The sequence below is a fragment of the Equus asinus genome, chromosome 2 (assembly GCF_041296235.1).
Source record: "Equus asinus isolate D_3611 breed Donkey chromosome 2, EquAss-T2T_v2, whole genome shotgun sequence".
Lineage (NCBI taxonomy): Eukaryota > Metazoa > Chordata > Mammalia > Perissodactyla > Equidae > Equus > Equus asinus.
In genome coordinates, this window is record NC_091791.1 from 37,474,114 (window position 1) to 37,753,928 (window position 279,815).

Consider the following 279,815-nt stretch of genomic DNA (forward strand, 5'->3'; position numbering starts at 1 on the left):
ATTTGAAAACATAATTTTTTATATGACATAGAAAACAAAATATATTCCTCTTTATTAAGTTAAGAAGAGAGATTCCCCAGGAATGAGCTTTAAAGTCTGCCAAAAGTTGTGCTGGACAGACTAAACGTCTAAAAGCATCTGACAGCTACTGCCATCTTAAAGCATCTGAGCAGGTATGGTCCCAATACTCAATATTTCAAACTGTAAACTGCACTCTTTATCACTATTAGACTCAGAATTACATTGTTTTCCTGAAATTGTGGTTTATTGTAATCTTTATCCTTTTTCCCAAAGACCATTCTACACATTTATTCTATTTCAGTAATTACCATGCTACCCAGAAGAACAAGTGAACAGTTTATTAAGGATTAAATGAGGGTATGGAATGTGATACAGTACAAGTAAGACACTCAAGATGGATATAACAGTACTACTCACACAAAAAGTTAAATCGCACTTCAAAAAAAATCACAAGACAAAAGAAAAAGCAATTCCATCATTATAAAGTAAGGTATTTCATGCAAAAGACTCCAAAAACCCTCCCCCAACCCCCCCAAGCTCCCAACAAACAAAAAGCTATCTGAAAATATTGCCATGCTATCATACTAACCACAATATAATCATTCACAGAAAAACAACACGCTAACTAAGTAATGGATTAGATGAAACAACAGGCTGCAATACCGCAAATTCATAGACTACGATGATTTTACATGATAAGCAATTCCAGATTGACTCATAGGGTGAGTAATATGGGCTAAATGTTGAGAGGTAAGGTATGTAAATATAAATTCCATTAACTCATCTCATTATCTTCTAATTATAAAACTGGAAGCTTCCAGAACCTGAAAAATTTTATAAAATTTGGCATAGTCCATTTGTGTTCCAAGAAATGACTGTATGATCATATTTGCAATTATTAGAGAACTGTATAAAAGCACTCCAAGGTCAGGAACTGACCTCTTAAATAAAGATCACAATTTACATCATAGAAACAACTGCAGATATGCATTTACTTTAACTCTTACTCAAGACAAGAAATGTGATTCTCTAGAACTTCACATACAAGTTACTGCAAAGGGCCAGCTAATTAAGAGACTAAGTAAAATGTAAAACAAAGGTGAACTGGTACAGAGAGTGAAAGGGAACGTCCTCATTTACAAAGACTTAAGGGGGTAAAAATCCTGCCTTGACTTCTGAGGGAGCTGGAGCCTACGAATAAAATAGACTGTCAAGCCATAACTCACGTCTCTGTAACAAGACGTTTTAGCACGTTTTATGGAAAAGATAGCTCTACATTAGAAAATAGGAATGGCATTTTATGGGATAGCATTCCCCTCCACAGCTGCCAAACTGAACACAAGCCTGGACATCATGTGATGCACAATAGAAGTGTATTTCCAATTGAGCGTAATGTCACGATGACCTAACCCAGGAGCAGAAGTGCCCGTCTCACTGCACCTGCCCATTCAGGAGACCAGGAGACAACCGGGACACCGATATTTCATGGTTCTGGGTTGAGTTTACCTATGGTATATGAAGTGCCAGTAACAATAAGGCCAAAGAAAAAGAACAGGAAAAAATACTTAGGACAAAAAACTACCCACTCCCATCTGCTATTTTTTTTCCTTTAGATTTAAGGTAATTAGAACAGACTGGAAAATTATTCAGGATTACCCTTCCTGCCCCTGAAACTTAACTTCCAATTTACATTCCACGAAAAGACCACCATAATTTTTCAGTGGCAGGATTTAGTGTCTCTCAAAAATGGAAGCATTTGCTCTAATTTTCACAGAATGACAGGAGAAAATTTTCAAATGCGGAACCCAGAGTTTGAGGCCAATAAAGGAACTTCTGTAGCAATCAGGACTATCATAATTCGAGCTCTTTGGAATGTGTCTTATACATACAAAGGTATCACAAATTAAATCCCCAGAGTACTCATGAAACAAGTTCTTAATTGGGAAAGATTTCTAACGAGAGATAAAACTTCCATCAGCAAATTAGATCTGATAAATCAATCTTTCCCAACTGACAAAGTCTCTGTTAGCTTCTCAACACAGCATCTGGAATCAAATGTAAAGATCGCTCAATCATGACGATGCAAGATGAAGTACAGATGAGCAGTACACATGAAAACGTGGAAACCGCTGCAGTACTCAAACAGTAGATTTATATTACAAAGCAATGTAAATAAATATTGGGCTAGTACAAAAGCTCTTATTTACAGTTTTACAAATGAAATTGTATTCAGTGTAAATGCTGTGTTTTCAAGAACACAGTACTGTATTAGTAAAATGAATTCTGTTGAGGGGATTACAGTTTCTGTTAGCATCAATGCACAACGTATAAAAGATTCAAGTTAACTCTGCTTATAATTTAGTACAGACAAACCCAGTTTAACCTGGAATGGCATCTGTTAAAGTGCTGAAAAACAGGAAATATTTAGAAAACACTGTACATTATTAAAGCTTTATCAAGTCAGAATGTTACACTTCTTTCACATTTTTTATCCTTTTGCCACAGGCTTGTAGACAAGATGATTTTCCTCAGCAAAGGAGTAAAACTTAAGAGGCCACCAGCTGCTTAGATGATTTTAGGTTCAGTGGAGTTAGTTTCCTAAAACAACTATTTAGCCATCGACCATACCTTCAGGCCTCACAATCTGGTAAGTAATTAAATATTCGGGATAAGCCTGGAAGAGAAAGATTAATTCAAATATTGGTAAACAAAATTCTTTGAAAGGAGATTTATCGTAAGGATTCCTAATCTTTAGGGAAGAGGTTCTAAATTAGTGCTGTGGATCAGAATCCTCTAAGGGCATTTTCTCAAAACATCCTTACCTTGACTCCAATCCTTTAGGCTCTGAAGGTCTAGGATGGTACTAAGCCTGTGTTTGTCTGTTTTTAATAACTGAGGTGACTCTGCTATATATCCCCAGTTCAGAACACTGCTCTAGAGATGCTTTTGACTAGATCTGTGTCACTAAGAGCAAGAGGGAATTATATATTTCCTTGCTACAGACAGGTTAACTATTAAATATAGGATTCTGATCAATTATATTTTACAGAAGCTAAAAGAAAGGATTCAGTATAACAGGCAAAATCTGAACAAGGTCTATAGCTTAGATGTAAATTATATCAATGGTATTTTCCCGATTTTAATAATTTTAAGAGAACATCCTTGATTTTAGGAAATACACATTGAAGTACTTAAGGGTAAAGGAACAAGCCTATAACCTATTCTCAAGAAGTTCGGAAAAAAAACTATGTGTGTACACACACGTACACACACACAGGGAGTGAATGATAAAGGAGAAAGAGAATAATAAACTGTGAACAGTTGGAAAATCTGAGTAAAGGGTATAAGGGTATTCTCTTCACTATTTTTGTAACTTTTCTGTAAGTCTGAAATTACTTCCAAATAAAAGTTAAAAAGAAATTCAGTTCTTCATGCAACATGCCTCGTCAGTTTAAGAGATTAGTAAGAAGTTAAAGCAATGGCTCTAAAGCATTTCTGAAGATGAATAAATAAAATGGAATTACTTGTTCTCCTCTGTAAATCACATATTCAGCTAATGCTAGGCCATTCACACTGGGTCGACCAGTGACTGAGTGATGTCCTGGAGGAGAATGTGCCATTTTCATTGCGCTGAACTGCAGGAAAGACTTTCCCAAGGTTACCCGGCAAAAGAGCAGCTGCCTACAACAAGAAAAGGAAAAGATCTTGAAGACAAGGCAGCACATGACAGTTAATTTGTGTACACTGCATAAGCTTTAAATGCATTTATACTTAAACACTTATGATTGCTTTTATCATTTCACCCTTAAAAGAACTTTGTAAGAATGTCTTCTACTCTCATTAATAAGAGAATTTGTTGGGCCAGCCCTGGTGGCCTAGAGGGTAAGTTTGGCATGATCTGCTTCAGCGGCCTGGGTTTGGACCTACACCATTTGTCTGTCAGTGGCCATGCTGTGGCAGCAGCTCACATACAAAAAAAGGAGGAAGACTGGCAGAGGATGTTAGCTCAGGGTGAATCTTCCTCAAGAAAAAAACCCCAAAAAACAATCTGTCACTTTAATCCTTATTTTAAGTGCAAAACCTAAAAATGTAATAACCTTATAGAGATGCAGACTCTACCTTCTGTTTGTATCCCAGCAAAAGTACAAATCACAGGCCAAGTGGGAAGGAGGAGAAAGTTTAAGGGGCTTCCAAGAGTGGTTTGCACAGGTGGATAATTATTCAACTGAGCCTAGTTTGATCCCACTTTCAAAATATATTTGAAATCCATGCACTTCTCTCTCTTTTTTTTTTTTTTGAGGAAGATTAGCCCTGAGCTAACATCTGCTGCCAATCCTCCTTTTTTCCTGAGGAAGACTGGCCCTGAGCTAACATCCATGCCCATCTTCCTCCACTTTATATGTGGGACGACTACCACAGCATGGCTCACCAACTTGTGTGATGTCTGCACCTGGGATCCGAACCAGTGAACCTGGGCTGCCAAAGCAGAACATGCGAACTTAACTGCTGTGCCACCGGGTGGGGCCCCCATGCACTTCTCTTAATTCTACTGCCACCATCAAGTCCAAATCACCAAAATTTTCAACTAGATTATAACAATGGCCTCTGAACTAATCTTCCTGTTTCTATTCTAATTCCCATCTAAACTATTCCAAGCAACCAGTGGTTTAGAAAAAAAACAACAAAAAACATAGATCACATCACCTTTTTGCTTAAAACCCTTTAGAGGCTGCCCACTGTACTCAGAAGAAAATCTAAATTCTTTACAATGCTCTGATTTCTCTAATCTTACCTTGTGTTCATTATGCCCAGGCACATTAATTTTCTTTCTTCCTATCAGCCAAACTTTCTACTCCATGGCCATCATACATACTGTTTCTTCTACCATCTAGAACAGTATCTATTCTACCTACCACTCTTCACCCGGCTAATACTCATTTTTCAGGTTTCAGGTGAAATGTTACCACCTCAGATAGGTCTTCCCTTACCAGAAGTTTTTTTTTTTTTTAAGATTTTATTTTTCCTTTTTCTCCCCAAAGCCCCCCAGTACATAGTTGTATATTTTCAGTTGTGAGTCCTTCTAGTTGTGGTATGTGGGATGCCGCCTTAGCGTGGCCTGATGAGCAGTGCCATGTCCGCACCTAGGATCGGAACCGGCGAAACCCTGGGCCACCGAAGCAGAGCATGTGAACTTAACCACTTGGCCACGGGGCCAGCCCCTTACCAGAAGTTTTAAGCAGATCACTCTCCCACTCCCCTCAGGTATATGATTTGGCCTTCCTTAGTTCCAACGAACCTTTTTTTATTACTTCATTGTTTCTCTCTCTTCTTTTCTTTTCTTTTCGAGGGGAACAGGAGGTTTTGGTGGACCAGTTGATGATTCTGTTCTCCAAAGAAGACAGGCTATATATCTTTTATTCTAGATATGCCCTTTGGAAACCTTCTCAGCATTTCTAACAGATTTTCTATTATAGTCACAATCAGTTCCATGATAATCCAAAATACATAAGTCTTCAGTTAATAAACTTATTTCCAGACAACTAAGTATTCTGTCCCAAAGACAGTTTAGAAGAGGTACTAGAACACTGCTTATTACTAATAATCAGTACTATTTAGCCTCTAGATAATATAAGTAAAAACAGCAGTGTTCAAGTTACAGAATCTCAAGAAATAACAAGCCTCTTAACCAGCCCAATTTATGATTTAAAAAAGAAGTGGGTAGGAGGTAATATGCAGGAGGGCTGACTTTAGACACCTACATGAGTCTAAATTTGGGGAGAAAACGAGAACAAAACAAAAACAGACATGGTTTCTCTCCAAGACTACAGTTCTTCACCTTGGCAACCTTTCAAAATCAGGTGGGAAGCTTTCAAAAATCATAATGCCCAGACTGTATTCTAGGCCAATTAAATGAGAATCTCTAAGGGTGGGACACAGGCATTAGTAGTTTTTAAAGCTCCCCTGGTGATTCCAATGTGCTGCTAAGGCTGAGAACTACACCTCTGGGTGTTTTCTAGATCAGTGATTGGAAACATCAGTACCATCTGGGAACTTGGTAGAAATTAAAGCTCTAGGGTCCTACTCGTGACCCACTAAATCGGCAGCTAGGAATCCAGGTTTTAACAAGCCCTGTAAGTGATTCTGGTGATCTAGGTGATTCTCTAGATCTTTATAAGCAGTGCCCTAACTGTAGGATAAATCTCAATAAGTAATCTGAAGTGATTTTTCAAATGGGAGAAGATAATTTATTTACCTATGAGGATTTTATCTATTAGGGCCAAGTTATTTGAATGATTTTAACAACTGAGTTACAACAGGGTAACTAAAAGTGGAAAAAAAGAGTGCAAAGTAGTTATTTGATAATAATGTGCTTTCTAAAGGAACTGATGTGTTTTATTATAACCTTTTGACTAGTAATATCACAAATTGAGGACTGAGATTGTGTCACAGTGGAAGAAAGACTCCCTCACCCCTGTCACGAAATGACTAGACTTGGCAAGTAGTGTCATTTCAGCATTTGACTACTAGAGTTCTAAGGAGTCCACAGTCCTACAATATTCAAGGCTGCAGTAAAATCTCTTTTATGTTCAATGGTTATTTTCTACTCCATATTCTTTAAGCACCAGCTGTTCTAATGATTAATGAGTTAGATAGGTCAAGTGTTTAGAACTGTGCTTGACTCATACAGATCATTTAATAAATATCAGCTATTATTATAACTGGTGAGAGGGCCAAAAGCAACCTGAAACACACCTAGCTTGGATTCCTAAAGTTGTCCAAGATAGTGCCTTGCCCCCCCAAATTTCTCAAATATGAAACCAGTTCTTATCTGATTCTTATCAAAATAAAAAAGGAGACCTCTTACCTGTGGCAAACGTAACAGGATCTGTCTTTGTGAACTGGACACCCAGTACCTCCTCCAATTCCATATACATACTGATTACTTTTGGAAGAGTTTTCAGCAAAATAAATCCCTGCTCCAAACATGCCACCTATGTAGGCATGCCTTTCATCGAAGCCTTTGTGGATAATTGCATTCACAAAGGGTGACCCTAAAATATATATAGATGGATAACAATTCAAAATTATCTCAGAAGAAAAAGAACAGAAAGTAAAGCCTCTTAGAAGTTAAATTCTTAAACATATATACACTGCTGCCACAACAAAGCGAAATCAAAAAACAAGGGTAACAGGTTAATAGTCAGCCGGTTTACTACTTTAGAATAAATAAATACTTTAGAAGAACTGCTATCATTAATTAATATTTTTAATAGCATTGTGGTTAAGATGCCAAAATAAGGACACATGTAGATTCAACTAGAAAAACAAACAGATTGCTTGAAATATCAATGCTAGAGTTCTCAAATTGTAGACCATACAAATCCAAAACCAAGAGTCTCATAATGCACCTCATATAGCAGGTGTGAATGAAACTAGGCTTACAATGACACCCACGTCTGTGTACTTTTTCTAGATATCAAAAGTGGCCTTTTCATGTTCATTCTCTTCTTTATACCTCTTCTCTCCCATCCTTCCACATCTCTGCCTTTCATCACCTGCTATACCATGTTCAATCTGTAAATGCAGTGTGTTCCTTCATTTCCTACATATTGACTTCTTTCTCCTCCTCCCTTCCATGTGTGCCGAAAAAGGGAGCTTAGCCAAAGGGGAGGTGCTGGGCGCTGGAACCAGGCCAGGGAGTAGGGTGAGGGTGGGGTTGGGAAGAGCCAACATAACACAGCTAAAAAACTGATTCATCAAGATCAGTGTCCCTGTTCACAAAGGACAGGAAAATACATCGAATTCCACTTTACAGAAATACTGAAGAATAGAATCGTTTATTTGAATTAATTTGGAAAAACTAAAACCATTTGTATTATAAAATGGAAAAATCACTCATTATAACCATCAAGTCAATACAGAAATAAATGTTATGCTCTGTGCCAAGAGATTATCATGATGATTTTTAGGGTTTTGGAACAAGAAGTACCATTTAGATGTTATACACCAATTCTGCTCCATTCTGCTCTAGCCATTCTTCTAGGGGATTGTGAAATTTAAATACTGTGTTTTATAGAACTTTATAGGTCTCTAAAAATTTTCTGCAATCAAGGCCAAATTAAGGAATAGACTGGAGCTAATATGGGTAATGTGCTTTAAGACTTGATAAACACTACATTAATATCTATATTAATCTTTGCTACAAACTTGAAAGACCACTCAACACCTGCCAACTTGCAACGTACAAAAAAGTAACGGCGGAGCTCTCGGTTCAATGAAGTTCTCAGAAACCTCCATAGATTCAATGACAACGGCTCTTTTAACACTTAAGTTAAACGTAGTTCTGACACTTAGAATCAAAGTCAGAATAGGATGTATACATTCTTCTGAGGGGATTTTTCAGATATTATTCTAATTTTAATTCAGTCAACTAGTTAAAAATAAAACATGCCATTTCTCAGAATGATCATAATATATAAAGAAAAAAGGAAACGTGAATAATCAACATTCCTATTTCTGTATTTTTTCCATTTTATAAACCATCCATCATATAATACACAAATTCAAAAGAGGTTGAAAATATGAATATTAATGTAAAATTTACAGAAAAAATTAGGTTTTTTTTTTTTAAATGACATAAGGAATATGCAGATTTATTATTATTTCATACTTGACAAAAAACTATCCTAATGTGGAGGAGGATGGTGGTAGGGTGAGGGGGAAGGAATCTTACCATGGAATAGCATTCTTTCATTTGCATGGTTGTGATTTTCTTCAGAAACTTCTTTTCTCCTGTGAGTATATCTCTCCCATAGCTTCTTGTTACAAACTTTCTGAATCTATAAGAGAAACCAGAAAAATCAAATCTTTAGGTCATAATAATTATCTACTTGTTCATCTTAACTAAAAATGGGCCACATACTCAGCCAGAAGAGAGGCAAAACTTGCCTCTGAAATGTTAACTATGTGTTGTTCTAGTCAACTAAAAATATTTTGTCCCAGCCATAAAGATGGAAATACAGCTACATTTTGGAAACCAAAACTTCAAAGGGGAAAACAGCTACATGGCCATTATATGATATAAAGTCAAGAATACCATTAATTGATTAAAACACTTCCATGCTCATTAATTTAGAATCACTACTAAAACATCTCCAAATTAGACATGCTAAGTTCTGTATCTAAGTATTAGAAAGAACAGTATTTTTCCTGTTTTATCTAGCTCAAAGTACCATCTTTATCTGTTTTTAATTAAAAAATGGTTAAAACAGCCACACCAAAATCATTCTTAAAACACACACACACACAAACACACTTATTACTCCCTGTACCCTTCCCTATCCCTCCAATTCCCAGAACTTTTGTCTAGAGAAGACTTAAAGGTGGATAATGGTCCCATTAGGAGTATTTCCAGGGTAAAAATTCACAATCCTAGAGCTATTTCTCAGCTGTGTTTAAAGGTGCTACAGCCCCCTGCTGGTCCCAGAAGACATCTAGGAGCTCATGGTTTTAGTCTTGGCTCAAATTAACTCAAAGTACAGTCACAGAAGTAATCAAGGAACACAACTGGCATAAACAGATCTCATTTATGTAAAAGAAAAGAAAAAGAAAAGTTTCATTATTGAATAATTTTTCAATAAATATTGCATTAAAATACCTTTTTGCAGGAAGAAAGTGTATCTTCCTCAAATTCAATGACTTTGAAATCAAACACATATTCTCTCTCCTGCCCTCACCCTTAACAAATCTCTACGATTTTGTTACTGCTTGCAGACAAAGAGGACTTGACTGAAACTTCCTGTCGTAGGCATAACTGTCTTATTAAAAATGATTATACATATGTCCATGAATGGAAATCTCAAGATGTCATTCTTATGTCATACTATGATATAAACTAATAAAAATGAGCTCCCAGAAGTATTAGCCCTTCACCTGAATGTGTGCTTGTTTTAAATCATTTAATTTCTATTAGTGTAAAATAGCAAGCTCAATGGTTTTAGTTTTAGTTACTATTCACTAACTCTAAAGTATGACATCTAATATTATACTCATAATAGGGTGTTACTGTTAAACAGTAACACAACACAGCTGAAAGATTTGATATTGTTCACTTTTAAGTTTAAAATCTAGGTATTAGAAAGACATCTGCGAAATTTTAATTCTAACCATAAATTAGATGTAGTTAACACAAAATCATTATGCATCCCAAGTAGAGTATGTAGTTTGGCTTGCTATAGCTTAACAAAAACAGCAAAATTGGAAACTGTACTGAGAAGAGTAACTGATACCAATAAGGAGACGGGACTCTCATTAGAATGACTTAAAACATCTTTTTTGGAAAAGATGAAGATACAGAGTGAATACTATTAAAATTATAAAAAAGTGGTACATACAGGGGCTCACAGAAACCTGGAGTAGTCACAGGACAAATAAAAAAAGCATAATATAACTAAGATGGAGTTCTTTTATGAGCCACAAAAAAATTGCCCTTTGTTAGAATAACGTACCTTAATAGTAGTTTGTATGTTTCAAGTCCTAATCCTACAGGATTTATTTTACCCCAAGATAAAGCATAATCCCTAAACTTGAACATGTTCAACAAGGGCTAGATTACTGGTTATAAAAATAGTACAGAGATTTTGAGAATCTTAACCTCCCAAGGATATAATCTTTCCCAAAATATCCCCTGATGCCATGTCAAAGACCTACAGACCAGGACAGATCATTATATTCTTATGAAAGTTAATTATGGCTTCAGGGTTTGAAAACTATGGTCTCAGCAAACTTTATCTTCACCAACTTATTACCTTGAGAATATTGTATCTGTTGAAGATTCCACCTGCATGACCTCCATCTCTGTGCTCTCGGACTGTACTTTGCATCTGATGGAAAAATATTTCAAATATACATGCATTAACTTCTATGTCTTTTCGGATTTGAGAGATATGGTTCTTGACTCATCTGATTCTATTTTTGAGAATACAAAAAGAGTTTTTAATATTTTTGTTAAGGAATGAGTTCTATAAGTTCAAAAGTACTATTTTCTAAAAATGTTAGCTAATACAATCTGAAAACAATATTTAGAGGTGAAAATTATATAATGCAAACTAAAGGAAGAAAAAGAAACAAGCAGATGCATAGGTGAGCTAAACATACAAAGCTAACCACGTGACATACTAAAAACAAACCAAAATAATGATTTGTTCCCATTTGTTCTGCCGTAATAAAGCAAAATTTGTATTTCATTGAGAGCTGCAGTTTAAGTTTTAGAACTAAGTCTCACTCAACTTTGTATCTCTGTGCTCAACTCACACACATAAGGTACATGTTCTTCAAACTGTTAAGGCACTATTCAAAGATTTCAGTGGATCCAAGAGCTTTGTGGAAAGAAAGCTGGAAGAAAAATTTCCTGGATAAGTAGCATCCACATATTCTGGGTCTTGTCTAAGATACTGGGCTTGGCAATTGCTTTCGTGAAGGGAGAGAACATTAGCATTTTCTTTTAAGTAACAGCAACCTCTTCTCCAACAGAAGTCTGTGCTATTATTAATTGTAGTGCTGAACCGAGTTACTGGAATTAAGGTTTCTTGAGGGAGTGTACCTTAAATGCTGATTTCGAAAAGCCTTCCAGGTGGTAAAGAGTTAGGGACAATTAAATACCCTACTACATGTTCAAGTAGATCGGAGAACCTCCAGGAAATTGAGCTACTGAGGTAATATTCATTTCAGGTGCATGAACATACCTCTTCCTCCACAGACTGAAACTCTTTGTCATCAGGGGACAGATCTATGAGAATTGTTCCACTTCCAGAGGTATTCAGAGTTAAGTATGGGTTAAGACCTATCAAATGAAATTTGAACGTAAAAAAAATTTGCCAAAAAAACTGTTAACACCAACCAAAAATAACCACCTAATCTATCTGATGCTTACTACCAATTTTTAAAATATTTTTATTTTGCAATAATTTAGATTTACAGGAAGGTTGAGAGAGAGTTCCTGTGTACCCTTCATTCAACTTCCTAATGCTACCATTAGGAGCATTAATGCTCCCATTTCATTTAACCATAGTACATCTATCAAACCTTACTAAGTAAATTACAGACTTTATTTGGGTTTCACCAGTTTTTCCCACTAATGTCCTTTTTCTGTTCCAGAATCCAAACCAGAACACCACACTGCATTTAGACTACTAATTTTTCACCTGACAAGTCATAAGGGTTTTGTGAGAATAGTTCAGAGAATCTTTCTATTCTTTATCTATTCTTAATGAGTCTGTCACACATTGTCTTATTCAAATCATTTCCTTTACTAACTATGCAGCCCTTTCAGCATTTAGTCCCTTTATTTTTTATAAATGTGAGGAAGAATTATGACAGAAACCTGCACAGCCTCAGGTAATTTTAAATCATCCTAAAATGAGAAGTCCATAAAGTTTACTAACTTCTGAATGCCTATTCTAACTCCTAATAGATTCTTTAATTCAGCAATGAATTCGTCATATTTTCTGAATGTCAGTGGTCAAGATAAACCATATACACTTTTGTATCTTTACTCTCACAAAAGCTTTTAAACAGAATCAAACAGAATTTCTAATTTCTTTGGTATATCTGTTAACACAACTCTCCTTTAATCTCTACAAGAAGATCTCTAAAGCTCCGCTCTCTTCTCAGGTAGAGATCAAATCCTTCATCGCTGGGTTAAGGTGTGGCAGTGTGCCTTTGGAGATTAAGAGCACTATTCTAGTTCTGAGCTCTTGTCTGACTAATAGGACTACCACCAACATGCCAAACTCTAATAAAGACTGATAGGTATGGCTGAATTACAGTGTCTAGGTATTTCACAGAATAAAGACTTAACAATAAAAAGACTGTGAGAAACTCTTGACTAAGGCATCTTTAGACCACCTTAAGGAGACATTTATCAGTACTGAAAGATCAGGACAAGTAATCTACTGACTTGATGCATTAAATGATATCTAAGTCTGTTAAGTCAGCAAGATGAGACTGTCAGAAGACTGCCATTAGTTCCACTCTGCAAATTAGGTGTAACATAGGTACAGAATCCTGGCTTCAAATGAAGATGTATAAGCTGTAACTTTAAGTAGAAAAGTGACTCTGATATGCAAGATCAGACAAAGTCATTCTATGTCATGACCACATTTCTCCTCCATGTAGGAATAAATGTTCCCACCCAACTATAGCTGGATGTATCAGAATGACTACAGGACCAGAGGTGGCATGGAAGTACACACTTCTGCCACTTGGGCGCAGTGTATCTGTTTCTGTCATTGTTTCCTGAGCCTTGCAACAAGGTCTTAATAACCGCATTGCAGGCTCCATCAGGTGTTTAATGTACAACTACTGTCTGCTTTCCTTTTCAACCTGCCTCTTTCCTAAATGACCCTTGTTATCCCAGTACTCCTTTGTAATTGCCATTCTACCAGATCAGGATTATTCTAGTGAAGTTGCAAGGGCAGTCCACAACTGAGGGTTTTAGTTCCTCTTTTTGATGCTATTTATACTGTATACTAACATCCAGGGAGCCACGGGTTTTCCTTCTTCTTTATCTTATAAAATTTTGTCATCTATACTAGAAATATCCAAGGCTATCTCACATTTTAAACATTTTCCCCCAGTCCCTACCAGTTTAAAGCATTCCTTAGCTTGAATCACCTAATTTTTAGAGCTGCTCTTTTTTCTTCTTCAAGAGACGGATCCTATCCTGGCCAGCACACATTCTTCTCTGAAAATCCCCTCACTTTTGCTAGTGGAGGTTTATCTTCAATCCTAGTTGTATAGCCAGAACTTCAATTATAGGACGCTTCTGACCCCAGGGTAAATCCCTCCCCTCAGTTTAATAATGAAGTTAAAAGGTGGTTTTTGATACTTAAAACAATTCATCTTTCTACAGCCAGGACCTGGTACACAGAGTGTTAACACCTGTTGCACGATGCAATTTACATTTTCCTTAAGTATCTGCCTTCAGGAGAAATAAAAAATGTTATTCAACTTTGTTTTGTTAAAGTTCCTCAGCTGTAGCATTGTTTCCCAGTATTTCCACTGCAAGTGTTTATAATTTAACTATTTACAATAAAGATTTATAACATTATTTTACGGGCAGGCCTAAACATCTAGTCATTATCTATTATATTATCATTAAGATAGGAGATATCCAAGTTTCAGATTTTCTAGAATCACACAATTTTAGAGCTACAAATATTTCAGAAATAACTGAATAGAAATGACAGAAATAACGTCAGAACTAAAGCAATTCCCAAATTTCTGAATGGCCCAGAAATTTTACTTAAGTTCACACACAGTTAACAACAGCTCAGGAAGCTTAACAGTAGCAGAGTTAAGACCTGATCCCAGGTTTCCTGAATCCTAATTAGTGCTTTTCCTACTAAATGGGCTCTTACGGATTTTTAAATTATCATTTACTAAGTTCAGGGCTCCATTACGCAAACTGTTAAACTGATGATAGCAATGATTTAAAGTGAAATACCTTGTTGTCCAGAGATAAGTCTCTCAACTCCTTTAATTAGTTTGTGTCTATGTCCATAAGCATTGATTCCAATCTCCTTCAGCTCCTTGTGCCCCATTTCAACTAATACATCCAAAGTGATCTTACAAAAGAGGAGGAAACCGTTTAGGAGACTTACTCATTTGGTAAATATTCAGATACTGGTGCTCTCATAACGCACTAAATTCACACATTTACCTCAAATTATTTTGAACAGCTGAGAAATGAAAGCAAACTAGTTGTCAAACTGAAAATGAAAGTTGCAGCTAATTAAACAGAAAGTTGAGTCATGAACTACCAAAAATATCATTATTTTCATTTAACATAAGAACTTGAGCAGAACTAAACTGCAAAACAAAAACGCACTTTCAAATTAACCACATTAGGTACATGATTTTATCTTTTCCACCCTTACTATACATCCAACCTGTTTACACAATGCCTTCAAGGGTTCCTCCAAACTCTGGGCTATGCTAACTGGTACATCTGCACCATTGTTCAAACTAACACTTCTACCTCAAATATACTATTCCTACTTTGTAAAATGAAGACACTCTTTAAAATCCTATTTTATTTACATATCTTCCATGAAGCTTTGCCTAAATAATCCAGCTTGTTGTAGTAACCATTTTTTTCCGGTGAATTTCTAAATCTATGCCAAAAATTTAGCTCTTCATATGTTCTTTGGTATAGCTCCATAAGTAGAAAGAAAGTTCCCTAGTGGTAGTCTGTAGCAACTACATTTACTGAATCAAAAAAATCAGTAAACGCATTCTGACAGTCCTTTAAATTGTGACTGTTCTAGAAAATCCCAGATATATAGTTGGTGTATCTATGTATCTTCCCATAGTGGTTAGCAAAGTTTCAGGCTTAGAGTGAGTAGTGACTGACACAAGAGAACTGAACAAACAGAGGTCAAGGATAATTTACTTTAAGGATGGAATAAGCTAAACTTTTCATTCAAGAAAGTTAATACTACACAAGACTCAATTTTTATGTGCTAATAAACTAAATGGAAATTCCAAGATGAAGCCAAATTAGAAGAGTGACTGATTTCTAGTTTAAAAAAACATCCCCCTCACCCCTCAATACGGTGAATGGCTCAGGGCATTTGAAGTATGTCTTTTTTTTTTTTTTTGGTGAGTAAGGCCCTGAGCTAACTAACATACTAACATCTGTTGCCAATCTTCCACTTTTTGCTTGAGGAAGACTGTTGCTGAGCAAACATCTGTGCCAATCGTCTTCTATTTTGTGTGTGGGATGCTACCACAGCAAGGCTTGATGAGCAGTGTGTAAGTCCATGCCTAGGGCTCTGGACTTGTGAAGCGTAGCCCGCCAAAGCAGAGCACATGAACTTAACCACTATACCACTGGGCTTGTCCAAGTATGTCCTAATATTTGAGGATCCATAAAACACCAAACCAAGCAAAACCATTTGTGTACTCACCTGTTCTCTCTCAAATATATCCATTAGGTGCTCAAGTCCAAGATTTCTTAAAAATTGAGTTATGCTAAAATCTACTCCTGGAACTGAAAAATAAAAAATCCAGAAAACACAGTTTCACACCAGAATAATAATAGATATCAATGTTATACAATAAAGTTTTATGATATTACTATTATATGAAGAATGGGAAGATGAAGCCAAATGTTAATAGCCACTCGGGATAGAATACTGAACATGACATCAAAAATTACAAAGAGAAAGCTAGAAAATTTCATTGTTAGAAGAAATAGTTAACCAGTGGGGCACTCTCAGGTTAAAAAACAGTCAAAAAAATTTATTTTTAACTGTATCTTTAAAATAAGTTTCCACACAGCTGAAACTAATATAATGTTATATGTCAATTATGTCTCAAAAAAAAAAAGTTCCCCTATCTCTGAGGATTTAAGCTACTTCACAAAAAAGTTTATGAAAACAAGTTCCACAACGTCGCACAGGGTGAGATACATTTTGATGGGTAAAAGATAGAGAACAGCTTTATAGAAACTACAGGTATGTATGTCTCTCTTCTTTTTAAAAAATGATTTTCTAAACTGGCTCTTTTCTGGATTGAACACTTGACTGTAAGACCTGACACCATAAAACTCCTAGGAGAAAACACAGGCAGTACACTCCTTGACACTGGTCTTAGAAGCATCTTTTTAAATGCCATGTCTCCTCAGGCAAGGGAAACAAAAGAAAAAGTAAACAAATGGCACTACATCAGACTAAAAAGCTTCTGCATGACAAAGGAAACCATCAACAAAATGAAAAGACAACCTAACAACTGGGAGAAAATATTTGTAAATTGTAAATCCAATAAGGAGTTAATATCCAAACCATATAAATAACTCATAAAACTTAGGAAAGAACCAAACAAGCCGATTAAAAACTGGGAAGACCACCTAAACAGACATTTTTCCAAAGAAGACATACAGATGGCCAAGAGGCACAAGAAAAGATGTTCAACATCACTAATTAGTAGGGAAATGCAAATCAAAACCACAATGAGATATCACCTCACACCCATCAGAATGGCTATTATTAAAAAGACAAGAAATAACAAGTGTTGGAGAGAATGTGGAGAAAAGGGAACCCTTGTAATATTGCTGGTGGGAATGTAAATTGGCACAGCCGCTACGGAAATCAGTATGGAGAGTTCCCAAAAAATCAAAATCAAAGTACCATATGATTCAGCTCTTCCACTCCTGGGTATTTACCCAAAGAACACAAAAACACTAATTTGAAAAGATATATGCACCCACATGTTTACTGCAGCATTATTCACAATAGCCAAGACCTGGAAACAACCTAAGAGCCCACTGATGGACGATTGGGTAAAGAAGACGCGGTATATGTGTGTATGTGTATATGTGTGTGTGTGTGTACTACTCAGCTATAAAAAGATGAAATCTTGCCATTTGCAGCAACACAGATGGACCTTGAGGGTATTATGCTAAGCAAAATAAGTCAGAAGGAGAAGACAAATAAGATATGATTTCACTCATATGTGAAAGATAAACAAACATGTAGATACAGAAAACAGGCTGGTGGTTACTGGGGGGGGAAGGGAGGGTGGGAGGAGGGAGAAAAGGGTAAAGGGGCACATGTGTACAGTGATGGATGGCAACTAGACTTTGGGTGGAGAACACCATGTAGTCTATACAGAAGGCAAAATATAATAAGTACATCTGAGACTCATACAAACACAGTTACCATATGACCCAGCAATTCCACTCCCAGGTATACACCCAAGAGAAGTGAAAAATGTGTCTACACAACAACTGGTACACAAATGTTCATAGCAGCACTATGCATAATAGCTAAAAAGTGGAAATAATCCAAATGTCCATCAATTGATGAATGGATACACAAAATGTGATATGTATATCCATACAATGAAATATGATTCATCCATAAAAAGGAATGAAGCATCGCTACATGCTACAACATGGATGAAACTCCAAAACATTAGGCTAACTGAAAGCAGCCAGGGCTAGCCCAGTGGCATAGTGGTTAAGTTCATGCACCCTGCTTTGGTGGCAGTGGGTTCACGGGTTCATGGGTTCAGATCCCTGGAATGCACTCATCAACTCATGCTGTGCCAGCGTCCCACACACAAAATAGAGGAAGATTGGCACAAATGTTAGCTCAAGCACAATGTTCCTCAGCAAAAAAATAACAAATAAATGAATCTTTAAAAAAAAAAGTCAATCATAAATATATATTGTATGATTCCATTTATATAAAACGTCCAGAATAGGCAAATTTAGAGAGACAGAAGGAGACTAGTGGTTTCTTAGGGCTGGGGAATATAATGAGGGATGGAGATTGACTGATAATGGGTACAGGGTTTCTTTCCGGGGTGATGAAAATGTTATAACCTAAAGATTATGGTGATAGTTGCACAGCTCTGCAAATACACTAAAAAACCATTGAACTGTACACTCTAAATGGATAAATTTTATGATGTGGATTGCATCTTCATAAAGATCTTCAAAAAAACAAAACAAGAGAATTGGATATTTTGGCACGGGTAAAAAGTATTTCATAAATCTGTAATAAACTGGAAGAGGTAAATAAAGGCATAACTCCTCAACCAAAAGGACTTCCAAATCTCTCAAAAAGCCTACTTATATCTAAAGAGTAGGTTAGCAGCATAAGATTCATCAAGTCTCAACTTGGAAGAAGAAAGTTTCATTAGGAATTCTAATAAATAATGTAAAAGAAATAACAAAGGGCTAAAGCTTTTAGGCTTTATTAATCAATCTGATACTAATAGTTGTATTTAAGGTTAAAAATGACTCTTTAGCATTCTAAATGACAAATATGTGGCTACAATACTACTTAGAAAGTTATTCTTGCAGAATGTCTCACCCTCCTTTTTCTCCAAACTGGAAGCGCCCTCTGTTCCACTTGAACTAACTACTGAAGACAGTTCAGAAAAACTCCCAGATAAATTGTCAAGACTGCTGGCTGCAGAAAGGCTTGATGGGCTGGATGGACCCGAAGACAGAGCATCTGCAGTGGCTCCTGGACTTCTCACACCATTGAGCACTTGAGGTTTATAACATGACGGCAGAGCAGAAGGGGGCATGGCTGCTGTCAGAAGAGCACTGACATCATCTGCCTAGGGTACAAGTCAGACAGAGTTGAAATCTGAGATAAGCAAGTTTAAATTCTACTATATTCAACAGAATGCACTTAAAAATATGATAAAAATCCAGCAGATTTACACTACAATTACTTATTACATAAAAATTATTTAAGAAAGTGAAGCAAACACGTGATACTCAGTTAAACTGTTATTAAATGTAAAACATAAATCAGAACATCTCTCTCAAGATACATGGAATCAAAATAAAACTGTTAAATGTGGCAAAGCATGAAAAAAATCCTAACTTTGACACCATGGTTGAAAAGCACTGAAATAAATTATAGAAATATCAATTAAAAAAGGCAAGAGCTTTTAACACTATTGCAACTACTCTGAAAGAACTAATTCAACCTACAGAGAACTTTAGTGAACAGAATGACTGTATTTCTTGGAAAATATTTGGCAACATATTTGGTCCTCAAAATTGAACATGGGTGGGGGAAAGAAAGATAATAATTTTAATCAAATCTGCTGGAATGGAAAAAAATCTCCAAATTTACCGGTACATTAATTAGTGACATATACCATTCTTTCACAATATTCAATTAAGACACTAAGTAATTACCATTCAGTCCTTCTTTTCAGTTAGTCATCTATACTGCTGCAGTCCTCACCTTTTTCTCCCCTCGAGTCTGAGGACTCTCACGGCACTCAGTTTGTATGTAACATTTTTAAAAGAACATTAGCACCATTTATTGGGTGCCTTCTATGTGCCCGACACCATGCCAAGAACTGTAAGCACATTACCTCTTTTAATTCTCATATTAACGAGATATATTTTATCTCCATTTATAAATGAGGTAACTGAGGCTTAGAGGCTAGGCAACATGCCAGTCTGTACAACTCTAAGCGGTAGAACTGGAATTCTAAGGCTGGTCTGTTTGTCTGCAAGGCCCACGCATGTTCTCTAGAGCACTTTGTCTCATTGTCGATTATAATCTGCTAGACTAACATATGGGCGGACCGAATTAGATAAATTCTCTTCTAAGGTAGTTTGGAACAGGCAAGACATTTCCCTGAAGAAACAAAGTTGCAAATAGGGTTGAGTTGTCAGCCTTCTGAGAAAAATCTACTGAATCTTCAGCATAGCTGAACTAAATCAGCTTCTCAATGTAACTTGGAACAGCGGAATCTCTCAGTAGAAAGCAGTCTGCAGAAGCGACTCTCCTTCCTCCCAGCTCAAGAAGAATTTCTTCTCCCTTTCCTTCCACTGCTCTGGGTCAATGTCCTCAGTGGGAGAGGAAAGAGAGGCACTGTGTCACAGGTGCCAAAGCAGAGGTGGAGGCTACAACAGATATGAGCTCCCTTCGGAGAGGACGAAAAAAGAACTTCCAAAGAAAACTGGAGGAACAAGCTTGTTTCATCAACAATTCTGGGCGAGTAAGCAATGAGAGCTTTGGGATGAGGCAGTGGAGGAGGGAAGGCAATCTCTGCTAGAAGCAGGCCTTTTGGCTGCACAGTGAGGGCAATGTTCCCAGCTGGGGGAGTTCACAGACTCACGGCCTGGACTACCTTACACTGTGCGCACTGTAACTGTTCACTGAGGGCCTGTGCCCACTTTGTTTCCCAACTAACATAAGCAGCTAGAGCTCGTACTTCTTTTTCCCATTTCCAAAGGAACTCAGCATACAATTAACAGATAATTCTCTCATTTACGTACTATATTTCAATAAGTCCTAAGTTTAAATTGGGCTAAAACCCAGATTTTGCCACATTCACCATGAGGACATCTTATATATACCAAGTGAACTTTAAAAAGTCAGGAAAGCACTGAGATTTTTCAAAGAGCCCATCACTTACTGAAACTAAATCTAAAGGTGTTTGTCCTTCCTGATTTTTAAGAGTAGGATCAGCTCCATGGGCCAACAATAAAGCACAAAGCTGTGTTCGTCCCTTCTGGGCTGCTTCATGCAAAGGTGTGAAAGCCCATTTGTCCGTGGCATTGACACATGCATTATACTTTATTAGTAAAGCTGCTACATCTACATGCTGTAAAAGAAAACACTCCTGTTACAGTCTGAAATATTTTACCACACTTTAGTTCTTATCAAGAAACTAGCTATATACCTATTTTTCCATATTTCCAAACTTGCTCTAGAAATGAAAAGAAGAACTTTGTTTCTCCTCAACATCCTAATTTATGGGTAGTTCATTAAAAATCATCGTAGACATTTCAATAACGAGAAGATATATAGAAAATGGTTAAGAATTCTAGGCAAGAAGAGGACTAAACTAATAGGAGTTTAACAATTTCTCATTTATTCCAGTGTTATAATTGCTGAACATCAATTTATAAACCAGCAGCCTTCCTCGATTATTATTAAAGATAGCCAATACTGACTGTAATTTTCAAGGCTGTTATAAGCCAGGAACAAAGCATCTGATCTCTACAGATTCCTATGAATCTCAATGGGTTTTCCAGGCACCAACAAATAAACAACAGCACCAACATCTCACTGAAAATAAGAGATGGGTGCTACAGAAGGTAATAAAACAAAAGATAGAATGTGCTGCAGGTCACGTGGCAAGCTTACAACAAATTCAGAATTGAAACTTGGCAGTTATTTAACCTCTTTAGCCCTCATATTTACTTTTCTGTAAAATGAGAAAGTCAAATTAAATTCTCTTTGGACTGCAACACCGATTTTCACTTTGGAAATTTCAGAGATTTTTAACGTTAACATGAAAGAACTCACCCCATAAGATGCTGCATTATGTAAAGGAATAAGTCCTCCTTTGTCTTGGGCATTCACATCAGCTCCATGTTGTAACAAATACTCTGCAACTTCTAAATTATTATAACCAGCTAATTTAGAAAAGAAGTAAAATTACTTTCACTCGTTAGTATAAAAAATAGGTAAATATATGTCTGTATTTATCTATATATACATATTATTTTATGTATACATGTGTATATAGGTAAATACACATATTATATATATACATATTATACATATACAGACATTATTTAAAAGATAAAAAGATTTTATAGAAATCTGAAATTCTCCATTGGAGTCTATTAAAAATTTATCTCATGGAAAAGCTGCCCACTGGCCTCAAGTTGGAAGCTTTTGGTGATGATACCCATTTATTTCAGAGACTCTCAAAGTTATATTAACTGACTTGCTTGTATCTTTTTGTCTTACCAAAGTCTCTGCCTTCATGATTATTATATATACAACTTCCTAAACTCAGGTACATGGGCTCAAGGGCTGCAAGTAAAAGGCATCCAATCATATAAAAGCCAAGTTAGGAACACAAATGGCTGGCAGAACAGGGGACACCACACCAGCGTGGGTCTCAGGGCCCCACTTTCCCAGAGGGCCATAAGGACATGCCTTTTGCTAGAGAAAACTGAGGGGCACACATCTCTACAAGTCCGGCAGCAGAACCTGTATGTTGCTAAAGCCATGAAGTAGAACTTAGTATTTTATATGTGTAACATAAAGCCTCAGCTGTCATCTTGGGAACTGTCAGCTACCTTAGTACATACTTTTAAAGTAAAGTATATTTTATTGGACACATAACCACCAACTGAAAGCAAATCTGAAACTGAACTGGGCTAACATAAAACCAGGTACCACCTGAAACTTTAAAATAGTTCAAAATATTATTCATTTATTTTTATTGTAGTTTTTTAGCCTTTTGCTGAAGGACCTAAAGCAAAATAATTTAATAAGATCAAGTAAAAAAAAAAGAAGTACAAAACTACCAAAAGCTAAATATTACACTGAGTAAAACAGTCCTTCCAGGTCTCAAGGTATAATATTACACAAGTGGGCAGAAATATTTTGTGTATACAAGATATTTGCCACTTACAAAGACAACACAGACTTAAATAGTAATGTTAAATGTCTAGATAAGCTACCATAAAGATATAAAAAGCTAATATAAAAAAAAATGGCACAGCACAACTCAAATCAGATGTCAGGTCACATCTTGTCTTGCATGGACTAGAAATTCCTGATTGCCAGTGAAAGTAGAAAAGCTTTTTCTCATGATATTAGCATTTGTGGTCTATCACTTCCAAAATGCTCTAAAAGACACACAGATGGGGTAATTATTTCCCTTGGACACTGGGGTCCCAACTTACACGGGGTGAAAATTTAAAGGTAAAAACCAAATATAACTAAAATTATCTCTTAAAAACTAGGAACATACTCAGTTACTCAGACTATGAGACTGAAATGAACTGAAAGAAGAGACTTCCATCTCCCATATTATACGAAGGGGCAGAAACACCTGTATTACTTACTTCTCTTTTTAAACAATGTGTATTTAGATAAACTTATGAGTCAAAAGTGCCTATGATGCAACTCCACTGATGTACTAGCTGTAGCTCAGGGACTAATGGCCCATTCCCGAGCATCTTCAATGCAGCTGAAAAAGCTATACTGAAACCACAACATTGCACACCTGCACTAAAAACAAAGGTACATCGCACCAATTTTATGAGTGAAAACTTAGAATGAATATTATGTACTCAATTGTGTCCCCCAAAATGTGTATGTTGAAGCCCTAACCACCAGAACCTTACAATGTGACTATTTGAAGACAGGATCTTTAAAGAGGTACTTAAGTCAAAACAGGGCCAGTAGGGTAGGTACTAATCCAATCTGACTGGTGGAGGAGATTAGGACACAGAGAGACAGACACCAGGGATGTGCATACAGAGAAAAGGCCACGTGAGGACAGAGCCAGGAAGTGGCTATCTGCAAGCCAAGGAGAGGGGCCTCAGGAGAAACTGATTATGCCAACACCCTTATCTCCACAACTGTGAGAAAATAAATTTCTGTTGTTTAAGCCACCCAGTCTGTGGTTTTGCTAAGGCAGGCCTAGCAAACTAATACAACAAATAACTTTGGCGAGAGGTATATATCACTTCTGAAAGTCTTTTAAGACTTTTTTCCTGCTTTTGCTTAACGGATATCATCGGAAGAATGGAAAGCTTTAGCTCCCCATGAAGAAGACTGGCTCAAGCAGAGTATTTTTCAAGTTTCTGTAGCCAAAATTCACTCAGTGAAGATGATTCAAACAATATGGTGACCTGGAATCAAGGCTCCAAAGCACACGGCGAGTGGCAGAGGCTCTTTCAATCATTCTCACTGAACGTAAGATACCAGCACTAAAGCGAACATGAAGTACAGTTGCCCTGAACAAATAAGCTAGAGTATAACGGTGGTATTAGAAGAGCCTTGATTTGAACCTTTCAGGTTTACTTATAGGAAAGATTTTAGTCAGGTAAAATGAATCTTGAGATGTTGCCAACCTAAATCTGTGAAACTTCATTCACTTACCTGCTAAGTGTAGAGGTGTTGAATGTCGGCCTTGGGTGTCACGGCAATTTACATTATCAGGCGAAGACAACTTCTTCACTCTGGCTAAACAACCCTTCTTGGCAGCATCTAACAAAGCTGCATCTCCCCTAAGTAGATCTTGGATATCTGTATCTCCATCTTTAACAAGATCCAAAGGAGTATTTCCATCCCTGTTTTTCTTTGTAGGGTCTGCCCCATGCTGGGAATGTGAGAAACAGAAAAGGAGGAATTGGCTTAAGTTTGCCCTTGGTCAATGAGAAAATAGTCAATGTAACTATACCTAGGAAAACTATTTTATACTGAGACTCTACCTTAAAAGTTAACATGATTGTTGTTAACATTTAATGTAATACACAGAAAATCCCATGAAAAATACAGAAGCTATTAAATATTGGGCTTTTACAATGCAATAATATAGCCAAAATTTTATACTACATTCAAATTAAGGTAACATTTCATTAAAAATTGTCTGTCGTGTATGCTATTTTTAGTTTTCAAAAACACTGAAATAAAGTATAAATTTAACTATACTTTTGTTTTTACTGTAAAATATTTACATTGGTACCTGTATTAGACCAGTACTTTTTATTTTATTAGTGCTAAATAAGTCTGGCTTATAAATTACATAATCCATCAAATATTTTGAGATTTAAATACTATATAGGAAAAATTGAGATAATCGGAAGTATTAAATGATAGTTGACTTTATACAATAACAAATATATGTGTAGTAAACATATTTTTAGGTTAAAATATGTGTTCATGACATTCTGAAATCTACGTAGAGAATTAGATAACTTTGCTTCCCACCTCCTTACTAGTTTAAGTTTATATTAGTTATTAGAAATATTAGTTTTTAGAAATATGATTAACATATTCTATATAATACACCATGTCCACAGTAAGTACTTTAATATACCTGTAGCAAAAGTTTGCAAATTTCGTATTTTCCTTTTGCTGCCGCTTCATGTAAAGGAGTAAATTTCCATAAGTCAGCAACATTAACTACTGCTCCGTGCTTAACAAGAAGTTCTGCAACTTCATAATGTCCATAGGAACATGCATTGTGCAAAGGTACAAGGCCTCTGAAATGAAAAGTTAAATAAGCAATGCAACACAAAGACACGTTTTAATCTAAATAATTACATACAGCTGATAAATTTCTTGAACTGCATAAGGGACTATACTGATTGTATTTTATAGAACCTAATTTATTGAAAGGAGAAATGGAATTATTTGTTGGGGGGGGTCAGGGACAAATTTTTTTTTTTTTTTTTTTTTGAGGAAGACTAGCCCTGAGCTAACTACTGCCAGTCCTCCTCTTTTTTGCTGAGGAAGCCTGGCCCTGAGCTAACATTGTGCCCATCTTCCTCTACTTTACACGTGGGACACCTACCACAGCATGGCGTGCCAAGTGGTGCCATGGCCACACCTGGGATCCGAACCGTCAAACCCCAAGCTGCTGAGAAGCGGAATATATGAACTTAACCGCTGTGCTACCAGGCCGGCCCCAGGGACAAAATTTTTTAAATATTTAGAATTGCAGAGAATATAACAAATATCTATATCCTCAATATCTAGAATTGAGAATTGGATACTTTCAAAGAAAAATAATTTTAACACAAGCTGAAGAATTCAAATATCCTCAATGCAAACTTAAAATTTTACACTAAAAATCACTATCACACCAAAGCTGTAATCTCCTTGGCCATTATAAAATTACAAGGCATTATGCAAATAAGTCTTTATATAAATGCTAACCATCACAAAATCTTAACGGAAATTAAAAAGGTATATTTAAGGAGCCGGCCCCATGGCCTAGTGGTTAAGTTTGGAGCGCTCCACTTTGGCAGCCCAGGTTTGGTTCCTGGGCACAGATTTACATCACTCATCAGCAGCCATGCTGTGGCGGTGACCCAGATACAAAATAGAGGAAGAGTGGCAGAGATGTTAGCTCAGGGCCAGTGTTCCTCGGCAAAAAAAAGAAGAAAAAAAGAAAAGTCATAAAACATGAATGCATAAAGACACATGCACCCCCATGTTCATTGCAGCATTATTCACAATAGCCAAGACTTGGAAGCAACCTAGATGCCCATCAAGGGATGAACTGATAAAGAAGATGTGGCAAAGATACACAACAGAATACTACTCAGCCATAAAAAACAATGAAATCCAGCCATTTGTGAGAACATGGATGAACCTTGAGAGTATTATGCTAATCAAAATAAGTCAGAGGGAGAAAGTCAAATACCGTATGATCTCACTTATAAGTAGAAGATAAAAACAACAACAAACAGTCACAAAGAGACAGAGATTGGATTGGTAGTTATCAGAGGGGAAGCGGGGAGGGAGGAGGACAAAAGGGGCATTTAGGCACATGTGTGTGGTGATGGATGGTAATTAGTCTTTGGGTGGTGAACATGATGTAATCTACACAGAAATCGAAATATAAGGATGTACACCTGAAATTTATGTAACGTTATAAACCAATGTCACTGCAATAAAAAAAACAGTCAAATAAAAAGGTATATTTAAGCCAATCTTTCTTAAAAGGTCAGATAAAGGAGAAGAGAAGCCATGGCAATAGCTGGTACTTGCCCTTTATCTTTAGCATGCACGTCTGCTCCGTGCTGCAGCAGGAATTCCACCACAGACACCCTATTGTAGCCAGCTGCAAAATGGAGTGGGGTCGACTGACGCCCTTCAATGTCTCTGCAGTTGACACTCTGAACAGTACACAATTTCTATAGGAAGAAACACAGTATACACATGATGCTACATATTCTGGCCTCTTGTTTTTATTCATTTAGTAGAAATTTCAAATGTCTGACTTATTTTCTTATCTCATCAAATCAATATTCTCAGAAACTCTTATTTATTCTTCTTATTTCATCTTGTTATTTACTTGGAATCCCTCTGGTCCTCTCATCTACGTCTGAATCTTCTGCTTTTGCTAAAGCTTGTAGGCAAGTTTTATTAGTGTCACTACTACTACTTACATAAAAGTAAGCTAAGTGCCAATTATCAGCCACTGTAACTTTCATTTTGTGGCAAATATACGTTGAGGTACATTGATCACAGGACCACTGGCATCACCTGGGGGCTTGTTAAAAACTCAGAATCTCAGACTCCCAACTACTCAGTCAGAACCTGCATTTTGACAAGATCTCTAGATGATCTGCAAGAACATTAAAGTTCGAGAAGTACTGCTCGAGACCAGTGGTTCTGAAATTTTCATGTACATTAGTCCCACCTCTAGATTTCCCAATTCAGTGTATCTGGCGTGGGGCCTGAGAATCTGCATTTCTGACAAGTTCCTAGGGGATGCTGATGTTGTTAGTTGAGGAACTACACTTACAGAATTATATTGCACTATATGGAATGAACTAACAGAATGCTATTGGGTTATGTACCATCCTTGGGAGAGGTAAGAAAGTCACTCAAATAATTTTTTGTGTTCTTTGGTTCAGATGAGGAAGGATAGCTGAGAAAGGATTGAAAGAGTAATACTCAAAATACTCAAGAGTATTTTGCATGAAAACTATGAACATTTGGAGAAGGAAGGCAGCATAGATAATAAATCATGGTGTTCAAAAAAAGTCAAAAGAACATCAATATTAGTAAAAACCTTTTCCCATTTTAAAACATCCTACCCTAAAAGTAGGGATAACCTAAGCCTAATAAATCAACCAGCCCTGGTGGTCTAGTGGCTAAGATTTGGTGCTTTCACCACTGTTGTCTGGGTTTATTTCCTGGTCAGGGAACCAAAGAACCTGTCCGCTGGTTGTCATACTGTGGCGGCTGTGTGTTGCTCTGAAGCTGAAAGCTATGCCACTAGTACTCCTAATATCAGTGCTGGGTCATCCAAGGAGCACAGGTTTCAACAGAGCTTCCAGACTGAACAAACTAAGAAGAAGGACCTGGCCACCCACTTCTGAAAAAATTGGCCATGGAAACCCTATCTATAGCAGTGGAGCGTCGTCCAATAGAGTGCTAGAAGGTGAGAGGATGGTGCGAAAAGACTGTGCAGGGTTCTTACTCTGCTGTACACAGGGTTGCTAGGAGTTGGAATCAACTCAACGGCATTAACAACCATAAACCAAAGGAGCCAGCTATCAGTAGGTTTACCTCAAGAGGTTTAATCACAGGACTGATAAAGCTCTTCTGTGCTCCCCAAACCAGAGCTTGTCAAATACACTGATTCACTGGCCCATGTGATATTTCGTGGGTCTGAAGTCGGGTTCGAAGAATAAGTATTTTTAACACATGTGCCAAGTTTGGTAGTTATCATCAGCCACTCTACTCCCTACCTCTCAGTTTAACTTTGTCCACTCTGAGACCAATTTTCTAATAGGAGGTGTCCGAAAAGTAACTAGTCTGATGGATCACTAAGCAAATACAACTGAGTACATAATTAAGTGTTCACTGAGTAATATACAAATATTATTGTCCCAGTGATTCACACCAAGCCACATGTCTAGAGATACAAATGGAACAGACATGTTGATGGAGATAAACTTCCATGAAGTGAATTTAAAAGCAGAGGTGAGGGAAGACAGCCTGAGGCCTATCAGAGGGAGAGAGTGAGTGAGGAAGGACTTCCTCAATCCAATGGCCTTATTTTATTCTCTAAATCCAGTTCTTGCCCCCATTCTCATCTCCTCTTCCTCTATCTCTTCCTCTACACTCCTTCTATCTTTACAAAAACAAATCTGGTCTTTAACATTACGTGTACTGAATATAGTTCTCTACTGTTTAGTATATTTAAGTGGATGAACATTTAAAACTTTTTCTTATCACCCCCTGCCACAAAAAAAAAACCCCAGCTAGTTGCCTTTAACTCAAGTGACTTGTTTTTCCTCAAGTCAGTATAGTGAGTAATCCTCCTTTCAATACCCTATTAATCTCCTAAGTAAGGACAAGAGAATGTAAATATAAAACAAGCCAAACAATAAAACTGTATTATAATAGCATTTTTTCTTTGAAAAATGAAATTAGTTAAAAAATAAAATATGAAGTTTTTTCGGAGATGATTGTACTATCTACGCAAATAAAGCAGTAGGAAAGGATCACACGGACTTTTAAATCAACTTCCAGAAATCCTTTTATTTAAAAGGACAGTGAATAAATTTCTTCAGAGTTCAAGGAAGTTCAGATGGAACCAACATTCAGATTTCATTCTCAGAAAATCTAAAACTGACTCTGTGGGGTGAGTCTGTTCAGGATTGAGAACACCATACAGGAATACAGTGGAAATGCTTCAAATAGCTACTTCTGCCATGAATCAAATGAGTAAATTTTTTAAATAAAACTTCTTATTACTTGTCAGTGCCCCCTTAAACAACTGTTTTGCAAGTCTGGAGGCAGGCGGAAGGGAGATACAATAAGGTTTTTTTCCCCCTACTAGCTTTGGAAATTAAAATAACATTATCGCATTACTGAAGAATTATTTAATTTACGAAACATGCTGAGTTAATTTTAATTTATATTAGTTGAACTGAAAAGTAGTCATGCTCTTTCAAAATGTTAGGCTTCTAAGTTATTTACGCAGATACACAGTTTCCGTAGGTAACAAATATCTGGTAGTATATAGCCATTAAGACATTACATATGATTCTATAGTAAAAAGCAAAGTAAAATCTGAGGGAAGCGTTATTCTAGAGTAGACTGCTATAGGAGATATGCCACGTAAGAGCTGAAGGTGGCCCCTCTGAGAAAGAAAAAAAAAAAACTTCAGTTTAGATGAGTTGAAGATTATTAGGAGACAGTGACTCTGAAAAGCGGCAACACTGTATTATCACCATATTTAAACACTGGGTCCTCACAGAGGTAGAGGGGACAAAGAAATGAAGAAACCAGAAGAAATGTGTAGACAGAATGACACATTGTTTAGTCTTCTTCCCTTGTTTTATGTGTCATATGTAAACAATAGTGGATAACAATCTGATATGCCTTATTCTTTTAAAGGGACAAATGAATAGGTTCTTTAAACAAAATCAACTTCCACAAACATGCAGTTTATTTAAATCTGTGACTGCGATGTATTTACTGAGATCCATGTGAAACCAAAAGTTTCTTTCATTACTTAATGATCCTTATCTGCAGAGAACTAGATTAGCATTATTTACCTTTTAAAATAAGGCACATATAAATAACTAGGCATTTCACTACTACAGATTCATTAAAACACTATCAAAATAAGAACCCAAAGTTAACAAAAATATAAGATCATATCTTACTTTTACAGTTTCTACATCTCCAGCCTTTGCAGCTTCCAGCAATTGTCTGTCTGCCTCTGAATTACCTAATGGGATCCCCTCTAAAAAGAAAGGAGGAAAGAATGATTAACTCTTATTTAGAAGGTGGGACCAAGTTTTAAGGGTGGCATCTTATCTGAAAGTAAAGTCCTTCAGCAGTTTGGTAGATTATGTAGGAAATCTCCATGGTAGTAGGAGAAAAACAGTAAGACTTCCTTAAATCTTCTTTTTGAAACATAATATATATATATGAAATGTATGTAAATGTGAACAATTAAAAATGTGATTTAAGCAATAAAAAGGAATATCTACTGGGCAAGTCACCTGAACTTTTTGGGCCTCAGATTTTTTTCGGTGCTAAAGAGAGAAGTTAGATGAGAAGATATCTAAATTCATTTTTAGGTCTGAAATTCCATGTTTTATAGCTCATCTTAAATCTTGCAGGAAAGGAAGAAAACATGTACCTTGTATCTTAGAACAAAATAAACTCCAGATGGATTAAAGACTTAAGTATAAAAAAAATTAAACGTTAAAAATACTAGATGAAAATACTGGTGAATATTTTTTATCTTGGAGTAGAAAAGTGTCTTAGAGTTAATACATCAAAGTCAGAACCAAAATTGATTTGAAAAATATCTGTCAGGCAATAATAAAGCATTAAACAAAGTTACAGGCAAAGAACAAAATGGAAAAAATACTGCTACATCGTAGGAATGCAAATTAAAATGAGATACTGGGTTTTTTTTCATCTATTAGTGGGCAAAGAGCAAATGGGAGAGCTGCACTGACAATATTTCTATAATTTGCATTTATAAAAGCATCTATTATTGGGCTGGCCCAGTGGCATAGTGGTTAAGTGCGCGCATTCCATTTCAGCAGCCCGAGGTTTGCAAGTTCAAATCTTGGGCACAGACCTAGCACCACTCGCCAAGCTGTGCTGTGGTGGCATCTCACATAAAATAGAGGAAGATGGGCACAGATGTTAGCTCAGTGACAAGCTTCTTCACAAGAAAAAAGAAAAGCATCTATTACTTCTGTAATTCACACACATTCACCCAAGGAAAAGATTAAGAATCATAATACCTAGTGCTGACAAGGAAAATAGGTCCTGTCATACACTATTAGTCGTAGTGTAAAATGGCACATGACAACTTTTTTAGATGATTTAACAATCATATGTTATCCTTTGACCTGGAAAGTCCACTTGATAATTTATTCTAAGACACCGGCCGGAAAGATAACAGCACCTAGCATAAAACTAGCAAGACTGTAAATGTTCATCACCAGCAACTGAACAGGACCAGTGTTACTACCCCAAAAACTGACACTGAAACAAATGTGTGGCATATGGGTAAGTAAAGAAAATCTTGAAAGCAGTCTTGCTCAATTTTGGCAGCTTCCAGGTTTTATCAACCTGTCTTCATCTATGCAAGCAGTGATTTTCTCAAAATGTGGTTTCCAGACCCTAGGCATAAGGATCATCAAGGTGAGTGTGGAAGATACGAAAGGCTTGATCTGTTACATTTCTTCTCATTTGAGCTTTGAGATGTCAAAGACACTTTAAAATTTATGGGACCAGATTTCTAGACTGAAACGCTCAACCTATGCCAAATGTGTAGATATTTGATCCACACTGATTTGATTTTAAAATGTAACGAATATCACTATATTCAATAGTTCAATATGTTTTAATAAGTCAAATAGTTGATTACTTTGTACAAATTCTTACATGCCTTATGGATGAAGGACCTAAAAAAGGAGTGAATAGGCAGAGCCAGTCTGTAGAGTATTATTTATCACTATGGTCGTTGCTCTACTAAGAAACACCTACCTTTCCCAGTTTTCCTTTCTTTAAAAAGAAATAGCAATTATTGTATCTTACTCTTAAAACCTTTCTAGATAAAAACTTAAAAGCCAACTATTTACTCAGAGAAATTGGGCAGCAAATGCAACTGGAACAAAATCATGATTAAGACTTAACAACAATTGGACATAGAGTATGAGTTAAAAAGAAACAGGCAAAAATTCTAAAAAATTCTTTTACTACCAATTCCTACATGATATGTGAAAAAACTTAAAGGTTAATTAAAAAAATTGCTTTCATGGAAGCATTCAATACCTTGAAGAAGTTGCTGCACATTTTCATTTCCCATCTGCAAGGCAGTAAAGCCCTGCAGGGATATAATGTTAGGGTCGCACCCATAGCTCAGAAGGAGGCGGCAGGTCTGCAGATGACCACAATGTGCAGCTCTGTGCAGAGAAGTCTGACCAAGATTATCCAAAGCGTTAACCTTAACAACGTAGAAAAAGCTGAAATTAGCTTGCAGTGCAAAATTTAAAACCATCCAATCACGTATTTAACACTTGCTACTTATTTAAAAATCTCAATTATTTTCTTATTATCAGTGCCAAAGCAAGTATTTTTGTTCAAATCTAGAGCATAAATTCACCAATGCATGAAGCTGACATCAGAAAGAAGACCCAGTTTTGGATTAAAAGTGTGAAATGTTGAATAACTGTTGTGTTTAGCATTAAAGTATTCATAGATTCACCAGGTCTACAGCTAGACATTGCCTAAGAAAGTCTAAACCACATATTTTTATGGCTCTGAGATCCAGAAACATGGGGGCTAACCTCAAGACAGATAATAGTAACAAAGCAAGAGACTAAATTAGCATTAAAACACATTTCTATGGGCTTAATCTTCTACCTTATTTATCGTATAAAATAGAATCTGTATGGATAAAGACACCATGGCATATTCACACAATGAAATACTTTTCAGCAATAAAAAGGAACAAACTATTGCTATGTGGAGGAATCTCCAAAAGGTTATATATTGAGTAGAAAAAGTCTTACACAAGAGTATATATTGCATGATTCCATGGACATGAAGGCCTAGAAAAGGCAAATCTAATCTATGTCAGAAAAAATCAAAACCATTGTTGCCTCTAGGGGTGGAGACTACCTTGGATAGGGCACTGCCTCTGCCATGAGATAATGTTCCGTATCTTGATGAGTTCTGGTTAAACGGTTGTAAGTGTTATTCAAAATTCAGTAAAACTACATTTAAAATTTGTCCATTTCACTGCATGTAAAGTTCACTTCCAAAGAAAAACTGTAAACAAATATTCACCTCTAGTTGATGCCTATGTACAAGTATTTAGGGAGATGTGTACAGTAATTTGCAAATTACTTTGAAATCTGTCAAAAAATAAGATATACTGGTGGATGGAAGGAGAAATTGATGGATATGTAATAAAAAATATAGTAAAATGTTAGTAGAATCTAGGTGGTGGGTATATAGTTATGCTCTGTAAAATTCTTTCAACTTGGTGGTGTTTTTGAAAATTTTCACAGTAAAAAAATCACCTGTAAGACTCCCCCTATCTTAACCCCACTCTCACCACCAGGAAAATAATTCTACAAAACATAACTGAGAAATTAAATTCCTCAGTAATCAACCCTGTGGCCACTAGTGTTTATTGAGACACTGTCCAACTCATATTCACGGAATCAGAGAATATTTGACTAGAAGCATGGTAAGACTTTCTCAATGCATCTAAAACTAGACTATAAATAGCTAGTCTTCACCTTTACAGAATCTGAAACATCAATTTTGAATGCTCAGGGCAATTAATCTATTTATTCACATACCAAAACTCAGTGAAATGTGAAATACATCTAATTGAAAACTTTATTTGGGTACCACTCTGGGTTAAGATTAGGGTGACCAACTTGTCCTGGTTTGCCTGGGACTTCCCTGGTTTTAGCACCCAAAGTCCCGTGTTCCCAGAAATTCCTCAGTCCTAGACAACTCTGAATGGACGGCTGGTCATCCTAGTCAAGACTGTTCCAGTGAGTTTCTCAACTCAAATTTAATATGCATCCAGATAGTCTTTGAGTAACGCACCACCACTGTATGGTGCAGCCAGTACGAAAAAGGCAACCAACGAAAAGATACAGAACAGACAGACAAGTGAGATATGCCAAGCAGTAAGCAGAAATAAACTTTATTTTTTCAATAACTTACAATAGGAAAATAGAGGTTATACATTATCAAGAATTTCCCCAAATCAAAGAGAAATTAGGACACTGAGAGACAACAACAAAAGAAATTGAAGCATTCTAAGTGGTTCCTTGACTGGAAACCCAAGGAAGGACAGATCAGAAAAACTATTCTGCAAAGTACATTTAGGGAAGAGCCTCAGGGGCCACCCAAGGGGGAAAGGGGTGTCTAGTCCTTTCTTCTCCTTTCACGCAGAGCAGCTCCATTCTTTCTGTTACGTAATGAATTTCTACCAAAGATTTTGTTTGAACAAGGCTAGGATCTGTGGCTAAAAAGTGTGAAAACTGCTGAATTAGGTGTCATTGCTTCCAGTCTGAGATGCTATGTGTATCTCTTACTGAGTAGTATTTTTTAAAGTTCCTGGGTAAGAAATGACGATTTCTAGCCTTGATGAAAACATAATTATTCCATGAATAAAATGCTTTGTGTACAAATGCCAACTAAAGAACAGTAACTTCCCAATATGGGGATTTATGCTTTTAGTCAAGTTATTTAAATAATTTATTTCCTTTTGTTTCAAGTTCTTTGGCTTAGTCACAGAAATAACAGAGCATAAGAAAGACTTTGGCTGGGGTATATGACAGGAGTCATCATGGTAACCAAGGAACAGAAAATACAAGTGAGGAGGAGACTGGAAAAGATAGGTCAGAATCAGTACGTCTCCGGCTGGGGATATTCTTACGAGTGTACTGTTAGAAAAAGACCACAAGGATAACTTGACTAGTGAGGCGTGGTTAAAAGGAATGGAGAAAGAAAGATATACAGGAATAATATATTTTTGAATAAATCCATAGGCTTTTCTAGCAAAAAAATTAAGATACAGAAAAAGTATCCGCCAGGTTATTTTAAAGTACAGATTATGAGGAAAAAAGTAATATTTATGACAGAGTAAATAGTTTACAAGTAAGGCATTTCCTCTGCTAAAGAGAAAACAACTCATTGGATTACCAAAGATTACCAAAAAGGAAGTATACCTTTGCTTCGTGTTTCACCACTACTTCGACAACATCATTATGAGCTTTCTCAGATGCCACATGTAGAGGAGTCAAGAATCTTAAAGAGAAAAAGTCAGCCAGACAATGAATGTATTTTCCAAAAAATAAAATATCAATAATTTTTAATTATTAAAAGTATACTTACTCTTTAGTCTTTTCATTGATGTTTGCGCCTTTTCTTAACAACAGTTCACATATTTGCTTTCTTTTGGGATACGGAGATGCGGCAGCACAATGCTAGATAATTTAAATTGCAGCATTAATCAAGGACTATACATAACTGATTTTTATTTAAGAACATTTGTTTCCAATCAAGAACAATCGAGAAGTCATGTTACTTCTTCGTTTTATTTTTGACTTAACTTTGCCCTTCAAAGACTTTCTATTGGACAAAATGCACAATGATTACTAAATTGTGACAGGGCCTGAAAATCCTATCTACCAGGTGATACCAGTTATTTATCTGAATATTTATCCTGATCAAGCTTTACAGTTGTCCTACATCTTTGAAAAAGTCACTACTAATGTGATGAAAAACTTAATGTGACCAAGACTCCTTCCAAAACTGCTGCCAGATAACAGTGTTTACGTTATTTTAATAAAATACCCCAAAAGTAGGGGTTTCTTTACATGACGAAATAACAGAGCACTCATCAGCTCTGGATTCTGCTTGATATCATCATCGATGGAATAGTTAACAAGCTGAGTGGTATTTATTTCTTTCTCAACGAGTTGCTCCAGCAGAATAAGGAGCTTGGATTACCTGTTTGGCAAAATCAGTGGTAGAAAATGATACACTCTGAGTTGGAGGCTGCAACATCTATATCTATGACGTATCAAAGAGGAAAGGAGACAGGAGGTAAGGTTTTGCCTGTTATAAACCTAATAAGTATTCATAGTCATGTCCCAAATCTTTGCATCCCCAACATCCAGAATGATACTCAGATACGACAGGTGTTCCATAAATGTCAGAATGAATGAATGAATGACTAAATCAATGTATATATATGTTAAGTTAAAACTGAAACCTGAGAATTCATGGAATGAAAGGTCTGGATAATTGTTAAGCTAAGTTGCTCTTACATCTAAATACACAGTACACATGAAATTTGTTCTCTGATTATAACCTGTTAATTATAAAGCTTATATGATCTTCATGACTTTGCTTCAGATTCATTCTTTGATGCTGTTGCTGTCACCAAAATCATTGCTTTGCCCTCAGTAAAACCATTTCTAATTGGTGAATATAGCTCCTTTGGTATGTTATGAGTAACCATCCCAGGACATCCATCAGGACAGTACAGAGAATGGAAATAGTTTACATTTAAGAATTCTTCATCAAGAAGTTACTTCACATCCATTTCAAATTGCAGCCCTACTCTTCCACCCCACCCTGGTGCAGGGGCTGTAACCTCTGGAAACCTGGAAGACATGCCCCTGCAAAACAGCTATCCACCAATACTTAACTCCTAGTATGTTTTAAAGTCACTAACAAAAATAAGTCATTTAATAGCAGAATATTTAGGGGAAAAAAACAAGTAGTATTAGCTTTTCAGACCAGAAAATTTTCCATGTCAGCTTTTCTCTGTACCATCTTGATGTTGTTATGATTTTAATTTTGAACTAGCATTTCTTCTTAGTTTGCAGCTTTGCTATTTGTTTTTTTCTTTTTTTACAAGTTAAGTAGTAAAAAGGTCTAAAATGCTTTCTGTAGGTTTCTACATAAACTTCACAGAATTGACACCATGGCATAAGGAAGAAAATTAACCACAAAAGACATTAGGTAAGTAAGGCTACTATGAGTTAAATCTGCCCCTAAACATGTCAATTTACTTAGGGTTATCTTCCCTCACCCAAAGCACATTCTGCACTTCATACAGCAGGACTTACTTTGTTCCTTTCAAATTTCTACTTCTAAGGCAGCCTCTGATTACACCATTACCTTTCCTCTCTTCCATTTCTTATCCCTACTAGCTCCCATTTCTTCTGACTGCTTTTCCACAGACTCCCCAATTTTTGCCTACTTTGTTACCGCTCCACAGAGCTGTCATTACCTCTATCAGGGACATAGCCTCTACTCACACAGATACTTTATTCACACAGTATAGAGGGGATATACACAGACTTCAGATCTGATTTTGGAAAAAGTTTCAATACTGGAAGGAAAACCAAGTGGTTTTTATCTTGATGGCAGAATTATTTTATTTTTCATTACTTTTAGTAAGTTCCAAATTTTCAACCATAAACATTTATAATTTTCAGAATAAAAAACGCAAATGATATTTACCATTTATGATAATAAAAGTTACATGTAAAATATACCAGTATGTGGAATAAAATTTTTTTCTGGAAGGATACTCAAATGAATAATAGTATTGCCTTTTGCGGGGTGAGGATATTTTTCTGTATTGTTTAAAATTTTTTTATGTATGTGCAGGCATTAATTTTTAAAAAGCATGAATTTTTAAAACACTTCTATTACTAAAAGTTATCCTGCATCATCAAAAGTAGGACATTATGATTAGTTTAGCATGTTTTTAGTTATAGTATTTTTAAAATTTAAATCTGAAACATTACCAATGCTGTTTCATGTGTTTGAGGATGCTTAAAATTCACCATTTCCAGAGAGAGATGTTTTTTGATTCGTGTAACATCAGCTTCCCGTGCAGCCTGCAGCAATGAGTGGCCTTTAAATTCATCTAAATGAAGAAAAAGCATTTAAATCTGCATCAGAATTATCAAATTGATGGAACTTTGTAAAAGACACTTAGTATTTTTCTTGAAATCATCTTCAAAATTATCTATCAAAACAGCCAGATAGAGGCTCTAAACACATTCTCCAAATATAACCCCTGAAAAGGGAGACAGTGGTACTCCAGTTCCCCTCACTTATGACCCAATTCACCCCCAAGTATATACACAGATTTAGCCCATGGCCAACTCAAGGTCTATTTTGGTCTGGAGGCATCCAGAGTACTGTAATACATTCCCAGACCAGAGAGTTCTAAGAATTTTCTAAGGCACAGAACTTTTCTCAGTAAAGGAATAAAACAAAGGGGATCACAACCCTACACTAACATTATGGCAGTGGCAGGTGGTTTTGCTCACATATCAGAGAACTGGGGACTAGACAACTTGGATATTTCCAAGGGTCACCTACTGATGAACAAATGAAAGAGGGTGTTTTCTCAAGATCCCTCTCTTTTATTCACCAGACCTGTGAAACCACCCATTATCCTTTATTGTTCCATAATAAAACAAGTTTAATACAAGTTTCCTGTTTATGTATAGTAATACTATATCTGAACTAGGTGGCTATTTCTCATTCTACTTCAGTTGTAGAAAGAAAACCATGAAACTGCCCAGATATCGAAGAATATTAGATGGTAAGATCTGGGGACTATGTCTACAAGACAGCAATCCTACAAATAACACTTTGACTTCATAGCAGATTAACTAGAAAGTCATATCAAAGACAGGAATAAAACCCAAATTCTTTGTTTCCAAAAGCACACCATCTATAAAACTAATACATATAAAAAGCATTTAACTTGACTTGAAAAAAACAAAAATATTATTGTCTTTTCATAGCATCTTAAGAGCAGAACAAGTAGAAACCTCCAAATGATTAAATATGCTAGACTGAACAACAACAGATACCCCTGGCTAAGGAAAATATTCCATTACTTAAAATTTTCCAAAAAACAAACAAGAGAGAAAAAATTTCTAGTTTACTGATATAATATCCTAGCTGAACAGTCATCATTTTATACTTACATGCTAATCTTTCTTTTAACTGTGGTGTGGGAGCCAAGTCTATGGCACTTTTATTGTGACAATTCAGCAGTGTTGGATCTGCACCATAACTTAGGAGAAGAGAACACACTTCAACCCTGTTCTTAGAAGCTGCCTCATGAAGAGGAGTGAATTGCCACAAGTCCATTGCATTTACACAGGCACCATGCTGGGGGGGGGGGGGTGGGGGGTAAAGCATACATTTAGTGTTCAATTTTTAAGAGAATTTAGAATTATTAGTACTGTCTAATTTAACATTATGCAAGTTTAAACAAGTTCTGTTCCCAAAGTTCAGTTTTTAAAGTAACTGCTATTTCAGAAAGAGAATATATTTTTTCTCCCCACAGGAAAAAAAGTAGCTGGCTGCTAGATCTACCCACAAGGGCCTATTTAACTCTATTGTTGTTAAAAACAGTTAAGAATGAAGATTTATATTTAACCTGAATCTCTTCCAAGAACTAATTTTTTCCTTTTTTGAGGCATAATTTACATATGGCAAAATGTACAGTTCTTAAGTGTACAGTTTGATGAGTTTTGACAAATGTAAATTATCTGTCATATCATCACAGGACACAGGCACACTGTGTCTAATTCCAGACACAGGATACTTTCATTACCCCAGAATGTTCCTTCATGCTCCTTTTATAGACAATTCCTGCCCCCATTCTGATTGTTAGCACCGTATATTAGATTTACCTGTTCTTGAATTTTATAAAAATGAACTAACACAGTATGTACTTTTGTGTCTAGCTTTTTTCACACACAATGTCTGAGATTCATTCCTGTCGTCGTATCAATAGTTTGTTTTTATTACAAAGTAGCGTTCCATCGTATAGACAGACCATAATTTACTTATCCATCATCCTATTGATGGGTATTTGGACTATTTTTACGAACACACACTGTCATTTCTCTTGGATATATCCCTAGAAGTGGAATTGCTGGGTCATATGGTCGATATATGTTTACTTTTATTAGAAACTGCCAAACAGTTTTCTAAAGTGGCTGTATTATTTTTGCATTGCCACAAGCGATGTTTGCATTCCAAGCTCCACACACTAGCTAATACTTGGTATTGTCAGTCTTCTTAACTCTAGCCATTTCCAAGTATTGGAACTGGGCGGACCACAGAAGTCATTCTAGTTCAACCTCTCATCAAAAAAATCTCTTTCAGAGCATTCTTGCAGAAGGCAAACCAGCTACTTACTCTTTTAGTATTTTCAATAATGGGAAACTAATTCTCAATTAACAAGGCTTTTTATAATTACTAGATAATTCCTGTGGTTAGGAAGTTCTCTTCTATATCAAGTTAAACACATGCTTTAAACTTTGATCTATTAGTCTTCTTTGGAGCAAAAGGGATCAATATTCTTCTTTACAGTATTGGAAGGTAGCTCTTATGTTTTCCTTTTCCAGTCTAAACACCTTTAGCTCCTTCACTCATTCTTCTTATTAGATGGTTTCTAGACTTCCTATCACCCTAGTGGTCCTCAACTAAATATACTTCAGTTTTAAAAATTCATTAAAAAAAATAGTGAAAACTTAGAATAACAGTAGATTCTCAATGTGGTTTGACTGTGAAAGTACAGTGCAACCATTATTACACTTGCTCTTGACACTATACTTCTACTACTGGCATAAAATTATGTTAGCTTTTCAAGCAGTCGCATCACAATTTGTACAGTGTCCTGATCAGGAAAAGCAGTCACTCAATGTCTGCTGTTAAATGCCTGTTTCTGCTAGCCAGACTCTTTAGCAAGGATTGCCAACTGACTCAGTGTTGCCCAGGACCTCTGCCTATGTTCCCTGTCCCTATCTACTTGCTTTCTCCTGAACTTGTCTACTCAGTAAATGCCTGCACCCTCACCTCAGCTAACCTGCTCTATATGTAGGACCTCTAGGCAGCCTCCTATTCTTATTTCGTGAACACTAGGTCTTAGCAAAACACCATTCAGTTGTCTTTAAGACCCAATGTGATCTGTCTGATGTTTTACTCTCATCCACAACATTCTACATGTTCCAATGAATTCAAGATTCAGTTTTACAATAAGCAAAAGCATTACTGTTATAAATGTAAATTTTGGAGCCACATTATAAAGTTAAAAAGGCTTATGGGCTACTCAGTGTATCTAACCACTATAATAAAGTTGTTTCTGTGGGAAAATGTATTCTGTGGTAGCAAATGCCCAAAAGGAAGCACAGAGGCATTAGAAACAAATGTCCTCTTTCCCGTACATGACAGCTGCTGACAGAATGAGAAAAAGTATTAAAGGAGCAGAATGGGTACAGAGTGAGAGAAGTCTAAAGAATGTTCAAATACATATGTAGAGATGGGGGGACAAAAGGAAATGGGTGTGGGTAACATTCTTGGATCCACTCTCAAGGAGAATACATATCTTCCCTTCTCACCTAACAGGGAGCAAATTAAGTTTCTTGCCAGCCCTGGGAAGCTGCATGTTAAACAACAGCCACACAGCATACTGGAAGAAGTGAAGCTTACCAAGTGAGCCTGTTTCAACCCAAATTACAACTAAGCAAGTCTTTCAAACGTAAATGGTGGTTTTAATAATACACAGTTCACTAAAAACTACTTTCTGATACAGTCAACAGTTTTAAAACTTCACCTTTAGCCACAAATTACAGAATCACTTAAGCTGCTATTGGCAAGATGGTAATGCTACTTTATATTTAAAATCTTATCGTATCTCAAAAATCTCAAAGGAGTCAGATGCTGACCTATCAATATCTACATTTTATAATGATTATAAATACTTCTATATCCACCGAGCACTAAAAACACATAGAAAACAGATATACTACGTATTTCAAGTAATTTTATATGATTATAAGAAAAGTACAAGAGAACTAACCTTGACTAGAAGTTCAGTTACTTCATAATGACCATAAGAACAGGCATTGTGTAAGGGTACCAGATCACTACAATAGGAAAGGGGAGGAGAAAGCCTGTGTTATTAGATTCCCTAGGCTTAGTGTATTTAATTTTATTTAAATTTACACTTGGACTTAAGTAGCAAATGGCTTATATGTGACCTTCTAGTAAAAGCGTATAAAATTTAATAACATCCATTTGAACCCTAAGTCTTAAAAATTCTAATTCCCAAGTCTCTTTCAAATCCACCTTTTTTTTCTGACTGCTACTGCCATTGCCTTAGTTTGGGCCTTTATTATCCCTCCCTGTACTACTGAAATAGCCCCCACTTCAGTTTATCCTCCAAATTGTAGCCAGATTTTTCTAAAAGGTAAACCTGATGTGGTTACGTAAGCTTTGTTTTAATGTCCTTCACTGGTTCTTCCTTGCTTCCAAAAGACAGACCCAACTGCTTAGCCTGGCATACAATGATCTGATTGATCTTCTCTAGCCTTACCTCCAATAATGATATGCTAAACGACTGCAGTTCCCTGAACGCTTCTACATACACTGTCCCCTGGGTGTAGGATAGATTTCCCTCCCTCTTGGCTTACTTCTAACACGTCTTTTCCAAACTCAGAGCTCAAACACTGGCTCTTCTTTTAAACATTTTTTTGAGCTTCTGTAAGGTAAACTGCTATATGACTTAATAAACTAAAACCCTACTCCTTCATGATGTCAACGGAGGAGGAATTTTCTATATAGGAAGGTACAGGGGAACCTCAAAATCCTGACTCCTATCTTCAGGCTGCTCCTCCTTGGGGATCACTAATTAATTACCACAGACACCATCATGATGGCCTCAGGTGAGTGATGGCCGCCCATGGCTTAATCTTTAGTTCCATCTGTCCTCTCTTTAAAGGCTCATGGCTCTCCTCACCATTCTTGATTATACGATTTCCTACTTAACTGTGCACCAATTTCATTTCCAACTGTCTATTAGCTACGTCCACATGAGTTTCCATCATCATCTCATAAAACCAAGAGTTCCAAAAGTGAACTCAATGTTTCCTCCCAAAATAATTTTCCCCCTTGGATTTCAGTATGTGTGTCATTAGGTCTCATTCATTTAGCTTCAGAATTTAAAATATAATAATCTTTTCATTCCTTTCTCATCACATGCAAATATTTAACAAATCTTATGCAGTCTTACATCGTAGTATCTCTTGCATCTGTCTTCTTTTCTACTTCCTCTGCCACCACTATTATAGAGCCTCAATATGCCTGAACCTCTACAATGCTCACTCTTCTAAGTGGTCTTTTTGCTTCTAGTCTCCCTCTCCAAGCTACCCTACACATTGCTTTCAGAATGCGTATTCTAAAACTCCTCTTTTAGCAGAATCACTCCTCTTGCTTAAGATCCTTCAATGGCTATCGTGGCTCACAGAACAAAATTTGAATTCCTTAGGCTAGAATACCAAGTCCTCTAAAATCTGGTTCTTACCTATTTTTCCAACCCTAACCTTCATTTCTCCCCTATGCGAATCATCTGCTTCAGCCAAGCTGGCCTAGTCATTGTTCCTTAAATATGCTGTAATATCTGCTGCAGCACCTCCTCTCACACCAATTCGTTTGCACAGAGTGATGTTTCCTAAATTGTCTGCTCTCTTGAACTGAGTCCAGGTCAAGTAGCACCTCCTCCTGGAGGATATCCCAACTACTACTGCCATCACCAAGTTTCCTCCTGGGAAATCCTGTACTATTATCTCTATTTATCACCTCATACTTAGTAGGGAACTTGCATTGTTAGGTATCTTTTCATGCCCCCAACATGTAGTGTATGCCCTTTGAGTGGTAGCCTGAAGGTTTTATAATTTCCTGTGTCCTCAGAGCAATCTGCATCTTGTAAAAGCCTGATGAATATGTATGCTGCTTCATAAGAAATATGATTGTTATAAGGTTACAGGAGTTATTATATAAGGACAGTAATATTTAAGAAATCCTCATTTTTGTTCAAATGCTTACTAACCCTTTATCTTTAGCATGGACATCGGCTCCATGTTGCAATAACAGCTGCACAATCTTTACTCTGTTGTATCCTGCTGCTAAATGCAATGGAGTTGACTGAAATATTAATCAGACAAATTAATGAAATTCAAATAATGGCTAAAAAAAAAGCGTGAAAAAGGTAAAAATCCAAATATGAAATCAGAAATCCAGAAAAAACTTTATAACTTCATTGTCTAAATAAATAGTTATCAATTTTGTTTTTCAAAATCCAACATATATACCAAAGACATAGTATAAAAGTTTCTAAGTTCATTATTGCAAATGGGAAGCAAACAACTAAACGTTTATTATCAGTAAGGTTTTACTAAGTTTAAGAATTAATCCAAATTACTGCTTAAGAGAAAATATCAGTACTCTTGTCAAAAGTTTTAATTTACAGTAAGATAAACACATTTTCATGTTACCTGGAGAGGAACACAAACTTAGTTGCAAAAAAAAAGTACCTTTCTGCCGTCACTTGCATGGCAGTTGACATTTAATGGTGTAAGTAGAGCCATCATTTTTTCCTCATTGCCACTCCTAGCACACAAAAAAATGTATTAGCAATTTGTATTCTTTATCAGATCCTATATGGATTCATGTATGCGAGCATTAAAAAAATTTAATTCTCTTTTAAAGTTTGCCTATTGTTAAAATAAAAAAAGGTGAAGTATTCATGGTACATATTTATAACACTAGTACACACCTGGCACTTTCCAAGAGTTCATCTTTCTTATATTCACCTGTGAATTAGAAAAAAAAATGAGCATAAATTTTAAAAATTTAATTACAAAAGTAATGACAGTTTTATGCATAAAGATGCTCACTAAACTCTATTTAAAGTAGAAAAATCTGGAAATAAATTTCCAATAAGTGGAAAATGGTTAATCAACAGAATATTGTACAGTTTAAAAATACTTATATGAAGAACATGAGATACCTTTGTGCTGAAAGTGAAAAAAAATAATTCAATGTTATATAATGCAGTGTGACCACAACTGTATGAAAACAATAGGCACAGAAAAAGAAAAGCCAGGACGGAAATATACCAAAATTCTTAACAAAGTTTGTCTTAGGTGGTAGGTTATAGATAAGCTTTTCCTTTTCTATTCTTCAAATTTCCTGAAACCAGTATGTTATTTGTATAACAGACAAAATAATCCACAACTTCAATTCAAAAGAAAGCAAAATCCAACATACCAACAGTACAAAAATGACAAAAGATAATCTATACCGGGGGCTGGCCCCGTGGCCGAGTGGTTAAGTTCGCGTGCTCCGCTGCAGGCGGCCCAGTGTTTCGTTGGTTCGAATCCTGGGCGTGGACATGGCACTGCTCATCAGACCATGCTGAGGCAGCGTCCCACATGCCACAACTAGAAGGACCCACAACGAAGAATATACAACTATGTACGGGGGGCTTTGGGGAGAAAAATGAAAAAATAAAATCTTTAAAAAAAAAAAAGATAATCTATACCATCACCAATTGAATATAATCATTAACATTTTTATGAATCTGGAAGATTTTTTAACACTAAAATTGTTTTTATTATAATACTTTATAAATATATACACATAAAAACAGGATTAAATATAAACCCTTTATGCCCATAGCTTTTATATTTACAAATGAATATAAACAAAACTTTAAAATCAACATAATTTAAATTAACATAATTCAACCTAACTGATAGCGTTTATTCACTTGCTGAAATTAAATCAAACTGCTGCCCACAATACGAATTGTGTACTGATTCCTAGTCCAAAGGCTTCTTTTAATCCTCAAGATTTTTAAAAATGATAAAAAGCAAGGAGTAGCATGGAATAGTGAAGGAGGAAATAAACACTGAACTGATAGCTACAATAAGTGCTCACTTTTCTACAACTCTTTTAAATTTTCTCAGTAATACCAGAAGAAATATCACAAAGTCCAAGCACAAAAGCTCATGCAGAACCCTTCAGGCTTTTTCCTATTAGATTAGACATGGTTCTAATGGTGATCACACAGTAGATAAGAATCCAGAAAACAACATGGCAGAGGACTGCTTAAGAGGAAACACTTTGATGAGGCTGAAAACATGTGAAGTAGCTACTACCACTCAAAAAAGCTTAGCAGTTTAATTTGAACCTAGAGACTACAGCCTTATACATCTTAATAGATTCCAAGGACATGACCATGTTATAGTAGAGCACAATAACTGACACTCTTCACAGTACTGAAATTGGTATGCCCAGAATCCTCACTTTGGAAAAGCAAGATCAGTTACAGCTCTTCGAAAAGGTTTCATTAAAAAAAAAAAAGAGAGAGATTAAAATACATTAAAAAAAAAAAGAATAGTACATAGGGTAAACGTAAGTTATCTGGAAAATGCAGGAAAATTTTTAAAATATCCTGAAAACATGATAGTAACACACAATTAACTATCACCTCTGCTCCCAGTAAGGCAGGAATCATAAATTTAAACACCAATTTAAAAAGAAAAGAAAAAAAGCTTTACCTTTCTTAGACAAGAATCAAATACCAACTGTCCAGATGTAGAAAAGAATAGTAACTGAACTGACACTATTTTAAAAATCTAGTTGAGATCACTAACCGCAGGAAGCCAACTATCTACCCAGCAAGCTCATTCTTAAACTCTTCCTGGAATACCCAAAGAGCACACAGACTTACCAGTCAGCACTGCCTTGGCAGACGGGTCTGCTAAATCCAATGCTGTCCTTCCATCTGTATTTCGGATGGTTGGCTCAGCTCCATGCTGTAAGAGCACTGCAAAATAGCAACACTACTTTTCAAAATGATAATCATGGCAATTTGACTTTAGTAAATCATTTTCTCAAAAACTCTGGTCCAGAAGTTTCAAAGTTATTTAAAGACCTTTCATATCCTGATAGTAAATTTTATATTTAAAGGATAAGAATATATAAAATATTTCATTTTTTTTTTAAATTTTTTTTTAAAGATTTTATTTTTTTCCTTTTTCTCCCCAAAGCCCCCTGGTACATAGTTGTATATTCTTCGTTGTGGGTCCTTCTAGTTGTGGCATGTGGGACGCTGCCTCAGCGTGGTTTGATGAGCAGTGCCATGTCCGCGCCCAGGATTCGAACCAACGAAACACTGGGCCACCTGCAGCTGAGCGCGCGAACTTAACCACTCGGCCACGGGGCCAGCCCCTAAAATATTCCATTATTTAATGTATTAGATACATTAAATAAATGTGCCCTAAGCTCAATGTCAGATTTTCCTTTGCCGATAAGTGACTAAGGATAGATAAGAGTGTGTAAGGAAATAAAAGGCAAGTTTGCTTGAAAGCTCATTTTTCTCATTCCAAATGAACACTGCATGTTAGAAAGATTGTTCTATTATAACAGAAATGAAATTTCTAAAGCTATGGATAGTCCAGGAATAGGGATCTGTGGGATTAAAAAAAAAAAAATCACACAGGTAAATTCTTTGAAAAAATAAAAGAAAAATACTCTCTGTAGAGTAACAATCCCAAATCAAAACTGCTACATTACAACCAGAGGCACATAAAAAGAGAAGACTTGTGCTATGCTCTGTATTATTTGTTATATGAAGATACTTCAGCACAGTCTATAAATAAGGAGCTGGGGAAAGACAGGTAACTACAAGCAGAAACGGAAGCCCAGTTCCTGTTCTTTGATAGGGTTAATATTCACTCCACTCTACTTCTATCTGTAAAGTGCTATCCAACAGAAATAAAATGTGAACTATAAATGTGAGCCACATATGTAATTTAATATTTTCTAGTAGCTACATTAAAAAAAGATAAAATTTTACATTTTATTTAACCTAATATACCCAAAATATTATTTCAATATTTACGTTTTTATTGTAATTAATATAAAACCGAGATATTTTGCATTCCTTTTTTTTGCACTGTCTTTGAAATCTGGCATGTATTTTCCCCTTATAGTACATCTCAATCCATACTAGCCAGATTACAAGTCCTCAGCTATCATTTTGGACAGTACAGATCTATGACTATATATGGAAAACTCTACATTATTAAAGCTAATTATTTATATGTCTGAGACTCAGGTACCAGAAAAGGATTATGAGCAGAGGGAAGTAGCAATTTAAGATAACAAACAGGAAAGGAGAATTGGGCAGAGGTTACTAGGTAATCAGTTCTGTATCTTTATAAATTACCTAATTTAAACTAAGTGGTGACTTTGGTATAAATAGTGATTTGATTTTGGGGTGAGAGGAGAACAACTTAAGTCCAGCATAGAGCCCTTGGACTTTTCCTAGTGTAGAGAACTGACTTTCTGTCTGTCTCAGGGATTGCAACTATCTGTTTTGCATTAGGAAACAGAACTAAGGTAGCAGAGTCCAAAATTCCTGACTCTCTGAGGCTCAGAAAAGTCAATACCAGGTTAATGAAAACTCTCAAATAAGCAGCCTTCTCACATATAATTTTCTGTCAGTGATCAATCTGTCAGGCAAATCCTATCTCATTTGTTTAAAGTATTCTAAATGGCTGGTAACTTTTCCTTTAAATGCTTCTTTACCTATCCTGCCAAGTTTATTCTCCTACAACAATCCTGGTTCACGCCCTCATTATTTCTCATCCTGGTTATTCTATGGCTTCCTAGCTAGTCTCCCTGATGTCATCCGTTCTACTCAGCCGCCTACCAGGTCACTCTTTCTAAAACATCTCACAGTATTGTCTTCCTTAAAAGTCTTCAATGATTCCACAAATAATATTATCAAGCTCCTAAATCTGGAATTCAGAGCTCTTTATAAAGAAGTCCCAAACTACCTTTTCAACCCTTCTCCTACTACTTTCTGGAAAGGCTCTGGGAAGGAATGACTTGACTCCATCCAAGTTACTGCACTCTTTACCCTCTAACACTCCCTGTTCACTTCCACCATGCCTTCATATGGTTCTTTGTCTTCCTTATCTCCCAAGAGAATCCAAATTTCTAGAGAACAAGAATTTTGGACTCTATTTTCCAAAGAAGTTAAATTCAGTACCATACACAAAAAAACCACTCAGAAAATAGTGGTAAGATTAAATCATGAAGTGTTCTTACATATTTAAATTCAGCCTGGCAGAATTTCAATTGAGACCCAGAATACCTACAAACCATTTCAGGAAAATTCTAGAAAGTAAATAGTCTTACCGATGCAAACATCAATCTTTCCTTTAATTGCAGCTTCATGGAGAGGAGTATAATTCCAATTATCACGAGCATTTGGGTCTGCACCATGTCGCAAAAGGAGATTGACTACTTCAGCATGACCAAAAGAGCATGCGTTGTGAAGAGGAATAAGCCCCCCATCATCACGTGCTTGGACGTTTGCACCATTCTGAAGCAAGTATTCAACTACATCTTTTCGCCCAAAACCTAGAAGAACACAAGTTATCCACATTTAAGTTCTTCAAAGAAAATATATCAAATTAGAATTAATAAGTACAAATCACGCTAAAATGTTTTTGGATGGAAAATAATAACAGAGTCAACAATTCAAGAATTCATTGATGAAAAGGTAGTCTGAAATATACCACTAACTAATCTTAATGAGAAAGCCAAAGGGTCTCGCTAACACCTTAGGTAGTACTAACTTCAGATAAAGGTTATGAAAAAGGTGACTGCAAGTCCAAAGTTCAAACATTACCCACTCTAAAATAGCACTTCTAATTGCAAATACAGAATATTTCGTGCAGATTTAGGGTGCATACATTCTCAGATGTTCAAAGTATATAACTAACTCTTGCTAGAATTCCTTTCCCACATCTATCTCATAAAATGTTTCCACTAAACTGGGAGACTCAGATAGCAACAAAAAAGATCTGCTTACAGTTTATATTTATTTATATAGGAAAGACAGAGGTGATCCTAGGTAAAGTGTGACATCAAGTGTCATCAAAGGAGCCCCTACTTTGCCATTTGCACAACACACAGGCAACTTCCTTCTAGGTAGGAGGCCTCCCTTAGAAACCCATGTCCCACAGTTCTTCTGCAATTGCCCCCATATCAAACAAATCAAAAAAGGCTGACAACACACTTATAGTCGTTTACAGATTTGGTACCAATGAGTTTTGATCTCTTATCATCCCCATATAATAGCACTTAAAACTTTTTTACAGCTAATTGTAACATGAAAAGGATTTCAGGCAAATATGTTAAAGCAGACTGGGAAGTACATATGTGTGTCGGGAGAGACAGAAAAGACCTTTTCACTCATCTGAAATTTTACCAGAATAGTCTTAAAACCACCAAGTCTAAACATAGTCCTAAAAAGACCAGAGTGGGAGATGAACGAGAAAGCAATGGTACAATCTTTCCAAGCAGTGTGCCTGGGTGGGCCTGGCTGCAGCTGTCGGAAGAGTTATATGGTTGAAGAGATTAACCAGATTCTTTATTAGTTTGTTTTGTTTCAATATAGCTAGGCTCTAGGCACAAAGATGAGTATCTTTCTATCTTGGATTCTCTCTATTCTCAAAGAGCTTACAATTTAAGATGTGTAGAAACAATAAGAACCAATAATTTCAATACAATGTAATTGTCATAATAGAAGTATATATAAAACACTACTAGAGCTCCAAGAAGGGAATACTTAAATTAGGGGAAAGCCGAGAATAGGAAGGTCTATCCCAGAGGAGATTCCAGCAAAAACATCTGAGCTGAAGGCTTACAGAAACATTGAAGGATCATTAGAAAAATGAGGAGAGATGAGGAGGAGCTGAGCAAGAGAAGAGTACTGCGGTTCAAGCAGAAGAAACACAATGTACAGAGGCACGGAAGCATGCAAGAGCAAATCATTCATAATAGCCAGGACACAGAATGCCCAAGTAGGTAGATGCCAGATGAGGAAGAACCTTATATGTCACGCTAAGGTGGCATCTGGGCTTTGTCCTATAGACTAGTGTTTACCAAACTGTTTTCAGGCAGAATTTTAATGAAGTTTTCTTTTTTTTAAACTGAGATATAACTGACATATAACATTATATTAGTTTCAGGTGTACAACATAATAATTTACTATTTGTATACATGGTAAAATGATCACAATAAGTCTAGTTAACAGCCATCACTACAGTTACAAATGTTTGTTTCTTGTGATGAGAACTTTTAAGATCTATCCTCAGCAACTTTAAAATATACAATGCAATTTTATTAACTATATAATAAAGTTATAAATAAATGACCATGCTGTATATTACATTCCCAGGACTTATTTATTTTATAACTGGAAGTTTGTACCTTTTGACCACCTTCACTCATTTCACCCATCCCCTCTACCCACTCCTCTGGCAACCACCAATCTGTTCTCTGTATCTGTGAGTTCAGTTTTGTTCCCCCCGCCCCCAAGATTCCACAGTGAGATCACATAGTATTTGTCTTTCTCTGACTGACTTCTCCTAGCATAATGCCCTCAAAGTCCCCTCGTGTTGCTGCAAATGGTAAGATTTCATTCTTTTTTATGTCTGAATAAAACTCCATTGTGTACATATACCACATTTTTTTTTTATCCATTCATCCATTAATGGACACTTAGGTTGCTTCCATGTCTTGGCTATTGTAAATAATGCTGCAATGAACATGGGGATACATTTATCTTTTCAACTTAGCATTTCCTAATGAAATCTTACATAAAATTCCAATATATGTCATGTTCACTGCAAAAATACCCAGTGCCTGGGTACATGTCACTTAAAAAGTTGCAAATTAAGTGAACTCAATTCAATAAAATAAAACTATTTAGGTTGAATCCTCCTTCTTCTGATCACAAAGACCCCAAGGAAATTATCCTGTATTCCTGAGTTACCTCTCAGAAACAGTATGAAAAATACCTCTACAACAAATCAGCGGTCACTGAAGGACAAACAAATACCTACTAATATTTTTCAAAAAAACAACTGTTCTGCATCTTCCTTTGAAAAAATCTGGGGGCTGGCCCCGTGGCATAGTGGTTAAGTGCAGTGCGCTCTGCTTTGGCAGCCCGGGTTTGCGGGTTTGGATCCCAGGCATGGAGCTAAATCACTGGTCAGCTATGCTGTGGCAGCAACCCATGTAAAAAGTGGAGGAAGACTGGCACAGATGTTAGCTCAGGGTTAATCTTCCTCAAGCAAAAAAAAAAAAAAGGAAAAAAATCTAATACTATCCTAGAAATCAATTCCTATCAGTATGTATTTTCTTGGTCAGAAGTAGCATAATTTAATTAGTTCCTTTCTCATGGATGGTTATGTTGTTTCTAATCTTTTGCTACTGCACATAGTGTTGTTGGAAGTGTAACTAAAGACAGTTAGGAGAGAAAATTGACAACATTTGGTGACTTCAATTTGAGGAAAGGAGAGAAGGAATGGGGTGACTATAAGATCTCAGAGATACAAAATAAAACAGGTTTTGTTGGATAAGACGATTTGTTTTTGGAAATGCTTAGTTTGAGGTGCTTGTGGAACAGATGTCCAGTAAGTAGAAGGTTGTGTGGATCATGAACTCAGGAAACGATAAAGATGGTATTGGAAGCCATGCAGGAAAATGAATGAAGTAGACTAGAGAGCACTAGTTTTCCACCTGTTTTGTTGAAGAAATGTACTTTCCATCAAATTTCAATCCCTTCTCACCTTGCATTGTAGTCCTTTCTCATCTTCTTAAGGTCTTTGTTCTTTTCCTACCCCCATCAATCTCTCCCTCTCTACTTGATCATTCCTAACAGTATGTAAACATGTTCTAATATCTTTCATTTTATAAAAAATATTCTCCCAATATTCATATTTTCATTTTTCTGTTCCCCCGCATAACCAAATCTCAAAGGATTGTCACCAATGCTCTATCTTCCATTCACTCTTCTCTCAAATTCAAATTCTGGCATCTGCTTCTTCCTTACGACTGCTTTCACGAGGGTAACTTACAATCTCCACGTTGCCAAATCCAGAGGATGCGTGTCTGTCCTCATTTTCGTAGACCTCTCAGAAACATCTGACAACTGACTACTCCTTCCTTCCTGAAACTTCCTCTCCAAAGTTTCTATGACATCACACTATCCTGGTTTTCCTCCTGTCATCCATTCATTTAACAAATGATCAGGGAATATCTACTATGTGACAGATGCTTTTCTGGGTGCCTCAGACATACCAGTGAACAAAACAGACCAAATCCCTGCCTTTGAGGAACTTCTATTCCATGGAGGTGGGGGAGATGTGCAACAAATGCAAAAAGTATGTTAGAAGGTAACTAGAAAAACAGCAGAATAAGGAGTAATCAGAGTGTGTATGAGGGTATATAAAGTTGAATAGGGAGGTCACCAAAGGTCTTGTTGAGATGGTGACTTTTGATCAAAGACTTGAAAGAGAGGGAGTTAGCCTTACTGGCCAACAGTAAGGAGGCCAGAGTGACTGGAGCCGAGTGAGAAAGGGTTAGCATAGTAGGAGATGAGGTTAGAAGCAATGAGGGCCAGACAGAGAGGCTTTGAGACCACCATAAGAACTTTGGCTTTTTTACTTAGGAAAATGGAGAGTCACTGCAGGGTTCTGAGTTGATAAGTTACATGATGACTTATAACTGAAAAATACCCTCTGGCTGTTGAGACTAGACTGTAGGGGGTTAAAGACAGAAGGAGATAAGAGATTATGGTGGTTTGGACCATAATCTGGTGACACTTGTCAGAGTAATGAGTGGCAAATTCTGGATACTCTGAAGGTAGAGCCAGCATAGTTTCCTCATGGACTGAAGGTAGGGTGAGGGTACGGGTAAGAAGGTGAGAAAGGGCAAGGGCGAGGGCAGGAGGAGTCATGGATGACCTCAAGGCTTTTGGACTGAGAAATGGAAGGGTGCAGTTGGCATCAATTCTGATGTGGAAAGCTGCAGATGAAATAGGTTTGTGACAGAAGATGGGAGTTCAAACTTTGGACATGTCCTCTCTCTCTGAGAGCTTCCTGCTTCCTCCACCCAATTTCTAAATGCTGGGATTCAAGACTCACTTCTTTACCCTATTTTCCCTTCTTAGATGATCTCGTCTACTCCTATGGCTTTAAATATTACCTAGATACACAACCCCCAGATTTAAATCTCCAGTCTCGACTTTTCACCTGAATGTTTCAAAGGCATCCCAAACTCAACATGTTCCCCATTTCCACTGACAACTGCCCTAACCCAACCGCCACTGTTTCCAACCTGAACTACTGCAATGGGCTCCTAATTGGGCCTCGGATTTCTACTTCTTTCTCTGGTGACCTTTTAAAAACAACCATATCATATCACTCTTTTAAAATACTTAATTGGCTTCCCACTGATGCTCTTAGAATAAAATTCAATCACCCTACTGTGGCCTACAAGGCCTGCTGCCCGAACTGGCCCTTACCTACTTCTCTAACTTCATTTCATACCACTCTTCCTTTCTGAACTATGATTCAACTTTCTTTCAGCTCATCAAGTATGCCAGAATTACTTCAAGGACTTAGTATATGCTGCCCTTCTGCGTGAACTGCACCTCCCCTGCTCTTTGCATCCCTCGCTTCTACTCACTGTCTAATCTGTTTAAATATTACCACTTTAAGGAGGCCATCTCTGATCATCCTATCTAAAGCAGTCCATTCTGCCCACCTACATTATTTCCTATCTTAACATTCTATTTATTTGGTCTCCCCCGACTCCTCCACTAGAATGCAAGCTCCAGAAAAACAGAGATTTTTGTCTTTGTTGTTCATAGCAGTATCCTCTGGCACCTATTAAAATTTGTAATTACTGTTTACTTATCTCCTGGACTCTTAAGTTCCATAAAGGGCAGGAGCCATCCATGTCTATCTTAGTTCATCATTACTTCCCCAGTGTCCTTCGCACTGTGTGGCACATAGCAATTTGTTGATATTTGCTGAATACATCATGCTATGAGAAAAGGAGACTGGGAAATAAAACTAAGAGAGAGCAGCATTGCAGAAGCCAAGAGGAAAAATTTCAAGGAGGGAAAGACCAAACCTGTTGTGACTACGTCCTAACTTGAGTCTTCCTTATCACTGCCTGGGCATTGTTGATCATATTGTCCTCCCCCAAGTAAGCCATTCACAGTTGCCCCAATCAATGGTTCTGCTCTCCTAGCCATTCAGCACCTACCTGGAGGAGATGCTTTTAGAAAAGACTTCTTAAATTGGAGAGTAAGGGAAAAGGATTCAGAATAAAGAAAGAAAACACCTCTTTCTTTGGAAAGTTGCTTGATGTACTCAAACACTTTTAGAAGAAGGATCACTATTTTCTCAGTGGTAATCAAAACATCTAAAGTAATAAAAATGGTGACTTACAGGCTAACTTCTCAAAAAGGGAGAGTGAGGTGGGCACAGAAATAGCTGTAATAGAATGTCTAGTTGTTATAAGATAGTGTCAGTTAGGAAGACAGCTGTTCCAAAGGATTGGTGATGTAGCTGAAGAAAGGTCAAGGAGTAGCCTTTTGTCAAAATATCATTGGGAAGAGGATGGTTGCTTAAAATCAGAGTCAAAGACAAACAGACTCTGACATGTATGACTCAATGAAGAAATTTAAGTTTCAGCTGGGGAGGAGATATGGGCGGAGAGGGTCAAGTGATTATATGTACATAGTTACCAATAGTTCAAGACACATATGACGTCTACTTCAATAACTTTATATCAGCATGATTCCCTTGCCATTAAGATGTCTGAAACTTGTCTGGAAACTGACAGCAGAGTTCAGCAGGTTTTCAAAGCCACATCATAAGGACTATCAGATGGGAGCAGAGGTCACCCTTGTTATCCCGAAACAATAGATAAAGAGTCTGAGATCTTGAATGTTTGAAGCCACTTCTCAGCATGAAAGGAAATTATTTAGAGGGGGTCAATAGGTAGCTATTTCAAATGTAAAAATATTCCACTGTTGGGAGTTTGGTGAAACCTTTAGATTTAAGATTCTTCCCACACTCCAAGGGCTAATCCCTGATGAAATCCCCATTCTGTGCTCTTAAGAATAGTTTGAAAGCACTTCTGTTAAGTACTCATTTCTTGAGGAAAATATTGCTTTGCAGGGTATACTCTGATCACGTTCTCACTGGCTAGGCAAAACATGAATAGGCATATTCTCAGAGTCAATGCCAATCTCCATATCCTAAGGATCTCTTTACCAAGGAATCAGAAGCCTAAAGGTAGCAGTCACGGCTACTCAGGATATATTGCGATTTATTTTATAATTATGGAACAGCGCTCCAAACACTGCTTTACACGTGAAAATCCTGATGAAATCTATACATTGAGTTTAAATCCACTATAAAGCACCAACAGGGAAACAAAGCAGGCCTCTGGAAAGTCTATTTGCTGATCAAAAAACTGTCCCACTTAATGGCAGGTATTGTGTCCTGTTCATTTCTGTTCACTGGCCTAGGTCAGTTATCTGGCATATAGTAGGACCTGATAAGCAAATGACCCTCAGAGAGAATATGGAGTTGATGATTTGTGACCACTAAGAAAAGCAGTCTATTCAATTTCTCTCATTACTCTGCAGGTATCATCAGTTTCAGCAGCTCCAGGAACTGTCTTGCCAACCATGACTATTGTTAACAGGATCATATTTTGCTGCTATACTGGAAACAGACGTTTATCCAAATAGCTTCCAAAAAGCTGTGAAGCAGTGCAAGTCACCACAGAGAAACCAACTTAGACTCTTAGGAAGTTTGACTGAGAGCCACCACCTCCCCATTTTTATAGTCCAATAGCGGGATGGGCCATTAATGACGCAACTGGTCCAATATGAAATGACAGCCATGTCCTACCAATCTAAACGTAGACTGGTGTCACGTAAGGCTTTGTCAGAAGGAAATGTCCAGAAACAGACAGTGTCAACAAATACCATGAAACAGAGAAGGCTCCTGTGGTCTGGGAGATAGGAACGTATAATCAAGCTGGCTTCAGCTTTGACTTACATAGCCAGGACTCCTGTCAGATTTTTCTGAGGGATATCATTTTAAACTTCTCATTTACTATCAACTTTAGTTTGTTAAGATCCAGAAAAGGTATTTCACAAATACATTTCTTTAGAATGAGGAATACAAGGGAGAAGGTTTTGCCCAGCTCAACTTGGAGGACACATACTATCTGTCTGGTCAAACTAGGAGAAACTTGGAAAAGGATGCCATGGTCTCTAGGGTGATGAAGTTCTGACAATCTGAATGGGGAAGTACTGAAACAAGTACTCCAAACTAGATGTTATTGAGTTCAATCACCTACCTCTAAGTCCAGCAAAAGCTGAGGAAAAAGTTGTAGCTCAAGTCTTGATGATATATTGGGAGATACGGTAAGTCAAGAAAGACTCAATTCTTAAAAAGACTGCTCTTTATGTAATACTGAGGTCTTCTACTGATGGAGGATTTAATCACCCTCTACAGCAAAAACTAACGCTGGAAACAATAATCTATAATTCTAGTCCTAGGTCAGAAATGTGGGTACATTTTGTGCCTCTCTCATCATTACGACATTGGCCTATAGCCAAAAGAAGGAAATGCTATTGATAGGTTACTGGAGGCCTTCAATATCACCATTTTGGGAAAAGATATGAATGGCAATAACAAAAACTATTACATCTTTCATAACTGCGTTGTTACGGAGGAATCATTCCACTTTCTAATACTAGTCAGATTCAGATCTGTTGGTCTAACTGCTCACCCTATGTAAAAATCCTTTCTACAACATCTCTGAAAGATGTCAATCCAGCCACTCGTTGGACCCTTCCAGCCTACTCCAGTGCTGAACAGATTGGTAAATGTAGTCTGACTCCTTGTAACCTTTCACCTGCTGGCCCTAGTTTTGATTACCGAAGCCACACAAGTCATATCCAATCACTTTTCTACTACTTGACCATCTGTCTCATATGTGAAGACAGTAACATTGTCTAATCTTAGTATTCTTTCATCTTTAGAATAAGTAATTCTAGTTTCATATCTGTTGATTGTATAATAAATTCCAGATGCCCTAATTTCACTTCCCTCCTCTGAAAAAAAAAAAATCCCCATTATATGCAATTCACACAACTGAATACAATAACCAAAGTTCAATTTGACTGGTCCAATGTACATGGCTGAGCAGCACAGTACAAATACATAACAAACTACAAATACAAAACAAGTGTTACCTTGTTTAGCTAGAACTCTACAATGCAAGCTCTTTTTATTTAAGCTTATTTAAGATTCTCAAGCCATGGAATTCTGTTCCCCCCACTCCTCTACCCTGAGTTCTAAGATTCTAGAGAATGCTATATATTTCTTTTCTTTGGCTATGATGGACAAGATGACTTTCTCACAAAGTTTGCCCCTCTTCTTTTTCCGAAGTAAGTTCAGAGAAGCAATCTCCTTTACTGAAATCTGCTGTTTTCTATGGGATTACACTGCCACGAGTTTCAGATGCTATTGCTTTTAGCAAAATTACAGATGCAGCCTCCCTACCACCAACTTGCCTCTACAAGTTTTGTGATGTGTCACACAAAAAAATCATTCATATCCTGTGTATTGGGGGGGAGGGAGGGCTGGCAGCAGGGGGATTACAGAGGAAACAATTTTTCTCATAAGAAATGATATTTTAAAGCATACTTATCTAAAAGAAATGTAATCTAGTTCAATAATAAAAAACTCCTAATAAAACAAAATTTCCTGTTTATGTTGATTAACAGAAGAACTTAACTCCTCTGGGGCTGGCAATTGATTATTCTTTTAAGTGAATCAAATATTTTCGATGAAAAGATTAAACTGGGGGCCGGCCCTGTGGCTAAGTGGTTAAGTTCACACGCTCCGCTTCGGCAGCCCAGGGTTTTGCTGGTTCAGATCCTGGGCACAGACCTAGCACCACTCATCAAGCCACACTGAAGCGGCATCCCACATGCCACACCAACTAAAATACACTACTATATACTCGGGGGGCTTTGAGGAGAAGGAGAAAAAAAAAGACTAAACTGTTCCTCTATTACGATTCATATTCCTTCATCTGCACAAACCTCTCATTCCTGTTCTCTGAAAATCAAAGCAAAAAGACAAAAACATGCCTCCCCTCCCCCAATAAAACCTCCAAACTTTAAGTGGCTGGAAAAAAAAAGATTTTTTTCTCCTATAGCTTACTCTATAATGTACAAACACAAAAAACTGCTTGGTCAGGCAGCTACAAAGTCCCACGCCTATGCTGAGCTTCCAACGGCATGCTTATATGCGCTTTACCATGACTGATAAGTGGCTACCTACAAAAGAGATCACAAAATGTATTCTCCATATGTTAAGAGAAAATGCAGCCAGATGTATTTATTTAAAAATTAAGTTCTCTTTCATTAATCTAATTAATAATTGAGATCAAATTTACCAAGCTAGTTTTAAAAAGTTTCTTCTTATGTGCCTGGGTTTAAATGCAGGGCTTCAAAGCTCTGGTTTAATGTAGACAATTAGTAACTTTCATTTTATTACTTTCTTCGTACACCCTAAATTCTTAATCTTATAACCTGTACCTGATAATCTGGGTAAACTGTGAGGGGTGGGTTGGTTCCTAAAGTAAGTTTTCCATTTCAGTCTGAACAAACCACATGAAATCTATGTAAAAAGTACTCTGAAACACTAGGACAGAATTGAGGGTGGGATGGTGGGGGAGGAACAAGGTCAATAAGAAGCTAATCCCATAACCTTAAACCTCTAAATATTACTATTTTCAGATATGAACTCACTAATACACCAAATTCTTGAAAGGTAGCAACTAAGATCTTCCTTGGTTATTTTTATCCCACGGATCAAGTGAACAGAATCTAAGTAACACTACCCTTTGGATTGCATATCAGTTGGTTATAACAGTTTGCCAAATCAGTTGTTTAAAGGTTGACCACATGGTCAAGCAGGACAATCCACATTAGCTGAGGAAAAGCAGCAGCAATCACAAAAATCTTAGGCTAAATGGCTAAAGAGGTGAGATTTGACTTTAGTATTCTTCTCCCTTCCCTTTCTGCTGACTCTTTCTTGTTCTCCTGCCAATGGTTCCCCAAACTTTTTCCCTTAAAAAGACACCCCAATGGGAACCCAGCAAAGTTGCAACTGATCAAGAAAGCATACCTCCTAGTAATATTTACATTTTAAAACAAGTAAAGGTTAAAGCAAACAAATCTCCAATTCGTAAAAACTGTCAAAGCAATGTCTGTGAACAAGGAAATTTTTATGTTCCTTCTCTGCTCATCATTCCTACTCCAAAAAAACAGAGAGCTTTAAAACCTATCCTTTTGCTTTTGCCAAAAATTACTTTAAACAATTATGTAATATACAAAATGAAAAACCAGGATTATGAGAAGCATGAGAATCTCCTCCCATTTTCCATCATGCATGCCTCACTTGATAGAGACAGTCGCATGTTTCCTCATGGCGCAAAGTATAAATGCTTTATAGAGATCAGCTGTGTGTCCCATCTCTGGTTCTCTTAAATTCTTTAATTAAATTGAATACGTTTGTATCATAGTGAACCTGCTAAATATTAAAAGAAAGTAATTCAAACGATCTAAATCTCAGAATGAAGTGAGGTTAGTCCCAATTTAGACTCTAGATCCAAGCTAAAGTACCCGCACCATCTTTCCTCTCATCTCACTACTTTCACCTCAACTTGTGTGTGTGGGGCAGACTACCCGCCCGCACCCAGCCCGAGTAAGACCTCAGTTCTCCCAAACTCGACTATTTCCAGTTCTAGTCTCTCCAGAAACTTGCTAATGACTATCCTGATAAACCCATTCATGCTAACGTGTCAATGGTCAATTAAGCTACTCCTCCCAAATTACATCCTTGCATTTTACAAGCGCCTTTAAGCCCTTAACCCAAAGGACTGATAAGAGTTAAATAGTGCAACCCGTAAGAACGATAAACTTTGGAGAAAATTGGCCTTTCAAATCGCAAGGTGTACTACGTCCCGTACTCCCTCTTGTGTGTGGAGGCCTTTGAGGGTAGCAAGACCGGAAGTTGGTACAGGTATTGTTGATACAAAACAAAGCAGGCAAAAAAAACTTCCAGCGAGCGCGGCACGCTCGCCCCCTGGCCCAATCTCTTCTGTCCTCACTCGACGAGAGGGAGATGACCACGACGGCAGTCCTGGGGGAAGCCGGGGGCACAGGAGCGCCGTGTCTGGTTTGGGGCCTGCGAGCGCGGGTGCGCAGGTGGGGTCCGCGGCGAGGCGACGCGGCGCTGGCTCCGGTTACCTGCGGCGAAGTGGAGCGGCGTGGACTTCCTGCCCGCCGTGTCGCGGCTGTTCACCTTCTCGGGCGTCACCAGCCTCTTGACTCGCTCCACGTCCCCGTTGCGGCACGCCTCGAACAGCTCGCGAGCGGCCGGCTCCACGGCCTCGGCCGCCGCGCCCGCACAGGCCGCGCCCCCGCCGGCGCAGCGGCGGCCCGACATGATCCTGGCCGCCGCCGCCGCCAGCAGCAACGCCAGCAACGGCAGCAGGAGCCCCGGCCCCGCGAGCAGGAGGGCGAGGCCCCCGGGAGGAGACGCGCTCAGGGCCCGGGCCGCTCGGCTCCCTCCTGTCACCGGGCTCGGCGCAGTCCCATGGCCGCGCCGCCGCGCGCTCCTCGCTCGGCCCTGCAACCCCCGGCTGCCCCGCGGCAGAGCGAACCCGCCGTTCGAGCCCCGAGGCGACGCGGCGGCGGAAGCTGGTGAGGCCCCTCCTGCCAGCTCCGCGGAGCCCTGGGAGCGCACGTGACGTCCTGCCGCGCGTGCGCAGTGTTCCGAGCCGCGCCGGGCTGGTTTCGGCGAACAGGGCCGCGCGGAGGGGTTTGTGGGAAATGTGCGGCGAAAGCCTTGGCGGCGGGAGGAGAAGGGGCTTCGGCCCACCGCCATGTTTGCGGTGGCGTCTGGTGACGTCGAACGACTGGGAGCGAGTGTGCTTATTTTGTTTTTTTAAGGCACGGAATTCCCAAGCTGAATTCTCTTATTGTTACACTGAAAAGTGCCTTTGAAAGTTTTTCCCCATCTTTCATGTTATTTTGAAATTTTTACTGTGGAAATTTTCTGTTTTTTCAGCCTCCACAATCTCTTTCTCCTGGGGCATTTCTTATTTCTTTACTGTCTCTTCCGTTCCTCCGCAACTGCTATTTTGTTGTTTCTTGTAAGCTGCTTCTTGGAAATGAATGAGTCGCTCTCTACCTGATGGGAAGTTTGGATGAGCGGCCCTAAGATCATTTAAAGGAAATTAGGGAAGCGATGAAAGTTTGTTCCAATTCTGAATTAACAATAATCATCCGATAGTCATCTGATTAATTACTCTTTCCGTAGTTTATTAGCTCAGGACTCACTAAAGGGCCCATACTTAAATCAGTATTATACTGACTTGGATGAGGTGTGGATACACTGGGTATACGCATCGCCGACGAAATTTAATGAGTTGCAATTCTTCTTGTTTTTTTTGACCATTGAAGCAAGAAAAGCACTCAGTTAATTCTCACGCTTAAGGTAGTGATGTAGCTGTTTTGATCATTCCCTACTCTCCATGCCCTGGCCTCAAGAAACTGTTTAAAAGAAAGGTAGTCTTACGTAAAATGATATGTGTTGACCTTTGGCACACTGACAGGCATTTCCTCCCCTGTTATTTTAACTTCTTAACCTGTTTTTCAGGAAATTCAGTTTTTGTTTGGGAACGTTGACTCACTAATGTGCTAAAAGATAGAGCATGTACACTTTGGGAGCATTTTTGTAAATAACTTACATAATTATATAAGTACATAATAAAATATTTAGTATAAATTTATGTTATTAATATTAATAAATATCCATGAATGCACCTAAGAACTAGAACATGACCAACGCAATTGCATCTATCGTTTTTTTTCCAGTTTCATCCGCTTGCCAAATGCATTTCCTTAGAGATTGGCAGCTGAGTTAACATCTGTTGCGGATCTGTTTTTCTTCTTCTTCTCCCCAAAGCCTCCTAGTACATAGTTGTATATTCTAGCTGTAGGTCCTGCTGGTTGTGGCATATGGGACACTGCCTCAGCATGGCTTGAGGTGCAGTGCCATGTCTGCGCCTAGGATCCAAACCACTGAAACCCCCGGGCCTCCAAAGTGGACTTCAGAGGGAGCTTAAGCACTTGGCCACGGGGCGGGCCCTCCAAATGTATTTCCAATTTTGTTTATCATTCCCTATTTACTAATTTGCACTTATTAATCCCTTCCCATGTGTGTATCCATCAACAACGTATTGTTCAATTTTACGTGCGTGTTTTTGAGCTTTATAAAAATACCAGTCTTTGTGATTTTTTCACTTAAGAAGACATTTGTAAGACTCGTGCATTCATTTTCATTGCTTTATAGAGTTGCCTTGTGTGAATATACCATAAATTTACAATTCTCCTGGCCATTTGGTTTCATTCCAATTTTTTTTTATTGTGAACAATAAAACAGGAACATTCTTATACATCCTCCTGGTGCACCTGTGCAACAATTTAATGTGAGAGGCTTTCAGACTTTTGACTACTACTACCCATAGTATAAGAAATGCTGTTAGTGTCTTCAACCGGTAAACACACACACATATATAAAACAAAAACTTTGCAAAATAATAAAACAATATTCACCTCTCCAGTCTTTAAAAAAATGGTAATTGTAACTCTGAGTAAATGGATTACAGAACTCACAAATGAGTGCTTACCCAGAGTTTGAAAAACACTGCAGGAATGGACTACCTAGGAGTGGAATTACTGAGTCATAGGGAACTAGAATGTTCACTTTACAAGGTAATGCCAAATTGTTTTTCAAAGAGATTGTGAATAATGTGCACGCCCACCAGCAGCATGTAGGAGTTTTCTAAATCTGTGTCCCCATCAACTCTTGGTATTGTCAGATTAATTCTTCCAATATAGTGGATGTAAATGGTATTTCAGAGAGGTCTTGGGCTGCATTTTAAAAATATCTAATGAATGTTAGAGAAATGTAAATCAAAACCACAATGAGATATTACTGCACATCCGTTGGGATGACTACTATCAAAAAAACAAGACAATGTTGATGAGGATGTGGAGAAATTGGAATGCTTGTGCACTGCTGGTAGGGCTGTAAAATAGTGCAACTGCTATGGAAAACAGTATGGAGGTTCCTCAAAAAATTTTAAATAGAACTACTATGTGATCCAGTAATCCCACTTCTAGGCATATATACAGGAGAGTTGAAAGTAGGGTCTGGAAGAGATATTTTCACATTCACGTTCATAGCAGCATTGTCCATAATAGGCAAGAGGTGGAAGCAACCCAAGGGTCCACAAACAGATGAATGGATAAACAAAAGTAGTATATACATATGGTAGAATATTATTAAGCTTTAAAAAAAAGAAGGAAATCCTGGCATATGCTACAACATTGATGAACCCTGAGGACATTATGCTAAGAGAAATAAGTCAGTCACAGAAAGACAAATACTGTATGATTCCACTTATGTGAAGTGTATTTGTTTGTTAGGGCTGCCATAATAAAATACTACAGAATGGGTGGCTTAAACAATGAAATTTATTTTCTACAGTTTTTGAGGCTAGAAGTCCAAGATCAAGGTGTTGACAGCTTTGATTTTCCTGAGGCCTCTTTCTTGGACTTGCTTATAGTCATCTTCTGGCTGTGTCCTCACATGGCCTTTCCTCTTTTCATGTGCATCTCTTGTGTCTATGTGTCCAAATTTTCTCTTTTTATAAGAGGACAGCAGTCAGATTGGATTAGGGTCCACCCATATGGCCTTATTTAACCTTAATTTCCTCTTTAAAGGCCCTATCTCAAAATATTGTCACATTTAGAGGTACTAGGCGTTACGGCTTCAATACATGAATTTAAGGGAGGCCACAATTCAGCCCATAACATGAGGTATCTGATGTAGATGGATAGAAAGCAGAGTGGTGGTTACCAGGGGCTGGGGAGAAGAGGAAATGGGAAATTTATTGTTAATTGGGTATGGAGGTTCAGTTTTGCAAGATGAAAAAGTTCTGCAGATCTGTTGCATAACAATGTGAATATACTTAATGCTACTGAATTGTACACTTAAAAATGGCATAAAAATGCAAATAAAGTTGAGTGTCTTTTCAGATGTTTATGGTCTATTTATATTTTCCTCTTCAGGTAAATACTTATTTATGTCTTTTGCCCATTTTCCTATTGGGTTGTTTGCCTTTTGCTGTTGACTTGTGAGCATTCTTTATATATTCTGGATACTAATCCTTTGTCAGTTATATGTGTTGGAAATATCTTCTCCCAGTTTGTAGCTTGCTTTTTTATTTTCCGAATGAAAAGATGCCTCAACTTTAATATAGTTGAATTTACAAATATTTTCACTTAGAGTTTATGTCTCTGTGTGTGTTTGTGTGTGTTAACTTAAGAAATTATTTTCTTCTGAAAGTTTAAATTTTTGCCTTTTACATTTAAGTCCTTAATCCTTCTGGACTTGATTTTGGAGTGTGGTATGAGATAGATATTTAATTTCTATTCTTTTTCTTTTTTTCCAAATAGATAACATATTGTCCTACCACCGTTTATTAAGAACGCCTACCTTTCAGAAGAGAGCTGCAGTGCCACTTCAAGCTTCCATATATTCATGAGTCGGATTCTGGACTCGATTTCATTCCATTAATTGATTTGTATAGCCCTCCTTTAATACATCGTAATACATCCTCCAATTCTATCTTACCAGCTTAGTAATCAATTTTGATACCTAATAGGACAAATCTCACAGCTTATTCTTTTTTGATTTTTCAAGATTTTGCTCTCCCATATAAATTTTGGAATCAGAGTCTCACGTTCCTTGAAAACCCCATGGGGGTTTTGATGAGACTTGCCTTGAATTTACAGATCAATTTAGGGAGAATTGCTACATTAAGGACAGTGAATTCTCCTATCTTTGAACATGGCATATCTCTCTATTTATTTAGGTCTTCTTTAATGAATTTCAATAAAGTTTTGTACTTTCCTTCATATAGATCTTGCACTTCCTAGTTTTATTACTATCGTAAATTTTTTTTAGTATGACTTATCAAACCACTGTAAAAAGGCATTTTTGAAGCACTTGGAGACATTTTAATATGGACTGGATATTAGGTAATAATAAGGTATTGATGTTAATTTGGTTAGGTTAATATGTTAACATAGTATTCATCAGGGTAAAAAGAAGAAAAGGCCTTTATCAGAAATTCATACTTAAAGTGACATGATGTTTTGTTTGTTTGAAATGGTTGATAAAAATAATTTAAAATAGTTCATTAAAAAATGAGGGAAGAGGTAAAAGAAGAATGGCAAAATATTGATAATTATTGAAGCTAGGTAATGGATACATGGGAGTTCATTATACTGTTCTCTCTATTTTTGTGTATATTTGAAATTGTCCATAATAGACTTTAAAATTGTATTTTCTGATCATTCTTTGCAGGCATACGTATATGTATGTATGTATGTATACATATGCACACACAGTCTTATCATTTGTGAATGTGAATTGTGAAAAAAGTTTCTCCTTTTACAATCCTAGGGCTTACTGGGTTGGCTGAGACCTCTAATGTATTATTGAATAAAAATGTTGATATTAGGCATGCTTGTCTTGTTCTGGTTTTTAAAGGGGCATCTAACTTTTTACTGCTAAGAATAACGTTTTAAAAAAATATTGTTTTCAGTAGTGTTTTGGTAGTTACACTTTTTTAAGGTAAAAGAGGTTTCTTTCTATTTGCACTTTGCTAAGAATTGTTATCATGAATAGATGTTGAATTTTATAAAATGCTTCCTTATTTGTTGTTTTTATCATAATTGGATGTTGAATTTTATCAAATGTTTTTTTCCTACATCTAGGAAATGCATTGAGATGCATTTTTTTCTTCTTTAATTTGTTCACATAGTCAATTATATTTATGAATTTTCTAATGTCAAACCAATCAATAATTTAAAATTTTCACACAAAGTAAACATCGAGTCTAGAGAGTTGTTCAGGCAAATGCTACCAAACTTTCATAGAATAGCTAATTTTAATCTTGTTCCAGAGACTAGAAAAAGAGGAAATACTCCCTAACTCAATGAAGCTGGAAAGGACAAGAAAGGAAAATTACAGGCCACTTTCAATCAGGAACTTAGATGTAAAACTCCTAAATAGAATATAAGCTAACAGAATCCAGAAAAGATGATGTAGAACCAGCTGGTACTTGAAAAGAAATACTCAAAACAAACAAATAAGCACAGAACAAATAGCTCCAGAGGTGTTTATATGTATAATTAAAGCAACTGTGGGACTGAGTCTGACAGTACATTTCTTAATTTTAAACAGGATGCTTTCCCTTGCCAGCCTTTATTTTTCCCTTCATTAAGAGAGAAGGGAACAGCTTGGACTTGGAAACAGTGAGTTAAAACAGAAATAAGGTGGCAGAAAAAGACAATACCAGGTTGAATAGTGTCCTCCCCAAGTTCGTATCCTCCCGGAACCTCAGAATGTGACCATGTGAGCGTGGAGGCGGAAACTGGAGTGATGCATCTACAAGCCAAGGAATTGCAAGGATTGCAGGCAACCACTGGAAGTTAGAAGCGGCAAGGAAGTAGGCACCCAATAGCCTTCAGAGAGAGCAGTGCTCTGCCAATTCCTTGATTCCAGATGTCTAATCTCCCGAATTGTGAGAGAATAAATTTATCTTGTTACAAAACACCCAATTTGTATGACTTTGTTATGGCAGCCCTAGGACACTACTAACAGATTATGGTACTGCAAAGTGGGGTGCTGCTCTAACAAATACCTAAAAATATGGAAGTGGCTTGGGAATCGGGTAATGGGTAGAGACTGGAAGAATTTTTAAGTGTGTGACAGAAAAAGCCTAGATTGCCTTGAACAGATTGTTGGTAGAAATATAGAAGTTAAGGGCCATTCTGGTGAGGGCCCAGAAAGAAGAGAGAACTATAGAGAAAGCCTCTATTGTCTTGGGTCATACACATATCATTACTAACAGAATTTTGCTAGAAATGTGAGTGATAAAGTGTTTCTGCTGAGGTCCCAGAGGGAAATGACAAACATGTTATTGGACACCAGAGGAAAGGTAATCCTCATTATTAAGCAGCAGAAAACTGGGCTGAATTATGTCCTGCTATTGGATGAAAGTAGAATTTATAAGAGATGAACTTGAATATTTAGCTGAGGAGACTTCCAAGCAACACTGGGAAGGTGCAGACTGGTTTCGCCTTAGAACTTATAGTAAAATGAGTAAAGAAAGAGATAAATTGAAGAAAGAACTGTTTAGGAAAGAGGAACTTGAACTGGATGATTTGGGAAATTCTTAGCCTGCTGAGATGGCATGTTCTGGAAACAGGGCCAAGGTTGTGGCTGGACGACCGTTTGCTATAGAGATCAGGTGTGTGATTTATGGATCCAAACAACCGCATTAGCAGCAGCCAGCAGTAGAGACAATCATAGTATTTTCCTCACTGCCTCTCAACTATCAAGCCAGTGCCACACAAATTTAGGTTTTCTTTTGCAACACTCAACTTCAAGGTACTAATTTCTGTATTAATTAAGATAATAGTAGAAATCCATCAAAACTTCAGTAGCTTAATACAATAGAAATTTATTTCTCACACACAAAGCCTATGTGATAGGGCTGTGGGGAAGGGAGGTTTTTCTCCACAAGGTCATTCAGGGACCTAGCTTTCCCCTAAGTTCCTTCTAAGGCTGCTTGACTATATCAGTAGTTCACATTGAGATGTGCTGCAAGTCTAAAATATATATTCATTAATAGATCTCATTAATATTAATTACATATTGGAATGATAATATTTTGGCTATATTAGGTTAAAGAACATACATTGCTAGAATCAATTTTACCTGCTACTGTTTATTTTTTAAATGCGGCTACTAGAAAATTTAGAACAACAAAAAGTTACCACTTTACATATGTTAGAATGACCAAAATTAGGAAGTAAGATGTGGAGAGGATATGGGAAAACCAGAATCCTCTTGTACTGTCTATAAAATAGAGACTTGTTCAGTTATTCTAGAGAGCAATCTAGCAGTATTTGATGGAATTACTTACGCTTATGAACATACGTATTTAAAGTTATATATGTGGCTTGTATTATGTTTTTATGTAGTGCTAGTCTAGATCAGAGGTTGGCAGATTTTGGTCCATGGGCCAAATTTGGCCTGCCACTTGCTTTCGTAAATAAAGTTTTGTTGGAACATAGCCATACCCATTCATTTATGTCTTGTCCTGGGCTATTTTGTTCTACAATAGCGGAGTTGAGTAGTTGCAGCAGATTCGTTCCCAAAGTCTAAAGTATTAAGTGTCTGGCTTTTTACAGGAAAAGCTTGCTGACCCATGGTCTAGATTATTAAAACTGTGTCGTTGTTTTCCTTGCAAATATCTTCTGCAAATGGAATCCTTGGCTGTTAACTCTGTCTGTGGTTTCCTTTGTTGAAAAAAAAAATCCTTTATTTTAATAAAGTCAAATCCTTTAATTTTTACCTTATGGCTTGTGCTTTGTGGGTCTTGTTTAAGAAATTCCTCCCTTATCAACTGTCACAAAGCTATAATCTTTCATTTTCTTAGCCTTTCACATGTAGGCCTTTGATATCAAGTTTACCTTTTCTATTGGTGTGAAGTTGCGATCAAAATTAATGATAAACTATTTTCCCAACAGCACCCATTAAATAATCTGTTCTTTTCCCATTGTAATATGATGTTACCTAAAATTCTTACTTCATTCTGTAATTTTGGGCAAGTTCTGTGTTTCAGTTACCTCATCTTTAAAATGGTGATAATAACAGTAGTTACCTTAAAGGTGACAGGGCAGCTTAAAGGTATTATTACAACTAACACACTTAGAACAGTGCCTGGTACATAAAAAGTCTATGATAAGTGTAGGCTATTACTATTTGTATTGGCTGTTTCTGTGATATCATGTTTTTTTCATGGCAGGTGGCAGATATGCAAGAGAAGCCAAGCCACGAAACACACGTAAAACCTCTGCTCGTGTCACATTCACTCATATTCCATTAACCAAAGCAAGTCCTAGGGCCAAGGCCCAAATCAGTGGGGCAAGGATGCTTGTCCATAGTGAAACTATGGCAGGGGCCAAAGACAAAGGAAGAATTGTGACAAATAACATTATCTTCCATATTATTGTTGCCGCTGTTCCTTCTTTTTTGGTGAGGAAGATTAGCCTTGAGCTAACATCTGTTACCAATCTTCCTCTTTTTTCGTTTTTCCCAAAGCCCCAGTACATAGTTGCACATCCTAGTTTTAGGTCATTCTACCTCTTCCATGTGGGCTGTTGCCACAACATGCATAGATGAGCAGTGTGTAAGTCCGTGCCCAGGATCCGAACCGGCAAACCCTGGGCTGCCAAAGCGGAGCATGAACTTAACTATTCAGCCATGGGACCGGCCCCTTCTGTTCTTCTTATTATTTACAAAATTCCCATACATGAATGCATGGGTCTGTTTTTGAGTTTTGAATTCTGTTCCCATGGTCTGTTTGCTTATTCCTGTGACAGAAACTTATGTTTTTATTATTATAACTCTGTAATATACTTTCATATCTTGTAGGTTAATTTCCCTCTTTTTTTTTCTGGTGAGGAAGACTGGCCCTGAGCTAACATCTGTGCCAATCTTCTTCTATTTTTTGTATGTGGGACACTGTCACAGCATGGCTTGGTGAGCAGTGCATAGGTCCATTCCTGGGATCTGAACCCATGAATTCTGGGCTGCCGAAGCGGAGCATGCGAAGTTAACCACTATGCCACCAGGCCAGCCCGAGTTTCCCTCCTTTTTGTTCTTCTTTTATAAAATTGACTTTCTATTTGTGGACTTTATTCTTCCACATAAGTGTTAGAAAAAGTTTGATTTCCTCAAAAATTCTGGAATGTTAAATAGAATCGCTTTTATTGATTAATTGGGGGAGGACTGATATTTACAATGTGAATTAAGACAAAGAGAGAGCATTTTCCACTCATTAGATCATTAGATAATATTAAGTGCAGGTGGGGATATTGGGCAACTGTTTATGATTGAATGGTATGGTGCTGCCATTCCGGAGAGTAGTCGATCAATATTTCATGAAACTGAATATGTATGTGTTATAATGCAGCAGTTCCCCTCAGGAGTTTTTACCCTAGAGAAACTCTAGTACAAATGCACAAGGAGACATGCACTGGATGTTCATTGCAGTTGCTTATGGTAACCAAGAGTTGTAGACAACTTACATGTTCTTCATAAAGGAATAAATAAGGAAAATATAGAAGCATATGACTGAGCATGCTGCAAAGATCAGAAGAGATGAACTAGATTTTCATAGAGAACATGGATAGACCTCATAAATAAGGTTGTACAAAAGAATTTAAAAAGAAGGCACTCGATAGTGCAGTTTCATGTATGTAAATTAAGAAATGGACAGAATAATATCACATATTTTCAGGGATAAATGCATGTATGAAAGGTAGATTGGAAGAAGATATATTAAATACATGAGACAGAGCTTATGATGGCATGCAGAAAGAAAATGGAATTGGAGAGTGGGGATAGAGATAAAGGAAAAGGACAATAAATAAATTTAAAAATTTTTCTTAAAAGGAGTTTAACTTGGATGGATAATGATAACTTGCCATGAAATTAATATTATCAATTGAATTCTGTAAACCTGAGGTAAAAAAAGAATCATCTGCTAATAAATCACTGAGCTATAACACTTTTTGAAAGAATTTTATTTTTATTTTATAAATATTCTAGTTAGGTTATCTATATCAATATGAAATAAAGTAAATTTAACATTTTGCTTCAATCTTTTTTAACTGCAAATTATGTTATTATGTTAATGTAGCATACATTTACATAATAAAAGCATTTCTGTTTCTATGAAAACCTTACCAAGTTTTTTTGCTTCAGTCTTGAATAAAATTTGTTTTCAATGTGCTTTATTAATTGTATATTTGTTTTTTACTTTGTATATTTAATTTTCTCATTTATTTCTTGACAAAATGGTCCAACGCCAAGTTCTCTTAATTAATTTAAATTCATATTTTGCCATAAGGCACACCAATTAAACACAGTTGGGATTTAGAGACCATCATATACCTGACTAAAAATAAAAGAGACAGTCTCTTATGAGGCAATCTAACTTTCTGAAGCATGATCAATAGCTCCACTGAAGGGGAAGCTCTAAAACTCTGTGGTTACTTTTAGTAAGATAGAGTAACTTATGGCAGAAAACTGCACCCTTTAAGAATAACTAGAGAAGTTGGATAAACAAGCAGACAAATAAAATCTCTTTATGGGTATTGGGAAGCTGCTAAGGCAGCTTGAACTTCAGAGGTCAAACTTCTGGAGAGGGGAAAACCATGGAGAGCTGAACTAACATTCTGCAGCCATGTTTTCCATGGGGAATTCCACAGTTCTGGGCTCAAGGAATGTGGCTGAAAACCCAATAGAAGTCTTGGGCAAAGGGCTGCTGCTGGAAGGCAGAGAAACCATGAGAGCATTTGGCAATCCTGTGGTCTAAAGAGACGCAAATTGGAGGCTGGAGGAGCAGAAAACTGAGCCCAATTGGTCAGGACGTTTTCAAGCCATTTTCCTGAATTCTGAGGCTGTGAAGTACAGGAGGATAAGAAGACAGGCAAAAAATTTCTGAAAAGCAGAGTGGTTTCTGGCAGTCCCGGGCTACTGAGGAGTCAAGGATTAGAGTTCAGGTCATGTCACGGAGGGGGGCCCTGGGGAACTACCCAGGCTTTTGGTTGGAACTCTGTAAACTATGCTCTAGGATGAGAGTGAAGAAGAGGTTGAAAGAGCCTTAGTAAACCTGAAGCCTAAACTTGAATCTGCTCAGTGCCTGATTGGATTAAGGTGATGAGCCCTAACTCTGCCTGCCTAGCAAAGGAAATGATGAACCCTCTCTGGAGATTTCCTCATTATCCAGAGCTTCTACAATTTTTCAATACAATATATGACTGTCAATCAAAGAGTATTAGGCATACTAGGAAATAGGACAAAATGACTGAAAAAATAAGAGAAAAATCAGACAGGTAATTCAGAATTACAGATACTTGCTAAATATTTTATCATAACTATGATGAACGTATTCAAGAAAATAGAGGAAAAGTTGGAGAAAACAGATTAAGAAAAAGAGAATTTCACCACAGGCAAATGAGACACAGTAAACAGGTCTAATATACGTTTAATTGGGGTTCCAGCAGACTAGGAGAAAAAGCAAAAGCAAATACTATAAGATGGAAAAAGAAAATGCAGAGAAAAATGAAGGGTAATGAAAAGGCTATGGGGGGCTGGCCCCCTGGCCGAGTGGTTAAGTTCGCGCGCTCAGCTGCAGGTGGCCCAGTGTTTCGTTGGTTCGAATCCTGGGCGCGGACATGGCACTGCTCATCAGACCACGCTGAGGCAGCGTCCCACATGCCACAACTAGAAGGACCCACAACGAAGAATATACAACTATGTACGGGGGGCTTTGGGGAGAAAAAGGAAAAAATAAAATCTTTAAAAAAAAAAAGGCTATGGGTAAATATGAGTGGATTTTGACTGCATAAAACAACAGAAATGTTCTTTGCAATTTAAAATATATAGAGTTAAATGCACAATAACAGTAACACAAAAGGTAGGAAATGGTAAATGGAGTTAAAGAGTTCTAAAGTTCTAGCATTTTCAGGGAAGTAGTAAAAGTAATAATTAGTTTTAGGCTATGTTGTGGGTTAAATTGTGTTCCTTCATATAGATATGTTGAAATCCTAAGCCCCAAAACTCAGAATGTGACCTTATTTGGAAATGGGGTCATTGCAGATATAATTAATTAAGTAGAGATGAGGTCATACTGGAGTAGGGTGGGACCATAATCCAACATGGTGTCCTTAGAAGAAGACAGCCATGTGAAGACACAGACATAGGGAGAACCCCACGTGAAGCTGGAGGCAGAGATTGGAATGACGCATCTACAAGCCAAGCAATGCCAAGGATTGCTACCTGTCACCAAAGGCTAGGAAAGAGGCATGAAGCAGATTCTCCTTCAGAGCCTTGGAAGGAACAACCCTGCTGACACCTTGATTTTTGACTTGTAGCCTCTGGAACTGTGACAGAATATATTTCTGTTGTTTTAAGTCATCCAATTTGTAGTACTTTGTTATGGCAGCCCTAGGAAACTAATATAGACTGTAATAAATTACAATATTTAGGCCAACCACTAAAAGAATAGCTTAAAAAGCATAAATAACTAATAGATGGAAAAAATAGAATAATATAGCAGTATTTAATTAATTCAAAAGAAGGTAAGAAATGAAAGATAAAAACCACCTGGGTGAGATATTCACTTTATTATATATTAATCATTATACTACATCAATATAATTAAATGTAAATGGACTAAATATTCCAATTAAAAGATCATCAGATTGAATCGGAAACAAAACCCTACTATATGCTGTTTATAAGAAACATACGTTGATATAAGAACATAGAAAATTTGAAAGTAAAAGAATTAAAAAATATACCATGTAAGTGCTAATCAAAAGAAAATTAATGTAGCTGTATCAATATCAGACAAGAACACTTTAAGGTGGGAAACATTACTAGAAATACAGAGAAACATTTAATAATTTTAAAGAGGTGACTCCTTCAGGAAGATATAACAATTTTAGACCTATATACACCCAATAACATGGCTTCAAAGTATATGAAGCAAAAATTTGACAAAACTAAGTGGAGAAATAGGAAAATCCACAGTCATAGTGGGACACTTTAAGATGGCTCTCTCTGTAGCTGATAGAACAAGCAGACAAAATATCGGTAAGTATAAAGAAGATCTGAAGAAGGTGATTAACAAAACAACCTAAGTGACATACATGGAACATTACACACAACAACAACACAATACACATTCACTTCAAGTTCGTGTGGAACATTTATTAAAATTGACCATATGCTGGGTTGCAAAGCATGCTTCATCAGAATTTCAAAGGTTTAAAATCATACAGAATGTGTTCTCAGATCACAGTGGAATTCAGTTAGATATCAAAAACAGTTAACTAGAAAACCCTCAACTGTTAGGAAATTAAGCAATATAATTCTAAGTAAGTCGTGGCTCAAATAAGAAATCACAATGGAAGTATTTGGAATTGAATGATAATGAAAATATAACATATTAAAACCTGTGTGTTTTACTAAAGCTGTGCTTATGGGGAAATTTATAGCTTTAAATGCATATATTAGAAAAGAAAGAAGCCTGAAAACGAAGGACCTAAATATTCATCTCAAAAAATTAGAAAAAACAACAGCAAAATAAATCTAAGAAAGTAGAAGGAACTGAATAAAGATAAGAGCAGAAATTAATTAAATAGAAAACAAATGCACAATAGAGAAAACCAACAGAACCAAAAGTTGGGCTTTTGAAAAGACTAATAAATTGGACAGACTTCTAGCAAGCTAAATCAAGGGAAAAAAGAGACAAAGCACAAAATCCCAATATCAGGAATGAAAAAGAGGACATTTCTACAGATCTTATAGACATTAAAAAGATAAAAAGATGATATATACAACACATGTTGTATAGTCCCATATCTACTAAATAAGTTGATTCTATAATTAAAAACCTTCCTGTAAAGAAGTCTTTAGGTCTAGACAGCCTTGTGGGTGGATTCTCCCAAATATTTAAGGAAGAAATAACACTGATCTTACACAACTCCTTCAGAGAATGGAAAAAGATGAAATACTTTCAACTTATTTTAAGAAGTTAGCATAGCTTTTGGTGCCAAAGCTTGAGAAGGATATTCAAGAAATGAAAATTACAGGCCAATCTCTTTCAAGAACAGATATGCAAAAATCTTAAACAAAATATTAGCAAATTTAATCCATTAATATATGGAAAGGATGATATATGGTGATCAAATTGGCTTTTGTTGAGCTCGGTTTGACATTTGAAAATTAATCAGCGTAACTCACCATATTACCAGAAAAAAGGAGGAAGTTCCTGTGATCATCTCAGTAGATACAGAAAAAATGTTTGATAATGCAACAGACATTCATGATAAAAACTCTCAGCAAACTAATAGAAGGAATTTCTTTTATCTGATAAAGAATATCTACAAAATCCTACAGAAAACATGATACTTAAGAGTGAGCTATTTAAATACACCTTCTTGAGCTAGACAATGAGACAGGGTCACCTTCTATTACCACTTCTACTCAACATTGTACTGGAGGTCATAGCCAGTCCAAAAAAGGCAAGAAAGAAAACACGTAATCTCAGATGGCATGATTATATATTTAGAAAATCTAAAAGTGTTCATGAACTATTAAAAATGATAGCTAAATTTAAGCAAGTTTGCAGGATATATCATCAAAATTTAAAAAGTCAATTTGTATTTTCATACACCAGCCGCAAACAGTAGCAAATAAAATTTAAAAAATGTAAAATCTACAATTGCATCAAAAATATCAAATACCTAGCAATAAGTATAATGAAAGATGGGCTAGACCATCACACCAAAAAACTGCAAATCATTATTTAGAGAGATTAAAGATGATCAAATTAATAGAAGTCTATACCATGTTCATGAATTATAAATTGGGAAGACCCAATTTATAAAAATTTATCAATCAGGGATCAATAAGAGAAGCAGAATCCTAAGATAAGATAAATAAATAAACACACAGACACACGTATTATATGTACATATAATATATATACATACATATACATATATATATATATAACATGTGTAAATGATACTGACCCTGATATCAGTTTCCCCACATTAAACCCAGCATATATGGGGTTAAAACCAAAACACTCATTCCCTGCTTACTCTCTGGCTTTCTGGCTCCAGAATCCACTATCCTCCATGGAGACAGACACTGTCAAGGACAAGCACCTGGATTATCTCCTCCCCACAAAGAGATACAGGCTGGTGGGAAAGCTGCTGACCAGGCTTCCTCCTCTCTGCAAGTAGTCTCAAGGCCAAAGACAGGCTAATGGGAAAGCTCCAACCAGCAAGGCCATATGCTCCCCCTCCCCTACCTAAAACCGCAAATAAAAACCCTTCATTTTAGCTTCTCGGGGAGTTTTGGATTTCAGCATTAGCTGCCCTCTCTCCTTGCTCAGTGCTGTGCAAAAATAAAATTCATACTTTCTTCCACTACACCCAGTGTCAGAGATTGGCTTGCTGCACAACGGGTGAGCAAACTCACTTCAGGTTTGGTATCATAAATATATATACATGATGTATTATGGGAATTTGACCTTACACAATGTGGGAGCTGGTTAAATAGTCTCTGTAAGGCTATTGTCTTTGTGTCTCGTGCTGGAGCTTGAAATCTATATGGCAGGCAGTAGAGAAGGGAAGATAGATAGGAAGTGGGTAGAGCAAGGACAAGCTAGAACACATGAGTACAGATGGGAACCTAGATCAGCTCAACTCTCACTGTCTCCAACCTTGATGATGTGGGTGTCTTGAGGAGAAATTTGTGCCCACTGCTAAGGAGTCAGAGAAGCTGAAAGAGGATTCAGAGGACGTTGGAGCAATTACAGGCCCGACTGCCGTCCCCACACCAACAAGGTGAGTCAAGAGGTAAGTAACAATGTGCAAGAGCTCTAACAATGCCTGCTCTGGAATTCCGAACATAGAAATTATGCCTGCTGCTTCACTTTTGCTCTCCAGAGCTCATGCAAAAAAAGACTCCTGCGGCCATTCTAACCAAAGCTATCAGGGAAGAGAATTCTGGAAGATGTAATTTTGCTTAGCTAAATAGACACATTATAAAGCCACCACAGATACCAATTTTCTCCAGATTGATTTATTGATGCAATTCCATTCCAGTAGCAATCCCAGCAGTTCTTTTTATTCCCCTGTAGAAATCGTTGAGTTGATTCTAAAATTTATGGAGAAATGCAAAAGACCAAGGACAGTCAATATAATCCTGAAGAAGGACAAGACTGGGAGACTTAGACTACTAGATACTGTCATATTATTACAGTAATGAAGGCCATGCACCGTGGGCCCAAGGATAGACAGACCAATGGAAGAGAATAGAAAGTCCAGAAACAAACCCACATGAATACAGTTACTTGAATTATGACAAAGATGAAACTGTAGTACATTAGTAAGATGATGGTCTTTTCAGTAAATGGTGCTGGGACAATTTCTTATCAGTATGAAAAAATGAATTTTGTTCCTGCCTCATACCATATACAGAAAACAATTGCAGATGGGTTAGGTACAAATATAAACGGTTAAATAATAAAGCTCCAGGAGAAAACAGAGTAATGTATTCATGAACTTTAAATAGGCGAAGATTTTATAAACAGGACCCAAAGAATGTGCTAACCATAAAGGAAAAAAATTGATAAGTTGGGCTTTGTTCATCAAAGATACCATGAAAGAGTAAAAAGTCAAGCCCTAGAATGGGATAAGATAGTTACAATGTATTTATCTCTGACCACTGACTTGACAAGCCTCAGATATATAAAGAACCCTTACAAATTAATTTTTTTTAAAAGATACAAGACTATAGAAAATGAACAAAAGGCTGATAAATTCTTAACCAATAAGCATATAAACAATTTCATTAGTCTTCAAGGAAATGCAATCTAAAACCACAATGAGCTCTCACTAGAAACCCATCAGAATGGCTACAATATAAAAGAACTGACAATACCAAATGCTGGGGAAGAAATAGAATAATGGAACTCATATCCTGCTGGTGAGAATGTAGTTTAGTACAACCATTTCAGAAAACTGGCAGTATCTACCCAAGCTGAACATATGCAAATCCCATGACCCAGCAATCCTACTTCTAGGTACATACTCAACCCAGGAAATGCGTACACATGTTGGTTCAAGGTATATATACGAACTTCACAGAAGCACTATTCATAATAGCTCCAAACTAGAAACCACGTGTCCATTAACAGCAGAATGAATAAAAGTTGTGATATACAGCAGTGAAAAACGAGGTGAATGATTTTCACAAACACAATGGGAAGCAAAAGAAACAAGAAGATTCATATAAACTTAAAAAACAGGCAAAAGTCATCTACGATATTGGAAGTCAGGATAACGGTCGCCATTGTGGGGAGGTGACCAGGAGGGAGCATGAATGGGTTTCTGGGTGGCTGGCAGGGTTCTCATTCTTAGTCTAGGTGTAACCAAATAAATAGCAAATAAAATTTAAAAACATAAAATCTAAAACCAACTACAACAAACACATAGATTTAGAGAATAGATTGGTGATTACCAGAGGAGAAGGGGGCGAGGGGAGGGCAAGAGGAGTAAAGGAGACATTTGTGCAGTGATGGATGGCAACTAGACTTTTGGTGGGGAACCTGATGTAGTCTATATGGAGGTTGAAATATAATGAGGTACACGTGAAATTTATTTAATGTTATCAACCAATGTTACGTCAATAAAAAAATTCAAATTATTAGCATGAAAACGATTCATTAAATTAGATTTATATATAAACCTATAAGTTCTCATTTACAGATGAGAAGATATAACAAAAAAGTATTTGAAATATCACAATTAATGAGAAAAAAAGGATATTAGGGGATTTGCTAAATTAAATACTGATCAATCAACTAATCAACATTGATTTATCATCAATTATACATGTCATTATTGTAAATCCTGCATTAAACAGTTAATATATAAAATTTAAAAAGATAAAATCCACATTGCACAAAAACATTTACATTCATTTCACTTTGTGAAAATTGTACTATATGCTTATGATTTGTGAAATTTTCTTTAGTTTTCTTATACTTTCAATAAAAAGTTTACTGAAAAAGTGTCAGCCAGCTAATCCCCCCAAACATGGTGCCCAATTTTCCTACTAATCAAATAACAAGGCATCAAATATTAATAAATAACAAAGCATGAGAGGAGAAGAAACAACTTCATTGATGATCAGAATGGAAATTGTGGCATACAATAAATTCTACTCAATAGATTATGTTTTAACTTAAAAATACCTTTATCACCTTGAGAAAAGATGCAAAACAAATGCCAACTATAAATAGCAATAGCCCATCTCTTTTCCCAAATATTGAACGCTTAATTTTTATGATCAACAAGTAATTTTTGATCTGAGCATATAAACAATTACACAGAGATAATGTTTACATACATTTTCAGTCTTTCTTCTGGGTGAAACTCCTTAGCTCTTTGAGAAAATTTTCAGATGCTGGTTAAGAGTACAAACTTGCAATGAGTAGTAAACCAGTCCTGGAGATCTAACGCACAGTATAGTGAATATAGACAACATTATTGTATTATAATCATCAAACTTGCTAAGAGTCTAGAATTTAATTATTCCAACCACTAAAAAGAAATGATAATTATGTAACTTGACAGAGGCGCTAATTATTGCTACAGTAACAATCATATTACAATATATAAGTGTAACAAATTAACATGTTGTACACAATATTATAGGTCAAATGTGCTTCAATCTGAAAAGAAAAAAGAAAATTTTCAACCTGAAACAAACGAAATTTCTATTTTTTTAAAGCACGTTTTTAATATGTATTGACTTTTTCCAAAGGAGGGGGCTAAAAAACGGAATAATAGAAGCTTTGTACGAGTAAGTGTACTAAATGGCTGCATATATACTTCTCGCTGCAAACGTAGGCTTTAAAATGCAAATTGCCACAAGCTGGCATAGCTCTTACAGTTCTTAGTAAAGACAGCCATCTAGTGGAAATAGTTCTACTGATTTTTTAAAGACTGGCAAATTGAATATGAACCTTCAGCCCAACTGCACACTGCAATCAATGTTGGTTTAAGGCTTAAAAAGAAATGCAAGAAAAGTATCCAGTATCCAGATGCTTCCTTATGTCCAGGTTTAGAAGTGGAGGGGGGCAGGTTGTGGGGTAGGGAGGGAAATTGGTGCTTTGTACGTGGTCCAGGGAAGACAGTGCCATTAGAACAGAGAGAGCTCTGCACTCAAACATGCATTGCTTTGAGCTGCGTGAAATGCTCTCTCAAGGCGGCAGGAAGAAGACAATTTTAAAGGACAGCAAGAAGTTTGGAAGTGGAAGCTGAACAACTATCACCTAGTTATGAGGGACGCCTGCCACAGCATGCCTTGACAAGTAGTGCATAGGTCCACACCGGGGATTCGAACCATCAAACCCCTGGCCGCTGAAGCGGAACGTGCAAACTTAACCGCTGAGCCACTGGGCCGGCCCTCATTTTCCTTATCTACGTTACAGTTTTCTTGTTTATAAAAATAGTATAGTACTATAGTAATAACACACACTCCTGTGACCTGGGAAGAGAATGACTCTCTCCTTTTGTGGATCCTACCTGAAACCTTGGACGCTAGTCGTGAATCAGTGGTACCCAGAGGCACAGAGTAAAATCCTCCAGCTTCTAATGTCCACGGACCACGGAATGGATTTTTAGAGCATACACAAATCACCAATTTTAGGTATAAAAATTTATTAACATTAAAAAAAAGCATATTGAAATTATTGATAATAATCTCTGACAGGTTTGATCATGGGTACCTTGCACTGTAGGTCAGGTTTTATGCATTTGTTTTCTTTTCTTACTCTTTATTTTCTTCTAAATTAGAAAATGTTCATTCACAATTATAAGTCATCGGAAGTGGGAGCAAATGTTTTCAGACTTTGTCAGATAGTTTTGGACTTTGGGACTGAATACAGATCTAGAAATGTTGGAGAGATTTTTCTCTGAACGGCACATTTGTTTCTCTTCTCGGTCAGATGCTAATGTTTCAAATGTTTCAAACATTTAGATGACTAATAACACACTCTTTGACTGCATGTGGCTCTAAGAAATATTTCTTGATATCCTGTGGCAGCATCTGGTTGTAGTTTTAAAATATGCCCAATAATATACCATAAATTTCTTTCTTTGAAGAGTAAAGAGAATCAAGTACTGGCAGAATAAAATTCTTGACTATTGAATCATTTTCACTACAATTCAGTTTTCTCGTGAAATCTCAGTACTTTAGCTTCAGCATGATAAACATGATATTTTTACCTTAAAATGAGAGGCTCTGGCTAGTCAATATACTAGGTATACTTCTGAGAGATGCAGCTTAAGGAAGCCATCTGAAATCCTAAAAATGATCTTTACTAGCATTTTCAGAAGCTAGAACAAAATTTTATTTTCAGTCTTCATTTTAAACACTTGTGTGACCAGCTGGCATGCTTTAGCATGAAAAAAGTTTTACTCTTTTAAAAAATTTCTCATCGCAAACTTAAAGTATTAATTAGCTGCCTCCAGATCATCATCACAATTGTCACTATGTTTTTCGACAATGAGTGAAGACTCGGAGCGTATGTAGATTGTTGGCTGTGTTCCGTGACTGTTTCTCTTCTGACCGCCGAATAAAGGGAGAATGAATCTAGGCAGAAATGACCTGGCTGAAGATTAATAGATTTTAATATAAAAAGGCTAGCAGATTCCAGTGGAAGCGAATTTAGTCAAGAAGCCAGACAGTTACTTTTACAAGATCATAAACTTTCATAGAACCTTTTTTATTTACTTAGAAGTGAATTTAAAAGATAGTTTATATTTAAAAAATGAATTTCCTTTTCACTATGGGCAAAACATATATCGCAAAAATATAAAACAACAGTGGTTTTTGGAGAGTAACTTATTTTTCAAAAATTAATTCTTAAGAACTTTTATTCTAAACCACAACATTTTGGTTTGTTAATTTTGCACTAGAGATGACGTTTATTGTAGAAATTTTTGCTTAAAAAGAACCACCAATATAGCTTTATTAAAACAGGTAGGTGGAACTCTGTCTAAACACCATTTTACTATGATGCAGCCAAATTTTTTTTAAAAGTAACATTTAAAATCTTTAAATTTCTATTCTTAAAACAAACAAACAGAAAGATTGTGATCACTAAGCTCATTTCCCTAACTGGTCGGATTACCTAGCCACTCTGGGCTATCTGGGTCTGCTCACAGCTGAGTCAGCAGTCTCATATCAAGGCGCTGTGTATATTTAGCTTTCGTCATCACTCTGGCTGTAATATGCATCATAACTCTTCTGCGATTATAAAGGGATTTTGTGGATTGTCTTATTCTCGAAGGGTGGATCTTAGTTTTCCTCTTGAGGCAGAAACTAAAAAAGAGCTCATAGTCCCCTAAAACATTTCTACAGTGTGTCATGTTTTTCTTTTCCAAATCAGGAAATGGTTTCTCAACCTTCAAAGAAAACTAGGATAATTAAAAAAAACCCTTCTCCCTGCTTTGTTTGACTTTGATTTTCATGGACATCTATGATCTTCTTTAGGTAAAGTTGTCCTGAGTGTCACCTAGATTGGATGATTTAGTATTATAATGATATCAATAATCCAAAAGTTAATATATAAATTCAATGTAATCCTAGTAAAAATTCCAGTTGGCTATTGTGAGGAATTAGGTAAATGTCTTAAGTTTATATCAGAGAATAAAGATCCGTAAGCAGCTAGGACAACAATAAAAAGGAGAATAACAAAAAAGGACTTGTCCTTTGAGATGTGAAGACACATTACAAACTATAATAATAAAAACAGTGTAGTGTTGGTAGTGCAGAATAGACAGACCTAAATAACAAAACCGAGAGCTCAGAGACAGACCCAGATATACTGAGAATTTAATATGCAATGAAGATGATACCATAAATCAATAGAGAAACGATGGATTTTATTAGTAGTGGTATTGGGAAAATTGGCTCAGTACATGAAGGAAAATAAAACTGGATCCCTACCTAACTTCACATACAAAGTTGGATTCCAGAAGATTGAAAGACTGAAATGAGAAAGGTAAACTATAAAGCTAATAGAAGAAAACTTAGGAGAATATTTTTTGTGACCCAGGGGCAAGAAAAGACTTAAAACTTCAAAATTACAAATCTGAAGACAGAGAGATTACATCAAACTGAAGGATTTCTACAAAGGATACTGTGGACAAAATTAATAAATGACACTGAGAATATATTTTCAAAGATTAAAACTGACAAGGAATTAATATCTAATATATCCAAGGAACTCCTACAAATCAATAAGAAAAAGACAACAATTCTAATAGGGAAATGCAGAAAGGATTTGAACATGAATTGCCTAATTTACAGTATAACTCCAACAAGCAAATGAAGAGATGCTCAACTGCATCAATAATCAGAGAAATGCAAGTTAAAACAATATCAGCTTTTGTTTATTAGAAAGCTGTGGCATGCCAATTTGAAGTTATAGGAAGTCTCAGGTACTGCTGATACTGGTAGACAGGTGTAATCGGGAGTACTTGATAAAATTAAAGGTTTGTATACCCTAGTATACAGCAATTCTGCTCCTGGGTATATATGCCAAAAACATTTCACACAGGTCCATGTGGGAACTCATATAAGAATTTTCCTTTCAGCTTTATTTGGTGGCTGGATGCTCTCTTGAGTGTCCATTACTGAGAAAGTGGTTCAGTAAAATGTGGTGGTTGCACACCATGGCAGCAAAGCAAGAATTAGAAATAGCTAACTGGATTTACACATGGCAATATAGATGAACTTACAAGCACAATGTAGAGTGAAAAAAAAAAGAAATGGGAAGATGTGGCATGATACTATTTAAGTAAATTAAAGTAAATTTAAGTAAATTAAAATTATCTTTAGCAAAGATACATCTTGCAAGTACCTTTACAAACAAAAAGACACTCATTCAACTCATCGCGTGGGGGGGCGGTGAAGGAGAAAGGTGTCAGGAATGGAGATTAAAGGGAACAAATAAATAAAATAAGGGCAAAGCCTTGCACAGACCAATGATGATGATGGGCCATGAAGTGAAGAATATGATTAACTCAACCTTGTGCACCCGGGGCATCCACTCCACCCTCCCACTTCTGCCAAAAAAAAAAAGAGCCAAGATAAAAAAAACTTCTACACCCTTTCATCATGTGTTTGCTTTGCATGTATTGCATGTATATCTAATCTCTTTAGATAAAATTGTTCCGAGCAAGTTTGGGCATACCTGATTCAGAAAAATCTCACTTTTGAATTTGCCTTGAAACGGAGCTGTGAAGGACTAATGTATTGCAGATTTTATATTTTTCCCATACCACAATAATAAGAAAAAAAGAACTTCTCCAAGCCCCAAACCAAAAAATAAGTAGAATAAGAAATGAAATGAAATATAGTATATAATACTACTTATATAAATTAAAATTACATGCACACCAAACAATATATTTTGCAAGAAAATCTATAAACAAAGAGCTACTTAACTAATTGCTACAGAGGAATGGAAGGGATGCTTACATACATCCTTATCAGCTCATAATAGTAAGAATGGAAGTTTAGAGATCAGAAGGGGTTTAGAGGAAATTCACCAGACTCAAGGCGCTGAACCAGATGGTATTTCATATATATTCTCTCATTTAAATCCTCACAACAGTCCTGTGAGGTGGGTTATTATCTTTATTTTACAAATAAGAAAGCAGACCTAGAAAAGATAGTCATGTTCTTAATGTCACATAGCCCTGGAGTGGTCGAATTGGGGCTTGCATTTTGATTAATTCTTAAGAAAAGGTTAATAAAAACCATGGGTATGCTTGAATCTGTTTAACCTGGTCCTCACACTAGATAACTTGGTAGAAGTTATTTATTGTTTCTGTAGTTCGATATATTATATCTTCCCGAGACCCTAAGGAAAAAATCAAGTCCAGAATACGAGAGCAACTTAACCCATAATTAGAAGCATTTATTTTTTCAATTCTCCCAGTGATGTGGTATTTTTCCATGGCCTTTTAAGACATATTTGTTACTGTTTAACTCTGTAAAAACAGAAAAAACCAGAGGTCTGGTTTGTACATATCATGCTGCAATCAAACTGACATCTTACCCTGTAGCTAGTTACTCATTAAGTGGAGCATATGATAATCAGAGATTTGACATTGGAATTGACTAAAGTTGAAGTTGGAGCTCTGGACTGCCTATTAAACTCACGTCATTGACTCCAATAGAAAAAACTTTATACTAGTTCAATTTTATTATCTTATCATAACGTGATATTGGCATAATGGGAGTAAGCAACCTTCCAAAATAAAAGTTTACTGAGAAAAAATTTTACATTTCTCCTTAGAAGCACTTTATTATAAATACTAAATACATCTGTATTCAGATTTATAAAGAAGTAAATGATTTATTGAGTCAAATCCTATTCATATCCAGCTTTTCTATACTCACCTTAAAATCTCAATGATAGATTGCCCACAATTCAGTTTAGTTTTTAAAATTTCTGTTGTTCAGGTATGGGACAAGAGAGATAAGGCCAGGGAACAGAAAAGGGAAAATGGGAAATGCAGTAGTTACTGGTGATAAAAATATACCTTTTAATTGAGAAAGGAAAGAAAATAGGCCAAAAAGAAAAGTAAAAATCTGAATAACTTGCCATTGCTAAGGGGACAGAGGGAGTATGAATTTGGCTATTGCTTTTTTAAAAAAATATTTTTAAAATGATGTGATTTGGTGACAAATGGATAAAGAAGATGTAGTGTATGTGTGTGTATATATATATATATATATATGTATACACTATGGAATACTACTCAGCCATAAAAAATGATGAAATCTGGCCATTTATGAAAACATAGGTGGCCCTTGAGGGTATTATGCTAAGTGAAATAAGTCAGAGGGAGAAAGTCAAATATCATATGATCTCGCTCATAAATAGAAGATAAAAACAACAACAAACAAGTAGAGACAGACATTGGATTGATGGTTTCCGGAGGGGAAGGGGGGAGGGAAGAGGGCGAAAGGGTCTTTTAGACATATGGCTGTGGGGATGGATTGTAATTAGTCTTTGGATGGTGAACATGATGTAATCTACCCAGAAATCAAAATATAATGATGTACACTTGTTATTTATATATGTTACCAACCAATGTTACCACAATAGAAAAAAAAGAAAAAAAAAGTGTTTTTATAGTTGTCTATGTGAAGTAAATCAATTTCTGATGTTACAAAATAAGCTTCACGTAACTTACAAAAAAGAAATAAAATAAAATGGTGTGTCTTGGTGACTGTGTGGGTGCAAACTGAGAAACAATCAGGAGCTTGGCTTTTTGTTGTAGATGATACATTTCCAAGGCTACGAGCCCATCCTGGAAAAGCTTACTCAATATATTCTCTGCCAAAGACATCAGCTAATGACTGCAGTAAAGGAAATAGGCAGTGCCCACATTTGGAGAAGAATATTATCTTCTTTTTACATCATGGACTGGCACCCTTTTAAAATTAGAGTGCTAAAGTTCCTCCTCCTTTCCCTTGGGCATTTTGGAGGCAGCTCATGCATATGTCTTTGGCCACAATTTCCAAACAGGGAGGGAGCAAGATAGCCCATTGACACTGAAGTGGAGCAAGAAGCATGCAGGCTGCCAATTTTTGTCGGTGAGGCAGGTAGCAGACTGTCATAGGCAGCACGGAGGTGGGCATGTTTTGGCAATCAATTTCTGTACAGCATAAATGCTGTTGGTTGCCAATCTGTATTTCAGTTTAAAACACATATCTTTGACCTGGTGATGGGGGTAGTAGTGGTGCTCGGGGAAGGGGAAGAAGTGGGACTGGGTGGGAATGGTTAATGTCTGACTAAATTGAGTTCTTGTGTGGCTCTTCTTTTGTCTGTTAGGAAAGACTTTGCAAGGGGCAATTGGTTAAGTTGGTGGACTCCTGCAGAACTTCCTAAAGGAGGATTTGGTTCTTCATTTATTGTTGCTGATTATCGTATCCTACTTTACAACTTAATCCAGGGTTTCTCTATCTATCTAATGGTTTGCTGATAACTCTTGAAACACAAAATATTTATATTCAAACACTGATCTGCACATTGGTCATGAAAACTGGCAGGTCAGGAGTTCTGTACGCCTTCCATTCAACAAGTATTCATGACACTCTTACTGATCTAGTTGCAATGTGGGAGATTAAAAAAAAAAAGTGCAATCCATTCTAGAGGATTTACGTGTAAGAAGGAGATTTTGAGTCTGATAAGAGAGATAAGCTCTAACTCACACAAAACAGTTTGCAATACAAATAAATATATAAATATATTTTAAGTGAAAACTTCAGTATAAAAACTGTGAAAATTCAGTCCAAACAAAACAACCCTACTGTGGTTTGGAAAGGTTATTTGGAGAAGATGGGATTTTGACCTGGGCTCAAGGGATGGAGCAGGATTTGGACGTGAGGAGAAAAGGGGTTTAAGTGGTTAGGCCTTGATTTAACCTTTAGAAGAAAATTTCTGATGTACGTACACCATAGTAATTCAAAATAAAACAATTCTAAAACTGTAAAGCACAAAACGTGCACGTACAAGGAAATCTAAAAAGTTTCTTCCAGATTTTTCTGGTTGCAAAATTCTGGATAAGTCCATTACAGTTGAATCTGTTTCTCTCTCTGCTTTGCTAGTGTTTTAAATACGTACTTACTTTGTCTACGGGGTCATGCAGCAACTGGGAATGGCGAGATCAACGCATTAGATGTAATAAGGAATGAGAGGGCAATAAGGAGAGTTTGTTCTTAGTTGTTTATTTGAGCAGGAAGGTTTAGATGAGGAAATAGTGGGAGGTAAATTCAATGGATTGGTGTGATTGGATTTTAGAATCTTTGAATGCGAATTAGGTGAACAATATCTGATTATGAGAAGTAATTAAAGGTTTTACAGTGTGGTGGTAGATTTATGAAAGCAGTGGCTTAGTTTATGATCCTCCAAATTAGTGGAAGGATCAGATAAAGATAGTCGGGGAGGTTGAGACTGCATGACGAGTGAGGAAAATATTTTGTGTGTGTGTGTGTGTGTGTGTATGCATATATATATATATATATATATATATATATATATATATAGCTTCCTTATCCTTCCTGTAAATTACTTCACTTCCAAGATTTTTCATCCACAAGTTAGTTGAGTGTGTTTCTCCCTTCCCTCTCTCTGTCCTTCCTTCCCTTTTCTTATCCAGAATGTTCTACATAGAGAAAAAACACATCTGTCCTCAAAAAACATTCACATATAAAATAATTGAATCAGTTAGGATTTCATTTGGCTGTTAATAGAGGAAAACGTAACTAACAATAGCATGAAGCATAAGAACATTTATTATCTCCTTAATAGGAATGCTGGAAGTGGGCAGTTTCAGGTTTATTCACTGGCTTGATGATGTCATCAAGGACCTGCTGTCTTTTGACTTTTCCATTCACTATCCTCATTGAGTTGACTTTTAATTTTTATTCTTGTCATCTCAAGGCTGCAAGATAGCTGCCACGGTTCTGAATATTGTATATTCACACCCATATTACAAGAAGGAAAGAAGAAACAAGTACAAAAGCCTAGCTACTTGCAAGATTCTGTCTTTTTATCTGAGAAGGGAAACCTTTTAGTTAACTTTCCCTTTGACAAAATCAGATCACACGTCTACTGTATAACAATCTGTGGCAAAGTGAAATGGCATTACTGTGACTAATGTATGTGAATTGTGATTCATCACTCAGGACTGGGATAGATTCATGGCTCTATGGTTACCTGAACAAACCAAAGTTTTATTGTCATGGAAGTGGAGTATGAGGCTTATGTGATGGGTGGACAATGAACAATGGCTGCCATAACTATTAACTTAGAAAAAGGAGAAGAAATGGCAATGAATGGTAATATAGTAGAACTTAAGCCTGGACAGAGGCCTACGGGAAGTTTACTAATTCAACAAATACAGTTACTGAGCTCCCGCTACATGTCAGGCAATTTTTTAGATGCTGGGGATATAGTGGTAAATAAAATAGTGTGTGTGTGTGTGTGTGTGTGTATGTGTTGGAGGGACAATAGAGAAATAAACCAATACATATTAAATATAAAGTCAAGTGGTAATGTGTGCGATGAAGTAAGGGAAGATAAAAGGCAGTGAGTGCTGGGCAGCATGCTATTTTAGACAGAGTGTTCAGGTAAGGTGTCTCTGATAGGGTGAGGATTGAGTAGAGGGCTGGATAAAGGACGGGGAAATGTGGAGAGAGAGTGTTCCAGGCAGAGGGAACAGCAAACAAAAGGCCCAAATGAGGAACATGCTTGGCCTTTTTGAGTAACAGCAGGAGGCCAGCAATGCTGAACAGAGTGAGCAAGCAGGAAAACGGTGGGCGTGGATGTTGTCAAGGTAGCTGGAAGTCAGATCATGCAAGGCCTTGTAGATTATGGTAAAGAGTTTGTATTTTATTCTATTTAAAGACATCAAAGTTTTTGAGTAAAGGAGTAATATGATGAGGTTCGCATTTTTAAAAAGATAACTTCTGCCCTTCTTTGGAAAATAGGCTGGAGGTGGCGAGGATGAAAGCAGAGAGACCAAATGGGAGATTATTGTGGTGGCCCAGGCAATAGACAATGCTGCATTAGACCAAGAGAGTAGTGGTAGAGGTGGCGAGAGAGATTTGGATTTGGAATATGTTATGAAAGTGGAGCAAACAGAATTTGCTAATGGATCAGAGGTGGGATGTGGGAGAAAGACAGGAGTCAAGGATGACTCCAAGTTTTTGACTTAAGCAAATGGGAGAGTGAAGATGTCTTCTTCAGCCCAAACTGTTCATTTAGCCACCCTTAGTTGCCAAAGAGGCTAGAAAAGTGATTATTCAGCTTTCCTAGCTTCTATAGTAGAGGAAGCCAAGGAAGAAAAGGTTGGAATAGCTGCCAAGTGAGTTGACCTGTGGCGCCTGCAGCATAGTTATTTTAAAAAATAGTGCATGCAAGTATCAGCGCATGTCAGTCACTCCTTCTTGATGCACTCTCTGTTCTCAGGGTAGATCTTTACTTGGACAGTGCCTATCAAGGCCTTAGTGATTTTCACTTGGTGATCAAACCCTATGTCAACTTTGGGGTTGCTGAGTGTGCATTACCAAATCAATTGATTTCTGGATACTTTCAAGGTTGTTCTTCTGAAAAAAACCAATTGACCATGTAGAAAATTAGGCACTCTTGTCTTGGGTAATCATTGCTCTTTTGCCTGAAATTTTGTTAACACAGATAGTACTGACATTGTCCTTGAAACCAATTTAGAGAATCTGGTTTATTTATTTCCCCTCCACTGGAGGGAGATGGAGTTAAATCTGTAATATTTTCAGTAGCAAGTGTGTTTCAGGGGCCAGTAGTGGATCATTTTAGATTTTCGTATTCGTAATGTGTTTTCCACATTGAAGAGTGTTGGTTTAAGAAGATAGAAGCAGATCAATTTTCACATTCCTAGGGAGGGAACTGTTTAAGCAGGTTCTTAATTCATTCTTTAACAGTAATTGACCCTAACCGTGTGAGTTGGGTTGCTTGGATAAAGGAGAAAAGCAGTGTTCTAGGTAGAGGAACTAGCATGTGTGAAGGCCCAGAAATGACACAGGGTATTGGCTCATCTAAGAACCCAAAAGAAGTTCAGTGAGACTGTTAGTCAAGTGTGAGTTATGGGTTACAGTACTCAGTGGAGAACAAGGAAGCAAGTGCTGAAATTTACCAGTGTGGGGGAGCAGGTAGAGTGGTTGAGAAAGGAATTGTAGAAGCAGCAGGGCTTGAGCTGAATCTTCATGTATTCATTAATCCAATTGTTGGAAAAAACCCAAGACTACGTGCCAGGTGCTGGCAGAGTGCTGGGTATAAAAGCAATGAGCCAAACAAATATTCCCCGGACCTGTTCTTGAGCAGCGTATGATCTAACTCTAGTGGGAAAACACACTAGAAATAATCACATAAATAGCTGTTTAATAAACCAAGGTAAGTTCTATGAAGGTCAAGTACAAGATGGTGTAATAGAGAGACCTAATTTAGATTGGTCGGAGAAAGCCTCTTTGAAGGAATGACATTTAAGCTGAGACCAGAATGATAAATAAGAGTTGGATGCGCAGAGTCATGGAAAGTGGTTCGGTAGAGAGAAAAACACACGTGAACTCCCTGAAGTGGGAAGAATTTGATATGTTTGAGGACATGAAAGAAGAGCAGTGTGGCTGGAGGAGAATGAGAATTCAGAAAAGATAGGAGATGAAGTCAAAAAGGTACAGGGAGCCAGGTTGTGTAGAGTCCTGGTGAGGATTCTGGATTTTTATCCGATTTTTTTTTTTTAAAGATTGGCACCTGAACTATCAACTGTTGCCAATCTTTTTTTTTTTTTTTTCCTGCTTTTTCTCCCCAAATCCCCCCAGCACACAGTTGTATATTTTAGTTTTGGGTCCTTCTAGTTGTGGCATGTGGGATGCCGCCTCAGAGTGGCCTGATGAGTGGTGCCATGTCTGAGTCCAGGATCTGAAGTGGCGAAACCCTGGGCCGCTGAAGCGGAGCATGCAAACTTAACCACTTGGCTAAGGGCTTGCCCCTTATCCTAATTTTAATAGGAAGCCACTGAAGAGTTTTGATCAGATTTACATTTCAAGAATATTTTTCTGACGTTGTGTGATGAATAGGTTGGGGAAGGGGAAGAGTGGAAGTGAGAACATCAGTTTAGAGGCTATGAAAGTAGTCTAGAAGGGGAAGGAAGGTGGCTTGGATGGGGCCAAATCCTCAGTAGAAGAGGGTGGGATTAAGATAGGTTTTGGAGGTAGAAGCATCAAGAATTGGTGGTGGATTAGATCTGGAAAGTAAGGAAGAGGGAAATATCAGTGATGACTGCCAGATTTCTGGTTTGAGCAAGTGGTTTAATGGAGGTGTCATTCACTGAGATGTGGAGCCTACAGGCTTGGGTGGGGAGACTACAGAAAGAATAAGGGTTCTATTTTGGACATGCTAGATGTGAGAACCTTACGAGATATCCAAGTGGTATATGTCTTAAGGTCAGGAGAGAAACCTGGCTTGGAGATAAAAACTGGAGTTGGTAGCATGGAATCGATGTTAGGATAAATGAGAGTGGATAAGATCATTCATACAGAGTGAGAAGAAAAGACACCAGGGTAGATGCCTGGAATAACTCCACTCTTTAGAGATTGGAAAGAGAAGGGAGAGCTGGAAAAGATCAAGATGGAGCAACCAGCAAGGTAAGGAAGAAACTAAGGAGAGCAAGGTTTCATGGAATCAGAAGAGAAGGGTGTTTCAATATGGAGGGGGTGGTCAATTGAGAGGTTTAAGAAGATGAGGATTGAGAAGTGTCTATCCGACTTGGCAACCTGAGTTAGAAAAACTTCATTAGAATGGGTCAGTGAAGGGGGTGGATGAGGGGAGGTTGAAAAGTGCATGAGAAATAAGGATGAGATAAGAACCAGGTGCTTGGGTGCAGGCACAGAGGTGGTGGGGTTCCAGCTGGGGTTTTGCCAGGTGAGATGTTGGCCTGTGAAGTCTGTAGATACGGTGAGACTTGGTGGGGATGTGAGGATTTGAGATAATGTTTGGCTGGGAAGGGACCAAAATTCTAAGCTAAAGGAACAGGTGTAGGGTTGAGGAGGGGTTGTGAGAGCTGAGGCTTGAAAGTTTTGAAAGGAGGTATAAAAATTGTCCCTTTGTCTTTTGTGGACTTTCCATTCATGTCCTTTTCTCATTGGCCATTGTCCTTTATATGTTGGTGATCTGAACTTTTTCTTGTCTTGTAATTATTTTCTTTGTTTTTGTATGCACTTTTATTCAGTTTTGTTGGTGGCCAGAAGAAATTAAATTTTTTTAAGGTTAAGTTGATTCATCTTTTCAGACCTTCCTTTCCCATTCTACCTGTGGAGGTTATAAATTCCTTTCTGTCAGAGATTGGGTAAATTTTAATCTATATTTTCTTCTTAAGGTTTTAATTTTTTCACATGCAATTTTACTGTACTATTTTTCACATGCAAATTTACTATACTATTTTTAAATAGTCTGTGTATAGTGAAGGTCGAAATAGACTTTTTGTACAAAAAACTAAGCAATGGCATTATTTTTGAATAATTCTTCCATACCTTCTTCATCATTTATTGAATTTATATATGTATATATGTATGTATATGTATGTATGTATGTGTTTCTAAGTTATTTGTCCTGACATATTTTGGTATATATACATCCTGATATTTTTCTGAGTGTTTCTACCTATGTCTAAGTCTACATTTGTGTCTGCGTGTGCGCATGCACGCACACACACACACACATTTAAACAGTAAATTTACATGGTAGGGTCATGTGTTAGTCGAGGTCTTGCCAGAAACCATGCTCAGGGGGGTTATTAGAGGGAGTTTAATGGAGGGAGCATTTACAGAGGTATGGGGACAGGGTTAGGGGAACCAGCAAGTATGGAAGCATCTAGGGACTAGATATCAAAAGAAACCTTTTCTACCCTAGGCCCATGGGTTTGAAGGGGTTCAGGGAGGAAGCTGTTATTGGAACCTAGTGGAAGCTGTAGTTGTGAGAACAGGGCCGTTTAAGAGGCACTGTGGCTTTAGGTAGAGGAACACAGCATGGCAAACCACAGCCGGATGTGGAAAAGAAAAATTCCAATCTCCCTCTCCTGCTTCCTGTCTCTTGCTGGTGCCTCTCTTTGGCCAAATGCAACAAAAAGTCACTTTTGCAAATACTTGGTATTATTATGCTTGTAGGATTTTTTGCATTTGACAGGTGGAAATATCTTTATCTCATTTTAATATGCATTCTCAAATTAATAGTGACACATGTTTATTCTCTTTCTATTCACCATTTGTATTTCTTAAAAATGCACTGTTACGGATTTTGCACGTTTATCTAACAAGGCACGTTATTTTGTTAGATAGCTTTTTATATTTGAGTGATCCACATTTTCTCTGTCATATATGTTGTATTTTTACCTCCACAATTTGCCCTTTTTTGTTTGTGGTATTTTCTGTTAGAAAGAAGTTTAAAGTTTTTATTGTCAGTTTTTATATTTCATATTTTGACTTCTTTTGGTTTGTGCTTAGAATAGCAATTGATATGAGATGTTACTGTCATCATGTCCTGGTATTTTTCTGGATTTTAAGTTCTGTTCCACTGATCTATGATTTCTCAAATTCCAGCCTAATGTTTACGTTATTGTGGCTTCTTAGTACATTTTCTTATCTTGTTGGACAGGTTTCCCTGCAGTGATATTCTTTCTCAATATTGTTCTGTTTTTTTCTCTTGCATGTTTCTTCTTGCAGATGATATTTTGAATCATGTCAAATTGAAGAGAACTCCTGTTGGCATTTTTATTGTCATTGTGTTTTTTATATTAATTTCCAGAGAACTGACATCTCACCACTGAGTTTTCTTCATATTAGATCTGCATATTTATTTTAAATATATTCCTAACTGTTTTGTATTTTTACAAAATATTAGCATGTATGGAAACCATTATTTTTATGTATTTTGTAATAAACCACTGACTTACTGGAATTCCTTCCACTTGTCTTTTATTTGATTTATTTTTGTAAATTCTGGTAGAAAACCAGTTCATCTACAAATCGCGATGTTTCTATCACCTCCTTTTCAATATTCATACCTCTTATTCAATTTACTTATTTAATTCTTCTAGCTAGAAGTGTCAGATTAGTTAAAAAATAAGGTATAACTAGTGGGCATTCTTGGCTTTAATGGGAAACCATCTAGAATTTTATCATTGATACCATTTTGGGTATCAGCTTGAGAGATATTTTCTTTTATCGCTTTATGAAATAATTATGAAATTCTCTGAGAATTAAAAATATGAGAATTAAAAAATGGTAATTGAATTTTTAAATTTCAATTAATTTAGCATGTTAAAAATTTTTCAGGATTATGTTACTTTGCATTCATTGCATAAAGTTTACATGATTAAAATATTCTAAAATATACTGCTGGATTAAAATTTTCAATATATTCTTTAAGATTTTAAAAACAGCTTTATTGAGGTATAATTGATATACACTAAGCTGCATCTATTTAAAGTGTAAAATCTGGTAGGTTTTGACATATGTATGTAACTGAAACCATCACCACAATCAGACCCAAATGTTTCCTCATTCCCATTTGTCATCCTTCCCTTCCTCCCCCTCCCTGCCCCTGTGTGTATTCCTCCCCACACCCCATCCTCAGGCAACTGCTCTTCTGCTTTCTGTCACCGTAGATTAGTTTCCATTTTCTAGAATTTTATATAAATGAAATCATAGAGTAAGAACGCTTTGTTGATTTTTTTTTAGTGTGGTTTCTTTCACACGGCTTGCTTACTCTGAGATTCATCCATGTGGCACGTATAGATAGATAGTCCATTTCTTTTTATTGCTGAATATTAGCCCATTGTATGGATATACCATCTTTTATTTATCCATTCACCTCTTCGTGGCCATTAGGGTTGTTTCCAGTTTTTTGTCATTACAAATAAAGTTGCTTTGAACATTCGTTTACAAGTCTTTATATGGATGTATGCTTTCATTCCTCTTGGGTAGGTAACGATGAGTGGAATGGCTGACTCCAATGGTAGTTGTAGGTTTTACCTTTTTTCAATATTTTGTTTTGAAATATTTTAAACACATAGTGAAGTTGAAAAAACATTTTTACAGTGACCACCTGCATACCCACCATAAAATTTTATCATTAATATTTTATGTGCTTGCTTTATCAGATATCTATCAATGAACCATCCCTATGTCCACCCATCAATCTATTTTTCTGAGGCATTACAAGGTAGATTGCAGACATCAGTGTAGTTTACCCTAAATATTTCAGGAAGTGTCATTAACTAGCGTTCAGTATTTATTTAGAGCTTTTTCTTGTGAAATAAAGTTTACATACAATGAAATGTACGCAAAAGTGTACATTTGCTGAGTTTTGACAAACGCATGCATGTCTGCAACTCAAACCAATATACAGATGCAGAGCATTTCCAGCATCCCAGAAAACTGCTCATGATTGTGCTTAGTCAATCCCCACCTCTGATTCACCCCAAACTGGAAGGTTCCTACCTTGCTGGTGAGAATCTAAAATTGTACGACCACCCTGGAAAAAGTTCTAGCAATACTTTATGAAAGGAAACATATACTTATTGTATGATGCAGATATTTAATTCCTAGGCATTTACCCAAGACAAATGAAAACGTGGTTCACAGAAAGACTTGTACAAAAACATTCGTAGCTTTATTCATAACAGCCCCAAACTGGAAACAGCCCAGGTGTCCATCCATAAGAAATTGGATAAACAAACTATGGTTAACTCATACATTTGACTACTCCTCAGAGATAAAATATATATTGATTGGTATATTGTGTATTGATATATACACAACACAGATAAATTTCAAAGGCATTGTGATGAGTGAAGGAAGCTTTACATAAAATGTTACAAACTGTGTGATTCCATTTAGATGAAGTTCTAGAACAGGCAAAACAATCTATGGTGGAAAAACTGAGAAAAATGTTTAATTCTTTTAAAGAAACAACTTAACCATTTTCCAAAATGATAGAAGCTTTTAACATTTCCCAGTTCTTTCGCATCTTTACCAACACTTGGTATGATCAGTCCTTTAAATTTCAGCTCTTCTAATAGGCATGTAGCGGTATCTCATTGTGGTTTTAATTTGCATCTCCACAATGACCAGTGATAGTGAACATGGCTTTATGTGCTTACTTGACATTCATATATATTTTGGTGAGTTGTCTGTTTAAATATTTTTGTCTATTTACAAAGTTGGGTTCTTTGTTTTCTTACTGTTGAGTTTTGAGAATTCTTTATATATTCTGGGTATGTCTTTTGTGAGTATTTTGTCCCTGTCTTTGGTTTCTTTTTCACTTCTTAATAGTGTCTTTTGCAGAATAAAAGTTTTTAATTTTGATGAAATCTAATTTATTAATTTTCTTCCTTTATGAATTGTGCTTTTATTGTCATATTTGAGAAAGCTTTGCCAAGGGTCAAAAAGATATTCTCTTATGTTTTCTTCTAAAAGTTTTATACTTGTTAGGTTTTCCATTTAGGGCTATGATCCATTTTGAGTAATCTTTGCTTATGGTGCAAGGTTTGGATCAATTGTTGTTGCTGGCATTTTGCATAGAGGTATTCAACTTTTCCAGCACCGTTTGTTGAAAATACTATTCTTTGAAGAATGTTTTTACCCCTTGCACCTTTGTCAAAAATAAGTTGTCCATGTATGCGTGTGGGGTTTTTTTCTTTTTCTGGACTCTCTATTCTGTTCCAGCAATCAATTCATCTATCTTCAAGCTAATACCACAGCATCTTGATTATTGTAGCTCTTTAATAAGTCTTGAAACCAGTCAGTGTTAGTCCCCCAAGTTTGTTCTTTTTCAGAGTTGTTTTGGCTCTTTTAGGTCCTTTGCATTTCCAAATGAATTTTAGAATCAGCTTATTACTTTCTAAAAAACAACCCGCTGAGATTTTGATTGCGATTGTGTTAAATCCATAGACCAATGTAGGAAAAATTGCCATCTGAGCAATATTGGGTTTTCCAACTTGGGAACTTGGTATATCTATTAATGTATTTAGTTCTTCTTTAATTTTTTCTCATCGTTTTACAGTTTTCGGTGTACAGGTCCTTTGCACCTTTTGTCAGATTTATCCCTAAAATATGTAATATTTTTTGTTGTTATTGTGAATGATATTGTTTTAAAAATTTTAACTTTAATTATTCATTGCTAGCATACATAGAAATATGATTGGTCTTTATGTATTGGTCTTGTACACTGCAGTGTTGCTAGACTTATTAATTCTAGTAGCTTTTTTGGTAGATTCCATCAGACTTTCATGAGAAAAACATGTCGTTTGTGAATAAAGACAGTTTTACCACTTCCTTTCTAAGCTGGATGTTTTTTATTTCTTTTTCTTGGCTGTTGCACTGGCTAGAATCTTCAGTACAATGGTGACTAGAACTGGTGAGCGTGGACATCTTGTCTTGTTCCTGATCTTAGGCAACAAACATTCTGACTTTCACCACTGAGTCTGGTATTAGTTGTGGGCATTTCATGGGTATTTCTTATTGTATTGAGGACATTCCCTTCTATCGCTAGTTTGCTGAGAATTTTAGCAGGAATGGATGTCAAATGCTTTTTCTGTGTCTATTGATATGATTGCATGGCTTTATATTTTTAGTTTAACATGTGAATTACATTAATTGAATTATGAATTAAGATATTTTAAAAATACACTGCTGAATGACAATTTTCAATATTTCGTTTAGGATTATCATCTCTATATGTTAGATAATGGTATTTTTTTGCATATTTTTTCAGGTTTAAATATCGAGGTTATATCATCTGGTAAATGAATTAGGAAACATTCCTTTTTCTACGTTCTTTAGCATATAGAATATGTATTCCTTTTTAAGATTTGCAATAACCAATCTGTGAAACCACATGGGACTATATCTCTATTTTTTGACACATTTAAACGTTTCCCTCTGTTTATTATCCTACTAGCTTTATCATGTTTTCACCAAAGACTTTGTTTTATATAGATATTTTTTTCCAGGAAATTACCTATTTCACAGAGATTAAAAACATTTATCTGGGTTGGTGTTCCCTTTCTCGTTCCTTATGTTGTACATTTGTGTTTTTTCTTCTCAAACTTCTTTCTTCTAAACTTTCCAGAGGTATGTTTGTATTGGTCTTTAAAAATGAATGACTTCTTAAAATAATTAATACTTATGCTGTATTGTCTTGCTTCATCTTTTCCTTAAATTTATTTTATGGTGCTTTTTACAGGTCCTTGAATAAAGTATATTTAACTTATTTTTATTTTTTGTTTGTTTAATTATAAGTACGTAAGGAGTTACATTTTCCTCTGAGTACTTTCTCCACCAGTTTAGCCATGTAGTATCCTAATTATTTCCTAAAGAGTTTGTAACTGCAAGTTTATATTGTTTTGTGGCCCAAACTATATAAGATAGTGTTTAATAATTCCAAATGGTTTACTTTTTTGTTTGTTTTCCCTTTTGTTAATTGCACTGTGGTTAGGAAATGTAGCCTACACAATGTTTTAGTTTTCAGAACGTGTGGAGTTTTTCTTGTTGATTAGGATGTGATAAGATTTGAAGTTTATGGGATACAAAGGGAGATGTAATTAACTCAAGGTTTCGATTATACTTTCATAAGTTAACCATTTGCTTTTGTTAATTAGATCTGTTGAGAAGAGAGAGCTATGTTAAAACCACCTACTATGTTTGCAGTTTGGGACTTTAATCTGTATTTCCAGCAGCCTTGGCTTTGTGCATTTTGACACTATGTTATTTGGTGCATGATTGATTATGATTATATTCTTGGTTGCGTTTTTTCCTCTTATCCATTTAGATTACCACTTTTTCTTTTTTAAAAATTCTTTTTCCATTGAATTCTATTTCATCTGATATTAATGTAGTGGGGGAGGAGTCCCAGCTGGTCTTCAAATTTTGTTTTAGACATTTTTAGCTGAGTTTGACTGAACAGTGAGATCAGGCCTCTTTTCTGCCACAATGCCTTCTGGTATGTGGATGATACCATTACTTCATTTCCAACAATAATAAAAAATGTTTCTGGGGCCAGCCCCGTGGCCGAGTGGTTAAGTTCATGTGCTCCGCTTCTGCGGCCCAGGGTTTCGCCATGCTGAGGCAGGGTCCCACATGCCACAACTAAAAGGACCCACAACTAAAATATACAGCTACGTAATTGGGGGATTTGGGGAGAAAAAAACAGAAAAAAAAAGAAGATTGGCAATAGTTGTTAGCTCAGGTGCCAATCTTAAAAGAAAAATGTTTTTGTTAGTATTTGCATGGTTATTCCAATGGGAATTGGTAAATGAAGTGGTGCTCTGACTCCTGTCTTGGACTAGAAGTCCCTGCCTCCAGGCTTGACTTGTTTTTGTGTAGCCCATCCTCCATACGGATCCTCAGGCATCTTTCTAAAATGCCAATCTGATCGTGTCTCTCCTCCAGGACTTTAATCATTTGATGTCCTCCTTTGTGTACAGTACACTACTCCTGGCCACTAAGCCTTCTTGGCACTCCAGCCACCCTGAGGACATAGCCCTTTCTTGGTGCCTCACTTTTGCACAGGCTCTTCTCACTTTCTGGAGTGCCTTTGATCTTTTCTCCACTTTAAACAACAAATTTCTATCTCCCATTCATCCTTGATCCAGCTTAAATGTACCTCTGAAATGAAACCTCCCACTTCCCTCAGGCACAGGCAGTGTCTTCCTTTTCTGTGTTCTCATATCATGCCATTTATGCCTCTGCAGTAGTGGTTAAGAGAGAGAGCTCAGGAACTAAACTCTTTTTAAACTGGCTATGTGACTTTTGGGGAGTCAACCTTGCCAAAACCCCAACTCATAAAATTGTTGTGAAGGTTAGATGAGATAATGCATGTAAAGGGTTATACAGTGTCTGGCACATAGTAGATACTTAGTAAATGTTATCTTCACTGTTATTCTGAATTGTAAGCTATCTGCTTATATTTCAATGTCCTTCACTGTCTTGGGAGTCCCTCCATAGTACAGGCTCTGTCTTATTCACCTTCGCATCCTCCAGTGCCTGGCACACCACCTTAATAATCACTGGTTACGTGAATGATTACTCTCCTACATATTACAATTCTGTGTTTGGAGAGTCAATCTTTCATCAAGTAAAACTCCCACTCTCCCCTGAATTACATCCCAGCGAATGTTCAAGTTTTGAGTAAGCAAGAGTTGGCATTGGTTTAAAAAAAATTGTAGCATACTTAAAAGATCTGTAGTTTTTCCAGAATTCAGCAGTTCGAATTTAGATTTGCTGTCCTCAAAACAGCTGGAAATGGTTATTTTCATTTTTAAGCATGCAATTTATGGTAAAATGCAGAATTAAATTCTTGGAAAAAGGCAACATGGCTTATTTAATTATTGGCATGAATAGAATCCGCACTTCATAATAATACAGCAACAGTGTAGAAGACAGCTTTTTGATGAAAGGCAGTATTTTGAAAGACACTATAAATAAATAAGCAGTTTTCCTATACAAAGATGATATCACTGGGTATTTGATTTGACTGGTTTTTAAAACAGTGGTGATGGGTCTAGCATAAGCTGCTCATACTCTTTTCTGTATATTCAAAAATAATGAAGATAATCATAATAGTAACAATAGCTGCTGTGTACCATATGCCTACTTACTATGTGTCAGAGCTTGTATTTTGCATTTGTTAATTTTTATCAAAACAGCCCAGCAAGGCATATATTATTATTTCTGTTTAACAGACGAGAAAAGTGAGGCTTAGCAGGTGTATTAATTTCTCTTGGCTACTGTAACAAATGGTCACAAAGATGCTGGCTTGAAGCAACAGTGATATAGTCTCTCACAGTTCTGGAGGCAGAAGTCTTCAATCAGGATGTCAGCAGGGCTGGTTCTTTTTGGAGGCTCCACGGGAGCATCCATTCCTTGCCTCTTTCAGCTTTTGGTGGCTGTCACATTCTTTGACTTGTGCCACATCACTCCAACCTCCGCCTCCATCTTCACATTACTCTCTCCTCTGTGTGTGTGCGGTGTCTATTCTCCCTCTGTTTCTCTCTTATAAGGGAACTTGTGATGGCATGATGACATCCTTAATTCATCACACCTGCAAAAACTTTACCATATGAGGCAACATTCACTGGTTCCAGGTATTGGGATATGGACACACCTCAGGAGCCATTATCAGCCCATCACACACAGTTAAGTAACTAAACCAAGTAACTTAACTTCTTCTTCTTTTTTTTTTTTTTTAAATATCAGAGATTTATTTCCTCGCAGCTCTTGGGAAGCTGGAAGCCTGAGATCAGGGTGCCAGAAGGGCTGGGTTCTGGTTAGAGCCTGATTCCTGGCTTGTAGATGGCCGCCATCTTGCTGTGCCCTCTGTCATTCAATGTTTCTTCTTTTATCTTCGTTACAACTAGTAAGGGGTAGTTGTGAGAACTGAATCCTGATCTTGACTTCAGAGTTTGTACTCTGCACTATTTCACAAAGTAGGCATTTGCAAGATAGCTGTTATGTCAGGAAATGGTGGTGAGAGGGCAGAGATGGAAGAGTTCGGAAGTGGGGATTCACCCCAGCAGGAAGGAAGGCAGTGTAGTCATCTAACTTCTTTCAACCTTAACTTCTTCTCTTTTAAAATGATGACTCTCCAGAACAAGGCGGGTGCCCACGGGTGCTTTGTGCAGGTGACTGCAGCACAAGAAGAGGGCCAGGTCCTCTGGGATCTTACACCAAGTGTCTCCACGAAAGAGCCGAGTGGCAGGAAGGCTGGGTGGGGCCCTCAGTTTTGGCAGGCAGGCAGGCAGCATTCAGCATCCAGGATGACTGGGAGTCACAGGAGAAGCATTTTGATTGTGGGGGCTGAAAGGATCCTACAACACAGACTCTTTTCTCCCGGCTCCTATTTTTTATTTTCTGTGGAGAACAGTTGGCCCTGAGGCCAGAAGGACTTCACAGGCCTGAAGGAAAATTCTGTCAGGGACAAAGACACTATGATTGTCTCCTAGTGTCTAGCTTAGATTATGAATTAAACCAGCAACTATGAAACAGATTATTTTTTACTGCTTCAGTTCAAGAAGGTTACACAGATCCTAGTATCTTATGGCCTGATTTTCATCTTGGTCTGTCCAGCAGAGCTGATACTAGAAACATCTACAAATTTAGATTCCTTTTAATGTTTTAAAGTAACCAGTGTCACAACTGCCAGAAAAAGTAGTTTAAAAAAAATCCATATTGTGAAGAAAATGAAAATATGTCCAGTTATGGTAAGTACCATGTAGACAGAAATATTAAAAGGGAAATAACATAGCTTGAAAAAAAAGTTGTCAACTGCTGTCAACTTTAGATAAGGTCAGCTTTAAATAATGGAGTGTTATAAAAAGGCTGGAAAAAGGCACATATACTGCATATAAAATAACAGTGCCACAAAAACATCCACCTCTCCTTTCCTAACAGGAATGGGAAGGGCACAATTAAGTGGAAAATCACTGTGTAGCAGTGAAAAGCAGGGAGGAAATCTTTCTTTTTCCTGTTGCCAAGGACTAGTCAGCCTGGATCCATCATTTATGATCAGAATGATTTGAACACCCAAACCTAAGGATATTTCAGAGAATTCGATATTAAACTTTTACCATTTGAAAGCTATATGAAAGAGCACATATAAATACAAAAACTTGGGGGCACTTTATAAACTTTTAATGTTTAAACATTTGCATAATAGTTAAAACCTGTGGATAATTCATAGACATTTTTTTCTGATATTTCATTATGAAAGCTTTAAAATATATAGAAAAGTTGAAAAAATTGTAGAGTGAACATCCATATACCCGCTATTTCAATCAGGAGTTGGCAAACTAGTTCGTGGGTCAAATCCATCCTGTTGCTTGCCTGTTTTTGTAAATAAAGTTTTATTGGGACACAACCATGTCCATTAGTTCATGTATTGTTTCTGGCTGCTTTCGCACTACAACAGCAAAATTGAGTAGTTGTAACAGACTGCAAAGCCTAAAGGACTTACTATGTGACCCTTTACAGAAAAAGTTTGCCAGCCTCTGAATTAAATGATGCAATTGTTAACATTTTTCTGTATCACATATCTACTTGTCTATCATAAACTTATTTATTAATGGGAAAAAATATAGTCATTTGGTGGTCAGGTTTATTTCTCAAGTAGTTAAGGATTATTACTAAAAATTCCCAAAGAAAAGAGTAATCCAAAACGGAAAAAAAATTATTTAACTTTGCTGTTTGGCATTATAATTAGGCTTATTCTCAGCCATCATGTGCATAAAATTAGTTACAATGTGAGAAGCAAAAATCAGATTAACTGAATTTTTGAATTTTACTGTATTTCTGCTTGAATCATACTGATTTATTTAGGTTTTGATGTCTCCAAATCTAGTACTAGGTATCTTTTATCAAGGTAGTTATAATCTGAGAGACAAACTTTCTCTATATAGTTGAGTGAAAACTAATTTTTCTCTAATAGTAGAAGTGTATATATTGTTGGTTAGTTGTTAGTGAAATTGTGTGTAGTTGGGGTTGTTACCACTTGTGAATTAAAGTCTACAAGAACTATTTATTGATTCTTTTCTATGCCTTAGACAGAGTTACAGTTTCAGGTACTTTGGGGGATGTGAAGATGAGTCCAAGATTCTGTCCTCAGAGCCTATAGTTGAGTATAGGGATCAGATATGGACACAACTATTGTAAGACAGGGTGGAAAGTGCTCGATGTTGTAAGAATACAATAAGTGTTGTGGGACGACAGAGTAGGGCAAGATCTGGCATTTTTTTCTCTTGGTAAGGTGGAATCCTGAAGGAAATGACATTTACTTTAGGTCTTTATGGCCTGATGACATTTAGAAATATGGAGAAGGAAATGAAGGGCAGTCTTTGAAAAGCAAGGTTGGGAGATTGTATGCAAGCGCCAAACTAAAGTTGGATTTCTCGTGGAATTTCTTGTGAAATTTAAACATGATTGTGAAACCCATATAGGATTTTCATTATCATTGGCTCCTAGTGTCTTGCAATCATGGGACAACTCTTAGTAAAACAAACAATAATCTTATGAAATTGTGGTTTACTAGAGGGTAGTTGCTAATCATTCTCTTCCTGCTAGCACTTTAGCCAGTTACCTTCTTGGCAGTGATACAATTTAAACAGTCATTTCCCATGTAGAACACTGGCTTAAATGAGTTACTGCAACTCCCCAGTAAAGATATTTCTATCTTAAGGAAATAATAAAAAATGTGGACAAATATTTAAATATGATGATAATCATCATAGTATTATTTATATAAAACATTGAAAAATATGTCTATGTTCAATATAGAGTAATTGTGAAATAAATAATGATACTGCACGGGGCCGGCCTGGTGATGCAGCAAAGTTCGCCTGTTCCACGTCGGCGGCCCGGGGTTTGCAGGTTTGGAACCCGGGTGCTGACATGGCACCACTTGGCAAGCCATGCTGTAGCAGGCGTCCCACATATAAAGTAGAGGAAGATGGGCATGAATGTTAGGTCAGGGCCAGTCTTCCTCAGCAAAAAGAGGAGGATGGGCAGGAGATGTTAGCTCAGGGAATCTTCTTCAAAAGAAAAAAAAATGATACTGCAGTGAAATAATATGCAAGTCCTAAAAATTAGTTTTTTTGGATGAATTCTTAGTGATACAGGAAATGGTAATTGTCTAATGTTTCAACATAAAAACCATATACAAAAAAGGCAGTTTATAAAATTATGTATACAACATGTGCCCAATTTTGGATCCACTACTTAGTTTGAACAAAGGAATTTCAGCTAGTGAAATGAACCAAAGTGATTTGGGAAGTGGAAACGCCATTTTCTGATAAAAATTTTGCTAAGATAATGTATGCTTTCCATTTAATAGGAAAATTTATAAAAATATTTTTCCCTGGGCTCTGGTAATGTGGCTCATTGAAATACCTCATGTTATCTTTTTTCCCTCACTCTGAGTACATATAAGTGCAGGACAAAATATTGCAACAAAAAATTTAAATGCAATAGCCAAGCTCAAAATAAAAAAAGAGAATTCCCTGGGAGCCAGAAACAATGAGGGAATGTGAAGTCGGTTGTGTAACTTAGTGACCTGATGCCACAATGGTCCATGAAGGTATTGGTCTGGAAATAGATCGAAGGGACTAATGACTGGGAATTTAATGTTTCTGTTCACTTGAGGACAGAAGATGTTGCCCTGGACTCCTAGATGGGAAGCTAGATCTGAGACCTCTCTGTATAGGCAGAACCCTTGCAGGGCTGCAGTTTTAGTGAAATGGACTAGACACCGTGTATCTGCTCACCGAGGGAAGGGATCCACAACATTTTTCTGCCCTTGGGAATTCAGAGACCCAGGCTTGTGACTTGTGTAGGTGGGATTCAAATTGATATTTACTCACGTAGTCCCAGAATCTTCAATCCGAGAGAAGATAAAAAAAGTAAGAACTCAGTGGAATTTGTAGAAGCAAATACCAAATCTCTCTGTAGCAACACTTCTGTAACAGGATACACAGGATTTCCATGGGCATCCCCTGCTCCCCTAAAAAAAAAAAAATCCCTGCTGAAAATGTGCTCACAGTAAAAACCACAAACTCCTAAGGAGGAAATGACTCTCCCGGAGGGCAAGTCAACGGGCCAGACAAGTCGAAGGATTGGTAACCCACATATTTGAGATCAACAAGTTGAAAGATACGTAAAAAGAATGTTTAAAATGATAAAATAGATAACAGAAGTAATAAAAATCACAATGAAAGGAGAGGACAGTATGAACAAAGGAACTTTCGGATTTCAAAATGGTTCAGTGGAGCAGTTTAAATATTTAGAAAACCTTATGATCTAGGTAACAGCATAGATGATTTCATGGTACCCAAAGATTATCCTCTGGGCTGGCTTTCCAGGAGTTGGAACGGACTTATTTCTGCACCATCCATACTCTTTTTGTTTCATTTCTTGTCTTTGTGTGACCAACGACATGAGTAGGTGGGAGGACTGGTCAATACCGAGAGTGAAACGTGCTGCTTTAAAAATAGGATGGCTGCTCCTTTGTCCTTGGTCTCTTCAGCACTATTTTAAAACCAGTTGAACAAAATAGTCACAAAAGTGGTGTGATGCCTTCAAGTTAATTATTTAGTACAGCAATAAATTCAATCAAAATAGTTTATCGACTGATCAGCAAGTCTGCAGACATAGAAAATTTGAATTATGAAGTCCGGTGATGTGAACTGAGAGCTGGGGGCCAAATCTAGCCTGCAGGGGTGTTTTATTTGGCCATAGAGTATTTATAAAACAATTTTTGAATTAGTTGTCTATAGTTAAAAACTGGGACATTTCGCATAAATACATGGATTTTTGGCTTCACTTGAGAAGCTGCATTATCTGGCCATGTTGAGAATGGTACTTCCGGCTGGCAACAATGAGCTGGAACTAAGTAGCAATGGCCTCTTCTTCAGTTCTATTCAGACCCTTCTATTCCTTATTGAGTCTCCAGCACTGTGGACCAGTATTAGCGCCGTTTGTTATCACCCTTTAAGTGTGTGGGTTGTATAGTTCAGATCACCTGCCTTTCTATCAACAGGGATACTGGGAGTCAGGGCAAGTCACATGATTAGAAGCTGGGGTCAAGCTGCAGCTGGACTCAGGGCAGCAGCACTGATGTTGCAATCTGACAGTCTGACACTCGCTGAGTCCTCAAAGATTTAAATGCATTATTCTTTCATTCATTCATTCATGACACATTCCTTGAACAACTATGCTCTGCTAGGCACGGGGACCAAAAGATGCAGGACCCACTTCAAGAAACTCAAAATTTAGTAGGGAAGATCGCACCATGGGTGACGGAGAGTGGGGAAGTTAGTGGTTATCTATCTACTCTGGATAGGGCTGCCAGATCCAGCAAATAAAAATATAGGATGCCTGTCATATTTGAGTTTCAGATAATTATGCAATTTTGGGGACATAATTGTACTAAAAATTGTTTATTGTTTGTCTGATTCAGATTTAACTGGGCATTCTTATTTTGTCTGGCAACTCTAATTCTAAGGCATCTGGGTCTCTGTCTAGTTAATGACTTGGCTGATGACCTGAACTGTTTACATTTATTTCCTCCTGGAAAGAGAGAGCAAGAGGTAGTAGCCTTTTCCTCTTAGAAATTTCTGGTCAAGTCAAGCTCCTGAGTATTGTTTGTCCTGCCTGATGAAATCCAAACATAGATGTTGGTCATCTTAAAATCTAACCACTACCCAGAAAATGGGAATCAATAGATGGAGATGTGTTAATCATTCTGAAGGATAAAATTTTAGGGGACACAGCATGAGAAGTAGCAGCAGAACATATGGCATTTATAATACTTGCTTTTCCAACAAAGCGCAAGTCTCCCAATACTGGACAAAATTGTTTGTTTTGAGTCAGAGGTAAGAGTATATCTTCTACTCTGGAAGAGATGAAATTATAGCTTAAAGATGTTTATTCAAAAGGTTCTAAGGACTGGCAATTTGCACAGGACATATTGGTGAGATGATGGATATGACATCAAATTTTGAATCTAATATTTATTTGTTTTTGAGATACATTTCCTAACTTTATAAAATATCATAGCTACCTAACAAAGGTAACAATTATAAAAATATCCATTTCTTATTGAATACTTCCTATGCTATTGACTCTGTGGCAAGCATTTTGCCTGCCTTATTCCATCTTATCCTTATAACCCTGTGAAGTAGGTTTCATTATTTCTACATAGAGATGAAGAAATTGAGACCTGTAGGGGCCAGACCTCAGAGCAGTGAGGTCTTTCCAAAGTCACACCATAGTAAGCGGTGGGCTTGGTCTTGAACCCTGAGTGAAGTGTCTTACTCTGCATTCTGAGTCTTATCTACTTGACTGTGTCAAAGACTCAGTGCCAATAGTGGGAGGACTCACCAGCAAGGTCATGGGTGAAGTCCTTCAGGGACCGAAGAGAGGGGGTGTTTTTGATGCTGTCAAAAATCTGTGGATTCCTTTGTGAAGAATTGTCTTTTCAGAAGAAATTGGATATGAGCACATTGCCTACAATGAATTTAAGGTTATCGAAAAGTGAAGTTTTTAGACTTTCTTATCTAAAAGACCTATACTTTAACAAGATGGTCGAACCTTTAATTCTTTAGCTCTTTAGATGTAAGTAATTGAAACTTTTATTTTAAGAAAACAAACAAACAAAACCCACCACTCATTAAGACATTGTGTTCTTTTGGCTATGTCATTTCTCAATGGAGCTCGCCCTCCTTATAAGGGTTCTTTTCTTGGGTGACACCCTGGGAAATGTGTATCCTCATGAGTAAGGGAGTGTTCTGCCAGTGAATCTCTTTTCCTTTTTCCCAGTGACCTCAGTTCCTTGCACTCGGACCAGCCTGATGCTTCATTAGACTGAACTCAAAAGAGTTTCTGAAGGACAAGTGTACAAAGGAGTAACCCACTTGGAAATCTTTAGGCATAGTTAATCCTCAAAGGACTATCTCCAAGTAAAACACAACAAAACAAAAACAAACAAGCAAAAAAGAAGTAAGGATTTTTCGAAAACAGTTATTGGTCATTAATTTTTTTCCACCTAATAACACATACGTTATTTGTTCATACAGTCAGTCAACAGTGCCCATCACTGTTCCAGGTGCTGGCATTTTCCAGTGAAGAAAACAAGACTTCCTGTCCTTATGGAAATTACGTTGTAATTGGGGCAGACAGAAAAGAAATGAAATGAATAAGAAAATTACATAGAATGTTAAAAGGTGATAAGTGGTGTGGAGAGAAGGAAGGCACAGAATGGGGAGAAGTTGCTGTTTTAAATAGGGTGCTCAAGGTACCTGAAGGAAACGTCTGACCATGTGGATATCTGGGGAAGGAGTATTTCAGGTCGAGGGAACAGTGAGTGTAAAATCTGAGTACAGAATCTATGATGGTTAAAAAAAGATTCAAAGAGTACAGAATGTTTATAATGAAGAGCAAGGAACCATGGTTTCATCCTTTCCTCTGTGGCCCCACTGCCCAAAAGCAACCATCTTGTTTCGTTTTAATTGTTTCTGTTTTTAATTCTGTTGGTTATGTCTAGTTCTCTAATTTATATGCTCAAATAACTCCATCTCGATTTACCAAGTTCACATGTTACTAGTAACCTCCTGCATTAGATGAGGCTTCAGCTCATACCATCCCACATTCCCTCCTTGTTCCTCTCAATATTTGATAGATATTCATGATCTTTTAGTTGCGACTTTAGTTACCATTTTCCTTTAACATATTTGAGCTTCTATTTATGGTTCCATTGATTTTGGGAGAGAACAACTGGAATTGGGAAGCACAGACAGATCCATGGGGCTGGGCAAAGGTCAGAAGTCTGGATATGGGCCCAAAGTGCAGAGGCTTTGAAGAAGCACACAGAGTTCAAAGCTGGTCAGAGTCTAGATCAGCTTCCATGGACAAAGATGATGAAATGTCAGTACCGTCGGTAAAGTGCAAACAGAGATTAAGAGTGGGAAGTACAAGTGTGTCTGGGCCTGGTGTAGGGGACCTATTTGTGGGGAGACTGGAATTTAAGGGCAAGAAATTTGAACATCCGGAGAGACTGAGGCACTGGGTTCTCTTCCATGAACGGAGGAGAAGTATCCTCTTCATGGCAAAATTCCAGCTCTTTGCTGGTGCACCATGCCACTCCTCTGCTTATTTGAACTGAGATTCCCATATCTACTTCCTCCACTCTTCTCTAAATCTCAGCATGGCTGCCCCTGTAGACTGCATTTCCCAAGTTTCCTTGCCAACTGGCTTCTGTTTACCTTTCACCAATGGGAAGCCCAGGAGGGAGACTGGAGAAAAAAAGAAAAGGAGAAGCCAGGGTTTTTCATCCCTCCTTTCTCTGCTTCAGGAAGTGGTGTGAGATTCCAGTTTCTGCTCTGTTGCTCTGGCTTCCGGGTTTCGATAATATGGTGTAGCAACTTCCTGCTGTTTTGAATCCTCTGGGTTATCTCATTGTCCTTTGTTCAGCCTCTCAATTTTTCCAACACCTTTATAACTGGTTCCCTGAATTAACTTATCACCATTGAACCATCTGGCATGAGCACGATTTTCCTGAGAGGACCTTGATTAATACATGCTCTAAACACTGAAGATACTTTCTACCACTGAATTAAATCCATTGACTCCTGAGTAGTAAATGAAGATAGTATTGGATTTTCGGAAGATCCTATATTATTGTTACTATTTTTTTTTTTTTTTACCGTATATTTGATTTTCCTTCCTTTTAGTAGCATTTTTCCACACATGATTATTGTCTGGTGTCTCTGAGACACTCCAGCAATGGCGCCTCAGACAAGGTGCTGGACACCTAAGTTGCTTTGGGTAGCTGCCAAGCTAGATGCTGTATGTCAAATGATAATACACGCACAAAATGTTCTAGAACAAAATGACAATTTAGATGTAAATAAACCATTTAAGCATATGGCATCCACCCAACTGTTTCTGTAGGTAAAATCGTGGAAGCATTGCCTAAAATAAGAACTTTAAAATTACTAAAAGTGACCAGATAACTGGTGGATTAGCAACATACATCTATCAGGAAGTTCCAGAGGTGACCGTGGGAGTTATGGGCTGCTAAATTATTTTCACTACAATTCTTGGCACTATTGAATCAATTGAACTTGGCACTAAGAATCAAACATAAAGTCTAGGGTCAGTAGCATAAAATAAATATAACTGAATGTGAAAAGGTACTTAGTACAGAGCTTTGCATGTAATAGATGCCAAACGAACAAGTATGGAATGTTGGAGAAATGTGCTTTATGAAGGGGTAAATCTGTGAATGAACATATGCAAACCAGTGAACAAAATTTATTTAGACGTTCAAAAAGCCTTTGACGTAAAGTAATAAGATGGCATTTTTCCTCTATTCAAATTAGAAAAGATTTTTTAAAATTATGGTATGCCATACTGGAGAGAAAAACAGGCATCCTGCGAGGGAAATCAGTACAATGTTTCTGGAAGGTAATTAGGTAATAAAAATCGTAAGTCTTAAATGTGTTTGACTCAGCCTTTTCACTGCTAGGAATTTATTCTATGGAAATAATCATGGATGTATGCTTTGATTTATCATCATGGTTGATTACAGTCTAATTTGTGACTGGAAGAAAAAACACCTCACCTACATTTCCATCAAAGGGATTTGGTTAAGTAAAGTAAGATCCATCTATACAGTGGCATAATGGGCAGTCATAAACATGACATGTAAGAATAATGGATACGGGGGAATGTCTATGATTTTTTGGTAAGTAAAAAAGCAGGTTATAGAGTAGTTTGACCCCATTAAACAATTATACAGAGGAAAGTAAGTCACTAAAATGTTAGTAGAGTCAGATTAGGTGATTTCCTTTTTTTCTATGTGCTTATCTCTATTTTTCAAATTTCTAGAATAAGTTTATTTTGTAAATAGGTGAACATAAATAAATATTGTAACACTTGCTGTGAATTCTATTTTTAAAAACTCAGCAATTGATTCTTTTGGAACTGAGAATCGTGGCATAGAGGAGGTGTTTTGTCTCGGTAGTAAACTTCTTTAGAGACTTAGGGTGCCCTGAGGATTTTGTTACATTGTACTAAGAAACAAAGGGTGGGGGAAAAAGTGACTTTGGACAGAGGTTTAAAACTTTGTTAAATGTGTTTCTTCACATAATTTTATAGAACATTTGGAAAATAGATATGTCAGTGCCATTACTCTCATAGACCATTGTTACTGGCATCTTGAAATGTCTTCCAGTCTTTTTTATTTTTAACAGCGTGGAAGTCTTAACGTTACTTTGTATTGTGTCTCTTCACTTAACGCTGTACTGTGAGTCTTTCCCCACTGTCATTGGGATTATCATGACTACATAGTATTCCCCCATGGGGACGATTGCAGAGTATTACCTTAGTGTTGGGATTCTTTCATGGATCAGTGCTAAGGTGATGCGATAACTAACACATTCCTCAGTGATCTGAAAGAGGCCCTCACTTCCGGTTTCTACTGACTGTGTGGGGTGCACAAATAAGCTAGAGGTGACCCACAGAAGAGGTGCCTGGGAAACTGGGTGCTGTGCGCCTGGGCAATAGCACAGTGACGGAGCACCAGTGTGGACTTGAGACTCTGCTCATGATGTGAGTTCTATGACCCAAGGGACTTTGTCATGATTGACCTTCCAGGAGGGATGCTGCTCATTTATTCCCACTTTCTGGATTGCGCTTTCTCCCTATTTCTACTGTGAATTCATCCCTTAACACCTAGATGCCTGTCTTAACATTTCTTTCCCTGTGCATCTATGAATACACTTTCTTCTTACTCATTGTTATGGCTGAATTGTGTCCCTCCCCTTCACTTCATATGTTGAAACCCTGACCCCCACTAACTCAGAAAGTGACTGTATTTGGAGATAGGGCCTTTAAAGCAGTAATTAAGTTAAAATGGTGTCGTTAGTATGGGCCTTCATTCAATATGACTGGTGTCTTTACAAAAAGAGGCAATTAGGACCTAGACAACATAGACAGAGGTACAACCATGTGAGGACACAGTGAGAAGATGGCCATCTGCAAACCAAGGAGAGAGGCGTCAGGAGGAACCAAACCTGTCGACACTCAGTCTTGGACTTCCAGCCTCCAGAACTATAAGAAAATAAATTTCTTTTGTTTAAGCCACCTGGTCTGTGGTATTTTGTTTTGGCAGCCCCAGCAAACAAAATTACTCATGGAAAAGAGGACTAATAAGTGGGTCAGGTAGCATAAGTGATGGCAGCAGAATGGTGCCCTCCCCCCACAATTGCATCTCTAAAATGAAGCATTTGGACAAGATGGTCCATCTGCAGGATCCCTTTCCGTGTTGATATTCTAAAATTCTGTGCATCATTCAATAATTCTGTGAGTTATTTCTCACCCAGATTAAAACATCAGCCTCTCAATAGATTTAGCTCCTCTGATCCATTCTCCTTATACAGCCAGAGTATTTCCACGAATCTGATCATATTACATTAAAACTCTTCAGTTTTTTGTTTTTATCGCTGAGGAAGAGTCACCCTGAGCTAACATCTGTGCCAACCCTCCTCCACTTTGTATGTGGGTCACTGCCACAGTACAGCTGATGAGTGGTGTAGGTTTGCACCCGGGATCCAAACCTTGGAACCTGGGCCACCAAAGAGGAGTGTGCTGAACTTAACCACTATGCTCTGGGACTGGCCCTGAAAAACTCTTCAGTTTTAATGGGATGGCTGCCCATCCCCTTCAGTTTGAAGTCCAATCACTTTAGCGTGGCATACAAGGCCATACGAGGCCCTTCCCTACCCGTGCCCTTCTTCAGACTCGTCTCCCAGCACTGTCCCATCCCAACCTGCCCTCTGGCCTTGCTAAACTTCTTATAGTCCCCCAAAGTGCCATTAACTCTCGCACTCTGTGCTTTTGCATGTGTCACACTCTCTTCCTAGAACATCCTCCCCTCTCTGTCTTCTTGGCTTGTCCTACTCATTTTTAAAGACTGACTTAGGCACCATTTCTTTCTGGGAAGCCTTGCTTGCCTAACCCACCCCTCTTCTCCTCCATCCTCACTCTCTCTGGGTTAGGTACCTGTGGGTCCCCTCAGCTGTATCAGATCTTTGATCACACACTTGGATAAAGTGGGATTCTAGTATTTTGTGTACACACTAAGCACTCTTTGCAAACAATGCTGACAGTAAGAAATAGCCCATATTGGGGTCTCTAAATTGGGAGGGGTGGGATTATTTGTCAGAAATTTGGCCTAACATCAAGTCTTAAAGAGCATATGAGTCAGAGGGCAAAGTGAGACAGTGAGCTAGAAAACAAGCAGGTACTAGAGTTCCTACCAATGTGTCCAACGTTTATTGAGTATTGTTATGGGCACGGCTCAGTGCTGGGCAGAAACTGGGGCTTGCACTGAGATGCCACTATTCAGAGCATCTCCAGCTGGTTAGAAATGGTCTGACTTCCCCTCCTTGGGAAGCTGGGGACCAGGAGCAGAAGAAGCATTAGAAGGGTCCACCTCACAGGTGTGGGTCATACGAACCAAGAATGCTGGAGGAAGTGGTTCTTACCTGGAGCTTCATGTGCTCCAAATCTAAGGTTTATGCTAAAACCAAGAGGGAATCTGAAGCAAATATTAGGAGCTGGGGCACATAGCCTCCAGGTCAAACAAAAGTGGAGGTGGACGGGGTAGGCACAACTCAGGAGACCCGAGTTCAGTTTCTGCCTCTGCCACTGGTCATTGGACAATTATGACATTGGCCAATTAATTTAAGCTTCTTAAACCTTTGGTTTCCTTTTTAGAACACGGGGATGCTAGTATCTACCCACCTACTTCTCAAGATTGTTGTATCTAATGAGAAAATATCTGTGAAAGAGCTTTGCACACCAAGAAACCTGAGCACAAGAAGAGCATTACCAGTGAGGGGTTCCATCCTGCAGGGGCAGGCACGGGGCTGTGGCCTTCCTGGGCCGGCAGGGACAAGCAGTGAAGGGGCTGCTCTTGGCCAGGGCAGTATGTGGGCAGATTCTGGAAAAGGGCATTGGCAACAAAACTGGGTTTTCCACCATTGCTGACCAACTCTCTCAAGAATGACCTAATGGGGCTGGAAAAAACCCAGGGGAGGAAAAGTAAGTGGTGAAGTGAAGGGAGTGAATTCTAGGAGAAGGTACATTGAGGAGATAAGGATTTCCCACACAGAATGATAAAGACTGAGAGACTATGAATGAATTCGTAAGAAGTATTTAATCCAGCAATGGTGTGATAGAATCAAGCAGTAAATAGGTAAAGTTCAAGAAGGATTTAGATATTCACGGGTGATAAAATTGACATGAATTATTGAGCAGCTTTGGGGATGTTTAGGGTAAATCACCACCATGAAGCCACTATCACGGAGGACTCCCTTTTAAATAACTTTTTTTGTTTGTTTGTTTGTTTTTTTACCTCTAATGAGACTAGGGCTGGATAGTTCCTAAGTCTGACACCTATTTTCAAATTCTCTTCATTATGGAATCGAGTGGAAGTGTCCTTTTCTTGATAACGGGACTTCTTTGCAATGCTTAGAGCACCTGTAACTACTGGTGTGATGTCTATAATTCCTTCTATGTGGAAGCTCTGTGAGGACAGGAATAGGTCAGTCTTATTCTCAGCCGTACTCTGGTGCCTGGCACAGCTCCCAGTATACCTTGGTGCTCAATCAGTATTGTAAACTGAATGCTGTTTTCCCAAGAGTGGCAGATGTCTAGATGTCCTTCTTGTCCAGAGAAGCTGCCTCTTTAGGACCCTGGCCTGAGCCAATGGAAGCATTCCAGAATCTCACACAGAGAGATGTTGGGCTTCTGCAAGGTTTGCCTTGAGCCATCCGCACTCCCCTCTTGGGCCAGCCTGCCTCTGTCTGCTCCATGGCTGACTCTCATTCCTTCACAGGTTTCTGCTTTCTTTCGCCCTGTCTGTGGTTATGGACCTTCTGTTTTCTTCTTGTGAGGACAGGTAAATCTCTAAGTTGATGGCCTGTCTCCTTGGATTCCTTTCTGAGTCATCTAATTTCTCAGGTCTGGCCATTTGCAAATTTCTTTCTTGGGCAGACCTACTGGTTCCAGCCTCAAGCCCAGGTTTTGGGGTGTTGCCTTCCCTCTAGCCTTGAGGAACAGGAGGATGGGGTTGGACATTACACCGAGGATCCGTGGTTCCAGGGGCACTGGGGTACGGAAGAGAGGGGAATGAGCAGAACCCAGGTCAGTCCTTTCTCTTTGCCTGAAGAAGGAGTTGCCTTGAGGATAGATCATGCTTACTTGGTAAGGTAGTGGGGGGCTTGTAGAGGAACTGACCCCTGTTCTGGGTCAAGCTCTGCCCTTCCTGCAGCATCACCACAGCCAAAACATAGCCTTCCCCTCCCATATAGTCATCAGTGCAATTTTTCTGGATCCCTGCAAGAGCTAGAAGTTGTTGCGGGCCTTTGGGCCACCATTGTCCCCGGGAGGCTGAGAGCAGAGCTTCTTAGTGTTCTCATCAACAGAGCCAAGAGGTTGGTAATTGTCGATTCTCACTGGAAGCCCAACATGTGAAAGCTACGCTAGGCTCCTGGCCAACATGCTCCTGCAAAAGCCTGCCCTGGCAAAGAGCACAGGAGGGGGCACAGACTTGGGCGCGGCCTCTGTGTGATCCAATTGCCTCAAGGTAGCTGGGCCTGGCTCATGGCCTATGACTTGGCCTGGAGCAAGGCAGCCCCTTGCTCAGTTCCATGAATGCCTGGCAGAGCCTCTCTGGGATGAGCTGGCATGGACCCCAGGGTTTCTGGTGGGAAAGGAGGTTGGCCACTGTCTGCATTTACTCCTTAGTTCTCACACCAACGCTGCCCCGACTACAGCCCTGAGCAGCCCTGTCTTAGTCAGTTTGGGCTGCTATAACAAAACACCAGGGATTGGGTGGCTTAAACAACATTTATTCCTCACAGTTCTGGAGGCTGGGAGGTACAAGATCAAGCTGCTGGCAGATCCAGTGTCTGGTGAGGGCCCTCTTCTTGGTTTGCACGTGGCTGTCTTCTTGTATCCTCACATGGTGGAGAGCAGAGGGGGAGCAAACTCTCCTGTTTCTTCTTATAAGGGCACTAATCCCATCATGAGGGTTCTACCCTCATGACCTAAATAACTTTTAAAGGCCCCACCTCCTAATATCATCACACTGGGGGTTAAGATTTCAACATAGGAATTTGGGTGAGACACAAATGTTCACTCCATAACAAGCCCTCAGCCAAGGCCTGGGGCCCAGGTTGCTCACCAGAATCCTGAAGTGCTGGGAAAACTTCATGGCCCTGGGCCTCCAAAAGTTACGTCTTTGAGGAACTTGAGGGGGAGAAGGAAATGACCTTGAAAACAAGGTTCGTGGCAGCCCTAGCAGTGTCCTTGAGTGGCCTCCTCATGGCACCCACATATTTCACTGCCTGATAAGGAATGGTCTGCCCAACCTCCAGAACCAGAAGGGGAACAATGGTAATAATAAAGTGAACATTTATCAAGCATTTCCTACCTGTGCTGCCACAGGGCTTGTCATATTTAACACTCTAAGGTAGGCACGATCTTCCTCCATTTTACAGGTGAGAAAACTGAGAAACAGAAGTGGTTAAGTAATTTACCAGCAGTCACACAGCTAGTGAGTGGCGGCGCGGGAATTTGAACAAAGGCAGCCTATGCTGTTCACCAACGTGCTACACATCCTAGTCAGAGCACCACTTGCACCCTACTCCCCCAATCTTCACATTTTTTTTCTCTTTATTAGAATGAATTACCTTTTTGGACATAACCACCTTCTTAGAAACTCAGAGAAGCATGCATTCGAGCAGGCCTAGGCTGAGTGTCCGGTGTACATATTGTCCCGCAAGGTGCTCCAGAGGGTCCTGTGGTTACAGCGTCGGGGCCACTCCCAACTATTGAGGCTAGGCAAGGGATTGTGGGGTCGTGGGCTGCTGCTATCAGGGCATCCCACAGTTCCCCACTCTACTGCTGGACCAGCTCCAGATGCTACACCTGGGGCATCTGCAAGTCAGAGGTATCTGTTCTCAGCCTGGACGTGACCTTTTTGAAGCCTCTTGCTATTTATCGCTGGATTCCTGAACAGGAAGGTTCTATATTCTTGTCAGGAGTGTATGAGATCATTTCTCTTATGAAATATTTTGCCAGCATAGAACGTTATTTTAAAAACATGACTGTTGAAAAACGTTTCATTATTATTTTGATTTGTATTTCATTATTAATGAGGTTAAATATTTCTCATGTTTATTGCTCAGTAAAATACCTACTTTTTGTGCATTGTTTATGTCTTTCAATATTTGCATTGTTAGTATTTTTTCTTACCAATTTATAGTTCTTTATGTATTAAGAATATTCTTGTTGCTGTATTTTTCCAGTTTATAGTTTAATTTTATTAATATTATTTTGAAGTATAGAAATTAAAAAATTCAATATAAACAAATCTATCCATATGTTATTTTATGTTTTCCCCATTTTTTTATGTTTAGAAAGTCTTGCCTCATCTAGCAATATGATAAAATGTGCCTATATTTTCTTACTTTGATCTCTACATTTATCTTTGTAATCCACATAGAATTTAGCTATGCATGAAGTGAGGCTCAAAGCTTTTTCCCAAATAGTTAACTTTTTTGACTGTCATGTATTTAATAATTCATTTATTTCCCAGTTGTTTGTGATACTTTATTATATATTAAATTTTTTTAGATATCAGCGTATATTTCAGGGTTATTGACTCTGTTTAATGGATCTGTGATAATTCCTGTGCTAGGACCACATTGATCTGATTATTTCAGCTTTATAATATATTTTTATGGCCAGTAGAACAAGACCCTCTCTAAATATTTTTATTCTTAAAGTTTTGAAGCTAATTTTGCCTGTTTGTTCTTTTATATCAACTTTAAATTTATTTGGCCAAAATAAAAAAATATTTCCAATTGGATTTTTATTGCAAGTGAGGGAAGACTTGACATCTTTATAATAACCAGGGATAGTGTATATCTTTTTAAAATCAAATATTCTATACATCTCTCAATAATGTTTTTTACTTAGACACTTGTGAATGAGTAAATGATACAATAATTTGGCTTCCTGAAGTGCTAAATGGAATGTGGAAACAAAAGTTTCATTGACTGTAGTGAACTTCCTGGTGACTGATGTCTTTGGTTGTATCTCACTTTCTTCTCTGAGCACTTAGTTTTCCAAAATTACCCAACCGATCCTTACCTTAGTCCTTTCTCTGTTAGCTTACGTTAGCTCTGTTAGCTTATCTCCCAAGCTCACTGACTTCACTGCTCATTTCACTGTTATATCTTTGTTTCAGACCCTTAGTTCTCTGAATGTTCCCATCTTTCCTTTCCCAATGCAGAATACTGTCTCAACTATGTTTCTGGCTCTTAGGTCTGGCTATGCATTCACGGATTATCTTGGGTAATGCTCTTCTAGGCTTAACCAGGACCTATCTCATCTGGATGCTTCCCTGTAGATGCTCATGCACTGTGTCCCCAACTTATGGGTGGTACGTGAACAGAGTCACCCAAAAAGGACAAAGAGAGAGTTATGCCCTTACCTTTTGGAGTAGACTTCTCTATCAACACCTGCATGCCCACATCTCTCCCAGTAGGAGGTGCTGATGCTGTCTATTTATAGCCTTAGTTTATCACTTAGCTCGGTGTGAAATTAATATTTCTGCCATAGACCTGTGATGTGTATAGATTAAGCCCTAGGCATCTGAATGTAAACCAAATTAAAAAACTCTCCTTCCTGACATTAGAGTTCAAAAGAGATGATAGGATGTTATCTATTATTAATCACATGTATTGAGCTCCAAATGTATAGCAGGTTTCTCATGTCACAAATGAGACACATTTATTCATTCAAACAAGCAATAACACTGAGTACTCTGTGAGATATAAAGATGATGAAGAGATGGTCCCTGCATACAAATAATTTATTGTAGATATAGGAGACAAGAGATTTTCTAAGTAACTATAAGACAAGGCAGACAGAGAAAAGTCCTATAAGAAAAGTAAGAGTCCCACAGGAATTCAGATTACTTCCAGTTGGGGTGATCCAGGACAGTTTCATGGAGGAGGCAACAGATGAGTTGAGCCTTAAGGGGTGAGGATTCAGGAGGCAAGGATTCAGGAAAGCACAAAGCTTGCATGAGGAAAAAGGCAAAGTTCGATCTGATTAGAGTGAAGGAAGATGGGAAAGAAGCCTGGAAAGATGGCAGTTTGACCACATAGGGCAAAGCTCCAAACAAAAACATTACAATTTGGCTTGACTTTCACCACAAACAGCACATATTGCATGGATGTATTTGCTCTGGCCAGAAGTTCTCAGCTGGCCAGCACAGAGGATCGAATCTGTATCTTTCTGGAGGAGGTGATACCAAGGAAATTGGACTCTCCACTGCTGTGTCAGCAGCAAGTACCAGGTACATCATCTCAGCTATTTGGCAAGCAAATAAGCAAAGAGCAGATAAAAACTCTGGCCAAAGTCACCAAATAAAAGAAGAGATAAGAGTGTCAAGGGGGAAAAAAGATAAGCTGCAGTTATTTGTGACTTGGGATGGCTCAATTTGATGCAAATTGAATGGCTGTGGAGTGGTGTGAGGATGGAGACCAGGACCATTGACCACCCATCAGCACCATCTTAATTAAATATTATGTTGAAAAACAGTGACTAATGGCAGTCAGTTATAATGGTCTTGCCCAGATGGTTTCTGTTAACACAAGAAATATTAAACTACTCCAGTCTGTAAGGCTATTTTAATTATTTTTACTTTTTTAGGTTTCAATTTGATCTTAAGTTCTCTGGAGTTGATATTTAGACTGGGAAGAAATAATGGAAAAATGCTGATGAAAAAAAGCATAATGGAAGTGGAAAAACTAGTCTAGATTTGGTTAGTAAACTAGATTATATACCTAAATGTTAATTAAAATGATTATCAGATCAGATGAGAGATGCTAGAAAGACAAAGTGCCAGAAAGATAAGACTTTCCGATTTCTGTTCTTACAACAATTACCCAAGATATTTTAAAAACATAAATATATAAAACAATAAATTGTCCTCTATGATGCTAAACAAGATATTAGAGAATGAACGGCTGATGAGTGGCAGATTTTCACTTAATCATTCCTCTCCCCATTTCTTTCCTGGTAACTACAGAAGGGAGCTAATCCTTCTTTCATATAATTATTTATTTTTGTTGTTGCTTTGACTAGATGAAAAGTCATAGAATATTAAAACTAGATTATTTGATATCATTTATTCATTCATTCATTAATGAATATTTATTGAGTGCTGACAATGTGCTGGGTGCTGGGTGTACAGTAGGGGCTCAGAGGGCCAAAGGGAGCTTAACGTTCTAGTGGAGAGCACAGACTGACACCAAGAAAAACAAAAAAATAATCACAAATTATGTTAAATTATGAAAGAGTCAAACAATGAGCTGAAATAGAGAAGAATGGGGAAAGCTTACTTAGAGGAAGAGATCAGAACAGGGATTGGGGTGCAGTAGGTGAAGGGGCCCGCCCAGGGTCACCAGACAGTCAGTGGTAGGGCCACAGCACCCTTCTCCTAACTCCTGGCATCTTTGCACTTCATCACATGTTGTCTATTTTGACTGCTTTCTGTTCGTTGGCAATCTGTATGGACACAGGACGATTTCTTGGCTGGTTTCCAAAAGCAGGTGGGAGGCTGAGCTGTGGGGAGCAGAGGGGTTCACTGACTGGAGGTGTGCTACGTGCTGTCATCTGTCTCTGACAAGCTCACAGAGAAGGGACACAGCATCTCTTAGAGGTCATTGTCCTTCCTGGAGAAGACCCACATTATAGTGTGATGTAATTCTTAGCAATGAAACATGAGTGGGTGTGTAGAGGTGGGCGTGGGGGCTTGCTGCCTTTCTCCCATCTCTGGCAACTGTCTTGAGGGTCCCTTTCCACTGGTTTAGGCAGAGCTGCTTGTGAGCCTTTGGATTAAGTACTAAGTGAAATCATAGTGAATGAGGCCCAGCTCAGGGAAAGTACCATTATGAATAGAAGGATTGGACTGATAAAGAGAAATTTCGTGGCCTGTAACATTTTGTAAAAGAATGGAAATTGTATTTTCAACACAACAGGCTAGAATGGTATTTCTCTAACAGTGGGAGTTTCTAATAATGAATATAATGACTTTGCAAATGGTAATGTAAAAAATGCAAGGGGTAAGTCTAGCCCTTTTGGAGTTTCCAGCCCAGGGCTGCGGTAGACAAAAGTTCAAGGACGAAGCAGTGAGGCAAGAATAAGTTCACCACCTCCGGTTAATACCCTGGGAAGTCGGTAGGTCTGTCCTGTCTTACCAGCGGAGTGTGAGTCATAGGGTCCCCTGTTTCAGAGTAAATCTCCAGTGCTCTGTAATAAAGCATATTCTTATTTTCCGAGGGCACAAGAACTATAGTATATAGAACTGTAATAGAGTTTTCTTACCTGGCTCTGGGGAGAAGGACGTGCGTTTGTCCGAGGGCTTTGATTTCTTAGTTCTCTCTGCCATCCTTCCAGCCCACCTGATTCCACCATAGTCTGTAGACCATCAGACTACCTAGAATCGCCCTCAAACCACAACACGGCACATTATTTTGCATAATCTTTTATTTTAGACGACTTTTTAATGTTTATAACATCTGATTATTTATTTATTTATATGAACCAATTCTTCTTTAATAGAGTGAAAATTTGTATTGTCCTTTTTTCTCTGTGAACTCCAATTTACCTTCCCAACAAAATTTTATACTAAAGTATTTCATATTTTATCTTGAAAATCTTCTTTTTCCAATTATTTTATTGAGGTCATAATGGTTTATAACATTGTATAATTTCAGGTATACATTATTATTTATCAGTTTCTGTATAGATTGCATCATGCTCACCACCAATAGCCTAATTTTTATGTCACTATACATATGTGCCCCTTTACCCCTTTTGCCCCTCCCCCAGTAACCACTAATCTGTTCTTTTTATCCATGTGTATCTTTATCTTCCACATATGAGTGAAATCACACGGTGTTTGTCTTTGTCTGGCATATTTCGCTTAACATCATACCATCAAGGTCCATCCATGTTATTGCAAGTGGGATAATTTTGTCTTTTTTATGGCTAAGTAGTATTCCATTGTATATATATACATACATACACTACACTTTCTTCATCCATCCATCAGTTGATGGACACGTGGGTTGCTTCCACATCTTGGCTATAGTGAATAATGCTGAAATGAACATAGGGATGCATAAATCTCTTTGAATTATTGATTTCAAGTTCTTTGGATAAATACCCAGCAGTGGGATGGCTGCATCATATGGTATTTCTATTTTTTTAAATTTTTTGAGAAATCTCCATGCTGTTTTCCCTAGTGGCTGCACCAGTTTGCATTCCCACCAGCAGTGCATAAGGGCTCCCTTTTCTTCACATCCTCTCCAACATTTGTTATTTCTTGTCTTGTTAATTATAGCCATTCTGATGGGTGTAAGGTGATATCTTGTTGTAGTTTTGATTTGCATTTCCCTAAAAGTTAGTGATGTTGAACATCTTTTCATGTGCTTCTAGGCCACCTGTATATCTTCTCTCGAAAAACATCTGTTCATATCCTCTGCCCATTTTTTGATCAGGTTGTTTTTTTTGCTGTTGTTAGTTGTATGAGTTCTTTACATATTTTGGAGATTAACCCCTTGTCAGATATATGATTTGCAAATATTTTCTCCCAGTTGATGGGTTGTCTTCTGATTTTGTGCATGGTTTCCTTTGCCTTGTAGAAGACTTTTAGTCTGATGTAGACCCATTTGTTTACTTTTTCTTTTGTTTTCCTTGCCTGAGTAGACATGACATTTGAAAAGATGCTGCTAAGACTGACGTCAAAGAATGTACTGCGTATATTTTCTTCTAGGAGTTTTATGTTTTTAGGTCTTACATTTAAGTCTTTAATCTATTTTGAGCTAATTTTTGCGTATGGTGTAAGATAATGGTCTACTTTCATTCTTTTGCATGTGGCTATCCAGTTTTCCCCATACCATTCATTGAAGAGATTTTCATTTCTCCATTGCATGCCTTTGATTCTTTTGTCAAAGATTAGCTGTCCATAGATGTGTGGTTTTATTTCTGGGATTTCAATTCTGTTCCATTGATTGTCTATTTTTGTACCAGTACCATGCTGTTTTGATTACTATAGCTTTGTAGTATATTTTCAAGTCAGGGATTATTATATCTCCAGTTTTGTTCTTTTTTCTCAGGATCGCTATTGCTATTGCTATCAGGATCGCATGGTGTTTTGTTGTTCCACATAAGTTTTAGGATTTTTTGTTTTATTTCCATGAAGAATATTATTGGGATTGCATTGAATCTTTAGATTGCTTGCAGTAACATGGACATTTTAACTATGTTTATTCTTCCAATCCATGAGCATAAAATATCTTTCCATTTCTTTATGTCTTCTTTGATTTCTTCCAATAATGTCTTATAGTTTTCAGTGTATAGAGGTCTTTCACCTCCTCATTTAAATTTATTCTTAGATATTTTATTATTTTTGCTGTAATTGTAAATGGGTTAGTATTCTTGACTTCTCTTTCTGCTAGTTTGTTATTAGTGTATAGAAGTGCAACTGATTTTTGTAAGTGGATTTTGTATTCTGCAACTTTGCTGTAGTTGTTGATTATTTCTAGTAGTTTTCTGGTGGATTCCTTAGGTTTTTCTATATATAGAATCATGTCATCTGCAAACAGGAAGAGTTTCACTTCTTCTTTTCCAATATGGGTACCTTTTATTTATTTTTCTAGCCTAGTTACTCTGGCCAAAATCTCCAGTAGTATTTTGAATAGGAGTGGCAAAAGTGGGCACCTTTCTCTTGTTCTTCTTCTCAAGAGATGGCATTCAGTTTTTCACTGTTAAGTATGATGTTGGTGGTGGGTTTGTTATATATGGCTTCTATTATGTTGAGGTACTTTCCTTCTATGCCCATTTTATTGAGAGTCTTCATCCTAAATGGATGTTGGATCTTGTCAAATACTTTCTCTGTATCTATTGAGATGATCATGTGATTTTTATTCCTCATTTTGTTAATGTAGTGTATCACATTGATTGGTTTGCAGATGTTGAACCATCCATGCATCCCTGGTATAAATCCCACTTGATCATAGTGTATGATCCCTTTAATGTATTGCTGTATTGGGCTTGCCAATATTTTGTTGAGGATTTCTGCATCTATGTTCATCACCAACATTGGCCTGTAATTTTCCTTCTTTGTGTTGTCCTTGTCTGGTTTTTGTATCAGGGTGGTGTTGGCCTCAAAGAATGAGTGAGGAAGCATTCTGTCTTCTTCATCTTTTTGGAATAGCTTGAGAAGGATAGGTATTAAATATTGTTTGAATGTTTGGTAGAATTCTCCCAAGAAGTCATCTGGTCCTGGACTTTTGTTTTTTTGTAGGTTTTTGATTACCGCTTCAATCGCTTTACTTGTGATTAGTCTATTCAGATTCTCTATTTCATCTTGACTCAGTTTTGGAAGGTTGTATCAGTCTAAGAATTTATCCATTTTTTCTAGGTTATTCACTTTATTAGCATATAGTTTTTCATAGTATTCTCTTATAATCCTTTGTATTTCTGTGGTATCTGTTTTAATTTCTCCTCTTTCATTCCTAATTTTGTTTATTTGAGGCTTCTCTCTTTTTTTCTTAGTGAGTCTGGCTAAGGGTTTTTCTATTTTATTTATCTTCTTGAAGAACCGACTCTTAGTTTCATTGATCCTTTCCACTGTTTTTTAAGGCTCTATTTCATTTAATTCTGCTCTAATTTTTATTTTTTCCTTCCTTCTACTGACTTTGGGCTTTGTTTATTCTTTTTTTTCTAGTTCTGTCAGGTGTAGTTTAAGATCACTTATTTGAGATTTTTGTTGTTTGTTGAGGTGGGCCAGTATTCCTATGAATTTCCCTCTTAGAAATGCTTTTCCTGCATCCCATAAGAGTTGGTATGTTGTATTTTCATTTTCATTTGTCTCCAGGTATTTTTTGATTTCTCCTTTTGGTTTCTTCATTGATCCAATGGATGTTCAGTAGCATATTGCTTAGTCTCCAAATATTTGTCATTTTCTCAGCCTTTTTCTTGTAGTTGATTTCTAGTTTCATAGCACTATGGTCAGAAAAGAAGCTTGATATGTTTTCAATCTTCTTAAATTTATTAAGGGTTACCTTGTTTCCCAAGATATGGTCTATCTTTGAGAATGTTCCATGTGCTCTTGAGAATAATGTGTATTCTGCTATTTTTGGGTGGAATGTTCTGTATATATCTATTGTCTATCTGATCTAGTGTTTCATTTAAATCCACTATTTCCTTGTCGACTTTCTGTCTGGATGATCTATCCATTGATGAAAGTGGAGTGTTGAGGTCCCCTACTATTATTGTGTCACTGTTAATTTATCCCTTTAGATCTGTTAATGGTTGCTCTATATACTTTGGTACTCCTGTATTAGGTACATATATATTCATAACTGTTATGTCCTCTTGGTGGAATTTTCCTTTTATAATTATGTACTGCCTCTCTTTGTCTCTCATTGCCTTTTTTATCTTGAAGTATGGCAACACCTGTTTCCTTTTGTTTGCCATTTGCTTAAAGTATTATCTTCCATCCCTTCATTCTGAGCCTATGGTTGTTGTTAGAGCTGAGATGTGTTTCCTGGAGGCAGCATACTGTTGGGTCTTGTTTTTTAATCCATCCAGCCACTTAGTGAGGAGGGCTCCCACTGGAAGGGCCACCGTGGCATAGAGAGCACTCCTGTAGGCCAGGATAGCATTTGTGCTCAGGTTGGACTGCCCTGACTTCTCTTAGAGTTGCACCTGCTGCTGTGTGAGGCTCTGCGAACTGGCTCACTGTTGTTGGGGAGAGGGAGTGGTAGGCTCACCTATCTCCATTCTTTCCCAGGGATCTAGTCCATCAACCTTTAGATGTATAGTTGCGTGGGTCTCTATGGGGTCCTGTTGTGCTGTGTAGGTATCCTCCATTGGTTGGTGAATGTCTGTTTAGTTGTAATTCAGAGGGGGAGAGACAAAGGGAACAGCTCACTCCATCGTGTTGCTGATGTCATATCACTTGTAGATGACTTTTTAAGTACTTGAACAACTGCTGGCATGACTGAAGTTCAAGCTAGATTTCAAAATAATTAGCCACATCTTAAACATGGTGCAATATATACACAAATCAAATTAAAAACAAAAATTACTATAACCAGTGGCAGTCATTTTCTTAAGCAAGGTAATGGAAAATATCTGGATGCAGAGTCTATAAACGTACTTGCATAATTTAGCTTGACCTCTTGTGCTCCTGTGACCCACCATGAGAAGAATATTCATAGTTTGGTCCTAGAATGAGGAACTGTGTAGAGCAACTCTGAACCCAACCTGCAGCCTGCAGCCCAGCCCAGGCAAATTGCTGCCTGAAGCAGAGCTGCCCTAGCTGAGTGAGAAAAATAGTTGTTGTTGGAGATTGTGTGTGTATGGGTGTGTGTTTGTTATGGAGCATTATTACAGCAATAGCTGATTAATACAGTAAACATCTGTGGAGCAGGCTACAGATATTAACTGGGACAATGGCAGTCTGGAATTCAATTATTCATCATATGTGTACTAAACTGCTCCTTTTGGCAAATGTTGTGCTGGACTCTGAGCATCAAATAGGAATAAAACTTGGTCATGGCTGGAGGGGCAATGACAGTCCAGTAATATAACAGATTCCTGAAAGACAATGCACAAGAGCGACAGTCGGGCCATGTACAGTGTGCTGTGGCCACGTAGTATGTCCAGAGGAACTCGGAGAAAGTGACACAGAGGCTGACATTTGGATCAGGTCTTCAGGGAACTTAGTTAGCAAAGGAGAGAAAGGCATTCCAGGCAGAGGGAGCAGTGCAAAGGCAGAGCGACAGGAGTGTTCAGGAAATAGAGAGCACCTCCGTGTGGCTAGAGAATGAAGAGGAGTGGCAGGAAACAAGGTCAGGAGGTTGGACTGGGGCTAAGTTGGAAGAGCCCAAGCCTACGGGGTGTGGACTTTATTTAGTAGCTTTAGTTTGTGGACTTTTTTCAGGGAACTCTCGGAGATTTTTAGGCAGTGGGTGATGAAATCAAATCCATGGTTAAGAACAATGTCTCTTCAGGTGTGGTCCCTGGACCAGTAGCATCAGCATCACCTGGAAAGTTTTAGAAATGCAAATTCTTGGTCCAGACCTACTAAACCAGAAATTCTGGGGTGGGCCAGTTTTCAACACAGCAACTATATTTTAAAAAGCACTTCAGGTGATTCTGATGTGTGCTACAGTTTGAGATTCATTGCTTAGGACCATCCCCTTTCAGCCATCAGAGGCTGGAGTGAGGGATTCATGTTGGGAAGAGTTTCTGAGGAGTCCTAGTAGATTCAGGAGGCTCCTCCCTTGAGGGGAAGGAAAGGTGGGAGATTCTTACCACTCACCTGGCCTGAGTAACCAGATCAAGGTGGCCAGAGCATAAGCAGGTAGGCATTCATTCATTCACTCTTTCATTCATTTGGTTAACAAGCCTTCCTTGGCATTGACTGTGAACAGGCATTGAACCGGGTCCTGGAGGCAGAAATCTGGAGAAGAGGATGGAGGGTGTTGCGGCCCTGTACGGGACTCACACTTAGTGGGATCAGCTTTGTCCTGGTTGGAGCAAGATTCCAAATGCTTACTAACCTCTTTCTCTTTAGAGGTCACTGAGCAAAACTTTGATTAATTTCAAGGTCTCCAGTGATTAAGATGATGATTGAACACTTACTATGTGCCAGACCCTGTTCTAAGCTCTTTGCAGCCATTGAGTCTGCATCACAGCTCCTCGAGGTAGGTCCTACGATTATCCCCATCTTACCAATGAATGAATCGAGGTGCACAGAGGATAAATGCTCTGCCTAATTTTATACAAACCTGTAAGTGTAGAAATGGGATTTGAACCCAGCCAGCCACAGTGCCAATGACACCTTTCAACCTGCTGGGCTAGCAGAATATTGTGCATCCCTGGGGAAACTAGGTAAGCATTACATTGTAAGAGCAGAACTTTGGAGAGTGCAAGGAGAATCCCACTGAATTCTTTTCCTCATCACCTGCTTGAACCTGTTCTGTGGAGCAAATTCCCTTTAGCGCCCTGGGTTTGTTTAGGGCAGGTCTCCTGACTTTTCTAGCCATCTGAAGATAATTAAAGGTTTTCCAATTACTTGTTGTCACAAACATGATGTCAGTCCAGTAATAAAAGTATCTGGTCATAGGTGTTAGTTAAAACTCTAAATTTCATTTAAAGTTCTTTCTGGCAGCTCCAGCCCACACCAGGCCTGGAAACTTTAGTAGGGGGTAGGGCATGGTTGGCTTCCTCCTGGAAGCAGATTTTTTTCTGGAGTATTTAAGGGCAATGAAGGGATAGAGAACAAAGAGTCAGATTGGTACTTCACATCCCTAAAGATGGCATGATAGCCTCGCTGTGCTTGTACATGAAGTCATCTGTCTTTGATCATAGCTACCCTGTTGGGGAACATTCAAGTCCCAAGGCCCTGCTGGGAGTGTGATCTGTTGCTAAAAGTCCCTGAAAAGGATGCCAACCTGACAGATATAATCCAAGAAGGGAATCAAGCCCGAAGATGGAAATGCTCTAAATACCCTCCACAGTCCCCATCCTCAAGGAAGTGTGTGTAGGGGGTGTGTGTGTGTGTAATTTTGCATTTGTCCTATGGCCCCTGCTGACTTTAGATTCTGAAAATAAACATGTGTTAGAAACAGTTCGTTGAGAAACACCCAGTTCTTTATCTTTTCTGGAACTTTATTAAGAATTTCAGGTAGTACTCCCAAATTTTGGAGCATTACGAGTCACATAATAGGTGCTCAGTAAGTATTCATTAAATTGACTAACAGGAAGTTTGCTCAAAGGCGGAGAGATGATGATAGATTGGATGGCATTTGGGGGCCTTGCCTTTGCTCTAGTGTCCCTGCTGCCTCTCTTTGGCCTTCACTCAGCAATCTCTTCTTGGCTAAGTCAACACCTGCTCATCCTTAGAGGCTGCCTGTGAATGGCAGCTCCCGTAATGGAGCCTTCCACAAATGCCCTCTGCAGAATGAAAAGCCCCCTCTCTGGGCTCTCATAGCACTCGTACATGCCATGGTCCACTTTACCAGCCACACTGTAATACAGTAATTTGTTTGTGTGCTCATTGCCCCTGTTCTGCATTCTTGTGTCTCATTCATCTCCGTTCCCACAGTGCCTAGCACGGTACCTTCCCAGGGAGGGCTGGTAGATGGGTTTTGAGTGAATCCATCCTGCTGTCCATATACCAAATAGTAATTGTACAGTGTTCCCCTCTAGCCTACTCAGGCCTCTATTTCTGATAGATTTCCCAATTCAACTGCCAGCTTTGAAAAGCCACTTTTCATTTTGTAGGTCAGTTAGAGCTTACATTGGGCAACGTCTCCCAGCACCTTGGCTCGGTAGCTGGCACTGCCCCCCAAATGCTGCCACTGCATTGGAGGGGCTGGGATGGAGTCAGAGCCCTTTGGGGCCTTGGCATTGCCACTTATTAGGTACAGAGAAGCTCTTTGATCCTGAATTTGAGAGCTTGGAGTTGAGAAACTGACGTGACCAAATAAACGGTGACTCGGCAGCATAGAGAAAGGCTCACTCATGGGGCTTCCAACAGCCTCATCCAGAACTTGGATGAATTTTCTCTAGAGTAGGAGCAATCCTCATGAAGAAGACAGGCTGTTGCTGGCCTGACCCAAGGCCTTTTGGAGAGCCTGGGGTTCTTCCATTTTTAGAGACTCCGGGAATATTAAAAAGCGCTAAAATGCCAAGTGTTTCCATGCTAAGAGGTGAATGATTTTAACCCGTAAAATGGAGATGTGATTGCGCTATTATCAAGGATTTATTTTTAAATTGATTACTTCATAGTCAAGTAGTTAAGCAGAGGGACTCTGGAGCCCAGACAGCCTGAGTTCAAATCCCGGCCCAGCACTTATCAGCTGTTTGATCTTAGGAGCTGTGTGATCTTGGGCACGTTTTTTGATCTTTCTGTACCTCAGTTTCTAATCTATAAAATGGGCATAGTAGGACCCCCTCGTAGGGTATGTGAGGATTAAATGCACGTCTCAGAAGAGTACCTAGACTCTTAGAACAGTACGCACTATACAAGTGTCAGTAATTATTATTATTGTTGTTATTTTAATGCTCTCCAAGCAGCATCATTTGGTAGAATGATGCTAATTTAAAGTTTTATCTTGAATGTCATTTTCTTTCACTCTTGTCAGGTATCTTGGTGACTGTACATATATTTTCTTTTGCAGATCATTTCAAAATTCTATACTTGAGGCCCTTTGTGAACTGAGACCTGGGCCAGAATGGTCTCTTGGCTCCCCTGGTGAAACAGGATGCCTGCCCCTGCTTCTGAGAGTGGTAGGTACTCCACCTAAGACCTTCCCTACTTGTCCCCAGTGGCCACAGCCTCAGGACTAGGGCTGTAGCTGGGCTCCCATGATGGCAATTTAGCGACGGAGGGTGAGGTGGTGGGGTGACCTCCAACAAGAGACGCAGACACGTAGGTTGCTGGATTCAATTAATCAATCGTTTGACTGCCCACAAGGGTGTGGCTCTTTACGTATCAGATGCTGTTCTCTCCCTGACTAAAGTTAAAAGGGATTGAGTTTCCAGCTGGCATGGAACAAGTTCTCCGTTGCTAATGGGCTCCCTGGCACAATGCAAAGAGCCCTGCGCCAGTACTCTCAGTACCCAAGGGCTGTGCTCATCTCCTTCCCTAAATATACTTGCGATTGTCAGCAGCCAACTTGTGGGTGGTGTGCAGTCACCACCTGCATACCTTGCAGGACTCAAATGTCACCTAACACCTTCCTGTTGTGGCCCTAGGAAGCTGATAGCATGTAGCAAGTGTGGCATGGAAGATGAACAAGCAGGAGCCAGGGGGCACTCAGGGCATCCTGACCTCTGAGGTCACACTGAGCTGTGTGGTGACCTTGGCACCTACCCCACGGTCAGAGCTCAAATGCTGGCCCAGTGCCATGTATTTAGATGCCTGCTCTGTATGCTGCCGAATCTTGGCCGCGTTCCAACACCACCAGTTATCCCTTGCCTAGCAGCAGTGAGGTGGCAGTCACAACGCAGAGGTGTGGGGGCGGCTGCGCTGTGCTGCTGGGCCTATGCTTTGCTGCAAAACCCCCTGCCACTCTCCACCCAGCAGGAGGGGAAGTGGCACCTTGAGAGTTTAAAGGCATGACACTGGAATGAGAGGAAGGAGTTTGTTTTCAGCTAAACATTCCAAATCATTCCGATGGCTGTGAGAAGACCTATACCAAAGCCTTCTGGCGTGCTGGCGGGCATCATCAGCTGCCAGGAAGGATGCCGTTCCCTTACACGGAGGAGGTGTGGGCACCTGGCGGGGTTTGGGCGTAGGGTGCCCATTGATTGAGTTATTTTTAGGGAGATTATTTTCCTGGTTTTTCTTCCTGTTGGAAAAAATGACCCACGTCAGCCGCATGTTTGAGTGCCCTACGTTTCGAACGTGTTTTGCGTGGAGTGGGCCATGAGCACTACTACCGCCTTGTGAGGAGAGAAGGCGGCATGGAGGGGCAAACACGTTCAGCTCCCTGGGCCTGTGGGCAGGGTGCCCAGCCTTGAAGTTTCAAGTTTCTACCTGGAAAGGACAACATTTACCATTTCTATTCTGAATATTGAGAAAGACCTCAGTAAAGACTTTCTTCTCCTCTAGCACTTTCACTCTGTGCACAAGGAGGAGAAATTCTCTAAAGGAACAGTTTCCAAAACTAGGTTTTTTAAACCCAAGGAACGGTTTTTTTTCCACGTGAAATCTTATGCTACATCCCAGACTATAGAACTGGAACAGCAACCACCCTCCCTGTTGATAACTAGGCATGGTACCAACTCTTTCTTCCCCAGGAAGCTTGGGAGCAGCCTCACAGATTTCCAGCATCCTCAGTGCTGCCAAAGCGTCTCTCGGTTTGATTTCACAGTCGTCTGCCTCATGTGCAAAGTTCCCAGTTTGCTCGCTCAGATTTGCGAGGGGGCCTTTGGGAGTCTTTAGGGGCAACTGGGTGTTAGCAGAGAGCCTTTGATGCAGAAGCTCTGGGGCCCGGATATCTTATCCTGCATGGATCAGGTGCCTGGAGATTGAGGGTCCTTTCCTCACTTCACGTGGTGTTGGCCAGTGCTTGGCAAAGATTTGTAATTTGTCGAGTTGTCATTAATAAATATGAATTACACTCCTTCTGTATGCTGCCCACATCTCCGATCTATCTCATGGGTTTTATAGTCTCAAGTGAGAAGATGAAATAAGGAAACAAGCAAGTAAACATGAATGAGTATTTCTGCTGGTGATAAGTACTACGAAGAAAATAAAACAAGTGAGAGAGAAAATGATCAGTCAGATAGGGTGGGAGTGGGGTCGGAGGGGGGGTTCTTTAGACTGGGTGTTTGAGGAAGGCCTCAACAAGGAGTGACATTTAAGCCGAGACCTCAACAGTGAGAAGCTATCCAGCCAGGAGAAAACCTCGGGGGAGAGTATTTCCCGTACAGAGCCTAGCAGGAGGGCACACGCTTGACTTGTTTGAAGAGCAGAAAGCTGGCCAATGTGACAGAGACCTTAGTGACCAAGGGCAATAAGATTTAGGGCTGATCAGACAGGCCAAGGCTGGGTGTTTTGGTTTTATTTTAAGGGTACTGTAATGCGACTGTGGTGGAAGATTTTAAGGTTTTCTCCCCTTGAGACTCATTCTCTTCTTCCAGTGTTTGAATTGCAATTCATATCTAGAAGATAAACAAATTTATCTTTATCTGTTAATAATGCTACCTAATCAACAACCAAAACCTACAAGTACTTCAAATTGAAAAAGTTGTGGGGTCCCAAAGGAACCAGAAATGTTAGTATTCATTTAACAAATACTAATTTCTTTTTGTGGCTCTAGAGTCTATACTGATAGCTGTGTGACCTTAGGCAAGTCACTTAGCCTTTCTGTGCCTAATTTTTCTCATCTGTAAAAAGGGGATAATAATAATATTTCCCTTATAGTATTTCGAGGATAAGACATTTGTAAAATGCTTAGAACACATGGTAAACATGATATATGTTCACTATTATTATACATGCAAAGGCACAAGTGACTGATATTTGTTCATTTATTTCACAAATATTTCTTGAGTACCTACCACGTGCTCAGGACTGTACTAGATGCTGAGGATACAGCTGTGAACATGGCAGACTGAGTCCCTGCCTGGCATCAGGGCTCCTGCTCCAAACTCTGTAAAAGGAGACGTGGAATTGCCGACGAGGGATCCATCACGTTTGGCCAAAGTGTGCGGAGGTGGTGAAGAGAGGGGTAGGGGTCTTTCCTCATTACACCAGGAGCCACTGGGGGTCCAACCCAGGTCCCATCCTGTGGAAACCCCCTGGAATCTGCAGGTAATGTTCAAATATGAAGAAAATTCCCGTAGAGGTACCATCTCACGGGATGAGTGTGGGCACCTGTTGGGTCCTCAGTCCCTGCAGCCATCCAGCTGACGACATATTATCACGGAGCCCTCATCCCGAGTCCTGAGCCTTAACCTTCTCTCAGCTCAAGGCCTTGCTCCTGGCTTTTGCTTGAATCGGTTCCCAAAACGAATCGCGAGCATCTCTTTTCCCAGTTCAGGTGTGTGCACCAGGCACGTCCCAGGAGGAGAGAATCTGGCATGAACACTCTGAGAGCCAAGTTAGTTTCCCAAATGAGGACAGGGGTTACTTGCACATTCCTATCGGTCTAGATTCAGACAAGTTATGTTATTTAAAAAAAATTGCACCAGTTCCTTGTTTCAGAGTTAGAGCAGGGAGGGTCAGAGAGCCCACATGGGGAGCAGCATCTTAGAGATCTGTCTAAACGCCAATGATTCTCACGGTACTTCCCTTTTAAAAGCCTTCCATGCTCTCATAGCTTTCCAGGTGATCTAGACACCTGGGTGCCCAGCCTTTTTGATGTGGCTCCCACACGCCGCAGCGGCCTCGCCTCCTCCCCGTGTTTCCCACCACACAGCGCTGCTCCGAGTTCTCCAGGCACACCCTGAGCTCTCTCCCTGCCCCTCCTGTTACTCCCTACCCAGACTTATTTGCCTAGGGACACTTCTCCACTTTTAGGACTCACTTGGGTATCACTTCCTCCAGGAAGCCCTCCTTCCTCTCTCCACACTGGATCCGGCGCCTTTGTTCATGCTCCCCTGGGTTGCACAGGGGCCCCACTCCCACACTGCAGCATGTAGGCCGACTCCTTACGCACCCCTTTTGGCAGACCTGGGAACTCATACAGGGCAGGGCTCACCTTTTCATCTCTGCTGCTTCTCAGGGCTTAATAAGTGCCTTTTAAATGAATAAATGAATGAACTGTGGTAACTTTTTCCTGCAGTCCTATTGCAAATCTCTGTAAGTACATTCCTATTTATCACTTCCCATGTGTCCATTTTGCGGTGAGGGAAAAAGTGAGTCATTACACCTGTAAAAGACCTTGGAACACTGAGGAACTGTCTCGTGGGACTTTTCTGTGACACACCTTTCTTGCATCAGATGATTATTGATTTTCCCTTCTCTGAGGCACATTGGGATGAGTATCTCATGATTACAGCTGCTTAGGGTGTCTGCTAGGGTCTATTTCTCCAGTTTCAGGATTGGGGCTTGAACCTACAGTAGTATCAGAATTCCCGGGTAATTAGGTAAGTGTACTAGCTATCATTAATTTCAGCTACATAAAACAGAAACCACCACCCCAACACAGGCTACACAGAGAGATTTATTCTTCTCTCCTGTAAAAGCAGCCTGGAAGCTGGCTGGCATCTTCCACTTCCTAGCAGTGAGAACGTGGATAAGTTAAAAACTTCTAAACCCTTCAGATATCTATGAGTTAAAAATGTTATCACAGGGCTTTTGTGAAGATCTAGTGATGAACCCTGGCCTGGCACAGAGTAAATATTCAATAAATGCTATAAAAAAAATAGCATTTTCTTATAGCTAGTTGTTTGCTCTGTCAGCTCCTCTTCAGGTTTGCTTTTTTTTTTTTTTTTGGTGAGGAAGATTGGCTCTGAGCTAAGATCTGTTGCCAATCTTCTTCTTTTTGCTTGAGGAAGATTGTCACTGAGCCAACCTCTGTACCAGTCTTCTTCTATTTTGCGTGGGATGCTGCCACAGCGTGGCTTGATGAGCAGTGCTAGGTCCATGCCCTGGATCCCAACCTGCGAACCCCAGGCTGCCATAGTGGAGTGTGCAAACTGGCCCCACTACGCCACCAGGCTGGCCCCTCAGGTTGCTGCTTTTTAGTAGAACTGATAAACTTCTAGAGATTTGTAAAATTTCAGACATTAGCTGTGGGCACCCTTGTGCCACCATTTACTGTCAACATTTGTTTTCAGCATCCTGAGATGAACCCTGACACAGCAGTATCGTATCCTCCTGTCCTTAAGAATCCTGGAGAGGCTGTGCTTCTTGTGGAGAAAGAAGACTATTGCAGGAGTCGGAATAGGGCCTCGCTGCTCTGGGCCATGCTCCTGCGGCTGATATAAATAGCTACCATTAGTATTCAGGGTGGTGGGTTATGTGATTCTGAGAGATGGCATCCACCATTTCTTTTGATTTGAATTTAGCAATTAAGATGGCTCAGTGTATAACAATTCATCTGGATATTTTTACTTTGTCTTAGTCTGGGCTCTCCAAAAATAAGGGCCTAAGATAAAGGGTTTATGTGCTCTTTCTTTATGAGAGATTATGACCCCAGGTAGCAGGGTGAAGAGACAAAGAAAGTGAGGCAGGGAGAGCCACCAGGTCGATATGTTCCTGAGTTGGTTGCTTCTAATTATTTGATCCCATGGGACCATCACAACTATCCTCCAAAAAGCCAGATAAATTCTGTATCTGAATAGTCTATTAGAGAGAAGAAAGGAAGAAGAGTTTATTCATCAATTCCTGTCTCCCATTGGTCCCATGGGGTGTTAACTCCCACGTACTTCCGTGTTGCACAGGCGTTGTGGGGTTTCGAGACGCCTAGACCTCTGTGTTGACAGGGAAGCACCAAGGCAAGAGGCAGGAAGGATAGAGTGCCCGTGTGAAGTTGCTCAGAGCCTGCTGTCATGCTGGTCTCTGCAGCAGCTGGAACAAGAGACAGATGGGGCCGAGAGAACGTGAAGTGGCATTAAGCAGTATGCAGGACACTTTTCATTCCACAAAAACTCACTGCAGCCTTGCTGTTTGCACAGTGATAAGAGAGGGTGATTCAGCAATGACAAGGCAACACAACCTCCACCCTCAGAAACTCATCATTTTGGGCAACCTGCTCATAAGCCAGGACACAAAATGATTCCACTTTTTTTTTTAAATGAATAAAAGGTGTGCATTTATTACACGGAAGAATTCCGAGTGCCAATGAGCAATCAGGAGAGAGACACTGTGAGAGCACGGAAATATCCTGCTCCTCAATAAACTTTCCTCTTTATCTTAAATGTTTGAGGATTCTTGCCCGAACCACTCTACCGTGGTCTGAACTTTCCAACTCTGCTTCTCCTTCCAGTGCAGAGCTTTTGGTACCTTCACTGAAGAGGGGAAAGATCCTGTACTCACAATGAAGCAATGTTGGAGACCGCTGTGAAAACAAGTGAAAAACATCAAACATCTTCCAAGACTCCCAGGACTATAGATGTAGGAAGTACACAAAACATTAAAAATGAATCATCCAAAAGAAAATCATACTCTTTGGCTTAATCCTACTCTGAGTTCAGATCATTAAAAATAATTTGCATGTGATGAATATGGTCCCCTAAATATATAGTTGATTAGTTATTTTACATACACATTTTAAATTCAACTCATTATGTATTTACGATTGGGAAGCAACCTCAAACTTTTTTTTTGAGGAAGATCAGCCCTGAGCTAACCTCTGCCACCAATCCTCCTCTTTTCATTGAGGAAGATCAGCCCTGAGCTAACGTCTGCTGCCAATCCTCCTCTTTTTGCTAAAGAAGATTGGCCCTGAGCCATCTGTGCCCATCTTCCTCTATTTTATATGTGGGACGCCTGCCACAGCATGGCTTGACAAGCAGCATGTAGGTCCACACCTGGGATCCGAACCAGTGAACGTGGGCCCCCCAAGCGGAATGTGCAAATTTAACCACTGTGTCACCAGGCCGGCCCGCCTTAAACATTTTTGAGCAGCAGAAATATACGAGACAAATAATAACACTGGCAAAGTGCCCTGTATTTTTATCCCAGAGTTAAACCATAAACAAACAGTCTCAGGTTACTAAGAAAACTTGGAAAATGTCATTTTGTATTTTAAGAATCGTGTTTTGGGGAGGGAGGGAGAGAGAACAACAGCTTTCTCTGTGGCTTAAAATACTCAACAGTTCGAAGTCAGACACTTAAATTAGAAGGGAGCAGCTCTAAGGCAGGCAGCATTCCGAAGAGGGAACTCCAGCATGGAAGCAAACCATTGCTGTTTCTTCATTCAACTTCTTCACGATGCTCCACTGAAGACGTTCCCACTTAGAAGCTGTGGAGGGCATTTCTATTTCAGAAGGGCAGACGCTTGGCAGCGTGAACGACTTTTTCATCTTGTTAGCTGGAATGAATGGTAACTTGTGAAATGTTTTTCCATTTTTAAACAAAAGAGTCTCTGTATCCCAAACCATGTATTCCAGCGCAAAGCAGCCTCCTTTAGGGGTCTACGGGTAACACCTGCCACCCACCAGTCTACTGTGAGCCTTGTAGGTAGGAAGGATGGAGGGTGTGGGTAGGGCGGGAGTTCAGCTGTCAGGGAGCTTGACTGTAGTAACCTTGCCTCTACGACTTACAGCCAGAGAGATGCTCCTTCCCCTCGTATTTTAATCTCATTGGAGGCTCTTCATCAACACGTTGTTCCTCTGAACACATCTGGAGCACAGCACATTGGCAAATGGCAGGCAGGGAGCAAGAAGCACGCACTCACTTTCCCTTGTTTTTCAGGAACCCAGGCTTGATCAGCATGAAACTGCAGGGGAACCCAACCAAATGTCCACAGGGAGACTTCTCCTGGGGACGATGCAGCACCCGACATCATTAATCTCTTGTGGCCATTCCACTGCCTCCGTCTTCCAGGCCCTGGCTGCAGTTCTGGTCCAGGGGGGCCAACACAGCCTCCAGGTGGAAGTCGTTGTCTCAACAGTATTAACTCTTGCAAGGAGAGTGGTAGACGGTAGACTCTTCCAGTGCAGGCACCCTGTCCCTCAGGGGAAGGAGCCACTTCTGGAGGTCAGTCCCCTCAGATGACATCTTTTTCTTAGACTTTTCCAGAGACATTTCTCCCTTGTCCACCTTTGATTTTCTCTATGACCGTGCCTGTAACTTTTTCTCCTTGGCTGTGACAGGAATGTTCTTTTGATTTGGGTAAGCATATTCACAGAGTCACTTATATGCTTCTAGTTTCTAGCCTCTAGTGCTCAGCTTTAAATGATGGCACCAGGCCCCCACAATGTCTCCGTGAAGCAGGTTGACAGGTGGTACTTTGGAAGGTAATGGAGGAATGGTTACCTTCTTCCAAGGTTTTAGGCTGTTGTTGCATTGAGCGTTCTCCTGTGGACGGGATGCGTTGTCATCCTTCACAGACCTTTGTCCTTCAGTTCCCTTTGCTGAGGTTCTTGATAAAGTGGATGTGCTTGGCTTACTCGAAGCCCGCTCTTCCTCTCTAGTGTCTACAGATACCACTCAAATTTGAGTCATGTATGCTTCCCCTGACTTCTCCGTGGAGGTCCACTCCTTGCCTTTTGCATTTTCCATAGTGTGAAAAGAGTTTAGATTGATAAAAATAAAATTCTTCTGACTTCTGGCTCAAGATTGCTCTTTTAAACTCTCCTCCCACTTTCTACAACCCAAAGGCACTCTCAATTCCATCATTCTTTAAATGGTGTATATTTAATATATACTTATTAGAAAAGCAATAAATCAGATGCTTTACCCTAGATGTCAATTTTTAAATCCTTAGAGTGCTAAGGTGGTGACAAAAAGAATAGCTGGACAGGTAGCAAAGCCCTCACAAAGGGGTTAAATTTCAGGGGAACTGGCTTTAAGTGGTGAGGCCGCGTTCCCCTAGAATTCCTTATGGAGTGAGAGGAACACAGCTGATCCTCACGTGTTTCACTCACTGACTGAATCTTGCCGGGATAAGGGTGTGAATCTGAGCTTGAATTCAGAGCTTTTGCTGACTTTGTAAAACTCGACTTGTGCCCCATTCTCTCTCCTGCTGTGTGGCCCAGACTCCACCTATGGGGATACATGTAGCAGAGAGCATGGTTTATGGAGCCATCCAGACCGGTTTCAAATCCTGGCTTCACCATTTCCTAGCAATGTGATCTTGGATCACTTCTTTTAAATTTCCTTAATTACACATGGGCGCTGTTGTGAGCATTAAAGGAGACATGTACTTAACATAAGACCTGTTAAAGTAAGCACTCAATAAGCTATTATTAGTTTTATTTTGTGCTAAAAGAATGCACACTATATCTGTTCGTTCCTCCTTCCCGGGGGTCTCCACCTGTGACATGTTTACAAGCCAGGCAGGAACGGCTGGGCATGTCAGTTAGTTAAAGCAGGTTAAGTTCAGCTGTTAATAACTGGAAAAACAACATTGGCTTAAACATGGTAGAATTTCTCTCTCACCTTATAGTCAGGACATAGCTTCTGCTCCACAAAATCCCCGGGAACTGGGCTCCTAGTCTATTGTGTGGCCTCCATTTCCAAGGTCACCTCATGGTACAAGATGGTGGCTGTAATTCCAGCCATCTGGTTCTCATGTGCGCCAAGAGGAAGGAGGTTGAGACAGGAAAAGGGTGATGCCAGCTGTTTCTTAAAGAAGGTTTCTGGAAAGTGCTGCATGAATTTATGTTTACGTCTCACTGACCAAAAAGTAGTTTCATGGCTTCACCTAGCTGCAGGGAAAATGTAGCGTTTATTCTGGGTAGCCACATGTCTAGCTAAAATTGCCATTACTATAGAAGAGGGGGAAGAAGGGACAGTTGGGACCAATTATCACTCTCTGGCACAGAGAGCTTCTCTCAGGGGTGGTCAGAGGGAGAGAGTCGTGGGAGTCTGATGGCGCTTGATGGCGTGGGGGAAAATAATTATTAAAAGTACTTGACACTAATAAATTGGATTTGCCTTTGATCTCATTAAGAAAATATCATCTGGAATTGCTCTGTCCAATGAGGTAGCCATGAGCCATATATGACTATCAGGCACTTGAAATGTGGCTGGTACAAACTGAGAGGTGCTGTTATATGCACACTCGATTTTGAAGACAGTATAAGAAAAGAATGTAAAATATCTGAATAAGTTTTTTTACAGTGCCTACATGTTGAAATATTTTGCATGTACTGGATTAAATAAAATTATTACAATTAATTTCACTTAGTTTTACTTTTAAAATTTAAAATTATATGAGGCTTGCATCATTTTTCTATTGAAAGCACTGATCTAGAATGTCCCAAATCTGATGGAAACTGTCTCCTCAGAAAGGAGATTCTATATAGTAACTAACGAGAGGGACCATTCCCTGAGTGAATGATTAAATGAATGACAAATCCTCTAACATGGAACTCAGTAAGATTTTGGTATCTAGAAGTGTCTTCCAAGGCAGGTGGTTCTGTATTCCTTGCCCTTGACAGGCCTGTCCCCACAGGGGGTAGATCTTAATGTCACCACCCTGTAAGAACATCCAAGGGACCTCCACCTCATGCTACGGCTCTTGTTCAGTGAACCATGCTACGATTCCTCTTCAGATTACCCTTAGCATTTCTATGAATATTTCCACATAGTGAGAAACTGACTAGTAGCCACGTGATCTGCTTGAGAGGAGTAGCCTTTCTGCACTTCAACTTAAAAGACTGGGATGCTAATGTTGAGGGAATGTATTTGCCCACTGGAGGGTCTTGGCATTTTTATTTCTCTTCCTGTCAAAAATCCCTAGTTCTCTAGGGCAGTAGCTCTCAAAGTATGGTCTGTGGACCACAGCATCAGCATCACCTGGGAGCTTGTTAGAAATGCCTCACCCCAGAGCTACCGTATCAGAAACTGGAGTGTAGGCCAGCACTTGCTGTTTTAACAAGCCCTCCAGATGATGCTGATCTTAGCTCAAGTTTGAGAACATTAGCTGCAGGTAATAGTTCTTGACAAATAGAACTTCATCCCCCAAAGATGTACTTAGCAGTTTTTTTTTTCTAAAGGCTCATCCTGTTTAATGTAATATGTCATGAAAGGGAAAGTATGCAGGAATTGTTACCTTTAGGTTGTAAATAAATGTGATACCACATTTCTTGCATGGTTTCTAAGTGAGTAAAGTTTGATAAGAAGAAGAAAGCTTTGAAAAAAATCTGAAAAATGGAAGAGGCTGGAGACTGTTCTCTGGGGTACCAGTCTCCTTAGCTCACCTCTTCCAAACCTCACTGCCGAGCCCCGCCCTTGGTTTCCTAGAATTCCTCCCCAAGAGCGGTCACGGCTGGCAGCAGCTGATCTGTCCACGCTCAGCTTGCTAGCTCTGGTGGTCACCTGGCCATCCTGTCTGCTCACAATCTCAGCTCTCCATTTCTCCCCTCACCATCCCGATTCCCATCGCTGAGTGGTGTTATTTTCCCAGACAGCTGTTCTCACTTCCCCACTTTTAATCATTGTGAGCAGTTTCACCCTGTAAGGCCTTTCCTCACTGATGGTCTCTTAAGTCTGTGCTCAACTCTACGGATATCCGAACCCAGTTCTTCGAAGGCACAGGGTCTACAGTTTCACTTTGAAATCTGATGAGTATTGACAGTTTCAGCCAGCAGCAGTGTGCAGAACTTGTGGCACCATCATTAAACTCTTGGGAACCTGCAAAGATGACAGGCATGCAGTGGGCCAACCTCCTTGCTTGCTGAGCAGCACCTCTCAGCTCCCCAGGGAACTGACCTTCATCCCAGAAACTCTGAGAACTCTTGTGTTTCTTGAACTGCTGGTGGAAAGTCATGCCTGAGACGCAGACCCTCCTGTCAGCAGATCTTCTCAGATGGGGTAGGGGTGGGATATTACTGCATCTGAAACTGATGCCTTGTCATTTCCAGCTCTTGCACAGGCAGGCATCAACAATGTGTATGGAGTTTTACAGTTTACAAGACACCTTCAGATTCCAACATTTATAAAGCATCTTCACCCCTCTGAGAGGGGAGCAAGGAGTCATCATCACCACTCTTTACAGATGAGATGACGGATCTGGAAGGTTGCCATCTTTCCCTGGGTGGTTGAAACAAGAAAAGGTGAAGTCTGGTGTATAGCCAGATTTTATGTCAACTTGACCTTTAGTTCGCCAACTCTCCCGTACTAAGATTTTAGTCTCACATTACAAAACCCCAAGGGACATCTTAATGACTTTGTTCAGTGAAGATTTGACGCAATGAATGCACTTATGGAAAACACGCGTATTCAGTTTACCCGTGGCAGTCACATCCATTACTTTATCTAATCTCTATAATGTTCTCATGTAGGCGCTCTTACCATTCTTGTTTTACAAATGAGAAAAAACTCACACTCAAGGAAGATGGGTAACTTGCTCAAGGTTACACAGCTAATGACTGTCACCCGGTTCTTCTCACAATAGAACCTCTGTCCACTGCGTTCCGCTAACTCCTCTCTGCTATAAATTCTAAACTCAAAAGAAAGGAGGTGAACGCAGTAAGGTAGGGTTTTTCAAACCATTTCTGTTTAGAAATACAGATGCTTGGGGTTCTCCCACTGCCTTCCATAAACTCCCTGAAGCTCTAGGGGTGGGAGCAAGTGCCCCAGGGGATGCTTCTGATTGGCTGAGGCTGGGAAACACTGCAACGGGGAAAAGCATGCGGAGTACTGTGATGAGCTCCCTCTAGATGCCTCCATTTTTTCATAGGCGGTGTTTCCTTTTGATGGATGTTTTGGGTGGGCCCTTGGGAAGGGGGTCATTGAGAGGACTTAACCACTAGATCTTTTGCTTTATTCTTTCTGCACAATCTTCTATCCATCTGAGGTCTGGCTTCCTTGGAAGCAACAGCGACTATAATTAACTTGCATCTGGTGAAACATTGACCTGGTTAAGATAATTTTAGATTCAAGTTTCACCCTCTAAGGGATAGCTATCTATTCCATCTTGCAAATTCTGTCTAGTTCTGAGAGTCACAATTCTTCTCCAAATAGACATCACTTGTTAAATCGGTTCTTAAATATTCCCTGTCAAGATCCTCATTGTTGGAAGATTCTAGAACTTTCAACCAGCATCAGTATCATCTGGGAGCTTGTTAGAACTGCAGAAGCTCAGACTCTGCCTCAGGTGGACTGGGTCAGACTCTGCCTTCAACAAGTTCCCCTGATGATCCTTGTGTACAGGAGCACTTGAGAAGCACTGGTGTAGGACGCCTTTCCTTTTAGTAATAGTTACAATTTATCGGGTACCCAGCATCTCTCAAGGGAGCTACTTCACATTTTGTTAATCCAGTCCTTACAACAGCCCTGCAGGAAAAGGATTATTATCCTCAATCGATGAAAGAGGAAACTGGTTCTGAGAGATTTCATCACTTGCCCAATTAGTAGTTACTTAATGACTGAGATGGAATCAAAACCAGGTCTGTCTACTCCTTATTGGAACGCTTACCATAACACTTTTCCTTTCTTCCTTTCCTCAAGCCTCCCCACTCAGGTCAGCATAGTAAAGAAACAAACAATAGATTAAAACCCCCCAATTTTATTTCAAACTTTGGTAAATAAAAAATTCTGCTAACAAAATTAAAAATCTGGAACAAATATTTTTTGTATATGTATTTGTAACATATTTGACAAAAATGTTAAAACTTTAATATATAAAGAGCTTTTTCTTTTTTGAGGAAGATTAGCCCTGAGCTAACATCTGCCACAAATCCTCCTCTTTTTTGCTGAGGAAGATTGGCCCTGAGCTAACACCTGTGGCCATCTTCCTCCTGTTATATTTGGCATGCCTCCACAGCATGGCTTGATAAGCAGTGTGTAGGTCTGCACCCAGGATCCTAACTGGCAAACTCTGAGCCACCAAAGTGGAGCATGTGAACTTACCTGCTGTGCCACTGGGCCAGCCTCTTTTTTTTGGGGGGGGGGGGGGTCGAAGCTTTTTTTTTAGGAAGATTGGCCCTGAGCTAACATCTGTTGCCAATCTTCCTCTTTTTTTTTTCCTCATGTGGGACGACACCACAGTGTGGTTTGATGAGTGGTGTGTAGGTCCACGCCCAGGATCCAAACCAGTGAACCCTGGGCTGCCGAAGTGGAGCATGTGAACTTAAGCGCTACACCACCAGGCTGGCCGCTAAAGAGCTTTTATAAATCAGTAAAAGTACTTCAATATAAAAGATAAAAGAAAAAAGTAATAGACAAAGGACCAATTAACATAAAAAAGTTCAACCTCACTAGTAGCAGGATGAAAAAAGACATCTTTTCATCCTGCCCATTACAAAAGGTTTTTTAAAAAAAAGTCCAATGTAGGGGAGAATTGGGGGGGCAATAGATCCTCAAATATCTGTTATTAAAAATGATATTTTAGAAGAATACTTAATGAAAAGGAATGTGACTTACCATATATAAGTAAGAAAGGCATGGAAAATGTATATAGTCATCCTATTATTTTAAGTTGAAAAAATTTTCTATGCTTATATATAAAAAAAAACTTTGGGATAACAAATACCAAAATGTCAACGATGTTTAGCTTTGAATAGAGAAGAGCCCCATTCTCTTTAAAATGGAAGTTGCTCATCTTTACAGAGGGACAAAGATCAGATTAAAATAATTTAAGGCTTAACTTTTCTATAAAATACTTAGTAGAAGAGAGAAAAATTGAGTGGTAGCTGGCTGGCTTTTCACTTAGGGCTGATTTACTTCTAGTTAAAATCTCAGTTACTAGTACATTATTATTAACAAACAATCACGCCTGGGAGGGTGGGGCGCCTCTGTTAATAAAACATGTAACGTTATTCTTATTTCAGAATAAATCAGTAAAATTAACCATCAGACAAATGTGTCTGAAAAGCATTAAACAATTTGCAGCTTAAGCCTGAAAGTTAACTGAGGAATAGTTTCTTGTACTGTCAGGCCAAGTTCTATGATGTTCTGATCGTCTCCCTGAGGTGGGTCCTCGATTTACAGTGATTAGCTGCTTCCAGCTCACATTCATTGAGCCAAAATGTACTGAATAACTCACCGCACGCCAAGAAGAGTCAATTCCCGCCCTCGAAGAGTTAAACTCAAATAGAAGAAATCGACGCTTCCCCCATCATTTTTTTTAATTTGAAAAATTTCACACATAGAGAAAAGTTGAAAGAATTTACACACAACCTAAATTCTAAAATTAACATGTTGCCATATTTGTCACATATCCATCCCTCCCCTCTACGCATCAATTCATTTTGTTTTTATTTTGCAGAATTTCAAAGTAAGTTGCAAATATTGCTACCTTTTATCCCTAAATGCTTCAGCATGAATGTTAACTTGATTCAACATTTGTCTACAGTTTGTCTTAACTTTTGAGGCGGAGTTGTCATACAGTGAAATGCACGAATCTTAAGTGTGCCGTTGGAAGAATTTTGACAAATGTATATGTCAGTGTAATCTAAATTTCTATCAAGATACAGAGCTTTATCTTCACTTCAGAAGTTTTTCTCCTGCTCCCTCCCAGTTAATCCCTGTCCACCTGCCTCCTACCCAGATGTAAGCACTGGATTCGTTTTGCCTGTTTTAGAACTTCTTATGAGTGGAATGGTGCAGTGTGTGCTTTTAAATGTAAAGTTGCATTCATTTAATGTAATGTTTTCGAGATTTGTCCATGTTGTGAGCATCACAAGTTACCTCCTTTTTATAGCTGGGTAGTGTTCTGTTGTATGACTGCACTATAGGTGCTTTATCCATTTTTCTATTGACAGCACCTAGTCTGTTTCCAGTTTCAGGATTTTTTTTTTTGGTGAGAAAGACTGGCCCTGAGCTAACATCTGTTGCCAATCTTCCACTTTTTGCTTGAGGAAGATTCTTGCTGAGCTAACATCTGTGACAATCTTCCTCTATTTTGTATGTGGGATGGCCGCCACAGCATGGCTTGATGAACAGTGTGTAGGTCTGTACCTGGGATCCAAACCTGTGAACCCTGGGCCACCAATGTGGAGCACGTGAATTTAACCACTATGCCACCAGGCTAGGCCCAGGATTTTTTTTTTTTTTTTCTGAGGAAGACCTGCCCTGAGCTAACATCTGCTGCCAATCTTCCTCTCTTTGTATGTGAGCTGCCACCACAACATGGCCACTAACAGATAAGCGGTGTAGGTTTGCTCCTGGGAACTGAACCTGGCCGCTGAAGCAGAGTAAGCTGAACTTAACTACTAGGCCACGAGGGCTGGCCTGGGATATTTTGAATAAATCTGCTATATACATTCTTTTCCTTTTGTGGACACAGCTGTCATTCGTCTTGTGTACATGCTTACGAGTGGAATTGCTCGGTCATAAGTTAGGGGCTATATTTAATATTAAAAGAAACTGCTGGACCCTTAGAGCAATTGTGCTTTTTAACGCTCCCATCAGCAAGACGTGAGAGTTCCAATTGCACTGTACCTTCACCAACATTTAGTATTGTCAATTTTTAAAATTTCAGCCGTTCGAATAGCTGTGTTGCAGTATCTCATGGTGGCTTTACTTTGCATTTCTCTGTTGACTCAGTGTTGCACACTCTTTCATGTACTTATTGGCCGTTCATATATCTTCCTGAAGTGTCCATTCAAAGTCTTTTCCCAATTGAAAAATGGATTGTTTGTCTTTTTATTATTGAGACGTAATAGTTCTTTATATAGTCTGGATATAAGCTCTTTTGTCAAATACATATTTTGTGAATATGAGAAATTGACTTTGAAGGTAAAGTGAAAATAAATTCAGTTAATACAGGAGGAGGGGCTATCGCTTAGAAAGTCAGCTTTACCCTGAAGCTCAGTTCTGCAGAAATCACTGCTGGACTTGGCTTTTAACTAATCAATTAGTCTTTGTTTCCCAAATTGGGTTGTTCTTGTCTAGTTTTGGGTTTTATCTGACATCAAACATGCCATCAAACCTGAATTCCTGGTTGTCCCTCTGACTGTTTCACTCAGTCCATGGTCTCTCTTCTGGACACCTACAGTGGTATCTTTTTGATCTTTTCGTGTCACTCTATTCACCCCCCACAGTTCATTCTCCATGTGGCAGCTATGGTGCCACCTTTGAAAAACTCTCTTGGGGCTGGCCCTATGGCCTAGTGGTTAAGTTCAGCATGCTGTGCTTCAGTGGCCTGGGTTCGGTTCCCAGGCACAGACGTACATCACTCGTCTGTTAATGGCCATGCTGTGGTGATAGCTCACATACAAACAGAGGAAGATTGGCAACAGATGTTAGCTCAGGGCTAATCTTCCTCAAGGGAAAAAAAGAAAGAAAAAAGAAAATATCTCTCCTCAGAATTGCCCAATGGCTTCCTATCTCTCTGAGTTCGTTTCCCATTCTCTCTTATTAACTCACTGACTTACTCGTTGCTAGCCACACTAACCTCACTGTCTTTGGGAATGCTAAGCATGCTCCTGTCCCAGGGTCTTTGCACTTGCATTTCCCTGTCTATAGTATGCTCTTTTCCCTCATTTCATTCAGCTCTCTTCAACCACACCCTCCTCCGGGAGATCTTCACTAGTCACTCAAACTAACAAAGAGAAACTTTCTTCCAAACTTTTAGTATCTCCTTATCCTACTTTACTTTTCCTCACATCACTCATCTTCATCTTTGCCTGATTGTTATAACTTAAAATTATACTTGTTTACCCCACCCTCCCACCATCTCCCATCCCTGTCTCCCTAGAATGCAATCTAGTGTGGTGACTGGCACATAGAAAATAGAGGAAGACTGGCAACAGATGTCAGCTCAGGTTAATCCTCGTCAAGCCCTGAGGAAGGCTTTAAAGATTTGTTAAATGAATGAATATGAAAAGAACTGAGCCAGATGTGAATGTCACTCAATCCAAGAACTGCATATGCTAGAAACCCAGTGGTGAAGACAATGGGGTGCTTTGTTTAGACAACTCACTTCTACCTGGATGACAGCCCCAAACTTCGTTGCCATGCAAGCACTAATTGCTTATAACCACAAATATAAAAGCACACGTCTTAAATACGTAACAAGGCAGTTTTTCTACATCTGACCAGGCGTTTTATTGTTATTGTTCGATGGACTTTGGGCAAAAAGAGAGATGCAGCTAATGACTCTTTGCTATTCAAGGAAAAAAGGCCACAAATTGTTTGCTGCCAGGAAGACTAATGCAATTGCAATTTAGTATTCGGAATGTTCACCTGAGCAAACCAGAGCTTTCATTGTTGTTTGTTCTTTTTTTGAATTATTTTTCGGAGCAGTTTTCAGTTTACAGGGAAATTGTGCAGAAAGCACAGAATTCCATGTACTCCCCCTCTCAGTTTCCTCTCTTGTTAATGTCTTGCATTGATGTGGTACTTTTGTTACAATTGGTAAACTAATATTGATACATTATTAGTAACTAAAATCCACAGTTTATGTTAGGGCTCACTCTTTGTGTTGTACATTCTGTGGGTTTTGCCAAACGAGCATGTACTTTGCTGCCCTAAAAATCCCCTGCGCTCCTGCTCTCCATCCCTCTCCTCTCCCCCAACCCTTGGCAAACATTATATTTCTCCTGTCTTTACAGTTTGGTTTTTCTTTTATAATAAAAAAGTGACTCTTGTACATGGGAGAGGAGTTGAAAAGAGGTGAATGAAAAATCGAGAGCGGTATTTTGTCCATCTAATTCCTCATTGTATCTCTAGTATCTGGAGTGGCGACTGGGGATACCTAGGGAAGACATCTTTACGTTTTGACACATATCCTTCCTTGATGTGATTACACATGGATACATGATTACATACATACTCATAGATACAGTCTCCTATGTATGAAAAGATAGTCTATTTGTGCTAAGATTTATGAAATTTTTAATATGCTTCAGACATTCTGCTAGGCACTTCATGTCTACCCTCTCTTGATCTTTACCGCAAAAATTTGAGAAATTGCAGATAAGCTCAAGGTGCTTCTTAACTTACCGCAGGGATTTTCAATCTAATAACAATAATACCGAATAATGGACATTTGTAGTTTGCCAAAGAATTTTCACATGAATGATCCTACCCTCAAAACAATCTTTTGAATTATTATTAGATTTATTTTGCTTTGAGTTTAAGTGCCTTGGCCTGGGACCAGATCTAGTTTTCAGTTTTCTGATGTCACATCCTGCACCATTACCCTGTTGATTCAGACTGAGCTCCGTGTAAACCAAAACTTCTTTTTGCTGCTCATCTCAATGTTTAACCATGTCATCTTCATTCTAGACTTGTGCTGTTGGTGAAGTTCAGTAACGTATATATTTTTCTTTCAATAAACGTCCAAAAACTATTTACCAGCAGCTACCATTGTGCTGGGAGCTTTGTGTACATGGATGAATAAAACATATTTGGTCTTTGCTCCTATGGAGCCTATGATCTGTTCAATGTATACTTGTTTGATTGACTAGGTTGCAGTGGTGAAGATTTTTTGATTCTGTTTTGCCATTAAGGTATCAGATGCCCTTTTGTATCATTTGCAAATCTAGGAACCACAATTTAAATTGTCATCCACGTCTTTGGATTTCTATGTCAAGCCCTTTATTTTCTTTCTTGATGGATTTAAAGAAGAGAGCTAAAGATGGAGCTCTCTTGGGTTAATGTTGTCCAGCAAATTTTGTAGCTAACATTTCTACATCTTTTTCACAAGGATATCATGAAAGTCTTTACCCAGTGATTTCCAGAACTTAAAGGTCACTATGTATCAGTATTTCCTGCTATCTAGTGGTTAAGTGCATGGACTCTAGAGCCTGGATGCCTTGGGTTCAAATCCAAGCTCTACTGTTTATTAGCTGTGTGATCTTGGGCATCTTACTTGATCTCTCTGTACCTCAGTTTCCTATGTTTATAAATACATTTATAAATTTGAGGCTTATTAATACATTGTAAATTGATACATTTCAGTAAATCTGAAAGTCTAAACAATATGAATGATTTTCTGGCAAATATAAATGAGCAAAATTGGCACAAGAAGAGATAGAAAACCAAGAATGATAGAAGAAATGGAAGGTTGTTAAACTCTCCCTTTATCAAAAAAACCCTACTCAAATTGTCTTACAATTGAATTCCATCTAACCTTCAAGGAAGAGTTAATGTCTATGTTATTCAAATTATTTCAGACTCTAGGAAAGTATGGAAAGTTCCTCAATTAATATTATGAAACAAGTGTAACTTTAATACTAAAAGCTGACAAATATAGCACAAAATGCACCTGTAGTTCAACTTATGAATATACATGAAAACAATTCTAAATAAAACTTTAGGATACTCATTTGAAAAATGAAAACAAAATTGAGGACTCACCACTCTCTGATTTCAGACTTACCATAAAGTTGCAATAATGAAGAAAGTATGATAAAGACAAAAGAATAGTTTTATAGAACGATGGAATAGAACAGGGACTCCAGAAACAGACCCAAATATATTTATGATCAATTGAATTTTGATGGAGGTACAAAGGAAATTCAATGGAGAAAGAATAGCCTTTTAAACAAATGAGGCTAGAGCAATAGGAAGTCTTTACATGAAAACAAAAACAAAAGAGTAACAGCCATAACAACTACAATAAAACCTTGACCCTCATCTCACAGCTGTAAAAATACTAAATCGAAATGGATTATAGACATATGTGTAAGAACTAAGGCTACAAAACTTCTAGAAGAAAACATAGGAGGAAATATTTGTAATCTGGGGTTAAGCAAAGATTTCTTACAAAGGACATAAAAAACATGAACCATAAAAAAATTGGTAAAATGGGTTTTGTAAAAATAAAAAACTTCTGCCCTTTGAAAAATGACATTAAGTAAATGAAAAACGACACACACACTGGGAGAAAAAATATTTGCAAAATTTATGTCTAATAAAGGACCTGTACCCAGAATGTATAAAAAACTCTTATAGCTGAATGACAAGAAGTCAAACAAGCCATTGACAATACCAAATGCTGACAAACATGTGGAGTAACTGGAGCTTTCACATCTTCCTGGTAGGAATGCAAAATAGTACAGCAACTTTGGAAAATAGTTTGGTGGTTTTATAGTCTTTTTTTTTATTTTATCGAGGTCATATTGGCTCATAATGTTGTGTAAATTTCAGGTATATATGATTATATATCAGTTTCTGTATGGACTACATCATGTTCACCAACAATAGTCTAGTTTTTTTAAAGATTTTATTTTTTTTCCTTTTTCTCCCCAAAGCTCCCCAGTACATAGTTGTATATTCTTCGTTGTGGGTCCTTCTAGTTGTGGCATGTGGGATGCTGCCTCAGCGTGGTTTGATGAGCAGTGTCATGTCGCGCCCAGGATTCGAACCAACGAAACACAGGGTCGCCTGCAGCGGAGCGCGCGAACTTAACCACTCGGCCACGGGGCCAGCCCCAACAATAGTCTAGTTTTTATCTGTCACCATACATATGTGCCCCTTTACCCCTTCCGCCCTCCCCCTAACCCCTTCCCCTTTGGTAACCACGAATCTGTTCTCCTTATCCACGTGTTTGTTTATCTTTCACATACCTCAAGGGTCATCCATGTTGTCACAATTGACAAGATATTGTCTTTTTATGGCTGAGTAGTATTCCATTGAGAGTATATTTATAGGTCATATATATACCATATCTTCTTTATCCACTCATCAGTTGATGGGCACTTGGGTTGCTTCCAAGTCTTGGCTATTGTGAATAATGCTGCAATGAACATAGAGATGCATATATCTCTTTGAATTGTTGATTTCATGTTCTTTGGATAAATACCCAATGGGATAGCTTGATCATATGGTATTTCCATTTTTAAGTTTTTGAGACATCTCCATGCTGTTTTCCCTAGTGGCTGCAACAGTTTGCATTGCCACCAGCAGTGCATGAGGGTTCCCTTTTCTCTGCATCCTCTTCAACATTTGTTATTTCTTGTCTTGTTAATTACAGCCATTCTGATGGGTATAAGGTGATATCTCATTGTAGTTTTGATTTGAATTTCCCCAATAATTAGTGATGTTGAACATCTTTTCATGTGCCTATTGGCCACCTGTATATCTTCTTTGGAAAAACGTCTGTTTGTATCCTCTGCCCATTTTTTGATTGGGTTGTTTGTTTTTTTGTTGTTGAGTTGTATGAGTTCTTTATATATTTTGGAGATTAACCCCTTGTTGCATATTCAATTTGCAAATATTTTCTCCTAGTTGGTGGGTTATCTTTTCATTTTCTTCATGGTTTCCTTTGCTTTACAGAAGTTTTTTAGTCTGATGTAGTCCCAATTGTTTATTATTTCTTTTGTTTCCCTTGCCTGAGTAGACGTGGTATTTGAAAAGATGCTGCTAAGACCGAAGTCAAAGAGTATACTGCCTGTGTTTTCTTCTCGTTTTATGGTTTCGGGTCTTTACATTCAGGTCTTTAATCCATTTTGAGTTAATGTTTGTGTGTGGGGTAAGATGATGGTCTACTCCTTTCTTTTGCATGTGACTGTTCGGTTTTCCCAGAACCATTTATTGAAGAGACTTTCCTTTCTCCATTGTATGTTCTTGGCTCCTTTGTCAAAGATTAACTGTCCATAGATGTGTAGTTTTATATCTGGGCTTTCAATTCTGTCCCCTTGATCTGTGTGTCTGTTTTTCTGCCAGTACCATTACTGTTTTGATTACTCTAACTTTGTAGTATAGCTTTGTAGCATAGCTTTTTTCCCCCTTAAGATTGGCGCCTGAGCTAATATTTGTTGCCAATCTTCTTTTTTTTTCTTTTTTCTTCTTCTCCCCAAAGCTCCCCAGTATGTAGTTGTATATTCTAGTTGTAAGTCCTTCTGGCTCTGCTATGTGGGACGCTGCCTCAGCATGGCCTGATGAGCAGTGCTAGGTCTGCACCTGGGATCCGAACTGGCAAAATCCTGGGCCACCGAAGTGGAGCACGTGAACTCAACCACTTGGCCATGGTCTGGCCGCTGTAGTATAGCTTTGTAGTATATTTTGAAATCAGGGATTGTGATACCTCCAGCTTTGTTCTTTTTTCTCAGGATTGTTTTGGCTATTTGGGGTCTATTGTTGCCCCATATGAATTTTAGAATTCTTTGTTCTATTTCTGTGAAGAATGTCATTGGGATTCTGATTAGGATTGCATTGAATCTGTAGATTGCTTTTGGTAATATGGACATTTTAACTATGTTTATTCTTCCAATCCATGAGCACGGAATATCTTCCCATTTCTTTATGTCTTCTTTGATTTCTTTCAATAATGTCTTACAGTTTTCAGTGTATAGGGCTTTCACCTCCTTGGTTAAATTTATTCCTGGATGTCTTGTTCTTTTTATTGCAATTGTAAAAGGGATTATATTCTTGACTTCTCTTTCTGCTAGTTTGTTATTAGTTTATAGAAATGCCACTGATTTTTGTAAGTTGATTTTGTACCCTGCAACTTTGCTGTAGTTGTTGATTATTTCTAATAGTTTTCTGGTGGATTCTTTAGAGTTTTCTATATATAGAATCATGTCATCTGCAAACAGCGAGGGTTTCTCTTCTTCCCTTCCAATTTGGATCCCTTTTATTGCTTCCTCTTGCCTAATTGCTCTGGCCCAAACTTCCAGTACTATATTGAATAAGAGTGGCAGGAGTGAGCACCCTTGTCTTATTCCTATTCTCGGAGGGATGGCTTTCAGTTTTCCACTGTTGAGTATGATGTTGGCTGTGGGTATATCATATATGGCCTTTATTATGTTGAGGTACTTTCCTTCTATACCAATTTTATTGAGAGTTTTTATCTTAAATGGATGTTGGATCTTGTCAAATGCTTTCTCTGCATCTTTTGAGATGATCGTGTGATTTTTATTCCTCATTTTGTTGATGTGATGTATCACACTGATTTAATTTGGCAGTTTTATAGTCTTAAACATACACTTATCATACAACGCAGCAAACTTATACCTAGGTATTTACTCAAGGAAATGAAACTATTAGTCCACACAAAGGCCTATACCTAAACTTTTATAGCAAATTTATTCGTAACAGACCCAAATGGGAAACAAAAAGTCTATTCACTACTGAATGGATAAACAGATTGTGGTACACCCATACAATGGAATACTATTCTGCAATAAAAAAGGAATAGACTACTGATACAACACCATGGATGAATTTCAAAAGTGTTATGTAGAGTGACAAAACAATTCATAAAAGCCTATACTGTGTGGTTTTATTTATAACATGACATTCTGGAAAAGGCAAAACTAGAAGAACAGAAACCAGACCAGGGCTTCCAGGGGTTTGGGATGGGACAGGGGATTGACTGCAAAAGGGCACGGGGAAATATTTTGGTATGATGGAAATGTTTATATCTTGATTGTGGTGGTGGTCAAAAACTCATCAAATTGTATACTTTAGAAGGATAAATTTTACTATTTCTAAATTACACCGCAATAAACTGGACTCACAAAATGTAGTAACTCTAGTAGTGGTGTTGAAAGAAGAATAAACCCTAATTAAGTATATTTTAGGAATGTCAGAAAGGTTTGCCATTAGGAAATCCAATAATATAATTCACTACAGCAACAAATTAAGGAAAAAATGTGATGCCATCAATAAATGCCAGAAAAGGTTTTGACACAATCAGTAGTCATTTCTAATTGAAACTTTAATTAAAATATTGACGTACAAAAGAAATTCTTACAAAAATGTGTTAAGAAACATGAGCAAGAATATTCATAACAGAAAGCTGGAAACAAACCAATGACCATCAATAGGAGAAAGGAAAATAACTTACGGTTTATTCATATAATGTATTACTATATTCGAAAGAATGACTCACAGCTACACATAAGAATATGCATGAATCTTAGAAATAGAATCATGGAGTCAAATACTTAAGTCCCCAAAGATTACTTGCAGCTAGATACATTTTTTATAAAGTTAAAAATAACTAGAAGGCCTTTTGTTTCTGGATGTCAAGAACTTACTCACCAACCTTAAACTGGACAAAATATCACCTATTTTTAGCCATGGCAGCAGGCATTACAGGACCATGAGCCCTCATAGAAGGGAAACAAATGAAGTGACCCTGCGATTGCCCTGGTTTTCTGCCTGGAGGCACTTGCTGGATTACAGAGCAGGAGGAAGGATTTTAGGCAGAACATAGTGGGCTCGCTCAGTTGAGGAGACAGAGACTGAAGTTCAAGGAATCTCATGTGGCTAGAAATTGAGGACTGAGTTATAGAGATGAGGGAGCTATGCAGAAAAAGGCCTCCAGAAATCCACATGGGGGAATCTTGGAGTCATTGCTGAATACGAAGGCTCAAATATGTGGAGTGAAACACTATGCGGTATGGGCAAAGAGTTATTGGAAAGCTGTGATCTGAAAAGGTTCTGGAGCTCGCACAGGACTGGGTCCATTGAGTTCCCACAGGCCAGACTGGAGAGTTCTTGTTGATCATTTGGGATATTCAGTAGAGAACCCAGAATGGCCTTGGCTTAGTAATGGGGTTAAGTCATTCTAGAGTAAAAGCTCCTACAAACCTATCCTAACAAATTTGAAAAACCATCAAGTTGAATCTCCAGCAAATTACCTGCTTACCAGAACAAAGCCCAACACTCTTTAAAGGAAGACAGTGAAAGCTAGTCACTCAACAACTTAAAATGATAATATCAAGCATCCAATAAAAAACTGCCAGACATGCCAAGAAGAAGGAAAATGTGACCTATAAACAGGAGAAAAAAATCAGTTAATGGAAATAGACTCAGAAATGACAGGGCTGATGGAATTATCAGACAAGGGTGTTAAAACAGCTAATATAACCATGTTTAAGTATTTAAAGGAAAACATGAGACAGTGAGGAGAGAAATTGAAGATACAAAAAAAGAACCAAATGAACTTCTAGGGATGAAAAATAGGATATCTGAAGTGAAAAATTCAGTTGATGGGATTAACAGCAGGTTAAACACTGCAGAAAAAAAGATAATTATACATTATAGGCTTTCTAATATATGCGGAAGTAAATTGACAACATTAGGATAAATGACAACATTAGGAGAAAGGTTGGGTAAGGGAAATGGAAAGATACTCTTGAACATTCTTATATTGTATATGAAGTGGTTAATATTACTTGGGAGTATATTACAATAAGAGAGAGATGTACATTCTAAACTCTAGAGCAAACCCTAAAAAATAAAAACAAGTATAAGAAAATAAGCCTTTAGTTGAGATAAAATAAAATCTTTAAAAAATAATTAATCCCAAGGAAGGTAAGAAAAGATGCAAAAAAAAAAAAAAAGGAATAAAGAACAGATTAGATAAATAGAAAACAAACAGCAAGATGGTAGTTGTGAACCCACCCACATTGGCAATTACCTTAATGCAAGTGATCTAGACACTCCAATTAGAAGGAAGAGATGGTCAGACATGATAAAAAAAGCCACACCCAAATATGTGCTTTCCACAAGTAGCCCACTTTAAACATAAAGGTTGAAAGTAAAATGATTGAGAGGCTGGACCAAGGGCATAGTTAAGTTCGCAGGCTCCACTTCAGCAGCCTGGGCTTCACGGGTGCGGATCTACACACCAAGCCATGCTGTGGCAGTGTCTCACATACACAATAGAGGAAGATTGGCACAGATGTTAGATCAGTGCCAATCTTCTTCAAGCAAAAAGAGGAAATTGGCAGCAGATGTAAGCTCAAGGCCAGTTTTCCTCACCAGAAAAAAAAAAAAGTAAAATGATGAAAAAGAGATACCATGAAAAAACTAATTATAAGAAAGCTTGAGTGGCTATATCAATATCAATATCATACAGAGTAGACTTCAGAACAGGGACATGGTGTCTACAGAAACACAGCAAACTGCATACCTAATGGTATATAGGTACAAACAAGGTCACCTGTTTTTACTTCTCAATTACTTTTGTAATTCCCTCTCTTTTCTAGAAGCTTGAAGAGTTACAAAGGTGTCTCATGGCATTCACAGGGATGTCTCATCACAGTGTCATCTGATTCATCCCCTCTGCCTGTGGTGTCCATGTCACTCATGCCTGGGCTTTGGCTCATGATTTAACCTGCCCCTGGCCTGCTGCATTCTCTCCTAAGGCTGCTGCCACTGCCGCCTGCTTCCTGCTGTCCTGTTCTGGAAACTCTGCCAGCTACCCCAGCCAGTCACCAACAGAACCTTGCCACCATTACTCTGTAGCTTAGGGCAGGTGCTCACCAATTCGCTCAAAGATGGGTGGAGCAGGAAACGACTTCTCTTTGGAGTTAGGTTCTATTAGATGGATCTCATAGCAAGGTAGCTTGGTGCCCTGGCTCTTTTATACACTTATACATTTCCTCTAGGGTGCTGAGTAGGGGTGGGTTCAAGTAATAGCTGCCATGCTGTACCTGAAACTATTTCTTCCCTCTCACCTCAGGTCCTGTTGCCAAGTCCAACACATGAAACCAGACTCTTTCTTCTCTTATGATGGGTTTTCTCCTGGGAACTCCACAGTTCCCCTTCTGTATTGTGATTTGGCTCCTGAGGATCCCTCACGCTCATCTGACTTACCACAGTGTCCACAGTCCTTGCCTGCATGTGCCTGAATTCCATTCATTGATACTGTTGGACTTCGTTTCCTGGTAGTCCCAGTTAATTTAGTTGATGCAAGCAAATACTGTGGGGAAAGTGCTTCAAGTACCCATTTTTCATTTCGTTTCCACCAAAACCCCCAATTATAGAAATTTGAACTAATGGAGTACACATCCATGGGCTGTGGCATGAGATCGTCTAGAGGCAAATTCTGAATGGCCCAGGAGATGGGTCCCTATTTAAAATTTCCAGAGACAACTCACAAAATGTGAAATGTGAAAAATAGGCTAACATGCTTCTTATCCATTACATACAACGGGACACCCAAGATGGACAATCAGAAGGCAAAGTGCACACTATTAGCTTGAGTCTCTTACAAAATGTGGTTGTGAAAAGCAGTAATGACAAATTCTGTTCTTGGAACTGATCCCAAACAAGGCTTTGGGCAGTCTGTCCACACGACCACTTAGGTGAGGAGGGAGAGGACCCTGGATGGTGATACCAACCCCTTGATTGTTTGATCTGGCCAGTCTTGGAAAGGGGACAAGGGGACACTGGCTGGTGTTGAAGTAAGATGTCTATCTTAAGGAGAACCACTCAAGGACTACGACCTCCTTTTCGCAAACACCAATCCCATTGCTGGTTGAATGATGTATGCCATCACCTTTCACCTAATCTAGATCTCAAACAACCCACCAAAAAACTTGTTCCTATAACATAATTCTGCTGTTTCATTTGGGATTTGACATGATGGATTTAGTCACTATGTTTAGCAAGTCATCAAGATATGTACGAGGCATGGAGGAGGAGTCAGAGCTTTATCTGTAAAATGGGATTACGGTAATACTTGCTTCCAGGGTTGATGTAAGGATTAGACCAGGTAACATATGTGAGGTAATATGCATGCGCCCGCCGCTCTAGGACTTCGAAGGCAGGCTGTTGTCTGCAGTAGATAGTTCAGACTCCTTACGTAGCTTTCAAGGATCTTTGGTGATCTGATTTCACTCCTACTCTCCTCCCTTTGGTAACTGAACTACTTAAAGACACTTATACTTCTCCACCTTTGTGCCTTTACTCCCTCTTGTACCTCTGCCTCAAATACCCTCCTTTCCCATCTCTGCCAAATCCTGCCTTTCCTCCATGACCTGGTTCACACACTTCAGGAAGGCTTTTCTCATTGTATAGGCCGAAGGGAGAAGTTCCATCTCACAGCACCTCTACTTTCTACATTTTTTACCAATTGACATACAGATCTAAACTCTGTGAGATTCTAAAGGGCAGGAGCTGAGCACATTGCATTTTGAATATCCAGTCATACCTGGCCCTTGGTCCTGCCCAGAACAGGGACTAAACCAATGTTTTCTGAACGAACAGGTTAAAGAGAGTTTGTACTCAGTATGGGGGTGCCTGAAGTTTGGGCATTCATGGCAATCATCTTATGTATTTATCTCCACTGTTTAGGATTTTGTGGGTGTGTGTGCACTGCTAATTAATTAAGGAGGGGGAGATTATTCTCCTGGTCAAAGGTATCTGATCAGAAGTTGGGTTAGAATACCTCACAGGTCCCAGCCAACTTTAGGAAACTGTGAGTCTATTGTCAGGAGAGATGCCAAGATGACAGCCCTGAACCATCTTTGCAGGCATTCGGGCATAGGAGCCTACGTGAATGTGGGTGGAACTAAACCATTGCAGCTGATAGATTAATTTGTGCCACTCCAGAATTAATAGTCTAGTGCATGGAATCTTGGGATCTTTCCTTGTCCAACTTTCCAATGTGTATTTGAGTTTCTGCACAATAGAGTAAGAGAGTCTTTGTGTTGGAATGGAACTACCTTGCCATTGAGGCCAGCCTCCCTCATAAATCCTGCTGCCGTTAGCGTCTCTGATGCATCTTCCAGGCTTTGCCTGAGCATGTCCAGGGAGCAAACTCACTGGTTTTCCAGCCCATTGTTTGATAGCCCAGTTGTTAGAAAGTTTCTCTTATATCGAACCAAAATTTGTGACTTTATCACTATGATAAAATGGTCCTATTTCAGCTTTGGAGAAATAGAAAAGTCTGCTCTCTCTTCTATATGAGAACTTCACAGATTAAAAAAAAAATGTATCTTGCGAATTCTCTGAGTTTTCTTAGGCCAAAAGCCTCCAGCTCCTTCGGGAGCATGTGGAACAATCTTCTTGTTCTCTTTTAAATTTCCTGTCTGGCGATGATTGTCCTAAAATGTAGTGAGTGGAATATACTACTTTCATACTTAGTTATAACTGCCATTTACTGCTTAGGCACCTTATTGCTTTACATGTATCCTATTTAATCCCCACAACCGTGCCATGTAGACACTTCCTACGGCTTTTATAGATAAGGAGTCTCCGGCTCAAATAACTTATTAACGGACTCAAGATTACAGAGCAGTAAAGAGCTGAGCGTGATGGCTTGCAAAACTCACAACCCTCCAGTCCTATGATTCTTTTTACTACCCAACAAGTTATAATAACAGAAATCTGATTCCTTTTTTTCTTCTTTGCAGTGTACATAGTCCCTGTGGTTAAGTCAAAAGTGACCCAGAAAGTCTGGTGGCTGAGAGATAACTGGCTCTACCTTGGCTGGAGAGTCCAGCAGTGTGGTCCGAACAAACACCCATGGACACTCTGTCACTCCCCAGCACTGGCTGAGTTTCTTGATGGCACACTGTAGGGGTTCCGGTGTTCATTTGTTAAATATTTTGCAAGTGCTTACTTGGAGCAAAGAACTGTTAGGAAATGGCTGTGGGAGGAACTATAGGCAGGTTGCCCTTATAGTTTATTATAAAAAAGATAACACATGCTAACCAGCAATAGTATGAAGCTGAGGGTGGTGATGCTATTGGAGATGCACTGCAGTGCCTCAGATTTCAGAGAAGCAAGGAATCATTTTCAAGAGCGTGGTGAACCTGGTAAACTTTTGTGGAGAAGGTTGCATTTGAGCAAGTTTCTTACTTTCTCTGCTTTAGTTTCATACTCTAAAGATGACATTAAAATTGGTTCTTGGGGCCAGCCTGGTGGTGTAGTGGTTAAGTTTGTGTGCTCTGCTTCGGCGGCCCTGGGTTCGCAGGTTCGGATCCCAGGAGTGGACCTAGCACTGCTCCTCAAGCCACGCTGTGGTGGCATTCCACAGAAAGTGGAAGAAGATTGGCACAGATGTTAGCTCAGCGATAGTCTTCCTTAAGCGAAAAGAGGAAGATTGGCAACAGATGTTAGCTCAGGGACAATCTTCCTCACACACACACACACACACACACACACACACACACAAAATTGGTTCTTAACTCATAGAATTGTTATAAAGATCAAATAAAACAATTAAAGGGAGTGTTCAGGACATTGCCCATTATTTAATGAGTTATCCATAAAGTTAATTATTTTTATTTGAGAAGCATTGTTAGATTGGGATCAAACACAAGGATTTTGAAATCATCCAGGCCTGAGTTCAAGTCCAATGTGGCGTGACTGTGGGCACTTAATTTCTCTGAGCCTCAGATTCCTCATCTGTAAAATGGAGTGGATGATCGCCCTTCTTCATAGCGAGGTGGATTACCTGAGCTAATGCTGGTAACATAGCGCCTGGAAAAGAGTAAGTTCTCAGAAGTTGTTAGCTGTGATTTTATTATCTTTTGAGCTGGGCCTTGGAGGATGGGTAGGATTTGGGTGAGAGCAAGAACATCCCAGATAGAGTATGCTAGGTGCGAGGTACACGCGACTGGTAAGGAGGTCACTTCAGCTGGGCCATAGAAAGTGCATGAGAGGACGAAGGAAGTTCAGTGATCAGAGTCAGGCGGTCTTGGAGAGGCCAGGATGAGCAGTCTGGGTCTACTCTCCAGTCAATGAGGCCATGCAGTCACGTGCGCCTTGTTAAAGATCTTGCTGGATTTTCATTGCTCCCTAGTGCCTCCTAGTTTCCTGTCATCATCTCTAGACCCAGTTTCAAATTATTCCATTGTGGCCCAGCATTTGTCTCTTCATGACTCCACTTGCCTCCTAACTAGCTTCTTGCTTCTACTCATGCACCTCTTCCCGTCTGTTCTCTGCATAGCAGCTGCTAGATTGATTTTTGAAAATGCAAATTTGATCACCTCCTCATCTGCTTAACCCCCCTCAATGGCTTCCCATGGCGCTTAGGGCAAAATCTAAAGCCCCTACCATAATGAAAGTCTCCTGTGTGATCTCGCCTCTCATTTGCCCTTTCTATCAGTCAGCATTCTGGCAGGAAAATAGCATAAATCAAAATGGGTAATTCGATGAATGTTTACTAAAGAGGCTATTTTGCAAAGATGTGGGCAAGATTTGAAGAAACTAACAAGGGACAGTGCAGTCCTCTGGGGGTAATAACTCCAGGAACTGTTACCCCTTCTAGGTCTAAGGACAAGCAGAGGGAGCCATTGCAGAGCTGATGGAATAGCTCCACAGAGAGGATTGCCTGGTGGAAGTCACAGGCATAGGTAGAGGACTGAAGCCAACCACAGCCACCTGTCAGGGTGGAAGTTTCGGAATAAATACTTTGATTTCATTCTCCTCCCACCCTCTGCTCTCCTGCAGTGCCTCTCATCGACCAAACCCAGCTAGAAACCAGAGGGTATGGAAGCCCATTGGTGCAGTGCAGACAGATGAGCTTCCCCAGGCACAAAGTAGGTTGCAGGAGTGTGGCAAGTGCATCTGGAGGGTCCTTTTCTAAGGCACTGTGTACCTCAGATATGCTGTTTCCTCCTGTCTCCTCATGCCCACCCCTTCACCCACTCAATGCCTGCTCTTCCCTCTACTCTCAGCCTGAATGTCACCTACTCAGCGAAGAAGCCTTCCTTGCCTTATCCCAGGTTGGGTCATGTCCCTTTATCACATGCTCTCATAGCACCCTCTAGTTATCTCTCGATATGCATATTAAAGTTGCATAATAATTAATTGTACAATTATTTGCTTAATAATAATCTCTCTGTTAGACTGAGAAAATAGGACCCAGTTGGTCTTTTTTTCTTGCAGTTTCTCCAGCAGGCTCCATAGGAGAAGCCCAATAAATATTTGTTGAATAATTGAATACTTAATACCCACATTCAAGATTGAGAGAAAGAACATATCAGAAGGACTGATCCAACCAAATGACCTTTACTGTGTAGGAAGTACTGATCAAAAAGAAGCATTTAGCTGTATCCATAACCCTTGTGTCAGAAATCAGCCTTCATAAGTCCACAGAAGGAATTTGGAGGAGTTGTATAAAGAGCTGATAGAACCCAGCTTTATACTCGAACTTGATGAGGAGAGCAGAGCCAGACTTGGGCACTGGCAAATCCATGAAGCAAATCGTGGCTATAAGGTACTCTGGCATTAAAGAAAATACGACTTAGCCTTTCTTATTAATACTATGTTTTCCCCAAGCACATGGAATAATTGCATAAAAAAGCAAAATGTATACTAGTTCACTTTTTGGAAGCAAATTGATTTTATTTTTAAAATTTTTATGAAATTTATTTAAACTAAGAAAAAACCCCAACAGCTCACCTCCTTCCTCCCAAATATACTCACATTTTCCAGTTTTCAGATTTCTGTTTGTATGCCACTCAACTCTGATTAGAATAAGTCTTGATAATATTAGGTGTGAACTTGACACCTTAATGGGCCAATAAGACTACAGGATATTTCAACAGCTATCTCTTGAGTATCTACAAGGTTCAATGATAATCACAAGGGCTACAGAGATGGGTAGCATTTGGTATCTGTCCTCAGGAGTTCATAGTCTAATAGGGGAACCAGTAATGTGAGCAAATAAATATCAAATAGTGTTACAAAAGCTATTCTAGCTGTCTAAACAAGCTGTCCCTGGAGCACAGAGCAGAGAACAGGGCATTCTGTCTCTCTAGGGTTAGGGGAAATTTAACATGGGACATTTGAGCTGGACCTTGAAAGATGACTAAGATTTGGCCAGGTGAAGGACTTTCAGGCAGAGGGAACAGCAGGAACATATAGGGAATGTGGCACATTAAGGCAGGGACTTACATGACCTGTGTACTTTCCATAATTAGAGGGGTACAACAGTCAGCAGAATTTTCCAGGAGGTTTTAAAGTCAATAATGATCTTATACAAATAACATAATGAGAGAAAAAGCAAGGAGACATTGGAAGGCAGAAGAGGAAGATGTTTGGAAGTCCATGAAGAAAAGGGCAAGTTGGACAACAGCCAGAAGTCGCAAGAGAGAATCAAAGGATGACAAATGGTTTATAGATATTAAAAAATTTCCGATGAGTTATTGCCTTAAAAATTCAAGTCTACATCCATCCTGGTCCTCGTATCTGACTTGTGATCTGAAAACAAATCTGCCAGGTCCCAGGACAGCGTGTGCTTTCGCTGAGGCTCCTAAGTCTTGGGCATTGGGTGGTTGGGTTGGCCCCGCTCTGTGGTACTTTTGAAATAACATTCCCCCCGACTGCCAACTTAATAGTACACCGCCTTCATTTGGGATTTTTGTCAACACTCCTCACTCGATTATTTCTGAAAGCATCTTTTGACAGTTTATAATCTTGCCACCTGCTGATTCACCAAATTCACATTGTTTCAATGTCATCTTCTCCTTTTCTCTATTTGTGCAGAATTCTGAAGCCGGCAACCATTTTTCTTAATTAATCTATCCAATTTCCCCAGTGGGCACGGGTTGTTTGTGCAGGTATTATGCTGAAGATACACAGATGAATAAAATGTTGTCTTTGCCCTCAGGGAGCTTACAGTTTAGAGATTTTTGTGTTACGAAGAGACTAGATCTTAATTGTTCCTGCCACAAAAAAGAAATGATAATTACATGACATGGTAGAGGTGTTAGCTAATGCCATGATGCTAATCATATTATAATATATAAATGTATCAGATCATCACATACCTTAAACTTACGCAATGTTATATATCAATCATATCTCAATAAAAATAAAGAAAGAAAGAAGAAAATTAATTACAAGAAAAAAAAGAAAAGCTATGTCTGCCTTTTCATATATTTTGCTATAGGGTTCACATTTTCTTATGTTTTAAAAATCTCCCCTAATGTTCTTCCTCTAAACAAATATTCCTCCTTTTAAAAAAACCATTGTGAGATCTGGTGCCTTTTTCATTCTCAAACTAAACATCAGAGATTCCATGAGATAATTCTTCCTTAGTCTTCTAGAGACTTCTCTGTGATAGGCATTATTTATCATCTTAGATGAATAAAGTAGAAATTGAGAAATCTCATTATTGAACTACTTTTTTTTTTTTGTGAGGAAGATTGGTCCTGAGTTAACACCTGTTGCCAACCTTCCTCTTTTTGCTTGAGGAAGATTGTCGCTGAGCTAACATCTGTGTCCTTCTACCTCTATTTTGTATGTGGGACCCCTCCACAGCATGGTTTGGTGAGTGGTGTAGGTCCCCATCCAGGATCCGAACCCACAAACCTGGGCTGCCGAAGTGGAGCACGCTGAACTGCCACTGCCACTGGGCTCGCCCCTCAACTACATTTTTTAAAAAGAACAAGATCTCTTTTCTCTTTTTCATTCTTACACAATGTGCAGTTGTTAATATTTTGAGGATAATAAGAAATAAAACACTATCAAAATAATAAAGATGGCTTAGAGATCTCTTTCATAGGATATTGCAAAAAACCCTGCATAAATAAACAGAATTTTATCAAAGTAGATCATAAGTGAAATGATAAAGATAATCACAGGGTCTTATGGAAACACACTGGAAGGTCCTTGAGACAGGCTGGAAGGGAGGGCATGGAAGGCATCCTGGGGAGATGACGTCTAAGTGGAACCTCAAAAGAGAAATAGACGTTTGTCAAGCAAAGGTGAATGGAGGGAGGGCACTCCAGGCAGAGAGACAGTGTATGAGCATGGATGGGGCTAGGGAATGGCAAGTGGGAGGGAGCTGGTGAGATAGGCAGGGAGCTCGGAGGGCTGTGAACGTCAGCAGTGTGTTTATTTTCAGTAGATTTAGATTGTGTGCAGCCATCATAGGATTTTGTGATCAAAGCTTCATCTTAGATACCTGGTCGGTTGTGAGAAAGATGCATTTGAGTGACATGATATAGGGTGGGAAGGATTGGTTAGAAGGCTGTTAGGACAATCCAAGGGAAAGATGATGAGTGGCAAGGGAGTGGAGAAGAAGACATGGATTTTGAGATGTACTGAGAAGGTAGAAGCAGGTAAGACGTGGTGACTGATGAAATATGGAAGTGAGGAAGAGAAAAGTGTGCAACAGAGCGCTGGTGCTCAGATCCTAGTTTATTCCCTGTGAGCGAACCTGCTGAGGACCCAGATAGGTGTTCACGTTGAAGCCTGACTCCACCACTTAATAGTTTTGAATGCCGCTCTAGTCCTTCAGCCTTCCTGAGTCTCGGTTTCTCCAACTGTAAGATGGAATAGTGAGAGTGGCTTCACAGGGTTTTAATGAGGAGTAAGTGAAATAAAGGATGTGAGGCATTTGTAAAGTTAGAGGACTAATCACATATAAAATGTTATTGGCTAAGTGCCGCCTCTGTGATCTTGACCAATTGAAGCTTGCGTTTCTGTTTGCAGTTTGCAAAATTTGGGGGCTGGTAGAAGGAAGGTGTGGCAGGTAGAAGGAAGTGATACTTTACATCTTTTGTCCTGTTTTAAGCACTAGTCCTCTGTTCTTTTTAATTTAATAGCACGTAATTTAAAAGAAGTGTTATATCGTAGCCATATTGTAGCCAGTGATTGTCAAAAAATATACGAAAGGACCTAATAGTGCTAGATTCGTGGATTCTTCTTAATCACGCTAATTTTCTTTCTTCTGTCCTTTCTTCAGAAAGAAAAACTCTTTTAATTACTCATTGATCTCCAACACTCAGTAACAATGAAAGCTCCAGAATGTGTACAAGAAAGCAAGACCTAATGCTTTTTTGCCCAAGAGGATCACGTCAACTACAGGAGGTGTTTTTTTGATACGAGAAGTGAAGGAATTCCGAAGCATTTTGTCTTCCTGTTGGTGGTCTCAAATAATTGCTGATTTTATTAAGTGACTTGAAAGTTTAACAGTTGTTCATTTTCAAAAATCTAATACCTTTTTAATAGAGAGTAAACAAGGCTTGCATAAAGTTGGCTTTGAAATGTGTTTTTAGAGATGTGGTTAACATTTTAGAGGATTTACTACACTTCAGATAAAATATTAAAGCCCTAGTGAAAACAATTGACTCAGTAGGATCTGGGAAATGGTTCACCTTCCCAAACGTCCCCTAGTTGGAACTTTTTACGACTCCCTAGGCATGTAGCAGCGAAACAGAAATAATTCTCTGATAGACACAAAGCCTTGGCTTAGACCATATCTGCTTTTTCTCTCCATGGATAAGGGAGCTAACACAGCATTCTAGTTTAAAAGAAGGGCGTGAAGAGTTTTGAACATCTATTGGAGCAAGTAGCTAGTAACAGTTATGTCCAGGGTTGCGGATGAAGTGATGTGATGTGTTTGTGTGTGTCGGGGGGAGTGGATGGGTACAGGACAAGTTTAATTTTGTCACATAAGAAAGGAAGTGTTGTGGTGCCTTATAAATGGGGAATCTGTCTTCAGTTTGGATTCCTTCTGCCAAAGTTGCTTTAGAACTCCTCCAATAGCCACAGTTCACAGCTGAGTCCAGAAACCAGATTATGGAGCAGAAAAATACCTGTCTTTAACAAAGCGAGCCTGGTGAGTAGAGTGGTTAGACAGAGAGCTGCTGCGTCTCATAGGCTTTTGAGTTTGCATCAAAAAATCAGAATGCAAAGTCATAATGATTCAGAATGCTAAGATTTAGCAAAATATGAGACTGAAACCAGAGGTGTGCATCCCAGCCTAGAGAGATAACACTGAGAACATGCACAGAGCCTCAGACCCACCAGCACAGATAAACCTAGGGAGCCATGCCCACCAAGGGTCTTCTCCTGCTTCTTACAGAGGAGAAACTGGACACAGGGAAGAACACAACATAAGAGTATACATTGTATCGGTTCTCTTTCACTGACTGGATTCAGTCATTGCCCCATTACTTTTTGCTTTTCCCATAAGCCCTGAGTTAAAAAGCAAACTCTCCAGGTCACAAAAATTGCAGGGCCCAGAGCAAGTTGAAGCATCAGCAGTGCCCTTGCAGAATTCTCTCTGAAGGTGCCTTATTTGTGCATGTGGCTGTGTCATCAAAGCACTTTATTCTCTCTCCACCCAGGCGTGTACTAAAAACAATTTCTTGTATATATCTTTCCATTTCCCCCTCACCACAATGGGCAGCCAGATGCCCATTTACTGAATAGTCCATTCTTCCTCTCCCCTTATTAGACGTGCCCACCTGTATCACATATTAAATTCTCATATGTAAGTGGGTCTATTTATGGACTCTTTAATCTCAAGATCTGACTCTTTATTTATGCACCAATGCCAACTTTTTTAAACTCTCTAACTTTATAATAAAATGTAAGCTGATAGGGTTAGTATGTCCTCATCATTCTTTTTCAGAATATTCCTTCTTCTCATTTTGATTTTTCCTATGTTGGTGTTTCCTATGAACGTTAGTACATTTTGGCTAGTTCCTATTCCCTCCCCTGCACAACCCATTCTCTCTCCCATCTTCCTAAATATTCACATTCAAGACTTTCAAAAAGCCCTCCTGTCATGGTTTAAGGTTTTCTTCATAGACACTAACTTACACTTTTCTTCACCCTAATCCTTCAGTGAATGCGGAGAAACTGCAGCAACTTGCAGATGTAACTATCAACACAAGAGAATGATTTCACCCCTACAGTCAGGTTGTTATTACGTTCTTTGCTCATTTCATTTGGTAGCATTCAGATCTCTAGTTTTACTCAAGATAGTCCAGGGAATTTTCTTCTAACATTTATGGTTCTCTCTCTTTTTTTTTTGTTTTTTTTGCTGATGAAGATTGGCTCTGAGCTAACATCCTTGCCAACCTTCCTCTATTTTTTAGTATGCGGGCCACCAGCACAGCATGGCTGCTCATAGAGCACTGTAGGTCTCCGCCCAGGAACCGAACCTGGGCTGCTGAAGTGGAATGCGCTAAACTTAATCACTAGGCCACTGAGGCTGACCCCAAGGTTCTCTCTCCTTTGACCCTTCCCCCCTATACCTCCCAGCTAGAATCCTCACCTCTAGCCAAATTGCTCTCCTTGAGGTTACCCTACATGTCCTGATCCTCTTTGGCCATCCTGGCCCCCAGAGGCTTCTCTTTTCTCTAAAGTCCCGACGCACATGTAGCAAATGTAGGGGAGGAAGACTTTTTCTCCATCTAATGGGGGTTCTTCTGGCTGGAGAACAAATTAAATTCACATGAGACAGAATAGCAAGAGAAAATTAAACAAAGCTTTATGAGGAACCATGGCCCGGGGCCTCTCTTCCAGAAGGAAGAAAGGGCACCGAAGAAGTGGGGTGCACAGAGTGGTTATATACCCCCAAACAGGGTGTTTCACATGTGATTGAAATGTCCCTCCCACAATAGTCACAAGATTGCCCTGTTGGCACAGCGCTTGAGGGACACAGCAGGTAGTGGTCTGCTATCTCGGAGGGCGTAGCAGGAGGCAAGTCTGTTGTCTCAAGCTGGGTGGTCACAGGTGAGCGCAGCAATCAGTTCCTAGCCTAAGGAAACATGTTTAATCCTTAAAGAAATGCCAACGTTGGGAGGGGGAGGAAAGTCAGTTACAGGAGGTTACCAGAGAAGCACAATAAAATGCAGATTTAAGTCCTTGCCTTTGGCATTGATTAAGAATTTTTAGAGAGAAGGTCATCTCCTTTCCTCTTCCTGGTATAGAGAGGGAGGCACCTTTTACAGATAGAGATTTACCTTACAAATGTAAACGTCTCCTAAAAAATGGCAAGTAAATTCCACTTTTCTGTTGCTTTCCTGTCTGCAAAGTAACCAGCCTCAAATAATCATCATGCCAAAGAGACATATCTTGGGGTGGCTGATTTCAGGTCCCCACACAAATGCGTATAATGTTCATGTGCCCCATTCACTGCTCAGCCAACCTGGTATGGCTACTTGTCTTTTTATCTCTACATCCTTCCTCCCAACAGATCATTAGAGAGGCCAAGTGTATCATCCTTGTTTTGTTTCTCTTCCTTTCTCCTTCTTCTTCACCTCACCCCAGATACCTCACCTGTCTCAGGTGGTGTCCTGCATTTTCTTTAACCACTTACTGTTGGGAACAATAATCATGCCTTCAAGCCTGTGCCCAGATTGTTCTCTTACAGAGATGCTTTAAAAGTGCGATATGGGGGCTGGCCCCATGGCCTAGTGGTTAACTTGGGTTCTGTTCTGCTTCGGCAGCCTGGGTTTGGTTCCCAGACGTGGACCTACACCGCTTGTCAGTGGCCATGCTGTGGAGGTGACCCACATAGAAAATAGAGGAAGATTGGAAGAATCTTCCTCAGCAAAAAAAGAAATAAAAAAAGTAGGGTATGAGATAAAAACCAAAAACTTCCAGGCAGTGAAAATTATACTTGAAAATCCCTTCAGTGTAAATAGAATGGCTAATAGCATAGTCTACTCAGCAACACTTTTAATTCCTTCTCTTGCCTTCTGGGAATATGTCCTTTGAATAGAATGATGGGCTGTTGGCACCATTTTCATTGTGATCTCATTTACTCTCATTTTGGTTGAGCCGCACAGCTGGATTCTTATCATCTAAATGCCCTAAATTCCACCACATTTAAATTCTTCCCATTTTCCTGGCCTTTCCAAGTCTTATTTCCTCCTAGAAGCTTCCACAGATATTCCACAGGGAGCCCTCTCCTTTCTGAATCTCTCTGGCCTTCTACAGAGCTTCTTTTTTGTCTTGATAGGTACCAGTGTGGGGCTTGTCTTTTCTAGAACAACTCATGCACTTGGAGCCCAGACTCTATGGAGTTTGAAATCTGGTTCTGCCATCTACTAGCTGTGCGGTCTTGGACAAATTACTTAAACTCCCCAGACCTTCTCAGTTTCCTCATCTGTGAAATGGGGATAATCATCATGGTCTCGACCTCAGAGGATTCTTACAAAAATTACACTGGTTAATATTTGTAAAGTGATTAAAACAGTGCCTGACCCAAATTAAGCACTGTAGAAGTGGTTTTTTTCCCTTAAAATTACACTCCCTTCCCTAATTATTGGCGTTCCCATTCAGTGTGGCTAAAGAAGGGAGAAGGAACTAGTGTAAGAGAGTTTACTCTTCACTGAGACATGTGAACTGGCTCCTCTCTGTTCTCAAAAATAGAAATCTCAGTCCTTTTAAACAAATGGGCAGTTCTCAACCTCACTGACTCCACACCGTAGGGCATGAAGATCAATTATGAGGTCTGTCCCACTACTTCTAACTGTGGTTACAGTACTGACATTTTCATATTAATAATTGTAAGGTTGAATTCTCAAGCACTTTTCTTGATCGGGCACTGAAAAAAGAGTCAAGGTTGCAGAAAGTGAGTTGGCAACCTGGGAACCCCCAGGGTATTTCCCCAAGGGCAGATTTCTGGTGAAGTGTTGGGCAAATGCTGTCAGAGATGACTTGCGTAAGCCACACAATCATCAGCTCCTTGCTCAGCAGCTCCTTAAAACGTTCCCTGGGTAGTCCATGAATTGAAATTTGGTCTTCTGTAATAAAGATTGTAACATCCTTAAGGTCAAAGAGCTGTGGCTTATGAGTCCTTATAACCCCTGGCAGGGCTGGAAACACTGCACAGATCAAGAAGCCCTCACTGATAGATTTATTGTTAAGATGGGTAGGACAAAGCAAGTTTGGGATAGTGCCAAACCACAGTTGGAGAAAACCTACAAGTAATAATAAAACTCCCTACGATTCTTAATCCACATTTCTATTGGAGCAACTTGTGACTAAGAACACGGATGCATCCCAGTTCCTCTCACCCGACAACGAAGGGCAGTGAAAGCCAGGAAGGGGACAAGTGAGGGACCTGATGATGCTAAGTAAAATAAGTCAGGAAGAGAGATAAACACTGTATGATATCACTTATATGTGGAACGTAAAAAAGCTGAACTCATAGAAACAGAGAGTAGAACGGTGGTTACCGGGGGCTGGGGAGTGGAGGAAATGGGGAGCTATTTGCTGGTCAAAGAGTACAAACTTCTGGGGATCTAATGTACAACATGTTAACAATATTGGATTATATACTTGCAAGTTGCTAAGAGAGCAGATCTGAAATGTCCTCACCACAAAAAAGAAATGGTAATAATGTGACGTGATGGAGGTGTTAGCTGATGTTATAGTGGTAATCATTTTGTAATATATAAGTGCATCAAATCAATAGGTTGTACACCTTAAATTTACACAATGTTATATGTCAAATATATGTCAATAAAGCTGGGAAAACAAACAAAGTGAGTGGCCTGGATCATTCAGTTTAGAGGTTTGTTGAGTGTTGACTCCTCTTAAGAGACAGCACTGCCTCCCTGATCTATTTGAAGTTCAGAGAGAACGGCTTTCATGGCATCAGCCAGCACCAGGGGGCAGGAGAGAAAGCAGCATGAATGGAAACAAGAGCCAACTCAAAGGGACTGTGCGAGCGAAGGGCACAAGGACGGGGGTCTCCAACACAGTTCTTGGCACCTATAAGGTAGGCTCTACGTGTTGGTTGAACCTGAAAGTTTTAAAAATCCTTTAAAAGTCATTTCTTAATTACAGAAGAAGTCCATGTTCATTGTAGAAAAATTTAAAAATACAAAGAAGCAAAATGACTAAGAAATTTTTAATTTCTCATAACCTCACCATTTAAAAATAAGCACATTTTGGTAGACTATAATCTATTTTCTATGTATGCACACCTTTCCATCCAAATGGCATCACAATACATTCTGATTATTTTATGTTTCTCCATAACTTTAATTGGTAATATCCACTTTTTGGCTCAACATATAATCATGAGTGGAGGAAAAAACTCTACTCAGTGTTCTGTTTTGGCTCTGGCAAGCAGATCAACTTCTCTGAGCTTTAGATTCCTCATCTGTGAAATAAAGACTTTGAAGCCAGTGATGCCTAAGGCACCTTCCACCTCTATCACTCTAATGTTGATGGGTAATTAAAAGAAGACAGTATGGGACAGTGGTTGTTGCTCTGGCATCAGCTGGATTCTAGTCCCAGCTCTGCCTGTGAGATCCTGGGATCTTGACCTCTCAGTGCCTTGGTTTCCCTATCTATAAATGGGATTAACAATTGGACTCACCACCTAGGGTTACTGTGAGAATTAAACACATAAGACACGCAAAGTGCTTAGAACAGGGTTTGACACATTATAAAGGCTCAAGAAGCGGTTACTGTTATCAGTATCTTAGCTCGGGCACCTGCCTCCTGTGTTGACAGAGGAAGAACTAACACTACTGAGGGATCCAGTCCTGGCTCGAGAACTACCACCAGTTAAAGACATGTGCTGGGCACTGTGCCGAGTGTTCTCATCTGCGCAATCTTCTTTAATCCTCAGAGCTATCTCCATTTTACACGTGAGGAAACTAAGGCTGGAACGTGCCTAGATTCACGTAGCTAGCAAGTGTCAAATCCAGAGACCATGCCCTTTCAGCTAGTTCTGGATGGGCTGAGAGGCCAGAAGATCTGCTGTTACTTGCATGTTTCGTTTCAAAAATGGAGCCCAATCACCCTCCCCAGTGATATTCAGCCCGAGTGTCTCTTTCTTCACTCTAATCCCCCACTTTAACAATTCCACCGTTTGACAGTAAGAGACAGGGATTTTGTACATTTTGCATTGTATGTTTTGTGCATTTTAATTGATTAAGTTAATAGAACAGAACTAGGATGTGGGTTTTATAAAAATAATTTATACTCAACTTAGAAATTTAATTTTATGGTTATAACTGATGGCCTAAAAATTCCCCAAATTAAACAAAACAACAAACCCTCAGCAACAGTAACTGGTTGGGGAGAGTCATGAAGCTTGTGTGATATTTTAACATTTTGGTTTCCACATCACTGCCCAAGGACGTCAAGACTGAGTCGAGGGACTTCGGTTGACCACTGGCTCTGTGGCTCATCGGCCAAGTGAACAAAAAAGGCCATTTCGGCTGGCCCGGTGGCCGAGTGATTAAGTTCCCGCGCCCCAATTCCGCAGCCGGGGTTCCGCCAGTTTGGATCCTGGGCGTGGACCCAGCACCGCTCATCAAGCCATGCTGAGGAGGCATCCCACATGCCACAACTAGAAGGACCCACAACTAAAGATACACGACTATGTACGGGGTGGTGGGGGTGGGGGACTTTGGCGAGAAAAAGGAAAAATAAAATCTCAAAAAAAAAAAAAAAGGCCATTTCATTTCTGGCTTTTGTTTTCTCTTCCAGGGAGAAAAACTGAAGAATAGATCGAAATATAAAGTGCCTTCTAATTAAACTCCACCTCACTGTTTTATGGGGCTAGCACGCTTTATTAACAACGTTTGTTAGTAGTCTACTGCGCGGTGCATTTGCGGATTCACCCTAACCAAAAAATATGCAGACAACTTCTGATTGCTCCTGCTAAGGTGGCGGAGAAGATAAGCAGAGGCATCAGCAATTAACAATATAAACACTTCAAATAAGACAGACATTTGGAACGAGCCACAACTTTCTGTGCTCAGCATTTAACTGTGCACAGACTCCTCAAGACGCAGAAGGGCATCTCCTTCCCTGGAGCCCGGCTGAGCTGGCGCCCGGCCTGGGCGAGGTTGGCTGCTGTGTCTCCTGGCCTGCACCCGCTACGTGCAATACCCGGCTGCCTCCACGCCCCCTCGCCCAAGGGTCGCATTACGCGACTCGGGCCAGCGGTCCCGGAGTCCCCGCCCGCCCCGCGCGACCTGCCGGTCCAGCACCACGAAGGTCACGTTCCCTGCGCAAGGCTCGCGCCCCCGCCGGGCTCTAATTGGTCGCGCCGTGCGGCCCGCGGCCCGGCGATTGGTCCGAGGGGTGGGTTCACGTGGTCCGGAGCAGATAAGTGGCCTCTCCGGCGCCGCAGCCGCGATCGGCCCGAGCTGCCAGCCAGCGGGGTCAGCCGGGAGCAGGGTCGAAGTGGGGCGGCCAGCACAGTGCCAGCGCTCACGGCCTGCCGCCGCCTCTCTGCCGGATGAGCTGCACCAGGTAGGTTCCCTGCAGACGCTGCGCCCGGAGCCGAGGGCAGCGCGCCGCTGCGGGGCGGGTGCCCTGCGTTTTCCTTCGTCATCGCTGCGAATGGAGACCCCAGGGGCGGGCAAACTGGCTGACTGCTGAACTGACTCTAGCGCCGGGGCCCTTGGAAGGTGCGATTTGCTCTGCGCTTCTTGGGCAAAGCTTATTTTGCTAATTAGCCTCCTAAACCAGAAACTCCGAACGTGAGTCAGCTTTAGTTCAGATTCCCTCCTGGATTCCGACGTTCTCTCTTGGTCCTGCACAAATATCCCAAGGACTCGGGCAGCTTAATTTGTGGGAACAGCATCTCACGTTGCTGGTTGGTTGGGTTTGCGGGAAGAACCGACAGGATGATTGCATTCATTCATTCGTCCTCCCCCTGCTCTGCTTGTCACGGTTTGCCATGGCGAACTCAGACTCGGAGTTTGAGCCAATGATGATTTGTAAACTCTTGGCCAGGACTTATTCCAGGGAAATCGCCAAATCATACTGAAGTACAAAAAGTGAAAATACAAAACAAATCCGCAAAACAAAAAAACTTCCCAGAAGAGTACTTTAAATAGCTTCTCCAGACATAACTTAGGAGACTTCTCTAAAAATTCTGCCTGTTAACTATTATTAGACTCACAAATATAGCTTTAGCTTTCATTTGCTTGTTCTAAGTTTGTGGGTCTCCCAGAAAAACCCCAGGGCCAATGAAGTAAATTCTGTGCCTGTTCTTTTATTATCCATTTTGTGATAATGACCATGGGCCTATGCACTTAGAGCTGCTGTGCAGAGTTGCTAAAGGCAGACTGAGAAGTGCCATGTACAGTGATGCACACCTCTTATCTGTAAGGCCAGGATAGGGGGAAAAAAGTCCATAAGCTTGGCAATATGTACTGAGGGCTAAAGGCCAGAAAGCAAAACCTTCTTGATTTAATATTGCTGAGCGTAGTTATGTTTAGAATTTTGAATAGCTGTATTATCTTTCTAGTTATAAATATCCATTACCAAAACATTAGAAAATACCAAAAAAGTACAGACAAGAATAGGTCACTTGTAATCCTATCACCCAGAGATAATTAATTTTTTGGTTATTTCCTATTAAGTGTTTTATTTACAAGTTCATATATATAATATATATTAAAAACAGTCCAATTTTTAGGTAATCGGCTTTTTCCACTTAAATGTGAACTTGTCACGGACGTCTTTCTATAAGAAATATAGATTAGGTAAAGTTTTTCTTTAAGTGCATGAGTTGCTGACTTGCATTTCAGTTGTTTGTGAAAAATGAGGAAGAGCACGATCATTAAAGTGCAAAGATAATCCTCTGACTTCATTCTTTCTGGCATTCTTACTCTCAAAACTGTTCCATGAGAATTTTCTACCTTTTTATTTCCAAGTGGATTCCCTTTCCAGAGAAGTGTAATCAGTTCAACAGCAGAATTGGCAAAGCAGCTAGAGGGAGCAGAGTCTGGGAGTGTGTTTCCAGAACCTGTCTAGTCATTAGATCACCTGGGAAGCTTTAAGAACATAACCTCCTTGTCCCCTCTGCCCCCCCACCCCCACCCCGGAAGTTCTGCCTCGGTGGCTCTAAGCCCTAGGAATCTGCGTTAAAGAAAAAGAGAGAAACCACCTCCCTAGGCCATTGTAACCAGACAGGTTTGAGAACCACTGGCCCAGAACAGAGCAAATGGTTCTTAGAGCTGGCCTAGAGATGACCACATCTAACCCTTTTATTTCTCAGATGGGGAAACTGAGCCCCCCGGCTGCTTTAAGTAGTTAACCCATGGCCTTGTAGCCAGTCAAGAGCAGAGCCAAATGCAGAATGCAGATCTGATCATCTAATACTGTTTTCTTTTATGACATTTGATAGCACATCCCTGATAATTACTGCATCGGCTGTAATTTAGTCAATACAGAAATAGCGCTACATATATATTTGGGACCAGGGGAAGAACATTCCAGATCCAGGTGATAACCCCTCTTCTTTTTGTATTCCAGAATGATTCAAGTTTTAGATCCACGGCCTTTGACAAGTTCAGTCATGCCAGTGGATGTGGCCGTGAGGCTCTGCTTGGCTCATTCACCCCCTCTGAAGAGTTTCCTGGGCCCTTACGAAGACTTCCAACGAAGAAATTTTGTGAACAAATTAAAGCCTCTGAAACCGTGTCTCAATATCAAACAGGAAACCAAATCACAGAACGACTGGAAGCATTCACATAACCAAGCCAAGAAGCGGGTTGTCTTTGCTGACTCCAAGGGCCTCTCTCTCACCGCCATCCATGTCTTCTCTGACCTCCCAGAAGAACCTGCGTGGGATCTCCAGTTTGATCTCTTAGATCTTAACGATATCTCCTCTGGCTTAAAACTCCATGAGGAGAAAAACTTGATTTTAGATTTCCCTCAGCCTTCAACTGATTACTTAAGTTTTCGCAAGCACTTTCAGAAGAACTTTGTCTGTCTGGAGAACTGCTCTTTGCAAGAGCGAACAGTGACTGGAACTGTGAAAGTGAAAAACGTGAGCTTTGAGAAGAAGGTTCAGATCCGTATCACTTTTAATACTTGGAAAAGCTACACTGATGTGGACTGTGTCTACATGAAAAATGTGTATGGTGGCTCAGATAGTGACACCTTCTCGTTTGCCATTGACTTACCCTCTGTCATTCCAACTGAGGAGAAAATTGAGTTCTGTATTTCTTACCATACTAATGGGCAGGTCTTCTGGGATAACAATGAGGGTCAGAATTATAGAATTGTCCATGTGCAATGGAAACCTGATGGAGTGCAGACGCAGAGGGCATCCCAGGACTGTGCATTCCACCAGGTGCCCCCTAAGACCGAGTTAGAGTCCACAATCTTTGGCAGTCCGAGGCTGGCCAGTGGGCTCTTCCCAGAATGGCAGTGCTGGGGTAGGGTGGAGAACTTGGCCTCTTATCGATGAATTAAACAACCTCGTGACTGGTCTTGACCTGTCATACTCCCCATGTAATTCTAGGTCTATGTTGCTCAATATTAGGAAGTCTTTGCTACTTTCCTTCAGTAGGTTTAGGTTTGAGCTTTTGAGACCTGACTACAAAAAAGATAGCCACTTGAGAATTTAGTGTTGGGGGTCTGTATGAATGATGCTGTCCAGTTTTGCTGTGGAGGATCAAGTAACAGCTGGAACCCTATTTTTGTAAAAGTCATACCTTTTTCAGTGCCCTTTCTCCTTCCCTCTCAATTCACTAGCTTTCGTGATGGGCCAGGAAAGGTCGAGGAAGGACAGTTGATGGTGATGGGAAGCTGTGTTAATGGTATGAGGAATGTCTGAAGAGCGTACACAGAGGGCTCTGCGGCACAAGTCGGAGTGGGAGCGGGAGGTCTGATACTTAACTGTTGGTGAGAAAACGTAAGGTTATTTTGTGTTTTTAAGTTGGTTTGACAGTTCTCTCCTGGGGAAATAATTTGTAGAGGGGGGAAATAAGATCCATTCTACGTATTCTTGTGGAGAAAAACCAAACAAACTTTAGAGGTGTTGAATGGTATTGGGAAAATGTGAATTATAACTCTGGAAAGTCAAGACTTATTGTGAAGCCTTTCTGTTCAAATGTGACATCAAAACCCATGATTTGAGGAGAGTTTGAGCAAATCTGACTTTGCAGTCCCGATGTTATAAATGACCTTGTTTGTGATCAAGGCTTCACGCTCGAGTTCTCAGTATAGAGTGCTGCCTAACCAAAAAATCATGCCATCATTAATGGCTAACAACTCATAGGGACTCTATGTCATGACAAAGATAGCTTTTTGCAAGTGCCTCGATCAAACCAGAATATTGTAGTTGCTTAACCCAAATATCTGAAGGGTCATCTGATAACTCATGAGTGTTTGGCCTCAAAAGAAGGTCCATTTCGTATACTGGCATTCCTCCTGCAATACTGTTGTATCTTTGAGAGTGTTGTCAGTGTACGCAACACACATCCTTCATATTGAAGGTGACTCATTTTTCCGCCACACTTTTTTGATGTGATGTTGAAAGTGAGGACTGACACTGATTCTCAATTCAAGAATCCAGTATCTTGCACATAAAAATAGCGATCTATTTCTTGCCTGTATTTGTCTTGTTGTTTTAAGTCTTTCTACCAATTTCTTTGAAGTCAAAGCATTTTTTTTAAATGGATGTGAATTGTTTTGGATATGTTGTAATATACTTGTTTTGAGATGTGCATAAATCCATTCTGTAAGGTCCTAAAGAGAGGAGTCCCTGAATGTTTGCTTCTGTCATTGTGCACGTCCACTGAGAGGTGTTCAGAGAATGCAGTTAATTTTAACACGTGTGATCTGCCATGCTAGGAAAGTGCTATTGGAATAACCCTGCTGTGACAGTATTTGAGGTTTGGCTAGCACCCGCAATTTTTCTGCTCTAAATATTTCACTCTCCTATAGCTATCCTTTGTGAACTTCTCACTTTAAGAATAAATGTGTTTGATATGAGATCTGAGTATTTCTTTCTCAAAGCCACAGTTAGTCAAATAAGAAACCATCCAGTGAGATCTCCTGTTTTGTTTAAGAACGATTGAACAAGGTTAGTTTGGACCAGGAATTGGATCCACCTGAGGGTACTCAGATGGTCCCCGTCTGGTTAGGTAGCATACTTCTTACCACCTGACCACTGGGACTGGGGTCCAGGGCCATGACTTGAGCTGCCACGACTGTCCCTGACCTCATCTGTGCTTACTGCTCATCACACACTCTCTGCTGGGGCAGGGTTATCTTGGGGGTCGCTTCTCAGCTTTAAAGTGGGGGAGGAGATGGTGTCGGAAAGGCTGGCGTGGCTTCTACCTCTTGAGCTCCAGCACCTTCCTGAAGGGTCAAAGCTTGGAGCTGCACAGAGGGCTTAGGGACGGGTGGGTCAGCATCAGTCTTGGGCTGAAGGGAGAGGCTCAGCTGCTTGGGGTGAGAGGCAGCAGGTCAATGAAGCTAAGCTGTAGTTTCAGTATTTGCCTGAAATTCCAGGAAGGGCTTCCACACAGTATCTTAAGGGGAAATAAATGACCAACTTACTAGAAAGGCCCAATTACGAAGAAATTTTGTCATCCTCTTTGTCAGAAGTCATAAACTATAGGCCTGAAGGCTATATCTGGCTGCAGATGTATTTTGTTTCACACACAGAAGTTTTTGTTCTCGTTTTTTTCTTTTTTAGAGAGAATTTAATGCCAAGACTAAACAATCAGCAGACTACATTAAAAAAAAAAAATCTAGATTGCCCTTTTTCCGCAAAAAATTACAAAATCTTTCCTTATGGGGACATCTACCCAGAGCTGAATAGCAGCTGCCTCCTTTAGATGGGGCCTGCGTCCCTAGATGGGGCATCCTGCCTTGTGTTGTTACAGCGCCCCACCCACTGCTTCATCTCTTATACTGTCTGCCTGACCTCTGTAAGCAACGGAGTTCATTACCCCTGTTTTGTTTCTTCTGGCTCTCCGTTCATGCTGATGGTTGGGTGAGGAGAATGCCCTTTTCCCACGGGATGAAGAAAAATCAAATTTGGGTCCAACGGGGACCTTGAAGACCGTGGGACTCAAATGCCTAACTTTATAAGATCCAGAGAGGAGAAGTGACTTGTTCAAGGTCCCGTGCCAGGTTGAGTCAGGCTGGACAATGACGTCCAGGCTGGACAGTGCCTTTTTGCTTAGTGTTCTCCTCCTGCTTCACGCTCCCTCCTTGAAGTCTCCCCTGGAGACCTTCCTTTTCTAGCTGCCCCTTTCTTGAAGAGGGAGTGATTTCCAGGAGGCATGACTCTGCTCAGCTCTTGCTGGTCGCCTGTAGCAGCTTGGCCTAATGCTGGCTTGTCTCTGGGCTGCATGTGAATGACTGCAGGAGGGCCAGGTCAAGGTGCAGGGTGTTCCTGAGCCTTTCCTATTGAACAGAATCATCTGTGTTTCACATCCTGATACCTCATAGCAGACGCAACACTGCTTTTAAAATTTAGTACAGAAGGATGGCTTGAATTTGGGGTATGTGATATTCTGTTCTGAAATAATAAGATTTAATTTAGTTATTTAAGGAAGGACTCTCTTCTTTTCTAAATTTATGTCTCTCCTTTTAGTTTATCCTCAAATTGAAAGGCTGGAAATCCCTAACGTGGTTAGTGAACTGTGCATCTTCGTCAATGTGAGTCCAAAGTTCTGCACAAGCTTGGGTGGTCCTCCAGTCTGCAGAGAGAGAGTTTCTTCTCAGCTTTCATCTCCGGGTTCTGCACAGTTTTTCAGCAGCTCCTGGAAGTTGTGGCCTGAACAAAGCCTCCTGTTAGTGGGCAAGGATTCCAAACTTAGGGTTCACGTGCAGTTTTGCTGACTCCCTGCCTCCTGACCCTTCCTCTTTCTGCCAATGAGTGGGTGCCCACTATGGGGTTTAAAAGATCCCTCTAAGCTAATGGTCCTCAACCACTGGGGGGTCCCTCCCAGATTCTGACTTAATTGGTCTAAGTTGTGGCCCAGGCACTGGAAATTTTTGAGGTCTTCCCAGGTCATTCCACTACACATCAAGGTTGAGGAGGTCTGCTTTAAGCAGGTGAAGTGTCTTCAACTTCTCCATTTCGGAGAAGAGAGTCATGTAAGGTCCAGAAGATTCCTCCACACACTTCTTTTTACAGATGATGAAATGGAGGCCCAGAGTGGTTCAAACTTGCTCGAGATTACAGAAATAGTACAGCCTGGCTTCCTGATCCTTTCTCCCAACACCCCCCACCTGTCCATATCATGTCCTGCTAAACAATCTGAACATGGACTTCTTAGTTTTACTAGTCTATCCTCTCTTTTTCTCTTCTTTGATCTTTTGTATAGAAGGGTATGTTAATGAAGATGCCTTTGGGTACAAGTGACTTGATCCCTTGACTCAACTAGCTTAAAAAGTGATCTCACAAGTCCGAAGATAGGGTGTTTTCAAAGTTGGTTAATTCAGTAACTTTAAACTTGGGTTATTTCCATTTTTTTGTTCTCCCATCCTCATTACTTTTGATTGTCCCTGTGCTGACTACAAGATGGCTGCCACAGTCTCCAGGCCATAGACAGATACCCCACCGCCCAGTAGAAGAAGAAGCCCATGTCTTTCTTGTGTCACTTTTTATGGGTGAATAAAGTTTTCCCAGGAGTTTGTCCCACATTCCACCAAGCCACCCCCCTCCTCCCCTCCCTGCCATGTTTCGCTGACTAGAATTAAGGTGCATATCTGTGCATGAACCAACCTCTGGACAGGGGAAGGGGACCCTATGCCTGGCTCAGACAGGTCAGAATTCCCCCCATCCCCTTCCCAACCAGGGGCTAGAGGTGGTCCAACTTCTGAAACACAAGGTTGTGTGGAGGAAGGGGATACTGGAACTTTGTCATAGGGCTTTCCTTGACACAGCCATAAATGGTCGAGTCCCAGTGTTTCAGCGGCAACTTGAAAACAATTATTCATGAGGCCAAGTAATAGAAGTCAACTTTTTCGTTTGTAATTAAGGATAGAATTGAGTTACCCTGAGGAGCAGATAGACTACATAATTTTCACACTAAGAGTTGGAGTCCGGAGTCAGGGAGAACTAGATTTAAATCTCTGTTTCACCATTTGGGTGGCAAGTGATTTAATATCGCCAAGTGTCAGTGTTCTCATCTTTAAAATGGGGATGATAACAATTCCTACCTCACAGAATGATTGTGAGAAGAAAATGAGATCATATAGATGAAGTACTTAACAAATTATTTGGCCAATGATACATGGTAAATAAATCTAAGTTGTTACTAATACCAATGATAAAAAATTTCTTCACAAATATTCCTTCTCACAGTGTGAAGATGAATATGTTTTTGAGATTCTTTTCTCAAATAAAGACTGCTAGTACTAATATTAGTGTTCCGTGTTGCTGGTTGAGAGAGTATCTGAAACAGCATGGTATAGTAAGTAGTAAGAGTCATTCACTTGCATTGTTATTATGCATTTTAGTTCTAAATATATTTTAAACCTTATGAGATATCATTATTGTTTTATTCAATGTTATTTTATATTTATCCATTTACTTACCCTTCCTGTTGTTCTTTCCTTTTTGTATATTTGTGTTTCCATCTTGAATCATTTTTCCTTTGGCCTAGAAAAAAACCCCATTTAGTATTTCTCTTATTATAGATTTGTTGGTGAAGAATTCTCTCTTTTTGTTTGGCTGAAAACGTATTTATTTAGCCTTCATTTTTGTAAGATAGTTTCACTAGATATACACTTCTAGCCGAGTCTAGGTAGGGCTTAGAAAATTCTCTGCTATTATCTCTTCACATATTTCTTCTGTCCTGTTTTCTCTTTCTTCTCTTTCTGAGACTGCACTTGAGCTTATGTTATACCTTTTTACTTTGCCTCATGTGTCTCATCCTCTTTTCTCTCTTTCCCATTATTTTTCTCTCTGGGCTTTAGTTCACATATTTATTAGCCACCTGTCTTCCAGTTCACTTAGATTCTCTTCTGCTGTGTCTAATTCTGCTTTTAAATCTATTCCTGCATTTTTAAATTTTAGTTATGTTTTTCAGTTCCAAAATTTCCATTTAATTATTTTTGATAGAGTCCAATTCCATGTGAACTTCTACATTTTTTCATCTGTTTTTCTATCCTTTCCTCTATTTTTCTTGAAAGTATTAATGATAATTATTTTAAAGTACTTGTCTGCTGATTCCAATATCTAAATCTCCTGTGGATCTGATTGTACTTTCTTCTTGTATTTTTTTTTTTTTTTTTTAAGATTTTATTTTTTCCTTTTTCTCCCCAAAGCCCCCCGGCACACAGCCGCGTATTCTTCGCTGTGGGTTCCCCCAGCTGCGGCATGTGGGACGCCGCCTCAGCGTGGTCTGACGAGCAGTGCCATGTCCGCGCCCAGGATTCGAACCGACGAAACACTGGGCCGCCTGCAGTGGAGCGCGCGAACCCAACCACTCGGCCACGGGGCCAGCCCCTCTTCTTGGTTTTTATTAATGTAGTCATGTCTTTTGGCATCCCAGTAACTTTTCATTGAATGACAAGTCTTGGGTGCAACACAAACAGATATTATTAATAGTTTTAAGAAAACACAGGAAAAGATGGAGAAAATAGTTGAAAGAGAATTTCACCGGATGTGTAATCTTCCTCCAGAAAATATTTACCCTTTTCTCTGCTAGACAGATAGAGTTAGGACTGAGCGCTTCAACCCATTCAAAGATTCAGCTGAATTGAGGCAGGGTTGCAGTCTTGTTAAAACTCTGTGTATCTTTAGTTTACCCCAACTCTTAACTTGTGGCCCTCTAAGGCTGAGAGTTCCTCCTTCTGGCAGGTTTTGAACTCTAATCTTTGTTCCCTCCACACACTGAGACTCTCCACTTTGCTTTTCAAAATCTGCACTCTGCCTTTCTGGTAAACCTCTTAGCCTCCTGCCATTTGCAGCTTCAAAATTTGGCAAATATCTTAAGTAGAAAATGAGCTGAGTGTCAGGTTCGGTTTTCTGCACACCATTTCACCAGAATATTGATGTCTGAATTCTTAAATTTTCTTTTTTCCAGCTCCATGAGGCCAGCAATGCTGGTGGTCTTCTTCCAAGGCAGAGCCCAGATTTTCAGCTTCTTGCCTTTCCCAGAATCAGCAGACACATCCAGGTACAAAACACCTGCAGTGTGTCGACTTAGTCTAACCATAAAGTTCTGGTTGTTTTAGTAGCCCTCTAATGCCTTTAAACAATGCTTTTGTATTTTTATTTAGCTTTTCTAGTTGATCTTTATATTAACATTGGTCTTCCTCACACTACTCTATCATATTCAGAAGTGAAAGTCTATCTGATCTTTGATTCTATATGTACAGTTTCTCCTTGTTTCAAGTCCCTGGTTGTCTCAGCAACAGCTGAAGGCTTGCAAGCATTTTTAATTTTTTTTTCCATATTTTATATGGCTTTTCTTGTTCTCATTGGAGAATTAGTTTACTGCAAGGCATTCTCTTATAACTTTATACATTGTACCTTAAATGAAATAACTTGTATAAGCATTTAGTCCAGTGCCTCATCCATGTGAATTTCTTCTAGAAATCTACGGAGAAGGGCATACATATACTTTGTTACTGTACAAATTTAAGAGTATAACGAGGATCCTAGCCTGGATAGAAAGCTATTTCACCTTTGCCCTCCAGAAGCATTTTAGAGATTGTTCTAGTACCTAAAGAAGGGGTTGATAGAACCCCCAAAGTTATACTCTAGACAATATGACCAAGATGAGAATGGCATTGAAAATGTAAATATAAAGTCTAGATTACCTCTCAATAAACTGTCCCAGTACAATCCACCCAAAAGTGCTGGATAAAATATTTTCTAATTATACTTTCACAAGCACTGCTGAGGTAGAAGGAAAGTAAGGGTGACCTTCACAGTTTCCTCTGCCCCCTAAGCAAAAAGTGAAAGCAGAACTCCAGAGAGGTCAATGTGTCCTGAAGCTGGCACCTGTCCTGAAGCTGCTTGTAATCCCCAGGTGACCAACATTACTTTTTAACATCTATGGCTGCTACCAGGACAGAAGATGAAGGTTAGGGCCCATTACGGGGTGAGAGGGTCACAGCGAATGTCTGGCGTAGCCAGGACCAAAAAAGGAGACCCCCCCCAGTCAGAAAAGAATAAAACTCTCTTACAAAGAAATTCAACCAGGACAGATGCCTCTACCTCTGGGTAGAGGGACAAAAACCCTTCTCTTAAAATTCATAACCACAACCTGGCCTCACATGGATTTGCAATCTAAATTCACATTCCTGTGTTCTGAAAAACCTCAAGCTGAAACTTTATTAACAAATGGCTCCTGGTCGCAGTCCCCACAGGTGCTCAGTAGGAGCAAATATGAGCGCTCTTTGTGAGAGTGTGCTTTCAGCCTAAGCCTCAAGGAATTTTCATCAAACACAAGTGCACACAGAATGAAATAGAAAGACATGTCTTTGACAAGAATCATGAAGAAAAAAGTGAGAAAGCTAAAAAAAAAATGCGAATTTTAAAAATGTCATTAGGATAGGTAATTCATAAATGAAAAAATTAATTTAGGGCATTGTGAACAACTTTATGCTAATAAATCTGAAGACTTAGATAAAATAGACAAATTTTTAGAAAAATTTATTGTTTCAAAGTGGTCTCAAAAAGAAACAGAAAACCTGGCTAGTCCTATAAACATTTAAGATTAATAGTTTAAAATTGGCAGTTTAAATCTACTCACAAACAAAATGCCTGGCCCAGAGATTTTTACAGGTGAGTTATAGTGAACATTCAAGGATCAAATATTTCTAATCTTACACAAAATATTCCAGAGTGAAAAAAAGAAGAAACATTCCCCAACCCATTTATGAGTTAGGATGACCTTGACACTGAAACCTTACAAAGACAGTTTAGGAAAGAACAATTATATGCCAATCTCACTTATAAATAGACGCAAAAATTTATAAACCATAAATTATTAAAACAAATCCAAAATGTATAAAAATATAATGTATTATGATCAAGTTGGGTTTGTCCCAAGAATGCAAGATTGGTTCAACATTAGAACACTGATTACTGTAATTTGTCACAGAAATAGATCAAAGGAATAAAAACGTATGGTCAACTCAATAGATACAAAAACTGTTTATAAGATTTTACACCATTAATGAAAAAACAACAACTCAAACTAGGAATAAAGAGAAACTTCCTTAATTTGAAAAAAGGATATCTACTAAAAATGAAAACAATTAAAACCTACCACAAACGTCATACTATGATTAATGTTGACATTCCTTTTAAGATAAGACTCTATCACCATCTCTTTTAAACACTGCACCAGAAATCTGAGCTAGTGAGGTAAAGCAAGAAAGAAATAAAAATGGAATTGGAAGGAAAGAAAGAAAATTGTCATTGTTTACAGATAATATGTTTCACTGAATAGAAAATCCAGAAGAATCTACTTCTAAATTATTAGAATAAATATGAAAATTTAGCAAAATTGTTGGATAAAAGATTGTGGTAGTTAATCTACAAGACAGCCCCAAAGATCCCAGCCTTCTGAGGTTCACATTCTTGTGTAGTCTCCTCCCATATTGTACGAGAGTTGCTCTGTGTAACCAATTGAATATAACAAAAATTATGGTATGTCATTTCCAAGATGAAGTTATAAAAGATACTGTGGCTTTCATCTTCGTTGTTCTCTCTCTCTTTCTTTCTTTCTCTCTGTCTCGTGCATGAATTCACTTGCTCCTGGGGAAGCTGGTTGTCTTGTTATGAGCAGCCCTACTGGGGAAGCCCATGTGGTGAGGAACTGAGGCCTCTTAACAACAACCACATGAGTGAACTTGGAAATGGATCTGCCAGTCCGGGTCAAGCTTTCAGATGTTTGCACTTCTGCCTGATGTCTTGATTACAACCTTATGAGAGAGCCTGAGGCGAAATTTCCCAGCCAAGTTGCTCCTGAATTTTTGATTTAAAGAAACTATGAGATAATAAATTTTTGTGGTTTTAAGCCATTGTTTAAGTTTAACGGTAATTTGTTACTCAGCAGTACAAAGATCAACATCCAAAAGTGAGCTGAATATCTATATATAAGCAATAAACAGAAAATGTAATTTATTAGAAAAAAGGAATATTTTATAATAGCAGCAATAATATAAAAATTCTTTGGAATAATACAACAAAATTTCACAAGATGTTTATAGAGAAAATTAGAAATATATTTTGAAAGGCAATAAAGAGACAAATGAAAAATGATTCCATATTTCTGATTAGAAACACTTAATATCATGAAGATATTTATCTACTATTTTAAGCAATGCTGATCGAACTAAGATACACTGTGAGGGATCAGAATTGGCCACCCCAAAATGTGTCTCTTTGCCTTGATTATTTTTAAGAACAAAAGACTCAGGAAGAAACTTTGACCTTCCCTCTAACTGCCTAAAAGAATGTAAGAGAGAAGGCCTGTTCCTGGAAGGAGCTGATACTGTAAGATAACTATAGCATAATATAAACTAGGGTGATAGACAGGGAGGAACCTAACAAGAACCTTTCTAATGAAAGTCCTCTCCAGTGCTCATTGTCTTTGCAAGGCACAGTCAACGTTTGTTTATTAAACATTTGCCTTTCCACCTCCATGTAAATTGCCTGCCTCCCCTCTGAAGCCTCAAACCACTCTCCACAACATCCTCCTTTGTCCTTAGCTGAAGATGGTATTTAATGTGGCGGCTTCGGCCATTCTGGTGAGTTAGTTTTCCTGGGTTTCTCCCATGTATACATGTTATTAAACTTTGTTTTATTTCTCCTGCTATTCTATCTCATGTCAGTTTAATTCTTAGATTAGCCAGAAGGACCTAGAGAGTAAAGGAATTGTCTTTGTCACCTACAGTACTTACAGTTTTTTTTTTTAAAGGAACTAGACAAATTGATTTTAAAATTTGTGTGGAAGTAGAAAGAGCTCCAAGAAGAGTCAAGAGTGTACTGAAGAAAAAGAACATGATGGGTTGACTTGCTGTAATAAATACCAAGATTTCTTACGAAGTTATAGTAACTAATACAGTGGGGTATAAGCTCAGGGATGGACAAATTTCCGGTGGAACAAAATAGCTTGCCCAGAAGCCAGCCCAGACATACATGAAGACTTGGCTTATGACAGAGCTGGGAATGATGCTGAGTGGGGTGAGAATGGACTTCATAATAACTGATGCTGGAAAAAATGGTTATCCACATGGAAAAACATGGTACCAGGCCCCTTCCACGTCTTACACAAAAAGCAGTTTCAGGGGGTTAAATAATTAAAAGGGAAAGAGAAAACTTTGAAAACATTTTGAAGAAAATATAGAAGGCTTTTAGGACCTTGGAGTTGGAGAAGATTTCTCAGATAAAAAAGAAACAAAAACATACAGGAAACAACCGATAAATTTAACCACATTAAAATTTAGATTTTTTTTAAAATCAGAAGACAACTGAAAGAAAGTGAAAAGATTGGCTATAAAGTGGGAGAAGCTATAACTGACAAAGGATTAGTATGCAGAATATGTAAAGAATGCTGATACTTAGTAAGGAAAAAAACCTATAGAAAAATGGGCAAAATACTTGAATAGGCATTTCACAGAAGAAGAAACATGAATAGCCAATAAACATATGAAAAGATTCTACTTCAATAATAATCAGGGAGATGCAAATTAAATCGTAACAAGATACTACTTCAAATCCAACTGAAGGGCAAAAGGAAAACATCTGAAAACAGCAAGTGTTGGTGAGGTTGTGGACAGTGGGTCTCATACCCTGCTGGTGACCATTTGGGAAACAACTGAGCTTTGTAAAGTTGAAGATGCATAACAATTCTACTTTTATGTATATATCCTTCAGAGAAATTCTTCAGCATGTATATCAGGAGATAAATAAGTATGTTTATAACAGTGTCACTTGTAAAAGCAAAAATTGAAATCAACACAACTGTCCGTGAGGGTAGCTTGGATAAATAAATTCTATTAGTTCAGCTGAATACAAAACATAAGCGAAAATGAATGGCAGCTACAACTACCGTCATGAATTTCACAAACATAAAATTGAGCAAAAAAGCAGGTTGCAGAAAATACATATAGAATAATTCATTTACATAAGGTTTGAAACCACACAAAACATACAGATTTTTTTAATGACTCTCTGTCAATGTATATATGTGGGAAAATAAAGGCAAGCAAGGAAGTAATTCTACTTATTAGGGGGAGGAGGATGGAAGGAATTGGGGAGGAGTATAAAGAAGGATTCAAAAGTATTGATAACATTTTCTTTCTTAAGCAAAAATTTCTTGTATATATATTATTTCATATGTAAATAATACTTTATAATAAAAAATTTTAAACAGGTTTTATTAGTACCTATCAGCACAGTAGAAACTTTTCCATTTGCATCCATATAGAACTTTTCTTTTCTTTTCAGTATCTGTTTTGGAGGTAGGGATTATGTTTTCCCCATATAACCCTTAAGAAGAATAAATTGCTTTGGAACATCTGAGTTTTGAAAGCATTGTTCTGCCAGGCTTTAGGATGTAGTTTGAATTCATGACAATGGACCATTTTTATGTGTGTTTTCCTAACCTTCTTTATGATTTTGAGATGCCAGATTGTGTCAAGCTGAGCAGAAGTTTCCTTTGTGCTCTCATGGCTGCTGCAGAAATGAAAATAAAAGCTAAATCCTCAGATGTTTCTGTGAAGGACCAGCGATTTTCTAGGTTCTTAGTGCTTATGCCTGGGGTTCTAGGTGATAGAAAGGGCAATCCTACTTAACATGGTATCCACCTCACTTACCATTCTAAATGGCACTCGTGGAGTGGAAAGCCCTTTGCTGCTACCACCACCTAAGACTAGAGGCACCTACACCACCCTGCCTTTATGATTCCTAGCACAGCCTCCAAGCCCTTAATTATCTACACTAAGGGTACGTCAAACCCAGGTAGAGAAAGGCACCCTCCCATCTTAGGATCTGTTCCAGCTTCATTATATCATCATCTAGTTTCAGTGTGCACGGAAACAATGATCAGGCCACACCTATGCCAAAAACTTGCTACTACAGCAACAAAAGATATAGATGCTACATATTACAAAAGAATACAGTCATCAAGATAGCCAGTGGGGGCTCTTGGCTACTTGCTGGTACAGCTTCTCATAGCCTCTTTGCCCCACTCATGCTCCGTCAATGGGTCTAGGTATTAACAGCTCATGACAGGAATGGGTCCACTGAGTCAGAGGAGATGGTGAATCACATGCTTATACATACTCCTCCGGCAGATACTTTATCCCAGCCGTTTATAATGCTGACCAGATTCAAAGGAACTAAAAACGGCCGTAACCGGAGACACGCGCAGACTCAAATGTCCACTCATGTGCACTGTTGGATGATGCAACCTTCAAACTTAATCTTTGGATAGACCCTAGTTAATAGCCTACGAACTACTTGTTCATATGTCTACCTCCGGATTTATGACACACGCCCTTCCTCGTGGAAGCTGACTCTGGCTCTGATCATTTACTTCATGTGGAATCTGACCTACCATCTAGCCAGCATCTTGATTTTGTTGCTACCAAAGTCCTGGGTGACGACTTTAAGAAATGGAAATAAATCCCAAAAGCCACCTCCTTAGTAGCAAACAAATAACAAATATTCTATGTGTACTTTTAAACTATTTTCATGACAACTGTCATAGTCATAAAATTGTTTTGGGATCTTAGAGCTTTATGTTGGAAATAACTTCTGTTGGCATTGAAATGCCATTTGACTTGTTCTGCTTATGAGGCTGCTGCAGGTGGATGCCGCCACCGGAAACCTGTGATTTAAGATGTGATAGGAAGATTCTCTTATTCCTCAAAGGTGGAAACTACTTTGAAATGCTGTTTTGTTTTTCCAATTTCCAAAGTCTGATCTCTCACTACGAATCATCTTATTTTTACTTTATAATATATATATTTTTACTTTTAGCTAAGAGGGCTCAGACAGAGAGATAAACTGGGTATTGGGGAAGGTGGAGAGGGCAGAGTAGATGATGCCACTGTTTTAGCCTGGGCCATGAAAAATTATGGTACCATTGACTGAAGTGGGGGATTTTGTGAATTTTGGGAGAAAGATTGTATTTTTGTATATACTGAATTAGAGGTGACAGTGTAGCATCCACAGGTGATTATTCTGTGGATAATTGGAAATGCAGATGAATTTGGAGCTGGACATATAAATGTATGGGAGAGAGGGGAAGCAAGCTTTCTAATGCATATTCTTCCTTCTAACTCCTATCCACTTGCCCAGGTCTACCTTCTGGTGTTCTGCTAATGAGAGCATGATACCACCCTCAGCACCCCTGCCCTCAGCCCCTGCACCTTAGAGGGCCCCTCTCTGGCCCTCCTCCAGCCACACCCCTCCCCACAGAGTGAGAAGTCCATGAGAGCAAGGGAATGTGCCCACCTGGAACCTATGTACATCCCCCCTTCTAGACTATGCCCATAGTACCCCTAGATCGTGCAGTTGCTTCCCCATCTGAGCCTACCTCCAGGGCCTGTGCCAGTCTCTGCTCTGAGTGCTTCCTCCTGAGGGTGGACTACACCACCAGTGGCCGTGCCCTTGGTTCTGAGAGGTGGCTGTTTGGAGGAGGGTGGCAGAGGGAGTATGTGTGAACAGGGCTTGGACATGTGGGCTGGAGTGCCCACTGCATGAGGGTGGGGTCCCCAGTGCAGGATGCAGTCATGATGGGAAGAGAAGGGGATTGACTGGGCTGGGCCTCCATTGGCATTCTTGCCCTGTGAATCTTGGAAGCCTTTAACTCCACTCAGTCACATCCCAGCCCTTTAGTTCCTTGGGGATTGTCAGCATCCTCTCAATATTTATTCACTGCTCTTTTCATGAGCGCCTGCTGTGGAGAGGACTCTCAGCTGGTGTGGTCTGAGACAGGGCAAACCCAGCCACGTCTTTCCCACCTGTCCTTGCTCCCGTGCCCTTCCTCACCCTGGTTCTTTGTTCTAGCTGCCCTCCAATTTGTCACTTGAAATGTTGGGTAGGGGAAGTATGCTGTCAGTTACAGGGGGGCAGAGAGAGGAGGTCATGGGGGCAGTGGATAGAGGGCAACCTCTGTAGAGTTTTACAGGTTTGCCTTTGGTGGGGAGCAGGGCCCCTGTCCTGGGGTGATACTGATCTTTGGACTTCCTTTGTAGACAAGCAATGTGTCCTGAAGAAGCTGTGGGCTTCTGGAAGACTCCTGACCAGCCCACCAGCAGAGAAAATGGTGGAGCCACTGACTGCACTGCTAGAGCTGCTGTGATGGGGACGGAGGCCCCTGGAGGGCTTCAGCTCCTGGGAGTTATGACAACCTTTGGTCTCCAGGGAATTAGCGTCCTATAACTCTGTATTTACACATTGTATTAAAATGTCTAAGGCAATTTTTCTAGGTCTATTATGTAATATGATACAGGTATAACCTGTCTAAATTGGACTCAGGAGAAATTTCACCATAAGGAGGCATAAAGTAACTAATCCCATTATTCCTTTCGCCTTAGCTTGGCTCTTCGGCTGACGTCTCCCTCATCCTTCACGTCAAAGCTTAAGTGTCACCTCCTCAGAGTGGTCATCTCTGACTACCCAATCTCAAATTGAAATTTGACCAATCTCAAATCCTTCATTTATTATTTCATCAAAGGTTGTTGAGCGCCCGTGAAGTGCCTGACTCCCTTAATCCAGGTCCACAAGGAACTTATTGAACATTTATTAATATACCAGGCCCTGTGTTAAGAGTTGTATTCACATTTTCTTATTTAATCCTATGGAGTCGGCATTATTATCATGACCATTTTATATGTAAGGAAGCCGAGGCACAGAGAGGTTAAATAGCCTGCCCAAGGGCACACGGTAAGCAGAGCTGGGATTTGAAATCAAGAAGTCTGATTCTAGAGCATGGATATTTCCTCTCATAGTACCCTGTTCTTTTCCATCATCACATGTCTTACAATGATCATTTTATCTGTAACAGAATGTTGAGTGAGGCCTTTTCTGTTGACTTAGAATGGCTGCCAAGGCCCAAAGGTGACACAAAAGCTGCTAAGTAGCCCATGTTTCTAAAGAGAGCTCCCCAGCAAGTCTTCAACAATTGAAATGTCAGGACTGGCCCTAACGACATCCACTCTGCCCCCATCCCAGGTCTATAATGAGAAGGCTGAGCTCCTCGGAGTCAGCTTGTGCACAGAGGTCCTGGTGAAAGCATTCCTCTCTGGGGCAGAGAAAGGGGTGCTTCCTCCCTCCTCCAGGGCCAGGGAGAGTCAGGGGTGTACTTTGGGAATCACTAGTGTCATATTTCCTGGCCAGATATCTGCTGGGGCAGCAGTCCTGCTACCTGCGCTGCGTCTCTTTGTGTCCCAGGGGGAAAAAACACACTGAGAGAGAAGGCAGGCCTGAAGGAAAGGATGGCAAGGGGGCAGGGTCTCTCCCATGGCTTGGCGTGGCAGGATGCTTGAATCCTCATGGGTCCAAAGGACACTAGGAAGTTTGTGGGCCTGAGCTGACTTGCTGGCCCCCACCTAAGATGACCACCCTCTGGATAAGGGGGTCTCTGGCAACAAGGGGGTCTGTGAGGTGGGCTGTAGGGAGCGGTGAGGAAGAGCTCAAGGCCCCCTGCTCCTTCACGCCAAGCCCCTCCAACAGCAAGTCTTGCCCACCCTGGGAGGGCAGAGGGCTTTGGATCAGATACGAGATGGGAGTTAAACTGGCCTGGACTAAATTTCAATAACTGGAAGTGACAGGAAGTAATCTGTCGGAGATATTTTAAGGGGAGAAAGAGGGAGAGAGATAACTTGACCTAGTACAGTTGAGAACAGTGTTTGGAAAAAATTAAAACTATGTCACATTTATTCTCTGTTGATTTGGAACTTGGTGAACCGGGGTACACGTTTAACTGTGTGTTCATTTATGGACCCTCTCCCCTAACCAGACTGTAAGATCTATGACGGCAAGACCTGTCTATCTTGTTTATTGCTGTGTCCACAGTACCTCGTATAGAGTCTAGCAAAACACATTTCAGTGAAGTGAAAAGCAAAAGCTGTCCCTGGAGGCTTGGGGAAGTTTAATTGGTTATTAATCCTGGCACTCCAGATGTCTGACTAGACCCCTCAGTAGATGCTCTGCAATCTTAGAAACTGGAGGACTTTTAGTAAGAGGACCTCAGGGCAGAGGTTGAGAACATGTGTGGTACAGTCATACAGACCTGGGTTCAAAACTCAGCACCCACACTCTCCGCTTGGAACCTCAGTCAAGTACCACAACGTCAGAGCCTCTCTTCCCTCATCTACAAAGTGCCTCCATCATCTCGACAGCTCAGGGTTGTGGTGGAATTTAAATAGATCAGGCCTGTAAATCGCTTAGCATAGTACCCGGAACAGAGAAGATGTTTGCTAGGTGGTGGCTCTGATTATCAGGGCTGTGCAAATAATGTTTGAAGATGTGTGTGGTGATTTTTTGAGTAGCACAAACTGAAGCTTCTAGTTTTAAGGCTAAGAACTTTGAGAGTGTGGAGGTGGGGTGCCCATAGTTTCGTGTATGGGACCGGTGAGGGGCTGACAGGCCCCTTAAGGTGTGTGATGTAGGAAACAGGTGAAGATTACACGTGGGAGGGGGCTTTGCAAACTGTGAAGTGAGGAGCAGTGTGACGATTTATGTACTCACAGCCAGAACCCAGCAAGAGTTAACAGGCTGCAGGCAGGCTCGGGTCTTATTGTTTATTTATAGAAATGCCTTGGGGGTTAGAGAAGGGGAGGGAAAGAGAAGAATGTGTTTCTGTGCAGGAGTGTGTCGGGGGGTGAGGAGATTTCTGGGCTTCCTTTTAGCACGTATACCCTGCCTTCTCCCTTTTCCCCTTCTCCACTCCCTTATCTCACAGCCGTCTTAGTGCCAATTCCTCTGGTGAGTCCTGTCTGGACACCTTGTCCGACCTTGAACTATCACTAAATCCTCCCGGGTATTGCCTCAGCCGAGTCCTGGCAGAGGCCACGCGGAAAAGAATTCACTCTGAAAGCTGAGCTTGTTCTCCTGAAGGGGTGAAGCAGGCTGAAGAGAAGGGATGAGAGAGTTCCCCCACCCCACCTCCACTCCTTCACAAGTCCTCTCTTGGAAACTACGCTTCCCCTTCCTGGGATGACCTCTGTCCTTAATAAAATGGGAGAAACAGAACATCGAGACTTGTTTCCTTCTCAAATGAAAAGACTGCACGCACTGAAGTGCATTTTAAATGCTGTTTGGCAAGTGCGGAGTGGTTGGGGGAGGGGAGGAGGCTGACTTGCTTTTTCTTTGCTGGATATCTGGGAACCGAGCCCATCCGCACTTTCTCCATGAAACTTGAAGGGCAATGTATCATTGTGGGAGAGATACTGCAGTTTTTCCAAACAGAAACCTAGCCCTTCTTAGGGTCGGCTTCATTTACAAGGTCAGTTGTGTTCCTTGAACGTGTTAGTATTTAGGGGGATGAAAACGGGCCAGGAGCCACCAAAAAGTTTCAGGTAAGACTCCTGCTCAACTCCAGGGCCTATGCCCAGGACAGTCGGAAAAGAAAAGGAAGGCTTAAAACATTGGGAACTGTGAGGAGTTGAATGAAAGGAACAACCCGGAAGGAGTGGAGTGGTTGGGAATGGCTTCTTGAGTAGACATGTGGTTGGGTAGAATTTGGACAGACATAGAGGAAAAGAAATGGTGTCTGGAAGGCGCAAGAGCAAGAGTAAAGGCAGGAAGTGGCAATGACTATGGTGTGGTGGGAAAGCAGAGATAAATGTGCTTGGCCATAGGGCTGAGGGCTGCAGTCAGGTGAGGTGCAAGCGAATGATGGAGATGGAGCAAAGGAGTCTTTTTTTTGTCTAGGTAACAGAGAGAGAGACTGAAATTTGTCTCTGCCTGGAAACAACGCGATGAGAGCAGAGGGTTAGAACATTTGACCAGGACAGCCCAGGGAGAGAGGGATGGGAAGCAGAAGTTCACTGGTGAGGTCACTGTAGCAGCCCAGGTAAGAAGAGACAAAACGCTAGGCTGGGGTGGGCGGTGGGCCTGACTGGGTGTGAGGGGAGCAAGTAGCCCCAGGCCCTCTGAGTGAGCTGCTTTTGAGGCCTCTGAGTGCAGAATGAGAAGTTTTTGGCTGGACTAGCTTGACCACAGTTGCCCAGTTAGGGAAGAGTGGCTTGCTGCTTACACGAATGACTCATACTACAGTGCTGGGCGCACAAATGTTCTTGGTGCCTCCTAATCAACTCAAGAGAGGGTATAACATCTGTGGCTGTTTGTTTCTGGTTGTTTGTCTTGTAGACGGCAGTGACGGCCAAGAACTGAAGATCAGTGGGCACGTTTTTTATTTGGCTTAGTGAGTGAGATTTTGATTCTTCATGGGAAATCTAGTTCTCAGATTTTCAATTGCTAAGTCTTTCATTAGACAGGAGTCAAGTATTTATCAACCTTTTTTTTAAGAGCTGTAACTGAAAGTCAAAATGGTGAATGAAAAACTTACACTAAATTTTATTTATTATAAAGAGTCATTTTCCCTAAGGATTTCCTAACTCAGAGTCTATTATGATGACTTTTTCTACTTATTATTATTTTATTATTACTTTAGAATGACACAATTCTAATCAAATTACCTTCTTGTTTTCTAGCCCACAGAACAGTTGAGAGTGGAAAGGGTCTGTGTATGTGTGTGGGGGGAAGGAGTAGTGGTAGTCACACCAAGAAAGAATTTGTAACTGTGTTCGGTGATGGCTGTTGGCTAAACTTATTGTGGTTATCATTTCACAAGATATACATATATCAAATCATTATATTGTATTCCTAAAATTAATACAATGTTATATGTCAATTATATCTCAATTAAAAAATACTGTCGGTGCCAGTTAAAACTCATATGCCAGCTGAATTAGCCAGCAGCCCACCACTGTGAGATTCTTGTTTCAGAAGTTAAGTTTCAGTTTTAGTGCTAGAGAATTTTTGGAAAGTTGTGAATGAGGGAGATTTTGCCACCTAGATGCAGGTAAATGAGGTGTTAGTCTACCTATATGTAAGATGCTTCAGTGCTCTCCCCTCAGTTCAGGTGGCATGTCTAGTGCTGGTGACAAAACTAGGTCTCTTATTGATTAAGGTTCCTAGACTACAACAGGTTGTGACTGCCTTTAAGAATTTTTTCTTTTACATAATTAATGAGAAGTTTATAAGTTATAAGAAATACAAAAATGGCTGAATTGAATAGAAGAACTCCAGAAGAATTGAAGGAGAACATTCAGAAACAATGAGATCAAAGAGACTGAAGCCAAAGTGAAACTCAGGGATGATGAAGACGGACTATTGAAGAAAAAGAAAAAGATTGAAAACAAGAAGATAAAAATGTTGTCAGACAATTCGATTAGCAGTCAGGATAGGAATAATCAAGTCGTAGGACGTGGGGTGGCAGAGCATGATGTGAATGGTTCAAATTGCAGCCCTGTATGCCAGGCCCAGAGCAGTGCCTGGTACCAGAGAGAAATTCACCACCTTTTTGTTGAATGAATGCCTCTTATCCTATCTGTGCAAAGATGTCTTTCAGCTTCAAAAGAAGACAGATTCCTATACCTTTTGCCTTTTTAATGACCAGCGCAGGGATGGACTTTTGATAGCATTTGCTTATATTTGCCAAAAATTACTTTGCCGCTAACTATCTGTGAGAATCAAGAATTTGCTCAGTTGGACCAATGTATCTGAAAACAAAATGAATTGCTTTTACAATAAAATATATGAATAAATAAAATGTTTATATTTTAAAATAACTACTAAAAGCCGCTAGAAAAAATATGTTATGCCATATGTAAAGAGAATGAAATAATCTTTAAGCGAAGATTATTTCCTATTGCTGTTTTTTAAAAAAAGTTACCTTTGGTGAGAGCAATGACATTGTCTTTGTTTTCCCCCCAACCCTAAGGAATATTCAATTGTAGTATTTTAGGAAGCTGGAAATACTAGCAGACAATGTAAGACAGGAGGTCCAAAGGTGAAAATCTACAGAAGTGGATTTCAGCCCTGCTTGCATGTTAGAATCACCCCAGTGGCTTTACAGATACAGAGGGCCAGTCCCTTCCAACAGATATTCTAAATTAATTGGGTTGAGGCCCAGGTACCAGCATCTTTTAAGCTCTTCAAATGATTCTCATGGGCAGCCAGGGTTGGGAACCACTGGCCAACAGGAACCAGGGGAGGGGTGCAGAGGTTAAGGTGCCCTAAGGGTGGATGGCTAAAGTGCAAGACAGAAAGACCAAGAGCATCAAGAAAACACTATTTGCTCTCCTAAAAAGGCAAGGCCCGGAAAAGAGGCAGCTTCCTGTTGTGCCAGTCTCTACTGTTCTAGCCTCTGCTTTCCCTGGGTAGAGAGAGAAAGCCCCAAGCATGCTGGATACGATCACTGGAAGGAGCTGGGAAGTGCAAGAGTGGAGAATGGAGACTGTGTGGGGCAGAATTTGTTTATGACTTGCGGTCAGGAAGAAAGGACAGAGAGACCCCGAGATACTGGGCTAATCTTTGAAATGTCTCATTTGGCCTTTTAAGAGGCTGGTTTGTGACTTCAGCTGCTTCTAATCTGGTGTCATAATAACTGTGTACTATAATTAATCTTATATCTTCTGTTCTAAGTCACCTCTAAACCTTTTTGTAATGAGCAGAATTGGAATAAACTCAATTTAAAAATCTGCACATAATTTGTATTTGAGGATTTCCTCCTGTTGAAGTGGATATGGCCTCCAAATTGGGACTAAGCTGCATGGAGAGGCCAAGCCGAGGTAGATGCTGGAGAGCATTGAAGGGGAAGGCTGTGGACTTGGGAAGAGAAAACTCAGATCTCTTAGGTCGAGGAGGTGGCGTTTACTGGCCACAAATAAATGCTGGAGACCCATCTACTGACAAAGCTGAACAGGAGTTTGCCAACCATCTGACTCAACCATCTCAATCTACGGAGGAGGAAAGTTAAGAGAAAGAGGTTAAGAGATGGTGCAAGGCAGACACAGCTGGGTTTGTCTGTGGCAAAGCTGCAAAACTGCCCAGGAGGTTTACCTCTGACTATTCATACCTTAGTGAGAATTATTTTCAACTAAAGACTCAGTTGCATGTCTCTCAACTCTGTTTAGTTAAATGAGAGAATGGAATTTTGTGAGGGGCAGGAGAGGAGGGTAGGCCAACAGGCAGAAGTAATAGGCATACCAGGGCCCTTGGTGTAGGCAAACATTGATAAATTGCCCAGGGGAGCTTCGGAAATTCAGAAAACTTCAGGAGGGCAGTGGCCACCTACAGTGTGAGTACAAGAGGCCATTAGCATTGGAATTTAACTAAGGTTACTGAGAACCTTTTGTGGTGGTGGTGTTACATGCCATTAAATCAGCTCCACATGAATCAGCTCCTGGCGACCATATGAATGAGTGATGTCCTCCACGTCCCGTCCTCAAGTCCTCAACAGCCCTATTCAGCTTCTGTAGACTCATGCCTATCTTCCTTTATGGAGTCGATCCATCTCATATTTGGTCTTCTTTTCCTGCTGCCTTCTACTTTTCCTAGCATTACTGTCTTTTCCAAAGAATCCTGTATTCTCGTGGTGTGCCCAAAGTCGAACAGCCTCAGTTTTATCATTTTTGCCTCCAGCAATAGTTCAGGCTTAATTTGCTCTAGGACCCATTTGTTCATCTTCCTGGCAGTCTAGGGTATCAATAGAGCTCTCCTCCAACACCATATTTCAATTGAATCAATTTTTTTTTCCTGTCACCCTTCTTCACTGTCCAGCTTTTGCACCTGTACATGGTAATTGGGAATGTGAGAGTGCGGATGATCTTGGCCTTAGTCTCTAATGGCGCTTCCTTACACTTGATGCTCTTTCCTAATTCTTTCATTGCTGCCCTTCCAAGTCTCAGTCTTCTCTTGATTTCTTGGCTGCAGTCTCCATTTAAATTGATGACTGAACCAAGGGAAACAAAATCTAACAATTTCTATGTCTTCATTGTCTACGTTAAAGTTGTGTAGTTCTTCTGTAGTCATCATTTTTGTCTTCTTGATGTTCAAATGCAGTCCTACTTTGACACTTTCTTCTTTCACTTTCATCGGATCTCATTTCAAGTCATCGTTGCTTTCTGCCAGTAAGGTGGTGTCATCTGCATATCTTGGATTGTTGATATTTCTTCCACCAATTTTCACTCCTCCTTCATCTGAGTGTAGCCCAGTTTTTCATATGATATGATTTTGTGTACAGATTAAACAGATAGGGAGATAAAATTTACCCTTGTCTGACACCTTTGCCTAAAGGAAATCTTTCTGTCTCTCCGTGTTCCCTGCCGACAGTGGATTCTTTTCCACAATACAGGTTAAGCATCAGGATAATTAAGCGCGGAGGCATGCCCATTTCTTTCGGAGCAGCCCATAGTTATTCCCATTTTATAGCTGAAAAGAATGAAGTTCAGAGAGGGTAAGTCACTTTCCCAAGGTCCCACGGCTTGTTAGTGGGGAAGGTTAGGGAAAGCCCACCAAGTCCTGTGCTCTTTCCACTGAGCCACAGTGTCTCTGGGCAGTATCATGAATTCCAAAGGGCTCTCCAGGCTGGGAAGTTGTGTTTGTCATGCATACAACTGCTCACTTGGGTTTTTAGTATTTTAATGTAGAACTCAGAGAGGTCAATTTGTTCACCTATGCCTTTAGTAGAGAGTAGGCCTTGTTAATAGATAAAAGTCACAGGTCAACTTTTCTTTGGCCTCTCAGACAGAGCTCAGCTGGTTAGTTTGGTTTTACTGTGTCCTCCTATTCTCGAGTAAAGGATAAAGAAAAGCAAAATGCAATAAAGACAAACAATGAGTAAGAGGTTGTTAATAATTGTAGTTTTGTTAAATTTCTCATGACTTATTTTCCAAATTCAAATTGCTTTAAATTTTCTAGGCCTTTATAAAATATAGCAGTAGTGAGAACGGGGCTTGCTGCCAGGTGTGAGCAGAACTAACCCCCGACTACTGCTACCCCACCATCTTTTTTCTCTCCTCTCCTTTCTCTTTTCTTCTTTCCTTTCTCTTTTCGTGGTCTTCCCTCCTGCACAGTGGGAACTGGTCTCTCATGGTGGGTGAGGAAAGAGGACTGTGGGTCTGGGTGAATATTTTTGTCTGTGACCTGCCTGATAGATAGGGGAGTCTCAAGATCAAGGGATTTCCCAGATGAGATGAGTAACATTTTAGAAGAGGGAATTTAAGCCCCAATAATCATCAGTCACACACCATAGGTTTTGAGAGTCTCAATGTGCTGTCATAGGCCCTGGAGATAAATGGGAAACGAGGGACACAGGCCCTGTCCCCTGGGCCTGTAATCTGCTCAGGGCATCAGCCATGGACAGGCCTGAGAAGATGCCGACTAGAAGACAAGACTGGAGGGATGAGGAGGAGGATATGGGGAAGGAAAAATCCCACGGGAGCAGACCCAAGGTGCTGGCCTGAGACTTGTATTAAACAATCCAAAGTCGGGGAGGCAAAGCAGCTGAGGGTCAGGAGTCAGAGAGACCAGTATTCAGGCCCAGGTCCTGTCTTTACAAGCTGTGGGAGCCCGGGGGAGCTATTTACCCTTTCGAGCTTCAATTCCTCATCTATAAAATGGAGCTGATATGTGTACCTGCCTTATTAGGTTGTTGTGGAAATTAATGGTAAATTAATTTTCAGGACTTGGCCCTCAATGATCAGTATTTGGCCAGACATAGCCTAGCAGAGAAAAGTTGACCTTTCAGGTTTCCTTAATGTGTGAGGCCAGAACTCAGAAGATTAAGCCAAGGCATAAATGAATCATTATTCTTTAGAAGTCTCAGGAGGGAGGCTGACAGTCAACACTGAAGGATTTTTTCTTCTAATTTCCTATAATTTCTGTCTTCTTGTGAACAGACTAGCAGTCAGAACTCAAAGGTCTCAAAGGGGAACTGTAAACACCATCATTCCCTTTTCCAGAGAAATCCCTCCTTTTGAAATCAGTGATTTCAACCCACATGACTGTGCTGGGCTGCTGGATAACGCTGCTGCAACTTAAATTTGCTTTGGCAATCCAGAATTACAGGAGAATTGAATGTCTCATAGCGGATTCTTTGCTGTCTTTGGAAAGGAAGAGAAACCTCTGCCAGTAAAGCTCACAGCTACATTTATGGTTTGTTTTCACTGTCACTGCTCCCAAAAGCTGGGCTTCTTATTGGTTTTCAAGTGAGTTTATTTTCACAAAAGCAATATGTGTGCGACGGGATCTGATAAGGCCCTCCCGCAGGAAAGAATAACATTCTGAAGTCTGACCTGCTTTTAGAAATCCTTGGCCCTAAATCAAAGTTGGAAGCATATTTATATTTGTGGATAAAAAAGACCAACTGAGACTTGGTAAACAAGCAAATGAACATGGAACTGGACCCTAAGGAGAAGAATTGCAGCTTTGATAAATGGCAACCTGATTTGGAAAAGAGATGCCTTCATTTAAACACCATCATAGCCAAGTGGCCTGGGATGAAGACTTTGCAATAGGTACCCAACAGACCACACAAAATAGGGCTCTAAATTGCAATGGACCCTTTCATTCGCCACTAAATTAATCCCTTATCAAAACGATGCCAGCTTCTGAAAGAAGGTTTTCATGTTGGAAAGACAACTTACGTGCAAGACCTTGTTGAATCTATTATAGAATGCTGAAGAATTTGCTTCTTTAGGTCAACATTACTGTGTTTGAACTAACCTCACAGTGCCTTAAACATAGATGGATTCAACTTAGCTTTATTCTTTTTTGATCTGGATTTTTGGAGAAGCCACAGGGTTGTTGAAATGTGTTCCACATTTTCAATTTAAATTCATGATTTATCTTCTATGCTTTGGAGGTAACAGTACAACCTTGTATAAGTAACAACCACTAGAATTATGAACAGGTATTTGTGCTCATTGTGGCTACAAAGTAGGAGTGAGTTGAAATGGATAAACCCACGGTATGCAGGTTTGGCAGCTTTCTTGTTTGTCGTTTATTAATCAAGGGGAGGGTGGTTTCCTGCTTTGGGTTGCAGCCCATTCTCCAACTTTTGTGTTGGGGGAGGGGATGGCTGGTGACGACTGCGAGCTGCAGATGATCATTTACTGTGCATCTAACAGTTACTGAGTGCTGAATGCCGACTGTCTGCCAGGCACTGGCCTAGAGATTCGTAAGTGAGTAGAACCAATACAGTCCCATAGAGAGCCCAGGAGTAAATCCATGCACATACGGTCAACTGATTTTTGACAAAGACGCCAAGAATACATGTGGGGAAAGGATAATCTATTTAATAAATGGTGTTGGGAAAACTGGATATATACATGAAAAAGAAGGAAATTGGACCCTTATCTTATAGCAAGTACAAAAATTAACTCCAAATGTATTAAAGAAATGAATGTAAGACCTGAAACCGTAAAACTCCTAGAAGAAAATATAGGGAAAAGCTTCTTGACATTGGTCTTGGCAATGATTTTTTTGGATATGACACCAAAAACACTGGCAACAAAAGCAAAAATAAACAAATGGGACCACATCAAACTAAAAAGCTTCTGAACAGCAAAGGCAACAATCAACAAAATGCAAAGGCAACCTATGAAATGGGAGAAAATATTTTCAAGCCTTATATCTGATAAGGGGTTAATATCCAAAATATTCATACAACTCAGTAGCAAAAACACCCAGTTAAAAAATGGCCAAAGGACCTGAATAGACAATTTTCCAAAGAAGACCAAAATTGGCCAACAAGTATATGAAAATGTGCTCAATCATCATCAGGGAAATGCAAATAAAGACCACAATGCAATATGACCTCATACCTGTCAAGATGACTCTTATCAAAAGCACAAGAGACAACAAGCATTAGCCAGGGTGTGGAGAAAAGGGAACTTTTGTACATTGTTGGTGGGAATGTAAATTGGTATAGCTATTATGGAAAACAATGTGGAGGTTCCTAAAAAATAGAATTACCACATGATCCAGCAATCCGACTTCAGGGTGTATATCCAAAGGAAATTATATCACTATCCTGAAGAGGTAACTGCACGCCCGTGTTCACCGAAGCATTATTCACAGCAGCCAAGATACAGAAACAACTTAAGTGTCCGCCAATGAATGAATAGATAAAGAAAATGTGGCATATATATATGCACACAATGGAATTTACTCAGCCATAAAAAAGAAGGAAATCTTCCATTTGCAACAGCATGGATGAACCTTGAGGGTGTTATGCTAAGTGAAATAAGTCAGAGGAAGACAAATATTGTACGATCTCACTTATATGTGGAATCTAAAAAAATTGAATTCATAGAACCAGAGAGTAGAAAAGTAGTTGCCAGAGGCTGGAGGGTGGGGGGAAATTGGATGATGTTGATCAAAGGATACAAACTTTCAGGTGTAAATGAGTAAGTCTTGGAGATCTAATGTACAGCATGGTAACTATAGTTAATAATACTGTTTGTAGGTATACTTGAAATTTGTAAGAAAGTAGGTCCTAAGTGTTCTCACCAAACACACAAAAAATCTTAGCTATATGAGGTTATGGATGTGTTAATTAACGTGATTGGGGCAATCATTTCACAATGTATACATGTGTCAAATCATCATGTTGTACACCTTAAAAAAAGAACTGGGTGCAGTTCTAGTGGGAGAAATTCACAGTCTAGTGGCAGAGTCACGCATTAACCAGACACTCTCTCCCATTAACTGTTTAGTAATAAGCTGGTGTAAGTGTCATGAAGGAAAAGCACTTGCTGTTAGGAGAGTTCCAAAGGCAAAGCTGACCTGGTTTGGGGGTCCTGGAAAGCTGAGGTCTGAAGGATGACACTCACCAGGTGAAACCAAGTAACCAAGTGAAAGAGGGGACGGATGATGGTGGGATGTTCCAGGCAGAAAGAATAGCATGGATACAGGCATACGTGGCTGCATGGAAACTCCATCTTGACTATGGGAACAGCCTTCCTACTGATAGACGGCACCTGGCTTATAATTCCCACCAAACTCCTATCTGTCATTCGAAGACCATTTCAAAAGTTGCCTCCTTCATGCAGCTTTCTTCAAACCCTATAGTCAGATAGAATCACTCCCATGCTTGAGCTTCTCTTATTCATCTGATACAATACTGTGAAGAGACTTTGTGCTTTGAATCTGAGAGGGAGTATATGGCTATAGGGCCAGGCTTTCGGAATTCAAATCCTGACTCAACTATTTATTTTCTGTGTGATCTTGGACAGGTTGCCTAACATGTCTGTATTTCAGTTTAGCCACTTGTGAAATGGAAATTAATAGTACCTTTCTCATAGGTTTGATGAGAGGGTTGGGAGAGTTAACACATGCAAAGTGCCTAGGTCATTGCCTGGCATGTAGTGAAACCTCACCAATGTAACCTGTTCTCGTTAATTCTGAGCAAGTCTATTTCCTTATTAATTTTGCCTAAGTGCTCAGAGCTGGCTAGAGTCTAGTCAGGAACTCCATTTGTATCTCTTAACACTCAGTCCAGTGTTCATCATGGAATTTCAGGCTGCCTTCAATCACCGTGCTTCTCGAGCTTTACATGTATTTGAATAACTGAGGAATCTTGTTAAAATGCAGGTTCTGATTCAGTTAGTCTGAGGTGGGGCCTGGGCTTCTGTGTTTCTAAAAAGCTCCCAAGCGATGCCCGTGCAGTTGATCTGTGGGCCACACTTTGAGTAGTGAGGGTCTATACCAACCTCAGGGAGCTCTCTCGGGCTACCTGAGTCTCTGGGGGAGAGACAGGAGCCTATGGAAGGAGGCAGGACTCACTCTACAACACCTGCACCTGGGCACTGCACGTCATCCTCTCCTTCCTTCTCCACCTGCAGTAGTTACTCAGTTAATGTGAGGCAAATGTCATCAGGCCACCATCAATGGTTCAACTCTTGAGAACTGTATCAGTTAGGGTTCTCCTGAGAGAAAGAGAGAGAGAGAGACAGAAAGACAGAAAGAGACAGTTATTATTTCAAGCTGGAAATTTAGATAAGAGTTGATACTGAAGTCTTGAGTCTGAAATCTATAGGGCAAGCCAGCAGGCTGGAAACTCAGGTAGGATTTCTTGAGGCAGAATTCCTTCTTCCCCAGGAAAACTTGGGGAAGTATTTGCTTTTAAGACCTTCGATTGATTGGATGAGCCCCACCTACATTATAGAGGGTAATCTGCTTTACTTAAATTCAACTGATTGTAAATATTAATCGCATCCAGAAAATACCACCCCAGCAACATCTAGACTAGTGTTTGACCAAACAACTGGGCACCGTAGCCTAGCCAAGCTGACACAGAAGATGAACCGTCGCAAGGGCCAAAGAGCATGGCCTGTTCCATGGCTTCAGAGCTCCCCGACCTTGTCAGAGTGTGAAGGAGCCTCTGAAAGCCACTTCCCATCTGGGGCAAAAACTCCATGGGCCTGACCCCCGTCTTGGACTTAGAAGGGTGGCATTACACTGGAGAGTTGCCTGTGACTGTGTTTTGTGCTCTGTTATACCCAACTTGAACCCAATTAACCAACCTTTTGGCATTGGAGGCTAAATTTCTTAGTGAAAAACAAGAAAGTTACTCCAATTCAAACAGCACTAGTCTTGGAGCGCCAAGCTCTGGGCTGAGAATTCAGATCCTGTTTATGTGGGGCCATACCACCAGATTGTAAGCAGCGGGTGGTTCCTTCTAGGGGGTCTTGGATGGCTGCTAAGACCCATGCTGTGGCCTTGATAAATTCTGGCCACAGAGCAGAGGTGAACAAATGCTCCGCAGGCCTCAGGGAATGCCCAGTGGGTAAACACCACGCTGCAGGACAGCAGTGGCAGGCAGGCTCAAGACCTCATGTTTATCTTTGGACAGCTTTCCCAATGCACTTTTCAATCGGTGGTTTCACTTTATTCTCAATATAATCTGGCATATAGGCAGAGGAGAGATTGTTACAGAAGTCATCCTCCAGTTTTTCCCTGACTTGCTGAAATGTTACCATCTGGTCCCTTTGCCTTAGGCTGCTGGCAAAAAGGAAAGTGCTCTACTCTGGAATCTGGCGGATTTGAGTTGGAATTCCTGCTCCACCTCTTACTAGCTGAGTGACCTTAGATAAGTTACCACAGCTCTGTGAGCCTCAGTTTTTGTATCTGAAATAGTTACCTTGAATGTTTGAAGTAAGGATGACATGGGCTAATGTAGCTCAGTGTCTGTCATCTAGTAGGTGCTTAAAAAATGGCGGTGACTTTTTGGTATTACTATAGTAGACAGGCCTTGGGGTGCTGCCTACCTACAGCACCCTGCTCTGGTGCTGCTTCTACCCACAACCATCGATGAGATGCCCAGCCGAGGGGCCTGGGTGTGTATTATGTGACCTACTGCTCTGTCATGGCTAATTGGGTGAAGGACGGTTGCCTGACCCAGGATGGACTTGGATTCTTCTGGGAATTTGGAATTGGAACATTGAGAAACTGAGCCATTGAGCTGTGGGGAACTGAGATGAAAGGCCATGTAGTTTTGGGGACTGAGGCAACTAGGATGACTTCTGTACACACTGAAGTAGCGCCAGAGGAAGCCCTTTAATGGAGAGAAAGGGGGAAGTGACTAGAGGTGCAGAGAGGAGAGGTGGGTCATGCAGTCCTTGAAAGACAGAGCCACAGTTCTTAATCTCTCCCTGGTTATCACGAAGCCAAGTGGATTTTTTCTTGCCCTTGGATTCCATGGGACCAGTATCCTTATAATGAGTCAACCTCCTTTCTCCTGGGCTGGCTGGAGTGGATATCTCTTCCTTGTAACAAAAAGATCAATGGTGGGGATGAAACAGGTGAAGAAATGGGGGTTCTGAGAGGCACAATGAGTTGGGGAGTATAGATGCCTAGTCCGGAGCTCATTCTACTGCTCTTTGCAGTCTTGTTCCTTGTCTGGCAAGTACAGTTGTTACAGTGGTGATTCTCTTGTCTCAGAGGCTAACTGGGAGTATGTTGAGGTGGGCTGGGGAAGGAGGTGTGACCTGTCAGGGCAGATGTGGTGCTAACCCTGCCCTGACACTTTCCCTTTGTGACTTCTGCTTTCCCTCCACATTCCATTCAGCTGCTCTCCCAGGCTCAGCTCAGAGTAATGCAAGTGCCTCTGGTGTTTTCTTCCTTGAATTGGGCACCAGCTCTCACTGGCCCCCGGTCTATATTTCTCTGAAGGGAAGAAGTTATTGGGTGTGATGACGGCTCCCAGGCATCAGCTTCAACTTGGCTCCCACTCAATGAAATCATCTGGCTTGGAAGTTAGTTTTCTCTGAGCTTTTGGTGCTGGCTGTGGGCCAAAGCAGATAATCTGGGACCTGAGTGTAAAGAAAAATCTGGGGAAGTCCTGGTGCATCTCCCTCAAGTGTCCCGAGGTGGCTTGTCTGAACTTAGAGATCCCCATGGGCATTACAGAAGCTGGAGTGTTGAAAGAGTCTGGGTACCACCTCAGAGGCCTTGGCTGTCACGTAGGCAAGAATGTTGAGCATCCCATGAGGGCTGGCTCGAGCCGTGCTTCCCAAACATGAGGGCAGTGAAGAGCTGGCTACATCAGAATCTCATGGGTGCTTGTTCATGCACAAATCCCCGAATCTCTTTCTGATTCAGGACTTCTGGGATGAGGCTTGAGAAACTCCAGTTTTAGCAAATACCATATGGTTCTGATTATCAGCCATGGTGGAAACTATACTCAGATAGATGGCCTCATTGATGTCAGTCTGAGAGTCTCTGAAATGACCCTATTACAAACCACGAAAACTTCTGCAGTCTAATCCTTGCCCTCATAAATAGGTGCTGTTATGGGTTGAATTGTGTCCCCCCTAAATTTATATTTTGAAATCTTAGGCCCTAGAATGTCAGAATCTGACTTTGGAAATGAGGTCATTCCAGATATAATTAGTTCAGATGAGGCCATACAGGAGTAGGGTGGGCCCTTAATCAGACATGACTGGTGCCCTTATTAAAATAGGGAAATTTGGGCACAGAGACAGACACATACAGAGGGAAGAAGATGCAAAGAGACACAGGGAGAATGTCATGAAAATTATGCTGTCACAAGCCAAGGAACCTTCCAGCTTCTGGAGCTACCAGAAGCCGGAACAGGCTGGGAACGATCCTTTTGCTACAGGTTTCAGAAGGAGCATGGCTCTGCCAACACCTTGATTTCAGACTTCTAGGCTCCAGAACTGTGTAACAATATATTCCCATTGTTCTAAACCCCGCAGTTTAGTACTTTATTATGGCAGCCCTAAGAAATTAATACAGATGCTTTTAATATTTTAGTTGTTAGTATCAGCTGCTCTCCACTTCAATCCTGTGAGTTGCTCTGCCTGCTCTCTTGGGTGGGAAATGAGGATTCCCCTGGGAGTGCCCTTGCAGCTCTGATGGGCAGGGGTGTTTAGAGCGCAGGGAATCTGCATTCCGGTGAGGAATGTGACAGTGCCTCATGAAGTCAGAGAGAAGCCTTAAGATAGGAAAAGCAGCTTGCCCCTCCCCTTTTATCTCTCTTATGAATCTGACCAGATGTTTTCAGTGGCCAAGCATCTATTAAGGAGTGCCAATTCTCCAGATTTGGAGTTTGTGATTGTAGGTGGGAGAGGGGCCCTTCATGTCTGTGTCCAGATAAATTCGTAGCACAGAGGTTAGGAGCAGAGCTCTGGAGCCAAACTGCTGGTGTTTGCATCCCCCTGGCTGTGGGATTCGGGGTAAGTGGCCTGGTCCAGGGGTCCTCACATTTTAGTGTGCATCAGAACCACCTGTGGGGCTTGCTCAACTTCACTGCTGGCCCCGCTCCGGGGTTTCTGATTCAATACATCTGGGATGAGGCCCAAGAATGTTCATTTCTAACAAGTTCCCAGGTGATGTTAATGCTGCTGGTTCAGGGACCACACTCTGAAAACTGCTAACTCAGCTTCTCCAAGCCTCTGCTTTCTCATCAGTAAAATGGGGTTTGTGACGTTCCTAAATTATAGAGTTCTGGTGAGGGTTAAGTGAGGCGATGATTGAAGCATTTAGCACGTTGCTATGCATGCAGCTCAGTAAATGTTGGTGATCACTCACTGTTATGAATGTGAATTGTAGCCCTCTTCTATGTTTTGGCTTGCAAAGTCACCCCAAGATGTTTCAGAGTCAGGAAACACTCAAACGTAGTTCTGGATGGGATGCAGGGAAATGTCGCTGTCTGTTGGAGATTTCAGAGAAGTAAATTATCCCCCTGAAACTAAAGGACACCTCTTGCTATGCCAAGGTTGCCTCTTCTAAGTGTGCCAGCAGTTGGGGCCTGGATGAGGCCTTTGGTAGAGGTGGGATAAGGAGAGGGGAGAAGAGGGGTTGGGGCTTGCCCTCAGGCTCATCAAGGACAGAGCTCTGACTTCATGCTCATGAGTTTGGGAGCATCACACTGCCCAGGCCCGCAGCTGGCAGCCTCTACTACTCCACGCGGGGCACTGCCCATTCGTTCAGAAAACATTCCATGAACTCTGCGCCCTTTCCCACACTCCCAGCTAAAGACAGCAATTGTCTTGGTGTTCAAGCATCCAGGGCTGAAGCCTTTCAGAAGCCACTGGATATGTTTGCCCTGCATCTTCTCCAGTCTGCGCTGAGCACAGAGAAACAGACTGTTAATGGGTTGGCCTTCCTAACGCAATATGACATCCTGGCACTGAGTCTTCTCATTAGCTTGGTTCTTGGGATTCCAGCTTCAGAAGCAAGACAGTTTATGTCGATAAATAATGCTTTGTCTCTGGGATCCTGGCCCCATCAGAGGACTTCAGGGCTCCGGTTGGGAGCTGCTGGCTTGTTGCTAAGGCGCTTGGAGCTTATCCAAATTCACATTTCCCAGGATGGTGGAGAATAGTTAATGATTACAAAGCTCTGAAAATGTATATGTGGGTTTCTTTCCAACACCACTTAAAAACATGTAATTACCAGGAAGAGGATATTTCTGGTTTTGTTTGGCTTTTGTGGCTGTTGACCTCTGAGGGTAAAACCAGAGTTCTTTTTTCTTGTATGTATTGCTGAAAGCTTCCCCTTTCAGTGTAGTGAGCTCTTCTTGAGCCCTTACTACGTGCAAAGTAGCAACGTGAGGGGCAGCAAGAAAAAGGTAAGACTCTTCCAGTTTAGTTGGAGAGGATGTATCCAGGTGAAGAGGTTGTGACATAAAGATACAGAGAAAGGTGGCTGACAACTGGAGACAGAAGACATAAAGACATCTTGTTTTCTGTTTTAAAGTTTTTCTTTGCCCCAAATGTGAATCTTTCCCCCTGGCATACCTGCCTTCCTCTGCTGTAGAACATTGCTTGAACATCTTGGAAAATATTTTAAGAGAGCTCCTGGTAGTATCTCTTTGAAGCCAATTGTCTCTGACTTACTGGCCCTCCCCACCCCCACCCCGCCACCCCAAATCCTAATTTGACAGCCCATGCAGATTCACCATGTAAGTTAATGGGAAAACTCATTTGTTTTCTTGCCTGCTTATTTGTGGTCTTTTCCTGGCCAGTACTTCCACCTGAACAGGTTTTAATTGTATATTTATTCATTGTCTCTCCCACTAGAATGTGTAATTCCTGTAGCTAGGGACCTTCTCAGACTAGTCTGTCTTGGCAGCCAAATTGAAAAGGCCGAAATGAAATCATGGGGGAAATTATGTAGCACCTTATTCACTGAATCCAAGTCTACTAGAACTTGGGTATACACTTGGAAGCTAAACATTTCGTTTTGTGCAAATAAAAGCAGGGCCTGTTCCATAGTTCTACACTGTGGGGCATCAACTCATCGCTTACCACCCTCCCCCTGTTTTATGGGATAGTGCTGGCTAGAAACAGGTTTTTAAAAACCAGGCTTAACAAAGCTAAACACAGTCTTTACCATACAATCCAGAAATTGTGCCTCTAGGTATTTACCCAAATGAGTTGACTTATGTTCACACAAAAACCTGCACACCAATGTTTATAGGAGCTTTATCCCTAATTGCCGAAACCTGGAAGCAACCAAGATGTCCTTCAATAGGTGAATGGATGAACCCACTTTGGCACATCCAGACAATGGAGTATTGTTCAGGGTTAAAGTGAAAGGCACTATTAAGCCACAAAAAGACATGGAGGAATCTTAAATACATATGGCTAAGTGAAAGAAGCCAGTCTGAAAAGGCTACATACTGTATAATTTTAACTGTATGGCATTCTAGAAAAGGCAGAACTATAGAGACAGTTAAAAGATCAGTGGCTGCCAGGAATTAGGGAGGAGGAATGAAAAGCTGGAGCACAGGGGATTTTTAGGGCATGAGACTATTCTCGATGATGCTGTAATTATAGATACATGACATTCTGCATTTGTCAAAACCCATAAAACTACAAAGAATGAACTCTATTGTAAATTATGGGATTTAATTAATAATTACACACCAATGTTGTGTGACCAGTTGTAACAAATGTACCACGCCAATGCAAGATGTTACTAATAGGGGAAACTGTATATGCGGCGGGGGAGGGGAGGGAGCGCGTGGGAACTCTATGCTTTCTGTGCAGTTTTTCCGTAAACCTAAAACTGCTCTGAGAAACAAATTCTTTTAATTTTAAAAAATCCCGTTTAATCAAATAATTTATTCAGTCACTCATTTTTTCTTTTCTTTTCTTTTTTTTTTTTAAAGATTTTATTTTTTCCTTTTTCTCCCCAAAGCCCCCCGTACATAGTTGTATATTCTTCGTTGTGGGTCCTTCTAGTTGTGGCATGTGGGACGCTGCCTCAGCGTGGTCTGATGAGCAGTGCCATGTCCGCGCCCAGGATTCGAACCAACGAAACACTGGGCCGCCTGCAGCGGAGCGCGCGAACTTAACCACTCGGCCACAGGGCCAGCCCCTCATTTTTTATTTTCAACAAACGCTTATTGAGCACCTACTGTGTGTCAGTCATGTTGGTCATCACCCTGGCCACATGGGTGAGGTCATCCAGTGGCGCTTGTTCACAGAGAGGGAGTTCCAATGATGTTGTTTAAAGGAGCTCAGTTCTCTAAAAGGTTGAAAGGGATCATGGCAAGGGTCAATGAAGCCCCCAAAGGTGGTATGAAAGAGGTCCCGACTTTTGAGGATGAAATCAAAGGCCTGAGTCCTTTTTATAACCTACATCCCAGAGGGTAACAATATCCAGAGCTCAGGAACTTTTGCATGTGAAAGTGTAAATAGAGAAACCCTCTCTTAATGTTAGATATTACTATTATTAGAGTAATAAATGATATTCAGGAAGAAATTGTGGAGCAGAATTCAGGCCGAAGAAACAATGCATTCATTCATTTTTCTAAACAAAAGTAGGACCGCTTCAGCACCCTCTCCCCTCTCCTCAGGTGGAGGAGAAACCCAGCATCAGTCATGAGTGGGGCTCCCTCCCTCCCTTCCATTGGACTGTAAGGGATTGCTGGGTCTGGGAACGTGTGGGAGGCACTGGGCTGTAACTCATAGGATCTCTGTTGTTGCATCGCTCCTTTTGCTTCCCTGTGCTGGTGTCTGGTGCTGTGATCTTCTGCCGCCTGCACAAGACTGCTTCATTCATTCTTTCTTTCTTTCTTTTTTTTTTTTGAGGAAGATTAGCCCTGAGCTAACATCTACTGCCAATCCTTCTCTTTTTTTGCTAAGGAAGATTGGCCCTGAGCTAACATCTGTGCCCATCTTCCTCTACTTTATTTGTGGGATGCCTGCCAAAGCATGGCTTGATAACCAGTGTGTGGGTCCATGCTGGGGATCTGAACCAGCAAATCCCAGGCCACTGAAGTGGAGCGTGCGAACTTTGCTGTGCCACCAGGCCGGCCTCCCAAGACTGCTGCTTGGAAGGGACTTCCAGCTGTCTTGGCCTTGCTCTCCCTTGCAAAACTTAAGCCTTCCATTGACCACAAGCTTGGTCATAGGGACCTTCTCTACTGAGCTTAGTGTCCAGCCCCCAGAGGCATCTGGCAGTCACCTCCCATGCAAGGGCAGGCCTCTGTGGGTCACTGCATGGGGGCAGGGTTCATGTCCCTGCCTCTCAGATACTTGCCACCCCTCTATCCACCATTCTCTCCCTCTAGGAACTTTACTCGCCTTTCCTTCAAGAGTCTGCCACCATCTTGTGTCAGCCTCGTCTGTCTCAGCAGAGCTAGGCTTTAGAAAGCAGCAGCCCCTAAACTCTCCCTCAGAGAGCCTCAGAGCTCTTGGAGTAAAGGGAGATAAGAGACAGCAAGAGGGGAAAAATGCTTTTCTTTCTTTCTTGGAGAGCCTCCATCATACATTTCCCAGTCGGGTTATCCCGCCACACTCTAATTGCTAGTGGTAAGGAATTTAGCTCTCTTTATTTTAAAAACAAAACCACTTTTCATGAACCAAATACCAGTTTATGTCAGACCTCAGGCTCTGGGCCCCAGGCCTTCAGAAAATGCCTCACCACACTAGGCATCCACCATCCACACCACATTGGCAGTGGCGTCTCATCAACCTGGGGATACTTCCAAAGTCAGCACAAAAAGTTAAAAGCTTATATGGTCAAAATTACCCACGATTCTGTATTAGGAAAGTAAGCCTTTGCAGAATTTCACTTAGTCCATCCCAGAGACCTTATTTTCTAGTGTATGGATGTAGAACTCTTTCTTTGGATGAGCACCAGCTGAACTGGTTGGTTTGCATTTAGAGGTCACAGTGTATGAAAAATACTTACCTGTGAACACAGCAATCACCTTTAATGTCATCTGATGCTCTAAGAGAGGCCTGAGGGAATCTAGTCTTCTGAGGGACAGCTGACCTCCTACCTCGCGTTCAGTCAGGGGCATGTGCTCATGGAGTGCAATGACTAGTGGAGTCAAAGGCACCATTTCAATTGCTCTCTCTCTTCTTCCCACTCTCTCCTTCTCTCTCTGTCTCCATCTCCACTCTTCCAACTGCATTTAGTTGGCTTGGGATGTGAAGGGACTCCAAGGTGCTGTGAACACCTGCTTGCTGTGTGCAGGGCCCCAGGAGGGTCAGACAAGCCTTGCTCTGTCAGTCTGCTTCCTGGTCTCTCTGCCCTTCCTGTTGGCACTCTCTGCAGGCTGCCTTCTTGGATTGCCCCTTGGCGGCTCTTGCTGTTTGTTGATTCCTAAACTCGACCACATACCTTTCACTCAATCTACAATGAGTTTGGTGATCAGTTACGCCTTTGGGTAACCTGACTTTGGCCCAGTCCCTGTTTGAGGCCATGTCATTTCAGGGCTGGTGATGATAGCTGGAAGGGTCCCCCTCTGCAGTGATGTTACAGGAGATCTCTCTGTCCCGGTTGTCTGGGCCCATCCTCACCAGCCTTGTTAGAGACTGAAACTCTTCCATATCTTTCCTACAAGTTCGTGCCTCAGGAGGAGCCTGTCTCTGCCGAGCACCATTTCTGAGGTCCTTTCTCAGTGAACTTCCTGGTAGTAAACTGAATGCTTTGCTGCTCATTGCTTCTTCAAAGCTGGGAGTAGTGGGAAAAAAAGACTTTGCATCAAGACAGACAGAGTTAGGATATTGGCTCTGCCTCTAACTGTGTGATTCAGCAAAAATTCTTTAGCCTCCCTGAGCATCTCTTATGATCCCATGTAAAATGGAATTGCACTACTTACCTTCAGCTACAGAATTGCATTACCTTCCTTGGAGGTTCTTGTGAAGAATAGAGTTGTGTAAAAATGCATGGCACACTTAGATGATCAACAGCTGTTAGCTCTTACTGTTTCCTCATTCATTGGGGGTAGGGATGGGCTAGGCGCGTTGTGGAGCAGCTTCTCCTACTTGGAACAGTTGAAGAAATTTCTTCTCTTCCTTTGTGTAGCGAATCCTGTTTTGCTTTAGACTGAGGGAAAGCACACACCTGGGCTCAGGTTCCCACTCTGCCATTCACTTGGAGCAAGACTTAGGTGAGTCTTTGGTCTCTCTCAGCTGTGGTTTTGGCTCTTAAAAAATGAGGGTAATAATATCTACCCCTTAGGATTATTGGGAGAATAAGAAGTGAAGTATGCGAAATGGTCAGTGCACTGCTTCACTCAAAATCGTCATCTAGGGGCTGGCCCCATGGCTGAATGGTCAAGTTCACGTGCTGTACGTTGGCAGCTCTTGGTTTCACTAGTTCGGATCCTGGGTGCGGACCTAGCACTGCTCATTAGCCATGCTGAGGCGGCGTCCCACATAGAGGAACCAGAAGGACCTACAACTAGAATATACAAGTATGTACTGGGGGTTTTGAGGAGAAGAGGAAGAAAAAAAATAGATTGGCAACAGATGTTAGCTAAGGGCCAATCTAAAAAAAAAAAATCATGACCTAATACTGTGTATGCACCTCTGGCCTCTCAGCTCATAAGTTCTTTGTGGGCAGGCACACGTCTGAGTCGCTCCCGGCCCCGTGCTGGCATGGAGAGGGGCCTCAGCAGCTAGTGATGGACAAAACAAACAATTCTTCTTTCCCTGGTTCTCAGGAAACCTGGTTTGAAGGCTGTAGGACTAAGGTCCCATGGCAATTTAAAAGATAAACAATTCCAGAATAGGTTCCTACAGCATTAAATAGGACAACTTTCAAATGGGTCATGATGGAGAAAACAAAAATCTCAACTGCGTCATAGAAGGCAGACCCGTGGGACTTGGTTCACATAAGGAAAATACTCTGGAAAATGGTACCAGGGATTTCACACTGAAAGCAAATACGTTCATAGTAAAAATATTCCACATGATTTGCTTAAAAACATTCTAACAAAAAATATTTACAGCATCCCTGTAAATGTCACTCTGGGACTCAGTTTCCCTTTTTCCAAAGTTTCTTGGCTGGATTAGACCCATGGGGCCTCATGGGCTTTGCTAAGACATTTGGACTTTTCCCTTGATACAGGGAGAACCCACTAGTGTTTTAAGCAGGAGGAGGCCATGATCTGGCTTACGTTTTCTAAAGCCCAGGCTTTTTCCACTTTTCCTTCCCTACCCCGCGGCTGTGCTCCATCCTGCCTTTTGTGCTTCATCTTATGTCAGCTCCTCTTTCTACAGCATCCCCTCCCACTCCAGCCCACAGCAATTGCTCCTTCCTCTGAGCTCACAGCATTTGCTGGGCTCTTAATCACACTCTGCCCCATGACATGGCGTGCTATTATTGTCTTCCGCATGTGTTAGTTAATTAATTAATTCAACAAGCATGCGTGGAACAGCTGCTGGGTGTTAGGCGCTGTGCTAAGTGCTAGAGACACAGAGATGCTTGAGACAGGTTCTCTGTTCCCAGGTAGCCTGGAGTCAGGGGACGGGGGTAGGGGCAGCTGTATAAACAAATTACTGGAGGCTGAATGGTAAGCCCAGGGATAAGCATGGTTTTTATGAGACCCAAGATAAGGGGTCCCTTACCAGCGGGGGAGGGGGCCTCGGTAGAGTAGGGAGGGTTAGGGAAGACTTAATGGGCGAAAGGAGGTTGGAACTGATCCTTCAAGGCTGCCTGGGAGTGAGGGTGAAGGGACGAGGTGCAGAGGGGTCAGGGCAAGCAGAGAAACAGAACGGTGACAAACTGTAAGCAGGTCACTCCTGATAGAGTATTTAGTGGAAGCCCGGGAAGAGTAGGAGATGAGGCTGGAGATACAGACAGGAGCAAAGCACAGCACTAGACATGCAACACAACATCCAGAATGCGTGGCTTCTGCTGGAAGGAATTTGTGCAGCTGAATTGGGGAAAAGGCCCAGAGTGGGACACAGGAGACCAGAGGTGGTCTTCGTTTATTTCTTCACTGAAATACCACACTGGGGATGCCACTGTGAGCAAAACCGACCAGGTCTCTGCCCTCAAGGAGCCTGTGGGAGACTGGCTATCGGCCAGGTCAATAATACAGTGTGATAAGGACTAGGTCCTGTGGGAGGCTCCAGGAAAGAGCCCTGACCCAGCCTCAGGGCCCAGGGAAGGCTTCCTGGAGGCGGTGTCCTCAGGTCAGCTCTCTGGACAGTTGGACTTCATAGGGAGTGAGAAAGGAGTGTGCGGAGAGAGCTCATAATGGCCCACCTTTCCCCTGAACCCCTCAGCCTTCTAGGCCTACAAAACTAAGACGGAGGCCCGGGCTGGCACAAGGGGATGGAAAGTAGGCTGAAGAAAGGCCTGCAGAGAAGCACTGGCTGTTTTGTGGTCTTCCTGGCCGTCTCCTGGAACATGGGCCTGTTTTGCAAACACAGCTAGTTAGTCCAAATATGCGGGGTTTGGCCCTGCCTCCGCCAACCCAGCTCACTAAGCAAACAGTAAAGAATTTTTTATCCTTTTCTTTCTAAACTAACTCTTTTCTGGGTGCATAATTTATACAGCTCCAGTGGACTGCAGTTTGGCTTCCATCCCAAGAGAGAAAAACATCTCCTCAGATTTTCCACACGCCCGCCCCATCCCGCTGGCCCAATGCCAAACCTTCCCAGGCAGCCTGGGGCAGGGCTGCTGCTCTGGAGAAAGGTGGGGACATACCACCGCCCCAGGGGCAGCATCAGCAGCAATCTCAGGGCTAGCTGCAGTAGTGAGGTGGGTGGGTGTTCCACACAGGAGTGGGAGGGTGGGAAATAGGTGTGTGGTCAAGGGTGGGCAGGAAACTGCAGACAGCAGAGCTGCCAGAAACGGCGCGGGGACTAGCAGACCCTGGAATAGCTCGTCAGTGTTTACAAAGCACCTTCTCGTCTGGTTTGAATCTCCCAACAACAGCGTGAGAAGGGGGGACACATATGATTACTATTCCAGTGTAACTGATGAATTAGTGAGAGAATGGAATAGGTAACCTGAAATTAGCCAGACCCAAGTTAGAATCCCACCTCTGCCCTTGAGGGAACTTGGGCCAGTTACAAAGCCTCCAGCAGCCTCATCTGGGAGGGACCGTGGCAGTACTTTCCCCAAAGGATGGTGCTGGGGGTTAAATGAGATACTGTGTGTGAGGAGCCCACACCACGCCTGGACCCTAGCAGATGCTTGCTTGTTTCTATTAGAATGGCTGGAGAGGTTGCCTGGCTCCTGTGGGCGCTGCTGGGAGGGAGACCCCGGTGTTTGGACTCCCAACATGGCCCTTCATGTCAGCTCCGTCACCGGTGTGCCCACCAGGCCAGCCTGGCCCCGAGCAGAGGCCACAGCTTGGTGAGGTTGCCTGCACGTTCCAGGCTCAGGAATCTGAGCCGATAGCTGAGTAGTCCATAAGTCCAGTAGGTCAGTCCTTAAGTCCAAATGCCTGCCATGCTCTGTGGGAGCAAATGGCTCTAGAAACTGCATAGCTGGTGAAACTCAAGCTTCAGAATATGAGCCCCAGTTCACAATCCGCCTGTTTCCTCTTATAGTCAAGGGCGAGCATCCAAATCCCCTTTCATTTATCACTGTCACTGCCAGCTCCGAAAGGTCAGCAAGCATTCCTCTTGGCTGCCTCCAGCCGCTTGGCGCTGAGCAGTGATTCTGACTCAGAGGCGCTGTGCCTTGCACTCAGTAGGCACTCTCGAATGTTTGTAGAGGAGTTGTCAGGTCGCACCCTGTAGCAGGGGCTGGAGGTCTGTGTCATCACGGCGTGTGTCAAAACAGCACTTCCTTGTCTGGGTCAGCTCTGTGGCTCCTGTGTTGTAGACCCAGATGGTTTCTCCAATAAAAATTCTACAACTTTTACAACTATTCCCTCTGCCTGGCTCCATGAATGTCCTATGAATGCCCCATGGTTCCTTCTCCTCAGCCAATTCTCAGCCTAAATGTGGCTTCCCTAGGGGCCTTGTCTACCCATCACATCGAAAGGGGCCCCCCTCGCCTCACCCAAGGGACTATCTCATCATCGTTCTTTATTTCGTGGGACTCCTCACCATCTGAAGTTATTTCTTTGTTCAGTGTTTTTGTGACGAGAACATCAGCTGCATGAGAGCAGGACTTAGTCTATCTTGGTCATCGTGGTATCCTCGGTGCCTGGCATACAACAGGAGCTCAATAGTTATTTGTTTAATGGGTAAATGAAGCAAACTGAAGATCATGGGGTCCTTGGGGCTGGCCTGGTGGTGCAGTGGTTAAGTTCGCATGTTCCGCTTCTGGGGCCAGGGTTTGCCGGTTCGGATCCCGGGTGCGGACATGGTACCGCTTGGCACGCCATGCTGTGGTAGGCATCCCACATAGAAAGTAGAGGAAGATGGGCACAGATGTTCGCTCAGGGCCAGTCTTCCTCAGCAAAAAGAGGAGGATTGGCGGCAGCAGTTAGCTCAGGGCTAATCTTCCTAAAAAAAAAAAAAAGAGAGAGAAAAAAAAAAGATCATGGGGTCCAAGGTCTTCATTCTGCGGAAGAGACAACTGAGGCCCAGAAGTGTTAAGATGTCCAATGTCAATTTGCTTGTGCCAGACACCCCTGCCACGAACTCTTTCTCCGGAAGCTTCTTCCTCAATTCTTAAGAATCTCTGGAACCAACATATGGTAATAATCTGCCTTTCTATTTAGGAATAAGTACTATTTCCTGTCTCTGAAGAGTTACAACACCAAAAATCTCTGATGTGCACCCTAGTAAGCTAAAGGACAGTTTGCTCATTTGGGCTGAAAATGGAAAACACACGGATGCACATATAAACACCCTGGAAAGAAATTAAAATGGGCTCACACATGGGTAAGGAATGATCATATAAAATGATATCATCCTGTTGGTGTCAACTAGCCAGGGAAACACCATAACTGGGTCATATATATTGACGTTGGAGGAGAAATTTTCCCCTCTAGGTTCTGGAGGAAGGCTGAGGAAGGTTCAGATGGAGTCAGCGTGGAGTAGTGGGCTGGAAATCTTCCTCCGAGATAATTTAGGATTAAGTCCGCAGAGGCGTGGAAAGGGTCCAGCATTGTACCTGCTCAGTCAGGGGTGGTTCTGTTATCCTCCCTAAAGATGGATTATTCTCGCTGAGGACTCACTTGCTTCCTTGTTTCACTGACTCCCACTGGTTTTCTCATATTTATCCCATGGGAGATGACAGGAGATGACTCATACCAAGTAGCAAAATGAATCAGTGTGCTAGCTCTGGTAAAGGTTCCAGAGAACAGTTAGGAGCTAATAATAATTATTGTAACAGCCACTACTTCACCTACCTTACGTTTTCTATGTCCCAAGCAATGTGCTGAGGGCTTAGGTGTATTACCTCGTTCAATTTTGGGTCTATTTTTGTCCTGCTTAGCACATAAAGAAACAACCATTCAATCCCATGAGGAAAGAACTATTCTTATTTTACAAATGAAATTTGGAGAGGTCAAGTGGCTTGCCCAAGGCCACTCAGCTGGAAAGGACACAGCCAGAAATACAGCTGTGGCACATGGTCTGAGTACAAAAGTGACAGAAAGTGAAAAAGTGCTATAGGGTTATAGGAGGCTGGAAGTGATGGCTAAAAGAAATTAGCGGTGGTAGGGTTTTGGTGACTGGCAGTTGCCTGCGTTGTCTCTAGCCCCTCACTTCTGATACTTGACTATAACACACATCTACTGAGAATTCACAGGGAGCATTGTTATAAATTAAAGGGAGTGGGTTTGAAGAGAAGACCCCTGGACAGCACAGGTTACAGGCATAGCCACGATGATCCAGGGAAGTGAAGTTCCAAGCACGGAGCATTCTGTGTGCTCAGCACGCTGCCTGACATCTAAAAAGTCAGGGATTGTAATTCTTTTGTCTTTGATTAAATGAAAAAGTGCACGTGAAAGCTCCAGGCTCGGACCTTGCCCCGTGCCTGGCACAGAGTAGGCACTGAATCACAAGATTCTTGCTTCTTACCTCTATTTCCCTAATACCTATCACAGTGCTTGGCAAAGAGTAGGTGCCAAGGTGCTTAACGTATACAGTTGTTTATTATTTTTTGACTGGTAAGCACTTATTTCTTAATAAATACTAATATTTATTGAGGCTTCATACTAAGCATTTCCAGGCCTTATCACTTCTGCTCCTTATACTCGTCTAGCGTCTAGTGAGGTGAGTATCATTAACATCTTCATTCAACAATGGGATTTCCTTTAACCAAAGAGAAAACAGGCTTCCAGAGGTTGAATGCTTTGGCCCAGGATGCTGATCTATCAAGCGGGTGAGTGGCAGAGCCAGGGGTTTGAATGAATGGGTTCCCAGGATCTCTTCCCAAGGTCCCCACAGTGACCAGGGAGGACAAATGTCTGTCACTCTCTAAGGCATCTGTGGGCCATAGCTTGAAGCTTGACATTTGTTAGAAATTTTATTTCTCTAAAAAATTCATAGCATCTTTGCTTTCTAACACGTCCATGGTTAATTCAATCTAAATTAATGTTTTAAGGGGCCAGCCTGGTGGCACAGTGGTAAGTTCGCACGTTCTGCTTTGGTGGCCTGGAGTTTGCCAGTTCGGATCCTGGGTGTGGACCTACACACCATTTGTCAAGCCATGCTGTGGCAGATGTCCCACATATAAAGTAGAGGAAGATGGGCATGATTGTTAGCTCAGGGCCAGTCTTCCTCAGCAAAAAAGAGGAGGGCTGGCGGTGGATGTTAGCTCAGTGCTAATCTTCCTCAAAAAAAAAAAAAAATTAAATTAATGTTTTAAACCCTTGACCAGTTTCATTACTTAACTCACCCTCTCCCCCAATCTTCACATTTTCTCATGCTTCAGAAAGAGGCATCACATTTGTTTCGTGACTTCTCAGTATCCTGGCAGACCACAGCATGCCTTCACAGGTACACATGCTCCAGGTTGAGCAGGAAGCTGGAGGAATCTGGTATGCTTCCTCAGAGAAGTGAGTTGTGAACTAGAATTTAACTGACTGGCAGAGGGAAAACTTGGACCTGGATTTTACAGCTCTTCTTCCACCTGTCTCCTGCCTCCTGCCCCTAAATCCTTCCTCACTCTATCCCCTGGTAGAGCAGAGTGGAGACCTGATGCAGAGTTCTGAATATACAGGTCCTCAGTGGCAAATAAATGAATGAATGATGGGGAATGGATGAGGTCTGGTTAGCGATGGGCATCACCATTCCCTTGGAAAGGCTAATGGCCTGAGAGAGTCTAAGGGGGGCTTTTATATTATAAAGGGGCTCCCTGGAGAAGGATGGCATAGCCATTAAGGACACCACAGCCTCCTCACCTCCATGAGTCCTTTCTAACCCTCCTAGGCTGTTATTGATGCTGCTGTGATCCCTAAATGTCAGTCAGCTTGGGAGCATCTTCTGCCACTGGCACTGAACACTCATAAGCAATTGGGAAGATAACTTGGAGGGCCCTAGAGATCTTCTAGTTTATTCTTCCCATTTTACAGATAAGGAAATTGAGACACAGAGAGGGAAAATGAATGACCCGAGGTCGCACAATGTGGTGGAACTGTCCATTGCCTATCCAACAGCCATTTCCTGCTCCTTGTTCCTTCCTAACAGCACCCAAGTTTTGCTTGTTATTGGGAAGCCATGGTTTCAGGGAAGACTATTTACCCCTTTCTGTCCCCAGAGAATGAATCTTGATTAGTTTGAGCCAATCATAATAATTATATCCTCTTTGCCAGTGAGTGGTTTGGAGATGAGCATGTGATTCAACTCTCTTCCATGAAACATGAAGGGACGCCTATTGCTGGGGGCTTTGGGGAAAGTTTTCCTCCATCTTAAAGAGCAATGATACTAAAGGCTGCACAATCTTAGTATCTATGGCTTTGAAGTTTGTTGGATGAGGACAGGGCGCTTGAAGTAATTGCAACACACAACTAGGGAGAATCAGGTTCCCCATCTAGTGTTTAGTTGGCCCCTTGGAGAGTCTGGAGTGATCGCTGTGACTACCAGGAGGTAATGGGGGAGTAGAGGAGCATTTGGGATTGTCAACTGGCAGCAGCTGGATTGTGCTCCTGCAGAAAACTAGGGGACCCCAGGAAGATCTCCCAGGCAGGCCTGGGAATTGGACTTGAACCTGTAATCAGCAGGGATTAGGGTTGGCTTCATGAGACAGGAAGCACAAAACAAGGTTTTCCACCCCCAAGCTTTTATTATCTCACATAATACTGGTTGTGGCAGTTCCATGAAGTAGTCAGGGACTGAGACTCCTTCCACATCTCTGATCCATTATTCCTACAGTGTGGCCTTCACCTTCATGTCCAAAATGGATGCTAGAGATCCATCATCACATCTATGTCCCAGATAGCCAAATAGAAAAAGTGGGAAAAGGACATTATCCTTCCCTTTTTTTATGGCTGAAATAAGATTTTGTTGTTCGTACTACTTCTCCTCATCGCCTCTCTCCTCTTTTCTTTCTCCCTCTTCCCCAAATACCAACACTGGGGATCAAAGTAGATTTTGGAGCCATTGTATTTCAGACTTAATCTTCTGATATAGAAATTCTCAATAAATATTTGTTTCTGATGATGATGGGAACCCATGAGCCCTTTTGCATTCCAGCTTCTGGGCCAGGGGTCATACTCCCCACTGCCCTGCAGGACCAGGCAGGAAGTGATGGAATGGATAAAGTAGTTTGGTGTAAGGAAAATAAGTGGTGGCAGTTGTCATAAACTGGAGAACACAACCCCCTTGAAAGGAGGCATTGTTATTTCAACTCCAGCAAATTGTTGCCAAGTGGAAATACAAGTTTCATGTTGCCAACTCTTCCATTATTCAATAGAAGCTGAAAACTCTGTATTTTAATGTTAAATATAATTTTAAAATATTAAGTCAATATTGCATGTTTGTTGGGTTGGAAGTGCCTTGCGGTCAAACTTTGTATCTGATCAATTCAGCAGAATCTGGAATATAATGTGTACTCAATATTCATTGAGTGAAGAAGTCAGAGAGTTTTTCCAGTTGCTTTCTTCCTCCCAAAAGACTGAATGAAACATCTAGAACAACTGGTGAAAGACAGAGTGATTTTTGTCTTTGTCATGTGTTTGTTATCTGTTCTGGTGTTTTATATCTCTCTCATACTAGAGTCGACGCAACTTGAAGGCAGAGATTGTGTTATCCATCACACTAGCCTCTTCCTTTCTAAGGAGAGGTCCCCAAAGTTCCACATGACACTTCCACTTAGATCTCATTGGATAGAACATAGTTATACTGCTGGGAACCTGGGAAACTGAGTCTTTCAGCTGAATGGCAATTGCTCAGCTGAAACCTGGAGCTCTTTTACTAATGAAGAAGGGGGAAAGGACACTGGGAAGTCACCAGCAGTCTCTTCCACATGACCCTGAAGAGAAAACTGAGGGGCCCTGCAGTTGGCACTCACTGAATTCTGTGCTATAGTAAATCGTGTGAGTTATAGGATGTCAGAGCCAGAAGTGGTCATAAAGACTTCTGGTGTGACTCACTCACTTTACAGCTAGGACATTTGAGGACCAGAGCAGTGAAGGGGTATACCCAGGGTCTCATGAGAGAAGAAGTGGTCCTTCTGACTCTGCCTTGTGCTAATGTCTCCACCAACTCTTGTTAATGTCCAAATCCCCGCACTCCGCCCTCGTTGATTTCTCCCTGCCATTGTGATGCACCCGGGCTCTCTCACCTTCCCACCACCCTGAACTTGGCACTATCTCACCCTCTTTCCTCATCAAGTCTCCACTACTATCTTTCTCAGTCCCTCCAACCCGAGGATAGCTCATAGTTTTCATCTTAGGGAGCACCCAGTATTGGTTGCTAGAGGCTTCCAGAGATGGTCTGCTGTGGATAATTTTGAGGGCTCAGTGGAAAGATTACTGGGATTGATTAACGAGGTCACTGTGATTGTTCCTAAGAAGTGGAGACTCTTGGGCCAAGAATTTGTTATCTGAGCCGTGGTTTCTTTTCCTTTAGGGGTGAGGAAAAAGCCTTCTTCATGGCCTTATTCACCAGGTGTCTGGCACTCACATGTGACAGTCCTGTTCCTACAAGTTGGGTGAAGCTCCTTCCACACTGCAGCCAGCTGGGAGGGGAGTGGGCGGTGGTGTGAGTTCTCACATGTCAGAAGCTCAAGGCCATCCATCACCCCGTGCACAGACTGCAACAGGCCACCAGGGCAGGTGCGGCTGATGTGGTCTTGCATCAGACAGATAACTCTTATCACCACTCCACAAACTGAGCTGCTAAAAATAGACAGGATTAGGTTGTGACCAGTGCCCTGGAGTTACCAAGGCAGTGAGGTTCTAACGACAGCTCTGTCACAGGCCAGACTCTAAATATATCTTCCCCACACTGATAAGGACAGTGTCAGGGAGCACACCGGTTGCATGATCCTTCCCCAGTCACAAGGGGAGAAACCCCTCCGCGTCTATTCCTGAACCAGGCTTAGGCCCAGGCTGAGAATAGATTCTCCGCGTCCGGGCCAACTGTCCTACTTGTGGTCTCCAGATAGGACACCATGGGTCACACTCTGACAAGCACATGAGCAGCCATGGAGGAGGAAGAGGGACTCCTGACAGGTCTTGAGAGAATTATTTGGGTCAGGGAGGCACATCTTCTTCCTGCCTCGTGGACTGTGGGAAAAGGAGGAAGCCCTGGGCTGGAGGGCTGGCGGGGAAGGGGGCCGGGAGTGTTCCCCCTACTCCTGCAAATCCGCAGAAGGCGCCCACCCGATTCACTCCCAGGCGAATCCATGGCTTATGACTTAGGTTTGGTCAGCTGTTCCCATTCTTTCCCTAACACTTTGTTTGTTTGAATAGCCTACGTCTGTTAGCCAGCTCAGTTACAATTTAATTACATTAATATTACAGTAGTATATTTTTGTCGTGAAAACCTTCAAATAATACAGAAGTAGGTTGAGAAAAAAATGAAAATTTCCCTTTTCCTTTATCTCTCTCTGATTCTACCTCTGCCCCCAGAACGAACTGTGGTCAACCATTTGATATGTATCTTCCATACTTTTTCTATGCACACACCACACCACCTGCAGCATACACAGACACACACACTCATCCATACACAATATAGTATAGTATAGGAAGTTACAGGCAATCACTCTAAGATTGCCTGGGTTCAAATAGCTATCCATATGGCCAGTTACTTTGCTTCTCTGTTCCTTCGTTTCTTCCTCTCTAAAATAAAGGTAACAATGGTCTCTATTTTCTAGGGTTGCTGTGAGAATTAAATGTTGATACTTTTAAAACAGTGACTAACACAAAGTAAGGGCTTGAGACTTATTAAATATGCAAATAAGGAGATTATATTAGTTATCCATTGTTGCATAACAAATTACACCAAAATTTAATGGCTTATAACAGCAAACACTTATTATTTCACAGTTTCTGTGGGTCAAGAATTCAGGAGCAGCTTAGTTGGGTGGTTCTAACTCAGGGTCCCTCAAATGGGTGGATGTTGGCAGGGGCTGCAATCATCTGAAGACTTGGCTGAACGTGTAGAACCTTCTTCCAAGATGGCTCACTCATGTGGCTGTCGGCAGGAAGCTTCGGTTTCTTGTCACGTGGATATCTCCATGGGCTGTTTAAGTGTCCTTATGACATGGCGACTAGCATTCCCCAGAGTGAGCAATCTCAGAGAGAGTGAGGAGGAAGCTATAGCACTTTTTATGACTTCATCTCTGAAGTCATTACCACCACTGTGCTTCATTCTATTCATTAGAAGCGAATCACCCAAACCACCGCACATTCCAGGGGAGAGAGACTGAGGGCTTTATATCACAAAATTTATGCCCACATTTTACGACCACCACAGAAGTTGCCTTGGACATACGTGGCATCGTGCTCTATGCTTTGTCTTGTAATTTGCTTTTTTCATTTAACAAAACGCCTTGGAGAGCTTTCCGTATCAGCACCTATAGAAGTATGCATCATCCTCTCTAATTACTTCGTTGTAAAGATAGGCTGTAGTTTCTTTAAACATTCCCCTTTTGTTGGGTATTTAGGTGTGTTTTCTTTCTTTGCGGAGACAAGGGTCTAAGTAAGGAAAGGAGCACTGCTTAGAGATCCATAGTCCAAAGAAAAGCTTCCAAGTATCTAATTCCAAGGAATTATCAGTGGTAACAGAGAGCAAAGAGACCTCTAGATTCCAAGGGATCAGACAGGTTATAAGCCCAGTGCCCATGTAGACAGTTGCTCATACAAGAACATTAACATAGAACATTGTCACCACTGATTCCAGAGCAGCTGTTGCTGCCTCCGGCCTTGGTTCTATGCTCCCCCCGAATGAGGCGTGCCTGGGATCCCGAGGTCTGTCTTTGACTTGATGTGCAGCTAGGATGGCCAAGTGTTTATGTCATTAGACATTAAACTCCAGTGCGGTCTCCTCATGCTAGGTTGAATCTTATTCATTGTGACAGACAGTTTTAGTCAGCAATCAGCCGCCCCTTCCCTCTCCCCACATGCCGTGGTTTTATTTGGCTCTTCTGATGACCCTGGTTTTGTTTAGGATGGTTTTGTTTAGGTTCAATTGCGACTAGTCAAAGTCATTCACTGTCATTCCATTTACCAGATACTTACATTTCCAGCCTCCCTTACAGAGAGGGGTGGTTCATGTAACTGTTTTGGGCAATGGAATCTAAGCAAAAGTCAGCTGAGGGACTTCTTGGAAAGCCTTTGCATTCTAAATAAAATAATCAGATACGGCCAGCAACACTCTACCTTCTCTTTTTGCCTTAAACATAGATATAATACCTAGAGCCATGGCCACCATCTTGAGACAAGTGGTAAACAAAATTGAAAAGCCACCGTGCTGAAGATTTGAGGTGGAAAGAGGGAAACACACAGGGACTTTGATAACATTGTCAAGCTGCTGCAACAGCTATGGACTGTCTACCCACAGACCTTTTGTTAACGAAGAAAAATAACTCCCCTTTTTAAAAAGGTGTTGCTTGCTGGGTTTTCTGTTACTTGCAGCTGAGAACATTCCTGATGCATTTCCTGCTTCTCTTTAAGCTCTGTAAGTGCAGGGACTCTGTCTAATATGCTTTCTATTGTGTCACTGGTGCCGAGAACCATGCCTAGAACACAGAAGGCACTCAATGGATGAATAAACCGAATTAACGATTACCTTCTTAGACAGTGGGAGCTTCTCTATAAGAGATTTAGCCTCTGGGAGATGCCTCTCTCCTGATCCCCAGACAATCTCCACATATCTGACTCAGCAAAGGAGGGAGTTCCCTGGATAGACAGATGGGTTCATGATACCTAGGCCGGTGCAGAAATGTCTTTGCTGTGTAATGTTCTTCAACTTGCTTAGTCACAGTTTCATCACGGGGAAAACAAGACATCAAATCACTCTGTGAAAGAGGAGAGAGAAAATTTCTGTTCATCCTTTTCTAGCTAAACACTCTTGGGTAGGGTCAGAGTAGGCTAGTCATATCAAATTCTGTTCATCAGCAAATAGCGTGCTAGCCGGGGAGAGACCAGGGACACCTCCCACTTGGTGATAGCCAAAGCAGGGAATGTTGGCTGATACGTTATCCAGGCGGAAGGACAGTGTCTCCTGGAAGTGAAGTGGTTCTTTAGTGAAGTGGAGAGAAAATATTTTAAGAGTCTCACGAACTGATGACGTAAGAAGAGACTGAATTAAAAAAAAATCCTGAGTTTGTTGAGTGTAATTGGACTCATGTAGACAATTTTAGAACCAACTTCAGGCCATATATGGGTATGAAACAAGGGCTGGATTAGCCTATAATCATCAGACTTTAGATAAATATAACTGGGACTGAAAGTGTCTTATTTTTCTAGTGTGTTATAGTAGAAAGAAGGATTTTTTTTTTTTCAATTTGCAAATCTAGCTGGAATCTGGCTTCCAGCACTTATTAACTATGTGACTCTGGGCCAGTCACTTTCTCTGAGCCTTGGTTTCCTCCTTCATAATACTAACAACCTCAACAGGTTGTTGTGAAGATTTAAATAAAATCATACAGGCAAAATACCTGGCATATATTATTACTACTGCTACTATCTCTACCACCATCACTACTATTATTTATAATAGAAAAGACAAAGCAGGCATCCTGTCACTTAGTTCTCTTCTGTTCCAGATGGAGGTATTTTAAATGAAGAAGACAAACCTAACTTTCAACGAACTAGGAGGGGAAAAAATCCTAGAATCGAATTCCTCTTTGCTCTGGAAAACAAATCGCCTCCCTTTGGGTTTTAGAAGGACCATCTGGCAAGTGAATTGGCCTCTCCGCTTTCCATCGAAGGAGCCAGGAGAAACGCTGTCTGCACGCCCCTGGCCTGGCCTTGGAGGAGTGCTTTTGATCTGATGGCCTTGCAGGAGGCATGCCACCTACCTCTGCTGCCTTTCTGTTTGAAGGGCTGTGAGTTTCCCTTTCTGTCCTCCAGGAAGAATTTATGATTTCCTCTCTGTCCTCTTAGTCCCTGAATGCAAGAGATAGCTCCCCTCACTCACTGCAGATGCTGCGGGGTATCATTTAAAGTCTGCTGACATGGTGGGTGAGAGGAGAGCAATGTGGCCAACATGGGATCCTGTCCTCTGGGTCCCCTCTCCGCTGGCAGAGGGGGCTTTCTCCACTGATAAATACAATAATAATAAAAACAGTGTTTGTAATTTGCAAGGAATGCTATGCTTTTCTTTCTTAAAAAATTCTTTTTCCTTTTGAAAATTGTAATGCACTTGCACTATGGGAAGTATAGATCAGCAAAATGGGAACATAAAACCACCCATCATCAGAGGGTACCAGCATTTACAAACAAGATACATGCTTTTGGTCTTTTTCCTATGCATGTTTATGTACTTTATTTTCAAACTGGAATGTAATCATACTCCATACTATAGTCTTCAGTATATTTTTATTAATCAGTGAGAAATCACCAACAGCTTTCCACATCTTTCAATATTTGTCTTCAGCATTGTTTATTTCCATGACTCATGGAATTCCATTATGGGGGTACCATCATTTACTATCCAGCAACACTGGTTTATTATTTACTTGGTTCTCTGTGGTTGGGCATTTAGGTTGTTCAGAATTCTTCACCACTACTGAAAACACTGTGGTGATTAACAACCTTCTCACTCATCTGTGATTTTCTCCCCAGGGTCTATGCCTATTGGATGATTTGCTGGGAGGAGTGTGCATATTTTAAAGGTTTAAAATTTCACATTACCAGGGCTGGCCTGGTGGTGAAGTGATTAAGTTTGCACATTCCGCTTTGGCAGCTAGGGGTTCGCTGGTTCGAATCCCAGGTGCAGACCTACCCACTGCTTGTCAAGCCATGCTATGGCAGGCATCCTGCATAAAATAGAGGAAAATGGGCACAGATGTTAGCTCAAGGCCAGTCTTCCTCAGCAAAAAAGAGGAGGATTGGCAGCAGATTTTAGCTCAGAGCTAATCTTCCTCAAAAAAAATTTGCATTACCAAATGGCCTTCCCAAAAAGGCTGTCAATTTGTGGGGCGTGTGGCAGCATCTCACACTCTTCAAGGTACTGTCTCAGCAGATCTTCACTACAGCCCTGTATGATGGGCAGGGGAGATATGATTATTCATATTTTGGAAGCTGAAAGAATCCAAATGCAGAGAGGTTACAAGAGGTGCCCCCAGGTAACCAAATGAAGGGAGTTGCCATAGAGAGACATTGAATATAATCAAACAATTGAATGCTGAGGGACAGTTAACCAAACAAAATGACCTTGGAAGCTGCTGTGGGACTCTTTTTTTTGGTACTAATTAGATCTTGGGGACAATGGTCTGTTAAGTGTTTGGTAATAAAATCATGTCATCAGAATACAGGAAAGCACTGACATTTCTGTTTTCTGTCCCCAGAGCAGGCACTGGAGGGTCAGGAGCCCAACTCATCCAAAATCCCAGTGTGGTTAAGTGACTTGGCCAAGGCCACTCAGAGAGTCAGTGGCCAAGTCAGAACTAGAAGCCTGGTCTCCCAACTCCTGGACCAGTGCTATCTGTGACAAACAATGTGCTTCTCCAAGACAGCTGGGCTGTCACCACGGACCAAGTGCTCAAACTTCTATAGTTGTCCAGACTAGATTCATGACATGGGCATCTTGTTAAAATGCAAGTTCTGGGGGCTGGCCCCGTGGCCGAGTGGTTAAGTTCGTGCGCTCCGCTGCAGGCGGCCCAGTGTTTCGTTAGTTCGAATCCTGGGCGCGGACATGGCACTGCTCGTCAGACCACGCTGAGGCAGCGTCCCACATGCCACAACTAGAAGAACCCACAACGAAGAATACACAACTATGTACCGGGGCGCCTTGGGGAGAAAAATGAAAAAATAAAATCTTTAAAAAAAAAAAAAATGCAAGTTCTGATCCAGTAGGTCTGGGTTGGGGCCTGAGATTCGACATTTCTAGGAAGTTCCCAGGTGACACCTATGGGTCCACACCACTCTTTGAGTAGGAAGCAGCTAGGGAATAACTCACATAAAGACAAAGCAAATGATCTAGATAAAGACAACTGGCAAATATTACAGCATTTTAAATACCGATGACCGGAAAGGGTGTTCCGGGTTGTTATGAGACACTTAAAGGTCTTGTCATTCTTCCACCAGAAACACCCTGCCATGAGATCAACTCAGCAGACCAAGGGAAGGCTGGGGATCGTGGTGGCCAAGGGATGTTCAGACACACCCACCAACAGCACAATCAGCCCCTTTATTGTACGGAAGAAGAGGTAGCAAACCAGCCAGAAGAAAGCCACTTTGTTTAACATTCCAAAGGCGTTCCCAGTGTCTCCCAGAGTCCTCATTAATTACCTGGAGAATTACCAATGCGTTCTCGGATCCCAGGAGAGACTCCTTCCACTGCAATTCGCCAAGCCTTGTGACACTGGGATGATGAAATAGGCGCACTTGATGAGGAGAGAAGAGGAAACGGAGTCCGGGCACAGAGTCAGAAGGCCTTGGCTTGGGAGATTTCTGAATCACGGACACGGCCTGCCCTCTCACAAGTAGAGGCAAAAGATGTCAGGGTTGTTGGCAGATCTGGGCACGGAGCTTTGGGGTGGCAATAATAACGATTTTCAGGGCACGGGGAGTTGGCGAGGGAGGGCTGTTAGGTGAGTGGAGGAGTGAGGGTCCTGGACCAGGCAGGGCTGAGCACGGGCCAGGGAAGGAGGACTGTGAGTACCGGCTGTTTCTTTAGATTTGGAACCAGAAAGTGCTGGCATTAAAGCTAGAACAACAGAATCACAGGAAAGGATCTTAGAGGTTACATAATGCTGGCATTTTAAAACCAGGTTCCCTGGAGTTCTAAAGAGTCTATGTGAAGGCGTTTCGGGGACTGCTGTTCAGTGTTTGGTAAAAGGGGATGGGGGGCTGGTCCTTCATCCCCATTTTAACATCAGTTTGTATCTATTTTAGACATTGGGATTCTGAATATGATTTATTTCTGGAAAGGGTTTTGTACTTAAAAATTACTGTTCCTTTCCAACCTCTTCATTTGACAGCTCAGAAAAGGAAGCTGACTTTGTAGAGACGTACAGCCAGCATGTGACATCACACTGTGATGTTCACCCCCCTGAGTGTGGTGGCATCATGGTACTATAGATCAAACAGGCCCGGAAACGCCAGGCTACATTCTTTTCCCTCAGAGTGGCCCATTTATTTTGCTCCTATTCTCCAGTTCTAACCCCACCAAAACCCAAACCAGCGCTCAGATTTATAATATTCCATGTACACCATGGTCTGGAAAGAGGACTGGCCCAAAAGTGTGGTGAACAAGGTTGCCTGTGTGGTGTGACGTGTGTAGGCCTCAGCCAACCCCCAATAACTTCCCATCTAACTAGAATTCCCACCACCGGTTAGGCCAGCAGTTTTCAAGTAAACTCAGGTGCCAGTGTGCCTGTGGAACACCACGAATTGTTGACTGACTGAATTCCATCCTACAAATGAGCAGCGACTTTACCAGCAGGAAAGCTAGCTGTGTTAGAAGCACACAGTACAACATCATGGTCACACACGCTGCGTGAGTCATTAAGACTGGTCCCACATGTTCTGGTTCTCCGTCTAGGCACACAGTGGGCTTGTACTTCTCCATTGCCTTTCACAGCCATGGCCATATGACATGTTTTGGCCGAATAAATGTGCGTGGAAGCTTTTGAAGTCAGTGGGTGATTCTCGTCATTCTCTTCCCCGTGGTGCAGTCTCTGCCAAAGTCCACTTTGAGACGGAGCCTCTGTTTGCCAGAGTCCTGGGGTTGCTACGATGAGGAGAGCTCTCCAACCTACATCAAACATGGTGTGAACAAGAAATACATCTTTGTTTGTTAAACCATTAGGATTTTGGAGTTTTGTTACCATAGCAAAACCTAGCTTATCCTAACTGATATAGCCACTTATCAAAAATAAACCAATTAACTGTGAAATGGAACATTGCTGATTTCCTCATGACTTTTCTGTTAATTTAATCACTCGTCTCCAACTTTGGAAGTCTAGTACCAATAGCCACATGGGTGGAGAATTCTGATGTGAAGGATTTAGAACTGTATGGGAAAAATTATACTAACTGGACAAGGACTGCAGATGAGCTGATGAAAATTTATGCATCATTTTATATTCATTAAAATGGACCATGAAGACAGCACAACAAATAATGAGAAAAATCATGATACTTGATATTTAATAATACCAGACACCAAAATCAATGATATTTAATGCATGTTAAATTATCCTCAGTGGAATCTGAACCATTAATTTCCATTTGTCATTCTCTATTTAAGAGGACCTCTTCAGGATTACTCTTTTTAACATGCTAACAGGTTTTCTTCTGAGTCTATTTCAGGCTCCCTGCCTTTCTTATTTAGTGACAAGTGATTGATATCCATCTCCCTTAGTCCAGCCATGGTACCAGAGAACTAAAATAATTTGGAGTTTTGAGACTGAAACTATTTTGTGCAACCCATATTTAATTTTTCTCTCAAGTTCTCTTGTAGGTATATACTCTGAAGCGCTGCTTATGCTAATGTCACACCAGCTTTTATGTGACTTTCAAGTAACTTGGTACCAATTTTGGTTCCACTTTCACGTAACTGTGTAGCTTCAAATAACTGACTCAGACGCTAAGTCTTAACTCCTAATTCCTGAAGGAGAGAGGATCTGATTGGCTCAACTTGAGCCAGGTGCTGACTCTTGATGGAATTAATTGTAATTGGGAGAGGATCACATAGTACACACAGCTGCCTTTCCCTCGCTGTGAGGAAGATGGCATCCCAAAGGGGAGGATAAAGGACATTAGGGCCTCTTCAGCACAGAGAAAATTATATACTTAGCAGGAAATGCTTGTGGTTACCAAAAAATGTTTACAGAAACAAATTACATATTTTGGAATTCCATGTGAGGGATTGGAAGAGGTTATTGTCTCATTTCTTACTTGTTTATTTTGTTGACTGCTAGCATTCACTAGTGGAAAGCAGCAGTGCGTGCCAAAATACAAGAAAAATTTACTGGAGAACTTAAAATCAAGTAAAATTTTATCTACACATTTATTTTTTGCACAAATTAGGAAAAGCTTTAAAAAGTTTTTTATTTTAGTGGCCTAACACTTTGGGTTGGCTGGTAGAATATCATAGAAGCATTGAGTTAGATAATAAAAGCAACAACATTGTCTTCATGAGCCCCAAGTGGTCATGAGGGTAGGGATAAAGCAGAGGTTCTTATCCTTTTCTGTCCTCTAGAATCATTAGGGGGCGTAAAACAATGTGACGCCCTCACACACTTACACAATAAAATTGATGATATCAAGTGTGGGTGAAGATGTGGGACGACTCCTACAATTCAGGTGGGGGGTATGAATTGGTAAATCACTTTAATCAATTGTTTCATAGTATCTACGAAAGTTGACCACAGGCTTACTTAATGCCCCAGCAATTCCATTCGTAAGTACATACTCAAAAGAAATGCATACATATATTCACCAAAAGATATGTACTAGGATGCATATTATTTTTCTCTTTTTTTTTTTTTTGAGGAAGGTTAGCTCTGAGCTAACTACTGCCAGTCCTCCTCTTTTTGCTGTGGAAGACTGGCCCTGAGCTAACATCCGTGCCCGTCTTCCTCTACTTTATATCTGGGATTGCTACCATAGCATGGCGTGCCAAGCAGTGCGTCGTCCGCACCTGGGATCTGAACCGGTGAACCCCAGGCCGCCAAAGCAGAACATGCGCACTTTACACTGCGCCACAGGGCCCGGCCCCGAATGCATACCATTTATAATAGCCCCAAACTGGAAATTCCCCAAATGTGCATCACCGGTAGAATGGATCACAAATTGTGGTATATTCACACAACAAAGTACTAGACTGTAATGAGAATGGACAAACTACAACCACAGCAAGCTATATGGATGAATCTTAAAAGCACAATTCTGCATAAAAGAAATTAGACATAAAAAAGAACATTCTGTATATTTCATTTGCATAAAATAAAAAAGCAGGCGTAAGTAATCTGTGTGTTGGATCAGGACAGCAATTATCTTTGGGGAGAGCTTTAGATGCTGGAAGTCTATTTCTTGACCTGGGTTCATGGGTGTTTGTGAAACTTCGTTAACATACGCATTTATAATTTAGTCACTTTCTATACATATCTTATACTTTGATAAAAATCTTTTAAAAAATGAGCCATGCCGGGACCCCACTGCAGACAAATCCCATCTGGCTTTCTGGGGCTGGAGCCTGAGTGGAGTCCTTTGTGGAGCCCTCTAGGAATCTTCTGTATGGTCAGGGCTGCGAGCTCCTGGGCAGTGGAGTGGGCCGTGACCGGGGAACTGGGAACCTGGATTCAGATTCTGCCCTTGGGCAGATCGCTGTCCTGCCCTGGGCCTTGGTTACTAAGTGACTCAGCAGATGACTGCAAGGTCCCTTCCAGCCCTGTGATGTTAAGGCATTAGCATGGCTCTGATAATCCAACAAATTAGTTGACATAATAGGTTCTGAGGGGGATATGATGAAAAAACAGCTTTGGTGTGGAGGGGGGTGTCAGGATTGTGCTCCAGCTGTTTACTGGCTTAGGGCCATAGCATGGCCAAGAGTGGGTGGTACCAGAATGAGGGATGTGCAGAGGACAAGGGAACCCACTGGAAGTCTCTTTCCCAATTTCACCTGGAGGTAGAACTAAGTGGAAATTGAATTCAGGTTTTTCAGTGTGACTTCATTATCCCTTTGCAATAGGCTATGAATAATCCGGGACAGTAAGTTTCAAAAAATACCAATGCTTTATGGAATCCTATAGATCATCTGGTTCTGTAGTTTGTGACCATTTAAAAATAAGCTCTTAGAGTGGCCCAGTGGTATAGTGGTTAAGTTGGCATGCTCCGCTTCAGTGGCCCGGGGTTCACAGGTTCGGATCCTAGGTGCAGACACAGACATTGCTCATCAAGCCATGCTGTGGCAGGTGTCCCACATATAAAGTAGAGGAAGATGGGCATGGATGTTAGCTCAGGACCAGTCTTCCTCAGCAAAAAAGAGGAGGATTGGTGGTGGATGTTAGCTCAGGGCTAATCTTCCTCAAGAAAAAAAAAAGAAGAAGAAAAAAAGCTCTCCTCTACTTCTTTTCAAATTAACTTTATGCAGAATCCAAATTTATACCCCAATAACAAAAATGAATGGATTCCAAGGGAGTTAAAATTTTCATTTTTTAGTGAACAGCATTTCATTTCTTGAGGAACTGTCAGTAAAATAGAACAACTTACGTGGTCCACCTTTCTAATTTTATAATTGAGCTACTGAGGTCCAAAGAGGAGAAATGACTTGTCCTAAGTCACACATTAATTAGTGACAGAGCCAGGGAAAATCTTAGTCTCCTGACTCAGTGACTCTTTTACTCATTCAGCAAGCATCTGCTGGGCGTCTACTTGTTCCAAGTACTGTGCCAGGCAGGGGAGATGCAATGTGAATAAGCCACAGTGAGTGTGGGGTTACTGGACCTTTGTCTGGGCCTTGTCACTGGGGTCTAACCCAGTGTCTGTCACCTTCATCTCTGATTATTCCATGGGCAGAGTCTGGCTCTTCAGTTACCCTTGAGATGGCATCTATGGCTCTTGGCACAGTGGACTCTGAAGAGGCTCTCCTCTCTGAGGATGCTTTGGGGGTGGTTCAAAATGAACTTGGCTGTGGGAGGTGTTAATATGTGGCAGTGGCGTCACTCCAGTTTGCCCATCACTGAAGGGTGTTACACAGGCTGGGCACCAATGTCAAGAAATGGCTGAAACTGGGTATCAGCTAACCCTCATGGGAATGCTCATGAGCAAGTGACCTGAAAGGGACACACAGGACAAGTGTGTTCACTCTACTTGTGACCCGTTACTCTTCTCGGGCCGGTGATCTTAGCTGAAGACAGGGACCCTCTCTTCTGTTTCAGGAGTGACTGTGGTTTGGGAACATGTTAGAAACAAAGATTCATGAAGAAAGAAGGGACTTAGGCTCTGGTCTATTTTGCCAGAGCTCATCTGTACCCTGGCAGTGTTTAAATTCTACGTTACAGAGCACTAGGCACTCCCGGGAGGCCCCTCAGGGCTGCTGTGGTGGGGTGCAAGTACAAAGGCAAGTGTCGGATCCATGGCTCAGTGGACTTTGCCACCAATTCCCTCCAAACTGCTCCTCTTTCTCGAGTTTAAATATTGAGATTCTGTGTAAGAGTTTCTTCTAATAAAGATTTCTGTGACTAAAAATGTTTGACAACCACTGTCCTACCCAAAACCTTTCCTGATGACCAATGAGAATGAGTCTTATTATTAATATTTTGTCTTCGTGGGATGCAATCGCACAAACTTTCTGGATAATCTGTGTTAGGAGAGTCTGCTTTATATAAAAATTAAACTACTTGTGTGGCAGTGTAGGTCTGTTCTAAGTGTCTCTAGAATCTCTGAAGTGGAAGATGGGGACTAGCTGATGGCCGGGCCAGGCCCGGGACAGACGAAGTGTGCCTTCCATGGCATCAGCCTGCTTTCACGCTCCTTCCTGCTGTCCTGACACTGCTCCTCATCTTGGGGTCCCATCTGATACATCCTCTGTGGCCAAGGCCCCTCCCTCTTCTACCATATTGTAACTCACCTGCCTTATTGTGGCAGGATGTTGCTGACGGATAGATGTCTTTGCTCATTTCTGGAAAACTGTAGCCACATCATTAGGTCAAACGACAAATATGGTCACATCTCAGTCTCTTTTTTCCCAGGTAGTTGTCCTAGCTCCTCCACTGTCAGTAGCAGAAAGCCTGATCTATTTTGAAGCTTGTCTCCTTCACAATTAGCCAAAAAATCACAAGTGGCTATCAATATTGTTTCCAAATCTAGGCAGGGAGAGAAGTGGAATGCTCTATCCTTCCATTAGCGTCACTATTTTGGTTACAGCATTCTGTCCCTCACTGCCCGCGGCCACTTGTTCTACGACACAGAGAGCTCTGAGTGGTCACAGCAAGGCAGCACTCTTGGGCCTAGAGTCAGAGTTCTCAGTTCTCTCATTTGTTCAGCAGATGCTTTCACAGCATAATACTGGTCAGGACAACTGGGGTCTGAGGGACCCTGCGTCTTGTCCTCACCCTGTGTCACACCAACTATCTTAACTTTGTGTTAAACTCAGGACACCAGCCCAGGGCCCCCTTTACCTTGTGGCAACTTCCTCCTGGGACATTGGTGTCCTTTCCTGCTAGCTGGGCCATGGTCAGGGCTATTTGCTTCTACCCACCGCTCTGGGCAGAGGGATGTGGTTGTGGTCCCTTCCCTTCCAGAGGGCTCTTTTGCCAATTGCTTCTCATCCTCTCCTGGCCCCTCTGCCCCAGGGCTCTACATACAAGGGGATGGGGTGGGGCTAGACCACAGGAAAAACTCCCTGTTCCTCCCTTTCCCTGGACAAAAGGTCACTCAGGTGATTTTTCCCATAAATACAAAAGTCTGCTCCAAGGTGACTTGGCGTCTCCACCTCTGGACACAGAAGAGGCTGGCATTGCAGAATTCCACCCAGCGGCACCCCCTTACCAGTGCGCGTTAACTGCAGCAGTGACTGCGGCCAGCAGTGACTTATGTCACCGCCGGGGGCATTCACGTCCCAGTCCGACGATTCGCTGTTTCTTAAACATGCTCAGAGCTTTGCTGTTTTCCAGTCTGTGCTCTACCTCCTTCATTCTCTCTCTTCCAGAAATGCTCTCTGCTCTGCCTTCACTCATAAATGCTCCCCATCCTTCAGAGACCCACTCAGAAACCCCCTCTGCCGCCCAGCCTTTGCTGGATACCTAAATTGAAGGTCACAAAACAATTCTCCCTCTTCCTTGAACACCCACTGCCCTCTGCTTATCCCTCTCTAGCGACACTTCTGTAGCCTCCGTGGCTTGCGAGCCAGGTGATACAACGTTATGGAGCTACTTGGTCTGAAGCCTGGTTCTTCATGTTTTGGCTCTGTGTTCTTAGGAAATGTATCCAACCTTTCTGAATCTTATCTGTAAAATGACAATGACAATGGTTCTTGCCTCATGGAGTTATTGTGAAGCGGAAGTGGGATAAAATATGCCTGGCACATGGAAAGTTAACTATTCATGCAATAAATATTTATTGTAGGTCTACTATGTGCGGGGTCCTGAGGGTGTCATGGTGAATAGACAATGTCCCTGCCTTCATGGAGCTTCCATTTTAGTGGGAAAGAAACACAATAAACAAACAAAGAAATAATAACAACCATAGTTGTCATGTATTAAGCAGTTTCTATGTGTCAGTCACTGCTCTAAGTATTTTCATTAATTATTTTCTTTTGTCCTCACAAAAACCCTCTGAGCTACATCCAGTTATTATCTGCTGACAGACGGGAAGCTGAAGCTCAGGGAGCTACTAATTTGCCCCAGACCACACAGCTAGAAAGTGGTGAGGCTGGGACTGGAAGCTGGACAGTAAGACTTCAAAGCCAGCATGTGAGTGTCAGGAAGAAAATAAAGCCAGGAACAAGGAAAGGGAGTGAGAGGGTGTGTATGTAGAGGGCAAGGGAGGTGGAGCAGGACTCTGAGAAAGTAACATCGAGCTGGGGAAGGGCAGGATAGGCACAGGGAACGGCAAACACAGAGACTCCAAGGCAGAAATGAGCTGAACTTGAGCAAGAAGGCCGGTCTAGCCAGACCTAGTGACGGAGGGAAGGAGGGCATAAGAGGAGGTTGGGGAGTTGTTAATATTGACTATTTTAACTACTGTTAGTTTGCAGCCACTATAATTACAGTCTTGCGTCTCCCATAACCCCTTGAAGCAGGGACTGTGTGTCTTATGCATATTTGCATGGGCCCACAGGTCCCAGCTCTATGCCTTAGTAAATAGTAGGTATATTTAATATTTTTGCTGTTGTTGCTGTTGAATTAGATTTTCAATTTGACTGAGAAAAACACAGGCTCTGCCAAAAACGAGAATTGGCTTTGCCTCCTGACCCGGCCACTGACTAGCATCTGTGGGCAGCTCACTCTCTCTCTGAATCTGTTCCCTCATTTGTCAAATGCAGAGGGGTCACATTTCCTTTACGGCATTTTTTCAGGATTAAGAGAGATAATGCATGTAAACAGCTGGTGTGTAGCAGATATTCCATCATTGTTACTTCTTAACCCTTCCCCTTCTCCTGATACTCTGATTTCTCACCTTAGAACCATCCACCAATCACCCCCCAAGAAATTTTACTATTAATTCCTTGACTGCTTTGGAAAGCTGGCCTAGCCTATACCCAGAGGATGTCTATGGGCAAAAATGTCCCCTTCCTATTGTTGGGCTCCCTGGCAGCTTGAGGCATAACCCTGGATCAAGAGGTCTTGGCCAATCTTTACTCCAGGTGTTCTCTGTGGGGATTACCTTGACAACAAGCTGAGATTTCAGAACTGTGCATTGCCTCAAAGCTCACGCAGGCAGGATCCCACTCTCAACCACCGACGTCAACCAATTGGGGATCACGAGGGTATCTGTGGGACCCACTACTTAGAGGAGTGCCAGGTTACAGCTACCACCACCCCCGGCTCCCCAAAAGTGTGTAATGTGATTGCCTTCTCTCTGCCAACTGGCCCATTTAGGAGACCTCACGGTCCCTCCAGTAGACAGACAATTCTTATCTTAGATTGCGGTCAGTTCCTGGATGATAAGATTACCCAGGATGCCCTTCAGTAGGAGGCCACCCCCTTCACTGTTGGTCATTTCCAGCCCCCAAGAAACTGAGGCCTTTTCCTTTTCTCGCCTGTGACCTAAGACTTAAGACTTGACTCTTTGCTCTTCCCTCTCCCTTAAACTTGTTTTGCGGTCAATCATCTGAAGCATTTGACCCTTCCAGAGCTAAATTTGACTCTCTTGTGAGGAATTTCAGGGCATATGTGACATGTAGGAAGGCAATTTACGTGTATGCTCCAAAGTCTGAGTCCGGCTTGGCCTGACTGTATGCCTTCCACTCATCGCCCAGCCTGGCCAGCATGTTCGCTCAGCCCCAGCTCTTGGTGAAACCCGGTCCTTTCTGGCTGGACCTCGAGTCCAGCTCTTCTGCAGCCACTAAGCTCTGTTGGTTCCTTCGCCCAGGCTCCACATTCACTTGAAAATCTGTAATGCTTCACCTACCTGGGCCCCCGAGCCTGGGGAAAGCTTTATCAATGTCCAGCATCCCGCTCAACTTCAAACAGCTATCTTTTTTGAAGGCAAGTACCCACTTACTCCCAGTCCTTCCTTTTTCTTTTACTCTCCCTTCACTCAAAGAGGAATTTATATTTACAAAACACCTATATGTATTTTAGGATTACTGTTAGTCTCAGCAAAACCAGGGAAGTTCCAATATGTTGATTGAACCTGATTACTCATCAGGCCATATGGCAGTTGCTATATAAATATTTATGGAATTGAATTAGTTTTTTTGATAAATATGCCAGGTTATATCCTTTTCAGAAATTCAACCCAAGCCTTTGTGTGCATGTCTCAGCTAAGATGCTTTCAGCCTTATCACTTACAAATACTTCTGTGGGATGGTTGGAGATCATTTTTCACTGTCCTTTCAAATGGAGCAGGTGCTGATGGGCTGGGGGGCAGAAAGAGGTTACAGTACTGATCATGGGAAGGCAGAAGCTGGGCTGCAATTTGATCGAAGCTGCAACCTTATCTATTGTCCACCAGATTAAGTGTAACAGAGCGAGTGGGCCCCTGGCTTTACAGCTGTGGGCACAGGGCTTTGACAACTGTCACACTGACCAACATAGCCCAATATAGAATCCACTGCCCTGGTAGGCTCTGGAGGCAGAGGCTGTGGCCCGTGTAATTTTGCATCCCCAGTGCCTGGGCCTGGTACATAGTTGGTGCTCAATAAATGAATAAATCAAGATATGGACCATATATAAGCACTACAGGAACTTTAGAAGAGAGATATTATTTTAGACTTTCTCAGGCCTTGAAGGATGAGACATGAGACGGTGTATAATGAGTTACTGGGTAGGGACAATGTAAAAAACAACTTGGAGTGGGAAGCTGCCAGCATGCCTTGAGAAGATGGACATGGCTGCTCACCTTGGTTCATAAAGAGTCACTCAAATGGGGACTCAGTTAAGGAATGTACGTGGACACCTATTGGCCTGGAAGAAAGGTGTAATGGGGACTTGTTTTCTTTTGTGGTTTAACAGCAGCTGCTTCTTCCCTTGGTTGGCTGCACTCTGAAGAAATTTGGGTCAGTTTGCATACGAAGCCCAGGATTCTTCTGGGTGGAAAAGGACAGGAGCACAACCTCCTTTTGCAGAGTTTGGAAGTAAGGGAAATCTGATGGGGGTGGCCCGGGGGTGGTCAGGACTTTGGACAGTCGGGCAGATTGTCACTCTGGGGTCTCCAGGGAGGGACTTACCATGAGGGAAAGGGGAGTCTAGCTTTGTGACTTGGGCTCAACATAGGGCCTAATACTGGTTGTGGAGGCCTCTAGAATCAAACTTAGGTGGCGGTGGATCAGCGAATAGATGTGATTATAAGAGCTGTAACCTGCCACCTGGGGCGAGGGCGTAACTACAGGGCAGACAAACGTCATAAGATGGTGCAGCGCGATTGTTCAACTGCGTGGAGCAACAAGAAATAATGGTAGGACTCAACATTAGATTTTCTAGTTGTCGTTTCATTTTACTTAGAAAGCTCGTGGGACTCTTGTACAAATTTTAGGAGATCATAAAGATGGAAATATAATTCTAATAGAAACATGTAAGACCTCCAAGGGTTTAATTGAGGAAGAAAAAGTGAATATGCTTGTACTCCAAGCTAATGAAGTAGGTCATGCCAGTTACAAGTTGAGAAGTGAAGAAAGTTTGTCAGCTGGGAGGCACCAAAGGAGCAAAGGTGTGGAGATGGAAAGAAGTCTGCTGTGTGGTTTGTGGGGCAGTGAGCAGTCTTGTCCCCACAGTGAGAAAGGCTGAGTTGGCCAGTGGTCAAATGTGAGTCTGTGTGGGTAAGAGAAGTTAGATTATGGATGGGTTACCACAATGGAAGGCCAGGAGTGTGCACATTATTCCCAGGAGGCCATCGCTTTTGAAGCATGTAAACCAAGAAGTCATTCTGGTGGTGCCCTGAGGGATGGATGGGAGGAGCAGAAGCCTGGATGCAGGGAGGCCAGCTGGAGGCTTTGGTCCAGGGGAAGGCTATCTGGTGCCTTGAGGGCAGGGATTGTGTCTTCTTCATCATGGATCCCCAGAAGAGTGTCTGGCACATAATAGGTGTTCAATAAAAGTTTGTTACTTGAGTAACAGGAATGCTGTCACATGGTGGGATGCAACCTCTAGGTGTCATGCACAGCTCCTGATTTCAGAAGTCAGGAGACCCAGGTTCCAAGTTCTAGCACTTCCTTTCTATGTGATATTGTGCTTCTCACTTCACCCTGTCGGAATTTCAGTTTCCTTAGGTATGAAGATCAGTCAGCCAGTCATTCACAAGCATTTGTTGAGCACTAGTCAAGTACCACATATTGTGCTAAGTCTCAAAGAGGAACAACAACAACATGCACACACATACACATATGTGTATATATGTGTAAAAAGAAAAGACTTATTCTCAGGAAGTGGAGGCTGATAAGTCCCAAGATCTGCAGTCAGCAAGCTGGAGACCCAAGAAGAGCTGATGTTTCAAGTTCAAACACTGGGAGAAACCAATGTCATCGCTCAGGTAGTCAGGCAGGAGGAGTTCACTTCTCAGTCTTTTCATTCTCTTCAGGTCTTCAACGGATTGGATGAGCTCACCCACACTGGGGAGGCAATGCGCTTTAGTCAGTCTACCGATTCAGATGTTAATCTCATCCAGAGACACCGTCACAGACACGCCCGGAATAATGTTTGAGCAAATTTATGGGCACCCTGCGGACCAGTCAAGTGGACACATAGAATTGGCCATCACAGGGTGTTAAGTGTGAAAGGGAGTCTGCAGTTGGAGTGGACACTGTTGACTGCCTGCCCATTCTGCGCTGCCTTCCCAACAGAGCTCCAGTTTTGTTCAGGAATACATTCCACCTCCACGCAGCCACCTGCTTCAGGGAAGCTGACTCACCTCCAGCTTCAGGGCGAATGGTCAGAGGGAAACGCCATTCTTTTTGCCAATGACTGACTCAGGAGTGGACACGTGATGTGATTCTGGCCAATGAGACCTGAATGGATGTCACGGTCCTTGCGGGAGAGTTTCTTCTCAGGAAGAAATGCTCTCTCTTCTTCCTCTGCCATGTGTCAGCCCTGAATGTGATGCCTGGAACTGCCGTCTTGATCGGCCTAATGAGGAAGCCATCACTGAGAACGCCAGAGCAGAAAAACGGGAGGAGAAATCTCCAAAACCTGCTTTACCTTGCTGAGCGTCTGGTTTGTGAAGGACCCATGTCCTTATTGTTTATCCCAGTTTTGAGTCAGAGTTTCTGTCACTTGCAGCTGTATCCTACCTGATACAATCATAAAATAAGATTGGAAGCTTGGCTTAAACAGAGTTAAGGAGGTTTTCTTTATTCCAGGACTGCTTGGTTCAACAGCATTTATTACGTGGATGCGCATTGCAAATTTCCAAGAGTGGGATGTAACTGGCAGCATTTCCCAAAGGAGCATGACTGTGCAAACCTTTGCAGAGAGGAGCCTGGGAGACTGATGTTCCACAGAAATGCTGCTACAGGCGGGGGAGACGTGAGACGTTAAAGCAGAAAGATGATAGCATCACGTGCTCCGTATACCCCTTCCTTTCCCTCTCCAGCCACATCAAGGTTTATGTCTCCTGTGATCATAAAATTTAAGGAAACTCAGAAGCAGCCCCCCAGAAAAAGGTTTCATGCCCTGACTTACTCTACTAACTGATTTCTCAGTCTCCTTCCAGTTCTCGAATTCTGTGGGTATAATTGGGTACACCCATCTCTAAACATCAAACAAAGTTCCACTTCTTTTTTAGTCACTTGCCAACATCTGTGAATGATGTTGAAGTTGGTGAGATATATACACGTACTCAACCAGTCTTTTTCTGGAGTGAATTATTTAAAATAACCAGCTGAATGAATCCCTGTGCCGCGGGTCTCTGACTAACGTTCAAGTTTTACTTAGATTCTGATTTTTTTATTTCTCTGGGTTTTTTTAGTCCAATAGCCCCAGGGAAATGGCTTGAGGCCACAAAGGACAGTGTTAGAATGTTTTCTCTGCAGTTAGTGACAGGGTAGACAAATGGCACAAAATTGTAGATTCTGTTCCTTCCCAGATGGGAAAAATTGCTTCTGCGGCTTTTCTTGATCTATGTTAAATTCATTATGGTTTTCAAACTGAAACCACTTTGGTCCTAAAAAGTGAAAGGGAAAAAGGAAGAGAACAATATGTGACGGATCTCTGCATTTAAGTGACCAGACCCCCTGAAGATATGAAGAATTGTGCGACCTTGGGCAGGCCAATTATCCTCAGTTTCCTCCTCCACACCACGGGGTGCTGACCATGACCTCCCAGAGATGGCATGATGGGAACTAAGGGACTTAGAGAGCTCCTGTGAGGATGAGGTGACACCTCGCTGTAGATTTCTGCCCTCAGGTTGTGCTGGGGTGAAGTCACCGCTGACGACAGCCTGGGCTCCAGGATGTTAGGATGTCTGTGTAGGTGGTGACTTATCTGAACTGGGAGCCATGGAGAGAAACACTTTCTCTGTCAGTCTCTCCTTCATTAGAAGAAATGTCCCATTCCTACCCCAAAGCCCAAACTTCAAAGGCCTCCACTGGGAATTCCCTTCTAAACCTTAGAGGATCGTGTCAAGCAGCTAGGGTCTCACACTGATCCAGGGTTGCCCGACTCAGAAAAAGTCCTTTACTTCTCTAACTGTTGACGGAGGCCAATCAATATGGGAGCTGCTTTACAAAGCCTGGCTTGGGCCAGGAAGGCCAGAGGAGTGGACTTTCATTGCAGGGCAGTGGTTGCATGTTTCTTCTTACCAGGTAATTATCGGTTATGGGACAAAGAGGCAGCCTGGTTACCAGTCAGCAAAGTGAAATTAAAAATTAACATGCTTCTGTTTGCTCACCTGTAATCTTTGAGTCAATACCCAGAGGCTGTGGCCGTAACCTGATTTGAGGGCAGCCATGGATTCTGCTCAGAGACCAGCCCAGGTAAACAGTTAAGGTTGAGACCAGGTGGGCAAGACCCGGCTGAAAGTCATCTGGGAGATGGATACCCACAAAGTGCTCAGAGAATTCCTGCAGGGGGATGGCATTTGTGGTGCTGGGTGTGGTGGGCTTGACAGGACCCACAGCCCCAGGCTTTCTGGATAGTATTTATTCCAGCTGTCCATTCCAAGGAAGGCCAAGGTCACCAGGCAATACCTTTTCCTTATTCTCTCCTCTTCTGCCCCTTTCTCTCTTCCCAGCCCAATATGGCAGCCAGTCAGATGGAGGTGTGTGGGCAGGAGGCAGGGAAGGAGCTGGTCAGCACAGGTGGGAGCTGGAGGTGTAACTGTCTGAACTCGGGGTTCACTCACTCCAACTTCCTCTCTTCATTTTGAGGTTTGAAAATACCTGTGAAGAAGGGGGCGTGGGTAGAAAATTTACCTATAGTTTAGTATTTTAAATATATCTATGAGTACAGTTCCTAGCACATGGTAAGCACTCAATGAATATTTACTGCATGAAGAAAAGAATGAATGAGGGGACTAGGACCACAGAAGATGGAGAATCAGAAATAGGAACTTTAATTTACTTTCAACCATTTATATACAGTTGTCTATACCTATGTCTGCCTATCACTGTCCTGTTCCCTTGTGCTTGCTTACTTGTTCTCTGTCTCTGTCTCTGTCTCTGTCTCTCTGTATCTCTGTATCTATATACGTATAAAACAGTGGTTCTCAATCAGGGGTGATTCTGCCCCCAGGGATGTTTGACAGCATCTGGAGATAGTTTTGGTTGTCATAAATGAGGGGACGTTACTGGTATCTCCTGGATAGGGGCCAGATATACTGCTAACCACCCTACAACAAAGAATTATCCAGCCCAAAGTGTCAGTAGTGCAAGGCTGAGAAACCCTAGTATAAAAGAATGTCGTGAAACTGTTAATAATGGTTCTTAGTGGTGAGGAGGATGGAATAGAATTTGGGGAAACTTTGCAGTTACTAAGCTTAATCACTTGTGTCTTGGGATTTTTTAACAGCATAGTGTATCACACGTGTAACAAGAGTCAGCTGGGAGGACAGAAATCTTTACTACACACTCAGTCTGTTTAGGAACCATCTAGACCCTGGGGACAGAGAGAGGAGAAAGTGGTACATGCTTCGATTCTGGGGCCCACAGTTAAACAGGGACCATCAGACAAGTACTCCCTTAGCAAGGTGGAACGTGCTCAGAGCTTGTTGAAATACTACTTTTTGTTTTAAAGGCTTGGCGTCATCAGGTATAATTACTGTGCAGCGTGGTTCCAAAGCACAGACAGCACGTCCTTCCTGAGGAGGAGGCCGTGGGGCTTTGCCTGGCCTAGGAAACTCTAGTCTGGTTCTGGCCTTCAGGGAAGCCTCTCTGGTCAGGCCCAGCCTCCACTCTAGCCTCGCCAGCTGCCTCCCAGTGACCCTGAGTTCAGGGAGCAGAGTCCCAGGGAAGGATCGATGTTAGAGGGAGCTCCCAGCACAGAAAGAGAAGCAAGACTCACTGACCAAATCTAACATTTGTGCTGGAAGGGCCTTAGGAGCATCAGTGCTAACACCCTCATTTTATGGGGAGGAAACAGAGGCCCAGAGAGGGTAAAGGCTTGCCTAAGCTCACACAGTGAATTAATGTGAGGGCTGGGGCTGGAACCCAGGCTTCTCTTTCCTTGGCTTGAGGATCTGTTGTTGTTTTAGGACGCTCCTTTCTTCTTACTGGCCTGGCCAATTTCCTACCATCTCCCCTCCCGTCACTATAGCAGCCTCTGTTTGCCTGGCCCTGAGCTTGGTCCATGTTCCCCAGCTAAAGTTTTTACCCCTGGAAGGCCAGGTAGGGGCTGGGGAGATTTGAGAGCAGCCTGTTCGGATGCTCAGCCTGGGCCAGGGGGAACACCTTTAACCTCCTGAGAGAGTGAAGCCAGTGAGGTCTGGAAGGTGGTTGTGAGGGAAAACCATACAGCAGTAACCCCATGTTTGGCAGGCTTGGGGCAGTTTCGGTCTGAATAGCCTTGGGATGGGATGGGGTACGTGTGTGTGCAATTATATACACGTCTGTGTTAGCATAAGTAGATATGGATTATGCATGCGTGTTCATGTGCAGCCATTAAAAAGTTAGATCCATACGTGCTGAGTTCAAGGAACGCTGACAGTACAACGTTAAAGATGTAAGTTGCTGAAAAACAAGTTCAGTAATGGTCCTATTTTGAGATCTAAAAATCCTCAACGAATTTTATATATATTCGCATCAGTTCAGAGAAAGATACCAAAGGATACACCCCAACTGCCAACACTGATTACATCAAAGGATTGAGATTATTAAAGCATTATCTGTGTAATATCTGGCCTATTACAGGGAACCTGTTACCTTTGTAATTATCAAAAACTTGAATTAAATAGAAAAGAAGAAAGTATGTGTAATTATGGCTGCATGTGAATATGTTAACGTGTATACAGATGTACATGTGTCAGGGTGTTTGAGTGTGTGTGCACATGTGTGTGTATGGGAGAGGAAGTCTCAAGGGAGAGCTGTACTTTTGGTGCAAATTCCAGACACACGACATCCTCCAACCCTTTGGAAAGAACCCTCAAGGATGTGCGCCTTACTTGAAAGTTTTGACATAAACATCACCTGCATTTCAGGTGTGGGCTGTTCTGCGGCTCCTAGCTTAGACAAATGGCCTTGGGTAAATTACAAATGTGAGAAGTTGGAAGAGAAGCTACCGCCATGCAGCCATGACCACTGGCGATTTAGCGGCATTTCTGGGAAAATCCACATCCCCTTGCCCCGTGTTTGTGGGGCATCTCCAGTGTGCAGAGTGCTGTGTGCTGTAGGAATTGGTTTTTCTGGGAGGATGTGCACAAAGGAGAGGGCTTCGAAATCTCAGCCTGTGTAGGTCCGATGCCTTCCACAGGTGGAACCATTTCTCAATCTCTCTCTTTCTCTCAGATCCAGCAGGATTTCCCAGGTACCAGGATTTAGTAATTGAGTTGACTATGGCTCAGTGAAGTGAGTAAAGCTGGTTTCCAAGCTGACCTGGGCTTTCAAATTCCCATCTAGAGCTGCATTCCTACCAAATGGTAGTTAGAATGACTTTTTCCTAGTGTTGGGTGGGTTATTGTGTGTGTGTGTGTACACATGTGTGTATGCATATACACACACGTCTGCATACACACATGTAAGGAGAGGCAGCCCTGCCCCCTGGAGGAGACACTCCAAGACCAACAGAGGGTTGTGTTGGCTGTGCCAGGCCACAGACCTCTGAGCACACACAGTCCCTGTGCAATCAAAGACAGCTGTTCTAGTGAGCGGACGTCCTTCCTGCCCTAAATGCCACTGCATCCCCTCTCCTCTCAAGCTTTTGGCAGAAGTTTGGGGAGTTTCAAGAGAAATGAGGGCTCCTTGTATCACTGGACCCCTCTCCTTTGGACAGGTTTCTGGGGATGAGGCAGCTGGAGCCAGGCTGGTGGGAACAGTAGGCAGAGGTGTTCAGGCATTTTCTTGATACCATCTGGGCCCAGTGAGAGGGTGGGTCTGTCCTCCAGGAATTGGGGGCACAATGAGAGGGAACTGTGGCTGCTTTTCCCCTATAAGCCAGAAAGTTAAACGAGGAGAAGGGGAAGAGCAAGGTGAGAGAGAGAGAGAGACAAGAGCGTGGGGGAGGGGGGAGGAAACAGGAGGAGGCAGTGGGTGATGGGAAGGAGAAGATGGGGGAGGGAAACCGACCTTCCCTCACAGGGATTTCGAAAAAGCCAGGAGGGCAGGGGGAGAGGGAGGGCAAAGGGGGTGATTAAGCACACGTGTGAGGGATGGGCTATAATTAGTTTCTGGGTGGTAAACATGATGTAATCTACACAGAATTTGAAATATATTATGATGTACATCCGAAAATAAACAAATCAAGGAAAAAAATTAAAAACAAAAAGAAAAAGCCAGGAGGGACCCTGCCAAGCCACTTCCTAACCACCCCATTGTGTCAGTGTGAGGCTTAATGCAGATGGGGAGCAGCTGTGTGTCTCCTCAAGCCTGCACGAGGGGAAATACTGGTCTCCTGGGCAGAAAGTCCCAGAGGCATGCCTCCTGGTCTCTGTGTTATTCTCTGTGCTTAATCCTGGAGCTTTGCCATTTCTGCCTTCATTTGTGCGTCTCCAATTTGCCCATCTTCTTAGTTCTGGGTGACTGGCCCCCCTCCGGTCTCTAAAACCCTGGCCTCTGTTTCAGGGAGTGAGGCTCTCCTAGTGTTTCTCCTTGTCTCCAGTTCTTCAGCTGGGTCTCAGTCACACCACTGCCCAAGAGCCTGCATCAGCTGCCGATGGCTGGCAGGCCTCACCAGGGTCAAACTCCTCGCTCTGCTCTCCACTTGTTTTCAAGACCCTCCCTTCCCAGCCTCATCCTACTTACTGGCCAGGTTCCCTGCTCCTCTCCCAGGGAAGTCCTCAGCCTGCTGAGCCCTGAATACGCTGACCTCATCTCTGCCTCTGTGCCTGTCTGCACAGTTCCCACCCTTCCTGAATTAGTCTAAGGCCAACTCATCTCTCAAGACCTAGTTCATGTCCTGTCCCCAGGACACCTCCCAGTCACTCAGCCCATGCTGGCTGCCCCATTCCCCAACTCCCACTGCATATACAGTTCAGTGCACCTACAGTTTGCTTCTCATTGTTTTTGTGCCCAGCTACATACAGGCTCCATGAGGGCATAAACCATGCCCTTTACTTTCTTCTTTCTCAGTCCCAACCGAAGACTGGGATTATTCACTGATTGAAATGAGGAAATTAGAGCTAAAGAGATTTGGGGAGGCAGAGTGCTTGAATAGTCCAGAATCTTCCTCCAAGGTCATCTTTAGCCAAATGTCATTCTCTGTGGCTATGTTCATATATTTGGTCATGCTGGGTTCTGACAACACTGTAGCAAACACTTCGACATGCCATTGTATGGAGCCATTTCTGTTTTCTCCTTCTCACATGGACACAGCCCAAGTGGTTATTGAGAGTCAGAATACATCAGAGTGCAAACTGATTTGGGAGTCATCTATCCTGCTCATTCTGTGATGTGAGAATCAACAACTGAACTGCAAGCCAATTTCACCAACGAGGAATTCTCTGCCTCTTAAGGCCATCCACTGAGCCTCTGACATATACAAGCGCAGGAGCATTCACCCTTATTCAGAGTGCAAACCTGCCTACAATGGGGCAATATGCTGGTCATCCTGTCATGGCATTCGGAATTTTCCCCTATACTTTCTGTCCATGTTGTTGTGACTTCTCTTCCCATAGAAAAAGAGGTCAAGAAGGGTGGGTTTGAATGAGATTATCAGTAAGTTTCTTTACAATTTAGATTTCGGTTCCAATTGTGACACATATTTTTATTACCTCTGTAATGAGTCAAGAATCTCTGGTTGCAAGTAACAAAAACTCTGCAGATGTCTTCAGGTGTCCGTGTTCTTGTGGTAAGTATATCTGTTAGTACAGTATCAATGTGTCTTCACTGATCATCAATGTGACAGTAGACCCTGTTGTCTTTCCCCATAGCCATTTCATTCCTCTTCTCCACTGACAAACCCCCAATGTGACCAGCCCCAGGGAATGAGTCTGAGATTGTGGTGGCTATCTGTGTTGGGGTTCCCAAGACCACCCCAGGTCCTGTGATTTGCTCGGAAGACTCACAAGACTCAGCATATAGTTGTACTCATGGCTAAGATTAACTACAGTGAAAGGCTACAAAGCCAAATCAGCACAGGGAAAAGGTGCATGGGGCAGAGTCCACAAGAACCCAGGCACAAGCTTCCAAGAGTTGTCTCCCAGTGGAGTCACACAGGACATGCTAATTCCTCCAGTGAGTTGTGACAAGACATGTGAAATGCTGTCTCCCAGTGAAGCTCATTAGAGACTCAGTGCCCAGGGATTTTATTGAGGGCTGGTCACATAGACACTCTTTGCCTAGCACATACTAACTTTTCAGACTTCCAGAAGGAAAGCAGGTGTCCAGCATAAACTTTATTACTTGCACACACAGTTTCAGCACAGTGAGCCACTCTTATAAGTTCTTGGAATGGTGGGAACCCTCCAAAAATCCAAATTCCTAGATGCCAGCCAAGGGCCAACTTTGTAAGCAGGGTTTCCTAAGGATAGCAGTCTCAGGCCTGCTAAGTTAGGTCTTTTCTGCACACTGCCCATTCTCCTTTGCCTGATACTTGCTTTGTCAGCCTCCCTTGCAGCTATGAGTAGCTACATGATTCAATTCTGGCCAATAATTTGCAAGGGGAGAATGTTATGATAATATCTGGAGCTGTGGCAGCCATCTTGTGGCAAGTGAAAGGACAAAACCACAATACACCAAAGGTGGCATAGGGACAGGTGAAAAGACACTAGATCCTTGGTAATATCTTTAAGCCAATGCACCATTCTGGGAACAAAATATTTCCATACTTCTTTTCCTATGTGAGATCATAAAATGTCTTTATTGCTTAAATAATTATTAGTTGGATTAAGTTGAATGCAGGTTAAATGCACTCCTAAGTAATGTAAGACATATTCTTCTTTGTTGTGGGCTGAATTGTGTCCCCCTAAAATTCGTGTGTTGAAGCCCTGACCTCCAGTGCCTCAGAATGTGACTATATTGGAGGTAGGGCCTTTAAAGTGGTGGTTAAGTTAAAAAGAATCCATCAAGGTGGGTCCTAATCAATATGACTGGTGTCCTTGTAAGAAGAGCAAATTTGAGCCTAGACGTGTACAGAGGGAAGATGTGAGGACACAGTGAGAAGGAGGCCATGAGCAAACAAAGGAGAGAGGTCACAGAAGGAACTAAACCATCTGACGCCTTGATCTTGGACTTCTAGCTCCAGAACTGTGGGAAAATAAACTTTTGTTGTTTAAGCCATGCTGTCTGTGGTATTTTGTTGTGAGAGCCCTAGCAAACTAACAGACTCTCCATACGTGGATAGAGAAAGGGTAACTATAGCAAATATAACTGACAAAAGCAGGAACTTAGAAGAAATGGTCAGATTTGGTGTTCACACACAATTCTCATGCAGGAAAATGATCCAACAGGGTGAGGAAAGAGGATGGATTAGCCAAGTGCCTTTGGAGAAGAGCTGGTTTTACCCACCCAATCTCTCTTCTTCCAGAGGCTAAAGCTTCTGTGTAACTGTGCTACTTATAGTGAGGTAGTACTGAGACATAATAAGGGAAATGGTCAATGGAGATACGATATCTGGTGGCCACAAGTTGATGGACAATGGAGAAGAGAGGGGAGGCCCCCTTGGAGAGGTCCTGGAGAAGGAGCAGAGGCAGAGAGAAGAGAAAGGCCATATCCCTGGACTGTAGATCAGCCAGATTCTTCTTTGTGACCCCAGGTCTTGGACAGACCACAGTGGTTAAGGGCTTTCTCCTTAGAGTGCGGCAGGGGCTCTCAGGAGGGAAACAAGAGAAAGTGGTTACTGCTGGCGTGGAGTCTGACTTGTTCCTAGGGAAGATGGTCGGTTTTGTGTGGGATGCCTGGGATATGTTCTCTGGTCAGACTTCATTTGGTCCTATTGACTTAGGGCTCTTTGAGGATACTATGTGGCCCAGGATTATTGGCTAAGATACGAGTGAGTCGCAATAGCTGGAAACCCAACTCAGATTAATTTAAGCAAAAAAGAGGAATTTATTTGCTTACGTAACTGGAAGGTCCAGAGATACAGGTGGCTTGAGGCACACTGGAGCAAGGGGCTCATCACGGTTGGTTTTCTTTCTCTACCTCTCTGCTCATCTTGTCTCTATAAGGTTTCACTCCTCCAACTGACTCTCCCCATGTGATTGTCAAGAAAGCTGCTGGTACTCCTGCCCAAAGTGAATCTAATCATGAGGAAACAATCAGACAAACTGAATCAGGAATATTCTACAAAACAACTGGCTTTTTTTTTGGTGAGGAAGACTGAGCCTGAGCTAATACCTGTTGCCAATCTTCCTCTTTTTTGCTTGAGGAAGATTAGCCCTGAGCTAACATCTGTGCCCATCTTCCTCTATTTTGTATGTAGGTTGCCACCACAGCATGGCTTGATGAATGGTGTAGGTCTGTGTCTGTGATCCAAACCCATGAACTCAGGCCACTGAAGCAGAGTGTGCCGAACTTAACCACTACACCATCAGGCCAGCCCCTGGCCTATATTTTTTAAAAGTGCCAATGTCCTGAAAGCCAAAGAAAGGCTAAGGAGCTTTTCAAATTAAATGAGATTAAGAAACTCTCATTTTCATTTACGAAAACTAAATGCAATGTGTCAACCTGGATTGTGGATTAGACCTTGGATGGGAAATAAATTGTTATAAATGAATGTACTGTATATTAGGTAACAGTATTGTTTCAATATTAAATTTCCTGAATTTGATCTTTATATTGTGGTTATGTAAAAGAATATCTTTGTTCTTAAGAGATAAATGCAAAGCATATAGGGATAAAAGGTCAAGATGTCTGCAACTTACTCTCAAATGCAGTAATAATTACCTCAACAACAAAAATACTACAATATCACAGAATAGATTAGACTAAAATATGCAGAGAAGGGGGAGAGAGAGAATGATAAAGCACATTTGGTAAAATGTTACTCAAGGTGAAGGGCATACTAAGTTTGTTGTACTATCCTTGCTACTTTTCCATAAGTTTGAATTTTTTTGAAAATTTAAATTTAAAAATTAAGAAAAAAGATGTTCATGGCAGACGTCTATCTCTCAATGTCCATGTATCAATCTCAAGGAAGAGTCTAATTGGTTAGCCTGGACCAGATGCTAACTTCATTGAGATAAGAGGCAGACACTGATTGACAGCCTCACCAGGGACCTTATGAAATGGGGAGGCATTCCCCAAAGAATTCAAAGGAAAGAGCATGGGAGAGTGTGCTGGACACATGAAAGTGAAGACCAAGACATCTATCACAACCCTCTCTCAGTCTTCTCTCTTCTCACAGCTCCCAGTCTCCCACATCCTCTTCTGTTGGTGTCCCGGTGTCCACATGCTGTCTGGTTCCATCTCCCAGGCCATCCCTCCCTCCAAAATGGCACCAGACTGAGGCGGATTCCTCTCAACAAATAGCTCACACTTGGGACTTTTTTGGGATTCCCCTCTCCTCTCGTCACACCCATCTGGATTCCATTCTTCTTGGTCCTACTTCTCTCAGTTCATTGATGAAGGAAGCTGTGTTCATGAAGTGTTACCAAGGGTTATCTGTGCCCTCTTACCCTCAGCTCACAAATTCATGTTTCTGACTGGGCCTTGATCCGGGCAAGAGAAGCCAATGGCAGGAGTTCCGAGCACAGAAGCAGCCCAAGGAGGTAGGTAATTTGGGGCAGGTGGGCCTCTGGCTTCTCCTGCACCCCACTGTGTTGGCAGTTCTTTCCTTCATCTCAGGCCAGGCTCTCTGACAGGGGGTGACTGCTGTCCCTCTCAGTTGGAGGAAGCCAGGGTAGCTGAGAGGAACCAGGCCAACATCACTTCATTTCCTAACGGAATTTTGACAATTGATGTGTTCCCGAGCAGTAAAGCAGAGTTAGCAAAGAGGTTGCTGGAACTCTCTTAGTGCAGTCTTGGCATGGATACCTCTGCATTCAGCCTTCTTGAGAACAAGGCAGGATTTAGGGAACCCATCTGTTGAGGGTGAACCTAGTAAGCAGAAATGAAGAGAATTTACTCATTCACTTATCATATGTTTATTCACGCATTTATTCATTTATGAAAGGCCCAATAGCATAGTGGTAAAGGTAGGCCCACATGAACGTTTTTCAAGGCTGTGCTGTGTTCTCCAGGGGGTGCTATTTGCAAGGACCACACACAGCAGCCCTAGGTTAGAGGCACGTGAGTTGGGATTGCATTACCTGGTTTCAAATCTGTCTCCACCACCTCCACGTGTGTGACCTTAGGCTAGATTCTCCATGTCTCTGTGACTCGGTGACCTCATATGTAAAGTGAACTACTGCCACCTCATAGGGTTGTTTGAGGATTAAATGAGTGAATACATCTTCAGGACTCTGGACTGTTTAAAAAGCATTGTAATCACCTGTTCCCAAAGGGTTGGTAGAAGGGTCTTGGGAAGTCGTCTGGGTCTGGGGCTTTTCTCTGTGTGTGTGTGTGTGTGTGTGTGTGTGTGTGTGTGTGTGTGTGTATGTTTATGTTCCTGGACATTTTAAAGGCAAATCCCTGCCAGCATATTATTTCACCTATAAATACTGCTATGTGCCTGTAACAGAAAAGGACTAAAACAAAAAACAACAGCAATCCACCCATATACAATGCCACTATCACATAGTAATTCCTAAATACCCCTAATGTCCAGTTCCTATTCAAAGTTCTCTGTCTCAATTACTTTTTTTTGTATCCAAAATGTGTGCATTGGGCTGGTTTCCCACTCATGCTGATGCAGGGTGCTGTTAGTGCTGCTTCCATCTGAGGGAACGTTCTTCTGTAAGTCTTGCTTTTCCTCCTGGAGGCTGCCAGAGACAGCGGAGCAGCCAGCACACAAAACTACCATTTGTGTGTGGCTACAGGTGGTGATTTGATAGCATCTAGGCATTTCACATCCATCAAGTAGGAATTGGGCTCTGCTCCAGGCACTTCTTGTGTTTCCTCTTCTCTCCTGGAGATGGAGGAGAGATGAAGGAGATCCTTCGAGAGAGGCATGTTCTCTTAGGGAAGTCATTGTGGCTGGAAAATTCAATTACTTTTCATGGTTGGTTTTCAAATCAGAATCCAAACAAAGCCTACAAATAGTATTTCTTTACTATTTTACTTAACCTGTAGTATCTGGCTACAGATGCTTCAAACGCCCTTCGCACACGCCGTGGAAAGCCCTGGAGTCCTGTGCCTTTCTCCGGATAGTACTCACAGTCACCTCTTGTTCCGATTTCCCGCTTTTGTAAAGGCTCAGCATCCACTTCTCAAGGCCACTTGCTTTTCTCCTTCAGTGCCCACCAGACCTGGATCATGGCCTTTTCCCCTTCATTTCCTCAAAATGTTACTTGCGTGTAGCTCTCAGGGCATTCATGGGAAATTGGAAGCAGGAATGATACAGGTGGAGAAGGCATTCAACAGTAGCAACACACAGCACAAAACCACCTCCTGGTTCCTAAATGTCCTTCTGCTACCCCTGTCCCCTGAGATTGCTCCCTGGTCTTTGCCTCCCCTCGGGACCCTCGCTCTTGCCATCTTACTGAGCTCCCTCTCCATTCCCATTGCAGCAATGTCTCCCCATTCCTGTGCTTCCTCATCCCTTCCTTTGAGATTTCCCGTGGAGACCTCAACTTCTTACATGATTAGGCCAGGAACCTAGTTTCCTCGGTCTAATTCCTCTGCCTCTGAATAAGCCTTAGGATCTCTTACTACAATGAGAAGGCCCAGCAGAGTGTTCTGTTAAACAAAAGTCAGAGTTCTCTCTTGCCAACATGCATTCCTACATGGTCTATCGCCCCTGCACTGTACTAGTCCAGGTTGGCACAGTTGTTCACCTGGAGTGTCACAGTAGCCTTTTATCTGGCCTCTCTGATGTCATTCTTTGTCCTCTCCAACTTACATTTTACACTAAAGCCAGAGCGAGCTTTCCAAGACACTAATGTGCTCACATGGCTGCCCTGCTTAAAATACATCAGTGGTATCCCATTGTGCTTTAGACAACATAGCAAATCCTCAGGGTGCTCACAGGCTCTGCCTGAGTCCAGCCCTGCCCACCCCCACCTCCCCTCATGCTGCTCTCCCGTGTGCCCTGTCCATCCACTGGTTTTCCTTCAGTTCCTCAAATGCTAGCAGTTCTCTCTAGCAGCCAGATCTTGTCATGCTTTTTGCTCCACCAGCTCTGCTCTCCTCCTTCCCTTCATCTGGCTACCTCTGACTTCTCCTTTGAGTGTTGCTCAGAGAGAGGACTTCCCTGGCCCCTTTTTGTACCCTGCACCTTCCTCTCCCTTCATAGTATTTATATACTTACAATTGTTTGTCTAATGTCTGCTGTCCCGGCTAGAATGTGAGTTATGTAAAGGCAGGGACCATGACTGTCTTGTTCATTGCTCCATCTCCAACTCCCGACACAGTGTCTGATGTAAATACTCAATGAATAATTACAAATGCAATTGAACAACTACGGGGATGATACTGGTGCCACAGACACTGGTGATAATGGAAAAATCCCAGTAACTCAGAAGTGGAATCATCATTCTTTTAAGGAAATCGACCATGCCACATTATGCTTACACACTGGTGCCAGGATTCTGCCATTTCAAAGGAAAAAAGGAAATAAAAAGTGCATCCAGAGCTGCCCAGCTGGTGCTTACAGAAATGCTGCTCTGCGATGTTTCTTTCTGCACCCAAGAAAGAATGTTTTTTAAACCACGTTTCCAAAATTACACAATTGCATGCAAAATGCCTTAGTTCCTGCTGATGAAGTGATTTCTGCAGAGAACTGGCTGCCTTTCAAGAGGAAGGAAGGACTCCTGAGATGCCTCTGAAAAAGATGAAAGAATTTCCAAAATAGCAGCTTAATGTTGTACCACATATGGGATTTTCAAATTCACAGCTGGTTGGAAAATCATTTCCGGCTTCAAGGCATTTGACTCACTGTCTCCGTGGCTTCAAGCGCCCAGAGCTTTATTTATCTCCTGGTTACCAGGGAATTTCTCTGCCTTTCTCCTCCCTGAGTCCCTCCTTCTTGTTGAGTATTTCCAGTTGTGTGGTACTAGCATTTGACTAAGTGTGGACACTTAGAATATAGAATATAAGCTCCATGGAGATGGTACTGCATCTGTACTTTGTCCCTTTGATCCTGCAAATAGCTGTATCTTAATATATATTGTTGAATAAACAAATCCTCAATCAAAAGGCTGAATGCCAATCAGAAAAGCATGCAGAGAGAATCAACAGTCGATATAAAAGAGAAGATTGATACTAACCTAAACCCTTAACTTAAATATATTCACTCATGCCCATATTGTACCCATTTCCTGTTCCAGTTACAACTACTGTATATAGCAAACTGCCCCAAAACTTAGTGACTTAAAATAACAACCATTTTTATTATGCTCACAGATTCTTTGGGTCAGGAATTTAGACAGGACGTGAAGGGGATGCCTCACAACATCTGGGACCTCAGCTGGGAAGACTCAAGGCTGGGAGTGTCCCAGCAGGTGGGGGCTGTAATCCTCTGGAAGACCCTTCACTCACATGGCTGGCGCCTCAGCTTCTATGACTTGAAGACCAGGACTGCTGACCGGAGCACCTACATGTGGCCTCCCCATGGGGCTTGGGCTTCCTCACAGCATGGCAGCCTCAGGGTAGCTGGACTTCTTACACGGCTGGGAGTATTGCAGTGAGCAAGGTAGAAGCTGCATCGCTTTTTATGACTCAGGCCCACAAGTCACACAGTGTTACTTCCTGCCATATTCTGTTGGTCAAAGAAGTCACAGGACCACCAAGGTTCAAGAGAAAGGGAAATCTACTCTGCCTCCTAACAGTGGCTTGGCAAGCTTGCATTGTAGAAGAGAATGTGGAGAGAAGAGAAAGAGAGATTTTTGCAGCCGTGTTTGGAAAATACAATCTGGCACACTCCCTCAGGCTTCTTCTGCTGATAGGTGGGTAACAAACTTCCAGGCGTTGAGCCTGCAGCCAACGTGATCTCACGCTCCTACTGAATCTTTGTTAAGATTTATTTTTTCCTTTCAAGAAGCGATCCCTGCCTTTATCTTCTTAATCATGATTGGTTTTTGGCTTAGGAAATGATGTTTTAGAGCTGCAAATAGATAGGCAAGATGAGACCAACATTTCCCACCTGTGTTATTTATGAAGCCATTAATAAGTGTTTGTTGAGATAAAAAGGGCTTAAAGTTTGGAAAAAGTTTTATAAATGATTTTCCTTTTAGAAATGAATGCACATTATTATCCTAAAGACTAAAAAGTCCTGCTGGAAATGAACCTTTTAAATTTTATTTAATTAGGCACCTTTCAGATGGTCAAAAAAATATTAATTTCTACCTCTTGGGTGATGGTCTCGGGGCTCAGTCTCTGATGAACTGAGACTTTCTGGGCCTCGATTTCTTCACCTATAGGGCGTTGATTTGAATATCGCCTTTACAGTAGTGTTGGCATAGAAAAGATGCCCAGTAAATGGTAACTGTTGTTATCACTATTCAGCTTCCCCAGCCTCCTTTTGCAGCCAATCGACTGCCCCCTCATTCTTCCCCAGGTCTACACAATGAACAGAAGGCTGCAGTTTCCACCTCGGCATCTCCTCCCTTCTGACCTCACAAACCCCCATGTTCCGCCACGGTCCAGATAGAAGAAACCCAGCCCACACTTCCCGTAGAACCACATAACTGGGCTAAGGGAAGAGCCACAAAATGCCACTCTTTCTAGAAAAATCTACCTTTGGGAAGTCTCACCAAGTCACCGGGACCATTTTCATAAAGATGAGACTTTAGTGATGAGAAATTGTTGGGTGGAGGGTACTTAATCCCTCCTGCTTCACCATCCCTGTTGCTTGCCCCCCAGTCTGTGAAACACCTCCCCTTCCCTTGCTTTCTAGAGCAGGCACTGCCGCAGCCCTAACTTCTGTCTATTGTATTCATCCCCATCTAGGGGGCTCTGGCTTCCCCAAAGGAAATGAAAGCATGTCCCATCAACCACGTAGGCTTCCGTTTTGTGCTGTGACAACCAGGGAGACAGCCAAATGTGCAAAGAATCCGGCAGGGTGAGAGGAAGGTCAGTCAGGCACAACAGGAGCTGAGTCTGGAGCCTCGGGCTGGGACACGGGCATTCATGTTTCAGGGGCTGGAGCCAGGGGGCAGGAGAAAGTGCAAGGCTACCTGTCCAACTTCACCACTTCCTGGCTGTGTGACCTGGGGCAAGTCACTTGCCCTTTCAGGGCCTGAGTTTTCCTCACCTTAATATAGTGCTGGGGCAGAATGCTGATGCACAGATGGTGGGTTGGTTTAACTTTTATAAACAGTTTGGCACTATGTCCTCAAGCTGAACATGTGCATACCTTATGACTCAGCAATTCCAAAAGACAAGTACAAGAACGTTTATAGCAGCACTTTTTGTAATAGTGCCAAACTGGAAACTACCTGAATGTCTATTCACAGTAGAATGGATAAAAATATTGTGGTGTATTCACACAGTGGAAGACTGTGTAACAGTGGAAAAGCCATGTGTTACAATCACATGCAACAACCTGGATGAATCTCACAACACAATATTGAGGAAAAAAAAGATACAGATACAATACAATATAATTCCATTTATGTAAAGCTCTAAAAACAGAAAAAAAATCCCATAAAATGTTAGAAATAAGAATAATAGCTATCCTTGGGGTCTAGTGACCGCAAGGGTTATGGAGGGGGCTTCTAGGATGCTGTTAGTGTTTTGTTTCTTGATCTGGGTACTAGTTACTTAAACTTCATTAAAAACTTATGAAACAAAAATGTGCTGGGCAGTGTGGTGGTGTAGTGGAAAAATCACAGAAGTGGGAATTGGGAGACGAGAGTTCTGTTCCCTGCACTGACCATCTCATGACCTTGGGTAAGTCACTTCCCTTCTTTGGGGCTCGACTTTTTCCATTTGTAAAATGAGAAAGTTGAGTTAGATGATATAGAAGGTCTGCTGGTCCCCAGGGGTGGCTATAAGTTCCCCAAGCCACCCCCAAATCAACCCACAGCAGGGTGCTCTCACACACACCAAATTTCAAGATAATTCCCTCTCCAGATTGCTGACCCAAAGCAATGACAATTTAGACAGCCTAGAGAAGGTTGTCCAAATCTTAACCTGCTGGGACATCCTCGCCCCATTGGCCTCATGGGTTGTTGTGAGGATTGAATGGATAGTGTCTGGCAAAGATGCTGCATATGCTGGACAGATGTTATTTACTATTGTGTTATCATAACAGCTCAGAATTGAGATCAAAGTCTGACCTGACTCGTCATTAGAATGACTGAATGGAGGAGTGGGTGGACTATTGAATGGTACCATTGATTACTTCAAAGTCAAATCTGTAAACCTTCTATAAGGAAGAAAGTTTCAGACAAACAGACTGGAATTCATGGGATGGAGGTGGGACCAGCAAGCAGGGTATTGAAATTAGTTGAGCAAATGGAAGTTTCCACAAAGCCTTTGTGACATTGGGTGGAGTGGTCTCTTGATGAAAGGACTCATTGGAACCTCATAGTTGTGGCTGGCTCTTTGGCCCCTGAGAGACCCTCACTCTATGTCCCCGCTATAGGCCATTTGGGATTTGGGCCAGTGAGTGACATGTACCAGTCAGCCCAGGCTGCATGAGCCGACAAGCTGTGACAGTAGCCAGTATTAAGTGCTTACTAAATGCCAGGGCCTGTGCTAATTGTCTTGCAAGCTTGTTCCAAACCTCTGAGTTGGGGTCCTAGCATCATTCCCATTTTATAGGTGCGGAAACCAAAGTTCAGAAAAGCTGCATACTTTGCTAGGATTCAAACTCAGGTCTTCTGACTCCACAGCCCATGTCCTAAAACCCACTCTAGCCATTGGCCTCAGAGAGTTTACACTGTTTCCTCCTCCATGGAAATAAAAATAATACCTATTGAGCATCCACAAGGGGGCAAGCACCAAGAACACAATCTTCAACAAGTTTCAGTAGCCCTATGAGATGGGTATCACTATCCCTGCTTTACAGGTGAGGCTTGGCTCAGAGACGTTAACAGGAACAAAATCACACAGCAGGAAGTGGAAGATTTACACCTGATCTGCCTGACCTGAGTGTCTGCTCTTCATCCTTCTACCCTCCTGACGCTCCCTGAGCCATCCTGGATCTACTCACTTAGAAATGATCACTCCCTTCTTGAGATTCCGTGGCTCTTTGATGATTCTTTCCTACAGCACACACCACTAAGAACCCAGGGACTAATGCATGTAGATCCCGTCTCTTTAGGAGGTGGTGAGCTTAGCAAGGGTGGGGTTCTCATTTCATCTCTGTACTTTTTGTGCCCCATGGCAAGGGAGCAGAGAAGGCAGTCCAGAACTGGACTGTAGAAGCTTCGTTGTAGGGTTCTTGGGTGGAAATTGAGGGTTGAGACTAGCAGGAAGGATCCTGAGATCTTAGAGCCAGAGGGTAGTGAATTGGGACAAAGGCCCCATTAGTGGAGGGCAGAGGGGTGGAGATCCCAGCGCTTTGGAGATTAAATGCCTGGACAAAGACTTAGGGAGGAATAGGGAAGTCAGTGAGGGGTTAAGAGAAATAAGAGGCTCTGAAAGCTGATGCCAACCAACAGTCAAGTCTCAAGTGCTTTACAAACATGCATCACTCCCACATCCTTTTTTTTTTTTTTTTTAAGATTGGCCCTGAGCTAACATCTGTTGCCAATCTTTTTTTTTCTTCATCTCCTCAAATCTCCCCAGTACATGGTTGTGTATTCTAGTTGTAGTTCCTTCTAGCTCTGCTATGTGGGACACCGCCTCAACATGGCTTGATGAACAGTGCTAGGTCCACACCCAGGATCTGAACTGGTGAAACCCCAGGCTGCAGAAGTGGAGCCCACGAACTTAATCACTCGGCCACAGGCCAGCCCCTATTCCCACATTCTTGTTGTTTGGATTGCCCTTTCAGAGATGCCAGAAAGACCATTGCGTCATCCCTGCTGTCACTCCTCTGTCCACACAGTGTTTCGTCAGTGCCAGGCAGTGGCTTGCTTAGACGCATCAGGCACGGCAAGTAGAGGCAGAAGGGGGACCACAAGGAGACAGGAAGGGCAGCCTTCAACCTTATCACATGCCTCAGCTGTGGGCCACCCTGCACTGAAGAGCCAGGGGTGCCCAACTCTTTCAAAAACTGTTTAGGGCAGCAACGATGCAACCGCAGGCCTTGCGGCAACTTGACTTGGCTGTCAGAGCTCCAAGAAATCTTGAAAAGAGCAAGAGTGGCTCAGTAAAAGCTGAATGGCCAGGGGGGCCAAGCGGAGCGCTGCATGGCCCTGCCAGGTGTGTGACAGCGATGGGGCAGGCGTCCCCTCCTCCCCCTGGTTTCCTCCCAGCGCTGATGAGGCTGGATTGCATGGGTGACTTTTTCTACTTAGGGCTTTCGAAGCCCTGAGGTTCTACAAAGAGCCCTCAAGGGAACTGCAAGACAAAGTTCAGGTGGCCAGTGCCCTGAGTCCCTCACCCCCGTGTCAAAGGAAGCAGCCCCTCTCTTAGCTGATTCCTGCGCTTGGCTGCAAGCCTCTGACTCCTGCCTGCTGTGCAGGGCTCCGCAGCAGTGGGGCAGAGTGCTCCTCCTCTCTCCCGGCTCTGTTGATGAGCCCCACGCCCACGCACGAGACCACGAAGTCCGCAGTTCTTTCCTGCACACTCACAGCGATATATTCAAAGTTCAGATGGTGGATGGGATGAAGAGGTGGGTGCACGCCCCCTTAGTCTGAATGGCCTCATTTTGTTTTTTATTGCGGTAACATTGGTTTATAACGTTATATAAATTTCAGGTGTACATCATTATATTTTGATTTCTGTGTAGGTTACATCACGTTCACCACCCGAAGACTAGTTACAATCCATCCCCACACACATGTGCCTCATCACCCCTTTCACTTTCCTCCCTCCCCCTTCCCTTCTGGTAACCACCAATCCAATCTCTCTCTATGTGTTTGTTGTTTTATCTTCTATTTATGAGTGGGACCATATGGTATTTGACTTTCTCCGTCTGATGTATTTCACTTAGCATGATATCCTCAAGGTCCATCCATGTTGTCCCAGATGGCCAGATTTCATCATTTTCTATGACTGAGTAGTATTTCATTGTATTTATATGCCACATCTTCTTCATCCATTCGTCCCTTCATGGGCATCTAGGTTGCTTCCAAGACTTGGCTATTGTGAATAATGCTGCAATGAACATAGGGACACATGTATCTTTATGCATTCGTGTTTTCATGTTCTTTGGATAAATACACAGCAGTGAAATACCTGGATTGTATGGTAGATCTATTCTTAATTTTTTGAGGAATCTCCCTACTGTTTTCCATAGTGACTGTACCAGTTTGCACTCCCACCAGCAGTGTATGAGAGTTCCCTTTTCCCCACATCCTCTCCAACACCTGTTGTTTCCTGTCTTGTTAATTATAGTCTGAATGGCCTCATTTTAGCACTGCTCCATCAGTAGGGGGCTCTCTACCAGTCCACTGGGATGTCCCAAGTGAGCCAGCAGAGCAAGTTTCCAAGGGCACCCCCTTCTCTTCTCACCCCCCTTCTCTGCTCCTACCCTGGGCCCTGGCCATTTCAGCTCCTTCCATAGCCCGCTCTCCTAGACGGGGAAATCTGCAGGCCTTGGGAAGGGAAGGGAGGTGCTGTGATGAATCATTCCCCTCCTGGGAGTGGAGGAGGGAGGGAGACTGCCAAGGTGGTTGGGGCCACCTGCCTTTTTTTGCTTTCTGCCACACTCTGGATAGTGAATCTGAAAATCTGACACGCAAAAATGGTTACTCTCCTGAGAAGACTTCCAAAGCTCTGGGGGCCTTATTTGCCATAAGATCATCCATCTCCTTTGTGATCTTGAGTACAAAGCCCGTGATGGTATAACTGTGTTCCTTCCTAGGTGGCCTCTGAGTTCTGACCCAGCTTAGAAGATTTCCAGTTCTGTGGGCGCCGGGCTCCCTTGCAGCCAGGCTGTGATTTTGCCCACAGTAGCAGTATTGGCCATCACCAAATCAACCTTTGCAAAAATGTCTTCTCCATAGTCCCCAGGCATTTGAATGTAGGACTCAGAGGGAACAAAATACGTGCATTGGAAGATAGCGCTTCCTGATGTCTAAAATCTGGTCTCACATCCGTCCTCCTCTCCAACACCTGCTATCCTGAATAGGATTCTAGGTGGAAGACGTAGGGATGGAGCTCTCCCCACTCATCAAACATAGGCTTATAAGCAGGGGAGTGGGGGGGAGGAGAGAGCAGTGTCTTTTCCTAGGACCTCTCTTGATTGGGATGGAAGGACCACCACTCTGACACAGAGAATAGCTGCTTGTCTTCCCCCATTGGTGAGTCCTTGAAAGTTGGGACTGATGAGAACAAAACTCTAGATGGCTCTGGAGGAAATGCTTTCCTTGTGAAATAATGCTGAGTCTGAGTAGCTGCTCCAGTTTTTATGCATCTCACCCTCGTAGAACAAAATATGTGTTTCCAGCTTTCAAGGGATGGAGCAATGCAGTAGCTGGATCCATACGATGTGTCACTGGGAATCGAGTTCCTTGGAGATGAAGCTTGGCAGGTTCCTCGGATCAGGCTTTGCTCACAGATGGTGACACCCTGGGCATGTCATCCAGAAGCAGCTGTGCCCTGCTCACCAATGCTACGTGTCCCCACCATGTTCCATTCCATGCCCTGTCCTGGTTGGGGGAGAGTATGGTGGCCACACCAACACCAGCAAAGAGTCTGGTAAGAAAACATCAGGCAGCATTTCCAGGCTGGTTACCAGCTGGGCTGCCTTTGTGCATAGACTCCTGCCCACTGGTGAACCCTGCGGCAAATGCTGCTGGATCCTGGGACCTCCTGTCCTGACCCTCTGGGTGGAGCTCAGGCTTTCCTGCATGTGAATCTTCCAGCTCACCTGATGCTTGGGTGGGTGATGTAAGCACCCCCAGTGATTTTTGGAAGCTGCTTCCTCTCATCTGCTATGATATTCTCACTGGCCAGACCATTCTGGGGTCCACGAGTCATACCACATTCAGTTCACTCAAAAGAATGGCTTGGTTATAAAACTCCACATTTAAGGAGCCAAAGACTACCTAAGAAGTTGCCAAGACTGCAGCGTTAACACGAATGGTGCTGCTTTGCAGCAGCACCAGCACCAGCCCCATAAAACTGTTGACGCATTTGTGACATGTACATCTCTGGGCTAACTGTTCAGGTGACAAATGCTTCCAGTCTCTCCCTGTGGTCAACAGTGTCCCAGCCCAAGGTGAAGCAGGGCATGAGTGGAGCCATCACTGCACATCTGGGCCCTGCCAGCTCTCCGGAGCCCAGGTTGGAATCCCAGGAAGGGATGGTCAGTAGTCGACCAGGGGGCAGTCAAGTGGCAAGAATATGCTTTCAGGAATCCCACAGATCTGGCCTGAGTCCCAGCACTGCTGCTTGCTAGCTGGTGACCTAGCTCTGGGCCTCAGGGTACAAAGCGGGGGGGGGGGGGGGGGGGGGGGGGGGGGGGGGAGGGGGCGGGGCTTGCTTCCAGTGACCTCAGTGTCCCTCCCTTTGCAAAAGCTCCAGGATTCTGCCCTGAGGAATGGAAACTGGCCTATTTAGCCCACGTGTCCTGAGTGTTCTCCAAAGTAAACACCCCCTGGTTACTAATTACCTGACCCACATTTCCTGTGAGCACAATGGCAGGGGGCTGGCGAGCTAAGACTTCCAGGGAGGACTCGGAAAGAGGGAATGGGAAGCGCTCAGAAGGGAGGCCTAAGGCTGGCATTGACTGGGCAGAATCCTGAAGTTCTGGTTGATGCTATTCTCTGGAAAAAGGTATATTTTAGAAGATATCGTTAGTCTTTAAACAAGGACAAATAAGCACTGCCCTATTTTTTCATGGATACAAAAAATAATATGAGTTTATTATATATTTCATATTACGTTATTTATTAGATATAACATTATATATCTAATACAATAACATATATATATAAAGAACGTACATATGTAAATATAGTCAAACATTACAGAAATTATGACTTAGGAAGTGAAAACCTCTGGAACCCTATTGCTGCCTCCTCTCTGGTGCCCCAGCCCCAGACTAACACGGTGAACAGCTTCGTTTATATTCTTGGGGGTTTTTCTTGTAGAGACAAACATAAATCTATTATTTTGTGGAAATGAGGTCACACTAGGCATGCTGCTCTCAGGGTTGCATTTCACACTTAACCACGTATTTTGGACATTTGTCTAGGTTAGCACATGTTGGTCTATTTTGCTCCTTTTAACAAGAAGAGGTCTTAATGCATTGGGGAATCTAGAAAAGGAAGGAAACCAGGAGTATACAAAGCTTGTTTTATTTCATTTTCAATATTATTTCCATTGTATTTAGGAAAAGGAGAATATCTGGAATTAGTTTTCAAATACTTCAGTTATAGTTAAATTAAAAAGCCATCACAAGAATGATCGTTGTTGTAGGAAATCTGTGGATAAATGGATTCACTCTGCCATTCTGAGCATTCTCTATTATTACATCCACTGTGTCTTCAGTTGGACTGTTTGGACAATGGAAAACTTTCTGTGGCAGGCAGAATAGTGGTCCCCACAGATGTCCTTGTCTTAATCCCAGGAACCTGAGAGTAGGTTACCTTACATGGCAAGTGGGACTTGCAGATGTGATTAAAGTACGGATCCTGAGCTGGGCAGATTATCCTGGACTACCTGGGGGTCCCAGTGTAATCACAGGGGCCTCATAAGGGAAAGAGGGCGGTGGGAGGGTCAGAGCGCTACCCTGCTGGCTTTGCAGATGAAGGAAGGGGTTATGAGCCAAGGAATGCAGGTGCCTCTAGAAGCCGGAAGAGGCACGGAACAGAGTCCCCCCTAGAACCTCCAGAAGGAATGCAGCCCTTTTCACACCTCGATTCTAGCCCAGTAAGAGCCATTTCACACTTCTGATCTCCAGAACTGTCAGATAACATATTTGTGTTGTTAAGCCACCAAGTTAGTGGTAATTTGTTCCAGTGGCAACAGGAAACTAATACACCTTCATTCATTTGTCTTGTGGGCTGAGATGCCATTTGGTCTCCCTTGGATCCCAACACAAACGCTATGTCTGAAATCATGACACATCTGTGGTTCCAGATGATGGGGAACTAACCCAGGACTCAGCATAACGTGGTCCTCGGGAAAAGCCAGAACCTACTTGCTGGAAATCATTTTAGGTCATCAAAATCAAAAAGAAAAATGATGGAGAGCCCATTGGCCTCCAGGAGGAGGTGCATGGACTCTGGAGGTCCATAGACCCAAGGTTTAAAAGGCCACTAGAGAAGTGGACTTGATATTCTCGCCCCATTTAATGGTGCATCATGGAGGCTCCGTAATGTTGCTTGCTCGAGGTCACTGAGCGGGCTAGGGCCTGAGAGTCCCCCCAGTTCTTGATGTTTCCTTTTCTCCTTAAAGGGAACACCAGGTTTCGGGCACCTCTGAGGGGTGGCAGGAGGAGGAAGAATGGACCTAGATTTGCCATCCAACCGGGCTCTCCTTTGCAACCCTCCTGCCCCTCACCCACCTCAGCTCGAAAGCCTGTCAGTTTCCCTATTCAGGGAGGTTGGGTGGTGCCCAATCCTGGCTGCCTGTGGCTCCGGTTGACCAGGACTAACCCCGGCAGCCTCCCCAGCCGGTCAGGACTTGTGTTTGGCTTAAATTTCCCGAAGTTCTCCTGTGAGGGGTCAAAGAGGAGGGCTTGGCAGCTGTGTCCTTAGCTGTGACCTGCACGGAGAGCTTCCCAACTTTTCCTTTGACCACTGGAACCTCAGAAGTGACAGTCAAAAGAAAAAAGTAGGTCACTTGGTACAAAGTGGGGGATTCATTTCTAGATTTCTAGATTTCTGTCTTGGACCCAGAGAGTGATCAGAGGCCCTCAGCGCCTTGGAGGTCAAGGCTGACAGGCCCACATGTAAACAAAGGCAGTTGTGTAACTCAGAGGCCACTCTCCTCTCCCCCTTTGACTTAATAAATCTCTCCGAGAGCTGATGAGCTGGGCCCCGGTTGGGGCTGTTCCTGCTCTCAAAGAAGCCCAATTCAGCAATAAAAGCTGGCGATGGAAGCCACACTGACCGCGCTCCCCTTGGGTTCTAGCAGATGGAATAAACACATGTGGCTAAATGGAGATCAAAATGTCAGCTGTGTCATTTAACTCTCAGGTACAGGATGCTTGGTAACGTCACTTTGTGGAACATGCTGAGATCTTACCTGGCTGCTAAGCTGTCACCACGCTCGGCTTTCTCCTCTTCTTAGGCGGCTGGACCACATTTTTCAGACTCCCTCGCAGTCAGGTGTGGCCATGTGCAGATGCGCCTCCAGACGCCCTTTCAAGGAAGGATCTCGCAGCCCAGAGGCAGGAAGTACAGTCAGCAGACAGTCTCCGGCTGTCGGCTCCTTCAGGGTTGGTCTGAGCTGCAGACAGCTGCCTCGCCCAATGTCACACCCTCCCAGGAGCCACCCGACTGTGTGAGGCACGACAGCGACGCCCGGCCATTGTGGCCCAATAGAGGACAACTCACATGGTCAATATTTGCTCCACAGTTCCCCACTGGATTGACCATTGCTTTGTCAGGACTGTGTTACAGTCTGACTCCTCCCTCTGCCCAATTCTGTTTCCTCCCCCTCTCCTTTCACAGGTGTTGATTCCTAATAACCTTCATGTCAACATCTGCTTCCTGAATCCAGCCTGCGACTCTGTGTGACTGAGTTCTCTCCAATGTAGTGTGAGCAGAGGCAGTGTGCGTCATTTTCAGGCCTGGCCCATGAAAACCTTCTGGGAGGATCCATCATGCTTTCATCTTTAGCCTGCTGGATATGAATGTCAATGATGCCCTAGAGGATGGTGGCGCCTGGGGATCATTTCGGGGTGAGCTCCCTGCTGACCCCAACACCCTCCCAGAACTGGTAAGTGAGTTAGAAATGAACTTCTACTGTACAAAGCCACTGAGTTTTGGGCATCCATTTGTTACCTCAGGTTGGTCTTCCCTGACTTATCTCCCCTCCACCTTTACCTCCCCAGATACAAATGGAGAAGCTAGAGAATGGCAGGTTTCCTTGGGGGTGGCCATTGACCAGGGGTGACTGGAAGCTCATGTGTCCACTATGCCTAGACTCAAGCAGGTCAGAGATTCCTGGAGAACTAGAGAGAAGAACAAGGCCTGGGGTGGCTTTTCTGTGCAAGATCCATACTCCAGCAAAACATGGCCCAAAGCAACCAGGCTCTCATCAATCAAAATGCAGCTCCCCTCCCTTGGGGGCAGCAGTCAGAGAGGGGAGAGAAAGCAAGTTCTCACTCTAACACCCACGGACTGGAGAGGAGAATCAAAGGCCTTGTTTTTGGGTCAAGGTTGGTATGTAGAAAGAGGACTACCATTCCCCAACGATGGAATCATTCAATTCTTTCAATAATTCATAGATAGGTGCGTAGATAGGTGATAAATAGATGGTACATAGATAGATTAAAGATAGATAATGGATAGATAGAGATAGTAGACAGATGATGGACAATAGATACAGATAGATGATAGGTACGTAGGTAAGAAATTGAAGCCCCGAGACATTGAGGCATGTGTCCATAGTCACATAACTAGAATGGAATAGAGGAGGATTCAGATCCAGGTCTAGTTTGACTCGAAGGTGGGATTTAAAACCCAGCGCCATATCCTTTCCTCAGCTGAGGATGGCAAGGAACATGTTTTGTTTGTCTCGTGTAGAGTTTCGTTTGCCCCATAGAATGTTTTGTTTGCTTTTGTTTTATGATGTTTAGAATTCATCCACTTGTAGTTGGATTTTGTCATCTAGTAGTTTTGTTTTGGTATTTTGTAAAGGTTAGCCTTTTAGGGGTGCATTCCTCAAATTTTTGCATGCTCAAGAATGTTTATGCTGCTTTCATTTGAAGGATGACTTGGGTGGATACACAATTTCTTAGTAACATTCTCTCAGAACTCTTGTGGTTTTACGACAAGGTTGCGTGCTGTTTGGGAGGGTTACGGCCTATCTGAAGGAGAAGCGTAGGAGCTGAGTTGAACAAGTTGGGTAGAATAATGGAAAGCCTCTAACCCGGCTGATGTGTTTTGACTTTGTATTGTCAGCAGTAGAGAGCCAGTGAGGGTTTCTGAGGAAGGCGGTGGTGGTAGGTTGTGTGTAGATGGATTTGAGAAGGAAGAGACTGGCCACAGGGAGACCAGATTGGAGCTCCCAGAATGATTAGGTGATCAAGACCTGGACTGGGTCCACGGCAGTGTGAACAGATACACTGTGGGGACAGACTGGTGGGGCTTGGCAATGGCTTGGATACAGAAAGGACAAGGACAAAGGAGAAAGCTGGGGTGTTATTTCTAGAACCAGAGAAAGAAGGTAGAGGAGGAAGAGAAACAGAGAAGGAGAAGAGGGGGAGAAGGGGAGGTCTGAGATCTGAGATGCAAATGGCTGCATTTTGGAAGAGCTGTTAGGCCCCTAGGTGGAGCTGTCTGGAGGCTGCTGAAATCTGGGAGTGGAGTTCAGAGGAGAGGTTAGGGTCCCCAACCGGAAAGAGTCTGTAAGTGTGGGGACTATGTCCAAGATGACACACACCTGAGGTACATCTTTAGCCATGCTTCTGGAGGGTGTTGCGAAAACAGCCTCTGACACTCTCTTCCATCAAACCTCAGTTTTCTTCCCAGCAGTGATGGAATTGCAGCCTCGGCTGAGCAGGATAAACCTGGGCTCCACGGCACGCCCCTGCCATTTGCAACTCCTTCTTGTTTCTAATCTGGTGTGTTTTTCCTGATTAGTATTTGCTAGAAGTTTATCGATTTTATCAGCCTTTTCAAGGAACATGCTTTTGAGTTTATGTTTCAGCTCTACTGTTTTTTACTTATTTATTTTTTCTATGTTCCCTGCCCCCCTCACTGAAATTTTATTTGTTGAATTCATTAATCTTATCTTTTGATAAAAAAGCTATAAATTTTCCCACAAACGCTCTTCCTTCCAATAATAGTCTATATCCCAGGTGGCTAGATATAGTGTTTTCACTATCATGGTTTTCTTCTTCTTCTTTTTTTTTGTGTGAGGAAGATTGGCCCTGAGTTAAAGTCTATTGCCAATCTTCCTCTTTTTTTCTCCCCAAAGCCCCAGTACATAGTTGTATATCCCAGCTATAAGTCCTTCTAGTTCTTCTATGTGGGCCACCACCACTGCATGGCTTGATGAGCACTGTGCAGGTTAGTGCCCAGGATCCAAACCTGTGGACCCCAGGCCGCCGAAGTGGAGCAGGCAAACTTAACCACTACGCCATCAGGCCAGCCTCTGTCATGATTTTCTAAGTCATCATTATTATGGACTTAATTTCTTCCTTGACCCAGAGGAAATTATTATTCTATACTATACTTTAAAATTCCAAGGATATCTGTTATTTTTTTTGGAAGACAAAAAGGAAAGCAAATGAAACCATCTAAGCTTACATAGCCAATAACTATCAGACTTAGGACTAGAACCCACGTTGACTGAATCCTGGTCCAATCAATGAGAAAACGTTCATCCACTTCCAGCAGGATAGTTCAAGCTTGGGAGTTTCTGGAAAGCCTCACTAGTTGGGGGAGCATATGAAACGGAAAATTGTGATTTTGAGGCATACAGATACGAGTTCAAATTCTGCCTTGGCTTCTTGACAGCTGTGTGACCTTGGATAAGCTTGTGGGCCTCTCTAGGTTTCAGTTTTATCTATAGTGTGGGGATGATAACATCAATTTTATGTGGTTGTTGTAAAGATTAAATGAAACTTGAAATAGTGTACATAAAATGCCTCATACACCATAGGTAATCAATAAATATTCATCTCTGCTCCTTCAATTAATATTCCGTAGATGCTCAGGGTACTGGATAACTGGTTTAAAAAAATTAAAAGTTTTTTATTATTACAAAATGTTCATTGCAGAAAAATTAACACAAACAAGCAAAAAAGACAAAAGTAAAATCATGCATAATTTCAGTGATAACTATTAACAAAATGCAATATAATCTTTCAGATCACACACACACACACACTCAAAATTTGGATGATACTATAGAGCTATTCTACAACCTTCTCCCCAGCCCCTGTCACGGTTACTGTATGATGGCCATCAGTGCTCATCAATTATTTTCCGTTTGGTGAATGAGCCACTTGGTAACTGGAGGTGGGCAGGCGAAGGCTCTGTGTAGTTTGGAGTGGAAACATGGTGGTAGGTGGGGGTTCAGAAGACGTTCCTCCGAGGCTGACACACTGAAGTCTTGACAGTCAGGATGCAAACGGGTTTGTGTGAGTCAGGGCAATAGGCTATGAATAAAGACGAAACTCCTTCCCCATGCAGGTCTCTGGTTCACTCCACTGATTTGATGAGTGTTTCACCTGCCCAGTCAAGTCAACAAGTCAGACAGGATTTTATCTGAGTTTACTGACCCAGCACTGTGCTAGGTGGGGACGCAGGAAATACCTCTGTTCTCAAGCTGCTGATATGCACACATTTAACCACACACAAGTTTGACAATACTAAGTGCCACTGAGAAACGAAGATAGGCGGGGAAGGGATGGATGTGAAAAAGAGGGGGATTTGCCTGCTATGAAGTTTTGTGTTTGAGGGGTGGTGATGGTTCAGGGTGAGTTTTGGCAGGGGAGAGAAAATTCTGGTCTGGGGAGGTTGTAGAGGGCAGGAGACCTACCTGGGTTGGGATAGAGCTGAGGGAGCAGTTGGCTGGTGGGAGAGGAGCAGGAGCAGAACCTCGGAAGCACGAGGCTGAGCAGGGACCGGACTGAGCAGCGTGTGTTCAGGAGACAGCAAAGGAGCAATCCTTTCGGAAGCTGGTACTGGGGAATATTCAATATAAAAGTGGACACATGGTAGGCTTTGGAGTTGGAAGGTGATCAGATAAGCCTCAGATACATCTTAGAGGATGGAGAGAGAGGCACACGATACGAACAGAATTTTATAAAAATTAACTGTAAGGACCTTAGGATAAATGGGGGAAGAGTAAGTCTACAGTCAAGGCGGCCAGTTAGCTATGAAGGGTTGAGTGTCTAAACCAAGGAGGAGGCTGTAGGAATGGAGTAGAAAGAAGGGTCATACCTGAGAGACAACATGAAGATGAAGCTTGCTGACATGAGGTCAAAGAGAAGGAAAAATCAGAATGAGACCAATGTTTACGAGCCCGGGAATCAGGAGAATAAGACTGCGAGTGACAGAAATGGACAAGGCAGGCATATTGAAAGTCTTATAAGTAGAGGTGCCTATATGCAAGATTGTGCTCCTTGAGAAACCCTACTGAAAGAATTCTCTATTTTTTTCTATTGTAATTAGAAAAAGTCAAGTTGGGTTGTAGAAAAACCTAGCAGCTTAATTCAGTGGTGACTAATGCTCTTATTATATGTGTACTCCTGGGTTCAGAAATGTAATATCTAATTGATTAAACATTGAATTGTATAATTGTCATGAAATCCTGGAGAAATTTTCTTGCTATGAGACACATTTTAATGCTTCATAAAAGAACTATTCAGAATCATATCTGCTTCCAACATTTGTAAAGAATAAGCAAGTGCTGTATGAAGCTGAAGATCAGCCTTCAACTGAAATATTGTAGGCACCCCATAAACTTGTGTTAAATTAACAAATTATTAAACATTGGTGTGAATAATTTACAGAGAACATGCATTTAAGTTTATGCATTGGATGGAGTAAAAAGAACCAGTGGGCATGCTTGTATAGGCTGAACTGAAATGGAAGAGGCCATTTACTACCATGAGCTTTTATAAATTTCAGACATATATCTACAAAAATTTAAAATACAAATGTTCAAGATTGAAAGGAAGGGAAATCATCAGTTACAGGAAATGAGAAAGAAATGAAAAGCCAAAGGTAGTAAGCAGGATTCAGTGACTCATGAGGGTGATGAACCTTCTAATGGATTTTCATGCCCACACGAGTTCAACAGACATGCCTTAGGCCTATTCCAGGTGAGGAGCCCAAACTGACCCCACTTCATAAAGCCTAGAGTATAAACTGGTTGCTGTGTGTATGAAAAAAGATAGAAAAACTCTACTCATAAACCCC

At 41.0% G+C, this 279,815-nt stretch overlaps 2 protein-coding genes, 2 long non-coding RNA genes and 1 pseudogene across 11 annotated transcripts; 3 read left to right on the forward strand and 2 right to left on the reverse strand.

The window, feature by feature from the left end:
* Positions 1–344: 344 nt before the first annotated feature.
* On the reverse strand, positions 345–62,192 carry TNKS2 (tankyrase 2). 3 transcript variants are annotated; one of them, XM_044780950.2, is made up of 27 exons: positions 61,700–62,191; positions 49,683–49,907; positions 47,206–47,301; positions 45,244–45,280; positions 45,002–45,077; positions 44,518–44,612; positions 42,490–42,556; positions 39,602–39,788; positions 38,402–38,523; positions 35,970–36,061; positions 35,804–35,882; positions 32,880–33,051; positions 30,743–30,822; positions 27,102–27,247; positions 25,423–25,588; positions 24,483–24,702; positions 21,882–21,991; positions 20,986–21,174; positions 18,906–19,158; positions 15,993–16,075; positions 14,528–14,648; positions 11,766–11,863; positions 10,830–10,904; positions 8,756–8,861; positions 6,887–7,073; positions 3,546–3,702; positions 345–2,695 (listed from the first exon to the last, which is right to left on the reverse strand). In XM_044780950.2, the coding sequence occupies exons 1-27, from the start codon at positions 61,896–61,898 to the stop codon at positions 2,633–2,635; spliced, it is 3,501 nt and encodes a 1,166-aa protein (XP_044636885.2). In that variant the 5' UTR covers positions 61,899–62,191; the 3' UTR covers positions 345–2,632. The 3 variants fall into 3 exon arrangements, with proteins under 3 accessions (XP_044636885.2, XP_070343357.1, XP_070343353.1); XM_070487256.1 differs by lacking the exon at positions 20,986–21,174 and having other exon boundaries at positions 61,700–62,192; XM_070487252.1 differs by lacking the exons at positions 35,804–35,882; positions 35,970–36,061 and having other exon boundaries at positions 61,700–62,192.
* Positions 62,193–77,658: 15,466 nt separating this feature from the next.
* On the forward strand, positions 77,659–141,265 carry LOC139040481 (uncharacterized). 5 transcript variants are annotated; one of them, XR_011494988.1, is made up of 5 exons: positions 77,661–78,049; positions 132,719–132,827; positions 134,716–135,861; positions 138,983–140,041; positions 140,413–141,265. It is a non-coding gene; the product is annotated as an uncharacterized lncRNA (long non-coding RNA). The 5 variants fall into 5 exon arrangements; XR_011494987.1 differs by having other exon boundaries at positions 77,661–78,037; XR_011494985.1 differs by having other exon boundaries at positions 77,667–78,037; positions 135,602–135,861.
* A 35,775-nt stretch (positions 141,266–177,040) lies between these two features.
* Positions 177,041–181,707, forward strand: PPP1R3C (protein phosphatase 1 regulatory subunit 3C). 2 transcript variants are annotated; one of them, XM_014839426.3, is made up of 2 exons: positions 177,041–177,225; positions 179,239–181,707. In XM_014839426.3, exons 1-2 carry the CDS (start codon positions 177,212–177,214, stop codon positions 180,176–180,178), a joined length of 954 nt encoding a protein of 317 aa, XP_014694912.1. In that variant the 5' UTR covers positions 177,041–177,211; the 3' UTR covers positions 180,179–181,707. The 2 variants fall into 2 exon arrangements, with proteins under 2 accessions (XP_014694912.1, XP_070343369.1); XM_070487268.1 differs by having other exon boundaries at positions 177,111–177,383.
* Positions 181,708–198,037: 16,330 nt separating this feature from the next.
* On the forward strand, positions 198,038–233,114 carry LOC139040511 (uncharacterized). The gene is made up of 3 exons (XR_011494994.1): positions 198,038–198,161; positions 198,590–198,731; positions 232,577–233,114. It is a non-coding gene; the product is annotated as an uncharacterized lncRNA (long non-coding RNA).
* Positions 233,115–260,178: 27,064 nt separating this feature from the next.
* LOC139040494 (small ribosomal subunit protein eS27-like) lies at positions 260,179–271,155 on the reverse strand (annotated as a pseudogene).
* Between the last annotated feature and the right edge of the window lie 8,660 nt (positions 271,156–279,815).

Bases quoted from the DNA above. Each gene is read 5' to 3' on its own strand.
- TNKS2 (XM_044780950.2), bottom strand. From the start codon at position 61,898: ATGTCGGGCCGCCGCTGCGCCGGCGGGGGCGCGGCCTGTGCGGGCGCG. The intron at 39,789-42,489 runs GTTAGTTCTCTT...CCCCCCCCCCAG, and splicing joins TAACTGAACTTCTAGTCAAG to CATGGTGCCTGTGTAAATGC. The intron at 3,703-6,886 runs GTAAGAGGTCTC...TTCTTGTTGTAG, and splicing joins TCCTGTTACGTTTGCCACAG to GCAGCTGCTCTTTTGCCGGG.